The 265053-nt window shown below is 38.7% G+C and overlaps 2 protein-coding genes across 4 annotated transcripts; one reads left to right on the top strand and one right to left on the bottom strand.

Moving 5' to 3' along the window:
• Positions 1-3312: 3312 nt before the first annotated feature.
• On the bottom strand, positions 3313-5740 carry HSPB3 (heat shock protein family B (small) member 3). Its single transcript, XM_065657756.1, has one exon. It carries the CDS (start codon positions 5599-5601, stop codon positions 5158-5160), a length of 444 nt encoding a protein of 147 aa, XP_065513828.1. The 5' UTR covers positions 5602-5740; the 3' UTR covers positions 3313-5157.
• A 24612-nt stretch (positions 5741-30352) lies between these two features.
• Positions 30353-260894, top strand: ARL15 (ADP ribosylation factor like GTPase 15). Of its 3 annotated transcripts, XM_065657675.1 has the most exons (7): positions 30353-30671; positions 44596-44686; positions 45304-45360; positions 109528-109672; positions 111797-111856; positions 125009-125217; positions 257304-260894. In XM_065657675.1, exons 3-7 carry the CDS (start codon positions 45307-45309, stop codon positions 257454-257456), a joined length of 621 nt encoding a protein of 206 aa, XP_065513747.1. In that variant the 5' UTR covers positions 30353-30671; positions 44596-44686; positions 45304-45306; the 3' UTR covers positions 257457-260894. The 3 variants fall into 3 exon arrangements, with proteins under 3 accessions (XP_065513747.1, XP_065513746.1, XP_065513748.1); XM_065657674.1 differs by lacking the exon at positions 44596-44686; XM_065657676.1 differs by lacking the exons at positions 44596-44686; positions 45304-45360.
• The last annotated feature ends 4159 nt before the right edge of the window (positions 260895-265053 follow it).

The raw sequence follows: 265053 nt of genomic DNA, 5'->3' as shown, positions 1-265053 counted from the left end.
ACTAACAGGAGACAGAGGTAGCCTGGAAAATGGGGAGTGGAAATAATAATAAAGGAATTATTGCCACTGGAACACAAAACATCTTCTGATCCCTTCTTACCTCTTGTGTAGAGTCACACATGCGGGGAACCACTCGCATCGTCCCGTTTGGAGATCTGAATCAGGTGGAGGAGCAGCCAGCTGAGCTCTGCGCTGCATCGGTGCCCTAGCTGGAGAGAGAGAGATGCTCGCCGGCTCTGGGGGCTGCGCGATGGCACCTGAACAAAGAAGCCTTGCTGGGTCATACTGGGTCCATGCAGAGCCAACAAAAGGGGTGACCGCACGTGTTGGCTGGTTTGTAGTGAATCAGTAAACCAGCTTGAGTCAATGAGGACTTGACTGTAGAAATTTCGGGGTGGCTAGTTCAGATAAGGTGCTCTTGCTTTAACCCCCGTACCATCCCAGTCTGTTAAGACCAAATGAAACTTTTGGAGATTCTGCTGTGGTATCTCTGCTTGCATGATGGGAATGTACAATTAATGGACAGGAAAACTGAAGGGATGTGCAATTGGAAAGAAATGTAGTGGAAGGTAACAGGTGACTTATTCTTTCTTCCTAGCACTCCAAGGGTTTAGTCCATATATGGTATTCCTTTTCTGTTAACAACCTACATTTTTAAAAGTAATTTTAAAATGTCTTTCTCAGCCCTCAAAACCACTCGTTTTATTAAAAAGTCAAAGTCAAGTTTAAATATTATGCCTTTAAATCTTTATATATATATAATCCTGCATATATATATATATAGTCCCCTTCCCTTCCTGAGACACTCTGGTGAGCTTCCTTGCTGGCCACATGCTGGGGCCCACCCTGGTCCTACAGTTTTCTGTCTCCTCTCGTGCACAGACCTGCCTGCTGCTGCTTCTATATTAGCTCACAGGGCTTGGGAACATCATGCTTTGTCAGCAGAAGAGGGGCACTGGCTGGGGTAAACACACCGAGGAGCATGAGAGGAACTGTAAATGATTCTCTGCTTGCATCAGTTGTACTTTTGCAAGCAGCTGCTAGACAAACTTCCCCCTGAAAACACTGGCGTCAGCAGTATTACCGTGTGGCTAAAGAGTGTGTCTTTTTAAGGAGCTTGTTGGTATTTGTGGTCAGGCTACAGCCCACCGTGCCACGGAGCGCCATGACCCTCATGCCAGCACTAACCTGGAGTCCTGATCTGTAGTGCCATGTTTCTCCTTTCTCTCTGTCTGTGAAAGTATGTTTAATAAGGGATGATTTTTTAGCCTAAGTACAGCAATGGATAGTCCAGGCATTCTGGACCTGAGCTGGCACGCAGGAACAGTACTTCTGGCTCCAGAGTTAGAACGAGTGGGGTCAGCGCAGGTTTCTCCAATGTAACGCACACGTCTAAGTCCTTAGACTTAACCCCTGTGTTCACAGTGCAGGGCCACTGAGATGCTGTCCTCTGGATGACAGGGACCAGCCTTTGTCTCTGGTAGTTGGCAAGACCGAGGTCAGTGTCTCTTTCAAACATGAGAAGGTGCACCCAATACTTTCAGAAATATTCCTACTCCCATTAAAAGCTAAATCTTGTAGCAGCACTCAGATGACAAGCACATTTTGATTCCTGGCTATGAACAGAGTAAGGAATGAAAGACCTACCCCTCTTAGAAGGAATTTTGCCACTGTGATGCCCCAGGCATTTTCTTTCCTCTTCTCCAGTGCCCAGGGCTGTAGCTGAGTGGTTACTGAGTGACGGGCGGGTGTCATGTCTGCCTCAGTTCACTGCACCACAGGTATCAGATTGTGTAAAGAGATCTCACATGCCCTGAATGCAGCAGAAACCATAAAAGGGCAACAAGTCCAAGTCATTTATGGGCTTTTTGCCCACAGCAATCACATAGAAATGTATGTTTGTGAAATAGATTTTGGAGACTAGTGCTGATATTGAGATCTTTTCTTCTTCTATAAAAGCATTTTTTACAACACTTAAATTCGTACATGAAATAATTTTTATCTGTTTGTAGGAGCAGTCAGATCAATTATGAGAGTGGTCCTTCACTGATTGGAACTGAGAGGGCTCATAACACTTGTTCTTCAGGGCTTGCAGCAGCAATTATCGCATATTCTGAGCTGGGGTTTTGTGGGCAGCCAATATCAGGGTTCTTAATTTAAACACATAAGCATGTCTTAAACCTGTCTTAAGTTGTAGCTGCTCTGAAATCTTTTGCTGTTGATAAATTTCTCATTCTGCTCTTCATGAGCAATATTAGCAGCTTTCTCCATGACATCAACATCCAGTTCTCATCAGATTATAAAACCGAAATGTCACATACAATATGTGAAAACAGCTCTTCCCAGACAATTCAGAAACTCTCTGCCAAGTACTTTGAGGCTGTTCTGGTAAGCACATAAAAACCACTCATCCCAGAACTTTCGATAAGCTGCCACTAAAAAAACAGGAGAGAAGCACCTTCCTCTGCATTGTTCTTGGTGCTAAAACGCAGGAGGCCAGCGGCAGGTGCATACTGCAGCACAGTCCCTGTTACACCAGCACTCAGGTGCTTGGCCAGGGGAAATCCCATTCACCAAGGAGCATGGAAACAGGCTTTTGTAAAGCTTTGGGTACAAGAGGAGGTAAAATCCTCCTGGGTACATCCCTGCCATGTTTGAGTCAGTACGGCCCAGTGATTTCTGGTGGATGATGTTCTGAGTAAGCACAGACCTGGGCACAGAATGATGTGAAGAGACCTACAACACAGAACAGCCAAGTGCCAGATGCTCCATTCAGTTTTGTGAGGCAGGCCTGTGTACATAAGCAGGCCTGTGTGTAACCATGGCATTAACATATATAGAACAGACGATACGATTTTGGCTCTCTGGTCTGATTCCTTGCCAAGTTTCCAGTAGTTTAATCATGATCTAATTTGAAATGATTAAATCAGTTGTGGGTTTTTTTGTTTTGTTTAGTTTTTTTTTTTAGAACTGCTTTTTGATTTCTAGGGCTATGAATATCATCACTGCAATCATACCCAGGATTATTTTTGTAGTAACCTATAGTTTTAAGTGATCAAATTTACAAAATCCTCTGTAAACAAAAATCGCAAAAGCAGGTTAGTAACTGGTGATCCTGAACTCTATTCCAACAGTTGTGCTATAAGGTGATGTAGAAATCATGAGTCTAAACTTGTGAGCTTTTATAAAGTTGGCATGTAAACTTTCAATCCAGATGTGTATCTAGAATTAATTTTTTAAAATCCATGTTACATCTTCCATCAGATTCCTGGCTGAGGAAGCTTCTTGGCCTAAAAGTGTTGAAAATCTAGATCTGATTTTCTAGCACGATCATTTATTATCTTAAAACAATACACAAATTAAACACAGGCAATATGAGGGGAAAATGTAGGTTGAGTAGAAATTTAGGGACATATGCTTTATATTTGGTTTGGTTTGTTAGAAAATATTAGGTTCTTGACTTCTGCTCTATTCAAAAAATAAAGTAATTGCACACATGACAGAAATTTACAATCCAGACCTTGTTCTGCATTCCTTGTACAAATTCCGTGTGAGTTTTAGCACAAATAATAGATACAAGAACTGGACTACTGACATTTCTAAAGTCAATTGCTTCAAATATCTTCAAGTCTAAACAACCATGACATAAATCTTTCGAATCAATGGACATGTGCGGATGTACAAGATCAGAGGCTTTCACTTTAAACTAAAGGAACTCTCTGGCTTCAGCTAGCGAGAGCCTGGGTTTTGTTCATAAGTTTCTTCTCATATTCTTAAAATTGTATTTGTATTCAGTTTCATTTGAATATGTTTTTAATTCGTCCAAATGGCAGATGGCTATCATAAAGAGTCTGTATTTAACTTGGCACTTTCCATTCCACATTCCTTTACTATTCATAGCACAGCAGTCATACTCCTCTCCAGTACACATAAAAGGAGACAGTTTGACTTGCAGCTGCAGAGCTCCTCAAATGTTTGAGTATTTACAAACTCACAGCATTATTTTTTTTAACGTTGAGAAGAACAGATACTAGATATAGTGGGTGGATATTTTTTCATCTCTGCCACTCTCATGAAATGTGAGATGTGACAGGAATTAAACCTGTGTCTGTAGTAAGGAACCCCTGCACTTAAAATTAGATTAATGTAGAGACTACATTCATATGGGGAGAGTGGGAATATATATAGACAGAAAAATTTGCTCTTTAAGACACAGTTGCCAGATCTCAGCCTAAACTGTCAAGCAACACAAAGAAAAAAAAAATCTGATTGAACAACAAGATTAGCTAAACCACATAAGAATAAAGGCATCTGTGCCAGAGTAATGCCTCTTTATTACCAGGGCTTCACAAGGAAGAATTTGATTCTTGTGAGTACTTGTAAGCAATATATTTTTTCTTCAGTTGCTAATAGATAGCAGAACACGTTAAACAAAACCAATGTTTTAAATGTCTTTGATTGTTTTATTCCAAACTAATTTGTCTTTGACAGAAAACATAATTTCTATTTACTCTGTTTTCAAGCAAATATAGTCAGTGATTATTATTTTTTCCTATAGTTTCAAAGATGCAGCGCACTTCTAAAAAGTAGTCTCTCAAGAGATTTTTGTATACAAGCTCAAGCTGTGGAAATTTTTTTTTTTGTTTTTTGGTTTTTTTTCTTGATAGTGTACTTCAGTTTGGAGGCTTTACCAGGGCCTAGGGAAGACAACTAAATCTCAAAAATTTGAAAACAGATTTTTGGTACATAATCTAAATTTCCATAAGACTCACAACCTGTTTATTACTTCTTTAGTCATTAAGACTATGTATGTCAAATGCTTATTCCTTAGAACACAACTCCTCCTACTGAACTCATAAATATGCTTTATTTTCAATATGTTATCAAACAGATTATTTTTTCTGTTGCTGTGACTAGCCTAAATTTTCTACTGTTCAAAAAGCATGGCTTTCCAACACATATGTAGCCAGAGGCAAGCAGTCTAACATTCCACATTAAACAATAAACTCAGCATACTGAAAAATATATACAAAGATTTTCAGTTACAGCAATGTATAAATATAGCCACATGCTTACTACACTACAGCATCGCTTGAATGATATTATTTTGTCATATTAAGAATTATTTCATCTCACCAATAAACTATGGACAAGGTTCTAATTCTTTCCCACCGAGTTCTTCATTTCAACAACCAAAATGCCATCATGGCAGAAGAGCGCAGACAAGTCTTTGTTCTCCACTCCATTAGGTAATTTGTATTGTCTGGTGAAGCTTCTGGATACGAAACCATGTTCGTCCATCCTGGGTCCGTGCTGAGCTTTGATCAGGAGCCAGCCTTCGAAAGTCTGAATAATGATATCTTCAGGGCGGAACTGCACAATGTCCACCAAGACCTGAAAGTGTGTGTTTTCATCCTCCTCATCGCTCTTCCCAGCCCCAGCTGTGCTTTCCACAATTCTGCTGCTCAGTGCAGAGGTAGAAGGGCCTGGCAAAGCATATAAAGAGTGGTCCAGTTTGCATGCTTCCAGCTCCTGGACAGCAAAGTGCTCTTGATAGCGTACAGGAGTTTCCACCCAGTGTCTTATAACAGCTTCTGCCATTGCTGAGGCAGAAAGATGAGTGCTGCTCCTGTGTCGCCTTGGGGAAGCTGCAAAGTGAAAGCAAACTCTTCCCAGGCGTATGCCTTACCCGCAGACTGGTTTAGTGGTTGATGTCGCTTTTCACTTTTAGCACAGCCAGAGCTTAACATTTAATAGGGCGCACTGTGCTCCGCTGCCAGGAGACTTGTTTCATCTTTTATCCGCTGACAATAGAGCACTATTTATAGTGCTTGGGTCTTGAGTGGCTTCAACACATGCACAGCTTTCACACATAAGTAGTAAAAACAAAATTATAACACATGCCGATTATCACAATATTGTGGTATTTGTCATTATGAATAGCGGGCAGACAAATAACGTGAAAGAGTCTTGATTTAAATGGAAGTTTAATGATTCTGTTTTTCCAAGAGATACAGGGCAATAGATACAAACTCTCTATTTCTTCTAACTGAAATGCAAAGTTACTGAGGGAAAGGATTTAGTTGGACTGAAGTAGGAATGGAGCGGATTTATGGTTAGGTAAACTATAAAAATATCCAGTGCATTGAATGTTGTTGCAGAAGTTGTGCGTAGGTAAAATATGGACAAGGTTAACCATGTTATTGGCAGGAGGAGGGAATGGAACAGTAACCATCCCTGTCCAAAGAGGGGATGCTTGAAGGGCTCACTCTGCGATCTTGGTGACCTACAAACACAGCGGAGCCTTCTCCAGCATGTCAGGGAGTCAGGCTCAAGAGCGCAGGGAAAATTACAGTGAAAGCTAATATTTCATAGCTTCCAGGAGAGGGCAGAATTATTTTTCTCCAGCAGAATAATAAAGATAACTCCAAACCCTTAATGCTACCACATTGTCTCAGTAGCCTTCATCTTCTGTGGCTTAACAGCTTTAATCTATGATCTCATTTACCGCATGTATCTGGGAAGCAGGACTGATAACCTCAAAGGCTCTCGGTGCTGTAATTGTCTTGCTACTCTGTGATCGCAGGACAAATAATGCCTACGAGTTCTAATAGTTTGGTTAATGAGACCTAACAGGAATCGCAGTGGAAAGGTAAAGCATTTCTACATTTTAATGTGTTTGCTAGAAAATCCCTCTAGCTGGGCTTGGTAATGTAAAGCAGAATGCACTATGGCAACTGATGGTGAAAACTGCTTATTTTCCTCAGTTGCACTAATGCTAGAAATAATCAAATGAGATACTTTTATTCCTTCTTGTTTGGCTGTGTTGTCCAGAGATCTTTCTCTCTCTTGTTCTTATATCCTTCCTTGCCATGAAAATGGCAAGTCAGTTTATACGAGATCTTTGGTTGCTAATGGACTCACAAAAAATGAGGCAGTCGAATTTTGATAGCTATCAGAAATGAACTTCTGTATTGAGTCGATAGTAGAGCAGGATTACCAGACACATCTATAATTAAAGTTCTAAGGTTGCTATTTTATGTTAGACTCATGAAGGCTGCATTGCAAGGTAAGGAAATTTTTGAAGGTAGATCAAAGGTTCAGGATAACTTACACTAATGGCCAACCATTTAATTGACTACTGTGGGAAAGGACAGTTATGGTACTTTGTTTAACTATTGGCTCTTGCCCTGTCAAACTGTCCTCCAGAAATAATTTAAAGATGCAATTCTGAATGTATGGCTTACTAAAATAGCGATAAAAATAACCTGGAGCATTGCCCATTATCTGTTCAGCAGCTGTTTTCTGTTTTGCTAGCAAATGATTCACTTGATGAAGACACTTTAACCCTGAAGTGAAGCTGTATGCCTGGTTGGTTGTGATTTGCTTTTAGAGACTGCTGAAAGTTATTGCTGTCCCTACTGAATTCTGTGATGATAACCTGACTTATTTTACTCCAATTTTGCACTTCATTAATAAAGGTACTGTGCAGGAATACCGCATTCTTTTATTTTTTATTTTATTTTAATGATTCCCATCTTCTCTGGAAAAAGGTAAACTTGCCTATACTTACACTCCAAATGAAAACAGAAACCACCACCTCTGTGCGGCTCACGGTGGGACAGCTATATCCATTCCCAGAAACGCTTGTGTTAGTATTTCAAATATCTATGTTAAGTATACTTGGAACTGTACGCCTGGCCTAATTAGCATGAAAGATGCTTTGAATACCCTTTAAATTCATGTCATATGCAAAGCTCTACAGGAGTTTATAGGATCCCTCTCTACTCTGTACGACAAGGAATTGGAAAGATTTTGGTAATGAAGCCTCTTTCTGCTCTCCCATCCTGTTCTCTCCTCAGTCCTAGTCCCTTTTTTTCTCTGTTTGCCACCTAAGGAATCAGAAATTATCACCATCTTTCTTATGTCTTTGTTGATAACATGGAGAATATGTAAACTGGAAAAACAAAACACCCTTGAAACGCAATCATCCTGGCAATTTAGAATATATTTTCAGGCCTTCAAATTTAAATATGAATGTGGTGCTGAAATACAAAGGAACTTTCGATGCTGCTGTGGCTATACTCTTCAAATATCTACAGCATGCTTCAGGTGAGCAATGCATTTTAAAAGCAATTGATTAAGAGGTAATTTTAAACCTTCAGCTCAGACCCAGCAGGAGCAGGATAGATGTCCTTGATTGTCAGCTCGGCGTCTCAGGTTTTTGTTCCCTGTTTTTCTGTGTACACGAAGGCGTCGTCCCATGCTGGGAACCAGGTGGGAAACCACCCACCGGCATGGGAAGCATTGCAGGGATGTTCTTCGCGCAACTGAGGTGGGACCATTAGTTATCGTGGCCTCACACTTGTCAGTCCTTGATCTCTTTCGCCCATTGCACATATTTATGGTATCAATATTTTTTGTGGGTTTTTAAAGGAAAGAAATGGGCTCCGTTGGCAACTTGCAGCAGTTGGCTGGGAGAAACACGGTGCCAGTGCAAACGTGTCCAGGATGAACGTGTCACACCGACATCTTGTGGTCAGATGGGAAAACATCCCCGAAAAATCACAAGCTGCCTGCTGCGTGCTGAAGCCAGATATCATTATCAGTCTGCGAGATACTTGCATGGAAAGACAAATCAGAGGAAGAAAACCGCACGATTTTAACGTCCAACAGGCTATTTTCAAGATAATATAACCTTCTTTCTCAGTATTTTGGTGAGAGGAGGAAATAAATACTTCAATCACATTGAACTCATGAAAAATGTAGAAAGTAGCCATACTGGTAAAGCTGTATTGTAAATTGAAAAAAAAGTAAGATGCACAAACTCATGAAAATAACACTTTTTCATGCATATCTTAAAGAAACACAGGTGTGTCATGCTTGACACAACTTCAAATTAATAGCTTGCCTTGTTGCAATTGTCTGCATGCTTGATTCACGGAAGAGAAGTATGTACTCCAGTTGCCACTGAAATTCAGTAACTGCTGAAAGGGATAAAGAAAGCAAAAAGGCTGGCAGGGTGAAGCGAACAAGAACTCTCCTAGCAAAAGCTAACAGGCTAAATTCAAAAGAGAGCCATAAAATTATCCAGATGAATTTAGGCAGAGCACTGCCATTACTTTTACCAAGGCACCCAAGGATGCCACTCATGATCTACGTCTCATTCCAAAGAGATGCTGTTATTTCAGACTTTACCATACATAAGAAACATAAGGAAGAGTAGGACACGGTTGGTTTTAATGGTGCTGGCTCTGTTATACCCAAAATGGGAGTTTAAGCTTTGTGGTGCTACCGAAGAGCTAGACAGTAAAATAAAACCTATGTTAGAATGGAATGTGGTATGACACTTACAGGAACTGGATGGTAAAGAGCTATTTTCCACATGGTATTTAACGTATTTTGTTAGACTGAGAAAATTATTGTGTCCCACTCATACAATTTTGAGTCCATTACTTCTTAGAGCTGAGTTGTTCTTTTAACTGGATTGTTAGATCTGGATACACGTGAGCTCTGAAGGAATCAAAAATGTAGTCATATCTACTGCAAGTGTCTAATCAGCAGATATCAGGTATTCTGTCTTCAAGAAATATTTAGTGATTCTTTTTTATTAATGTTTCATTCCGATCACATGGTATTCATATTAGTCAGTGAATCACAACCTAACTCTTCCTGCAGAAAAAACACATGCTGTGTAATAAAAATTCTTGCAACTTGTAAAGGCTGTGTTGTTACACAGCCATCTTAACTGAAGGAAGGCTTCAGCCTGTGGGTCATGTCCTTCAAAACCTGGAAAAGGCTGGATCTGCCCAACCTCCTGGAAAATCTCTCCAGGGCACTGATACTCACTTGTAACCGTAAACTCAATTTCCTAATTTTAGGGGCCTCTTAATAAGTGGAAAACTAATCTCAGTTTTTGCACTAAGAATCAAGTGTTTGCTCATTTGTTAGGAAGCTATGCAATTAACATATGTGAGCATGAAAAGGCCTATCATTTTGACACATCCACTATTATAAGACATTTTTTGACATGTTGAGATGATAGAGGGGCAGATGAAGGATGGGGGATGAAAGGACCAGAGCAGCTGGTGTTGGAGCAGTATCTTTAAAGAGCAGTGAAGGAATAAAAATACAAATTTTATAATAATGATTTTAAAACTTCAAGTTACTATAAAAATTACTTTAAAGTGATGTCATGGTACTCTGAATAAGTATTCGCTTTGTTATTCATATGGCTTGTTTTCCGAACATTTTAATGTATGTTATAGGCAAATGCATCTATGCCTCACATTTTCTTGAGAAACTCCTATATAAAGTAAACTATAGTATTTTATCTAGAGTGATAATAATCTGTTAAATTCTTGCAGGTAGAACAGTAGAGAGGAAATGAACCATTAGAAGAGAATAATGCGCCTAAGGGCTTGGAAGCTCTGTTTTGCCACTGAAAGGCAGGATCTAATGCACTCTTGCTGTAGACACATTCTTCTTTTTCACCAGTTAAAAATTAACAAGTGTCCCAAGAAGAATTCCAGTTTTCAGGTTTCCTCCTCCTCTGCTTCACTGAAGACTTGACTTGATACTTGGTAGGAATAACTCAAGGCAGGTGAATACAAGAAGACTGGTCTATTTATTTTGGATCTGTTTAAACTTCATAGCAAATACTCACTTGCTTATTTAGGATGTGAAACATCTGTTCCATGGATCAGATCTTCAGGTTTGCATGTTCTGATGTTCACTACTTCAGTAAAAATAATAGAAGTACTGGAAATCTCACATATGAAGTTCTGGGAGTAGGAATATTTCTACTGCTTAAAATCAGTTACTCCCTAAGGCTTCTAGGGGTTAAGGGCTGGAAAATCTAGGATGTAAATTACACATAAAACATACTAATTTGTAATTAGCACAAACTACTCCCATGGTCTAATTTTGTTTAGTTTTTCCCAAGAACAAGGTTAAGACCGAAGTTAAATAGCTAGCATGAATTGAAGACCTATGGTGTACTGATGCTCTGGATATGTTTGTCAAAATAATTACTTGCCAGAAAATAACTGAATGCACTAAATGAATTAAAATTTTTACTATGTTGAAGTGTTGGAAGGGATTAAAGGTATAATTAAACATACTGTTCAGCTAACACGAAAATATTGTATTGTTACATGAGTGCTAACATCAAAACTACATTATAGAATACATATTTCTGTGGACTTAGGAAATTTTAGAGCTGTGGGCAATACTTTCTGAGTATTTGCTAGCAATAAGATATCAGCTGAATGGCCCTTGATATGAAGGTGGCTTGCAGCTTTAGCAAAACTCCGTAACTTCAGCACTGGATGGTAAATGAAACCACTGATTTAAGGCAGCCTTCATTGCTGCAGACTGCATCCTTTGTGCCTATGTCTTGTAGTCACACCTGGAATCAGTGAGATTATTCTTTAACATCAGGAATCCATAAAAATGTCTCTGAATAACATAAAAGTCACCCACCACCACGTGTCACCAAGGTGGGTTAGTTCCACAGGGCCAAGCAGAGAATCCCTGATCACTCAGCCCTAAACTCACTGACGCTGAAAGTCAACATGTTCGTCTGGAAGGTGGCCAGCTACTGATTCCAGGGTAGAAGAATCTCATCCAGAAAGTCCTTAAAGAGCAACCGCTGTGCTTTGCAAAGGATTTACAGGAAGAGTTTGCTATGGTTAGTGAACAATTCCTTTCTGGATGACATAAATGTGCTGTTCAATGTCAATGTGCCTTGGGAATTAACTTCTATGATGAGCATCTTTAACTGACAAGGAGCAGCTGGAGACTGAGTGGGTCAGTAATGAGAATGGAAGGCTTGTCGCAAAATCTCAAGTTTAGGGTGACTGATAGGAGATTGATACAGTCACTGTGTGCTGACTCAGTGGATAATGTGAAATTCGTTGGTAGCCGTGTCTCCATTCTGTGCGCCACCTATTTTTGTCACAAAGCCAGCTTCTCCCTCAGGTTTCCAGTCTAAGAAGCAAAGCAAGTAACTCGTTGGCAAAAATGCTGCCTCCCCTTGCCTGCCCACATGAAGAAAGTCAAGCAAAATCTGGCTCCAATGTCAGAATTGTTTGTTTCCTTCAGTGTTGGATTTAGAACAATATTCTCATATTGTCCTAATTTCCTGACTTTCGGGATGCTGGAAAGGCTGCAGACATAAAACCTGATGTTAGAAATCCTTTTATGTAGATAGAGTTTCCAGTTAAATCTGAGGACCAAATTCTGATATATAAACCACATAATCCTTTTATCTTCATTTGAGTTACACATAGTGTATATCAGTGCAGAATTTACATGCTTAATCTTAACATTATCATCCACACTTGTTCTGAAATTACATGGTCTTTCATAGTACGGGTTCAGCTCAGAATACAGCATTTAGCCTGGCTTTTCTTTAAGATCACAGATAAAGTTTACTGTGAATCTTAATTTACAAGACTTGGACAGTTATGATATTCCACAGACGTGAGTAGTGGGTGCTTTAATGAAATGTTATGCCTGAAACTTAAAACTGATTTCTAATCTCTCTTATTTAAGCTTCTGTTCATACATGTTAATATTTGCAAAATCTGAAAACATGTTTTCTGGCTTGCTTCATACCCTTGCCTGTATTCAAAGATTCCATGCCACGAAGGATGGGAAAGAACAATGGGAGACTTGCTTTTCTTCTTAGAAAGCCATTGTATAATATAACATACTGGTGGAATCTCCTTCAGTCTTTACACTCTATGCAACAATCTCTGTACATGTAAATGTTTATAACATATGATGACATACCTGGTTAGTTGGTAAGGTAGCACTTTCCATTACTGCAATGCTTTGCTCCCAATAAATGTTTATCAATACAGCTATTTTTATAATAATATAGAGTGGAATTGCTGTCTAAAATCTCTTGCTCGTATGTTGTTCTACTGAAGGTCAGACAATCCTTAACTAAACTTTACTGTGCTAACGTTTATGTTTAGACAGCATGTTGTGCAAGAAATAAAATATTTGTAGAGAGATCATGAGAGAGCAATAATGTTTATAAGGGTAGATTTAACTCCCATGTTATAGAAACTGTTTTAGTGTCACAGTCGAATCTCTCCCATATTAATTTTTGCTTTACTGAGTAGGTAAATTAGATCTGTGCAGGCTAATAGTATAGGTCTGTAGTGATATTTGAATTTGATAACACTGGACTTTTAAGTGATTACCTGGTATTGGAAAGAAGTTTTGAAAAATAATTCAGGTCTCTACTGGGCATTTTTAAGCATGTTAGCCATTCCATATAGATTGTAGCGTTCTCTGGGGCCAGTCAAAGCTACTTACAGATGGCTGAAGAGTATGGACTCTGTTATTTACAAAGTGAGGTGGGGCTTCTTTGTGCTAGGGATGAACAAAACCACAGGAAGATCTTTCAGAAGACTTAACCATAAGCAGAACCACAAACCACAGAGGAGGCTTTGACATACAGTCAAAGGAGTTAGTGCTGTTGGCATTTTATATCAATTCAAAATATATTTGGTTACACAGAGAATGATTAATGGATGGATAAAGAAGTTAGAAGAAAAGAATGAAAGACAAAATGGATAGAAAGAATGTTCTAAACCAGAGGGAATTTGATTACTAGTGTACAAGCAAGCTCCCTCTCAGAAAAATATACCGAGTGACAGCAGCTGAAGGTAACTGGATGTTGAATAACAAGTGATCGTCTGTCCAATTAGCCAGCTCCCTACTCGCATTGCTATTCCCATAGCATTCAGTGGGGATATTGGAGACAGAAAGGTTGCAGGATTAAACCTTATTATAGCAATGATCTAGGAGAGAAAGAACCACCGGACAGCTTCAGATGGACTCCATTCTGCCTCACTGTTATTCATTTTCTATCACTGCTGGAATTCTGCTGTGGAAACAAATAGCAAATAAAACAATAACAGGATTAAGAACAATGACAGACTATTAAGTCACATACCAGTGGTTTACAGTCTGTGGCATTTTTTTCCAGTGGTGCAATGTCAGATGTCTTTTTTTCTTTTTTTCCTCCCGCCCATCCCAACGGCTTTGTTTTTTATGTCCAATATTTTAGCATTAAGCATATGACCCAGCTTGAGGAGGGGATGCTTTCTAGCTCCTGCCTGGGAGGTAAGGGTCCACTTTGATACAGTTTGTATGTTGATTTAGTTCTCCCACCTGAATCTGTCTAATTTGGAGAGAGGCCCCTTTTCTGCTCGGAAACAAGAATTAGGACCTCAGTTGCCAAGCCATGCTTCATTCTTCCTGAGCATAGGAAGCCATAGAGACCCATTAGCAATCAGTGAGCAAACAATAGCAATGAACTCTTCTGTGAGCTGTAATTCTGGGAGGACAAGTGTGCACAGACTGCATAGCAATAGAGATTTGGGACCAACATACAAACAGTTGGTAATTCTGTAATCCTGGGTCTAGTCTAGCACCATAGAAAAGCAGCATCCTCTAAGGTTAGTTACTTAAATAGTGCAAGAGGAATCTGCTATTTTGAGAGATCAAATTCAGTTTCCTGTTGTTCTTATTTTACTTGTTCCCAGAGTCAACAATGCATTCTGACTGTATTCTAAAAAGACACTGGACCATTCTGCAAGCTGGAAAAGTGTTTTTTAATTATTCTACTGCTACAGTTCTGCATTCTTGTTTATGTAAAAACTCAAAGCTGGTGTTTCTTCTTGGTAGATGTTCGATTTCTTTAGTCTTTGAAATCACTTTGCATACTCTGATAATAATTTTGAACATTTGCTGTACTACAGCCACAATTGTTAGGTTTCTATTCCTCTCCTTGTTTTCCAGCATGATACATAATTCTCTGTGAGGATCTGGGATATGTAGAAAGATAGGATCATATTTGGGAAATAATTCAGATAGTAAAAAAGTTTTCTAAAATGAAGTTAGGTCTGACCATACTGTGACTTCCATCTACTCCTCCTCCATGAGAATTACGAGTGAGGTATGTTCTTCTCACTGTCCCAGCAGAGATAAACCAGAACTTGCCCATCTGCAGCAGGAATTATATCAGGAAAGGCAGGCAGGACCTGGTAGGGTCTAGGTTAAAATGCCTCTGTTGGAAGGGTCTATTTGTGTCCAAGTGAAATTATTGGGGATTTTACCAGTATCTGTTTGTACAAAGTAATATCTCTCAGACCTCTGCAAGCTAGATATCAAACAGTGAAAATGTAAAAAGCATTACCTTTGCTCAAGGCTCCTTCAGTTCGGAGACAGTGTATTAAATATGCATGCCAAACTGCTGAACAGGATGAAAATTAAGAATTAGAAATGAATACTAATGAGGAAAACTTGCCGTGAAGACAAATGTCCTGTGCTTTTTTTTCTCCTCACAATATATACAAGTTTACTTGAAAGATCCTCCCAGTTTCTTGTTATTTTAGTACCACTACATAAGATTTTTCATGTGTTCAGAGTAATATTAATATTTAGCTATAATTACCTCAGTATTAACAGAGTTACATGTTAATGAATTAACAGACTCACCTTCCTTTTCTTCTTAAATCCTCCATGTAGAAGCGAGTCATCAAATTTAATGCTAGTTAAACATAAAGCTTATTATTTAGCCAGGATTACAAAAATGAGATATGATCCAAATCTATCTATCCATTCTTCCTGCTGAAATAAAACAGAAATAAAATAGAAGAGGTATTCATCCTCACATATTCTTCAGACGGGTTAAGAAGCCTAAACTTTGGCTGCTGGCCTGTCTTTCAAGGGAAAAAAGAAAAACAATTTAGTGAGAGTCAAAGGACCCTGTAAAGCATGCTTTGGACTTGCTCCTGCAGCTGAAATCTATACAGTTGCCACACAGAACACCTAACTCGTAATGAGCTTCTAAAAAACCTGACAATTGTGACCTGTTTTCCTCATCTCAGATTTAGTTTGACTGAGAGCTCTGTCAATGTCTTTGAAATTGTAATTCCCCTTTCCCTTCATGGGCTAGCTACTTGCTGGTTTTTCTTATCTTCAGGACTATGTGAAGGATGCTCAAAGGACAAATGCAGTCTATTCCTAACCAAGAATTCTTCAAGATGGACTCAGAATATTCACACCCTTGCTTTCCCCCACCTTTAGAGCTGTAATTGCGTGTAGGATAGATGAAAGATACACTGAAGTGACTGAATTCACATGCTGTTTTCAGACCAGAATCCTGAAAACGTGTAGGAACAGTGGGAAATCGGGGACAGTGCAAATGTAAAGTTCCCACCCATACAGTAAACTGCCTGAGTGGAAATGCATTTCTAAGTGTGCAAGCCCTCGGTTTTATTTAGTCCTACACCATTGATTGCAATGCAGCTGAGCTTCTCAGCTGCGTAAGTCTGCTCCCTAGCACATCTGCAGTGTTACTGGGTTTGTGCTGTTCAGATGATCATCAGTAACTGGTTTTATTACTCACAAGATAGGTTTATAGTCCAGTTGCCAAGACATCAGCAAGAAAGGTTGGCTGGACTTGTGGTTAGGGCACCGACTCGGGAGGTGAGAAATCCAGTCTTGGTTCTTGGCTCTCCCGCAGGCGTTTCTCTATGACTTCTGGCAAACCATAATCTTCCTGTTCCACTTTCAAAGAATGGGAGAAGAGGGATCAGGATCTTAGCCCTATTTAGATTATTGAGCTTTTCAGGAGAGACGGTATCTTCTGATGCATGTGTACAAATACACAGAGACAAGGTAACATATGAAGCCTTCAAAGGAAAAAGACAAAGCAAACAAGGATCATAAGAATTGTAAGTATGAAGGTGTATGAAGGTGTATCACTAGTGACAAAGATGAAATTGAGTTAATGTGAATACCCCTTTAATATTCCTGATGTAACCAAAGAACAGCTTGCTGACTGAGTTGGATGTACGGCAAGGGATAAGCCTTCCCACCTCCTCTATTATGGCATTGAGTATGTCACTTGCTTCATAGGACATGACAGCATAGCAGTGGATGACTGCATCTAGAGCTACAGGCTGGGGCATCGTAATAATGCAACTGAAAATACAGGGTACAGCAACTGAAGGGTGAGTATACAGAAAATCAGAAAGCAGGTAGCAATCAAAGTTTGTCTAATGGGTGCATATTCAATAGAAAGCAAGATATTTTCAGTAGATGTACCTTTTGCTGCTCTTGGTAAAGTAATTGTGTTGCTGTCCTGTTTGTATTGCTGATACTTTTTTTTTTTTTTTAATTCACCAGTAGAATATTAGTCTGCAAAGAAAACACGAAAGATTGCCTATTCTAGGCTTATTGCATTATAGTACTATTAATGGATTTTGTCTACAAAGAGCTTTTACTGGTTGAAATTGCTTGAGTTCCATTTAAAATTAACAAATGCAGGCTGACCTTTCAGACCTTTCTCGGGCAAAGTTCATATTGAAATAGAATTTTCCATGTGTAAGAATAGAAAAGGAGCAAAGGGACAAAATTATTAAATGTTTATTTTTATAGTACCTGTACTGTAGAAAAAGTAAAAAAAAATAAGCCTCAGAGACTTGTTGGACATTAATATGAAAAAATGTTGCAATGATAATAAGTGAGCTAAGTGGCTGTATGTGCTAATGTGCTAAACTGCATAAGTGAAAAAGGCAGTGAATATTTGTGGATAATTGCAAGTGCAAAATCACAGCAGTAAATTTAATTATGGAGTTATATTTTCTTTAAACCATGTTACAATGTCAAATGTTGGGCATAGTCCGCTGCTACCTTGTGTGGCTGAGGTACAATAAATACTGGTAGAAGCAATAAAATATCTTACAGTTCATATTGTACAGGTGCTGCTCACTCTATAGATACTATAACTCAAACGTCCATGATAGATGATAGTAACATAGACAAGATTTTGAAAGTAAATCCCAGACATGAGAGTTTCTGAGTACAGATTGAAAGAAAATTCAAAGCTATTTGTATGAAGCATGCCCAGATATTACTATGAATGTGAGGATTACCACTTGAGTAATAAAAAAGGAGCTTCAGGTGTAGTTTCTGACAAAAACTCATGTAAGCTGGACTTCAAATAAGCAATCCTGACCAAACAAACCTTGGTATTAGCGAGTAGTTCACTGACCAGATCTTACATCACTTTTTCCTTACATCTCAATTTTTGTCTTTTTCTTGAGTCTACGCCTTTTTTTTGGCTGGTTTTCTGTCACAGGAGATACGAAGCTTTTCCTGCTCTACTGTAGTTGTTTCCATTGCACTGAAAGCGAGAGATCTTTAAAAGCCTTGTTTATCTACCAAAATATTCTTGATGACTGTAAGAATTCACTTGCTGGTAGGGTGTTCTTGGTCTGTTTGTTTGGGGTTTTGTTTGTTCATTTAAAATAGAATCCAGAACTAAAAATATCTTTAAAATATCATTAATTTACGAGTTCTTGAAAACTGGGATTCGAAGCATAGATTCTCTGTTAGTTCATGCAGGCTCCTATTCATAAAGCAGACTACAGGTACTAGAAAATCCCTAACTCTACCTCATTAGCCACTAAGAGGTTACAGGAGTTAGGACTTAATTCAAAGTTAAAGTCATACGAGTCTGTTTATGCCTTTGGATCAAAGAGTCAAAAATTTACTACCTTTTCATATTGCATCTCTCCAAAGAGTATGCGTAAAAACCAGGTTCCTTCATTCCTTCTTGTAAATTTTCAGGTTGTCCAGGTGTTTTTCTGGATCACATGCAAGAGAATCAGAAGAGGCAATTGGGAATACACGATTTTCACACAAATTAAAGTCAAAACTCCTGTAGTGTACTTTGGCAGGCAATGGGTGTGCTTCTTATAGTATCAGCTCCTAGACAGAGATTTTCACACTCCTCACTATCACCTAAAGAAATTTACATTACATGATACCAGACCTGGCAAAGACAACAAAAGTTTGTTAAAAATCTAGATCTATGATTTTAATTATCTTTATGAAAATTATATGCTTGCAATTTCCTGTAAATGATAACATGGAGTAGTGGCTAGTCATTTATGGCTTGTATAAAATAAGGAGACTATGAAAGAAATAAGCATTATGCCTATTCTTTGTCTGTAATTACATTATGCTATAAAGTATATGGAACTGGTCTGACTCTTGAGCGTTTGCAAGTCTTAAGGCATATTTAACGGTGCAGACCTCCTGCAGAAAGTTGGTCAGGAGGGACCCTTATCCTGACAGAAGTCTAGTCACACGTTTCCCCATCCTGGCTCCCAAAGCAGGTTAACAGAGCCTGAAAAGTGAGAGGCAGTGGTAAGGAATGCTGCAAGATGCCTTGATTCAAGGCAACTTGCTTGCATCCACTAACAGAACAGCTTTTTTAGGGTTCCTTGCTCATATTTAAAATCAGCTATTTGGTACCTCCATTGTCCCTTTGAATACCTTTGGTTAGAAAATGCTAAATGAATTTTTTTAACATAGCAATGCACTGTATTTTTAAATACAGTGACTAATTGTGATTATCTCAGACAAAAGCAGTTAACACAGATGTGCCCTTGGCCCTAGTCAGGCCAAGTTTGCATTTAATATAATTGTCAATTAACATTTCTATTCATTTGGTACATTTTCCCAGTAAAAACAAGTCAATGACAGCAGATCACACTGTTTTTTTCTAGACTAAATCCTTCCCTGCCAGTGACCATCTTCTGTTCTCCAGGGTAAAGAAGCAATTGTTTCTTTCTTAAATGGCAGCAAGCCTTAGTCCATGCTTTTGTATGAACAAATCATTATATATGTTTCATACCCTTAAAAAGTCTGAATGTCATAGCTAATATACTATGGAGTTACAACAGGCTTTGCCTCTAGCTGTTTTCTACACCTAATTTTACACAGCGCACATAAGCAGAATTAAGTTGTTTAAATAGCGTAATGCTGTACAGCTGGTTCAGTCAATAATGTCCTTAACTCTTGCTATGCCGTATTTTTCCCCAAAAGGCTATATGTGGTTTACCCTATTATTTTAACTTGTTTGGGAGGGGAAGCAAAATTTCTCAAAAATTTTATTCTGCAGGGAGCAATAAAGAAGAACATAAAAAACCGTATATACTGTTATATGTTCCAGCAGGTGATGGAGGCATCTTAAAACTGCTATACAAATACCACCACCATCCAAATAGCTCTGCGAAAAGTAGCAATGGCAATAAAGGCTTCCTTGACCTTCCTCCGAACACCTGGGTAAAAAAGGCAGCTTGGTAACAAATCATTCAGTTCTCACTTGTGGAAATCAGCTGAAATCTGTGGAAGCTTTTCTCACCAATACCAGTGGCAATAGGCAAGTTTAATTTCCAAGCACAGCCAAAGTAAACAACAGTATGTGACCTTGCTACCTGTTTTGCAAGGTCTTGCTGGGAGGGAGCTGTAGAGCGAGACCTGGCAACAACCTCTGCACTTATTGTTGGCTACCCCTTCTCTGCCCTGTCTGTGCGGTCAGGTGAATGCTTCCTCTGGGGATGGTGGGACCTGAGAGCCCTTCAATGGGAGGAAGAGGAAGGAAGAAGACGTCTCTGGGTTTTAAGATGGTAGTGGACCATGGAGGGAGGAGCGGCTACTGGGAAGTGGGGGAGGCAGAAGGATGTGTCCTGTATCCTGTCATCTGAATGATGGTCTAGTGAGGTCTAGTGAGTGTGGACAGACTCCCCAGAACTTCCCTCATCTTTGTCCTTCCGTTTTCTATAATCCCTGTCCTTTCCATAGACTTGACTTTTCCCAGTCATCCTTCCCATTAGAACCCCCTAAACTCACTCCCAGTTCCTCTTTCTTGCAATCCATTCTAAGGAACAAAACCCTCAAATACACTTGCTGAGGGCTGACACTTCTTCACCACAGCAGAACCTGGTACTGATTCTTTCCATTTATTGCTGATCAATCTTGAGCTTCTGAGATTTCATAAAATCCTTTATTTGGCTCCCTGCAAGAGGCTACTCTGGCCTGAGAACTAAAATATTAGCTGTATTCCTCCTAAGGAATTCTGTAAGTCAATTGATTTAAACAAGCAGAATCTCAGTATGTTATACCACATTTTATCCCAATACCTATCTGCTGCCATTCTCCTCTGTTTAAAGGATGAAGCTCTTATAATCTGTTCTCACTCTTGGACAGTGGCTTCTAGTTATTCTCGAGCAGTATTGCTGGAAAGATCTTCTGGGCAGGGAACAAGATACAGTAAAGAGAACTGTCAGTGTGACAGCATTTCAGGGGCAGCTGCCTGTCTCCCAGCAGCAGATGTTTTGTTTTCTCTCATTAAAAAAATTTTCCATGCAGAGCACAACAGTGTCACAGATCTTATCATGCTAATTTAGCCTAAGTTCTAAGATAAAATACACAGGTTACACGGTCAGCTTCAACGTGCAATCTTTTGATTGATGTGCTGGTTATGTGACATTGTCCTGGGTCATTGAGGGGGGGCAACGAGAGGAGGTGGTCTGAGTCAGGTGACCACAAATTGACCAACGGGAGTATTCCATCCCATTCACGACTTCCTGGATGTATCACCTAATTTCCTTTTGCAGTTTAGTTTTGATTGGATCAAAGCATCTAACCTAGTTCACTTGTTGGCTGTACATTTCCTGCTTGGCCATGGATGGGCTATACACCACCCGAGAGCATACACATGACATCGTATGGCTCAGAGCACTCAGGGTATGCACATTTTGGACAGCCAGGAGTTCAAGAACCATATTTTTCCTTCAAGTCTGCCTAGTTGTAAAAACGAGGGCATAAGGCCAATCGAAAATCCAGTTTAACTACTGGGAAAACCTCTGAACAAAACTCTTTATGTGAAAGTCAGGTAGGCAGCGTCTTGCTCCTATGGAAAGCAGCGTTTTTATTGAGAACAAGAATAGGGTCTTCAAATCAAGCACGTGGATCTTTGTAAAGAATGGGATAGGATTTTCTGCTTTTCCTGAGACAGAAAGTCCACTTTCAAAAGAGATGTTCTCATTATTGCTATAATACATTATGATTATGCTGAAGATGCAAATACTGTTTATTTTTTAAGTAGCTTTCTGCATGTGATTTCAGAATGGGCAACCATGCTCACTATGAAGATAGTCCATTTTGCAGGAGGATCTTTTCTCATTTCCACTCACAAGATCAGAACAGTTTCTTAAAAATCTGTGATATTAAATAAATAGCAAGAATCTGACCTGTGGATTTCCAAGAGTAAATTGAATTAAGAAAAAACTTAAAATTAAGAAGAATCTACTTACTACTCTGCTTCTATAAACATTTGAACTAAGGTCTTTTGAACTTCTAAGTGAAGCATATACTCAAGCATCTGTTGAATAAACTTTTATAAAGTGGTATGTCTAGCAGCCTGCTGTGTTTAACCTTAGTTATTCATCATAACATTAAAAAAAACAAGTAAACTTGTTTTGAGATAAACTATTCCACCTTTCCCACTTAAGTGGGTTCAGTACTGAAATCACTTTGTTTGAATTACAACATTTGTAGAGTGGCCAGCAGTCCACCAAATCACTGTATGGAGAAAGCAATACAACTGGTCCTGAATACCTCCAGTGTTACATTTCATGTGTTAACCTCCCAAGAGCAGTTTATGCAAAGGTGGCAGTGGTTATACAGATATTTAAGTGGAAGCTCCAAAACCTAGAAGGCATGGTGCTTCAAAAACATTTAGATTACCTTCAGCTCATGTTATTCCTAACATAGAGATCTCATTATGATTTGTGCATGTGAATTGCTTTTGGAAACCAAGGAGGCAGTTCAGTGATTCAAAAACACAAGTTATTTACTTAGTAGCCACAGTACAGAGAGATCAGTGGAGCTCAAAAAGAAACAACAGTGTTACACATATTTGCTTTCCTTCTTCCAGAGGCATATCCCAGCGTAGCACTATTAAGTTTCCAGCTTAAAAATACATCTGCTGCCCTAGTGGGGGAGCATGAGGTTGATTTATGTGGATTCTTTTGGTTTATCATTACTTCAAACTACAGAACTGTACCCACAGAAATTTCACAAAATGCCTCAGGAACAGTTAAAATTGAAACAAACCCTTTGGAGGGATGTGATTTGTTTCCAAGACTTCTAATTACCTTGTTGGTTTCACTTCATAGTATCTCCTTCCTTACTACATCAATTTTTCTTCTTTCTTACTACATTGATTTTTTTCCCCCTCAAGAATTAGAGCATTGGCCCATATTTCCTGCTTTTCAGCTGAGTGGGAACCCTTTAAAATGATCTGCAGTTGATATAACCTTTTCCCTATTCCTTGTCTTCAAAAAGCGGCTGAACCACAAGCCTTTTGCTAAACACGTCTGACTGACATAGGATTCTCTGTCTGGGCTGGCATTGTTCAATGTTTGTTATGATTTCTTGAGGCACTGATATCTATACTTCAGATTTTGCTTCCGGAGTCTTATGCTCTGATACTGCTTTTTAATTCTGTTTGAGCGGTGTGTTGATATACATGCCTTATCGTTATTTACACACTTTAATTCATCAGGAATATGCAGCAAAGTATTCAAGCACAGCTTAGTGAGCTGGACTTTAGGATGTGCTTTAAAGAAAAAAAGAGCTCTTAAGGATAAGCTACATAGCAAAATGCAGGTTTAATTATTACTTGTGTTCACATGCCTGCATAGCTTAAATTAGCTAACATGAATAAAAGTAAAATAATTACTTCTGTGTGAACTTGTAACTGGAGTTCAAACTCTAAGGCACGTGCTACTACTTTGTCCTTTCTCTTAATGTACTACCTAGATGAGGCTAAAACTTGGCTTCATTTCTGCCATAAAGGTATATCCATACCAACAAATTATTTATTACTAATTTTGAGCATTTATTTAATCCTTTTTGCTAAAAGCCCTTTTGATTTTAACTTAAGGTTCAGAAACAAATTAAGTTAAAATGTAGAAAAACTTCAACTACCGAGACTTTGTATCTGGTGTTCATTATTTCCAGCGAGAGCTGAAATGGTCATTTCCACTGATAGCGGCAATGCTTTGCTCAATACATTTGCAATATATGTTATGTTTGGACTATAGGCAAAGTTTAGTTGTACAGGCTTGTAGTCACCCTGACTTCTCAGAAGATGTGACTGTTAAGGAAGATACAAAGCTGAAGTATATAAGATGGATTAACATGTAGAACACAAACACAAAATACAAGGCCATAAGCAAAATGCAATTTGTTTCAGAATTATCTGTACTTTTGTTTGTTTTGAGACTTCATATTTCTTCTCATCAATTCATACATGCCATTATTGAATCTTCCACTTGAAGAGAAGGACTGATGCTGGCAATAGTCAGACCCGTGTTCCAGGTCTCAACACAGCTGCACTTGAGGCACCACCTTTCTCTCCTTTGGACAGGCAGACCTATGGGATGGGCATTGTTAATCTTCAAACACAACAGAGGTATTATGTATGTCATAAGATATACTGTCCTTTACTAATGCAACAACATTTTTTTCACATCTTCATAAGACTATGATTTGAGAAGTTTTGAAAACATGAAGAATTTTCTAAGACCAAATGGGAAGGTAGAAGGCTTTAAGAACTGGATCCAAATCCAGCTCATTTTATGTAGAATATTATGTAATGTTTTTAGGGGAAATTTTGAACCCAAGTATAATTCTGGCCTAACAGAGTTCCAATTATGTGGTCAAGAACAAAGGAAAAGGCTACAGATGAAAACATGTATTTGCATGTTAACACCAGAACAAAGACCACAGTATAACGGTATTGCTTCTATTTATTTATTCAGTAAAAAGGCAAAACAGTCTGAACATGAGACAAATATTTGAATACTTTGTTAACAATATTCATACTAGAAACGAATGTATTACAAACTTGAATGGGAACTGTAGTCTTCATAAAATGTACCACACTCAAGTCACAAAAATCCAAAGGTTCAGCTCATCCCAGGAAGGCAGATATTAAGTGGAATGGGACTAGATTTTTAGATTTCTTAGTGTTTGCCTCCCCCTTGATTCTCAGCAGGGACATGAAGGTACAACTTCTAATCCATCTCTTGAAGGTATTTCCACAGTGCCCCAAGCAGTAGAGGGCAGATTTGCCCCCACATCTTTACAATACCTTGCCATAGGAAAACACTATTTTCTACATTTCACAAAAAAGAAACCAAGCAAAGAAAGGTCAAATGCTTTGTTAAGTGTATCTGAGAAGAAACCCTAAAGCCCTGAATTTAAGGCTTCCAAATTCCACAGTTCCCCTGCTACCAAGGGACATTCCCTATCTGTTAGGACTAGGACTCTCAACTACTGTTTTTATTGCTCTAAGACTGTTTCATAACCTTCCATTGAAGAGTCATGAAATGAAAAATGAGTCCACAGCACCACCAACTTTCATTAGTATGACACAGAAATGAAAAAATTTGTAATTTCCAGTCTAGTCAGCAATATAATCTATCGACTAATTAAATTCCTTCATGCAAATCTTCTCGCATTACTTTACCAACAGTAAATTTTTGATGTACAAAATATAAAACCAACTTTAATATTGCAATTACTTTATTCACATTCCATAGATTTAAATTAATCATTCATTAAATTATACTAGATTTGTACCAGTGTAACTACAGTCAGAAACTGGTTTCTATAATACTTTTGACCCTTACCATTAATCTTTGTTTTTAGACTGCATGTTGTTATTTTGTCAGTAAGGTTACCTAAAGGGCAGACAAACATTTCAGGAAACAATAAAAATGGAGAACAGGTGAAGAATCCTTTCTAAAAATCCGATTGCTTGCTTTCATATCCACGTATTCTTTTTGTAGGAAAAATACCTAACCACAGCACACATAGCGATGGCAATGCCAAAAGGCAGCAAAGCATTAGCGCACAAGGAGAGAAGAAGGGAATATTTTTGACTGAGAGGTCTTGCTTCTCCCATAGTGCTCATTCACCTTTGTCTGTAGTATTTCTGCATGTTGACATTTGTCAGTATATCAGATAAAGAGTTGCAAATTGCTTCAAGTTTTATTTACTCAGGGCAGCTTCTCCCTTTTGCCAGTAACAGTTACATGAGTTTAACAGCAGGCTCCAAGTCACTTACTGAAATTAGAGCTGCAACTACAACCGCTGACTGCTCTTGGCCTTTACTTAATACTCAAACTCTCCTTATGAAAACCCCATTCTTTGATTTCTGTGTCCAGTTCTTTTTCCATTTTTATGCCCTTCTGGATCTTTCCATGAAATACTTCTGGCCACAATTGGCCACACACATTTACTGTTAAAATTTATACTTAGAAATCTGTTACTGTTAGACCATTCAAATATTTGTTTTGCTACCACTTTTCTAGGTGCTGAATCTCAGAACTCCTCTACCCAGTCTTACTTCTTATTTCCAGCTTCTTGTTTGTTCTGCCAGTGAAGTCAGAGACTATTTTATCACATTATTTGTCTTTTTGAACCAATGACAACTTATATCTTTTAAGACATCGAATTTTAAATTTCTAGCCATGCCAAATACAGTGATTTTGTACCATTTTGCAGCATTTGCATTACTACATGAGTACCCTGAATCAAAGTGGTCCATATTTTTATGTGAGGCTTTTATCTACACATTTTATTATTCCAGAATAAGTATATGGTATTAACATGTTCTAATGGTTTGCTTTCCAGCTGCTGAGACAGGATTTTGTGTATGCTCTCTGTAACAACCTTGTACCATGGAAAACTGAATGTTGAAACATAACAGAGTAGGAGTAAGATAGTCTCTTAAAGTACTTTTAGAGATATTGAATGCTTTATTCTTAAACAGAGCTATCTGGGAACATTTATCAGTAAAAACTAAAGATTAGTACAACTACCTTCTCACTAATAAACAAAAGTCAGTTGCCTTTCATCTAAGGTTAAAGTCAGGCAACTGGGTGGGATTGGGGGAGGAAGGGGAGAACAAACACACCATGCACTTCGTTCTCTTAATGAATGAAATTATTCTGATGTGGTAAAGTGGTTTAGATTGTCTCGATCACTAACCTACTGGTAGGTCTCTTTGCTTCAGGGTACCTTTTATAAAACATCCAGTGATCAGGTCAGCCAAACCACGGTGTGGGAACACTGGCCATACTGTTCCTATGTACTGCTGCCAAATTAATAGCACTTCTTTCTGCAGAACTTCTATAAAAGAGTTATCTTTGCCAGACTCTATTTAACTAAGGAAACCGGAAGTTAAATTGGTATAAAGGTAAAAGGTATAAAAAAGTATGCTTGTCCCTCAAGTTGTTTTCTAAGATAATGCTTGCTGGACAACTTGTTTCTATACAGCTGACCACACAATAGTGAAAAAACCCTACTAATTCCATTCCAACATGTTTGGAAATAGGCATATTTACTGGTATTTGCATTTTTAATTCCCATTTTGCTAATTTTATGTCAATTCCACCTTCACAGTTTGTTGACTGATAGTGCCATAAAACCTTGACTGTGGCAGGTGGAAATCACAGGTTAAAATGTTCAAACCTGTTAAACTGCACAGACATAAACAACAGATGTGCTTGGCACTTCTCAGGGTCAAAGGCTGAGTCCAAGCTTGATTATTTTTCATACAAGCTTTACAGAAATCATTTTTGCAGCAGGATTTAACTGAAGATACACTCAGTCTTTTGTGAAGAAGCTCACTTCACTTTTTGGAACCAGAGTTATTACTGAATAGCCATCGCATGTTTTGCCCCATTAAAATACTTTGATCTTTTCCCTTCTATCTGGACGTGTTGGTTCCTGCTGACAAGCTTCTTTATGAAAACAGCTAACACTGCATTAGTTATATATTCCAATATAAAATTGAACTTCTTTTTAGATGAAAGAAATCCTACAGTACTTTCTAGAAAAATCTCAGCAACATGATGACTGCTACGTAGGCTAGAAGGCATGTATTGTATGACTTGTATTCTGCTTACAGTCTTCTATTGTTCAATGTTAATCTTCACTTTATGTCATAAAATTAATGTACCATAAGGCTACATAATCACCAAATGACTCGTGTGTTTATAGTGAACAGAATGACTAATATAGAAGCTTAGGCTTGGTTCTCTCTTGATCAAGTCTGTGGGAATTCCAGAGTATACATGAGAATTTTTCTGATTTTGTAAACTGATGTTCTGTTCAGTTCATTAGGACCTTTTTTATAAGATAGAAAGAAAATTGCATGTATAAAATAAACCAGAAGGGTCTTCTAGTTCATTTTCTCCAGATCTAAATAAGTGCTAACTAAATCACACCTGAGAAATGCTTATGTAACTCATGACCACTCTCAGAAATTCTACTACTTTTGGTCGTGATGTCTGTCCTTGCTTCCCATTAAAAGTGTTTTCCAATGTTTGACCTAGATGCCTCTTGCTGCAATGCAAGCCAGTCACTTTTCCCATCATGACATCCTCTCTATGGCAACTCTCTACATACGGACTATATTTTTCCCTTTCCCATTAATCTCATAGGAAACACTTCTGAAATCTCTGCTTGTTCTTGACGCTCTCCTTTAGATTCTCTTCCAGTCACCCTTCATTTAGAGAAGTGTCTAAAGGCAACAAGTTTCAAGAGTGATGCATTATTGCAGCTAAAAAGAAGAAATACAGGGTTCTAAAGCCCAAGAAGAAAGCACTGCAAAATGTTAAAAATCACACACAGTGACAGAAGGATGAAATCTGAGTTTCCAGCATTTCCTTTGTTACATTACTGAGAGGTGTACTTTAGCCACCTCTGTTCGCACTGTACTTCTCCCTGTCAAAAGGTCACCTCGTGACCATCATAAAGTTGCCAGCAATGGCCGTGACTATATGGGAAACAGTCAGAATACACAACAGCAGGAAGGGCCAAGCCTGTATCTCTCCTTGCACCCTCTAGCTATTAAAATACTAAAATTAGCAAATTTCCTAAGGATTCAAAGTAAACAAATTCATTTGTACTCATCTAAATCAAATCTAATCTGCTATGCAGCTGTATTTGACATTGATTCACAAAGTAAAGTAAGGAGGCTCAAAGGAAGCAAGTCTGGGCTAGACACATGAGAAAAATGAATTACTCATTGATAAGAGGTACCTGCTTTTTGGACAGAGAGGAGTAACACCTTACCAACACTCTGACACTGACTGGATGCTGTAACTGAGCCTGTTCCCAACAGGCTTTAATCCATTATAAAATTGAGAGCAGCAATTGCTGTTCCCCCGCCACAGTTCACCAGATCCAGACCAACTTCTTACTAATATCCTTACAAAAATGCATTTCCATTTGCTCTTCAATCTCATTTACTCCCTCACTCCTGTTTGCTCCTTACTTTTTGTAATTCTTTTTATTACTTTTTTAAAAAATTATGTCACTTGATACTCTTTCTAGATTTCCCATCCCACAGTCATGTAAGTTTCCTTCTATTTCTCCGGCAAAACAGCTGGTATTGCTAACATTACAAATCTGTGGAAAATCTGCAGGTCAGATGTCAGCTTGCAGTACAAGACGCGAGCATTGCTTTCACAGGTGGTGTGGGGAATTATGCTGTATGATAAAGAGAATATACTCCTTACCCGCCTACACGACATTTCTCAGAAGTAAGTTTACTCAGGGGGGCGGGCTCAGCCGACTGTGATTGAGCTTCTTCGGTCCCTCCCGACAACAGGTTGTTTCTAGCGGGGCTGGTAACAAACCTCCCGCCCTGCGCCCCAGGAACACGCCGGTATTGCCGAGCAGCGCCGCTCTCCCCCCGGGAGGCGGCAGCCCCTGCTCCCGGGCTGCTCCCTCAGCCGCCGGCCGGGCCGCCCGCACCGAGTTCAAACCGCCCAGCGCCGCAGGCACGTAGGGAGCGGAGACCCGCGACACGCCAGCCCTGCTCCGCCCGGCCCGGGGGCTCCTCCCGTGTGCGCCTGCCGCTCGGCCGGAGCCTGCGGGTCACCCGGCTCCTCCTCCCGCAGCGGGGCCGGCTCCAGCCCTCACCTCATCTCGGCCCCGCGGGAGAGCCCGACTGACCAGGCCACGGGCCGGCCTGAGGTGGAAGGCCCGGTCGCCTTCGCACGGCGGCGGCAGAAACCGAACGGCTCTGGCGGCGGCAGAAACCGAACGGCTCTGGCGGCGGCGGCGGCAGAAAGCGAACGGCTCTGGCGGCGGCGGCGACACCCACGGGGCTCCCGAGCGGCCCGCCGGGCGCGTAGCCCTTTAAGAGCGACCTCCTCGCGCCTCACGTCTGCGACCAGCTGACAGCGACGTCGCGCGGGGCGGAGCCAGGCGGGGCGGGCGCTCTCGCTGCTGGCGAGCGCCCGCGCGCCGCGGACGCCGGGCTGGGGTTGGCTGCGCCGCGGCCCCGCCCCTCCGCCCCGCCGCGCGCCCCGCCGCGCGCCCCGCCCCTCACCTCGTCTCCCGCCCCTCCGCCGCCCCGCCCCCGCCCCGCGCGCGCAGGGCCGCTGCGGAGCGGTGCGGAGCGGTGCGGAGCGGTGCGGGCAGCTCTGACAGCGCCGCCGGGGCAGCGCCGGCGCCCGCGCACCCTCCGCTGGCCCTCGGCGCGGCGGCGGCCGAGCCTCCCCCAGCCCTACACCTTGCGGCGGCGGCCGAGCCCCCCGTGCTGCCGAGGCCGGCGGGGCGGCGGCAGGAAGCGCCGCTCCCCCTGACGGCGAGGCTCCCGGTGGCCCAGCGCCGCTGTCAGCCGGGCGGGCGCCCGCGGCCCCGGAGACGTCCTCAGCAGCGCGGCGCCCGGCGCCACCCGGTACATGGATTACCTGGTAGGTCCCCCGGAAGGAGCGGGGCGCCCCCCGCCGCGCCGCCCCCCGCCGCCGGCCCGTCGGACATGTTACCGAGCGCGCCGAGGCGGGGTCCGCGGCGGGGGCGGTGTGGAGGGGGCAGGCGGGGCCGGGGGGCGCTGGGCAGCCGGGAGCCTTCCCCCGGCCCGCCGGGCTATTAAAGGGCGATAAACTGGCAGGGTTCCGCTGAAGCGTGCGGCGGCCCCGCTCATTTGGCCGCTATTAGATTGCTAAAGCCGTGACCCGGGTCGCGGTTTTTTTCCTAAATGCATGAGCTTAGGTTACGCTTGAATGAACTAAATTGTCACCCTGGGCAGGATCAGCCCCGCACCCAGGCAGCTGGTGTTCAGGGGTAACGTTTATTGCTCTTTAATGAATATTGGCTTTATTTGCCTACGAGAGATCGTATCGCAGGCGTGCACTTCAGCTGGGGTCGTGGTTGGCCGTGCAGGCTCACTCGGGGTTTACACTTGGCGAGTAAACCCCGTGGCACGGCTGGCAGATGAGCTGGTGACTTTATTTTAGCATGGTACCTGCTTACCTGGTCTTTTCAGCATAGCAGCGGGAGAGCGTGGTGGGCCTGCCCTGGCCCGTAGGTTTTGTTTCTGGAGCACCAGGCCGTAGTCTGTGCCCCCTCCTTCCTTGTGAAGTGCTGCAAAGAGTCAGCTGGGGCAATACGGAGTAGGTCTCTTCTGGCCACCCCTGTTCACTGTTGGTGTCTGGTGCAACCAGTCAGGAAGTATTTGGAGTCAGAAACTTGACTCAGCCTTCCTGATGTCCTTCCGTGCGATGTGCATGGGTGTAGACTTTCAAGAGAGGTTCATCAATCAGTCAACAACATCTCGGGAGATGCTCTTTTTAGTGGATTGAAGATTTGCCATATTGAGATGAGGGCTGCATGCATGACTGACACTTCCTTCTCTGATGATGAAATTAACTAAACCAGAAAGAGATTAAATACTTAAATATTATTCTTGCGTCTATATAGGTTAGACTTAATTTGGGTTATTCAGCTTCATACCAAAAAAAGAAAATGTTTCAGGCCTTCCTTCCTGAATTCTAATAATGGAGGGAGAATAGAGAGTCCCGCGTGGCAGAAATGGTAGGTAGACTTCTCTTTAAGAACCTAGTTAATGAAATACTGATAATAAACTTGCTGTGTGCCAAGTGCAGCCTTGTAGCTCCTTGAAAGCCTGGAGCTGTTTCTTAGATTTTTTTTTTCCTTTATAAACTTATATCCAGATGAAACTGGCCATCCCGTACTTTTTGAAATGCTTCCATTAACCTTGGTGACTGCTACAGGCTGTTGTGTAGAAGGCCAGCCGCTTCGAGAACAATACATTTAATAAGCCTTGGGAACTGAACGCATGTTTTTTGTTAACTAAAGGGGGGAGGGGATTAAATAGCTCTACATTTTTTTTTTCTTTACGCTTTTTCTCCAATTGATCCTTTTCCTCGTTTCTGTTGTGTGACCTTCGTTGGTGCCATCTCTAAAAAAAAGTGAATCTTCAGGATAATGATAATCGGGAGTGTTCAGGCATTTTTTGCTCAATGTCTGAAGACAGACTTTCTCAAGGTATCATCAGTCTCACGGTGCATGTTATAGTGCCATGTGAAACATAAAGGACTCTCTTGACATAGAAGTTATTACAGATCAGCCAAGTTATTTTTTATAGATGGTGAAAGCCAGGGGTTAGTGATAATAGTTTAAACAGGGCACTGGCCTGCTGACAGTCTGAGACAATCCAAGATGCCTTTATCACTGGCCAGCGCTTGTTGCTGGGCTTTCCATACTTCTTATACAGAAGGAGTCCCTTGATCTTAGGAGTACTTGTTGCAACTGGCATCAACTGTTTTAAATCAGGGGATAAAAAACCAGGAAACTTTTAAATTTTTTGCATGTGTGTATAACTTGGAAAGAAAACAAAATTCTGTTTGGCAGTTCAAATATTTTGTCATGCATTTGTGCAGAGGACTTTCCCTTCCAGTCCTCTTCTTCCGCAAATGCATGAGATGAGTCCTTCTTTGCCTTCCTCTGTTAATGGTGGTAATGAGCGGTGAGCTCAAACACCTTAGAAATTCTGCTGTGTCAAAAAGGAGGGATTATGGTGACTTAGGCAACGAGTTGTCCAAAACCCATTTTCAGCCTGGAGGACCAAGCTGTTGCGGCAGTCAGCCCTTGCATAAAGATGGGCAAAGGATGCAGTTGTTTCTGGCTGCAGTCATCCTTTGGCACAGCATTAAACAAAGTGTTGGTTAGCAGTGGGGCTGAATGGGGATGTCTAATGGAAAGAGCCTAGGATATAACTGACGTGAGGTGTGCTGCATTGTGGAGTTAGGAGTCATTCCCTCTTGGGAAGGGGTCTGCCTTCAGCTAGCTCTTTCCAGACTGGCATAGGAACTTTCTTTTCCTGATTTTTTCCTGGATAGGGCCTACATTGTTGGAGACTTTTCTTCTTCTTTAGGGAGCTGATCCCAAGAAATACCGAACAACTGCAGCACTGCAAATATCAGCGGGTTATTGAAAATGTTTAAAACCTGCTCAAAGCTAAGTCTGTTGGAGTCATCTTGGACTGTGATCTGTGATTTTTGACTAGTGGCATTTGATAAAGCACTGGTATTTGGAAAGTATCTTCTGTGGTGCTCCGATATGGTTTTGCATCATAACAAAGAGTAGCATTAGCCTCTGTATCTTTAATAGCTAGAAGAGGCTCTTGAGCTCTGTGTCTGTTTTATTTTTTTATTGATGTAATTACAGTGTTGGGAGTGTATTTCGTTTTGTTTTTTAATCAACATAGCTAACCCAGGTTCAATGTCTAGGAAAAAAAAAATACATCTTCACTCACTTAGAAGCACCTTTTATTCATACAGTTTATTGTCCTTGTTTTGAAGTTAACTCCTTTAAAACATACTATGCAAACACAGCTGTATCAATGTAGATTTATAGGGTTTTGTGACTAGACTACATAGTCCTGTGGTATATCTGCAACCTTCTGCTTCATTTTTGCTGCATTGTGTCTGGAAGGATTTTGGTGTATACACAGACCTGTGTTGGCTGGCCCATGTTCTGTAAACTATACTTAAGAAATTACATGTGAAAAGCATGGTGTGTGATCAGTCTTACAATTTTTGCTTGCAGGACTTGTTGGGAAGCAGTAGCAATGCTTCGTTTTTTCATATGTGGTACTTGCAATGCAAATTTTAAGCTGTTGAGTATACTTTCACAATATACTTCTTCAGTGGCACCCTCTGTACTAGATAAGGATCTTAAATTGAACAGCTGCATGTATCAGCCTGATCTGTGTAGGGCTTTTAAAAGCTACTTTAGAGCATGATGTAGAAATGTGAATTAATGTGATTTTACAAAAAAAGAAGAGGCCTTATATTGCCCTGAGAGTGTGTAAAATAAATTTGATAATCTCTCTAATTTTGTATATTTAGCATTTTTGATAAGATAGCTTATCCTTAAATAGTATTCTCTAGTATGTAGTATCTTAGTTGTATGTAAGAATGTTTCTTGGGCAGGTAATGAAAACTCTATTCCAACCTGAAGTGGAAGGCAACACTTCTTGCATGAAAAACCACGTCAACTTTAGTGATTTTTTTTTTTTTCTTTCCTTCTTAAAAGTTAAACATGACCATGACTGTTGCAGAGACAAGAGAGTGCACACTCTTAGTGTGGTAACATCCTTGTTGCTTTGTTGGGGACTTTTTTTAACTATAACTTTTTTTTTCAGTTAGTTGTACATTCATTAGCTGTTATGAACTATTTTACTTCTCTATGTGTGCATAGAGGAGCTAAACTTTGGGTAGTTTTTGAGTAAACTGAACTAATTTTTCAGATGAATAGGCCTTGAAGTGACTTCAAAGTTTCTTGGTTTCTGAATGGTCTTGACCTCAATTTCTGGATACCATTCAGGCAAAGTCTTTCTTGGCTGGGGAAAGCTGCATATACCAAGCTGAGGTGTTCTTAAAAACATTAAGCGATATTAAAATAAAATAAAAATATTTCTGAGCAACTTTTGGACAGCTTATCTGTAAGACCTTCAGTTTTATTTTGTTGGACCCTTTAATTTAATTGTACAGATTTGATTAGAAAGAGGTAATACAGGATAGATCGTGACTACTTAATGGTTCTAATTTGCTTCAGATCCTGTCTTTCCATTGCTGTTGCCTGTTCCATTGTTTGGTGTCTGCAGGCCATAGAAAACACTCTTTCTTGTACTACAACAGGAGTAGTTACATTTATACAGTCCTAAAATTACATTTGGCCCTTTGAAGGTAACTGCGAGGCTAATGTGGCCCCGGTGAAAATAAGATTGACACCCCTGTACTACAAATGGCATTGCGAGGGCATCTATTCGAAGGTCAGAGTCTTCACTGAAACTCTGTAAGCTAGTAGATGCTGTTCTTTGAGTAAGGACCGGTAGGGCAAGGTCCATACTAGGAACCTTAGATTTTTTTCCTCTGAGGCATGTATAGGTTTTTGATGCATCACCTGCAACATAAGTAACAAAGGTCTGTGTAGCCTTGCCCTCTTATTGTTTGCTAAACATCCCCCATCATATGAATTTTGTCTTTTGTCATGTGATCATAAGGATTGTTGGGGCTGTCTGTTGACTCATCTATCATCCTTGAAATGTTATCCCCTCTGTACAGCACAAGGGCTTGTATCTTAAGATGCTATCCCTCCTTCAGTTTGGGAAGCTGATGTGCCATGAGGATGAAGGATCTGACAGTGGTTTCAAAATAAGGATATAGCTGAATGCAGGAAAGAAGGCAACTAACTTATGTTAGATCAACTAGTGTACGGGACACATGCAACTGTATTAGTGTTTGGATCAGATGTAAATTTTTGAAGTGAATCTTAAGCCACCTCTACGTACTGTACGTGGGTTTGCATTGCACATTGATCACAGATCATGTGAATTTGGTATTTTTCAGATGAAACCAGATTGGAGGATGCAGTCAACTAATGGATTTTCAGTCCACAGGACCAGATCAGAACTAGTCTGAAGTAAAATGCGTAAAGTATGTATTACAAGTACTTGGCCTTCAGCACCAGCTTTTGCTGTGCTGCACTGCTTGCTATTGTATCCATTGACAGGGTCACTTTATCTGGCAGTGAGAGTGCTGCTGCTTCTGGTTACTTTCTGCATCAGCATAGCAGTGTAGGAAGAATCCCAAAACAAATTTTTGAGACCTTCACGCAGAGAAGTTCTTGTGGCTAGGTTCCTGTTGGTATTTCAGCTCTATGAAGCATGACATTCAAACCTAAATCAACTGGGCACGGCAAATGGAATCCATTCTGGGAGATGACCTCACTTGAATGAGCATGTTTCTGACTTAACTGAGTTTGGGAGTTCAAGAACCTGATCTGGCTGAAGACATGGAAGAGACATGCTCTGGAAAACAAATCCTCCTTGGTAGAATCTACCTAGCCAGTATTGCAGACAGTTTTTGCTAAATGAAAGATGTAATCAGCTATACAGAAAGGGCAATAAAAACACTGGTGACTTAACTCAGTGGAAATTACTTGGCTGAACATAGATCAGCGAGCAGAAGTGTAGAGTTCCTTTGCAGAAGATAAAAGTCAAATGCTGCATTTGCCGATCCTGCAATGGGAAGCATTATGGAATTCCCCAGGTAAACTTTTGATTCAAAGGTGGAAGTTACAAACAGTGAAACTTGATGCAGATTCCTTGGGAACACAAAAGAGTGCCTTAATGTGATTATAATTTCCAGCACAAGATTCTGTAAAATCACAGAAATATTGCAGGACCAGAAAATTAATTCTCTACAGATAAACAGACTGAAGAAATGAGTGAATTAGCATGTTTTAAATCAAATTCCTTTACCATTTTTCCTTTTCTGTGATAAGGATTGCAGTAGAGTGGTAGCTGGTATCGCATCAAAAAGTGAGTCCCAGTTTCTGAAAATGTGCTAGTCTGTGTTTGTTGTGAATAGCCCTGCAGTGTCCCTGTGAATTAGTCCCAGGCTCGTTATGTGTAGGTCCTCAAGTTGCTCTGCAGTACGCTGCTCCTGTATTTTTCAGTCAGACCTCCAAGCTTGAGGCAACATAGCGATGGATTTCACAAAAGGTTACAATTGCAAGCTTTTCTTAAGTGAGAAAATCTGAATTTAGTAAGGACAGAGTATTCTTCCTAATATCCCATGCTGATTACCATTTTTGGCTTGTCGTGAGCAACATCAGCATATGTTTTTACTACTGCCAGCTTGTGATGTTTATTCTTTTAAAGTGAGTTCTGAAGTTTTGTTATCATGTGAGGATATCAGCTTTCCATTAATAAAAGAAGCATTTTTAGTTTCAAATTTAAAAGCACAAATGTGGCCCTAAACAGCTGTAAAACCATAAGGAAAAAAACACATGCATTACTTAAAATCTTGTGATTGTTTGGGTTTTGGGTCATAATACTCTGGAGTGTGTTGGTTTTGCTTTTTTTCCACTGTGTGTGCAACGGAACTTTCAGAAGTGCAAACTGCCTGACTGTATAAAGTACTTGGGGATGCAGGTAGGGTATCTGCAATTAAATAAGAGGTTGGCTTATCTCATACTGGAGCTCTTTAGAGTGCAGAACTTTTCTTTTGTCTGACTGGCAGCCTGGTAAAGTGACAATGTTAATTGCCAAGACGAGAGTGTAAGTAGCTTCCTGCTATCCGAGGAAGAGACAGAAAGCAGGAAGTCTAGCTGACAAGTCCTCTTGTGTTTAGATGCAGTCCTGCCCTACAGTGTTGTTGCTTACAAGGACAAACAACAGGAAGAACATGGGTCTTTGTACAATGCTTTGCTTTCATGGGGTATGTTTTAGTGGAGGAGTAGAAAAAAAAAATCTGTTCACGGACCACATTAACTTTTGGCATTGGAGGGTGTGGGGAAGCAAGATGGTATCCAAGATCTAGCAGGAACTGTTGACATGGGGAAAGTGAACTTGAAGAGGTTTTTTTTTCTTGTTGTGACTTGGAACTTTTGGATGGAAGAAGCATCTGTTTCCTATGTTTTATTAGCTTTTACAGTAACTACTGCCTAGTCGTCCTTTATATGATTTTGCCTCGGAGATGAAAAACTGAAGCAATTAAAAATGAAGTAATCGTTCTGCAAACTGTCAATAGTAAGTTTCATAAATGAACATTGATAGTGCTGCTCTGGCAGTGAATAAGATGGAGAAGAGAATGCAGAGATTACAAGGGAATTTCATGTTTGTGTTTAGTTATATAATATGCTCTGGATGGGCTGAGGCAGAAACAAATATTAAGGGTGCATATTGAACCTGGGAAAAAAAAATCATAGTATCCCTTTTGATATTGGTAATAAAATGGCACACAAAATTCAGTGTTGATAAATGCAGGGTTGCATATATTTATAGTTGAAGTCACTTGACAGTACAGATGTATGGATAGGCCCTAAAATACCATCAGTGCTCAGGAAAGGGAAAGAAGGTCCTTCTTTAAAATGTAATTTCAACCCAGACAGCTGTCAACAAGTTTAGAGTATTAAGAAGGAAAAAAAATCTCATTTTTTACACTGCTTAAATGCAAGGTTTGCTGTTGTCGAAAATGCTGTGTTTCTGGTTGCGTCATCTCAGAAGGAGTATTGTGAAACCAAAGAAGATATAGAGAAGGATAATATGGTAATTGAAAGAAAACAATTGCTTCCGTACAAGGAGGGATTAAATAGTTACAGCCCTTCAATCTGAAGAAGAGACAGCTGAATGGTGTGGGAAGGCAATACTATAGACACCTTTGAAATCACAAAGAGAGGGTGAATAGGCAATAAGTCATTTCTTCCAGTGGAAGAACTTGATGACAGTTATAATCCAGGAACTGCTTTTTCCCAGAGGTATCGTTGAATTCTCTGTCTCACTTGTGCAGTGCAGGGAGTTATTAAACATGATGTTCAGATGCCATGATAGGTTTGTGAAGATCCTGAAGCTGTGATTGCTGGAATCTGAGGATGTGTCCCTGAGATATAATTCCCTGTATGCCCTGGTGCTTAAGCTGTGTGCTAAACACCTCCACCCCTCCTTATTGAGGGGACAGTGAGGTCTAGTTCTAGAACAGGAAATTGCAGTCAGAAAATTGAGATATTCTGAATCGTGTCCAGGAGTGCTTCCCAGTGCAAGCAGAACTGCATTGACTGCACAAGAGGCGAGACTTTTTAATTCAGATGGATTTATGAAGATGCTTAATCTGCTCCAGGGACGTGTAGCTAAAGGGTTCCTTCCGCCTTGGCATATGAGCAGAGGCCATTAACTTTCCAACATTTGTGTCCCAACCAATTCATGACTTTATATGTAAGACTCACAACACTGAGTGAACCTGAAACTGGATTGACAGCCTGTGTAGACTGCAGAGTGATGATGCACACTACAGTGAATGATCTGTTCTCTCAGTGCTTTATTCTTGCCTATAAATTTGCATAATTTCAGGTTTTAGCAAGACTGGAGAAAAAGTCCAATATTCTTGAGAAATGTCTATGCTGTTCTTGCAGCTATTCATATTGTGTTGGCAGATCTGCGTCTTTCATTGCCTGGACCATTGCAGTCCTGGAAACAGTCATGGAAAACTGTTCTAGTGACAATATTGCCTGAAAGAGGGAGAAGCATTTTTCCTCTGGTGCATTCACTTGGTTACTTTTTATGATGACAGGAGAGATATTGAATCCAATACTATTTCCTGTTCACATATTGCTTTTCCATCAGCATCAGGTTTCTTCTTGGGTCTAAACTCAGATTTATTTTTCTAATGGTTATGAAAAAGAAGGTCAGGATTTAAGAAATCTAATTATTCAGCATTTAAGGAGAATATGAAAATATTTTGTGTGTCTTTTATTTCTGGACACTGTATTAAAAGAGAATTTGGGGAGTTCAGATTAGAAATGTTATTAATGGAATGTGCTAGAGGCCTGTGACATCTTCTGTAGAAAGAGGAATCTTCAAGTTGCTACCTGGAGTTCAGTGCACAAGCTTAGCAAACAGCAGTTCTGGTCAAAGTTCCTGCCAGCTGTACTGTCGTGTATTTGTGTGTGGTTTTGGGTACATACACATTCTTTAAAACACGTGAGTGCTGAGAATTTCTTTCAGGGTCAATATATATAGGTACCTTAAATTCTGCATATTGTTTACGGTTGTATTGCTAATTTTCACATTTTGTATGCACCAAAAAAGATGCAGAGAAGGATGGGGCTGAAAAGCTACTGCCTGAAAGGTCCAGTGATTCCATGTGATTACTGGGGGTGGATCGCTTCTTCATGAATGAGCAGGAGGGCACCTTAATCTTTATTTTACTGAAACGACGTGTCACCAGAAAGAAATCAACAACTTCCTTTTATCATAATATTTTCTGGTTTTGTGGTCTTGGAACTATACTTTGTGCCATAATTTATTTAGAATTATGGCAAAGCAAAGATAAGGTCACACAGAATCACAGAATGTCAGGGATTGGAAGGGACCTCAAAAGATCATCTAGTCCAATCCCCCTGCCGGAGCAGGAACACCCAGTTGAGGCTACAGAGGAATGTGTCCAGGCAGGTTTTGAATGTTTCCAGAGAAGGAGACTCTACAGCCTCCCTGGGCAGCCTGTTCCAGTGTTCTGTTACCCTCACTGAGAAGAAGTTTCTTCTCATATTTAAGTGGAACCTCTTGTGTTCCAGTTTGTACCCATTGCCCCTTGTCCTATCATTGGTTGTCACCGAGAAGGGCCTGGCTCCATCCTCGTGACGCTCACCCTTTACATATTTATAAACATTAATGAGGTCACCTCTCAGTCTCCTCTTCTCCAAGCTAAAGAGACCCAGCTCCCTCAGCCTTTCCTCATAAGGGAGATGCTCCACTCCCTTAATCATCTTTGTTGCCCTGCGCTGGACTCTCTCCAGCAGTTCCCTGTCCTTCTTGAACTGAGGGGCCCAGAACTGGACACAATATTCCAGATGCGGTCTCACCAGGGCAGAGTAGAGAGGGAGGAGAACCTCTCTTGACCTACTAACCACAACCTTTCTAATACACCCCAGGATGCCATTGGCCTTCTTCGCTGCAAAGGCACCATGCTGGCTCATGGTCATCCTGCTGTCCCCCAGGACCCCCAGGTCCCTTTCCCCTACACTGCTGGGTCATTCCCCAGCTTATACTGGAACCTGGGGTTGTTCTTGCCCGTATGCAAGACTCTACACAAGCCCTTGTATTTCATTAAATTTCTCCGCACCCAGCTCTCCAGCCTGTCCAGCTCTTGCTGGATGGCAGCACAGCCTTCTGGCATGTCATCCACTCCTCCCAGCTTGGTGTCATCAGCAAACTTGCTGACAGTGCACTCTATTCCTTCATCCAAGTTATTGATGAATATATTGAATAGTACTGGTGCCGGTACCGACCCTTGAGGCACTCCACTAGATACAGGCCTCCAACTAGACTCTGCCCCATTGACCATGACTCTCTGGCTTCTTTCCTTCAGCCAGTTCACAGTCCACCTCACTACCCAGTCGTCCAGACCACACTTCCTCAGTTTCGCTGTGAGGATGCTGTGTCAAATGCTTTACTGAAATCAAGACAGACCACATCCACCGCTCTGCCATCATCTATCCACCTTGTTTTGTCCTCATAAAAGGCTATGAGGTTGGTCAAGCATGACTTCCCCTTGGTGAAGCCATGTTAACTGCCCCTAATGACCCTCTTACCCTTGATATGCCCTAAGACAGCACCAAGGATAAGTTGCTCCATCACTTTCCCAGGGATGGAGGTGAGGCTGACTGGGCTATAGTTACCCGGGTCCTCCTTCTTGCCCTTTTTGAAGGCCGGAGTGAAATTTGCTTTCCTCCCATCCTCAGGCACCTCTCCCATTCCCCACAACTTAGCAAAGATGACAGAGAGTGGCCTAGCAATGACTTCAGCCAGCTCCCTCAGCACCCGTGGGTGCATCCCATCTGGACTCATGGATTTGTGGATGTCCAGATTGCTTAAATGCTCCCTAACCCAGTCCTCATCAACCAAGGCAAACTCCTCCATTGTCCTGACTTTTTCTGGGGCCTCAGGGGTACGGGGCTCCTCAGGACAGCCTCCGGCAGAGTAGACAGAGACAAAGAAGGCATTCAGTAACTCTGCCTTCCCTGTATCTTCTGTCACCAGGGCACCCACCCCATTTATCAATGGGCCTGCATTGCCTCTGGTGTTAGTTTTATCTGCCATGTATTTGAAGAAGCTCTTTCTGTCAAAAAAGGTCAAGGTGAGCGTTTCTGTTGGTGGGCAGAATTGAGGGTACCAGCTCCTGCAGTTCTGCCAGGTGTTGAGCCTTTTCCGTCTTTTCCGAGAGCTGATTAGGATCCCTTCCCTCCTTTTGCTCACCCAAGTTCTTGAGACTCGTACTTTCAGCTTGGTGATTGCAGCTTTATGGGATCAGTTGCAGAACATGCTCTAATTAATATATTCAAAATTTGCTCTCATAAATATGATCCATAGAAATTTCAGTTTGTATTTAGTGAAGGTGTAGATTTTAAAACAATGAGTTTGTGCAGTTGCAGACTAATGTGTGCCTGTGTCAGAGCTGTATGAGGGGGTTTTTTGTTTTAAATGCCAAATACTGAAATTATTTTGTACTGATATTTGTACTGATGGCTCAATGCTTGAAAAATCAGACAGAACAAATGCTTGTGGTGAATGAAAGGTTGCACAGCTGCAAGGCAGACAAGTCATTATGAACAATCACATTTTTACAACATATGATTAAAATAACAAAGTTTTGGGCAAATATGTATGTTAGCCCTGAGGTTTTTTTCCAGCTGAAGAAATTATTTAATGTTTGTGAGATGAGCCTTTGCCTAAGCAGAAGTGTGCATATTGGCAGAGATGCATGCTTGTGTTGTTTGATATATTTGTCCTAATGACTCCGTTTCTCACTTTAGATGTGTAAAAGCAAGTCTTTGTAGCATTGTATCAAACAAGGTATCTTTTTTTTGTAATATTTTGTAGGTATATTTTTACATTGTTTTTCTTTTACTTTCATGCTTACCATGTAAAATCCTTTCAGAAAGCAACAATAAACTGTAAGTAAATTAAATGCAAATTCTCCAACAATTGTTTTGTTGCCCAGTTGTGTGGTCCAAAATGAGTTGCAAACTGAAGTAATGAAAGATTAGAAGTATCAGTTTTAAGTTCCCCATTGCAGCAGCAGATTATTGCATATATTGTAATTCAGTAATCAGAGCAATAGTCTGTAGGGTAGTATCATGAAACATAAAATTATTTATATGAATTCCTGAGACTTTTTCAGTGATCAACCTGAAATAATAGTGGGGGAAATGTGCATTTTTGGGGAGGAGGAGGGGTGAATATAAGGAAGATAATAACAGCATTAGAATTAATTAGCTTTTTCAGTACTATAGACTGCATATCATAAGCATTATCTTGGAGGCTTGGGGAAGGGACTAGCGTAATATTTCATTGGGAAATGAATAGAGGAAACATTCACTGGTACTATATATGACACTGGGAAGAGGAGACAATTTTAGAATTCAGGTCTTGTAATTGCTTGTTGAATTCAAAGCATTAACAGTAGCAAACGCAGCAACAGATGAGTAAGGTAAGACAGACATAGCTTGCTTTATTCCTCTGAATAAGGGTCCACAGGATTTTGTTGGGGAATTGGAACTGCAGCTCATTTCTCCCATGAGTGTGCAGTGTGGAAGTACTGAACAAAAATGAAACAAGGAAGACGATTTATAATGCTGCGCTTGTCTAGAATACATGCAAACTGTGCATCGAGAAACCATAATGGTTTGCTGCTGCATGTTTGGTTCCCTTGCAACCTGGAATAAACTTAGGTTAACACTATGTATATAAAGTTGGGTCTGCCATCAACATAGGATCTGTCATGATACTGAAAATACAAATCACTGTATGTGTCACCCTGTGTTTAAGTAGGTGCTTGAATTGCAGCAGACTTGGGTTAAACATTAGGAAACCATCTGGTGGGGAGGGTAATGAAGCACTAGACAAGATTGCTTGGGGAAGTAATCTGTGGAACCTTTAGAACAAGGTCTGCAAATATTGTCAAGAGTATTTATTATACACCACTTTGTATAGCACAGGATTTCTCAAAGTCAGTTCTATTCCTGTTTTTCTATGACTTTTTTTTTCTGTGGGAAACTCAGAGCACAAGTTATAGAATTTAATGTTTGTTCTGAAAGCTGGGAGAAAAAAAAAAGAAAGAAAAAAAAGCCTGTCAATTTAAATGGTGCTTTAAAGCAGCATTTCCTTGTCAGTAATAATATTCTTGATTACTTCCAGTAAGAAAAGAAAATTACCTGTGCTGCTGAGGTTTGCTTTCAGTTTTTTGTGCTTCACTTTTTGACTTTCAGACAGTTCAATGAAATATTGTTTGTTTGGAATTTAAACCTAACAGTTACATTGTAAGAAAAATGTTGCTACATTTGGGTTTTTTTATAACTCATAATTTATAAGATCTGCTATCTTATTTTTTTAAATCACAATTCTAATTAAATGGGCAATACAATTGCAGATCTTTTTTGGGGGAGGGAGTTTAGAAAGCAGAGACCGGAAAAAAAAAATCATTGATACTTTTTGAAGTCTGTAATATCCAGCACTTCACCTTCAACATCTTAAAATATATGCACATGATGTGTGAACTTGTTAAACACATAGTAAAAATGTTCCACTTGATCTCTCTAATTTTTGCCTACAGTGACTTCTCAAATACCTTATTTAAATTAGTTCCTCAATTACTTTTCCGAATAAATCATTGTAAGCCTGGTTTATGGTACCTGACTGTATATAAAAAATGGCAAACCTACAATAGGTTTTATTTTGGTGGTGGGGAGTTGCATTTGTTTTCTGGCTTCTTTATGCTATTTAAAGAAGGTGTTTTTCATCTGTTTCATCAGAAATTCATAATCCGTCCTCAGCCTCTCTGGGTGACTGCAGAAGACATAGAATTGTGGCATCACAGCAGATTGGAAGTTGAGCGAGTTCAGGGTAAAAACTTTTAATATGATTATTCACAGCTATAAGAACAGATTAAGTAAAATATTCAAGACAGTAAAGAGTTCTCTTTTGAACATGAAAATCTCAGAAAACTAAAGGAGTATGACTTTAGAAATGTTAAACTATATGCATTATTTTGGTATATAGAGGGAGAGAATTTGAATGATGATACAGAGAGAGAAGAACTGTAGTATTTGAACATGGAAGCTCTTTACAGTCCACTAAGAAGCCAAAAAACACATTACTCTATTAAAATATCTCTTGAAGGTTGTTTTTAAACCAGAGTAGATAAAAATAAATGGGACTGAAAGCTTGCATGCAAAATGTTAATGTTGTGTACAGGCATTTTGGGTAACATTAGGTAATTTGAGGCCTATAATGAAATGCTTAGTAAGTGTTGGCAGCTATTTCTGTATGAAAGGTAATAAATATCTGCATAATCTGAATTTATATTGCATTTTTCTCAGCTTGTTTAATACAGCCTTACAGGAGAAACATAAAGTAATATACCATCAGGTGTTTCTTTCAGGGGAGAGGGGAGAAATGGGAAGAAAACTGATTCTTAATAAATAGCATTCTTGGTAATGTCTTTATTTTAATTTCTTTAGACTATGTCTGAATGTATCCAGCTCTCATTTGCTGTTTGTAGAATTGGCATTTACACGGTAAGGCCATGTTATAACTAACTAAATAATTTTTGTTAGTGTTAATGCCATTTGAGTGAAAAGAAGTTGCTTAGTTTATTGAATCAGGAATAAAGGTAGAGAAAAATTCAGCCAGCCTTTTAAGGTGTAAGAAAGTTTGGAATTCATGTTTATCAGCTTCTGAGTATTCCGGCTTAATGTAATTGTTGAAGGATTTGTATGCATTTGTTTTTAAATATCCATGATGATTGATTAACATCATGTATTACAACATGTCAGCTAAATCCACATATTGTTGTAAACTTTGTCTGGAATGCCTTCATATTTTCCAAATACTGTTAAGTTAAACTTCCCAAACCTTAATTAAGTTATATAAAAGAAATATCTGGTTTACCGCAAATGTATGTCTCAGATATGCTATTTTTTTTGTTTGTCTTTTTACTGCTCCCAGTTGTTCCAATCTGTGATGAGAACAGTCAGATCAGGGGTGTCAAACTCATTTTTATGAGTTTGACACCCCTGAGTTAGACGAATGGGGTGTTTCATAGAAATTCATTGTGTAACCTCTGCTTACGCAATGTGTAAGACACTTTTTCAAATCATCCTTCAAATCCTGGAGCTTTTGCAGTGGAAATGCTGCTCTTACTGTTAAGACTTTTCAGGAGGAAGCCTGGCATGTACTGCTTCCCATTCTGTTAGGCTGTACAGTCAAAAGGATAGGTGGCTTTCGAACAACCATGATGAGGACTATGTACCACCATTAAGTCTTACTTGAGGACAGAATCACAAAGCTTAAGATTTACTTTTATTCTTAGAATTTGGCTCCAGGTAGGATTTAGTATATGCTTGAGGTTTTTTTCCCCATTACATTTGCCTGTGTTGTGTTTTCAACATCTAAACTGCTGTTTTCTAAATGGTAGAGAATAACAGATTTGGGCAGTATGGATAAAATCCTCATCAAGGAAACTGCTACTTGAAAAGTCGAAGGCATATTTTCATGTGGTATTTAAGCTCCTTAGGAAGACCTTCTCTCTGCAAATTCCTATGTGTTATGAGTATGCTTATCTTGAAGGATAGAGGGTTCAAGTGTGAGGTTTTAATGGCTGCAAGGTATGCAAACCATCTGTCAGCTCCTTAGAAGGCTATAGTAAACTGTCCGAATTAATTTGAGAGGATGTCCAAGTGAATACACATTGAATGTGTATTGCAGAATTGGGTATAAGCAGCTATAATGTATAGCAAAATAGACCCTCTGACAATAATTGGTTCTGTTTTAGTTTCAAAGAGGTAAGTGTGGTGTGTATACTGCAGCACACTTCTAAGCTGTGGTAGCTGCAGCTTTAGTGATAGCTGGATAACTCATATCTCATTGTGGCCTTTTGGGCAGTGTAATATTTAATTTCATCAAATGTTTTAAATTACAAAATATAAGGATATAGCTTCATTTATGAAAATGTGAAGAGGAACTGATTTGTTGACTGCTGGTAACTTAAGGGAGGAAAGTGAGTAGGATGATGATTAGGCACAGTGTATTGGGACGACATGTGTCTCATGTGAAGGCTAAAATAGTTCTTTTAGGAAAATGCTAGGTGTCGAGAGTACTTCCTTATACAGAAGTGCCTGTCACAGAATCACAGAATCACAGAATGTTAGGGATTGGAAGAGACCTCATAAGATCATTTAGTCCAATCCCCCTGCCGGAGCAGGAACACCCAGATGAGGTTACACAGTCACTGGAAAGATGAGTTTCAGGTGATCTGGCTGGAGAGTGGGTTTGGACAGCTTTGGTACCGGAGCAAAGGGAGAGGCTGCTGACATGGGAGCGATGCAGAAATGACAGAAGTGACAGTTGCTCTGTCCGCACCATGCCCTGTTCATGCTCTGTCATGTCACCTGGTCACTGGGTTTGCTCCTCGGGTGTGTGAGCAGTCTGGCAGCCAGCGAGAATGATGCTCCCTACTGATGTCAAGAGGCAAACCATGAAACTCCAGGTTGTATTTGTCATTTAATGAGTTCCTTATATCTTGTATTGTGTGCTTTCTACTGCAGGCTGTTTGGCAGATTTAATAGAGAGGGGTTTTTTGTTAATAGATTGATTTTTATACAGAAGCTAAGCAGTCTCTCAAATGCCAGTCCTTACCAGCACCATGTGTTCAGTTTGTACCGCGTTACTTGGGCACTGACAGTTCCGCGGTTCCTGGCTGTAGGGTGCTGCGAGTGCCTTGCAAAGGCTCTTGGTCCTTTGGACTACAGACATCTCAATTGTTATTTTGTTATCAAGCTGCTTATCAGTAACACTGTTTAGCACATTACTTCAGCTGTACTACTCCATTAAACAGGGTTCCTGTTTTTCTGTCCTGCACAGGTTATTAGATGGAGGAAGGTTTTATATAGTTATCCATAGCAAAAGAGTCTGTGCCACCTTCAGCCACCATGACTAGGAGGAGAAAGCTTTGTTCGTTTGAGCTAGGAAAAACGTAGATCTTCGCAAGAGTTCAGAAACAAATGTGATGACCATTTTGCGGGATTAAACCAGACAAGATTACTTAGAAGCGTATAGACTCAAAGGAGGTAGCAGAAAAGCAGCAGTGGTTAATATAAAGACTGTATAGATACTTGTAAGGATCTGAAGCTGAAAGATGTGTATCCTAAAATGAAAACATTATCATAAACTTCAGTTAAAACTTTTCAGATTAAAAAGCCAATCAACCAAGCAAAATAAATCTCCATTTCCTCTGTGTGTTCTACACAGCTAGTACCTTCTGGCAGAAGTACCAGTGTTTTCAGACATATGTTTCTGCGTCTTCCACCATACCAGTGTCTGAGTCAGATGTGTCAGTTGGAAGTGTGGGAACAGGCAGATAAATTACTTCTTGAATCTGCATGACTCTGGAAAATGTAAGCATATGACAGCTTGTAGCAGAGCTTGTCATTATATTAACATTAACTTTCTTTTTGTTTCTGATTTAATTTTCTTAACCAGGTAAAAATCCTAATAAAATAATGATGGTGAGTTCAACCTCCATGAACTTAAGAGGAAAAATAATCCAGATTTTTTTTGTCTTGTAAGACAGTTTTTGTAATGGGACATTTGCCACCTTCATAGATATTTAGGACTCCACCTCAGAAAAGGTGTGTATGATTGTATGCATACACATCTTCTCTGGAAAGTTCTCTGGTACTCTGTACTAAGCTTTTCGACCTTTTTCCTTCTCAAGTGTTTGCATATAATAAAAAGATTTTTTGAACAGGATATTCTCTCCTGTCCCTACCCCCTAAATGTGGCTCCAGAAATATGCAAAAATTAATTTTCCTATTCCTTGATAATGTAGAAGCCTCTGCAGTGGTGAGAACCATACAGAACAACTAAGGAGACTTGGTGGAAGCGTGGTCCTTTGCTGGTATGCATTAGAAATAAAAATGCTGGAAAAGAACATTTTCCCTTCCCAGAAGATTAGAAAGTAACAGTTTTCCTTGATTGCAGAATATAGCATCAATAGATAAAAAATTAAAAAAACACTCATTTAAAAAAAACACCATAAGGATAACAAAAAGCCCCCTGTAGAGCTTTCTGCTTCTCAGATGCTGGGTATGGCAAAAGTGCTGCACTCTAGCAGCCTTGTCTCAATGTTGGCATCTTCTTCCTGAAAATAATGAGTAACTGATATTTGGCTACTGGTAGCCTCTCGGCTTGAATTTGCGTGGTGTTGAAATAAATGATGCATTTATACAGCTGTGCTTGCTATAGTTTATATATGGTAAGTATAGTATATGATGTAAATGTGCTTTTAGTTGTCTGGTTCACTTTGGATTCACTTACATTTGTCTTTGTTTATAATGATAAATTCATGTCTTGAAATGGTTTGAACAGCTGGTGTGAAAAGGAATTTTTCTGACATTAGCACAAAACAGAAATAACATTTATTCATGAAGTGGTGAAGGGGGGAAGCTCTGAAGAGAAGAGAAACCAACTGAGGTGCTTAACTCAAGGCACTCATGGAATAAGAGGTAATCATGGGTGCACATTTGGAAAGGTTCAGGAACCAGCCTGGGACTTACAGTATGGAGAGCTTCCTGTGAGTCTCGTCCCCTCCCTGATGTGATTTCCCATTGGCAAATGTAAAGTTAAGGTAACAACAGAGCTCATATAGCATATCCTGTCTACTCCTCCCTTTCCCATGTCGTGTCCTTGACATGAGCAGCAAAACAAAGGCAAAAAATTGCAGCAGGAAAAAGTGCTTTTATGTACTACCCTTTGGGAAATGTGAACAATTCCATTCACAGTCACTATTGGTATTCTGTGGGTAGACTGCTGGAAAGGAAAGGTGTAAATGTTTTCGGCTTCCAGCCTTAAATAAAAGGTACTTGCTGTCATCGGAGTCTTGGCAATGACTTGTGTTTAATGGAAGTATGTCCATTTTGTTATTGCAAATCTGTAGACAAGCTGCTTGAACCATGGTAGACTTTAATTATAAAAATAGAAAATAATTATTTTAAATTAATAATAGATCTAGGATGTAAATTGCAAGCACATTGCCAAGTACAGGTATTCAAAATCCCAACAATCTCTTATCAAAAATGTCACATGCTTGAGGTTAGAGCTGCCCTGTGGCTGTGGACTCAGCAAGGCAGTGGCGGGGTGTCTTGGTTTACTTACATGGCCAGTGCACAAATCCAGTATTTAGCTGTATTGTTTGACTTATTGACAGAGCAAAAAGGCTGGAAATGGGTCTTCAGTGAAAGTGAATTTTTTTCCACAGTCTATAGCCCAGGGGTTAGGACTGTGCATAGTCATCAGGTTTGCAAAAAAATGAGTTAATTTGGAAGGATTCCTGGAGTCTGACTGGGCGATTCTAAATTGTGGTGAAAGACTGCCCTATGATGATGCTACAAGTTGCATGCACTGCTCTTTTTGTGTGTTTTCAAGCACATCCTCTACTTTGTACAGTTGCAGAAATAAGAATCTAACAGGTGATTTGCAAGTGGAAATAGTGTCAGTAATATATACCATTTGTAGTATTTGCATACAGCTGCTTTAGTTGTATTTATTGCTCTGTTGTTACCTTCTTCTCAAAAGCAGTGTTGCTTTTGAGTAGTGAATTGTAGATTGTTTCTGATTGGTTTGTATTTGCTTTTAACAACAGCTGGGCAACCACAATGTATTAGAAATTATATTTCTTGCAGGATAATTACCTTTTTTTCACAAGACAACACATTACGGCACAAGTGGGATCAGTCTGTTCAGCAGGTCTTAGACTTGTTTTGATACTGTGAGCTTAAAAGCTTGTCTGTTTTTCTTAGACTGATAAAAGATTGCTTTTCCCTGTGAACATGCTTGCAGTGTGTCTTGCAGGCATCAGTGATATGTGTTGCTATTATAATTTCTACTGTAAAAAGTTCAACTCTGTTTTCTGAAGATATCCTATGTTTGTTCAAGAATGGATATCTTGTAAGGGAAGAGGTCATACAAGTAGATAGCAGATAAAAAAATAAAGGAAGTACATCAAATGCCACAAAACCTTGTTACGAGTTAGCTTTTTTTGGGGAAAAGACCCTTCTAATTCTCTCCATTAGTACGTGTTTGTCCTTGGTGTTTTTAATGCTTCTCACCATAAAGTTGAAAATGTTTACTCAAGTGTTGAAATTATTTTCAGTGGTCTGCTGAATTTCTTGCTGGTACAGCTTCTTTATGATTATAGTCTGCTGTCTTCAAAACACTTTGAGATTGTGTCCATGTGTAACTACAGCCATAAATGCTTTTGGGAGGGCTGTTCTACAGCATCATTACAATCTCTTTAAAGTAAATAGCCCTTTTCAGATGAGCCTTCTATTGCAATATTTGTATTTTGATCAGCTTGATTATATTTCACACAAATCTTAAACCTATTTGTATTCTGTAATATGAAGGCCTTTGACAAGTGCAACTTCATTTTTATTGGCAACAATTTACATAGTACAAAATTGCATTGAATTTTTGATGGGTTTATATTGCTGGGTATTATGTTGTTGAAGAGTAGAAAACTACAGCATTTAATAGATACTGTAACTTCACACAGTGGTTCCACTTGTATGATTGTGTGTAGACATAAATATTTATGTTTCAAAAGGTGGTTTTCAAGTAATTAAATGTATTAGTATCTCAAATGCCATTCTGGGCAATAAACTTTTAGGTATTGGTAAGACGTGAGAAGTGATGTCAAGGATGTCTTATGTCCTGGAAAGCAGAGGTTACTTAGAGCTATCACATGGCGTGTTTTAATCAAGACTTCACAGTTTTGTTTCAGGTGTTGTCACAATTGCCTGTGTGAACATAGACAAATCACTTGTACCTCCCTTTGCAGCCATATTTGTTCCAAGGCTTCTAAAACTTGCAACTTCAATTTCTTAGCTGTATTTAATACTGTCAGTTAAAGTGCTGGACTCACCTTGTTTCACTCAAATCTTTTGACATCCTCTTTAAGAGTACATTAACATAAATAATTTGTTTTGTGGTTATTTTATTTAAAGTTGCATCTCAGGCCAAAATGTGACCTACCCTTTTTGCTTGTCTTCTTGCTCTTTGAGGAGCAGGACTCCTGGGTGCTTTCAGTATGTTTGCTTCTTGTTGAAGAGAAGCATGAAGTGCAGTGCATGGGCCTTCCTCAGTCCAGGTGGCATGAGACACATCTGTATGTCCTGTTTGAGACAAACAGACATGGCGGAAGAGCTGCAAGGCTGCACAGAGGCGATTTCATTTGCAGCATTTCTAGCTAGCACAAGTTTGGAGCAAAATACTCTAAATCTCTGAGCATTCTGTGGCAGTGTGTCAGTTACCTGATTTGGGAAACATGGATAACTCGCTCCTTGCCTCCTCAAAATTCCTGAGCATCAGCCAGGTGGTGTGGTTCTGCATGCTTAAGTTTTTTTGGTTCAGCTGCTAATGGAATTACCTCAGTGTAATCTGCTAATGTTTTTTACTGCCTTTTCTCTTTCATCCCACAGTTTGGTTATTCATGATTTTATTTCTTTTCTATACTCGCATCTGTTCCATGGTCCCTTAAGCATTTTATTAGTTTTCCCCACCTCTCTGATATCATTCTACTTCATCCTGGCCTCCTCTGTTAGATCAGACTTCTTGCCACTGACAAAAACAATGCTTTTTATTCTATACAGCTCACATTCCTTGTACTTCAGACTTGTTTCTGAGTGTTGCTTTACTAATTTCCTCCAGTTTTAGCACACAGTGTTTTAACTTCACCACTCACCCCAACAAACAACTGGAGGTGGTGGAAAGGTGTGTGTGCTGCTAAAATATTCTGACATAAATTGTATGCTAGAATCTCCCTCAAATTCCATTAATAACAGCTTTTTAAACCACTGTTCACACTATAGTGTAGTCAGACAACATACTTATGGAAGATGGTTATTTGTTCCTTGATTCTAAAACTGCATGCTTTTCCAAAACATGGGAGGTTTTGTATCTTAGCCAGGCCTGTGTTGTGTTAGCGTTCTCTTGAAGATCTGCTTACTTCATTTTGTTTTCATCTTGAATTACATGGTAGACATTCCAGAGCATTTCTGTGCATTGTATACTCTTAAGTCATAGCGCCTCTGAACAGGGTCATACCTAGAGGCATGACAGAGATTGATGCTCTTTTCAGTTCCCAGTGTAGTCTTTGCTGTGACAAACAGACTACAGGCAGATAGGGAATGTACCAAACACAGCAGTGTGTGTGGAAACTGTTCAAGTTCTGTGTTGAGTGAACTGCTTGTCTACGTGTGGTAAACAAGGTGGGATTCGTTGCGAAGTTGAATCTGTATAGAGAAAACATCACAGGATTATGAAGGGAAAGTGAAATGAGCCTATAGAGTAAAACTTGAAGAAGACTTTTGACTACTGACAACAAGGTTTGTGTTTCAGATGCTTTTGCCTTGCTCTTTATAAGAACTGTGTGTTGTTTTTTCTCTGCTTGAATTTATTTGCTCTGCAAGAGAATGAATGTGCTAAGAAGCTCGCAAGAGCAGGCTGAGTCTTGTGGGATGTTAGAGGGAAGTGTGAACTAACTCGTGGTTTCGAGGTTTCTAAAATGCTTTTCATTGTAACATCTGACTTGACTTGGAACAAGAAGGTAACTTGAAAAGTATCAGATGTGAAAATGCACACTTCGACATATCAGATTAAAAAGCAGAGGCTACAGCAGCATGAGAATCCCGAATACCAGACCTCAGCCTTGCAGGCACGAATAACATGGGGTTCATAAAAGGAAGTTCTAAATCCAAATATTCCATGAATAAGAAGGTAAAAAAAAAAAAAATATATATATATATAAAGTTGATGTGGAATGAGCTATACTGAGCCAGTGGAAATGTGAGGCTCTAGAACTATTGGATAATGAGCAAGAAAACCACAATAAAAGAAACTGAGGTTTTAGGTGTGTGTTCTGCTGAGCCTGTAATATAATGTGAATTAATCTTATATAAGCTGTCACACTCTAATAATACTCTACTGGATGGTAAATCATCTTTAGTAAGTACAAAATCTGAATTTATTTGGAAATGCATGTGGACTCTTATTTTTGATGGTTTTGTTATTCTCTCTGCTTGTATTCCTGGATCCTGCAGCTAGTGGCTCAATTTTCAAACTTCCTGGTGAGACATAAGCTAGGTGTGTTGCTTTTTTTTTTCCTCCCCCTTTTCAGTAGGGTAAGCCAAGGTGTAAAATGCAAACAACTTCCTGATATTCCACATCAAGTTCTATACAAGATCTTGTGATTCCAAATCATGGCGCTTTGTGCAATTGACATTTGGGAATTCGAATTCTGATATTGACCTTCTGCTCATTTTACTGTTGAAATTAGAACATAGTTATAAAAAATACATTGTGATTGCAGATTTGTTTGTGAATTTTAGCAGGGATTGAGAAAAAGACAGGCTTCTTTTGTGGCTTATTTTGTGTGTTAGGGATTTTCCCTTTAAAAATTTTGTAGTGTAAGAAGCTCTTTCCTGAGGAAGGAAGAAGATAGTAATTTGCTCTGTTTCTTGAATAACGTTGCTAAGAATAGCATTTGGTTTCAAGTTGTCACTACTCTGTCTGCTTTCTGACCTCTTTCAAACTTTATTTTCAAGGTTTCTTTAGGTGAGATAGGTGTGCCAGGTAAGTCGATGTATTTTCTCTCTTAGCATCTGGTTCTAATTAAGTAACCATTTTTTTTCCATAGATGCTAACTGTGATATGTGACCAAGGTCCAGGATTTTCTCGTTTTGATTCCCTGTTCCCTTAAATGCTAGAATATTTTTGTTAAAATCTTACATTATGTTTCAGCATGTGCACTGCCTGCTTACCATAACAGCTGCTGCAAGGAAGGTCTTCTGCTCTTAATAAGGAAGTCAGTGGAGAACTTAAAGAGAGTGTGTACCGTATGTGGTGCCAAAACTTTTATTTATTTATAAAAGTAGCGTATACACTTTTACAATAATATGCTCAGTATGTTGAACTGTTGCAGGTCTGTGTTGCTGTTTAGGCACGGAGCACTGCTGCTTTCCTTCAATCTTAAAATGACTTCAGTTACTTTCTGGTGGTTATGTCTATGTTTTGTACTGAAAACAGATTCCTTATTTAAAGAGCAAGCTTCGAGTCTTGGTGGAGCTTTGCAAGAGTTATTTGGGATACCAGAGAGGGTCTTTCTGTGAAAGTCTTTTCAATGACTGTTTTGGGTTCGTCAGTGTTGAGATGTTTCCTTTTTAAAGAAAAAGTGCCTTATAGATAGATGAATTAATGGATTAATGTGTTGCTGATTCAACATTTCATGGCATGGATTGGTAAAGTATAAGAAGCCTCAGAAACAGAGTCTGCCTTGATGCAGAAATGATTCTGTTTTTCATGTTCACATAATAAAATCATAACAAATATATCTGAAAGGAGTGCAAGTCATCTAATTCATCCCTGGCTCAGAAGCAGGATGAGCTCTGGCCAAACCAGCTCTGACCAGACCGGTTCTCTAAAACAGCCCAGCAGATTCCACAATCTCCTCTGGCAATCTCTTCCTGAGCTCAACTAGCCTACTCTTCTACGCACTGTTTTTCTAAGATCTAACCTAAATATCTGGTTAATCTCTCTTGTGACAGTTTAAGCCCTTCTTTGTCTTACACATAGCCAACAAGGAAAAAAGTCTGTTCCTTTGTTGTTTGAAAATCGGTTGTCACATAATCAGTTTTCCGTAAATTAACAGATGAGTCATTCTTTACAGAATCCCGAAATTACAAGCAGAGTGAGGAGTTACTTGTGTGACAGGTTAAAATTCAGAGGTGTTGCTGTGCAGCTCCCCTTTGTTCTTTTGCCTTATTTACTTCAATAAAACAGAAGTCAGCAGCAGCTTATTATTTTCATGCTGAACATATTAAATTGCTTGATGAAGATCACTTACTGGGTAGGCACTCTTCATCAGAGATACCCAGAAAGACACTTAGAAGATAAGCTTTATCAGTGTTAGCACTTGATTTTACTGGATGATGGAAACAACATAAATATACCTGGGTGTTCCTAGAGCAGTGGCTGAAACCGGGAAAAAGATTCAACATTTTTTTCTTTCATAAGGAACTTACCAGTTGTGACTCAGCACCTCTTCTAAGACACAATTTTTATAGTGACAAGATTACCTCCCCTGAAGAACAGTATACTTTGAATGAAAAAGCATTGCTAGTGCTTCCATCATTGAATAGTATTTAGTTAACCGGGAATTTGAATCACTATGAAATGACAGTTTAGGCCTTCACTTCTTATATTTCTTACAGGCGAGTTAACTTCAGTGCAGCTGTTTGCTATGATCTTTTACAAGAGAGAACTCATCCCATTTCTGATTTAAAAACAAGGAAGTTGCTTTTTATAGTGTTGAGTCAATATATGTGATTTTTATGGGGTATAAGGCTGTTTCTTTCTACAGCTAAGAACTTGTAAATTTGAAGACATTTTAAGTTTGATTCACTTTCTGCTTGCATGCCACCAAAGGCCAACGACTGGCTGCTAGCACTAGGGCTCTTGTCAATTGATTCAGGACAATCTACCTGGTTGGATTTACGGTTTAGTAGAACTATGTCCTACTTGCTTAAGTTTTTACGATGAGGCAAGACCTGTAGGGCTTTCAGTGAGAGTGTGTTTTGTTGCTTAAATTAGAGAGGGTGAGGTTAAATCACATTTTATGCATAAGCATTAAGATGGTTGTGGTAATTAAATTACAAATCTAAGTGATTGGTGTTTGCTCAGATGTTTGTTACTTCATATATAAAATGAATTAAATGGTTTATTACCTTGCTGCATTTGAGGACGTAAATGAAGTACAGATTTCAAATCAGATAGGGTGTCCACTTCTATATTTACTGTTATTTGCAAGCTTCTCTTTAGACTAATTTGCAATCTAGAAAGTTTCTCTTCTGTCATTTTTGTTTGCTTTGGGGTTTACCCAAAATGCACTTGCTTCAGTAGTTTCCTACAGCTTCTAGAAATCCACATTCCAGTTGAAAAAAAAAGTTTGTATTAATTTAGGTACATAATTTGTAATGAAGTCTATATCTTGTCTATCTGTTGTATGTTCATGTCATAAATGAATTATAATGTCTATTTTAAATTTTCAGATGCCTTCAGTAACCACAGAATATACACCAAGAAACATCACCATCAGAATACCAAAAAATATTGTGAAAACATGAATCTTTCCAAGAGACAGATTTTTTTCTTGGGAAGAATAAGTAGCTGCATATTTTGAAGGATAAGTTGAATTAGGTTGTCCTCAAAATTCCAAATTATGCTTGGCTTTGGTTTTCAGTAACGCTGTATTGTTCTCTAATAAAGACGGGGGGTGGCAGTCAAAAAGGCTGTTAGATAAACCAGTGAGTTAGATAAACCAGTGAATAAGATGGGTATTTTAACATGTGTGAAATCAAAAGCTCTGGGATAAATACAAGTTAAGCATCTTTTTGTTGATCTTGTTGGAAACTATGAAGTTTATATCATATGCAGGTTCTGACTATGATAGCAAAAATTTCAGCTGCTCTTCAAGAGTATATGCAAATGTAAGTGGTTTTCTAATGATTAATCTTGCACTAGTTTTAGAGGTCATGCTCCAGATGTTACTTGATCTTCAGACAGTTCTTGCCATCTTTCAAAACTTATGTTAATGTATGTTAATGTAATGTTAATATAAGTTTAAAAAATTGTTATAAGTTTTCTAGGTTTTCTCTTAATTTGTAGTTTAATGATGTCCTACTTGTCAACTGCATTTGAATTAAAAGTTTAAAAAAATCTATTGGAAATTTACCAGTTTTCCTTGGAGGACAGTTTCTTGATTTCCCTCATCAATTTTGGGTTGCCACTGTGAGGTGAAGGGACAAATAGCAATACTCATCAAGAATGTGATTTTTGCTGCTGTCACTATCAAAATGGCAAAGCCGAGATATGCCAAATCCAGCTTATTCAGTATGTTTAAGAGAAAAGAGAATGTGCAGCTGGTTTTAGAACCTCTTGGATTTGAAATGCCAGTATACAGTTTCTAAACAGCACTTCCAAACTGGTTTATGTGGTGGAATTAATGTTTGAGTGCTACATTTTGCAGAAACGTTAATGTTAATTCCCTTGTTTAAAACAGATCCCAAAACCCAACCAGAAGTGGAATGAAGTTCAAGAGCAAAGGGAAGAAGCAGCAAGTTGTTTACAGAGAAGAAAAAATACTACTTTTTTCCCCCTCAACATGATAGTAGTGTAGAGTGAATGCTCAAAATATATGGCAAAACCAAACACAGAAAAATGAAAACCATATGAATGAAAACTAATTTCCAAACAATAAATTTCTATTGGCATTTTTTTGAACAATGTTTTAAAATAATTTGGTTTTGGTCTGGTTCCTGTACAATATAATTAAAACAGAGGTAGACTGTATTATTACATATTTTTAATTGTATATATTATTATAGTATTTAATTTTGAATAGCATCTTCATTTAAAATAAAGCCCAAGTATGCAAGAGTCAGCTGCTGTTGTGTGGAGTGACATAAGACAATTATCTAATAATTTGAGCAGATGGCTATATGCAATTTTTGTCTTAGAAACACCTCTGTAAATGTGGAAGAAAACTTTATATTTTTAGAACTCAGTGTCATACACGTTTTTTCGAGAAGTCTGAAAGCAGAATGTGTACTTCAGAATGGTAGTTTAATAAAATGAAATACGTTTTACAGTGATCATGATATTGAGATAATTTAAAGAAACATTATCTGTGTGGTAAGGGCTTAACAGTTGTGATTTAGTATTTTTGAGGGTTGATTTGGCTTGGTGTGTTTTTTGGAAATGAGAGGTTGTTTTTTTTTTCTCCCCTCTGCCGTGGCAGATGAGGCTTGTTTTGGTCTTCATGTATGAGTTATACTTAAAACTGTATTTTTATGGTGAAATACAGGGTTATTATGGTGTATGACCTTATACTGGGGCACGCAACAATACTAATAAATGAAATTAAAAGCAATTGTAAATGGGGCCAGAAAGGTCCTATGTTAATTTGTATCTAATGAATATCTGTATCTGGAGCACCTTCTGTGCTTTAAAGATGCCTCAGACTCATTTTGGCTCCTTATCCAGGGCTGTCAGAATGTGGTATGAAATAAAAGTGGTCAGCTTTTATAGTTTATGTCCTCAAGTTTCAGGAAATATGAGTAAACCTGCATCACTACTGGTTAATTTCTGTGCTGGTTAATTTATTTCAAAGCCAGCTGTTGTCTTCTGTGCTCACTCTGTGTGAATGAGGGTATTCCACTTGTGCTTTTCATCTCTGGCTCTGCTTTGGCTCTATTTTGTCTCTGACAGGAACCTGTTGCTTTCAGAAATGTGCATGTGAAGGGTAAGCATGTATTTTCACTGAAGAATAACTTAATTACTCAAGTTTGCTTCAAGCTCTGAAAGACCTAATACCTAGACATGAGAGACCATGCATGTGTATGCTGGAACACATTTGTAGGAGAGCGTGAGAGGATGTGCTGTCCTTGCATAACAGCTGGAAGATGAGAAGCACCTGAACGTAAGCCATAACGTCTTGAGCTAGCCTGCCACCTCAAGTAGGTGTCCAAAGTGCAAGCAAACCTCTAATTATATTTGAGTGCAGTGCTGCTGTAATTAAGCTAGAAAAGGGCCCTTAGGTGGTCTTTGTGCCAAGTCCTATCTCTTTCAAAGGTTATGAGTCTTGGGAACATTCGGAATGCTGCAAAAAAACACTTGTGCAGAGCTATTGCTTGGCAAACATAGCCTTCTCTGGCAAAGCTTGTTTTTGGCTCAGTCAAAATATTTTGATGAAGTTACAGAGACCTATATACAATAGCATGAGTGTTTCTTTATTCTATAGTTAACATCCCCTTTATATTTCTTTGTTTAAAGCTTAAAACCAACTGTTTCATGAGGAAACGATAAGGATGGCTTTATTTTTCTTGGGGAAATCCAGGTTGAAGGTTCTGAGTTGCCACACAGTGTGAATTGGAGGATATAAGTACTGGGGCCCTCCCTCTTTTGGCAGAAGTCTTTTTAAAGCTTTACACAAAGGGGTCTACAAAACATGAACTAAACTTTTTTTCCTAAATGGCTAAACAGGATGTAGATATAAATAATAATTCAATACAAACTTATTTTGGTGGAACTTTCTCACACACAGCTTCTTGTATGTTGAGAAATGTAGTTTCCTTTTAGAAAGAGTTCTTTCATTAGTCTCTGGACAGTTCGTAAGATGAATTCGTAACATTAAAAAAAAATAAATTAAAAACTCTTGTTCCAAGGTGTTGCAATTTTTCCATGTTAACAGTAATGTGGGTTATAGTGTGTTTAATTTTTCGAAGGTTCTGAAATGCATTGTTCTTAATCAAAAAATGTTAAGATTTTTCTTAGCTCTTCACAAAGATATTCAGAATGATTGAGCAAGAAGGTCAGCAAGTAATGGAGTAAAGACTTCTTGTACAAACCATGTTAATAGAACGAACTGTATAGATTATGTCTTTTTAGAGCATTTTATTTTGCAGTTGAACAGAGGTCCTCACAAAATTGCATGCCCATCTATTGTAACGAATACCGCTTTATTACTTTAGAATCATAGAATCATTTTGGTTGCAAAAGACCCTCAAGATCATAGACTCCAACTGTTAACCCAACACTGTAGAACTATTTGTTTTTGTTTTCTTTACATGTACCTGCTCAGTAGCTTCTCTGTGGCCTGTGCCATGTAGCCAATCTCTCTTGCTGACATGCACATTCAATATAGCAACAGGGAAATATTTTTTGATGCTACAATGGACAGAGATTTAAAGGCATTGGCAGAATGTGAAACCACTTCTAATTCTGGCTATATACATGACTCTATTTAGTCTTTATTTTGGAGACACTGTCCTGCCTTGGGGGCAAATAGTGGTTGATGCAACCTGAAGGAAATAGTAAAACCTGAAATTGGCTGTCGTAGGGGAGTTGTGAAATATCTTTGTATGAAGTCAGGAAAGAAATAGTTGTCAATTGTGTTGATAGTGTGTACTTACCTCTTGTTCAGACAGGCTCATTTTGAATCAGTGGGGTGTCTTCAGACTTCAGACACACTGGACCTGAACTTGGGCTTGGTTGTTTTTTTGTTTGTTTGTCTCGGCTTTTTTTTTGTGAGCGGAGTAGTTGTATGAAGTTATTTCTCACTTTGAGTGGTGTTACCACACAACAGGCTTTGTATATGTTTGTACTTCCCCCCCCCATAAGTTTATATTCTCTTATTCTGTAACTTTAACTAGTTTTTCTCTGAAACATTTCTTTTTCCATGCATTTGGATTTCCTGGTTATATTTGAGAACATTCTCACAGCAACACTGTGCATGCCTAACCATAAAAGTTTGCTAATTTCCTGTCTTAATTCCATCTCCCATGGTCCATCTTCTCTCAGGAGAAGTGGTTTCTCTATCTAGTCAGGCCTAGTTTATAGTGCCTGCCTCTTTCACGTGAATATCTGAGTTGCTGAGGGAAGCCAGGATCACCTTTTCTGTCAGTGCTGGTGAGGGCTTTGTGCTTTGCCCTCTACATTTGCTTTGCTTGGCATTAGAGATTTTTGTATTTATTTTTGCATGTCCATGGCTCAGCTTTCACTTCACTCAGTCTCTTCCTTTGATGACATAAGATAGTTCAGCCTTCTACTTGGATTTTGTCTAAATGGAAGGTCTCTTGTGATACTCAAGCTAAGCTGTTTTTTTGTCTGTGGAACAAAATTATTCTGCATTAGTGCACCACTGTCTAAAATCTGGGGATTTTGGGGAGGGTTCTGAGATCCAAGAGGTGTATGCATGCAGTGTGCACTCCTCCTTCCTTTGCCTTTTGTAGAATGGTTTCTTTTTCTTTTAATTGTTACAAATTTAATGCTTACTGTTGAAGTGCAGGGTCTGCATGATGGTTAGCAGCAATTTCTGTGAAGTTTCCTTCTGTGTGCCACTCCCTTTTTTTTTTCTCTTCTTTTTTTAAGGGTCCTCCTTTTAAGGCATTTTTTTTGCCTCAAGCCCTCAGTTGTGAGGCTCTGTCTTCTGTAAGTTGCTGACTGCTAAAAGTTCTCTGTGTCTCTTTAGTTATTGTTTTTTTTTTTTTTTCTATCACACTTCTTGACTGAGAAGGAAGTTTTTCCTCAGACTTGTTCTGGTGTTGGCAAGCTCAAAACATTCATGATTTTTCCTTTTTATTTTCTGGAGAGATGCTGGTTTTCTGGCTTGGGATTTTTTTATCCTGGCAATCTTTAATCTGCTGTGGGGAGCTGGGAAATGAGTTGCAGCTCACAGTGTGTGCAGAGGATGGGAGAACAGGACAAAGTGCATGTTCGAGATAGTCCATCTCAGATCTTTATGTGGATATTTGCTGCTGTGGAAGGTGGAAATTAGTGACTCCACAGTGATCCTATCTAGTCTTGTGTTCCCACTGAAAGTGGGAAGATTCAGCACAATGCTTAATCTTGTGTTTACCAGTGTTGTTTTCTACCTAATACTTAAATTGTACTGAATACCTCTCATGCCTCTCACTGAAGTTTCTGTGAGCCGTTATTCACAGCTTTTCAAATGTGCACTGTTGTTAGGTTTTTTTCAATCTATAATGAGTAAAAACTTTCCCTGAATGAAGTGGCTATGGCTCTCAGAAGCCAGTAACATGTATCCTCTGATAAAATGTCAATGAAATCTGATAGTGATTGTAGCTTTACATTTAAGAAAAAAAAAAGAGGGAGAGAGGGGGAGAAAATTTGCATTTCAGCAGTTTATCCAGTCATCTGTGGGATTTGAGGAAGATGCTTATTCTTGTGCTGAGCAATTGATTAGTTTTATGGTAGCCTTTTCTGAAGCACTGGAAGGAACGTGGAGAATGGTGGACAGTGGTCTCAGTGTTCTTTGATGGTTGCCTGGTCTCTGGTTCATGACCGGAGTCAGCTTGACTGGTACATCTGAGGTCAATAAGATGTTTTTTCTGAGGTCAGACTGCTCAGGTTGTGTTGGGAGGTGGTTTACCCACCAGGCATCATATTTTTCTTGCTCTATGCCCTAAATGTGGAGCTCAGGTGTTGGTAATACCCTCATACTGCCAGTTCTCAGTTTGTGGCATTTGATTGACTCTCCTGATGGCTGAAGTAATTTAGTGTAATTGCAGTCTTGGGATTTGTTATTATAATAAGTAATATTTGGGTAAAATTAATGGCATACAGGTTAATGCATTGAATACTCTGGTCATCTTTTCCATCTTTTAGCAACAGCATAATTGCACTTTGTTTGGAAAATGAGTACCAGAAGCAGTGACAATACTTGTAAGCAAATTACTCAGCTGAGCATAATCCGTTTTTCTGCCTGAGCTCCAGTCATTATTTTGGCTAATGCTTGTGCATTGCAAATTTGACTGTTTCATACCATGTATTGTTAAACTGCTATCTGCTTCAGTTGTCTTGCTGCTCACTGTGTGCTGCATGACTGGCCACAAAAAGCATAACCTACGGAGCTGTTCCATGAAGATTGCATGCTTCTGTACCATGTGGATGTTGACTGATGGCTTGACACGCTGCGGTTGCAAAGCAGTCTTTGCTTATTAAAACTCAGAAGAGATTGCCACTTGCCATGTACTTGGTTTCATGTAAAATTACTGAGAAAAATATTGCTAAGTTTGAGAGAGCTATTATAAACCACTGATTTCATATGTGAGAAATGCTCGAGATCGCCCTCTGCCTTCCAGGCCTGTGCATTCAGATACTAGGAGACTATGTGGTCCTTCCCTGCCCTTAGTTTTCAAGTGAACAATTCAGCTATTAAATGTGTCATTGTTTTCGTTTTCCTAATGTCTCTAAGCCTTTCCCAAAATTCAGGGAGAATTTAAAAGAAGCAAAGATTACCTGTTCTCCTTCAACATATACTGGTGCTTCCCCAAAAAATTTGCAGACTTGATCTCTTGCATGTGTCTGTCTTCAAATAATCCTCTCTCTTCCCCTGCTCTGCCTGGTGAGAGCTTACATTACCAATGGTTAGTTAGCTTTTCTTTAACTGCTAGTAGCAGCTTGTTTGTTCTAGGTCAGGAGAGTGAGAAACAGCTGCAATATCTGGATGTAGGTGTAAAAGTTCACTCACTTGTCCTGAAGTGACTGAGCTGTTGCCAGGAAAAGGTAGATAATTGTTCCTTGGATAATGTAAGTACTTCAGTAGCTGTTGCGAATTACGTATGTTTTAAATCTTGCTTGATACTGTTGAATCTGTTGACTGATGGACTCTGGGCACAAAAATTAGTATTAAAATGCTATTTTGTCTTTCATCAGATACTAATTGAAAACATGCACAGAAGTTAAGCAGATTGTGGTGTAAGTTACGATATTAATATACTATTTGAAAGCTGTAATTCAGTACAGGAATTGGGCTCTTGTAGATGACACTGAATTGAGTGTTATAAAAACATGGTCTGACATAGTCTTGGTATGTAAACCAATTTAGTTGTAAATCAATTTTGTTGTCTAAACTATACACAAAGAGATTTCCTGCATACCAGTTCAATGCAGAAAGCTCATGAAACCCAGAAACTGGATATGTTGCAGTTAAGAGAACTGGTTAGCTGAGTTCTAAAGGAGAAATCTACCTAATTCAGAAATTAAATGCTTCGTCTTTAGTGAATTTGGTGCAGCAAAAATGCACACAGAATGAAATGACTACGTGTCAAGGCCAGAACCATGGGGTGTTGCATGTGAATTTCTGTTTGTGTAACTCAGTAAAATCTTTCAAGGATGTTAGCATGACATGGGAACTTAGAAGTGACAACGCTATGACAATTCAGGAAAGAGAACTGCTGTCACTGGGTAAAGCTTACTAGCCATTTCTTTAGCAAAAAGCAAACATGGATACCAAAAATGTGATAGTGATGTGGTTAGATAAGTAACTTGTTTGTTTACATAAAGTATGACAGAGGTATTTTCCCATCTCTCCTCTAAAAATGTTATGAAAATCAAATACCTCCAGCTCTGTTTAAAAACTAAAACGTGTCAATTTTTACCTCTCCCTAAATATGTGATTTCAGAGGCCACTGCAGAATTTGGGATTCTTGTCTTAGAACAATGATATTAAAGAGTAAAATGAATAATTTTTGTAGAGGCTCCTGGATTATCTTTTTCAAAAATCAGGGAGATGTTATGTTTCAGATTTTTTTTTCCTTTCACATTTTTTATAGTATGTATTTGAACATTATGCTACCAGGGTAGTTCTAGGGTTGAGAATTAAATAGCATTTGAAGGATTAAACATTTATGTAGGTATTTAATGCATATTTGCACTGAACAGCAAATATTTTTAGAGAAGACATTCAACCACAGGTTTTCACAATATAACCTGCAAACAGTATTTCGTAGTGCTATACATGTGTACTTCAACTCTTTGTACATTTTGTTTTAGTAGACACTGTCAGGCATAGAAACTTACATGGAAATTACTGTTTTGCTCTTCCTACTAAAACAGAATCCCTAAATATCTGTCCATAAAAACAGTCAGCTTTTATGAAGTGCAGCCTATGGAACCAGTTTAGCATTTTCTACTCTTTTCTGAAGGCTCTGTTCTTGAAAAGAACCTAGGATTAAAAACAAAAAAAAGAAAATCGTGCCTCCCTTCCAACTAATGCATATATTGGTAAACTCAGCTCAGTTCTAACGCATAATCTGCCATCACTTTCTGGTTATGATCCAATACAGAAGATAAAGAGTAACTTTTACAGCAGTATCTTTGTAACTGGCAGAGATGTGGGTGATGTTCTGGTACCGATGACAAAACACTTCTGTGTCAATGGGCTGACATCTGATTTCTTCTTGTTCAAGAACATCTATACCTATGGTCATATGCACCTTTGAACTGCCTTGAATGGATGGAGAGGTATGACTGCCCATCTTAGGTGCTAGAACGTAATTTGAGTGGTCCTGTATCTGCTTGAGTTCAAGGTCAGCTGGTTTAGCTTAAAGCACCCTCTTTGATAACTTGGGCAGCTCTGTCTTTCCAGGGAAGCAGGTGAGATTCTTCATGTTTTCCATTCCATTGATTCTGACATGTGAGTGGCATTCTCCATCAGAGAACCCGTGTATCAAATTCTTCCAGACCACTGGAAACTTATCTATGCTGTTTTAGAAACAGGAGTTGTACGCAGGATACGTTAGAACTGTCTGGTGACAAAGCCAACCTATCACAAATTGGGAAATGTACAAGCAAGTTAATCCTGCCTAATTTGTCTTCTGTGTTTCATGTGTGTTTTGGTGTAGTCTTTAATTACTTACATTGCTTTGTTTTTCGCTCTTCCTTTCCGCATAGGACCTATGAGTCATTTATTGCACAGGATGGGTGGTAGCAATTTAATTAGCTCCTCTTAACAATTGTGGAGAAAAACAGAGTTAGGTGCTGTTACCTCATGTTCTTTTGTGCTATTTGAACACTTTTATGAAGGTAGAATTAGAACACATATTGTGTCAGACCAAATAAGTCTCTTGACCAGCAATGTCTTTTACAGTAGCCATAAACAAGTGCCTGTGGAGGAGTAAGAACAGGAAAAGTGTATGTGCTGTTACCTGATATCTTACAAGTTTCCAACTTGTTTAAGTGCAGGTGATTTTGGAGTTGTTTGTGGTTTATATCCTAATTAACATCAGTAGATTTTCATCTCTGAATATGTCCAGTTTCTTCATCAAGTCAGGCAGAATCCATGGCCTCTTCAGACAATGAGCTGGACGTTCTTGACATGAACTACAAGTCACACAACAAACCTCTCCTTGTCCTTTTGAAGTTGTCTCTGATGAGGTTAATTCAATGGCTCTTAATTGTTGTACTGGAAAAGACAGTGTGGCGCTACTTGGCACAACCACCCTCTAGAACCTACTTGTAGCTTTGTAAATTTCATAGATCTTTCCAAAATTATCTTTTCCAAAATGAAAAACCTCAGGTTACATAGACTGCTTCTTGAAGGAAAGCTATTCCATATTTTGATCATCCTTTCTGTCCTTTTAGGAACCTTTTCCAGTTCTGTTATCCTTTTTGAGAAAAGGGGAATAAAAATGCAGTGTTAAGTATAAACATCATTAGATTGAAGCGTAGATTTATATAATAGATATATGATATGACATATGATATGTATTAGATATATATGATATATGTTTGATGATGTTCCTGTCCTTATTTCTAACACTTGATTTATTTTTTTGAGAATGATTAAGACCAAACTGCTGTTTTCATGGGACTGTCACAATCAAAAATCTTAATTCTTGAGTAATATGATGGTGAGCATAGAACCCATCACCTTATTAGGACTGCAGTTTTTTTCCCTCCATGTAGATCACTTGATTTGTTGAATGTCACCTGCCATTCTGCTGTCCAGTCAGTCTCACAGTGTCCCTCCATGAATCTTCAGTCTGTACTGTTTTGAATAACTGGATGTTGCTCATTGCTCACCTTTGCCACAGCAGATCCATTGCAGATCCTTGAGAAATGTTGCAAGTGGCCTCCCCCCGTTGCAGGAATTGACCATTTACTCTTACCTTCTGTTTCCTGCCACTATAACCAATTAGTTGTCCAGACGAGGTTTTTCTTCTCTGACATGTTCACTTCATTTTTGTAAGTGTTTAAAGTATTTTCTAGAGAGCTTTTTGAAAATCCACCTTGACTATGTTTTTATAGGTCCTTCTGTGGCAGTTATGGCTGCTGTGTGTGGATACTTCAAAAATGCTGAGTTTTACTTAATCATATGTCTCTGAGGTTGTAAAATAAAGACTTAGGAAGAACAAGTCAACATCATTACCAGAGATGTTTCCGTGTCACTCCAAATGTGAAGTTAGCGATTATGACACCAGCTGGTCCTCTGGCACCATCCAGCATAGTCTAGTGTTCAGTGAAGGCCAGAGATGCACACATTGATCCAGATAATTACATATTGCCAAAATGACGGAGTGTGGCAGCAAACCATTTAAAAATATTATTTACTGGCACTGCTCGTTTACTCTGCCCAGGATTTATGTGCAAATGTTGGTGCTGTGTGAATGATTTGTGCTCTTGCATTTTGATTTACACATATCCATCTTCTGAGAGAATTCTATACAAAATAATATGTTGAAATTTGTGGAGAACAGAAAGTAAAATAGAATGTATAACAAGAAAGAGCATGGAAAATTCTCATTTTCTCACTGTTCTATCGTAGCGGAAAAACCGGTCTTGGAAAAAGGTGAGTTATGCACGTGGAATTTTTTAATTCATATCCGGAGTGGATCTGGATTTGATCTCTGTGTCCTGACATTCTGAAATGAGATCTTGTGGTCCCCAACACTTCTTGGTAGTCAATGCATGCTGGGATGTGCCTTAGAGGTAGCCCAGCCAGTCAAAAAGTTTCCGCCTGATGCAATCTTGCAACTGAAGGAGAGCGGTTAAGACTGAACATACAGTATATAATTGTCAGTAGATAATACAATACTGTAGATGGTTGTGTGATCTACTGCTTCTGTGCTGCAAGAGAGAGGAGGCACAGAGTGAGAGAAAGGGAATGGGCAGGAGGAAGGAAGAACGGAAATGGAGGTTTCCTTCAACCAGTAGCCATCCTCTCATGCTTCTGTGCATCTTGGCATTTCCCCAGGGGGAATATAAAAAGATTTTTAGAGTTTCTATTAACACTGTAGAGTATGTTAAGACTTGTACCATTCCAGTATCCATATGTCAAGCTGTTTTACCACATGCACAGATGGAGTTCTTCATTGGTGTATTTAGAGTACCTGAAAACTTATTGCAACTAGCAAATAAAACAGAAAAGGAAGAAACACAGAGTAAGGTAAGGGAAAAATAGATCAGTAGATCTAGAGAGCATATGTGATAGACTGATTTGTAGGAATGATCATGTTCATGCATGTACATATTTGTACAAATCTCTCCCTCCTTTCCCCCCCTACTGCCCCAGTTGTCTGCATATCTGGGAAAACTTTTTGCATTGGTACAAGTGAACTTTCTACAGAGTGTGGCTTTTAGGATCTTTCAGTTTAGGACACATAGCTGACAGTACAACAGGAAAAACAGGGAAGTGTGTAGACTTTGTACAACTATGGAAGAAGATAGCCTTTCTTCTGGGTCTTAACGTGTTGACTGCTTGCAATGTTTTTACATGTAGTTACTGATTTAGTTGAGTAGAATTTTAAATTCATATGTTTAAATTCATAGTTTATGTCTAAGTGAAGAACAGGAAGGTCAAATAGTAAATCTTATTTCTCATTTCCTCACCTGGTAGTTCTCATTTTCCCAGTAGCGTCTGTTTTTGCCTAGGCTTCGATGAATGTAGGTTAGATATTGCACATCAGCGTGGATGGAGCTCAGATGATGACTCACAAGTGAGACTGGGGAGTTACTGTTGCTGTGCTTCTGGACATTGGACACTGCAGAGTCTCAAGGTCAATAATGAGATGAGATTATGATTGTTCCAAACATTGAGAATCTGTGTAACAGTTTCTAGTGTGGGTTGGGAATATAATGCCCAACAACTGGTAAACCTAAAAAAAAGCTTATTTTAGTTATCAGTAATTAAACTGCTTGTGTGGTAATAATTCCTTTTTGTGAGCTTTCCTCAAACTGTTGAGATTTTGTCTATTATGGAAGTGCTAGGTTGGGGTTTTCACAATTAGTCTTAAGGGTTGCTATTTATTCAGTCCATTCCACTTGTTCTTTAGAATGTGAGATTCCTGTAACTTGCAGCCATCTCAGAAACTATCGACTGTTTCTTGTATCCCCTTGGGTGACTGCTGTAGAAAATGCTTGTTAGCCGACTGCACTGTCTCTGAACCTTCCTTCCCTCCTAGGGAGACTGGAGGATTAACAGCTGTTTCGTACACCACTTCACATCCTAAGAACTTTGTACATGCTACTAAGTTTTAATCAGTTTACTTATACAAGAATCTAGTCCTCCATTACTGAAGTTCAGTAATCCCAAGCATGAGGACTACGCACTGCAGAGCTTTTTAAAAGCAAACATCAGGGTCCTGCCAATGAGTTGGGTGGTTTGAGGAAACTCTCACATGTCCTGCGTTGTTATTTAGAGCTGTGATGTACCTCTTGCTGCTGCTTTGGTAATTTCGTTCGCTAACACAGGGGCTCTGTTATCGCTTTGCATGCCAGCAGCACATCTGCTTCCTGTTTTCTCTGATATAGGTGAATGCAGGTCTTCTCATTTGTACTCCACCTGTGATAAATTCAGTGATTTATGGAACTGATTTTTTTTTTTGGCCATATATTTGAAAGAATGAATTTAGGTTTAGATCCAAAAAAACTATGATTTCTGTCCAGTACTGATTTTCTTGAATTTGTGTTCTATACTGACTTCAGGTGGAGCAGCACTGAGCTCTGGCACATGTGACTTTGTTCTGTTGTTACTGTATTACCTGCTTGTAGAGTTGTGCAATTGTCTTTATACTTCTGATGAGCATATATAACAGGCAATGTGATGGTACCTCCTCCCCAGTCTCCAGAAGAGTGGAAGATGATACCATGCAGGCTGGTGGATCCAAATTAGTAGTTTTTTCAAACTTTTCTGTGTTCTTCTTCCATGACAGTGGCTTTGCAAAGATGCTGTCAGCTTACAGATTGGATTTGTTGTAGGATTCTGGTCATCTATTAAACTGACAGGTAAAATTAATGGAAATGAAAGGTTAAAGAGCTCACTAGAATTTCTGTTTTGCAGTGAAGCTTGACAGCACAGACTGCTGTTGCACTTTTCCTGTAGAGAGGGAGGTTTTGCTTTATCTTCAGTCTAAACTTGTTTTGTTTCAGCTTGTGTCTGTTGACTTTCAACCAGCCACCATGACAGAGCCTGCCTGTGTCTTGTTGGTGACCTGCCCATAGGCAGGAGAAGGCTGTTCTGAGGTGCCCCCAAAGCCTTCCGTTCTCTGGTCAGAAGTAGCCCCGTCCTTCAGGGTCCCCTTGCAAGAGAGGTGCTCCAGCCCCTAGGCATGTTAGAGTGCCTTGGCTGAGCTTGCTCCAGTTTAGCAGTCTCCTGGACTGGGGAGCCCAAACCAGAGGACTCAGTTTCTTATCTAGGTGTGGCGTAAGAAGTGCCAAGTCAAGGAGGATCATCACTTCCCTTAATCTCCTGATCTTGTAGTGCTTCATTCTGATGGCCTTTACTGCTGCCAGCCCCAGGGTGGCTCCCGTGCAGCTCGCTGTCCCCTGGGACCCCAAGGACTCTTCTGCAGAGCTGCAGGCAAGCAGTATCTAGCCCGGAGCACTGCCTGGGGCTCTGACTTCCCAGGGGCAGGGCTTGGTATTTCTCTGTGCTGAACTGCACGAGGCCCCCATTCCTCCACCCTGCCCAGGTGCCTCTGGATGGTAGCCTTGCTTTCCAGTGCGTTCGCCGTTCCCCCCAGTTTGGTGTCATTGGCAAGCTTAACAAGAGTGACTCCTCCCAGGTCACTGATAAAGTTATTAAGCAGGACAGACCACAGGTAGGGGCCCCTGGTGGTTCTCCACTTTATTACTGCAGTCCAGATAGAGTACAAATCATTACATGCCACGTCTAAGTCAATCCAATCATTCAACCAATTTTTACCCATTTAACTTGTCTACCTAAGCAGATTGTAGTATTTTTTCTCTTCTAGACGTCTTGCTTTGTTGGTTTCCTGGGAACCAAAATAAGACTGCTCAGCCTGTAGTTCCCTGGACTGTTCTAGTTTTTTTTGAAGATGGCATGACATCTGCGTTTTTGCACTTGTTTGGGACCTCCCACATCTTGGTCACCATCAAGATGAGCCAGCAACATCTTTGGGTGCAGGATTTCTGTGGGACAGTCTCCCATGTAGCCCCTGACTCTGTTCTCGCACACTGTTGAAAATTCTCCTCGTGGACAGTCTGTGGGTGATCTTTTGTTCTTAGTGAGGACAGCAGTTTTTCTGAAGGAGAAAGGGATTAAGTGTCTTTAACTTGAAGCACAGCAAATGAAGCTAAAGCACAGCAAAGCGTCAAACTTCAAGTGAGGTCTTCTCAATCATCCACATTTTTGGTTTATTTTCTGACTACTTCTTATATTCCCTCAACATTGTTACAATCTTTGATTTAAAGAAGAATGTGCCTGAACATGACTAAGGTGCGTAGATGGGTCAGATACTTAAGGGTATTGTTGGGTTTAAATAAGTGAAAGCCAAGGTAGTTATTGAATCATTCAGACTTCATTCCCTTGAGGGGGAATCTTTAATTTGTGTCTTTTGTTCTTTTCTGATACTGACAGGTAAGACCCAAGAGACCAGGTAAGAATTTTTAGAAGATGTTAGTAAAACTTGCCTGCTTTCCTTCCTTGTTAATAAAGTGCAAGCTGCTTCCTTTGGTATATGCGGTATATAGGTTTATGTGGTTGTCTTGAATCCCCTGAACATCCAATGGGGTTAAACTGAATTTCTGTAGTTGGCTTTAGAATTCCCTGTGTTATGGATATGGTTTTGAGCTATGCATCTGTTCTGTTAGGAAGAGCTGGGAGACAACTTCATTAGAAAATGACTTAAGAACTTATTTAGCAAACTTTTATTTTGCAGATTAAAAAGTTGTACATTGACAAAGCCAGTCCAGCAAAGGTATAGAGACAATTCAGCAGGTGCGGCATTTGTCTAAATAGCAGCTCTCAGTCTTCCAGAAAGTCAGTCGCATTTTGGTAGCAAACCTCTGAGATTGCAATTCAAAAGTCTTAAGAATTTAATGTATTTTCAAGGAGGATTTTTCAAAGTCTGGGGGAAAAAAAAAAAAAAAATCCCCAAACCTCCAAAAACACAACCAAAGGATTTTTCTTTTGAATTTAAATTCCTGTGGTATGTGTTGCCCATCACTCCCCCTTGCCCACCTCTATCAAATCCATCCCTTTCCTGTGTCTTAAGAATAACCCAGTTGCTACGTTCTTCTGTAAGCTCAACCCGGGGCTTGTCAGCCCGCTTTGACAAAGCAGAAAGAACTGTGACAGACAAGGTAGGAGGACAGAAGTGCGTTCAGAGCAGAGGCGGGTACCTGTCCGGGGGCCATCGCCTTGTTCACCCCCGCGCCTTTGCGGAGAGGGGAGCAAAGGTGCCCCAAGGAGCTCCGTGGGGTCAGGGCTGTGCGCGGAGCGCGGGCTCCCTGCCGTTCCGCGGCGGCCACGGGAGGGCGCCGCTGCCCCCGCCGGGCGGCGCCGCTGCCCCCGCCGGGCGGCGCCGCTGCCCCCGCCGGGCGGCCCCGCTGCCCCCGCCGGGCGGCCCCGCTGCCCCCGCCGGGCGGCGCCGCTGCCCCCGCCGGGCGGCCCCGCTGCCCCCGCCGGGCGGCCCCGCTGCCGGCGCGCTGCCGCACCCGCCCCAGCAAAAACGGCGCACAGAGGAGATGCCCTCAGCTCTTTAGTCCCTTGCTGCGAGTCACCGTCTCACTCAGTGCTTTCAGACTTGTCACTATTTCTTACTTTACCATAAGGCTACAGGATGGCGTGCCTGTAGCCCAGGTGCAGCTATACTGCTAGAACACAGAGTTGTAGTTAGATGAGGATTCATGTTTGGCATGCCTCGCTGTTACGAAAACATTGCAGACAAACTTAATTTTAATATGTAGTTTAAGACGCGGAGCCCTCATTCCTACTGGGCATGAACAGCTCTTAGGTCCCTACCAGCCATGAGAGTGTGACAAAGGAGTTCTAGTGTGAGGAGGAGGCTGGCAGAAGTTTAGGGAGGTGAATTCTGAAGTGGGGGAGCAGGGTGGGGAAGGTTTGGGAGGAGCTGGGGTGGGGAGAGGGGGAGAAAGCTGGTTTTGTTTGGGGGTTTTTCCCCACTATTTTCCCTAGTGGTACCTTGCCTTCAGTACAATACTGGGCAAACAATTGTTGGGGGACTGTGTGGTCTGAAGTACAGGAAGCTGGAGGGAGTGGGAAATAAAGCTTGGAAGCCAGTGCAGTTTTAAATTGAGGAGAACAGGGATGGCCAGGAAAGTGTGTGTACAGGAGTACAGAGAGCCCGCGAGTAGCTCACCAGTGGCAGAAAGTGAGACCTAGCTTGGAATAGTTCACTCCAGGCATGTGAAATGATTCAGTGCAGCACCTCATGGAAACTAGGCACTTTCTGCACAGTGGAAGTTTTGGGTGTGTGAGTGCCTCAGCCTGAAATCTGAGAGACACGGTGGTAGTGAGAAATTAACAAAGCTTTAGTGTCATGGCAGAGGGAGGTATTATAGAATCTAGGAACAGAAAGACAAGCTTTCCGCCTGCCGCTGACAACATTTCTAGGCTTTTGTCCTGTGGGAAGCCAAGAGAGAGCCACCTTCTGCAGTGCTGCTGCTCTGCAGGGAGGGTGACAACCCACAGCAGTCTTCCCCCTTGCCTAAACTGGGGAGAAAAGGGAGGAAGACAAATGCTAGGAAGGGTCCGCAGTGGTCTGTTTGTTTGTGGTTGCCTTGCAAATATGTACAGCTGTTAGGCTCTGTATAGTTTGCCTTAGTTTTGTTGTGTTTGCATTTTTTGAATTTGATTTTTATAGAAGGAAGCCACCTGTGGCATGTAAGTAATGCATAGTAAGAGTTTTTACTCCCCGTGGCATTTGCATAGGAAAAAAAAAACAACCCATAAAAACTGTCACAATTTGTACCTGTGATGCAGCTGGGAGCATATTGTCCAACAATTAGTAAAAACATAAAAAACACCCATAGTGAGCATATGGAATAATCTGCATGTTTGTGAGGATTTTATTCAGTGCATAATGGTTAAAGGTTGCTTGAAACATTTCTTTTTTTTTTTTTTACGTTCTGTCTCTTTTTTTTTTTTTTTTTTTTTTTTTCCTCCTGTCGTGCAGTGCTGTGAATGTGCTTGCTGCTGTGGAAATAGCTAGAACCTCTTTGATACTTGTCAGTTACTGGATTCTGTAGTATCTTATAACAGAGTGTTTTTGCTGTCTAATTATATTTTGTGTGTGGGAAAAACCCACCTTTTTATTCTTTTTGAAGTAGCTACATTTTTACTTACTGAAGTAATTGATGGTACTTGTTGTTTTCACAACTGCTTCATCTCCAGATCATTGTGCAATTTTCCTTGGAGAAAAAGAACCTTATCTATCTTCTGTTTTCCGATTATGGAGTATTTACAGAAGAGAAGGAGAAAAGTGGTCACTGTGACATTTCAAGGCAGGGTTGTTTTTACATAGCTAATTCTTTGAAATAGGTGCAGGATTTTCGAGGCAAGGAGAAATTGGCTATGATGCTTTTACTCCTCAGTTTGCCTTTCTGCCATTTCCATTATCTTGACTAAGCTACTAGGCACTCCAGAAAAAGACATGCCAGCAAGACAGATTTGTCTGGTTTGAAAAGAGAACCAATGTAAATCCCTTCTGGTTAGACAGTTGTGTTCTTGGGGGCGCAGATTCTGAATTGTTGCACCTTAAGTCTTGTATTGCAAAGCTCATGAAGACATAGTGCTGATGAGTGCCAAGGTCTACAGAGAAGAAAGATTCCAGATATATTTGAGAACAAACAGAGCCAAGAGAAAACCTCAGGATGCAAACAAACAAGTTAGGCCAGCACTGAAATCCAGCAGTGGTTCCAAATGAGAGAGACAAGGAGTTTTATCTGAAAAAAAACCCCAACAAACCAACATTAAAAACAAGAGTACTTAACTCTTTAGTTCTTTAGTTAACTCTCCGTTGTTCAACAGTAAGTTTTCAGACTTGAGGGAACAAGAATTAGAAAAAAAAATCTGTGTAGTTCTGAGCTAGAGCCTGGAGACCTTGTTGATTCACTGAAACACCTATCTATTTCATAATATTATGGATAGCTGCCACATGGTATTTTCAAATTCTTTTCCAGATAAATGTTCAAACCTGTAAAATGAGAGAATGGTTAGAATGAGGCTTCATGGGACAGCTGAGCTGCCAGAACCAGTTGGCTGCTAAAAGAGGAGCCTTGCTCTGAGGTTTATGACCGCCCTTTCCCCTTGCTTTGGCATGGGGAGTAAACTCTGTGTACGTGGTGGTCGTACTCACCAGGACTGGTTTAGTTTTCTGCCAGTTTAGCAAACGGGCTTACTTTTTTCACCCTTATGTTAGTTTTCTGACAGGTCCTATATGAGGGATCAGGTTAGCAGCAAACGCTGGTGGCATGTATGGGACAGGAATATGCAGCTGGGAAGGGACACAGAAAGGGATGAGCTTACCTTTTTGACAGCAGTGAGCTGTTAGTTGTCTCATGAAACCTTTTGCTGCATACCTTTGAGTTAATATAGACTGAAAAGTGTCCATTCCATACCTGACCTTGTTTTGTACCATGTTGCTAATGGACAGTATACTGAAAAAATGTTTAATAATACAAATCCTTGAGTTTCTATGAAAGGAAATAGTTAAGTCTTGAGACTTATTCTGAGAGATTGTAAAACTACCTCCAGTGGAGGCCTTAGAGAATTCATTCAGCTGCTGAGTGAAGACTTGACTGATCGACATCAAGTTGCATTTCCAGAAGCCTTATTCCTTTGTGCCTTCTAGATCTTATGGGTTGTTACAACCTGTTGGTTTCTTCTAACTCCTTTTAGATCCTGATTGTCCCAGAAACAGAGGAAAAGCAAAGTGCCCAAGGTGGAATACTGTAACTCAGTGAAGTTTTGATACTAGAGCCCAGAAAACTGATCATTTTTGTTAATAGATGTCCTTTATCATACTTCCGTGTATTACTGTTTGGGTTTTTCCTGATCATGGATTAGTTATTTGTCTTTTCAGATTAGTAAGTGACAAATGCCATACTCCAGATAGGAACAGTTTGCTACATGTGGGAAATGAAGTATGTTCTGTGGCATTAATGTGTGCTAAATAATCTCTAAATAGCGAAGTAAAACTGTGCAAGGTAGAAGCACGTGTCTTCTGTGTATAAACTGGTATCTCAAACATGACAACTTGATTTCAACTTGATGGTAACTTGCTTCAGGTAACATTTAAGCTTCATTATGGAAAAAGTGTGGTTTCTACTTTTTTTTTTTTTGGTTATGCAAGTTAGTAAATGTAAACTGGATTTGCAGGGGGGAGTTTTCCTAGGATACTGTATTGTCCATTTAGCCTCATCTTCTTAATGTTGCTACGCGGAGAGGACTAACAACATTTGTGTTGTGGCTTGCTGAGAGCTTTATTCCAGATAGCGTATGTCTTTCTTTCGTTTTTAACATGTTGGCTCAATTTAACCTCAGATCTGTGTCGTATTTAAGACTCATGAGAATGTCTCAAAGACTCTTAAAGGCCCCCTGTAGTTCAGAATCCTTTTCTAACGAAACTATTCTGAATGTGACCTGAACATTACAAATGGCTTTGTGCATTTTTCACTTTTTTTTTAAATTCCCACACTGTGCGTGGTACAAACTTGATATTAAATAGCAAAACAAACTAGAAAGCTGTTGACATCATAGATTTTTCATTGCTAGCAAGTATTGTTTGCATAAGATATATCTCCTGAGAAGAGAAGGGATTGCTTTAGAGAAATATGCTTGCCTTCGCTAGCCTAACAATTGGTAATCTGTTCCAATGTGGGTGTGTATACTCACTCTTCTCTGAAATGAAGTTTCTCTTTAATAAGTTCTCAGCTGGAGAAAGGAAGTGTAGTTTCAATAGGAACTAATCATGTCTTACTTCTGAATGACACTTTGGTGACTGTCCTTTCTTTCAAGCTTACTGTACTTAAAGTGAATTTTCTCTACTGCATTCATTTGAATAAAAGCTGTCTAAACTGCTACCTGTTAACGGCCAGCTACAGACACCATTTCAATTCTTGAGGTACTGCAGACTTTGCAGATCTGTTTGCATGCACGTGTAGCTTATTTTTGGATCTAAATGAAAAATTGATGGTTTATTACTTCTTAAAATGGAGTAGATAAAAGCTATTACTGTTTAAGACAAACTGTCTCCTCCCTGTGTGTTAGGAGCTGGTTCTGCTTGCTTCACTGACTAAAATACTGCTGCAGTTCTGTTCCTTTCTGGGCACTCCCAGAACATTTCACGAACTCCAGTCAGAGTTGGGCACATCTATTAAAATCATAGGGGTTGCATACATGTGACCAGCAGCGTAGGCTAGCCTAGACAACCTTTTACTATTTGCTGTAAGAGAGGCAAACAGCACTCATAACTCTTGGGTCTGAAGTTCTCTGGAGTGATGCCTGCAATCAAGGACTAATTTATTCGACAGAAATCTGGATACATTTTCTATGGAATTTGGTGAAATGCACCCAACATAGAACAAGAATTTAATTTTTATAAAAAACTTTCTGAAGTGGACAGCCAGTTGAAGTAACACCGAAGTCAATATGGTCCATCGTTTCCTAGGCAGTCATTTTCTGTCCGCCAGGTTTCCTCCGTTTGGCACATAGGAGTGGATGAGCAAAATGCTTCCTCACCTGTGTTGAGCAGCAGGGATGAAGGAACATCCTGTGGCCTCTAAGTGGTAGCAGGAGAAGCAACCATCTCACTTAAACAGCTGCCGGTCTCCTCTCTTTCCTTAACTGCTGCTGCTGGCATCATGGTTGGAGCAGAGAGGGAAAGGGAGAATGACAAAAGGGTGTTCCTGTTCTCCATCTGCCTCCTTTCTTCTTCCTCTTGCAGAAGTGATTTCTTCTCCTGCATGTTTTGCAGTCCCTGTGACAGGCCACGCGAGCAGAAAGCTTTTTCTGCTGCTCTGTCCTGGAGGAGATCCCATCATCTCCATGGAAAAGTTTGCTTTTCCTCTTGGGCCTGATGTGCACTGGTGTCCTGAAAGAGCTGTTTCTCCCTCAGTGTTGAAAAGATTGAGCTGCTGTGTTATAAAGGCTGTTTACTTTGTGCTGTTTGCTCTGTCTGAACCACCTTAAGTGCAAAAATTCAGCCTATAGCAGTTGTAAATTAGTGAAATCTGTATTGACCCTGTTAGAGCTATTTCTACTCGATGAGTTGATCTCCATGTCTGTGATGCTTCAGCATAATACAGGCATCTGCTAGCACTGCGAGGTGTTGAACAGCACGTGATGGCACTTTTGGAACCAAGCATGGAAATGTTCAAGGACGTCCACTGCCTTCGCTCTGTTTTAGTAAAGCCACAGTTGTTGGCTATCCGGTATAGATGAATAGACTCAGAAGGCATTGTTTTGATTACCTTGTGTTTAGTCATAATCATGTCTATAGGTATCCTCCAAACTAAGCCATCTTTTTGGGCTGAGGGTCAAAGTATCTAATTACAGTTTGAGTATTTCCAGTGGCAGAAAATCTACTACAGTCTGGGCAAGGTGTTCTTGTGTTTAACTGCTTTTACTGAATGCTTATTGCATTTTTGATCCTCTTCTGTATGTTTGGAAAATCAGGAAGATTTACTTGCTTCTTTTTTTTTTTTTTGGTGAGGCAAATATTATGAGTTTCTCAAGCCTTGAATTATCAGGGAGTTTTTTCTAATCTTTCACTCATTCTAATGATTCTTCCCTGACCTTTTTGGTTCTATTTTTCTGCATATTTGAACACACTTCTTTGAGAATATCAGGACAGATGACCTCAGTGCGGTGGGAATTATTCTTGTGTCAACTACAGACATCATAAAATCTTTCTTTTCCAATTTGGTAATTCCCTAATCTCCAAGGCAGACATCAGTCCTTTCAGGCTATGACTGATCCTTACAGATGCCCTGTGAAAATTTAGCTACCGTGCCCAAAAGCATTTTCAGAACTCTTACTTTCTGGGGGAGAAAATACCATCGTCTTTTTTGTTTCTGGATGCAAATGCGTGCACCTTTGGGTTTCTTGTTATACTTACTATTGCCTGTGCTCACAATAGTCAACATGGCCTGTGATTTGCTTTCTGCGACCTTCTCTCCAAGAAACCCAGTGCACATCTAGTTGCTTGAAACAGGATTATCTTCTGTAGGTTTGTTCAAGGAGTGTCTATTCCAAATTATATTGCTGTGCTACTTGACACCTAGTAAGGTTTTTGCAAGCTGTCTTTTTAAAAATTTGTCAGTATTCTTTCTCTGTTGTTGATGATCTTGGGCTTCTTTGGGATGGGTGCTGTTAAATGTCAGACAGCATTGGCCAGTCCCATGGGATCACGTTAGAAATGTATCACTTGATGAAAGCTGCTTGTTTACAGGTAAATCCTGAAGCCCATAAATCAAATAAACTTACACAATTTTAAGAGTGCTCTGTTGATATTGGATTGTTTTAATGGATTAAGCAAAATGTCCTACAGTGCCAAACTGAACGTATTCCAGAAGACTAAGAATATTACGTAAAGACGTACTTTTTTAAACCCAGTTTAAAAACAGTAGGTCTATTGTCTGTAGACCTGTTGTTTGGCATTCAGTGTGTAATTTAATTTAATTGTTCATAATCAAATCTCTCATCAGCTATTTCACTACATAAAAATTATTTTTCTTTACAAAATCTACTTCAGGCTGACAGGCCTATAATTATTTAGGGCATCCAGTTTGTCTTTTGTAAATATTGACTTCTGTTCTTTCTGTTCTTGTGAACTTTTCCAGTTCCAGTTTTTCAAACCTCAATGACACTAAGCATTAGCAGTCTAGCCAGTACCTGTGCCATCTCTTTCAGCACGCTTGTATACAACTTACCAGCTTTGCTCGTGCGGAAGTGTCCAGTTAATATCTTCTGTTTAACATCTTCTTGAGTTACTGTTGGAATGGAAACTATTTAATCGTCATCATCAAAATGTTGTTTGCTTTTTCTCAGACAGATGTGTGTATTAAACTTGTCCTGGTTTTTTTTTTTGTTACCGTCAGCAATCCACCAAATTCCATCTAATAATGGATTTCTTTTTCACCAGAAGAGGACACTTTAAAAACTATTTAACAATTCTAGCTACTCATTTCTCTTTCTGTTCTTTTGTAACTTACATAACTGTCTTCCGGTATTAATTCCCATTTAGAAATTATATTGTGTTGAGGGGACAACTGGTACCCTGTTAATGAAGAGTGAAGCCTTTGGGAGAGGTTTTTAGATCTTATAAAGATATCACTGGAAGAAAAATACGCAAGAGAAGCTAGAGGGTAAAATCTTAAGGTTATCTTTGGCTCTGTGTAACAATGCAAAATTAAATGTTGGTATCTTCGTCATGTTTTGATAACAGATTGTTTTGTTTAAGAAGTTCCAGGACCACCGAACCTATAACAACTTTGCAGATCTGTAGAGGCAGACTGCACCTGTGGTTTCCGAAAGGTCATTCACATTTTGGTAGAATCAAAAAACCAAAACCAATCAAGAACAAAAACCCAAACCACCACAAAACAAGAGCAAACCAAAACCCTCTGAGTGTGTAACTTCACAATATTGTAATTATAGATTTCACAATTATCCTCACCTTTTTAAAGTTATCTTCAACATCTGCCAACTGCTGCCACCAACTCCCAATTACTACATGTAGTAACAGGTACCCTTTTATTGTCATCTAATCTGTGAGACATGAATAACTATGTACTGTAGTTACATGGCACTTGCCTTACAATTGACGTGATTACATGACTATTTGTACTCTGCAAAGCAGTGATAACTTTCTTGTTTTTCCTAATAGGGTGCTTCAGTTTGTCTTCAGTGTATTTACACATTTAGATTCAGTAGTTTCAATATTATCATTGTACTATGTGAGATGTGTTCCATTGACAAAATCCATCTTCTCTTTTCTTTAAATTATGTCTGTCTGTTTACAGGGGACCCAAATTTGTTCTTAATTGGAAGAGCACTTTTTTGAGTGGAATTCTCAAGTGTAACCCTTAGAACTTACCAGGTAGACTTATTTTATTTTAGTGAGAAAGTCAGTGACACAAATAAATCCTTGTGCTTCTTTTTCCTTAATTCTTCATCATATCAACATTGTGATTGAAATGAATAGGGTATGCCAGTAACTTCATGGCAACTCTTTTAAACAGCTGAATTAAATATCTTTTCATTGGCTACTGCATGGTTTATCTTCAAGCTTTATTTTTAAATTGAAGCATGATTTGTGTCTATAGCCTTTGTTAGGAATAAATTTGCTATGCTAAAATTTGAAAAATTAATGATTGCTGTGCTTACAACACTGGGTATATAATTTGTGTAGCCTTGTAGTGTTTGTATATGTGTAAAAAATACTAGCTTCTGAGAATACAAACAAGTTTGTTTATGTCTGTACTGTGTCAGTGTTCACAGGGGTACAGCTGCATTGGTGGGAAAGCAGAAGCGGGTACTGCAGAGCTGCCCGGTGACCCTGAGCACCAACGCGGCTCCAGGGAGCAGCTGCAGCGCTCTCTGCTCTGTGCTGCACTTTTTGCTTCTCAGACTTTTAATTTAAAAAAAAAAAAGAATGACATTGTGTGTTATGCAGAATTCTAGAATTACTAGAGGGGTTTACTGCTGTGTCTTCCCCTGAGACTGGCTTCTCAAGGCTTGGTGTTTGATTCTGCGCTGCCTGGTGCTTAGGACAGGTGGTGGTTTTGAGCCAGAGGAGACTTTTTGGAGGAGGTGTGTGAAAGGGCTTCTGCTGCAGCAGTGAACGGTAGATGGCAATGCTGTCCTGTTGCAGTGCTTGAAGGGGAGTTACCAGAAATCTTAAATCCTGCGTAACATGCCCTCGACTACATGTCTGCTGTTGAAACATTAATAGTTGGGTTAAATATTGTTCTATCTAGAGTTGGATTAATTCTCTAAAGGCAATTATCTGTGTCGAAATTTGGAGGGAACAGGACGCTGTGGGTATTTATTTATAATTAGATAACTAAGTGCTTATGTATTCTTCACTTGACTGTTTTGTACGTGATTCAGACATAAAAGACCCTGGTGCTACTACGATGCCATTTAGTGCCGTTGCAAATGTAACGAGACGTCACTGCGATGTGTACGCTCCTAACTTTTTTCCTCAAGGGGAATTACTTGCTTCCTGCAGAAACAACTGTTGGTTCCTGATGCACACTTCATCCCTGTAAATCTCCCACTTCCCCATACTGAAATGTCTCTACAGTCTGAAAATTTGATGACTCATAGTTTATCAGTCTTCGAGTCTTAAGTTGGGGCTAATCTCTCGTGGCTTTTCTGTGGCCGGAAATCTTTGTGAAGATTTTTTTTTCTGTTTGCCCATGAGCACGCTTTGAACAGAAGGACTACTTGATAATATTTTTGTCCTGAAGAGTCATCTGACTGCAAAAATAAGTTTTCTCAGCCCCCCTCCCCCTTTGTTTGTTTTGTTTGTTTGGGTTTTTTTTTAATGTTAATCTTCAAGGAAAAAAAAAAATCTATGTCACTAATAAATGATTTATTAGAATTGGCCCTTCTAATGGCACGTTAGCAGAAAGTTCCTCAGAATATTTTATCTCTGTAACACTTTGAATATGTTTCTCTTCTGAAGTTTTTTTATTAAAAACCATATACAAAACTTAGATATTTAAGGACAATGTAAATTTCCATAGAAGTACTGAATTAGAAGATCATAAAGACTGTAGAGTGTACTTTTTTTAACAGTTGTATTTCAGTGATGCACTACGGTATAGCTGTTGTAACTTTGTAACTGTATTTTTACAAGTACATATTTTTTTCAAGTTAGACTGAGAGTTTTAGTAAATTATTTGTGTTTGGAAATCTAGTTCCAGTGATTTTTGTGTATTTGTGTGCAGATTTACTTTTTTTTTTTTTGGTGTGGGTTCTGTAAAGGAACTAAGGAGTTTATTTTTCTGCAGTAATTTTATGAAACTTTATATTAGGGATGCAGTATTTTATGACAGGCCATTCTTGTTAAAATGCTAGTTCTTTTTTCAGAATAAGGAAATTACTAACATCAGACTATAAAAGTTTAAAATGCAGTTTTAGTAGTTATTTAACTTGCACTGAGCTGCTCATGATGGCAGAAGTAAATTTTCCCACTTGTCATTTTTTAATTTACAAAGAAAAGTATTTAAGGACCTAGGATTGTGGTCTTACACAAATGTTTTCTGTATGAAATACCTCCATTTGAGTATTTAGATTGCTTTCAAAAGATTAGAGAAAAAAAACTTAAGTGACAGGATGTCAATTTTTAAAGATGGAGCTTGTATCAAAATAGTTGTTGAATCCTGCCTTTGCTTTGTCTCTTGATACATCTTCAGTATCAGCAAACTGGCTTCATACTATGGTTTTCCCAGAAGGACTAAAGTCTGCCTCTTGTAAACTTTTACATCATAAAAAGAAAACAGTTAAATGAGAAATACAGTCTCAATGATTAAAAGGCTGGGAACAATGTAATTGCTGGAAGCTTAGTATTAGCGGATACTTCACAGGAAAAAAAAAAAAAGGTGGATTTTATGACAAAGCTAAATGTCTTGTGCAGGTTATTCAGTTTGTTACATAATGCATTATATTACATAAAAATTACAAGACCTCTCGAAGGGCAGCAGTTTAAAAAGCACCCCAGAAACCCTTGGAAGTGAGCTATGCAGAAAAACAAGCAGACGGTAATCTTTGAGTTTGTTTTTTTTTTTTGAGTGGACGAAACTTTTTCAGTTTGAACTTTGCAGTATGGCTATATAGCATTTTTGTGCCTTTTTAAGCTGTGTAATGGGAAGTTATGTTTTGTTTTTTGGAGGCAGAAAAAAAGAATGCTTTACTTTTACTTTCTGCATTGCCAGACTTGCTCTTATGTTTGTAATATTTAGAGAAGTTCAATAGGGGGCCCTTGGTGCTTTGATCTAGTGCCATGGTGCAGTTTAATGAGAGAGGGGTTTTCAATATTGTCTGCAATATTGCAAATTCTACCAGCTCTGTCTTAAATAAGAAAACGCAAGATTTACACCTCAGAAACCTTCTTGTATTTCTAGGCACTCTTTCTGTTTGAAACAGGTAATTACAAAAACCTCCGGATCAATTTTTGTAAAGGGGCACCCTGATGGGTGCCATGACTGAAGTGTGACATGAGCCTTTTCCAATACAATGGGTGGCCTAACATTCCTCGGGAAGGCCAAGCTCATTAAATATTCTCCTCTTTTTTTCCACCCTCTCCCCCTCTTCATGCACTTAGCTTGAGTTGCGCTAAGTCTGGGGTTTCTTCACTGAGGACTTAGGAAAATTGCATAGAGTTCTCAGATTGAATTTTTTATGTGTATGACTTCATGATGGCATTAGCATGTGCTTTGATCCATGTGTGAATGGCACTGGGTCGGCTCTTATTGCCATATCCAGATGGTGTTACAGGGAACAAACAGTTGTGTTTTAGGATTTCTCAATAGACTGTCTAGACTGGTCTTGCAGCAGACAGATACAGCCACCCATCAAATTAGCGTTTGTCAGATTTATGGTAATGGTTCACCAAAGCCTTCCTGTCATTGACATTAAGATTTACGCCTCCAAAGTTATTTTGTCTTCCGCGGAGTGTAAAAGTCTGATGGTGTGTATGTGTGCGATTATCTACGTGGAGATGTATATTTGCATATATAAATTTTTAACTAAAGGGGAGGAAAGCAATTGAAGAGAAGTAATTGCTATGGTAAGAGGCAGAATTTTTAATGTATTTTTTTAAGAGGCTAATTCCTACAGCTGGATTGATTGAGGAAGTTTTCCTGTGCCTGTCCATCCCCTCCCTTCAAATGATAATACGGATGTTCTGTTCCAGTCGGTGTCTCCCATATGCCCTTTTTGGAAAGAAAAACATGTATGTGGATCACTATGGCTAGATTTTGCACTTTCATGTTACACTGGAGTAATATGAGCTGCTCCCTGTACGCAGTGGGAATAACCTTTTGACAGGCAGTATGTCCATTCTCAGTGGAAATGTTTTTCCAAGTCTGGCCAGGGCTCCTTTGATCGTGCCACCTCAAATGCAGGGGTCATAGCTACTATGCAATGTAAGAACCACTGATGGTTGACCAGGGGAGAGATGTTTTTGAGGAGAGCGCATTTAAAATAAGCTAATGTCGTGGGGTTTGAGGTATCTTTTTGTTTTTATTTTTTTGTAGGACATCAGTAACTTGCATTGCAGTGGAAAAGCTAATCAGGGGTGTTGGGGAAATTCTAAATTAAGCTGGACATGCTGGTACATTTGATGGTATAAACAAGAGGTGGTGTAAATTTCTAATAGCTGAATTGCAGTGGCGAGCTTTGGGCTTGAACATGCCATAGCATGTTTTGAAAATGTTTTCCAGTTATAAGGATATTTCAAGAATAGCAAAGGGAGTAATGGGATAATGAAAGGATCCAGATGTTATAGTAAACTGTATATTTGGGGCATGCTGCCACTTAATGAAGAAACAGTTTTACAAAATACTTTGATTAATTTGCAAGTCTGTCTGTGGTATGTGCTTTAGAAAGTCTCTCCCCTGTTTGCCAGGTGTAATTATTACTGATCATGAATAAGAACAAGAATTGGATTAAACATAAAGCCATTTTATAGACAGTTTTGTCCTCCGATGTTGCTGTTTTTCATGCTTGAAGGAGCTTTCTGACATGGGAAGAGAGTAAATATATCTGGTAAATATGTAAATAAAAAGTAAATCTGTAAATACTAATTGACAAGAATCAGCTCCAGGAAATCAGAGCTGGTTCTCCAGCAGGCAGTTTTCTACTCCTGCAAAATATGTGTGTGCTCCCCGTACGCTATCTGGGGGCTCACAACCTCTGCTACGCGGCAGCAGCGTACCACTAAATCCTGGAAAAAGCAGCTAGTTGATTCTTTGCAAATCCATGGTCAGAGATTGTGATGGTGTAATCTTTGTTTATTGGATAGGTTTCTGTGATTTATGTGTTCTGAACACATTGGACTGTTACACAACTTTCCTCTGTGTGAGTTCTTTAGTGAAAAGTATATAAGATATCAGAGAAACAAACCTTTAACAAGAGAATAAGAATTCATTTCTTCTATGCAGAGAAGGCATAGGGTTGTGGTTGTTGGTTTTGTGTGTGCGTTGTTTGTTGTTGTTGTTCGTTTGTTTTTCTTTCTTTCTTAGGGATATTATCTATGGTTACCGGCACTGAGTGTTTGTCGAACTTTGTCTCCATATTGTATCTTCCCATGTCTCAGTGGCAACATCATTTTCTGTCTTTGAGTAGAAGGGAAACATTCCCAGTTTTGATTTTTTCCTCTGCTCCAATTTTATCAAAATAAGCATAGGTTGCGTGGAAATATTTTAATTAACCAGTTAATTTTCCATATAAACTTAAAATTAGCTATTATTAATACAGCATTTAAACAACTGAGCAAGCATTTTAACTTCACTATAGTTTTATTCTGGTTTTAACTGGATGTTGCAAAACATGCACCTACATACAATAAATACAGGTAGTATTATTTTTTTTTAAGAATCTGAAGTTATACTTGGTTGCTCTTTATTCCTTGCTCATGGCACTTTAGAAAACCTTACTCAGCCTTAGAGGCTTTAGATGGGATATTTTCCTTTGAAGTTTAAGAATTGAGATTTTCTTTAAGCGTACTTCTGGTTTTATTTTGATACAGTTAAAACTTGGGATGAAATTTTACTTACTTCTGTCTTGTCTCAGTCAACTGAAAGACTTTACATGGACAGTTTAAATTTTCAGGAAACATTATTTTTACAGCAAGACTGGAGAATATACAAGCATTGCTGAATTTGAGATGAGCTAAAAGGTGCACATCATTTGGTGTGGCTTTTTTTGTTTGGTTTGGTTTTTGGTTCCTCCCCACCCCTAATGTCTCACTTTTGAGGCCATCTAAACTTAGAAAAAGTAGCAGAGGGAGTAACTACAAAATACTTGTCCTGGCCATGTTTGCAGCAGGATGGCGTGTTGTGCTGTCCGAACTCACACGGGTGCCTGGGGCTGGTGTATTGCAAGCCCTTGTCAGTTCCGAGAGGCAAAGACCCCTGGTGCGGTAGTGACGGACAGACTGTTCCATGGGCATGTGGTGGCGTGGAGAGGGAAAGCTTTGAGCTGCGAGTTGGCAATGCTGGGTGCTGCTGTTGTCACGACCAGAGAGACCCTCTGCCAGGACGTGCTTTCAGAAAGAGGTGGCCCGCCAGTGTTGCCGAACTCTGAAGATGCACGAGCGGCAAGACTTAGGACTTTTTTGGGGGCTTCGCGCTTGTGGGAGTCACTGTCATTTTATTTTGTTGAAGGAAATTTTGTTGACAGGTGATTAACTGGGAAAGAAGGTGCTGCCATCTCCCCTTTTGTCTGAAAGCAAGGAGAGAGAAGTGGGAGCAGGGAGGAGACAGGCTGCAGCAGCTGGTGTGTGAGGCAGGGAGTCAGCAAATTGGAGTCAGGGGTGAGAAGCAGGTGAGCAGCTGAGAGAGGGGCCTGACTTTTAAAAGCTGAGCCCAGGCTGCCGCTCCAGCCCCAGGGCACTGGTGATACCAGCAGCTCGCTGGCCATGGCTGCAGACCTGGCGCTGGCTGGGCCGCCCTCCCCAGCCCTGGCTCCATCTCCCAGCCCCCGCTGCGGTGCGGCCTCGGGCTGCTCCCCTGCCCCTCACCGCCTGCCTCTGCCAGACCTCCAGGAAAACAGGGTGAAGGGGACAGTGGAGCTGCTTGAGCTCGCCTTGTGTCAGAGAAGAAGTCCTTTACAGCAATGGCCTAATTCTCTTGTCAGCGCGCGCCACCGTCACACCCAGATTTACGATGGTGTTAAATCCCAGCTAGCTGGCCCAGCTGGGAATATAAACTAGACCTCGGGAATTGTTTTAACTCAGTCTGGCAACCTGGCCACCCCGCAAATGAGGATATGGAATAGATCTGGCAGTCCTTCAGAGCTGTTCCACAGCTTTCTCAGAAGCGCAAGCTGATGCTTGACCATTCCTTTCCAGTGAATATGAGAGAAGGTTCCCTTCCCTCCCTTACCATAAAAACAAAGCAAAAAACCCCAAGCCCTCCAGAGATGTTTTCGCTGGGATAGAAACGGGAACTTGGGCAGTGGCTACTCACCCTATGACTAAGCTGATTGTGGGTCCTGGGGTTTGAGCACGTGGGCAACACTGACAGTGAATAAACATGCCTACCTTGGAGGGAGCAGTCTATGGAAGTCTGTGCAAATTAATAAGCTGTTCCAGCTTTTTTGAGGGCCCTCCCCAGTCATGGTAGCATTGCAAAGGCACTGTCAAATTACAAACTGTATTGTTGGAAAACGTTGTCACCTCAGACTTGTGTAGATGAAAGATCAGAAAGATCTCTGTGGACTTAGTGTTGTTTTCACAGGATGATTGAGTTTGGAAGGGATCTTGGAAGATCTGTAGATCAAGCTTGTTGTCAAAGCAGGATCAGCAGAGTTCTGGCCTTGAAAACCAAGTGAAGAAAGCGACTGCAGAGCCTCTCTGGGCGCTTACTTGTCTGTTCCCATGGGGAAAACGTATTTTTTATAGTCAGTCTGAACCTCTTGTGCTTCAATTTGTCCATTGTTTCTTGCCCTCATTATATTTACAGCTGCAAGTATCTCTTCAGAAAGTTCCCAGGACATTTATCTGGATATCTCAATTGCTTTAGATTGTCTTGAAGATTATCCCGTGTTTGTACTGCTGTGGTCTTGTTGAGACTTCTTTTAGCAGAGGGTGCAATTCAGACTGCAGTGTGATTTTTGAGAGTTGGCACATTCATTATGCCACATGTAGTTTAAGTACAAAATAAATTTGAACACACAGAAATTTGTACTTTTGGCAATATTGCCATCTGAAACATAAGGAAAAAATGTGATGCCTGATGCATTTGCATTAACAAATGCCTGTTCTGAAAGCGGGAAATCACGGTGGCTTTGTAAGTAACAAAGGGAAATGGATTTATTTTTTAAATATGCTGCTGCATTTAAGGCTCAGAGTTGAGAGACTGACTGATTTTAATTTCTCGTAGGAAACTTAGAGCATCGACAAAGACACTAAAAAGCCAACAGAACCAGAAGACAGCAACTTGTTAATATGCTACTATTTTCACATAGTACGGCAGCCTGAAATTCATGTTAAAATAATCAGCTGTATGAAAATAGATGTCTTAATTCTTTCTCCTCTCCAGGCAGATTTTTTCTTTAATGACTATCAAGTAGGTAAGTGATATTTTCAAGCTCTGTTCGTAGATACTTCTCTTTTGTTTCTTTATGGCTTTTTGATGGTAAGCATGTGCTGAGCTACGGTCTAATCTATGCACAAGTAGCAGCTTAATTAAAATTTATTTAAAACCAGTTTAGGTAAGTAAGCACTAGCTTGTGTGCAAAGATTTGCTGTGTTAAGTTAGGCTAACTTGCATCATGCATATATGTAATATGCAGGAGTAATAAGAATCTACTTCTTAAGTCATGTTTGCTTTCTTTTTGTATATCGTTTGAAAGCGTGTAAGTATTACCTGTTTGTGTGTACCTCCACGTTGTCAGTTGAGCTATCTAGGGCCTACCATGGCTGTGTATGGTACATTGCTTTTTTAATTTTTAAATTGGTAAACCCCACTTTTGAAAAGGGAAAATGTTACGTTCTCTTCCTCTGCCTGGTCCAGATGCACTGAAGCTTTTGCTGTACTGCACGGGATCTACAATGATTGCTTTATAAAGTCTCTGCCTTAGGTAGTTATTTTTCTGCAGTGGTACAATAGCATTCTTGATATGCAGAGCTGCATAAGAATAGCCACTATTAAAAATTTAGCATGAAGGCTGCAAAAGAATTTTAAGACAAGGCTTGACTAACAAAAAGTACTGTTTACTGAAGTGAATAGGTTCTGTAACAGAGCAGAAAACTCAGAGTAGCTGGAACAGGGAAGACGTGTGGAATTTAAATTGTGGAATGGTCTTTGCCTTGATTTACCTACTTATTTATTTTATCTCTGTCGTATTAACTAATTTCCAACTGGCAAACAACAGAACTGAGTAAAAGACATCTGTCATGGCTTTTTTTGGCCCCTCCATGCTCTTACTTCTATGTAGAGCAGCATTTGCCTTTTTCATGAGCTTTCCATGCAACTTCTTAAATACTGTTTTTTGTTCAGACGAAAATGTTGCAGCCATACGTGCTCAAAATACATGGCAATGCGATACGAGTGCCTGCGGAAACTCACTGTAGTGCTCTGAGGTGGTGCTTTCCATTTTTCTCTTTTTAGGCATTGAAACCATTCCTATAATCACAATGCTATCACAAAGGAAATTTTTCTGAACTAATAGTTGTTTTGCGGTTGAGACACCACCACAAGTATTTCACTGCTGAAGTCAGCTGCTGTGGAAATGAGCCTCCCTCCCCTGATTTGGCTCATACTGATGATCTCTCAACTGCCATCATCACAGATATTCATGGGGAAACGGATCCACTCCCACTCATTAGCATGAAATCAAGCCTAGATCTTGGAAGGAATCTGGTAGCAGACCAGCAGGCAGCCTGGTGCGGGTGAGCCATCCCCTCGCGCTGCTTTGCAGGGCAGGCTGCCTGCTGATTCAGTTGGAACACCTCATCCCTGGGGTGCAGCGCTTGGTGGTACTCAGCCTAGAGGGGATGAGTACATGGATATCTATGCTTGAATACGCATTCCTGGAGAAGGGGTGCAGTCTCCTGGACATCCAAAGATAGCAAGAGTCTAGCTACTGTTATTGTGTTAAGCATCCATGAGTACTACAATTGAAAAAAAACCAAACCAAACCCCTCCACTGCCTTTCAGGGTGTGGCAGTGCTTTCAGTAGTCCAATTTAAAAGCTGAAGCCTACCAGTCTCTAAAATCGGCAGCTGCAAAAGAAAAAAGGAAAAAAAAAGAGAGATTCCCCTCCAAACAAGAAACAAACCTCCCTGAAAGAATGAGGCTACACTATAGGTGAGATTCTCTTCTTCTTCATATGTTGGTTTTGATGGGCCCCACATACGTGTGGCATGTGTTGATACTGAAAATGAAAACTTCACCTTTACTATGCACTACAGCTTAACATGGCACGATGTGACTGTAGGATAAGCACAAGAGGGGAATAGCTGCTTTTCAGTATTGAAACACTTATTCATTGGGTGTTTCAATGGAAGCATTGACTGAAGTGACTTAAGCACAATTTCCTGTCATATTAGGCTACATACAAGTACACAAAAAACAACTGGAACTTGCTGCAGTGTTCTAAAATCTCTTTCTACAGACTTATGAATTAGAAATTCTGTAATAAGAAATTATTTGAATATTGGCTCAGCTGGCAAAGAGAAAAGTATAATCTGTAGATGATGTGCAGAAAGCCACTGAAATACTACAGGGGACTTCACTGTCAGGATGTTGAACATCTCTAAAACTTTTAGATGCTCAGGTTTCTGAGTGAAACTTTCCACCCTGGTGCAACTCCCAAGTTCCGTGTGTTGAGAATAGGAAAAATTGCCTGCTCGTTCTCTCACAACGTGGAGAATACCCAAGCCAATGAATAAGAAATGCTAAAGGATATGACCGATGTTTCTGCCATCTGTTAAAAAGTATATAGTGGTTGAAAAGTGCAGGATCATTATGTCAGTATTTTTTGAGGGGAAACATGGTTTGAAAAGTGTAAACTGAGATTTCTCCCTGTGACAGAACAGAAGAGAAAAGATTTTGCTCATTTTTGAAATCTGCTCATCTCTTGTCTGTATTGTAAAGCAAGGATTCTGCAGTGTAGTTAGAGCAGCGTTTTTTCCTGTCCATGAGCAATACAGGAATCAGGAAGGTATAGAATCATAGATTAGTTTGGGTTGGAAGAGGCCTTCAAAGATCATGTAGTCCACCCCCCCTGCAATGAGCAGGGACATCTTCAGCCAGATCAGGTTGCTCAGAGGACCTGTGCTTTCTTTGCCAATATTTGTTTGCAGTGTCAATTTATAATCGCAAAAACGATGATTTCAAATCCTGTAAAAACAATTTCATGCAATCTGTTGGGTTTTTTTTTTGCTGTCCTAAGATACCAGTGATGAAGACTGTTTTTAATAAGTAGCTTATGAGCCACTAAAATAGCTCTAGTTGCTGAGATTTTTTCTGGGAAGATTGATTGAATTCTTTTATATACTACAGTAACAAAGTAGATCTAGATAGAATGCGACCCACAGAGGAAACAATTACAAGACAATCAGGCTTCTACTTATCGTGATTCTTCCACTGAAGCTAATGAATCTTGCAGAAATTGGGAATACAGAATAGGACTGGTATGATTTTTCAAATACAGCTGGAATTTGCGGAATGGTAAGTGTTAGAGATCTTGGTTGTTTTAATCCTGCTGTCACTGGCAAAGTATTTCTTTTAAAGTTTTCTGGAGTTCTATCTCTGCTGACCAAAGATACAAAGTACACAGACCAAGCATATGGAGAAGGTCTTACTGTGCTTTAGAAGGATTCACAGTTTCAAGTTAAGATCAAAAGAATGTTCAATATAGGTAAAACGTCATGCATCTTGATTTATATTAAGCAAAGACCACATATATAACATTGTCCTTCACTTGGCATGCTAGTGATGCAAAGGAGTTAAGAGTTTAGATTTTGTCTGAGCCACAAGGTAGTGTTAATTCATGTTAGAATAAGTCATCCACAATAAGCACTTAAGGGAAATTCAAAGCTATTACAGCAGATGGCCTGCCAAAAATCTTAAGTCATTTATGACAGTCTAATAAGGTTAAATTCTTTGAACATGTGTAAAAATGGGGAAACTTGCAGGTCTAATTCCTGAAAATGTGGGCAGCACAGAATTGTATGAGAACACTGATAAATGAGTTGCACTGAAAATTCACACAATTCTTTGTTATGTGCAGTTTGATTTAATGAAGTGTTTAATTGTTGATAGAAGCTCAGCAGTTCCTCAAGGAAGGAAGATGGTTTTGTTTACTTTGATGAGATTCTGTGTGGCACTTGCAAGGTAACTTGTTTTTGTCACTGTTTTTGTCTAGTCAGGTACCACCAAATTACATTTGATAAGGAAATTATGAAAAGGGCTTTGCTCTTCTAAAATACCGTGAGCTGCTTTTCTTTTCTAAATGAAACATCCATGATCATATAGTAGTGCAATACTGTAATGCTGCTTGTGTAGACCTTTTTGGTTTATTTTTGCTGCAGTCGATCTTTTTACACAGCATGACTTTTCTGATCCTTCTGAATCCACATAGCTTTAAAATTATGGAGTGAAGTCCAAGTCACAGGCTTGATAAAGTTAAATTTTGCTCAAATGCCTGTACTTTTACCCCATTTTCTATGCTGGTAGGTTCACTGAGGAAATTCTTAATTTCTTGCTTTGGTATTATTTCAACTGGAATCTGTGGTGTATCAAGCTGTCCCTGAAGGATTTTCTTCTGTGTTTATCTGACACACAAGAAAAATTCTTCTAGGAAATACCACTGAATAGTATGGTTGATTGGAGTAGAAAATATGTTGCTATTAGGCTGGAATGTAAGGCTTAGCAGAAGAGAAAAGCAGTAGACAGCAGGAAGAAGCATGAATCATGATACATTTGTTATTAAAATACTTCAGTGTGCCTGGAAGTCTAAGTAGGTTTTAATGTTTTCACAATGGGTTTCATACGTACACTTAGTAGAAAAATATTTACCTGGTTTTGTACTATTCAACGCTGTACTTATTGGTGTCTATGTGATTTTTTTCTAATGTGCACATTTCCAAATCAATTTATGGTGTGTTGGAAGTTTATCTTCATCTTATTTGTAGAAGGTTACTTTTCCTAGGATTTTTATTGGTATAGGACTTAACCGTTTTTACCATTTAAGGCTGCATAATGCCCCCAGCTGAAAAATCTTCAAACATTTAGACTACAGCTTAATAGTTCATTTTTATGCCTGTTTCTAGACAAGAGTCAAATATGAGACTTCTAAGCTCAGTTGTGTCCTCTTACAATAAACTACTTCAAATTACTCTGGTTTCTGTGTGCTAGATGGACATCACAATCACGTTCTCATATTTTTTTGTTGCCTTTAAGAAAAAAACTAGCACTGAAATTTGCATCTAGTCATTTTTTTAGACCTTGTTTCTATGCTGAATGACAAATTCCAAGTCTGAACAAAAAACTAAAAAAGCCATATAAGTATTACTTTAGTGTATGGAACTTAGAGTCTTTGCTGCTTTATACACATTGCACTGTGGTTTGGATCACATTGGTCTTCAGTGGTATTTCACTAGAAGTAATGCATTAATAACAACATAGTTTTTCCCCTTCCTGCTAGTATTCTTAGCTGTTTTTTCAGCTCTTTGGCTGAATTTTACTGTTCAGGCTGACATTATCCTCAACTTTGTCAGGTTAGCTACATTCAAAAATGGGTTTAATAAAACTTGCTGGCTTGCTTCTAAGATTAAAGTTAAAAAATAACACTGTGAGTTTGTCAGTTTAAAAATTAAGACAATGGCACATTACTTTTGGAACTCACATTTTTCCTCGTAATAATCGAAGGCCTTTCACTTTTTTTTTAGGAAAATGCATTTAGATTTGTGAGCTTGAGACAGCCTGCGTTCACTGGACTTTCTTATATTTTATTTCATCTTGAACTGTCTGCCTTGTATATTCTGTGCTTTTCCATCAAAATGTCTCTGAGTTTAGAGAATGCACTTAATTGCTTAAAAGATGTCAGGATTTTAGTTTTTTCTGGTAACAAACTTGGAAAATTCAATGGCAAAACAGTGACTGTTAACAAATTTTCAGATTTCAGCAGTGTAGTTAACAGTGGTAGGAAAATTTCTGCTTCAGCATTCTGCCTAACTGGATGAGACTTGAGGAATGGTCAGGCTTATGCTTTTTTATATGTTGCTCCATATTTTTTTAGTTTGATTACCCTGGCATTCATCAGTTGAGGATAGTGACCTGACACAATTTGCAGGTGCTTCAGCTCCTCTATTGCAGGAGACATAAGGGCTCATACCTTACAATGGGCGTCAAAAATTTTGCCACTTCCCAGAGAGCTGCAAACAGCATGGTTTTTTTCTCATTTATATAGGTTCTACAACTTCTTGTACGAAAATGAGTAGAAAACATTTTTTATAGTAACTAATTCAAATTCTAATCTTTCTACTCCTGACCTGCAGAGCTGGAAGTAACTGGAATGTTGGGGAATCTCACCTTTTAAAATTCCTTTGGTTCAGTATCTATCCAGAAAGTCCCCTCTACTTCCTGCTCATCTGTGCAAGTCCAAGGGGGTTGTATGTAGAGCTGATGACCCACTACCAACTCTTATTCTGTTGGGCTGTGGGCTTTGAGGCAGTGTTTGCTTCCTAATCCTCTGCAGAGACAGTGCTTTGATTGATAGTAGCACACCAGCACCTTGGTTTTGTGTCTGCTGTGCAAACCTACCAAGTAAAGATCCATCTATGTGCTTGATGATTCCACCTAGGTATAAGAATCTTATGCAGCCCACTAGGGAACCAAAGTTTAGTGTCTCTTAATTTCATGAATGTTTATGACAAGATAATTTTTCTTGAACACTCTTTTTCTTCAAATATCTCTTCCTCTGTTTTTATAGCTTGTAACTTCTTCCAGATTAAGCATTGATCTCCTTAAGGCGTAATTTGTGATTGTATGTTTTTGTAGCAATGAACTTGATAACATGAGCTTAATAATTTCTTGCAAGGATGAGGAAACGTGGTCATTTACACGTTTCTTCAAATAAAGAGGACTAAATTCTTATTACTTAGGAAATAAAAATACTTCTGGTGCTTTTTAAGTTACCGCGATCTTTCTTTGACACATTTTAGTGCGATTATGTTCTTCTTAAATCCGATACTTTGTAATTTTATTACCCAATAACATAATCAAACGGTCCTACACTCCTTAATCCTTGTATAAAATGGTATGATATATCCTGTGACTTCCTGTTATAAATTGCTTTGGAGAAATATTTGTGAGCTGTGAATGCGTCCTCTTTCTTCAGTGAAAAAATCTCTGTGGCATGAGAAGAGCTGTGTGCATCTCTTCTCATACTCTATACATTCCTTATGCCCTAGAAATACTGATCTAATGATATGTAGATAACTGGCAGTTACTGAAGTCTGATCGTGGAAGTGGTCTCCTTATCATGCCCTTATATTAGAGAGTCCTAATTTCCAGTTCTTTTATTACAATTCGTTAATAATTAGTCAGTCCTTAGGGAATTGAATGTAAAAAATTAAAAATACTTTAAACAAAAGGTTGAGTTAAAGCCAGTGTTCTGTTTTTACAGTTAATCATGTGTCTTAGTCTCTAAAAGACAGCTGTCTTCCATATCTTAAGCCTGTTTTTATTCATTGTCTCACTTGGAATTATACCACTAGTTCCAGATTGCTTGTGTTTCTTTTATAGTCTCTCATCATTATCGCAATTTTCCTTCTTGCTCAGTGAAATTTTCCCTCTAGCCTGCAAAAGGAAGAGTTCCCCAGCTTGGCAAGATTTATGCTGATCCAGAATAAATGGTAAAATTTTTGTTCCAGTAAGCAGCAGTTGAGTCAGTTCTTGCTGAGGTGTCTGCAGCCTCATTAGAACAGGTACTAAATTTCTTACAGCTGTGCATTGAAGCAGGTGAGAACTGAGCACTCCAGAGCTGTGCTTAGTTATCTGGATAGCATGTTGTGATTATTTCTTCCTGGATTTATGATCATATTTCATCAACTTAAGGTGTATTCTTATATAACAACCTCTTGCTTTTCTGACTTAAGGTAATTTTAATGGAACTGTTGTGCGATAATCATCTGAAAAAACAGACACACGGCACTTGCTAGTTTGGCTCTCTGTGCCAGAGAGGGGGCATGCTGACATACTTGTGAGTAGGCATAGCTGTATGGCAGGCTGTTTTGTGAGCAAGGTCACAATAATCTGTGTTTTCACAAAAAATAAAACTGCTTCTTGCCAGCTCCCATTTCCCCCCAAAACCAGCTAAAATTCAGATGTGCCTTTTAAAAGGCAGCTTAACCTCTTAAATGTGTCCAGAATTTACCTACAAAATATTCTTTACCCTTTTGCCTTTTCTCCCACACCTAACTCAAGTAGATGCATAGAGATTGGTCAATATTTATTTAAAAAAATATTGTTTGAATGGATTTGTGTGGTTGTTGTGTGTGGGTTTTTTGTATTTTATTTTGTTTATTTGTCTTTGTTGGCTTACTTCAACAGTGCAAGCATATGAAAACAGGTTATATAACTGTAGCTGACCTGTTGCTCCATATGATCTGTTCCCTTCCCTATCAGCTAAGAATGCCCATCTCAAACTGAGTTGTGTTCCCCCAAACATTCAAGCACTAGAAGGAGAGCACATGTTGGGTTTATCTTTGAAACAATTTAAAGGCTGTGTAGTCCTTGATCTGCGCATGCTCAGTGGTGACAAATTTTACAGTTCTGATTTTACAGTGTTAGATCAACAAATTAGCCAATTATAGAATCACAGAATCGTTTTGGTTGGAAGACACCTTCAAGATTATAGAGTCCAACAACAACCTAACTCTGGCACTAAACCATGTTGATAAGAACCTCATCTATGTATCTTTTAAACACCTTCAGGGATATTGACTCAACCACTTCCATGGGCAGCCTGTTCCAATGCCCGAAAACTCTTTCTGTGAAGATTTTTTTCCTAATATCCAATCTAAACCTTGCCTGGCACAAGCTGAGGCCATTTCCTCTCATCCTGTCACTTGCTACTTGGGAGAAGAGACCAACCCCCTCCATGCCACAACCTCCTTTCAGGCAGTTGCAGACAGCGATCAAGTCTCCCCTCAGCCTCCTTTTCTCCAGGCTAAACAGCCCCAGTTCCCTCAGCCGCTTCTCATCAGACTTGTGCTCCAGACACTCCACCAGCCTTGTTGCCCTCCTCTGAACTCTCTCCAGCACCTCAGTGTCTTTCTTGTAATGAGGGGCTCAAAAATGATCGCAGTATCATGATTCATAGAATCATAGAATGGCCTGAGTTGGAAGAGACCAACAAGAATCAAGTCCAACTCCTGTCCCTGGATACGACAACCCCAAAACTCACATCATGTGTCTGATGGCATTGTCCAGTCACTTCTTGAATACTGTCAGGTTTGGGGCCATCACTGCCTCCCTGGGGAGGTGTTCCAGTGCTCTACCACCCAAGGTGGCCTCACCAGTGCTGAGTACAGTGTCATAATCACTTCTCTAGTCCTGCTGGCCACACTATTCCTGATACAAGCCAGGATGCTGTTGGCCTTTTTGGCCACCTGGGCACACTGCTGGCTCTTATTCAGCCAGCTGTCAATCAACACCCCCAGGTCCTTTTTCACCAGGCAGCTTTCCAGCCACTCTTCCCCGGGCCTGTAGCGCTGCCTGGGGTTGTTGTGGCCCAAGTGCAGGACCCAGCACTTGGACTTGTTGAACCTCATACAATTGGCCTCAGCCAAACGATCCAGCTGGTCCAGATCCCTCTGTATGGCCTTCCTACCCTCCTGCAGATCAACACTCCCACCCAACTTGGTGTTGTCTGCAGATGGACTGAGGGTGCACTAAATCCTCTCATCCAGATCACTGATAAATATATTAAACAGAACCAGACCAAATACTTGGACCTGGGGAACACCACTTATGACCAGCCGCCAACTTGATTTTACTCGGTTCAGCACAACCACCATGGGCCCAGCCATCCAGGCAGTTCTTTATCCACTGAAGAGTACACCCGTCCAAGCCATGAGCTGCCAGTTTCTTTAGGGGAATGCTGTGAGAAACAGTGTTAAAAGCTTTAATAAACTCCTGGTAGACAATATCCACAGCTTTTTCCTCATCTGCTAAGCAGGTCACCTTGTCATAGAAGGAGATGAGGTCGGTCAAGCAGGACCTGCCTTTCATAAACCCATGCTGACTGGGCCTGATCACTTGGTTTGTCTTGTATGTGTCACATGGTTTGCACTCAGAATGATCTGTTCCATAACCTTCCACAGCACTGAGGTCAGACTGACAGGTATGTAATTTTCTGGATCCCCCCTCTGGCCCTACTTGTAGACAGCTGTCACATTTACCAGCTTCCAGTCAACTAGGACATTGCCAGTTAGTCAGGACTGCAGGTAAATGAGGGAAAGTGTCTTGGTGAGCATCTCCACTAGCTCCCTTAGTACCTTTTGGGTGGATCCCATCTTGTCCCATAGACTTGTATGTGTCTAAGTGGTGCAGCAGTTTGCCAACCATTTTTCCTTGGATTACCGGGGCTTCATTTTGCTCTCCATCCCTATCTTGTGGCTCAGGGGGCTGGGTACCTGGAGCACAACTGGTCTCACTGTTAAAGACTGAGGCAAAGAAGGCATTAAGTACCTCAGCCTTTCCCTCATCCTCTGTCACTATGCTTCCCCTCCACATTCACCAGATGGTGGGGATTCTCCTTAGCCCTCCCTTTCTTGCTGATGTATTTATAGAAGCTTTGTTCCCTTTTATAGCAGTAGCCAGGCCCAGCTCTAGTTGGGATTTGGCCCTTCTGATTTTCTCCCTGCATAACCTCACAGAATTCTTGTATTCCTCTTGAGTGGCCTGTCCCTCCTTCCAAAGGTTATAAATTCTCTTTTTATGCCTAAGTTCCAGCTGCAGCTTTCTATTCAGCTGGGCTGGCCTTCTTCCCTGCCGGCTCCCTTTCCGGCACACAGGGACAGCCTGCTCCTGCGCCTCTAAGATTTCCTTCTTGAAGAGAGACCAACCTTCCTGCACTCCTTTGTCCTTCAGGACTGCCTCCCAAGGGACTCTGCCAACCAGCCTTCTGAACAGGTCAAAGTCTGCCCTTCGGAAGTCCAAAGTAGCAGTTCTGCTGACCACCCTTCTAACTTCTCCAATGATACAAAACTCAATCATGATCGTTATGCCCAGGGCAACCTCCAGCTGTCACATTACCCATTACTTCTTCTCTGTTTGAGAACAATAGAGTCTTTATCAGCAAGCAGACTGGTGGCAGCTGAGAAATTCAGTCGTAGATGTAAATATATAGCCAGAAAAAAAAAAAAAAAAAGAGCCAAACTTGCAACTGGAGGTAGGGGAAATACAAAAATCTATGTTGGAGCATAAGATGTTTTCAATGGCTGAAGCTTCTCAAACCTAACTCATTAAGAATTTGGTCGAGGAAAAAACAGTTTTTCATTCAAAGGGGCTCTCATTGATCAAAAATTGAAGAATTTGTAATAGTACTTGAATTTTTTATGGCTTTCTCTAATCGTATATTTTGGATTAATGTTTTTGTGTGGGTCAGTCTTCTGTTTCCTCCCCCAGTAGTAATGTGCTGTGCTAGCCAAATAAAACTCTTATGCTCTGCAAGGGGGGAAGAGAGGTTCCTGCATATGTTACTACATATTTCATATTCCCTAGGTCTTTTGGTCAAAATGGATATCCTCTTAGAGGTTCTTAGTTTTGTAAATATAGCATAGTGGAAGAGTAAAATGAAAAGGGCATGTAAGAGCAAAATTATTCGTAGGGAGTCTAATGAATAAGAGATACCCATAGCCTGCAACTATATAATGCTTCAAATTCAATGCTGGAGATTGATAATGCCATGAACTAGTAATAGAGCACCCCAGTTAGACCTCTCATTTGTGTCTCCACTAATGCTGGTGTAATTCTTACTCAATTTTCTAGTGTTGGAAGGCAGTCTAGTCTTCACTGTTCCAAGCAGAATAAGTCTTTAACCAGAAGACTGTGCTGCCTACAAAATCCAGGTATCCTTGTTTTCTGTCCACGTCCGCCTCCCATTACTTCTTGTTAGACTGCGTGTACACTAGTAATGCTTTTCATCCTTACATTTAAATGTTAACTGCATAGACTGTTTCTATTTCAGTAGCTTTTTTTTTTCATCAGTCTCTACTGGTATCTTCTTTCTCTTGCCTTCTGATAATTTCAGAGCAACCAAACATTCTTTGGTTTGCTGACTTCTTGGTTGAATAATGCCTAAATTTGCTATGTGTGCTTCTTGTACTCTATCAGCAAAGAGAGAATTATTAGCTGGCAACCCTGAGTAGGTAGGTTTAAAAGTGACAGCGGAAACTGTACCTTCTGTTCTAATGTACCATCATACTATAATAATTTTGTTTAACTTTCCTCTGTGGTATTTTGGGAAATAATCCTAAAACTCTTTTAGGTTTTTCATTGTTTTTCCTTTGTCAATGTCAATGGGTCCTTCTTTCCTTTTTTTTTTTCTTTTTTTTTTTTTTTTTTTTTGGTACAGATTTTCTTTCTTTGACTGATTTGCACAATCTCTTTGTACTTGCTATTATACCTCAGCTTGTTTAGTAAGGCTGGACAGTCCTTAGAGCTTTCTCCTCTTTTCTCTCAGATTTGATGGTAAATGTTTGTTTTGAAATCTTTCATAAGAAAGAACAAGACATGTCCTGGGGCTTAATCTCAGAGGAAGTGCTGCCTTAAGTAAACGTTAGATATTTCTTCTTTTTTCCTCAAAACACACTTGGAGTTTCTCAGGTTCCTTTCCTTTTTGATACTCAGAGACACACGTGCAGCCCAGCAGCTGTTTTCTTTTAGTTACAATTATGATGCCCAACAAGTCTGAAGGTGTGGGCTGAAGCTGGGTGGGAAAATTCTCTGGAATTTTTCTGTTTCTCTAATGTTATTGATACAGTGTGTGGAAAAATTCAGATTTTGTTACTTTTCTCAGGAATGTATTAACTGGTATCACCTGAATCCACCTTGAGATCTGGCTATAAGTGCATGAGGGACACTTCTGTTTGTTGTACTTGGCCATTCCCTGTGCTTTTTCCGACCGCGTTTTAAATAATATGTTTGTTTTTATTTTAACTGAAATTATTGAGACTTCTTTGCTACATAAATCCTATTGTAACTTGCAGAAATTACACTTCACACTTGGTGATGGGTTTTACTCTTCTAGTGCACTTTGCATTTGCCTAGCAATTTCAGAGTAGGACAGCAGCAGTAGCTTTTCCTTTCGTTTTCCTTTTTTAATGTACGGAATACAATGCAAGTCTTCGTTTATGTTCCTCTTCATATGATGTACATCTGGATTTCTGTTTGCTCCTGAAGTATTTCTCTAATTTTGTTTCTTTGAGGTTCTTTGACCCATTTGGGCATGGGATTTGAATATATCACTGTACCATGGCCGTAAATCCTCTTTTTTAAATTATTACAGAAGTAATACTGTGTGTGCCATCTATATCAAATATGGATATCCATGGTTCTGTGTACCAAATAGTTTTCAGGGAGAAGAAAGAAATGAAGTGTGCTGTTGCATTTAGGTGACATGTAGTCAGCTTTAATTAGAATTGGTGTTCCATATCATTCTTTCTGATTTTGTGATTCCATGTGAGCTTATAGAACTCAAGTAATTGCTCATGTTATGCTGACCGAAAGAAAAGTGTTCTGTAACCCACCTTGTAACACCCATGAATCATGGAAAAGCTTTTTATGATTTGGGTCAGAAACTGTAAAGGGATGACTTTTAGCAAGCCTGAAAGCTCTAAGCTTATTTTTTTTGTGTGTAGGGAAGGAGGCAGATTAAAAAAGTAAATAAAATCTATAAATGTCTTTTGTCCTTACTAGAAATTAGAAATGACAGGAGGTGACATGTCCTTAACTTTTGCACATTTCAGTGGTGCTGCTATTGCCCTTTTTGCTGCTATTTTCAATGGTTCTTAGGGCGTTTGTAGTATGGTTATGCTTCCTTAGATTGTGAAACAAACTGTTTGCAAAGGCTTTGTTGATCTTTTCTGTTGCCTTTGTCTCATGCTGTTAAATGTGATTGGACTGATGGGTTGAAAGAGAGGAGTTACTCTCGTGCAGGAAAACAAATGGAAAGCAAACAGTCAGGGAGGAAACCACTTGAGCAATAATTCTACACTTGATGAAACCTACAAGTGAACAACAACTTCCTTGAAGCTTGAATTGACGCTGCAGTGGAGTGACTGATTGCCTTCTGTTCAGAGTAGCACCTGTGCATATGTTTAACTGTTTTCCTGACATTGGTTTATAATAGCCATATGCTATTTTATTTTATTTTATGTAGGCTTATAAGTCATGCTGTTGCACTGAATATCTGAATACATCCAGAACTTGATGTGTTTTTTCTTCATACTTTCTCCAAGCACAGTGTGGATAGAGTGGGGAGTCATAATTTGGTTTTGCTCTTCTTTCATTTACAGGGAGTGTGCAAGAGATTAAGGTCAGAGAGACTCATTTTCCATTTTAGACATGAGGTTTTGTGATTTGTTTTGGCTGATAGTAGTGAAAGGATTTCTGTTGCCTTACAGCTTCTTCCAGGGAAGTTACATTTTTGATTGCATTTCTCAAATTTTTGTGGTTCCTAAAGCCCTGAACTTCTGGGTGAAACCTTCACCCCAGAGCAGTCCCTCTGATATCAGACAAACCAAATTACCTCCTATCTTCTGTCCAATTGCTATACAAAGATACTGTCCTTCATCCTTGTGCAATGTGGCAGCTAGCAGCTTGATCATCAAAAGCTGAGTTGAAATGTTTCTTTTATGCTTGATATACTGAGGACTTTATTTTCTTGAGAAATCCAAAAGTTGTTCTGGATTTTGGACAGGATTCAACCCACTTTTATTGTATTATCATCACTCAAAGGAAGAATGCATCATGACCGTGAAGTCTTTTGAAGTGATATGCTCTGAACAGCACTGTCATATCTGGTTTGTCAGAAGTCAGCCAGTTCTTTCTTCTTGACCTTATTTCCTCCAAGCCTTCTCTGCTGGTAGCAGAGTTGTCAAATACGTTGAAGAATGAATAGGGTTGTGTCATTTGTCTGGTTTTGGTACTTGAGAGTGTGTCTTATGTCTTGTTCAGCTGGTAACTACATCGAAATGTTGAAAGTCATTTGAGGTGTGATTGCTCTTTTTGAGACTCCAGAAGCTTGGCTCCTCTGAAATACTGAGAAGTTTTTGACAGGGGTCGATGAGTAATTTCAGCCAATGAATCCAAATGCATTTCTTAGTGGTCTGAAGGGAGAATTTGAGATGCCTGCTTCAAACAGTATGTTTCTATTTTAGTGTCCTGTAACATTTCTATAAGGTAGGACATCACCAGGACTGTTTGCTCTGTGGTACTGCCTCACTTCATTGAGGATTTGTTTTCCTCTGTCCTGTTTTGTATTATCCTGTCTTTAATGCCATATACTTGCCTGTCTTCCTGCAGCACAGGCTGACATAAAATTGTAGGCATGTTGATGCATGTAAGGAAGAGTGCTTTTGGGTTCAACCAATGGACTCACCACATGCTCCTGAAGATTAACCAGGCTAAACTTGAGGATTACTTTGTCCCATGGGGCAATAGGTTAGCAGGCTTTGAGCTGGGGTCCCTTTATTGGAGTTTGGATTGTTAGTTGGTATTGGGACGGAGCAGCTTGAGGATAGTGATCATGGTTTAATGAAATTGTGGGCTGTCAGAGAACGTGACTGGTCATGATTTTCGTATTTTCATCTGTGATGAACATCACTTCTGGATGGCAGTGGCTATGTGAGTATGCATCTCTGTTGGTAGCCACAAAATGAAGGTCAGGTTTTGTCCTCATTACTGTTGTCATACAGGTGAAGATGAACCTTATCCATCTGATATTTTGAAAACGTGGAAGCAGTGTCACTGGTTGTGTGTCTTAAAACTGGTAGTTTTTTGTCTTCCTCCCTTTTTTTGTAGTGGTAAAACCACCTGTGCAGCAGTATGGAAACTGAAATGCCTTCAGTTTTAGCTCACACAGTGAAATGCATAGATGCTCTTGTACTAGTGTAACATTAAGGTATTCACACAGTTAAAATTTAGTTTATTTATATATCCCTTTGTTCCCCTCTCTCCTAGCTGTGTGTAATTTCATTCGGGTGCCTCGAGTATTTTATAGTTTGCATTCAATTGTTCCACTGCTGTCCCCAGTTGTTTCCTATCCTTAGTATTATAACTGTCTACCTTGTTTTTTTTGCCCCAACTGTCACATTATCTCTTCAGGATCTGAGATTTCTTTGTATAATACTTGCATGATCTCATACAACATGAGAGCTATGAAGCCTGCTGTGTGTAGATTTGATTTTTTTTTTTTTAATAATCTACTTAAGATTTCATCAACAGCTTCAGATGATTAACCACTCCTCTAGATCTAAGTGTGTGCTGGCCACTAGAAGTCTGTTGCTTCAAAGAGATCTTAATTGAAAAAATAACATGTAAAGGGAGACCATATCCATAATTATAGTAAGGCAGGAAGGTTGAACTTTCAGCATTAATTCCCACTCAGTGCTTGTTAGGCCACACCTGGAATACTGTGTTCTTTTTTGGTCCCTGCTATACAAAAAAGATGAGGACAGGCTGGAAAGGATCCAGGGAAGGGCCACAAAGGTGATCAGAGGATTGACAAGCTGCCATATGAGAAAAAGCTGAGAGAACTGGGTTTGTTCAGTCTTGAGTAAAGAAGGCTTAGGGGAGACCTCATCACCATGTTCCAGTGTTTAAAGAGTGGCTACAAAGAAGATGGAGACTCTCTTTTTACAAGGAGTCACATGGAAAAGATGATGGGTTATGGATACAAGTTACTCCTGGGAAAATTCCGAGGGAAATTTTTCACAATGAGAACAGTCAGTCATTGGAATAATCTCCCCAGGGAAGTGGTGGATTCCCCAACATTAAGATTCAGCTGGACAGGGTGCTGAACCATCTTGTCTAGGCTGTGCTTTTGCCTAGAAAAGTTGGAGCAGATGATCCTTGAGGTCCCTTTCAACCTGCTATTCTATGATTCTGTGATTCAAATGAGATTTGGGAATCAATGAAAGACCTCCAGGTCTATATCTGACAAGTGTTTGAAGACCAGTCAGGCTGTTAATTCCAGCTTCACTTATGACTTTTGGGTTGTCCAAATGGCACGGAAAGTACACCGGTTTTGGAAAGGACTGAGAGCTAGTTGTGAGTTGAACAACTCTCTCAATGTTTTTGGTATTTTCGTGTTTTTCATTTCAGAAATGGCTTGCTTCTTTGTTTACTAATACACACTTCTTGCAGCTCTGTGCATTTCCGACTGCAGTATAATATGTGATGACATCTTAAATAAAGGTGTAGCTCTAGTCCATGCTTTATAAACTATTTCAGGATGCATTTCCTGTCCATAATCAAAAGCAGAATATAGGATGTAATTTTATTTGCATGGTCAATGACCTCTGAATTCTCTACTTTCCACAGATCTTGTGCAGCTATTGGATGCAGCTGCCAGCATTGTGACAATAGAGGTTTAGTCTCCATAGTGGATGCTTAAATAGCTCTGACTTTGTTAGGGGCCGAGTAACTTTAAGGTGCTGAGAGAACAGGAAGGCAGCGATCGGACTGTTTGTAGAGTGGTATTTCTGATGGAACAGATGCTCATTGAGCTTGAGTGAGGAGGCTTCCAAAACAAGTTTATAAAATTTAAATATGTTATTACAAGTATTACCTAAAATGTGAGTAGAATTTCTCAGGTCAGCCAGTGGTAAGTGCTATTACACAGCAGCTTAAATTTCAGCAGCTTTTTGAAGCTCGAATTTTTAAAGCATGTTTTCATTCTAACCAAGAAAAAAAAGATCTACTGAAGGAAATTAGCCTTGCAGAAGCACAAAGGCATGAACATAACGAGGATAGGGGAATCATATCAAATAAAATGGAGTGTGGTCTGGAGGAAGCCATTTTCCATGTCTTCTGGGATTCTGTGTCTGCTCTTTGTCAGGAACTTTGATACCTAACTGTGCTTACTGGTGAAGGGTGAGTGAGTGGGTGGCAGGTCTACATATGCTGCTTTGGACATGCAATTTGACCTGGAGTTTTGATCATTCATTTAATCAACAGCACATGAAGATTTTCCTGACTAAGTTAGACTTAAGGAGTCTGCACTGTAGAGATACTGAACTTCACAAAACCAACCTGCGGAGCCCCACTGTCACCCACAGAGCCTCCGTATGTGTTCTACAAAGGGCAATAATTATCTTTGACAGGTTATTAAATGTCATCAGGGCTGTTAAGAGTTGTGTCTAGTTGGATAAGAACTGGCACAGTGTCTGAACAGAGGGAAGAACAGACTTTTATCAGCTCATCTATTCCTTTATGTTTTTCCATATGATACCAAGAAGTTGTCACAAAGATGCCATGCTGACGGGGACAGATTGAATCCATTTAAAAGATCGTCTGCAAAGGGCCTGACACGCAGCCTCAGGAGCTCTGGCAAGCTTTGAAGAATTTTATGTGGCCTTCAGCCTGATATCCATTAAGTGGAAACTCTGTTTGAAGGAGCTTATGTTGTGCAATGAACTCAATTGGCCTTTCTCACTTAAGTACCAGAGTAGAATATTTACTGTGGCTTTTTAGAATCTGTAAGATAAGTATAAACTGACGTTAGTGAATAAAACTAGAAGGCATGTTTACTCCGTTTAGCTACGGACACACATGTAAGGTCAAACCTTATTGAAAAAAATAGTTTTTGAGTAAAATTTTAGTAGATAGAAAGCTTTTATTTTTAAGATCTGTTACCTTTGGTCAGCTTAACTACTACTGTAAATGTTACTGCCCGTAAAATATTTCCTTCCACATTTTTAAAAGGTGTTGAAGGAATTTCATAACTTTCCCTGAATTTATCTTCTGCTTCTTTAAACCAATGAAGATGGTTTCAGCAGCATATATAACTTACCATCTATATGGAAAAAATCCGAAAAAAGTTCCTCTTTCAGTGAGCTGTCTTTTTATAATTATGTTTCTCTGGATGACTTGATCACAGAGCCAGACACCATTATTTGCAACAGTGCTTTACTGACATGTGTTCAGTTTCTGTGCTTCTCCAGTAGTCCTCAATGAGAGATCCGGGGTAGTCGTGTAGACGAACCTAGGGTAGGGTTGTAAAGACTGGATTTCTTTACCGAATTCAGTGATTGGCTTGTGCTTAAGAAGAAAAAAAAAAAAAGAACTGGGACTCCATAAAAACAGAATGTGTGAGGGAGCAATGATTGCACGTTTTCCCTTTGTTGTTACAGCAGATGTATTCCTCTGATATGAAGGCAACAGATATTGGGGGAAAAGGTATTTATATATATTGGAGTGCTGGAGGTCTGTCTTGGACATTAGTGGGTAATTAGACCCCATACCTTAAAGATAAATTTCCTATTTTTCCCAGAGTGGTACGCTTTTAGATTTTTACATTAAAAATTTCCATATTTCATATAAAGCAAGCCCTAGTGAACCTTACTAAGTGTTTAAAGGACCTTTTGCATGAGCCTGCCAACTTTGGAAATACTGTTTGTGAGATGTGAGCAGAATTCTAAAGTAGGGTTTGTGTAGGAAATTTTTTTTTAATATTTTGCTTAATTTACAGTTCTCCAGGGAAAGTGAGAGGTCTGCGTATTTATGACTAGAGCCATGTCCACGAAAATTTATTTTTTAAAAGCTGCACTCTTTAACAGCTGATATTGTAAGGTAAAATACATGACAAAGCAAGCCCAGGAAGGACATCAGTGGAGCAAAGTTCTGTGATTTTTTCCTATGACAACAGGTAGAGCCTGGCCAGCAGCCGCTCAAAAGATGTTTTGATATTCACACCAGGTATTTCATGAAATCAGCACAGGAAGCAAACTCATGCTTACCCAACTGCAGAGTTGAGAAAGGCACGTGCCTGTCTTGCTGAATGTGCACTGTTACGCTGTTCAGGAAGTGGAAGTCAATTTCATCAATCCACCTCTGTGAGGCTTAGGTCAAAAGTTACCAGGTGTAGTTATGTTTTCTTATAAAGCTGTTCTAGATATAACTTGAGGTGGTCTCTGTTTAATAATTGTTGATTTTGCCAAAATATTAAGTGGAATAGTAATTTTCTTCCCTCCAATGCCTTTAAATTTATAAACTTGATTTTTAGAACCTTATTGAATAAACATTTGTAAAAGAAAAAAAAAGTAACTTCTTGGTTTTGTTTTGCTTGTTTTTCCCTATCTTGGCAGTGTTTTAGAGCACTTTGCTGCAAGGGACCGCCTCCACCACGACCTGAATATGACTTGGTTTGCATAGGCCTCACTGGTTCTGGCAAGACTAGTCTTCTGTCACAGCTTTGCAGTGAAAGCCCGGAGAATATAGTGTCTACCACAGGTAGGATGCTGCCTTTATTCCATGATGTGTTGTAACATTGCCCTAAGTTGACATCTGAAACACATAGCAAAGGTGGTAGAGAGGTTCAGCTTAGTTATCTTGCTTTTTAAAGCACCTGATGAATTGCTTTGAAGCTGCCACTGCTTACTCTTTCAGTGGTTGGTCATACATTGGGGAATATCTGTGAAAATGTACAATTTGGAATGTGCTGAAAGTCAAAATACACATTGTGGTGTAATGAAATAGAACAACTGGAAACGTGCAGTAGCAGTGAAGTGTGGACACATATTACAAGGTTTATTTCTTCTCTTTTTACTTTTGGTTTTTAAGCAGTCTGTTATATGGACAGAAAGGAGAATGTGCTATAAAACAGAGTGGGACAGTGATGCTCTGAAGTTGGGATTTACTTCTTCTCATACTTGGTCAGTACTACCCTGTGATATATGCTAGCAACCAAAAGAATAAATGTAGGGGAAATGTTTATTTCTGGTGATAATCCTTTCTTTCTGGATCAGCAAAGAGACTGTTTAGGTAGTAAGGGCAGAATGAGATCAGAGAATCTGTTTACAAGAAGTTACAGTGGCGTTGAGAAGATACACAGAAAGAGGTACAACAGCCATAGCTAAAAAGTATCTTTAGTCTAAAAATTTGAATATGCACACTGATATAGATGAAGCAGAATGCCTAATACTGAAAAGGGTATTTTGATTTAAAAAAACCAACAAACCACAAAAAAACCCAACAAAAAAACCCCAAACGAAACAAATAAAACAGCAAACCAAAACCAAACAAACTCCCCCAAAACAAAAAAACCCCCACAAACCCAACAAATACAATTAAAAAAAAAAGTACCAGAAAAGAGAGAAACAAACATGTGGAGTGAGAAAAAGTAATACCTGGCTGCAAAGCTCAGAAAGAGGACAGATTAGGTTATAGAGATGGAAGAAATCTGTTTTCTGTGGCCACAGTGATTTAATAAGGTTGATTTACTGAGGGAACAGGTAATGAGTGGGGGGTGAGTAACTTGTGTATATAACTTGTGCATGTAGTTGCATATGGCTTTTTCTTGTAGCTGTTGTTCATGGGCCTGAATGTTATGATTGTCCCTTAGCAACCCTTACTGGTTTTCAGTTTATCTTTATTTGAATTAGAAGACCATAACGTTATTAATACAACTGTAAGTAAAAGTAGTATAAGAAAATACTGTTTGCCTGCCTGCCTTCCTTCCTGCCTGCCTTCCTTCCTGCCTGCCTTCCTTCCTGCCTGCCTTCTTTCCTGCCTGCCTCCCTTCCTGCCTGCCTCCCTTCCTGCCTGCCTCCCTCCCTTCCTCCCTCCCTCCCTCAGAAAGTTAGAAGGAAATTGAAATTTAGCTTTTTACATTTTTTCCTTTTTTGCCCTTCTCCTGAGACATTTTGTGCTGAAAAAAAAAGTAGACGCATTTTTTCCTGTATAGTATTATATACACTTATAGGTATGTATGCACTAAACATGCTAAATTTAGTATTATCGTATACTGATGGATTGCTTGGAGCCTTCATATTCCCTTTCTCTTGGCTATCTGAATTTTCAATTAGAGGAAAACATCACACTTCAAAAGTTTTTTAGTTTTAAGCATATAACAGGCTAATAGAGGATTCATAGATGTTTCTAGTGTGCTTGTAACCATTTTAATACATACCACTTAGGTCTGTAAAATGAACATTTGTAGAGAGGACTAATACTCTAGGTGTAACCAAAACTTACAAAGTTTAAATATAAGAAAACAGTTATTTGCATTACACATTGTCTTCCATGTCTCCTAAAAATTGCGGAAGGATTGCTTTATATTAATGATACTCTGAAATCTAAACTTAAGTTCCAGATGCATTAAAAATGGTTTTATGAAGGTATTTTCCATACTAACTCCTTACTGAAGCGTGGGTGGCCTGTGTGGAAGTTTTATGCTGAATTTTATGTGTGCCAGCTATTTAATAGTATCATTGCAAATTTCATTGCTTATAGTGATTTATTGCTGTCCATGCCGCCCCAAACTGATAGTTTTAAACATCATATTGAAACAGAATTTCATGGCAAAATGTCTTCTTTTACAAATAACTTACTGATACTCTTTTTTTCTGTTCTTAGGTTTTAGTATAAAAGCAGTGCCATTCCAGAATGCCATCTTGAACGTAAAAGAACTTGGAGGTATATAACATTTATTTATTTGAGTATAAAAACATGCAGTGTCTAAATCTCGTCATACCAAACTATTAGTTGTATTAAGTTTAAAAATGATAAATCAGTGTGGCTGGAATGTAAAACCTGTGTTTCACCACAGCAGATAAATTTGAGAAAAATTGTACAAATGCTGACTGTAAGGAACCAACAGTTAAAACGAGGAGGAGCAGAAGGCTGACAAGTGTGGTATATCTCCTTCATCTAATTTCTTGCATTGCAGGGGTTTAAGTTGTACAGAAATAGAAACCAGACCATAATTGTAGAATGGCTTGTATGGCACCTCAAGGAAACGTGTTGCCTGTGTTTATTGTACGTATAGGCTTTTGCTTAGGAGCACTGACTCAGGTAACTATGTGAATGTTGGGCAAAACCAATATATTTGCTACACCACTGAAGTGTTGCAAAGGCAGCCAACTTCCAATGAGTTATATTCTGTGAGATCTGTTCTTTGGTTGGATTTGTTGGGTTTTGGAGGGATGGTTGTTTTGTGGTTGTGTTTTCTTAATTGTCTGTATACATATAAGCTATTTGACTGCCCAATTCTGACCCTTAGCCTTAAGTGGCCAAGATGTAGCTCTGTTAAAAGGAAAACACTGCCCTAGTGAGAGTTCTTGTGAAGTCTAATTTCATCTAATGTTCTTCTAATTAAAAAGCCACATAGATCTTTGTATTCTCAAATTTCTGTAGATCTTTATTATGTATGTAAATGAGTAGAATGGATCTTGAGGATGTTAATCAGATGTTCAGCAAGGTTGAAACCTCTTTTAAATGCTCTGGGGTAGAAGTTAACTTGATTCTTGAAGGAAGTTTCATGAGATCAAATCAAGTTTCATGATGGTTATGTTACCTGAAACTGTTTCAAGAAAGCTTCGAGATAAGCATATATTGAAAGGATAGCATTTCCTCTTCCTGCCATTGGTCCATGGATTTAAACATGCATGTTCTTGTTTTGAGCATGTATCCTGTAAAAAGAAGAACAAGTTTTCTTTGATAAAGGAACCACTGCACAGGTTTAGTCTTGGTTCTGCTTTAGTGTGTTATCTGTGTAATGTGCACTCAGGTTGCTGAGGTCACTTTCTGTTTGTGTGGTTTGGTTTTTTTTTTAAATAAGGTGAATCATTTGCAGCCCAGTCGATACTATAATCTGTATGAAATATATATAATGAATGTAGATAAGTGCAGTTTTGGCATCAAGAATCAAATCTGAGTATTCTATAGCAGATCCTTGTTAAAGTATCTTCCTGAACCTTTTCTGGTCATACAACTTTTATTTTATGTAGGTATGTGTGTTATGAGAAACTTATCTCAGTGGAGTGCTTTGATGTCTCATGACAGGATGTCCTGAAGTAATCCAAAGAATTTGATTTGGGTTTTTTTTTCACGCATTTATCTCTTCCCAAAGGCAGAAGGATTGTCAGAATTTTTTTACTCCACCTTTTTATTTCTTTTCCCTTTAACAATGCGTGTTTACATATCTATACTTAGAAATGGTATCATCTGTTTTTTCTATGAGATATTGGCGAAAAATGCTAATTCTGATAGCTTTTCATTACCTAGGTAAGGGAGATAGGGCAAGCTTCCAAAAGTTTGTTTTCCTTCCAAAAGTTGGGGGCCAATGTTTAATCTTCTAGTTGAGAGATCTGTTCCTGTTTGATGAAGGTAAAGTCTGAGCTTTCTGGAGTGGACATGGTTTCTCTCTTGCTGCTGTATGAAAATAAAGAAAAATATCTTACCTATGTAGTCACTGCTAAATTTTATTTTGGAATTTCTGCTTCTGGTGTTGAAGAGAAGCCTATGTTTTTGTTCTCATTCCTGGTTTTTGCCATCAGTTGTTACAGTATTGTTATGTAAATTCTCTTTACTGTAGTATGAAGGTCTTGTCCAGACATTTGATCTTGGAAACCTGGAGGAGGGTAGAAAGGCATCTGTTTTTAACAGTCACTGTCTGTTGTTGCATGTTATTAGAATGGTGAAGTTCTATATAGTTTCAATTTTTGATACTCTATTTTAAAATTGTCTTTTAGGTTTAGGTAACCGAAAGCTTCATATGTCTTTGTACAGTGATGTATTAACAGCTGATGTTTAAGAAACTTAGGGCAGAAGTCATACTGTTTAAGATTCTTGCATGCAGCAGCCAAGCAGTTATGTGAAACAGATGCTGACTGCGTAGTATCCTTTTTGTTTGTCTGAAGCAGTATCCTTCCTCAAGGTCGAAGATGGTGCTGGCTTTTACTGTGCTGTTTGCCTTCGGGAGCTGCTAATGAAGCCAGGTTTTGTTTCTCCATTTCTGTAGGGACTAAATTTTGAGGCAAAGTGTACAGAAAACAGTTTATCTTCTTTTGGCTCTTCCTCCTCTGATTCTCTTCAGCAGCCTTTAGGATTAGGGACATGAAGCAAAGTTTGCTGTGCTCTTTTTACAGAAATTTTTCTTTGAAGTACGTGATACTAGAATATTAAAACAAAATCCTACTTCTAATTATTTTTTAATTGTATATATTTCCTAAGTCAGGCTGCCTTCCTACCAGAAAACAGGGGGTTTATCCAATTTCATAAATGTGAAATGTTTTTTTTAAAAAAACATTGAATTTGATCCCAGATAATTAGGAATATATATAGCTTTCAAATCAAGCATAGGCCTGCCTGAATTAGCTGAAAAAGAGGTCTTGCTTTATCTACTGACCAAGCTGAAGTGCCCATTCTTCAAGTTTCTGTTTTGATATACCAGTAATCCCTTCCTGCTCCCTGAGAAATTTAAAATTACCATATTTTTCAAAAAATTTAGTCCATAAAACAATGTGTGTGATTTAGATTACTGTGAAGATGTACCATACCCCAGTCCACATTCTTTCAGTATATATTTTTAACAGGGTAACTGGAAATACCTTTCTATATTAGGCAACTCAGCTGAGTAACGGTATAGAAAGAAATTCAGATTTGATCAGTTCCTGGTATGGTGCAGCAATCTCTGGTGGGAACTAAGGATGGAATTGTGTGCAATGAACATGTGGGAGAATGGGGAAAGACTGGAAAAATAAGGCAGATAATAACATCCTTCTGTTGTTCAGAAGGTTCCAACAGTGTTTCACAGAAACAAGTTTGGGATGCTGAATGCTGAGGTTTATTGTCAAGACAGAAAATGAAGGTGCAAAGGCAACAGGAAGCTTTTTCTTTAGTTGTAACAAATTCTAGTCTGGAGACACAGTGCCTGAAACCACCATTTATTCAGTGTGTTTATTCAGTCATTTACTGTTGTAATGCTGTTGAAACAGAATACAAAGTTGTGGTGTCTCTTGTGACGTAGTGCTTATTCGAGCCTAAATCAAGATTATAGGTCTTTTCTAGAGACCGACTAATAATTTACAGGGTGTTGGTTAGGGTTTTTTTTTGTTCTTGTTCTTGTTTGGTTTTTGTTTGTTTGTTTTAAAGTCTTATTTTATAATTTAGTTTGCTATCTTTTAAATTCAGGCTTAGAAGCTACTGGTGAGACGCCAAATATCGAGCCTGGTCAAATTTAAAAGACTGATTCTGGATGTGAACAGCTCTTTTTCTTCTTAGCAAGTTCAAAAATACTAACAACATGTTATAGGCTTTAGTAACATTCTCTTTTTTATGTGCTAAAATATATTATCATATGTTTGTATTATGTTTTTGTAATCCACCCAAAGGCTTTTTCCACAAGCGTAGAGAATCACCATGTTTTGTAGTCATCCTTGAAAGTTCATTTAAATCAAACTTTAAGTGTTTAGCAAAAGCAGAGTGGTTAATGTCAGGCATGCTTGAGTCTCCAGTTGGTTGAGCATGTCCAGAAAAAGAGATAACTGTCCTCCCCACTGCTGTTCCTTCATAAGCTTCATGACCCAAGTTATAAATTCACACTCTTAGGTCAACTAAATTAATTGCCTAGGTGAGAGCAAATAACTTCAAATAGGATTGGTTAAACAAAGCATGCGTATTTTGCCTTAATTTGGAAGTAAAGAGCAGAAGGGAGAGTAGGAAGGGGAGTCACACTGTTATGCTATTCCAGTTGAATGGAAAATATGCACGCCTGGAGAAGATGGCAGCAGTCGTCAGGTAGTATCTGCCTTATGAAAAAATGAAGTAGTAGGGGGAAACCGTGTTGAGCTATTAATTAAAATTTACAATTTGAGTAGTTATGGGAAACCACCCTCCTCCTTTGCTCTGTGGAGGTAGAGGAGGGTACTGAACATCCTTCTAGCAACACAGCCTGGAAGAGCAGCTAAAATTTCATCTAGTTAGTCATCAGAAAACTGATCCCACAAGTAAATGCCAGCCTAAGTCATCTTTGCAGGGATGAACTAACACAAAGCAATAAAATCTCTGTACTGTATTTGACTAAACAGCAGTTGACACCTCTACAAAATCTGGTCGTGGAGTGCATGCAATGCCATCTGTGACATAGCTGTGTCTAACAGTTTACAGAATGTCTTAGCAGATGAAATTTTTAGATGACCCTGATGAGCTGTCCAAGCTGTGAGTCGCACAGAGACATTCAGCTTCTGTAAGCATTAAAGTTAGATCTGTTTGCTGTCAGTCATACTGAGCCTGCTGTTCAAATGGTGCCTAAGCCCAGGCTCCGTCACATGGTTTTCCTCATTTGGTAGATAAAAGAGATCATTTACACCTGCTTACAAATCTCGCTAATGTGAATCCTGAAGAAGCTTCAATAAGGATTCAGCATTAGATATTTCTACTGTTCTTTGGAAATATTGTTCTTTTTCTACATTAAGCTTTTTTACACTGTGAATAGACAACCTGCTGCCTAGCTTACTCAAAACAAGTAGGAGCCATGCAAGCAATGCCTATCAAAGCTATGTACAAGATGATAGTTACTGAATGCCTTCTTTGTCTCTGTCTACTCTGCCGGAGGCTGTCCTGAGGAGCCCCGTACCCCTGAGGCCCCAGAAAAAGTCAGGACAATGGAGGAGTTTGCCTCGGTTGATGAGGACTGGGTTAGGGACCAATTAAGCAATCTGGACATCCACAAATCCATGGGTCCAGATGGGATGCACCCGCAGGTGCTGAGGGAGCTCGCTGAGGTCATTGCTAGACCACTCTCCATCATCTTTGCTAAGTCGGGGGAAACGGGAGAGGTGCCTGAGGATGGGAGGAAAGCAAATGTCACTCCAGTCTTCAAAAAGGGCAAGAAGGAGGACCCGGGTAACTATAGACTAGTCAGCCTCACCTCCATCCCTGGGAAAGTGACAGAACAACTTATCCTTGGTGCTGTCTTAGGGCATATGAAGGATAAGAGGGTCATTAGGGGCAGTCAACATGGCTTCACCAAGGGGAAGTCATGCTTGACCAACCTCATAGCCTTTTATGAGGACAAAACCAGGTGGATAGATGATGGCAAAGCAGTGGATGTGGTCTATCTTGATTTCAGTAAAGCATTTGACACAGTCTCCCACAGCATCCTCACAGCGAAACTGAGGAAGTGTGGACTGGACGATCGGGTAGTGAGGTGGACTGTGAACTGGCTGAAGGAAAGAAGCCAGAGAGTTGTGATCAACAGAGCAGAGTCTAGTTGGAGGCCTGTATCTAGTGGAGTGCCTCAGGGGTTGGTACCGGCACCAGTACTATTCAATATATTCATCAATAACTTGGATGAAGGAATAGAGTGCACTGTCAGCAAGTTTGCTGATGACACCAAGCTGGGAGGGGTGGCTGACACGCCAGAGGGCTGTGCTGCCATCCAGCGAGACCTGGACAGGCTGGAGAGTTGGGTGCGGAGAAATTTAATGAAATATAACAAGGGCAAGTGTAGAGTCTTGCATCTGGGTAGGAACAACCCCAGGTTCCAGTATAAGTTGGGGAACGACCTATTAGAGAGCAGTGTAGGGGAAAGGGACCTGGGGGTCCTGGTGGACAGCAGGATGACCATGAGCCAGCACTGTGCCCTTGTGGCCACGAAGGCCAATGGCATCCTGGGGTGTATTAGAAGGGCTGTGGTTAGTAGGTCGAGAGAGGTTCTCCTTCCCCTCTACTCTGCCCTGGTGAGACCACATCTGGAATATTGTGTCCAGTTCTGGGCCCCTCAGTTCAAGAAGGACAGGGAACTGCTGGAGAGGGTCCAGCGCAGGGCAACAAAGATGATGAAAGAAGTGGAGCATCTCCCTTATGAGGAAAGGCTGAGGGAGCTGGGTCTCTTTAGCTTGGAGAAGAGGAGACTGAGAGGTGACCTCATTAATGTTTATAAATATGTAAAGGGTGAGCGTCACGAGGATGGAGCCAGGCTCTTCTCGGTGACAACCAACAGTAAGACAAGGGGTAATGGGTTCAAGCTGGAACACAAGAGGTTCCACTTAAATATGAGAGGAAACTTCTCAGTGAGGGTAACAGAACACTGGAACAGGCTGCCCAGGGAGGTTGTGGATTCTCCTTCTCTGGAGACATTCAAAACCCGCCTGGACGCCTTCCTGTGTAACCTCACCTAGGTGTTCCTGCTCTGGCAGGGGGATTGGACTAGATGATCTTTTGAGGTCCCTTCCAATCCCTGACATTCTGTGATTCTGTGAAAATTTCCTAGTTGCATTTTCATGGAGCAGGGGGCTGGTTTTTTAATTTTTGTTGATGTGATGTTTTATGGAAGAAAAGTAGAACCCTGGTTTGCTAAAAAGCCTCTGTCTCCTGTTGGACTTGCAATTCCATTTTCTTCAGGCTCTCTCTGTCAAAGAGTATGGAAGCCTAGTTTGGCATCAGAAATAATAGCTACATTTTATGAACTTCCCCCAAACAAACACAAAGTTTTAATTTTTTATTCTAGACAGAAAAGGTGATTATCCTTTCAAAGACTAAAGCAGATTAAAACTTTCGTGAGCCAGTCAGCAGAAGTGCTGCCTATACAGACAGAGTACACAGCTCTGGCAGACATGCTGCTTGCCTTCTGTTCCTGCTAGTCTTAAGTGCCATAGAGAAAGTTGTGTTTTGAGCTTCATTTGAGATTACCTGTACTGTTACCAAAGGTGTGACTGCGGCTCAGAAGAGGGTACATCTCACCCTTGCTGTGTGCTGGCAGGAGCCCTCAGCCTGGGGAGCTGTGCCGCTGGTCCCGAGGTCGCGGCTGCTGCCAAGTCCTCCAGCAGAGTTGGAGGGAGCGCAGAGGTGGGCTAATGGGTAGAGAGGAAAATGGCAGATGATTTTCTTCTTGCCAGCCGTTCTTTGCTAGACCTAGGGGACTTACTGTGTGTTTTTGCCTTTGAAAAAGTACTTTAAAAAAACTTAACAACAACAACAACAACCAAACACAAACCCCAAAAAGACCCACAAAAACAACATCAATGACAAAAATTTGGGGACGATTTTGAGAATAGCTGTTATACATGAAGTCCAGTTTAGTGCGGTGTGCCACCTGCTGCAAATTATTAAAGCTTCAGACTTCAGGCTTAAATACATATTAGAGCATATTGCAGGGCACATATTTTCTTGTCTTCCTTTTGAAATAATCTGTAAGATTTTTTAATGAACTCTTAAAATGAACTTTATGTACCTTGCTAGAAAAGGCAATTTTTGTTTCAAATTGTGTGTCTTATTTTAAGATGGTAGAAAAATACACATGCCGAAGTAGAGCAAACTGACTTTTGGAAGGCGAGTTTAAATATGATGGTTTTAAAACTTTCAAGTGTTTGCAATCTAAATCTTGTTGTAACAGTTTTAAATATCAGAGTAGGTGGAGATTCAAAGTCAGAGACAGCACCTCAGCTAGTAGGAGGAGTACTGAAGGCTTGACTTCCAGCCTAATCTCATTGGGGAAGCCTAGAAGACAGAAAATGTGTGAAAGAGATGGTTTCCATAAACTTCAGTTTGATAAGAAAAATAAAAATAAGCACAATAAACGATGTATATTTCATATTTAGAGTATAAAGGCAGAAAATTTGTTCCTAATTTTTTTTTTCTTTTATGCTGTTTGTTCAGGTTGTTGTTGAGTTGCTGCAGTGAATATAGCTGATGTAGCCATCTCAAAATTTTCTTCTTTCAGGAAAAATCCTGCCAATTTCCTGCTGCCGTGCTTTGTGTGTGATTGGAAGAGCACACTGCCTGAAAGGCTAGAGTAATCAGGTTGTGATCACTTGGTCTTAAGCCCTAGGAAGCAAAAGTCTTGAACCTTGAGGAACATTTTGGTTTAGCATCTGTATTGCTGCTTAGCGATAAACAGTAGCAATATAAAATAGCCATCAAATTGTGACTGACATTACACGCACAGGAAACTTCTGTATCTGTCTGTGGATGTGTCTGTTAGTGTCGACAAATTGCAAGTAAATACAAAGCGGGTATCTTAGGAAGGATTTATAACTTTATTTGTAATTAAAATGAACTAACAGCTTGAAAAATAACATGTTAAAAAAATCTGCATGCTCTGTTTCTTCAAGGGGAGTACTGGGAGGTCTAAACAGAGAGTATGCCCGAGATAGATAAGGAAACACAAAATCTATTAAAAATGTGTTAAGATTTCTAAGATTTCAGGTGTATTCCTGATTACCTAAGAAAACATGTCAGTTTTCCTTGTGAGGAAATTATGGGAAGTAAAGTTATAAACCTTATGTAGATTCAGAAACAGTTATTTCAAAATTATTTCTCCGAAGGTTTTCTTGAGAGAGTATGGTGCATTTAAAGATTTTGCAAGCATGGACAAGGGATTTCTTTTTCCTTTCCCTTTGTTCTTACTCCTCCACCCATGGGCCAGTCTATCAAGCAAAAACATTTTGTGGCACAATTGACATATTGCTTGGCAACTTTTCACCTTTTTGCTAATTTGAAACTGTCTGTTTAGTATCAATAGAGGAATTATCTATATGACTTTCTAATCAAGTATAAAACCTTTAAAATAGGTAGATGTCTCTCTGGATGTTATACTTGAAGTGGTAGAAAAACCGGTTGCAGCCTGCATTCTTTCATGGCCCCAGGTTAACTGTTTTTGATGGGAAGGAAAAAGCTTCTCCTGAGCTGTGATGTATTCCTTCTTCTATTTTGAGGTGAATGACAGCTTTCACGCATAGGCTATACTATCTCAAAGCAAGGGCCATGTGACACTAATTTTGTTCTTGATGCATATTTGCTGCAAGTTTGACAAGTAACAAGTTTGACACCTTTAAATTGCTTTCAGTGAATTTTTCCTGTAATGCTATGTCCTGTTCTCCTCAAAATACTGAAAAGGAGGGAAATGAAGGTAACTTCAGACTGCTGTGAAAGAAGATATAAACAGAAGTATTCAGAGTTGAAAGGAAGATTTGCAGCTCTACATTTGGCATAGTATTTACAGAAGTGCATAACTGTGCAACCTGTTTTGCATGTGTGTTAATCTGCACATAACTCTCAAACTCTTACCCCAGCCTCCAAAGGGTGTTTGAGAGATTACTATTGGCACTGATACAAATAATAAATTGTGTTAATATGGATACACTATACCCTTGGCTGATAACCAAAAATAATTTATTTATTTGATATCTTTAAAATTACAAATGAAAACTTTCTGAAATTCTGAACAGTTAGTTGAGTAACCCTCTCCTGTAGTAATGCCGAATGACTGGGGTTTTTAATTATAGCAACCTGTAATTTCTCTGTAAGAAGAGTTTTTTTCTTTTATAGTAATTCAAGCCTATATTTGACTAAATACTGTATTTTCCTTCCTAATAAGTACTGTGATTGTGTTGCATTGCATCTCACCCTTCTCCTCTCCCCCTCGATTTATTTGTAAGTGGGATGTTTAAGTCACATCAGAGGACTCAACTCACTCCTGTGGGTTCATTGTTGAGGGAAATGAATCATACACCTAGGCGTGAGGCATGGGTCTTGCCTGTGTCCGAGGAAAATACTACACAGATTGTCACATTTTAGTGAACCTTTGGCATAGCACATTCCCTAGCTCTAATCTTAATTGTTCTTACATTTTTCTGATGTTTTGGAGATTTTTACCTGGGTTACTTATTTTTCGTCCCCTTTTCCTCCCCCTTTCCTCCCCTTTTTTTTCCTCATTTTTCCCCTTGCTTTTCTCTCTCTTTCTCTCTTTCTCTCTTTCTCTCTATTTAGACATGAAGTAGTTGAAGAAACAGCCATGTGCCTGCAAAACCATTAGATAAACACATAATATTAGGCTGACAAACCTGAATGCTTATCTTGTGTGTTACTGTTGTTTGATAGGACATTTTGGGTACCAATTAAGTTCTGGTTTCATCTTGGCAGTCTCTGAGAGCTTGAGGATGTTTATTGGATTCACATTACATTCGGGATTATTGAAGAACTCAGACTTTGAATTTTCCTGTCTTATACACCTTTAAAATAGTTCAAAAGATTAATTAATATGATAGTCTGTGCTATACTGCACCTTTAGAAAGAACCGCTTGCTCTGGAAGACTGGATTTGTCATACCATGAAGTGTGACAGCTGGGATCAGTATTCAGAGGCCAGCGCTTCCTGCCCAGAGCAGCACCACAACATGCTACCTAATGCTCTGGAGAAAGGAGCTGAGAGCAGGTTATGCTCCCTGGATATGAAGAGCTGATGAAAAAGAATATAAGCTTACTTGTCTTGTAGAAATTATGATTTCCAGTTGCTAATAACTTACTGATGCTGAGAATTATTTTTGAAGTGCAGAAAAATGAGTTAAAATGATATCCCAGGGTACAGACTTTCTCATTTTTATTTCTTGTCTGATTAGTGCAAATTTTTTTGATTCTTAAACTTGGACTGTCACTTCCTCAGAATTGAAGTGTAAGCAAGTTCAGAGCAGGTCATTATTCTAATGGAAGATCCTGCAGGAAATACCAAATTTTTCTGGACATTATTAGTTGGTTCTTATAACTACGCCATGATGACTGGCCAGGTATGGAGAGAAAAGGACAACTACACTTTGGTCTTGTTTCGTTTGGGATAGTTGATATGTAGAAACAAAGCTGAGCAGCTACAGAACCTGAGCCAGAAATACAAGGCTGCAAAGTCAACAAAGCAACATACTGCTTTTCTGGCTCCAGTAGCCCATGTAGGGATCCATGAGCTGCTTTCTTCCACGTGCCTGGACAAAAGAGGCCAAATGTTCTGCAGTTCACCACACAATTCTTCTCTTAAGATATGGTACAGTTACAAAGATAAGACTCAGGGTCTGGCAGTGACATGTGATTGAAAAGTCACTGGCTGAAGCTTAGAGTAAATAAGAGAGAAGCTATGTTGCTAGGAAAAAAAAAGACCTTCAAAGAACTGGTCATGGTGTTGGCCTTTCAGTTCACTGAAAATGATTCTCTACCAGTTTTTAAAGTAATGTGATGCTTCAGATGCCTGCAACACTGCCGTGTGTGGCTATGTGAATAGCGTCCCTCTGGCAACTTGCTCTACTTGGTTCTGACGTAGGCAGCTGTTTGGAAAGACTGGGACATCTATCAGATGCTATGGAATTATTTACGGATACATTTGATAGCTATTTGGGTGGTACAGAAACATGTATTGCATTGAAAGCTAATTCTCTCTTCCATATAAGTAATATTGATCTTCAGAAGCTGATGATAAAATAAATGAAGCACTTGTCCTGTTTGTGCATTCTTACTTTGAGTCTGGTTAAATCAATAGAGAAATTAAGCAAGGTCTTGACTAAATCCCATGACCATCTACCTTTAATTAATCAACTTTTTAGTTCCCCTGCAGAAAAGAAAGCAATTGTTCAGGTATGACCTCACTATTCTCTGTAGGAAAAAGTGTGTTCAGAACGTTTGTTAGCCACCTAAATTGTGCTAAATGCAGAATACAGACAGGGAATGCTTAAGGTTCCAGTGTGGTTGGAACAGAGAAGACTATCTCCGTAGGGCAAAATTTGAATACTCTGAGTTGGATGCATAAACTGTAAGGTGTAAATTCATTTTTAGATATTTATTTCTTTACCTTTGTTTAGTGGCTGTCTTTTCTGTTGCACAATGTATAAAATAAGTTAAAATTTTTAGTAAAATATCAATGTTATAGTAATTATGTTGCATTAAATTATCATTTTTTGCCCACGTGTCGCTCAGAAGTGTTGTGTAGTTTTGCTTCACTAAAAATGGATTTTTATTGTTATCAACACTTAGTATATGTGTTTACATTAAAGCTCACTTCTCTCTATCTCAAAGTAAGAAAAGTGTCTATAAAGGATACCTTTAGCACATTTCTGCAAATCACTGTCTTGGAGACATATCAAGTTTTCTACTAGAGTATTGCTGCTGCTGTTTAAATTTTAGTATTAATCCCCATGAGTGTAGTGCTAGATTCAGACATACAAAGAATAGTCCATATCCAAATCATAGTTTAGATAGTTTGACAGCTGTCAAATACATATTTTTTTTTCCTACCTCAATGTTACAACATATGCTGCTCTCCTGGGGAGACAAAAGCCTTCTGTAGATAACCTTGTTGCTTGGCTTCTGTTGAGATGGCTGAGTGCTGCTCAACTGTGTCCTAAAAATTACTGTGGCACATAAGCCTGTACAGTCACTCGTGTTTACTGTTGGGCTCTTCAGGAATCCCTAGTGTGGCTGACAGAACAAAGTAGTTGAAATTGATGCCTTTGCATGTTGTCACCATAGCTCCTCATTCACTGTTCAACTCACTATTGTATCACCATTCTTCTTCTTAAGTGTGTAATTACTTTAATTGGCTTTCCTGACACCTTTTTTCCCTGGTTATGAATTTGCTTGATGGTTTAGAGGTGAACTGGAAGACCTTATCATACTTGGAAATGAGCAACTGCCATGACAGAAACTGCAGGGCTGAGTAAAAAAAGAATGGGCAAAGGTTTACGTGTTAGTACCAAGATATTTCAGTGAGAAGGTAAAGGACTAGACTGGGTGGCACTGGAAGCATGGTAGTTCTGCCCGTACTCAATGGAGCAGAAACTTTCAGGGATGAAAACTGCATCAAGTCAGATTTCCTTCCTTATTTAAACAATGTTAATTTGACGTTTGTGTGTGTGTGTTGGATTTATGGTTGCTTTTTTCCATTTTATTCTTTCAATGGTGATTATTTAGGAGAGAAGATTCAGTGTGTTGCTTCGATTGTTCTAAGTAGAAAGGTTATTTTCAGATACAGGTGCTAAATCTGTTTAATTATTTTTGTTCTAATTAGTTTTTATTATTGTCTTGAAAGGGGCTGACAATATCCGGAAATACTGGAGTCGTTACTACCAAGGATCCCAAGGGGTAATATTTGTATTAGACAGTGCCTCCTCTGAAGATGACCTAGAAACTGCTAGGAATGAACTGCATTCTGCTCTCCAGCACCCACAGTTATGTACTTTGCCGTTTTTAATACTGGCCAATCATCAAGACAAGCCAGCAGCTCGCTCCGTACAAGAGGTATGTTAATGTGGCAGCATCTTGCCTGTTTGTGTTTACTGTCTGCACACCACTCACGCGGTATTACTTATTACCCTGACATCCTAGTTGAGAACTGGCCTCAGTTACTCTTTGCTGTAAGTACACAGACCAAGAACAGTCCCAGCCCCTGAGAACTTGGTCCAATGCACTCTAAACAGACAAGTAATACTTGGATACAAACAGTTCTTCTGTGTTCACCATATTTTGCTTAAGGGAGAAAAGATGTGTTTAAACTACTCTTATCAAAAGCTTCTGGGACAGTGATTTTCTTGTTTTGCTTGGTTTTTTTATTTGCTATTAGTTTTAACCTTGCGCTACCCCATTACTCCATTCTTTGCAACTGCTTAAAGCAGTTCTGAAGTCTTTAATCTAATCCTGTTTTCCTTCTTTTAAGGAGTAATGTTTTTGTCTAATATGTAGTTATCAAGTAGTAAATTATATAATTGTTCCATTCAGTGCACCTTTTGCTCTTAAGTTCCTGAAAAATTCTTCTTACCTACATTCCTATCATGTCACATACCTTTGAGGAAATGCTGAAAGTTACTGATTCTTCATGAGAAGCTCTCCTTATTCTTCTGAAGTTGTAGGAAGAAATTAAAATTTGATTTTGTCATTCTGTTCATAAATGTCATTTAAAGGACTCTTCCTATTAAAGATTGTATGTGAAATCTCCTGTTTGTTCTGTGAGTGTTGTTTTTATTACAGCAGAGAAAAAACTGTTTCTGCGCCTCACTCTGTAGCTTCTTTGTATTTAAACTTGTTGCTTTGTCAGATGCAATTTGTCTAAAATACGATCTTTCTGAAGAGGTTACAATTCAATGCAAAACTTACTGATCTGTAAGGTAACTCCTATTTGTATAGTACAGTTGTATGTACTTTCTGTACTATTTTATTGCTGTCTGTGATTCCTTACTTAGCCAAAAGAAACAGAGGGTAAAAAGTTAAGCTTATTACCTGCTAAGAAGGAAAAGTGTAAATGTGACTGGAGTGTAGTGATGTTTTCAATATGAGAGGAAAAGAATAAGTAAGAACTGTGTAATCTACACTGTAAAATGTTTTATTACATTGTCGGTCCTTTCCTCCAAGAATCTATGCTTATGGAAAAAAAAGAAGAAAAACAGAAATGTCAAGTTACATAAAAAGGTAAACTGAAATGACGCAGGGAAAGAATCTAGAAGTCCTAGGTCTTGTTCATCTAAAAACAGATTTACAAAGATGTAATGAATATTTAAAGGTAGTGTAATATGGATTTTTTATATATCAGTTTACTAATTTATTCTAGTTTATTATGAAATGTGTAAGCAAAGTGTGTATTCCTAAGCCTTCCACTTAAAAAAGACAATATCCTGAGACACAACTGATTTCATTTTACTCATCTGAATATACCCAAAGTGTTTTGATTTTTATTTTCTTTCATAGAGCAATACAAATTACAATTTCCATCAATGGAAATGCTTTTTTCACATGATTTAAGTATTTTTAATTTTACTATTTTTTCCTTTTCCAAATAACTGAATTGAATTGAAAGTTAATTGGGGATTGTGATTGTGATTTAAGAAATGTTCCTTCTCTGTTTTCATGTAAATAGTGAATACGGGAGAGAAACAATGCCTTTATGCAGCATGATATATGGCAGTTAGTTAGCTCTACAGCAAATTATAGATGTAAGTCTCCAACTTGCAGTTGACCCTATCTGGATAGACTTCTGGGGCTATACTGAATATTTTGTGTATTCAGACTTAGCATTTCTTCTCTTTTATTGACAATACCATCGTTTTATCCTCATCCATTATTACAAATTGCTTGATATCTTAATAGAGGAATAAATCCTTATGTGCTTACAGTAGCGTTTAGATGTGTTTCTACTGCATGCTCTAGTAAGAAAATATCTTTTGGTGTATTGTCATAGCAAACAAGTCTTGATGGCTACTTTGAATGTGTATGAAATGCTGAATACAAGAATTTTGTTAAAAGTGCACAGCTTGTGCATATTTTCAGAAAAAAATGCACTCTGTATCAAGAGCTCAGTGTATGTCTCTGAAATGCTTTACTTAAGAGTAGTAGGAAACAAAATGACAAAAAAAAAAGAAAAAAAGGAGAATGTCATAAAGCTGTTACTTTGTCCCTGGAAAAATGATGTCCTGTGCTTGCTGTGTATGCGAAGTGGGAGCCTTACTGGTCTATTTTACAGATGTTTAAATGGAAATTTCTTGCTTTCTTAAAGGCTTTCAGTGCTGTTGTTCTCATTATGGACATGTGACATGAAAGTAAAATGCTGAATCATGGAACCATTCTTTATTTCACAAAGAGTATATTTAAGGATTTAACAAAAATAATCTGTTGTGCATCGAGAGTTGTATTAGACATTTTTACAGAACGAAGTCCATTAATTGTAGATATCTCCTCACTTTTTTTAATAAGACAGATGAATCATAGTTGAAATTTAGAAGTATGCATGCATTATTTTAGGCAACAAGTTGCCTTTTTTTAATGGATATGACAGGACCCGTTGGAGTATAACTAAAGAAACTGTGTGAGTTGAGTGGTGCATTATAGGAATTGTAGAAAAATATTTATCTACACCAAAAATCCTTCAAAAACTGTACAAGTGCCAAGCAGTTTCTGCAACAGATGTTAGTTATATTTTCTGTTGGGAAGTGCGGTTCCTTCAGTTTTTCAAAATTTTATGTTTTATTTTAATGTGTTTTCTCCATGCATTGCTTAAATAGAAACAGTATTGTAGAAGCTACATGCAGTATTAAACAATGTCATGAGTAGTTGAATTTGAAACTATTATGGCTAGTTGTAAGGACATCCAAATAATTTGTTTAATTTATGAAATGTAGTTTAACCCAATTTGTTTGCAGGCATGATTGGAGGGTATACTTAATATTATTGAAATGATCAGGAAAAATTACAGGAGAAGTTACACTGAAATAGTAATCAGTAAACGTAATCCTTTTTTCCTGTATTCAGTTGCTGGTCAGCTGTTTCCTATTTTTTTAAATTTTAAAATGAAATCAGGAAAGTAAATTTGACATTACATTCTAGAAACTATAAAATGGAGATATAATTTTAGATATTGTGCCTCTTATTTCTGTTATGTCAAGTTGTATTGTTATTTATTCCACCTTCCCATGTCAAAGATATTTGTAAGTTGTTTTGTTGTTCCTGTGACAGTAGGACCTACTTAAGTGTTTTCAAATAACTACTAAGTGATTTTGACTGAGACATGCTGAAATGAAGACTGTGTATATTAACCAGACTGTAAAACTCAGACAGTCCTATTTGAGTCAATAGGTATGCTGCAAAATAACCTTATTTTAGATTAAAATCACAATAATGAAGAATGAATCATATGTAAGCCAGTTTTGACTGCCGTTTTGGAAACCTCTTGAATTAGGAAATAAAAATAGTTACTAGCGAATAAAATAAATTTAGTTACTCAGCAGATGGGAAGATGGTGGCATATCAGTTTGGCCACTGTTTCCAAAATACAGGGTACAATTCTAAAACAGTACACCTAATTATATATGCTTTTAAAATAAGTGTGTTGCTGACAGAGTGAGCTTTTGTTTTGCTATCACAAAGGCACTTTTGGTTATAACAAGTGTTTTTGATTAGTCAGATTTCTGTTACAGGCTTTAAATATTACAGGAGATTTATGATGGTAAAAGCACTTTAAATTACTTTGCAAGGGAACAGCAGCGTGACTATGATTACCAACTTGTTGATTTTTATTTTGGAACGTGTGCTACTTCATTTAATAATATTGGAAGCTGGATATTGCAGGGGGTCCCTGTGATTTGAACCAGTGTGCAGACTGGGAGTTGCTTTCCTCCCAGGTATGGGCAATACTTAAGAATCACAGATAGGACGCATCTGAAGCTGTCCATATGTCCTATGGAGCAAACACTTGTCCGAAGCTGTTGAGGACTTCTGGAAGCCACGTAGGACTGGCCAAATGAGAAACCCATTCAAACTGTGAAGCTTTGCTAGTTCAGTGGTGAAGCAGCTGCATGTTAAGGCTGCTCTTGATATTGCAGGTTACTAGATGATCATGTCCCTTCCAACAGAACTATTCTAGGATCATATATACGAAGGCATTCATAGAGTTTAACAGTAGTACCAGGGGAGATCATTGAAGATATATTCTAAATTCCTGCTTTTAAAAATGCTCAAACTTTTAAATATAGACTTACCAGTAGACAGTGAACCAAAAGTCATCTTAGTCTGTTTTAAGATTTATATTATCTTTTAAAATACTGTTGTCAGGGGAAAAAAGTGAAAAGGTTATGCAGTGAGCCAATTACAAGAGCTTTTTTTCTCTGGCATACAAGATCCTACTTCAAACTAGCCGAACTAATGGGTGTGTGAAAATCCAGAGGAAAGTCTTTCTGATTTTCCTTTTTTCTTCAATACAGCAAGATTAAAAATATCTTCAAATTACAAATAGTATTTTCAAATGCAAGTTAGAAAGGTTGATCCTGTGTTTACCTAGGTTGCAATATATTTATCTGTTTGAGAATATTTTAAGGCATTTGGGTTTTCAATTGTGGACAGTTTAATTTGGTTTTCTGCTAGCAGAAAAGTGAAGGGTGACTCTCCTTGTGAAAAGAGCTACCTTAGGGATGTGAGGGCTAGTGTTTGTTATGCTGCCAGTTTCTTCTCTGTTGTTTATGTCTGGAAATAATTTTGTAGATAAAAAAAGTCTCCTTGATGCCTTAGGTGTCTTAAAGCTAAGTAACCATTGCTGGAGAGTGTCCAGGTGTTTCAGCATCTGTGGAGGCTCTTACTGGTGGCAGCTGGACCACTTGTAGGAACCGCAGTTTCTGAGCCTGCTGATGCTTATGATTCGAGTTGGCTTGCATATGACAGGTTTAATTCCAGGATGTAATTACTGCTTTTTATTTTGGTGTCTTTGTACTGTTTTGCCAAAGTTCATGCCTTTTGTAGTTTCTGCTAGTTGGGGGAATATGGTTTCTTTATGGAAACCCTTTCAATGTAGCAGTGCGTGAATAGTATTATAGATACCATTACTAACAATTTGAAAAGCTGTGTTGAACAGTGACATGTGAGGTGGTTTCGCTTCAGAAAGTATGCGGTATCTCAGCTAACAGTTTTGAGCAGATAATGCCTCCAGCAGCAGGTACCACAGAAACTTAGCCTGAAGCTGAGAGTGAAAATGGAAGTGTTCTCTGCAGTCTGTCCCATCTTCACCCTGGTCAAACCTCTCAAATTGGTTCACCTATCTGAATTCTTAAAGACCAGCTGTTGCTAATCCATGTACTTTATGACAGGGACATCCATAGCAAAGTTAAATCAAGGGCAGATTTTTGGTTCCTCAACAAACTGTTTCTGAAATGATTTATCTTCAAATTACTGCAGCACGTAGCCAAATGTGGATTCCTACCCTGTTTTGAGATCATAGTGACCTTAATGACCTTAATATTTGCAATCCCCTCACTGCAAATACTTCTTCTCATCCAAGGTGTATCCCCTGATATTTGAAGATTGTTTTGGAGCTGGACTCTGCTATTTTGAGTATTGGCTGCTTCCTTCACAACTGTGGCCTTTGCAGGAACAGAGGAGTTATTTGTCAGACTTCAGTTACAAACACATTTGCAGAAGAGGAGGACATTATTAAACTGATGTTTAGGAAATATTAGTTTTGCCATGTTTAGAACTATACAGAAATAACTCCTATTTAAATGTCTCATAGGGACTCTCGTTGTGATTAAAGAATTTCTTCAGACCTGTGAGGAACATGATTTAGATATAAAAAGATCGTAAAATAAAAGAATGTAAATAAAATCCAGTGTAAAAGATAAGCAACATCTTAAATAAAAGTAGTCTGTGAGTAGTTCCATATCTTAGGTAGAAGTGAACTGCAAAAATTTTGTACTGTTGCAAGCCTGTGTTCAATGTAAGTATTTAGCAGGTAGTGTTTGCTTTAATAATTTCACAGTTCAAATGATCATACTAATAGAAAGTTGGGTAGTAAATATTTATTACTGCAAAATGGAAGTGAGCATATAAAGAAATCAAAACAAAAAACTGCAAATCTTGGAAGAAGCTGGATTTTTCTGTTGTCTTTGAGTCACTGGCATGGGAGGAAATAACGATGAGCAAAGAAGAAATTAAGATGATCTGAAAATTAATTGTAAAGTCTTTTTAAGGATTTTAAATAAATCTATCTAAAGTGGTTCTACTTTTTGTGAAAATCTTTGTATAAAAAGTTGACATGAAGAATCCAAACCATAAGCATACTCTCTTCTTGACATGGATTTCTGTTTCAATTATGTTTTATAATAAAAAAGAAATGACAGATGAAACTCCAATACATTTTCAATATACCCAAAGATGAATTGGAATTGTCTATAATTTTTAGGTGAAGAGTACAGCTTACAAATAACTGCTGTACCGATACACATGGTCCAATTAACAAATAAAAGTGTATCTCTGAATATTAAATTCCTAGTCCTATTGTTGATGAAGAAATAAGTCTGCAAGGAGCTGAGTTGAAAGAGTACCCATAGAAACTTTGAATTGGAATAACCCTTCTGAAGATAGAGACAAAATGCTTGAGCACACCTGAAAATACACACATACTGCAGAATGTACAGGGAGCTGAAGAACAGAGTGGACTAGCTAAGACAGGGGAGTGGAAGTACTGTCCTCCTACACCAGTTTTCATGACATCAGACTGTCCTTAGAGAAGTAAATCTCTTGAATGGTGTTTGCAGCTCATGATGCAAAGTACAAGTCTGCAAAAAAGCTGCATGTTTTAGAGTAGATTTTAAAGACTATAGCTGTATACCGTTTCAAAAACAGTAGCTTGATTTTTAAAGCACCGTTTGTGTCTGCAAATGGCTGTTTTATATGCATATAGGTGGGCGTACTTGGAGTGTTTATTTTACCAGCAGTATTGACTTGCATGCTGTACTCTTTGCCTATGCTATCCTTCAGGTGTGATAGTCTGACGCTGTGGCCATGTGATGAACTGGTTTGGCCATAAAAATTACTTACTACTCCCCTCCTTCCTCCTGGTCTTATTTTCAAACAGTCCGAGCTCATGAGACAATTGGCTAAGTTAATGTACAGGCACAAACAAGAGGTGGAAGGAAGGTGAGAGTGGAAGTGGTACTGGTGCAGAAAAATAGTGGTATGGAACTCTAAATCCCAATGAAACTTAGACCTTTCTCCCTGCCACCTTTCTAATTCACCTTTTTTCCCTGATCCCACTACAGTGAACCTCAGTAGAAGAAGGTTATACAGGAAATTCTGGGAAATAGTTTTCCCCTGTTACTTAACAAGGAAGGTTCTGGAGTAGGTCTGCAAGGGCCTTTACTGAAGTTGAGAGAAAGGTATGAAAGAAGCATTTATTTTCACTATGTGCTTTGAAAAGTAAACGTCCTTGTTGTCTTCCTAACCAGGGAATTAAAAAAAAAATGTCATTCAAAGAGGAGGAGTTGGTTATGCATGCAGAACTAAACATAGCAACTGTGAAGTTAGAGCATAATCTGTATAAATAAAAAGCAAAGTGATTAGAGAAATTTTCATATGCTTTCAGATACAAAAATCTGTATTCATCTTTCAGTAAGTGTTTTTCATAAATATTTGTATGCTTACAAATGCTTATATAGTATTCATTAAAGACTGCTGGAGCTCAGAAGAGTGCAGCTTTTTAGAGTTCTTTCTGAAACCTTTTTTGTTTGGCCAAAAGTTGCTGGGCTTCAGTAGAGGATTACATGAAATACTGAGGCCCGTTGGATACAAACCTGACTACACAATCATAAAGATCCTTTTGGGCCTCTAAGTCTGTGATACTGCTGTTCAGAGGAATTCCTAAGTGCTCAAAAATTTAATTACTGATTGAGACATTTTACATGAGCAGATCTGTTTCTTTCAGAATAAATAACTATTTCAAATGGAACAAAAGAGTGGCTATATAACTGCTTTCCAAATACAACTCTACAATTTTTTAAAAAGAGGTTTCAGGATCAGATGAAAAAGAATGGAAAATTATTTAGCAATGCACTGGATCAAGTTTGTGAAAACTCTGCTATTGTGCAAGTGATTTAGGATGTGGGTTTTTTTCGGACATCCTTCTTATATTTACTACAATTAATTAATAAGTACCAGAATACAAGTTGCTGCTTTTTAAAAGATGAGGACATATCCTCCCCCCACCTTTTTTTATTATTAAGAGAAAGTATTATAATGTCTTTATTGCTAAAATAAGCTTACTGATTGAAGGGAAGTTAACTATATTGTAAACTTTCTATTTACCAAGCAGGAAGCTCTTTGATCATTTTGCATAGCTGAACTTTTTTCTGTATTATTTATATTTGTTACTCAATATGACAGAAATAAATAATTAAAAAAAAGTTGATTATGATCGCATAATCTTCATTACACTAGAGCAGGCATGCAGTGTATTAAATGAATTTCTCGTCTCAGTCTGTTCTGCAGGAATTAGGTACTCATACTGCATGGGAGATCATGATAAGCATCTTTATTGGTCATGTCAGGGAGGTTCAAGAATAACCGAACAGGAAAAAATCCATCCATTTAATATTTGTGTAGGCGTTTAAAGTTTTAAGTATGTGCCTGAAAACTAGAAATTGTTCACATCAGCACTACCTGCACTGTGAAATAACATTGATTAATATTGTCTGTAATTCCCAACATCTCAAAGAGCTTGCTGGAAATGTGTCTATGCAGAGTTTCTTTAAACCTGCATCAAACAGAACATGTTCAGAGTTCAGCTTGGGTATTGGGTACTTTTGGGACCTTTTCAAACTCAGCATTTCTGAAGGTGCTTGAGAGGAATTTCTCTTGGGCATTAGTTGTAGCATGGGTGAAAGGAGAATTAGACCATCAGAGGCTGAAACTACTTTAGATGGGTGAGCATAAAATTCCTTTGAAAGGGAATGAACAATGCAGCTCTCGACATGGTGATGATGGCATATGTATGAGACTTTATGAAACAATGACATATTTCCAAGTGACATGATAGGGAAAGGATCGTCTTTGCATCAGCATTCTGGATACATGTTACTGGGACAACTGCTGCAGTTGTCAAGGACCAAGAAGGAAAGATGTAGGATTGTAAGGTGAGATCAAATCCTTTCCTATCCATTCTCAGTGCTGAACTAGTTCCTTCACCCAGGATTCCTGCAAGCCATTATGTGTCTGGAAGAATCTTAGATGCTATGTGGGTGTAAGGGAAGCCAAAAATGGTTCCCAAGTTAAGAGCTTGACTGTTGGACACGACATTGTAGTTTTTGAAAAGGGGATAATCCAGAGATAAGGAGCAAGACGAGGAAAAGAAGGGGACAGGTGACAGATGTCATGCACCTCTTTCCCTGCCTCTTCCCAAGATTTTACTGGCGGTAAAGCAGAAGAGACAAGTAGAGAGCAATCTCAGGTTGAAACAGAAATGAAGAATGGAGGGGAGTTCTGCAAATTCAAAAGTGGGGAAGAGTCCACAGTTCAGGGAGGATGAGGTTGCAGTACTCCTGAGTTTTTGCTTAAAGCAGTCAATTTGGAGCTTTCTTCTGTAGGGATGTATGGAGAGAAGAGTGTCCATTATGTTTTCAGAAATCTCATCTGTCTACTTCATAATGACATCTGGTTCAAAAAGAGGAAACCGTTCTCCCATCCCCTTCTTGCAGTGATTCAGCAGCAGATGCAGACATAACCCTGAAGAAACATGAATTATCTACTCTAGCATCTGGTAACAATCTTCCTTCATAAGACTAGAAGCGGAGTTTTGAGTATAATGACATTATTCTAATGATGATTTGTTGATACTGCAGCGTATCATTAGTCATTCTGGAATCTTTATAAGCATAAATGTTTTCTCAAAATAGTTTAAATGTTTAGAAAATCTATTACTGCAGTCTGACATGACACAGTAACTTGTTCTGCTGGAATCTGAACAGCCCAAAATTTTGAGTTAGTCTAGAAAAGAATTATTAGTGAAGGATCATACAAATAGGAAGTGTATCAAAGAAAAAAAATAAAACAATTTTAGGATTTTTTTCTTGAAAAAATGTTAATGTATTGTTAGGATTTACCCAGGTTACTCTTAATATTTTTTCTACTGTTTACAAGAATATAGTATTAGCTGCATTGAATCATCCATGACAATGCATGCATAACATTTCTCAATAGCTTTACATTTCTGATGTTCTCTGTTATCTTTGGTTGTTCACATTTTGCTCAGATGTGGAGTTGCAAGGGTCAGAAATACTGTCTTAAAACTAAAGACTTGATATTTGTGTGTAGACCTTTTTAAAGTTAATGCATGCTGAAGTTCCTTGTTCAAGTATTAATAGGCACTGCAAGGCATCTAGCAAACTGTTAAAAAGCAAAACAAAACCCAAACCCCCCAATCTGCATTAGTGAATGAACTTTTCTTAAAAGGCTGTTTGTTTCATCCACGCAGATGTATAGAGGAGAATAATTGGGATTACTGCATATATTGTTACATATTTGCTGCAATTGCATTAGTTATTTAAAATTAAGTTCTCCCATCTGTCTCTCTGTCAATACAAGTTTGTTCTGCAATCTTTTTCCAATAGTTCTTCATAATGCATTATCATACCATTTGTATTTTCATTTTGTTTTTATGTTACTGTGGTAATAAATACTAAGAAATTATTTCACTGAAATGGTATGAAACATTTGAGTATTTTAAGGATATCTTTCTTCTTGATTTCCTATAGTTTTGTTCTGTTGCAGTAATACATTTGGAAGAGACCATATACTAACTACAAATCTACTACCAAATATTCAGTTCCAAATTAGATACCTTTGTTTATCTCTCCTGATTATGCCTGTACTCATAGTTGAGGGTAAAAGAAGTGACTGAAATTTGAGTTCCTCTCTAGGAAAAATAGAAAACTCTTCAGAGTTGTAAATGAAAAGATGCTCTGTTGCCAATGTTACAGGAAACACTGGGTTCCCTTTAGCTGCGGCAGTGTCTTCATTGGTGGCAGAATGTGAGTTTGTTGTTGTAAAAATATATAACTCATTTTGAATGAGCAGAGTTATCTATGTGATTTTTAAAATGCATTATATAGATTAATCTTTTCATATTTCGTTCATTTCGGGTAAGTAGAGACTATCCAATGTTGCTTTCAAAAGCACATGTATGCACAGAACTTTGTTATACAGCCAATACTCTTCATTGAGTAATTTGCGTATCAAAATTCATTATTTACAGATAAAGTAGTTCTTTTATTTTAAAATACTTTTGTTTGTTTGTTTTGGCCTTATCTGTGTTTTTCTTAGTTATCTTTAATAAACTGCTATGTGTTCTTAAATGATGAACACAGACTACAGAAATAGTTCTGCACATTCTTCAAGTATTGCACATGCCTGCACATCTGTCATGTACCAGAAGAGTCCAGTTTTGGTTGGCTACTTTTTCTGTGGGTATACTACCTGTGTCATTTCTCATGACGTTCAGAATATATCATTTGTTTAAATTAAAATAGTAATTGAATGAAAATGGATTTTAATTACATTTTTGAATAATTAAATATTTATATGACAGAGAGAAAGTCCTCAATAATTTCCATTATTTTTTCTCTTTCTAGTTTTCTTAAGGTAATTTTGAAGTTTTGTGAAATCTCACTCTTAGCTCTTAAAACATAGTCTTACTTTTAGAAAATCTTCTGAATTCCATTTTAAAGCGAAATGGAGTGTTGTTAAGGGGGAGAGAAAAAGCTTAGAATCTTTGTATTCTGATTTATTATACAGAAGGCTGTTTTTTTAACAAAAAAGGGCTTTTTTTTTTTTCTTTTTTTCCTCTCCACTATTCTCAGTCTCTTTTGATCATTGATCTGGGTGACCCCACGCTCAGGGGTTTTTTCTTCATTTGACATGGACAGATTTTTGAAGTATAGCTCTCCTTTGGGAACCTCGAGCAGTTCCACTTGACTAACCTGTGATCTAATGAGCAGTAATGCAGGGTTACAGTGACCATTTTGTTTGCTTTGAGGGAGGATGGCTAGACAGAGAGTGGGAGAGAGGCGGTGTCTGTGGAGAAAAAAGATGCAGGGTGATCGAACAGTGTGAAAAAGACTTGTTAGCCCACATTAGTGTGCCTGATTTACTTCACAACAGGTCAAGAAAGGCCAAAGGCAGGATTGTCATTAAATTGCAAAGTTGAAAATCCCAGTATTCAAAAGCATCCAGATTTCTGAAAGTTGTAAATTAGAAAGTTTGTGGTGGCTGAATGTTCCAGGAAGATATACAGAAGTACCAGCTTCTCTAAAACATGAAAGGTACCTTATAAAATCATGCTGTAAATATGAAAAGAAAACTAGCTTTTTAAAGTACTTTCATGGTTGACTGTTTTACAATGAGACTGGGTGCAAAAGAAAGGCCAAACACTAACAAGGTCGTTGCACTTTCTTTATGAGCCCTGGGGACCCCTTAATTATGTGCCCGTGCTGCTTATTTTGTGATCTGTAGAGTGTATGTGTGCGCGTGTTCGTATAATATATATTTTTAATTTGTATTTATTAAATACACACACATATATACACGCATGTACGCATATATGTTAAAATGATCACAGCGGTTCCCAGTAATGTAACTTTCTAGTCTTCTGCAGCGTATTATATTTTTATCTCATATCCTTTATTTTTTCTCTTGGAGTGAATGTTAAATATTAATCTTCATGTCATTGGCCATGAAATGAATACAGACTTATCTTAAATTTACATTTCCAAATGCAGAAACCAAAACGCCATTGTTTGTATGTTCTGAAGAATTATTTTTCCTAATAGTAAATGTTGCTTCCTAACACTTGATTTCGACTTGACAGCCTGTCTTTAAGACAGACTAATGTACATTCTCTTCTTTCATTAATATTGGCAATTTTTTAATTGCTGCTTTGCTTTGCAATTAAAAAAAAAAAGAAAAGTTGAAGCTACCTGTTTCTGAATTTATATTTCCTTTTCTGTTTCATTCACTTACTTAGCAGTGGCCTGAGTATCCAGGATTTAAAGAGTACAACTACTGTGCAAAATATCCTTTTAAGCTGTTGCATTGAGAGCCTTTAACTCATAGCAAACTCTTGTCATTGCTATTTTTGATCCGGCTGGCTTTAGTAAAAATCAAAGTGCAGCCTTTTAGCTATGTTATCATTGTTCATTGAAGCAGCAGGTAATAAAACAAATGGGTGGTCTTAGGGGTAAGGTACTTTTTCTGTCTGTGACCAGAAGTTTCACTAATTGATTCTTACTCCTATTGGCTGTCAAAAATCAGTTTTCCACAACTGGCATACAACTATGTTAATTTTAGATGGTCCTATGGGGACAGTTTGTTGTCTTGATCTTTGTCTGTCTCATTACAACTAGTAAATATGTAAAGTTAAACATCTGAGAAGAGCTGACAATAATTAGGAGAATTTTCTTATCTGACTTCAGGAACTGTGCTCCCCTTGATCATTCCAATGATTTCATTGGCAATAAGGGAATGTCTCTTCTTTGTTAAAAGGAAAAGAAGACAATAGGATGTCAGGCTAATCATGTTGAACATTAGCTTTTGGGTTTTACTTGCATTGGATTATGTATTAATATGTGGTGCCAGATTATTTTTTGTTTATCTTGATCCTCTTTTGTTTGCAGTGAACATATGGTATAGTTTAACCTCCTGATAAATTGAAGTTTACATGACAGCCGAACATGGGAAACAAAGTACATTTTCTATATACAATGCTGCATTGCTTGATTACTTTCCCAGTGTGTCACTCATGGTTTTACCATATCATAAAAATATCTTACTGTTAGAATTTTAATATAGAATTAATTTATTTTGAAACAATGTAGTGTCCAAAGTTACTTAGTGGTTACTAGAATCAGAGACTAGTCTCAAAGAATTTTAGCAGGGTATATATTCATTTTCTCAATTATTTTAACTAATGTTTATTTGCAGCAGCTTGGTGGAGATACATTCTAGGAAACTCTGCACTTAACTAGCTTCCTCTGTAGCTTTAGGTCATTTTAGTCAATAGAAACTTATTAGGGCATAAAACGATGGGAAAATGTTCAACAAATCAGAATACTGAATCAAAACACACTTAAGCTTTACTACTATTCTCTTTCCATTGACGTTCTCCATTCCCTAAATAACATTGTCTGTGCAGTGTCTATGCACTCTTCATTAGCTCTTCTATTTGATTTAATTATTCAGTTACTCAGTGTGCCTGAATTAAGTCATCTCTGCCAATCTGCTTCTTACAAAGTGTTTGGTCAGTGAGAAGAGACTGATGTCATCTCTCTGGACTAATTTTTGGGGGTGTTTAGGAATCAAGACACTGGGACAGTATTTTAAAATTGGCTTATAAACAGGAGTCAATCCAAGAGTAGATTAATGTACTGATGCTGCCAGTTGCAGGCAGTTGAAGAGTAAGAATTACTTACCCATCTGAAGAACATGGTAAACTTTCATATATTCTTGTTGGCTTTCTTAAAGACATGAATAGTTCTTGCAGCTTAATGACTGGAAATTATCCTAAAAAACACAAGAAGTTTGCCGCCATGTAAATTGTTTTCAAATAAACTTGCCAGATATTATATGAAAAGCTGAAGATCTTTTTGGACAGTAATATTTTGCTCAGTTCAGGAAGACTGCTCACAAAAGAGAAGGAGACATGGCCAAATGCAGGCTTTTGGAAAATTTTCCTTCCAGTTCGTAATTGCCTTTTAAGAGAGCATTTCTTGTAAGACAGATAGGATAGCTTTTGATATAGGTACTAAAATTCAACATAGACGTGTTTTCTGTTTAGCTGTATGTCGCGATGTGTAACCTGCAGCAAAACATTGTACCTTCCTGCAGGTTATCCACTGTAAAAACCTCATTGCTGTGAAGTGGTTGTGATCTAGTCCACCTCATGGACAAAATACAACCACTAAGGTTTAGAAAAATAGGATAAACAAAATATAAAAGCAGTTGCAGATGCTCTTTTACAAAAAAAAAAAAAAAAAAGTGTGTTTCTTTTGTTTCTCTTAAGTGATTATTTGTGTCTCCAAGCTATATTTGAGAAATATACCTCTAAAAATGTTCTAAACTGGGAATGCAGTAGCTAATATGTTGCATAACAGTGAAGTGCTATGCTATGCCAATGGACTCTGACAATTCAGATTTTAGTAATTGTAAAATGGGCTTGAAATGCTCCCCAGATGTGTTTGGCTAGCTCTCCTTTTGGAAGTCATTCCTTCTGTGCAATAGGAAAAAATCTTGCGTAACTAAGAAAATAAGTTCAATAATGCCACCCTTCCCCTGCATAAATAAGAAGGTGGGAGTGGTAATACTATGGCTGGGAAAGGAAGCAAAAATGCATGCTTGGATATCCCATTGCCGGCTGTTGCAGGGAATGTGCTTGCCAGCAGTTTCTGGCAAGCTGCTGCTTTTCCAAACTCTCCAGGCATTTAAAAAGTCTTTTGCCTGTTAGTCACCTTTCACTTACTCCTAGTGTAGAAGGAATGTTTACTGACTGAAGAACTGCCTGTTTTGAAATCAGGACCATTGAATTAAGTTTCTGTTTTGATACATGTTAGTTTGTTGATATTTACTTGACAGCACGGTCGAGTTAAGAAGATGGCTGCTAGTGTTCGAACAGGATAAAAGCTTAATAGACCCAGAATCTGGCTGATGTTTTCTGTTCATGTAGAAGGCAGCAGATCATGAAGTCCTTGACCCCTGTGCAGGGGGATGGACGCTTCAGAAGTGAGCTGTGTTCAAAGGGTAGGTCGGCCAAGCAGCATTTCCATTTTTGGTGGAGCCTGGCTGCGAGAAAATTTAAAAAATCTACCATGTCTGGCAGTGGGGCACGTGGAGCCTCTTTGTGTTAGTTTGATTCAGTCGTGGTCTGGTATTTGAATCCTCTTCTGTGAACTATCGATCAGCATGTGCATGGGTCTGAATCTCTGTAAGGCATTTGAAGATGAAATGAGTAGTGTATGTTAAGTGTCATTTGAATGAGTCTGCAGCTGTAATGACCACCCTGCTGGGGAGGAGACCTGATAGCTAAGGACTGTATCCTAAAACACTTGTAGAAGACAGTTCAGGCAGAGAGTATTTGGAGGGAGAAAACAGATAAAATGAAAGAGGAAGAGCTTGACTAATGCCCTGGATAGAACCACAGCTGAGGGGAGACTAGAGATCTAGGTGCTTGGATGCCAAATGTTTTGCAAAACTGTTCTCAGGGAAGTTCAGATTCATAAGGGTGTAAAGCTATTGGAGAGTGTCCAGGAGAGGGCCATGAAGTTGGTGAAGGGTTTGAAGGGGAAGCCATATAAGGAACGGCTAAAGTCACTTGGTTTGTTCAGCCTGGAGGAGGCTGAAGGGACACCTCGTGGTGGCTACAGCCTCCTCACAAGGGGAGGAGGAGGGACAGGTGCTGGTCTCTTCTCTTTAGTGACCAATGACAGAACCCGAGGGAATGTCAGGAAGATGTGCCAGGGGAGGTTTAGGTTGGACATTAGGAAAAGGTTCTTCACCCAAAGGGTGGTGGAGCACTGTGCGGTAAGGAACCAGCCTGCAGTTAATTTTGCAGGAATTTAAGCATTGGTATACCATCAGCTGCAACCACAAACCTAATGGCCATCTTATAATTGATGATTCCAGTGAGAGTTTGAATTTGAAGCAGGAATTAATAGCTTTGATGCAAAAGTTTGGACAAACAGAACAATAAGACTGTGGTCTCCCAACTGGTATTACTGCCCTAATATTTCCTAATATTTCCATTTTCCCCTTTTCCAAGATGGCTCTGATTCAGTCAACATCAGAGTGCTTTTATATGTATACACCCTGATATACACAAACTAAAGACCTGTGGTATTAGTCATAAGAACTGCTATCATAAGGAGTCCTATACCATATGTATGTTACTGTTACTGTCAAAGTATTGTCTTTGACTGGAGTAGTTATGCAAATCATTTAAGCAGCAAATTAATATGACAGTTTTCTAGTCACGGGGCTCTACAATTATTTTGACTTCTGTGTTCTGAAAAGTACAAGTTTAAGTATTCTGATAACCTACAATGAGTAACTGAAAGTGCTTGAAAATACTGGATTTATTGACTGGTTATTGTGATCAGGCAATGAAAGAAGAGTTGACTTGACCTGCTCAGGATTATCAGTCAGGGACTCGCTGCATTAGAGTAATTTGACTAAAATATGTCAAATGCTAGAAGAATGTGCGAAAGCTCATTAGGTTATTTTAGTGCTACTGACTTTTTTTTTTGAAATTAAAACTGGATTAGAACTTTGAATTTATACTCAAAATGCAATTTTTAGTGTACTTATATGATCTGTCAGTTTGTAACGTGTTTGACAGCAATAACCGCAAATTATTTGAAAAAGATAGTGGTGTTACTCTGACACTTTACCACCGTGTCATTCAAAACCTTTTTTGACCCTTTGAAAAAGATATTGATTTATTTGATATAAATTTGGATTCTCTTTCATTGTGAAAATTGAAAGTAAATATAGCACTGTCAAGTTCTGAAATGGCATTCCTGAGTTACCCAAGACCCATACACACCATCTCCTGATTAGTTTTCTGTTATAAAGTAATTATTCGACATACTTTATTCATTTCAGTATGTACAGTCAGTTTGACTATATTCTTACTAAGGATGTGTCATCCAGAAACAGTTGAGTCGTTCTCTGAGTTAACATTTTTTAAGATCTGTAGTAGCTTAGTATTCTCTATTTGTGTCATCATTTTCTTCCTTGTTCATTCATCTATGGTGTTAAAGAATGCAGAAGTAGTATTCCTGTAAAATAGTTTGTAGATATGTGGATTGTCCGTGCCAAAATAGTCATTTTACTAATATAACCATTGAAGACCATCATTTTATCTGTCCTGTAGGTTTAAAATTCTCTGTTACTGTTTAGATTATTTCAGTTTTTTCCATTTCTTTTGCTTCACGGTGTGTTCTTGATGGAGTTTTAATTCATCTTGTCTGAAAAAAACCAAACCTGTTCCTATTTAGAAGTATTTCAGAATTAGTAAGTCAGAATGCAGGTGCTGATATTAAGAATAGAAGTGTTAATAGACAGAATGTAAGTGCTAACAGATAATGACCCTTTAATTCTGCATTAATAGGCAAAAAGTCTCCGCTAGTTTGTATATTGGAGTTGTTTGCAAGCCTTGATAGAATGCGGCGTTTTTCCAGAGATGAAAAAGAAAGCTTTAAATCTGATTCCCAGTTCTCTTTTTTGGACCTTAAGTGTTGCTTCATTAGTTACTTTGTTCTTAATTTAGACTGATGAGGCTCTCCAGGAGTCAAGTTTATGGGAGTTTTGTGAAGATTGGTATAAAGTATTATTGCTGAAAAGTGTGGCAATCCTATACCTATTAAAGGAATTTGCAGCTTGAGCTCCACAAAAGACTCAGCAAGAAACCGATGTAGTTCTATAGAAATGCAGGAAAACTCTGCCAGAAATCCTGCAAAACACCACAGGATTCCACAAATTTAGCATTTTTCAGCTGACTGCACTCTGGACAACTGCCCACCCTCTACAACAGCAATAGATCTGAGCAGGACTATCAGTTTCACAACCTCTATCACATTTTTCTCTGTTGTGTCTTCAGACTTTGCTTTGCTTTGATGGCTGCTTTGCACAGTGCTTGGAAACAGAGGAATGTTTTCTTATCTGCAACTTTTTGTGCTGGGACAGATGTGAACAACTATTCATCGCCATAATATTTATAATTATCTTATTTGAAAGCACTCTGAAAGTCTTCATTTCTGGTGACAAGAGGGAATTTGAAGTCTGTTCTTGTTGATCAATTTTCTACTTCAATGGCTATTGAAATAGTTGTTCTTCAAAAAGAGTTTGTCACCTTAATATTTAAAACCTTTCTGATTTTTAATTTTGTTTCTATATATTTGCCCTTTTAGTAGAATCCTTGTTGTTCCTACAGAGAAAAAGTTATAGATACCATCATCATAACCTTTCTGTTCATGAGCTTATAGGCCCTGACAGTAATTTCCAAAATAATTATTTTCTATGCCAGGCATAGATCAATACCAAAAACCTTTCAACAACCCCATACTACTTCTCCTTTAAATTGCGTACTGGGTACTGGATCCTGCAAGGTGTTACTGTGCTATGGTACTGTATTTTAGGTCCTTATCAAATTTTTGTATTTCATAGCACTAGGGAAACATTATTATTTACACACAGTATGTGCAGTTTTGTCTTGAAAGGTCCAAGCCACGTCTCTTCTAGTCTGTCTCTGAGGCTGGAAGGCTATTGTTAGAAAAGACAAGGTTTGTTTTTGTCATGCAGTAATAATCTCCTGCTTGTCTTTGCAGACTTGAGTATTTCATCTTAAATTTAACACACAGACAACAAAAGACAAAAGATGAAGAGGAAAAAAGCAAACTAGAGTCTTAGAAAATTCCTTTTCTTTCTTTTTTTCCGCTATGAAACTAGTTCTGTAGGGAAAAAATATTTACAGACACAATGTGCCAGCTAACGTCACCAAGTGTTGAGTGGGAAGAAGAATGCTAAAAAAGCAGAAAATTAGATATGTGCTTGCCTGTTTGCTTCCCAAAAAGAATTTAAATTGTTGGCATTCGGGAATCCTTGTCTGAAGCTCAGAGCCTCACCTGTCTGTAGTGCTCTGTAAATCTGTTCTGGTGACCATCAACCCTCAAAAATGTGTGTCTGAGAGCAATTAAATTTTTACCAAAGAATACTGAAAAAAATTAGGTATGTGTGTGTCATGTAATTACTGAATTCTTTAAAGATAAAAACAAAGGCCACCGCAGGAGCAAATTAAAACCCCTGGGAGCTGACATGGTTATTGAAAGCTTTAACAGAGCTGCCTTGCCATAGAAACCTGCTTTCCTATTGTCATTCATTTTGGTCTCTGAAAAGGAATTTATGATCAAAGTTTTGTTTGAGCACAACGTAATGGCACAGTTAAGCACTCAGATTAGATTTTGGTAAAGTTAGCCAGGGATTTGGGTCTCTTTTTGCATGGTGCTCATCCCGCAGTGATAAAAGTGTTTTACCCCTTAAAATATTTACCCCTTAAAACAGAACGTTACCTAGGGTGGGTTTTTAAGGCTACTTTTAATCACAGCCCCATTAAAAAAAAGTGGAAGAATCTGTTAATGGTATTTTTCTTGAATTACATTAGATCTGTGTTTCATATTTTATATCTGTTCCTGTTATTTAATAATAAACTCCAGTCTAGAGCACCTTTATGAGTGACATCTTGCAACATAAATAAAATTAAAATGGTGTATATTTAAAAGACTTTAATTCATCAGATACTTCTATGTATAAAGTTGCCAACTTGATGTAAAATTATTGGATGCCCACTGTCCAATTTTTCAGTTGCTATTGACAGAAATAAGTTTTATTTTTGACAAATGTATCTTCTGTTTCATCATACAAGATAATTACCATTTGATAACACATAAAGTTTTCTTTTATCCAAAGGGGGCTTTTGTGGCAGAGAAATTAAGATGACAAACAACTGTTACTTATAGTGGGAGAATTGTTACAATTATTGAGATGTTAGGAAATAGAGATTCATTTCTTGTCTTTGCTGTACATGTCTACAGTTGACTTGGTGGAAGTAGGTTATTTCTGCACTCTAGCTTATGTCCATATAGAAAAGTCTTACAAATGTTCTAGGATGATAATGGCAACCTGTACTTTTGAATAACATGAACACCCAAGTACCAGTGGAAGAATTGTTGATTTCTGTGACAGAAAACCACAACTCTAAATATTGTGATGGTGAAATGAGTTACGTAAACTGATAAGAAGTCATTTAAAACAAAGATCAAGAAAAATCTGTGGGTATACAGTTCCCTTAACATAGAGTGATGCTGGTATACATTCAAATTATAGAATTAGCTTTGGAAATGCATGATGTGATCGAAACAACAAGAGCGATCAGCCAATTTAAGTTTTGTCACGAATGCCCATGGGAAATAGGAGTATTTGCCTAGTCCTATATATGAGGTTTGTAAAAAGAGTGCATTAGAAGCTAAATAATGGATTTATGAGACTTTCTTTAGAATGTGCTGAAAGAAAGAAATCACAATAGAGGTCCCCCTCTGCTGGTAGAGAGCTTAATGTTCAAGACAATGCAGTGTACCTAGACATTAACTTAAAATCAATTGAGTCTGAACACGTTTACACAATTAAAAAGCCACTGTTACACCGTATAAACTATTGTAGATCTACTGAAAGTTTTAGAGTGAAACACGGTACAACTGAAGTTATCAGGTTCCTGGTCTATTCATTTTAGCTGATGCATAAGTAATTCATGTGAAGTGCCCAACAGAGAGTGTACACTGTATTCTCAATTTGTGTTATACCTCACCTGTGGCGCTATGCAGCTCTTTGTTTACCCATTTCAGTGCCGTTTAAGAATTACATCCTGGGTAGCAGCCCTTCTGTATTTATCCTTTTCTAAGACATTTTCAATTGAATTTAATTAATAATTCACTTATAATATTTTCATATGCATGCCTGTCAGGAGAATTTCTCAAGTCCTTCTTCAGTGATTGGATATGCTTGTACCAAATTTTGCCTGTTTACTTAAATTACTTACGAAGAGTGAAAATGTTAAGGGTACTGGACACAAGAGAAGTAGGTTATTCATGGTGAGAAATGGATACAGTGATACACTTAAAAGTGAACCAGAAGAAGAATACGAATGAACAAATAAAGAAAAAGCCATCATAAGTGAGTCTCTCAAAGACCTGTGTGAATTCCTGCTGCCTACGTGTTTGTCCTGAGAATGGTGTTGAAATCTGTTGTCCTGACAGCCCCAGGAGTGTGATCCTTTTTCCTCTATCAGAGAAGAGATTGCCCATCAGGAAAGGAAATAATTCTACTTTTCTCTTTACTGGTTTCTTCCAGCATTTCTTTTTCATTTTTGGCTAGGTTAAAACTCACTCTCAGCTTCAGATTTAGTGTTCAATAAGATGGTGAATAAATTCCTTATTTTAAAATGTAATGTATGTTGTGGCAGGTTGTTTACCTCTGTGTGTGTGTGTGTCAATGTGTGTGTGTGTGTGAAATAAAATGTAAATGGTGGCTGCTTATATAGAAGGCATGCCAAGGTTTTATGTTCTGAAATGTATTCCAAACTGGTTTTATTTTGGTATGGCAAATAATAAAGTCATTTTGATTAAGTCCTTGGAATAGATATTATTATGTATCTCAAGGAATTTCCATTTCTTTTTAATATAATTGAGGCTCTACTACAACTGTAAATCAAAACCTTTTTATAGTTCATGTATTCATATACTAATAATGGTATGACAATGAGTTACTCTGCTACCTACAAAACACACAGAAATCAACTTTTTTCAATGAAGTTGACCATTTGAATGTAAGAGTTAAATTTATTTATGCAGGCTTAATGTTTTCTCTCTCTGTACATATTGCCAGTGTAAATGAGACAGCATGAGGTTTTGTTCCCATCAGAAATATAAATCATAAAAGGACTGCGTATGAGTCTAATATGATCATTCAGCTAAAGCTGAATGGAATTTCATATAGCAAAGAGACAGCACCATCAGCCAAAGGGATTTTCACCTTCTCTTTAGCCATGGGCATTCTTGGAATTCTTACAACATGTTTTTGTAGCTTTTTTAAAATGAAAATGATAGGCAATGTTAATATTGTCCCTCTATTTTCCCTTCCCCCTGTGTTTAGTATTGAGTTGAATGGTTTTAATGCCTAAGAAAGCAAGTAGACCTTTTGCCACAAAAACAGATTTTGATTTTTCTGTGTTTTTAATACTCCTCCATTTATAAAGGCCTCGCTGGTCATACTCACTGCACTTTTGAGAAAAATAGCTCTGGCTTTTAAATCACCTGGTTTGTGTTTATGTAAGTGTCTGTGGCAAGTATTAATCCATATCTATTGGAGTTATTCTATTTAGTTTAATTGTATTAGATTTAAATTAAGAACAAGCATGACTTCTCAACCTTCAGTTGTATGCTTGCCTTTCAAGGTGGTGTAAGCTGTATCTACCACTAATCTGTTATTTTCTTTTGGCCAAGAAAGTTAGATATAGGATGGCATATTTTCTCATTAAACTATCACTAAAAATAAACAATTACTGTTACAAATTAGGTTGTAATTGCAATTTTTCTGATAATTTCATTTTGTTTAATTTTCTTTGAACTTAACATTGTTTTACCATTTTCAGCAAGTTTTGAGACTGCCTATTCAGAACTTGATTATTTGCCTACTCTATATACTAGCTGTTAGTATAAACTAATGAAGAATAGAGTTGACTTGAAAATTTGGCTACTCCTATATGCATGGCGAGTTCAAAATTATCCCTGTTTATACAGCCTTTGGCAATTTAAGCGATGTGTTTTGTCACCTGCTTTGTGTTCTCATGAAGCGCTGGAACATTTATGAAGAAATAGAAAATATGACTTTGAATCCTTGATGTCTTTAAAATAAATGCACATATTGATAGTGACAGATTGCTAAACTTGGCTTTAGACACTTAGTTGTGTTTCTTGCCAAAAGTAATCCAGATGTGCATAATTTATCCGCCTGCCATATGTGCGCTGACATGTCTTTATATAATCAACTGTCTGCTGAGTATTGTTAAACAGTTAAGTGTTCTTTATCAACTATCTTTTTGAATAATGCTAATAAGTCCTTTAAGGAGTTAAGCAAGACCATAAAAACAGCTTTCTTAAACTGAAGAAAGGAACTTCAGATTTTTGATTGTCCAAAAGGCATGCATGTTCAGAAAAAATTCATTGGTAAAAGAAGCTTATGTAAAGACCATTCAGGTGGTGTTATACAACTAAGGAGCATGCATATTTTACTCGTTATGATGGGACAGATCTTTGTTGTGACAATGTAAAGGAAGTTGCTATGGAATAATGACATTAATTAATAAGGATTTTTTTTGTATGAGGTACTTGTTGAAAGGAGCAAATGAACTTGACAAGCAGTAACCAAACATGTCCTGGCATTAGGTTCAGAAAGAGTTGTAGGAGGACATTTGTGTCATTTGGAGTATTTCATCATATCATCAGAAGAAACAACTCCCATTTTATGGCATGTTTTGCACTGGGTGTTCTTCAACTGTCCTCAGAAATTTATTTATTGATTAGTAGTATTACATGATCCAAATGGAAAATTCCTATGCAAAGAGAGTTTTCTGTCCAACGAGTTCACTATCCCAAAATTTTGTCTGCAAAGGAAGCAGTCATCCATAGAAATATTCTCCCTTTGTTTTTTATATGCCTGTCCTTTCACCCCATTGACATAATCTTATCAGAATATTAATATGGATAGTCTGGCTTTCATCAATCTCTGAGTCAGATCCCAGTGTTCACCTCAGAGGTATATAGGAAGGTGTGTGGTGGTCATGTACAGCAAAATGCACGTAGTGTCTCATGGTTCTGAGTTTCCCCTGAGGAGAAGGGTGTCTGGCTCTGTCTGGTGTTCCTGTGCATACAGGTAAGTATTTATCCCTACAGTTATGTAGATATCTATCTGTTATACATAGGCTGTCTTTGTAGCAATCTGCTTTGGTTTTTGAACTCCCCCCACCAGCAGCTGCATAACTTGTGGCGTGATTAGCAGCTGCTCTTCATCGTCCTGGGAGGTCTCAGTCATGACCTTTCCAACTGCTGATCTACATCATTAAGATGAGAATAGGTGTGCATAAGCTGTTAAGAGCACCAACTGTATGACGCTTATTTCCATAAGGTCATCTAGATTTGAGCAGCTCATCTTTATTTGTACAAAGGAAGAAGTAGAATGCCTACATAATGTCCTGAAATTGGATTACCATGCTAGACACAGTAATACGGCAAACTGTTCTTGCTACCATCCTATTACAAACCATCTTTGCTGAAATGGTAGAAAGGTGCTTCTAGTTTGTTAGGAGTATGCACCTAGCTTGTAGACACTTCTGTTTAAATTATAAGATTTCAATTTATCTCTCAGACCAGTGCACATGGTCTAAATGGAGATATTAATTCAGTGTTTTGAGCTGTTATACTGCTGTAATTAGCAAAGATACGGGCCATGTGGATGTGGTGTGGCAGTCCTGCTTACTGCTAGTGTTTGCATGAGGGTAAAGTTGAGAGGTTTCTTCAAGAAAGTTTGTTGGTGAACAGTTCAAAATCTTCTGCAGTTGCTGAGGGCTTAGTTAAAAATGCTTGTTAATCATGGTTTAACGTTGATCCAGACTGCTTGAACTTCTATGCTCATTAAACCATGCTACAGCTACTCTACTAGGGACTCTGCTTATTCAAAACAACCAATCAAACCCCCAAATCAAAGATCTTTGGTGTGTTCTTATGTGCGTCTAGGAACTGATCATCATATTGATCTGTTTCCTAAAGTATACAATTTTCGTCTGATTTTTTTGAAGTTACTTAATATTTGCTTGTCTAATTCAAAAACAGTATCATGAAATAAGGGGAAGCATATTTTCTGATGTTAATATCTTTGTTCTTGATGAGCTGCAGCTTCTTGGACTTGAGAAGCACTGTGGAATCTCAGTATTCTGTAGCAACCAGAGGTTTACATCAGGGAAAACTTCATTCCCCAAAGGAAACCCAAACTTATTTCAGCAATTATTACATGTAAGTTTTCTTCAATAGTGTAAATTGACATTTTTGGAAATCTAGGTACATTGGGGTTAGGAAATGATCTTAGAATTTTGAGTGCATTTTTTTCTCATTGATTCTTGTTCATTTGCCCTTTGTTCTAATCCTTAGGAAAATGCTGAGTGTGATTTCTCTTGTGTCCCACCTGCCCTTATTTAAAAACAAGAAAACAACCATACATCCACCAAAACCCATTTTCATTTGTGGTATTCCTTCAGGTACTGTACTTCAGGGATCAATTCACTCACTTTTAATCTGTATTCAGCATAGTACCTTACCTCAACTTTATAATAATTTACTACAATGTAGTCTTATTGTTTGATTGCTTCAGTTTCTAAAAGAACATGATATTTGTGAAGAACTCCGGGTGAGAAAGTATGTGTTTTATTTTTAGAAAATGCTAATTTAAATCTTAAAATATATATTTATGATTGCACTTTGTGAAATACTGTGATATTTTCCATTGCTCATATCCTAGCTAGTTTTATAAACCTCTGAGAAGACTTCTGTCTCACAAGCCATTTACATATGTGGCTTTTATGAAAAAAACCTTTTTTGCTCTGATTACTTATGTCCTGAACTTGCTAGAGTGTCATTGTTTGCCACAGAATTATGCTCCAGAATCTTAGTTTTTAATTTTCTTTCTTAAACTGTTTCTGTCATGATTCTGAGAGACAGAAACTATTTTAAAAATATTTTTTAAAAAGTACAGAGCTCAATAAATGTTAATACATTATCATATTACATGACCATCTGAAAATGAAGGATTGTAGCATTTTGAAACTCCACTGCTGATCATTTCATCAATATCCGTGACATCTTGGCCACTTCTAATGTGATAGTTTTGTAATTCCAGATGTTTTCTGGTAGGCAGATGAAACGGGAGAGTGGGGAGGAGACGAAAGATCCTTCAAAATTAACCTTGATGTGTGCATATGTGTTTACATGCATCCTTCAGACAGTGCTGCAGTGAATGTCAACTGAAATGTGTATATCTGTGCACTCTACTTTTACAGCCCAGCAGCATTTAGTCATTTTCGTTTGTCTTCAGTTAAATTTACCAGAAGACTAATTAATGTACTAGAAAAGTGGTTTTGGCCAAAGAAGAGCTAGCCTGACAAATGAACTCGCCCGTTATGTTTCTATCTATCTATCTTACTAAAGTAGACAAGACCCTGGACTGACTATAGTTTGAAAGGTTAGTTGAAAAGATTAGAGGTGACTTGTAAATGGAAAATGACAACTTGGCTGTTTTGGATTCTAAACACATCTGGTCTAGTGTTCCTCTTGTTGAGTAGTAAGTTTGCCAGGACTTGTTGCAGATTTTGTAGAAAAGTAATAGTAAACCTGTTCAGAGAGTTTAAAAGAACTTGGCGTGCCATATGACCGGTTCTTGAGTAGTTCTGTCAGGAGCCAAGTGTACTGTAATAGACCCCTTTTAAATTGTTGGCTTACATGAAAACTGGAGATGTCTGTGTTTTCTCCTTCTCTCTCCCCACTCCCCTGAAGTACAAAAGGCAGATGAATTTATTAAAATGCTTCTTTAGTGTATGTTATTGAGCTGTGAAAGAGACCAATAGATAAACATTATTGTAAGTTTGCAGATGCACTCTCATTTATGCCTGTAGGCAAGATAAATTTATCTACTTATGTTAGAGGAGCCTTTAATCAGATAATCTGTTATTGCAAGTAGTTTAGATCATGAGGTGAGTAGTTTTTAAACAGGTCTTTACAATGTGTGTAGACTTTGCTGGTCCTGTTCTTCATCATATGAAACATAAAACACAGTCAGGTATAAAGAACATAAGCAGTATCCTTTTCTCTCTTACCTTCAATACAGTGTATGTAACTGCAGACATATACAATATTTCTACATGAATATACAGCCCGTAAAATATTGCTCATTGGATTATAGAGAAAAGAACAGATCCAGATGTTTGGATAGTAACATCCTTCTAGAGAAGTAAAAAAGTGGCAGAAGGATGAAATATCTACAAATAACATTGCATGAAAAATCTGGCCTCATACACCTAGAGGTAAAGGAGATCCATGTGATAATAGAGGCCTAAGCTTCTTAGGTCCAGTGTGAATTTTCATGTGCTGAAAAGATCTGTGCTTTTATAAAGAATTAGTTGTCTCACTGCAGTGTACGTGTTCGTGCTGGTCTTCAGGTCTGGTCTTTATACTGGTGTTACAGAATTCTCAGTTTACACAAGGAAATCTGTGGTTTAATATAAGGAGAGCTTGACCACCTTTGATTCTGACATCCTCCATTACTATACTGGAAAGGGTATGCTTTTCTGAAAGCATCTTCATCTTTTTCAAGATGTGGAAGGAAGTAAATGACATGCAGAGATGCTTTAAGTGGTTGAGCACAAATTTACTCTGAGAAGAAAGCCTATGTTCATGCTTCTTTCTTACACACAGGCCAAGCATTTAATGGGTTGCAGTGCAGGGTTGTATAGTTGAGCCAAAAGCTATTGGGGCAGAATCACTTCAGTCTAGCTGTGTGATTCATCTTGTTTTTAATCTTCTCTCCTTTCCTCTCTGAGTGGGAGAGAGGTCAGTAAGAAGGGGACAGCTCAGAAGTCATTGGAGAAATCCCAGACCTTATTTATCTCTGAGAATCAGTTTGTTGTTTTGTTTCATTTTTCAATGATTATTGCTTACAGTAGACTCAACAGTCTTAATTTTCCCAGTATTTTCAAATCCTATTGCTTTCAACCAAACAGTATCCCCTAGTGCTGCCAAGAAAGTTTTTTGTGGTGATGGTGTTGTTTTGGCTGTTGTTGAGAGATTGGTTGTGTGGGGCTTTTGTTCGTTTTTAATTTTTTAAAGCCACTGGAAACTCAGGTAGTAACAGGAAGAATCACATTGTCATGCCAGTAATGACCATTTAACATAAAATCATAGAATAGTTTGCGTTGGAAAGGACCTTCAAAGGTCATCTAGTCCAACCCCCAACATTATGGTGTCCTGAAGGAAACTGCTTTCCAGCTTAACTTAGAGGGAGGACAAGACAGCTAGGAAATGAGAGAGGAACTTGAAAAGCACGGGAGATTTTAGAGGATTAAGAGAATGCTTGAGGATGGATCACCTAATCTCTTTAACCCAGATAATATAAAAGAGAAAACAGGAGGAGGAGAAGGAGGAGACCGAGCAGAAGTACTAGCCTATAGCAATTGCAATTAAGGAAAGAACTATTCATGTGTCTTCCCTCAGAGATTTCTAATCATTTGCCAATCTATGGTGATTTTTTTTTAATACAGTAAAAAATAATATTCCACTTCCATTTCCCTTTCATCGCCTAGAAGAAATTAAAGTTGTTAAAAAGCTGGGAAAAGCCCATTTGAGAGGCCTCCTGTTCTTCCATCTCTTTAATCCTCAAAACTCAGAGCCTCTTGGTAAAATGTCGAGTACTACAGAGTTTGCTTGGGCAAATTGAGAAAGACTTTGCACTAAGGCAGAAATGACAGACATGAATGGTGGGAGCTGAATCATGAGTTCCAGACTTGTACATGTAATCCGGTCCACTCAAGAAGTTTTTGGAGCAAAATTAAATAAATCTTTCAATATGACGTTCTCCTCAATTTAAACAGTATTAACTTCTTCTATCATTACTTGTAATGGAAATCTGTTCTAAGAAAGGTTCTCAGGACCATTTTTAAGGATTCTGAAAGTGAAGTATATGCATAAGTCGTTAGCTCAGGTTTTAGAAAATGATGGGGAAAATATTTTCTGAAGGGATTGGTCAATCACATTTGTTGCAGTTGTGGTGCTGCTTGACTGCAAAGAGAAGAGGAGCAGCGCTTGAGTGGGTGTGAGGAAAGCATCTCTGCATAGGTTCCCTTGAAAGAATAAGGTCTAGATACGGAACTGGACCAACAGGTTTGGGTCTGGTAATCGAAGCCCAGACTACATGTTTCAGGAAATGATAGCTAGCTTAATTGCTGTATTATCTTCGACTTCTTTCACAGTGCAGCTGGACTGGGGTGAAAACAAACAAACAAGCAATCACTAAACCCCAACTTTTAAATTATTTGTCTTTGTTTTCCTAACTTTTATTTGGTTTTCTATGTATGATGGTAAACAGACAGGAGGCAGGATTTTTCTGGTGGTATTTCTGACCCTGTGGTTCTTTCCCTGGAGTCCTATGTCCTTTCTTCTCTCCCTCATCCTTTTTATCATATTCTAATTGGCTTTTACTGGATATTCATTATTTGCAGAGGAATATTCTGTGCTCAGTGAAGGTCAGTACCAACATGAAAGTAGTACCACTTTCCCAAGGAAAAGCTTCACTTAGTTGCGTGGCTGTTCTCTCCTGGCTGTCTCATTGTATGAAAGCCTCTTACAGGGATGCTGATTTTGTGGAGATGCAGTGTGTCAAGGCAGGGAGTGGGAAGATGTTTCTGAGGTAAAGAGAGGAGCCTTGTTGGCTCTAAACACAAAATCTTTAGAGAATGTTTTAAAAATTCTTCAGATTCCTAAAGAACTTTGCAAACCTAATGCTTTATCTTCTGTATTGTAAAAAGCAAGTGTTGGTAATGTGCATTTTCTTGATTCAGCTCTCTCACTGTGAAAAGTAAGGTGTAAAAGTGGTCTCTGGAGAAAATACTACTGGAAGTTACTAAACTCTCCTGAGTATTATGAAGTAGTCTCATTTATAGCCAATACCTGGTGTCCCAGTTACTTCCATCAAGTAAGATAAAATATACTTAAGCACCCTCACATGTAGCTTAATTTAAATAGAAAGTGCAAGGCAAAGCATTGCAGCTGTTTGCTATCTGGTAGGGTTGTAAAGCCTTTGAAACAGAAGTGTTTTGGCTATCCTCTCTGCCATGCAGTGGTGGTCCCCACAATGCCTGGGCTTGTTTAGGGGGTGATTTCTTGAGTTCTTGGCTCTTCTGTAGACATGAAAAGGGATGTGGTGTGCAAGTGCACTCATGGCCAAGCCAAATAGGTAACCCAAATACAAATATTTAAGAAACAACCCCTAGCCCAGAATCTTCTGTGCAAGGTAGGTTTTGAGATTTTGTTTTTCTGAAGAAAAGGACTTGATCAGGTTTAGAGGCAATCAATAAGATATTTCAAGTTTTTGAAATCCTCAATAAGCTGAGCGGTGGAAGAGCTTTATTTTTATTGATTTGGATTTAAAAAAATAATAAAGTAGTCCCCCTTTTAAATACAGTCTTGATCCTGACGGCCTCAATGTCTTTTCTTTCAAAAATACATTTACCTCTAATTTGTTCATCCCTCTCAATTAGACTGTCTTTAATTTTGCTTCCTAGGACAGAAATCTTCATCGAGCTATGTGCTTGTTTTGAGCTTAATTCTAAAAAATGGAGGGGCAGAGGTGTAGGTGTGATCTGCACTACTGTCAGTTCTGTATTAGTGAGAAGAACTGCGTGATCAAGCCTTGGAAGAATACTTCGTTAGTTAGTCAATTAATGGAAATGTTTGTATGGGAATGCAATGTTTCCCAAGTTTTTTTGACTAATAAACCTACAATCGTAATCAGATCAAGAGAGCAAACTACTTTTAAAGAGGTAGTTTCATCAGTCGTCCAAGCTGGAGCAGGGATTGCCGTTGCCTGCAGGAGAGGAGAAAAGCACCTGGCCAGATGGGCAGGCTCCGCTTAGTTACCTGCACCCACCCTGGTTGTGAAGCTGGTGGTCAGTTTGGAGCTTGGTAAGGTGTATGTGTAAATTAGTCTTTACTCCTTTCGGAAGCCATTCACGTGCAATTATTGTGAGTGAAGGTATCTCATGTTGCCCTTCATTTGCTTTGGCTAGATCTCTCATCTGCTACTCAATCTGCATCATCATCAATATTGCTTCATTTATAACTTTTTAATACGTAAGTGTACATATGTTAATGTGGTATTCATATATAATGTAATTATTCAGATATAATGTAATTATTCAGATACGTACTTTGATATAAGATAAAAGAAAAATAATTTTAAATTTTATTTAATCTATTGATTAAAAAGTACACAAGTCATTTTCAGACCCATGACATTAAATAGTAGTTCTGTAAAGTCAGTCTCATTGGTTAAAGGAGTGATTTTGTGATATCTCAGTGTTTTCCTGGTGCTTGAACATTTCAGTGTGCACCACTTAAAAGACAACTTGACATGGCATTTAAAATGCAGAATGTGATTTAGCTTCATTTCCATATGATGTAAAATGAAGAAAATAAAAAGCACTAAAAATTCTCATGCAGTAACTCGTTTTCAGTTTCTCAACAGAGAAAAGTTAAGACATCAATAGCTTGGTATGTTAAATAAGAAACAATGTGTAAAATAAAAAGTATGTCTACGCAGTGTTTTCCAGGCAGCTGCTGGTGGACTGTGACTGGACCAGGGCTTGTTTAGGGGGTGGTTCCTTGGGTTCTTGGCTTTTCTGTAGGCATGAAAATGGAGGTGGTGTGCAAGTGCACTCATGGCCAAGCCAAACAGGTAACCCAAATACAGATATTTAAGAAATAAATGGGGATGTGCTAGTGTGGTGCTGAGCTCGGGTGCCGTGGCACTTGGCACACCGCTACTGGAACTCTGTCTTGGTCTGGAGCCATGACTCAGCTCTACCAGATTGAAACCCAGGCAAAAGAAGCTCAGGTCTGCCTTCAAGACATATTTTGGAGATACCTATATATGATGCTCATTGTGATGTACTTGCACAAAATACATGTTGTAATTTGGGGTTATATTTCTGTGCATATTCTGATGGAGCAGAATTAAGATCACATTAATTTTGGCATGTCCTGGCTCAACTGAAAGATGGAGCCACTGTATTAATTAATGTCCTTAGCTTTCTACATACTATGTGGACACTTTTTCTACTACTGGTTGCTGAGCCTGTAATTAACAGAAAACAGAAGATGACACTGTATTCAAAGAAAGAAATGTTCTGCGAAGTACAGAACTGGCAGATGAATGGCAATGCTGCCTCAGCACTCATAGTGCAGTCACTTGCAAAGTGAAACTCTTCTGTGGTCTGAATGCAGGGCTTGGTACTGTGTCTGCTACTGCTGTCCAGCCCAGCTTTGAGATAAAGATGCATTTTGCAGAGAGATTGCAGGGTGACTGCATTGTGAAAACGTTAATTATTTTATTATTTACTTCTTCTAAATGCCTCTGGAGTTAAAAGAATAGCTGGGAAGGAAGCTTGATCCTTCATTTTGGAATGTTAAAAGAACACTTGATAAGTTTGTTCTATTACTGTTTTTCTTGGTGTTTTTTGGAAGTTGTTACAGTTAGGAAAAAACCCAGTAATTCGTATTTGTAAAGAGTTTTAAAGTTGCTGGGTTTAGCAGCCTTGACAATATTAACAGAGGTGACCAAAATCTGGAGTTGCACATTTAGGAAGAAAACAACTGTTGTGTTATATTAATTGATGTAGTTTGCTGTCATGCAGCATCACTGCAGATATAGGTGCCTTGTGATGTGATGGGCAGCCTGCAAATAGCTAATTAACTCTGATCTTTGTTAATTAGTGCAAGTAAATCTTACAAGGAAGCTTTGAAGAGATCATCTGAAGTAGATGAAAGCTGAGGCTTTACTCAGTGTCAGGGCCTTGATGTTAATTATTGAGTCCTGTGACCCAGCAAAAGGAAGACTCACTGATAAGGTGGTCTTATTATACGAACTTCTATTGTGCTGTTTGGCAATCTGCGTGAATTGTATCACCACCTCAGTTTCACTATTGCTGTACTTCAGCACATAATGTAAAATAATTAGACCAAAACCTGAGAAATGGCACCCCCATTTTATGCTTAAGACACAGTTTAAATACAGTAATGAGGTTTTCTAAAGAAAAATTGAAATCATAGGGTAGTCTATTTATATTAAAATAGCATTTTTGAACACAGAAATCAATCTTTCATTACTGAAAAACCCTTGACTTTTTTTTTCCCCTGAAATTTGAGATGAATCTCTCACAATGTCAGACAGTAGACTTGATCGTATTTCCATTTTATCAGCCTAACTTTCTAGCTGTGGGGAGTAATACTTTGTAAGCTGAGGTCTGAGTTGTCATTTTTTTAACACCGTGTAATTTTCTTATTCTATAAAAGTACACATTCCAATTTTATAAATGAGCAACATGATGTTAGAAAAGTTACAACAGACTGTTTTTCAAGTGTCAGATTTCATTGATCAGAAAGACTAAAATGAAAGCTGAAACACTGTCAATCTGACATAGTCATTGTGATGGAAAACATTGATAGGCTTTGATGAATTTAAAGGTTTTAGATATTTCCCAGAACTATAAACTAATAAGGATGAGGAAGACTTGAGTGCTATAGTATGAACAGGAACGACTGTAGGTCATCCGTACTGGAAACTCCTGATGATCATGGTCTTTGCTCTCTGTGACCTAGTAAATTGAAACGGAATTTTTTTGTGAATCTAGTTGTGTCTTCTTTATAGAGGCTTAATTGATGCATTCTAGACAGCAAAAGATTAGGCTTGCAGCTCTGAAGTTAAACAGTTTTTGATAGTGCCTGTCTGATCAGGCTTGTTGCATTCTTTCACTAAAACAGACTGACTTTGTTAAATTAGAGATGGCCACATGAGATAGTTTTGGAGTTTCAGGGTTTTTTCAGGATTTTTACATTCACTGCAGCTGTCAGAAGAGAAAGTTGTTCCAGAAGAGTTAGAGAATAAGAACAATTTTAATGAACTCTGATTTTTGAAAGCATTTATTTTTAAATCTATTTCAAGTAATGTCATGGTGTAATTTATGAAATTGCATTGCTGTGTAGAAATGACATCTGAACCTAAGTTCTCAACACTTAGAAGGTGGGTTAAAGGACCCAATTGCTAGCTGTGGAATTGGTCCTAATTTTCAGATATAATAAAAAACGAATTGTCTATTTTGTTAGTCTGGGGATTGGAAATATGCCATACAATCAGTGCTTGCTTCAAAATAACTTTAATCCACAGAGGTTGTGTATTCATCTTTCACCTATAAAGGGCGAGGATTTTATTTTCAAAATAACTATATAAAACCAATCTTTATTGTAATATGTAAACAATATATATTTTTTACGTTGATTAATATGAGGAGGCAATGCTCATTAAGGTGGCTAGCAATAACACTTGCATAGAATAATTGTAGGTAATGTTGGTAATTAGAATTTTTTTTGCACACTATTTATAATTTCTATCAGTTATTACAGATATTACAGGAAATTTTTAGATGTTAAAAAACGCTAGAGAAATTTGCCTTCCAAGCATGCAAAATTTGCTAAAGAAAACTAGCCTTAAGTTGCGCCAGGGGAAGTTTAGTTTGGATATTAGAAAAAAATTCTTCATGGAAAGGGTTGTCAGGCATTGGAACAGGCTGCCCAGGGAAGTGGTGGAGTCACCATCCCTGGAGGTGTTTAAAAGGCATTTAGACGAGGTTCTTAGGGACATGGTTAACTGCTAGAGTTACGTTATGGTTGGACTCGATGATCCTGAGGGTCTCTTCCAACCAAAATGATTCTGTGATTCTATATAAGTTAATTAAGCTAGTTTGTGCGTGATAGATTATAACCAATGACAAAACAGAGATCTTCCAAAATAGGGCAGTGGACTTTCCTACTGTGGTGGACAATCTTGTACAGTGTAGAGATGCAGAAACTCCTGCTTTATTCTGCTTCATCATAAACTAGATTATATATTAAAATAGTGCAGCTTAAGGAATGTCATAGAATGTGGCCCAAGTTATGTATCTTAACTGTATGTAGAAGGACAGAGAAATGCACCCAGCAAAAATATGGTTTCGTGAGTGTGTGCTTTATGTGAGTCAGCCATGGCTGTTTCCTTTTTTCCCATGCAGAAGAAGCCGAGATGCGAGATGCACCATTCTCTGAGGCTGTTAAGTTATCAGATCTAGGAGCTTGCAGAGTGAAGGTCATGGTTATTTCCTGATTACCCCTGGCATTGTTTGTCCCCAGCTTGTTCCTGCGACTTGTTTGCCAGGCTGAGGAAACAGGGTAGGATGGGACAACTCCTCTGGAGTAGGATAACTGTGTCATGTGATGTGGGAGAGTAGAGTAACCATGATAAGTAGGATGACCATGTAGGTTATGAACACAGGGATAGGGTCATTTACCTGGCTCTCTGCACTGGATAGAAAAGGAAGTTTTTAACCAAACGTTCTCCTTGGAGATACAGTCAGTTTTTAATATGCCATCCGTTACCTGCCTTCTCACTGCAGTAACAAAGTAGTATCTATTTCTTCAGCTTTTTGCTCCAGTTTTGCCTGGTTTTATTTAATATGATGCTGAACTGTTTCCCCTGTACCAGTTGAAGGCAATTTGGTGGGCTGCAGTTTCTCTCCGTGTAGATGCAGGCTAGACCTGGGAACATTTTACATTTCCTTAGCTATGTCCAAACTAAAAGTTTTACAGCAAAATGTCCTCATTAACTTGATGCCAAAACCAGTGAGCTAATTCCTGGACACTGTTTGGTAGTCGGTGTTCCAGTGATCGTTCCCAAAAGGCTGTTTCTGTGAGGCCACTCTGTTTTGCAGACTAGGGGAGTCTACCACCCTAGACACATGTCATTTTGCTGACCTCAGTTCCCTGGAATATACTCATGAATGTGTTCAATTTACTGTTACAGATGTATCTGAAAAGTTTGTTGTAAAGGAACCATTTTGGCAAAAGAATTATTATGTGAAATTCTTCCACACTTGATGACAGTGAACAGGTAATCACTAGCAACTTCATCTGGTTATGCGGCAGACAGCTCAGTGGGCATGGGTGAAACTGCTCCTGTGTGCTGAATTATATATGCAGCAGTGCATACAGGGTGCTGCTCTTCTAACCTATGTGATTCTTTATGAATGCCGTTGTCCTCTCAGCTCTCTGACTCTGTCTGCTAATACCTTGAAATTCTGCAAATGCTCATAAAATATATGCAGCTAATCATTTTATTTTCTTCCTCTTTTGGAAGTCACAGTATCTATTGCTGCGTTTTCATTTGCTCATTTTAGTTCAAGTTTTCCCTCCCTGGTTTTCATATGGTTATCAGAATTCATGCATCTCAATTCACATGAGCATAGAAATACTGATTTCTGAGATATATACAGATATTTTCTTTTTAATTAACCTGTGAAAGATATGTTTCAAATACATTAGATTTTAGGTACAAATAATATTTTGAAAACTCTTTAAGATAATTTCTTTTAAAATATGAAACTTGTGGCCATTCTAAACAGCTTCTAAACCCAAAAGAATGAATGCACATAGATGTTTGCTTTATTGTTTCTTATTTATAGGAATACAAGTAGCAGTAGGGCTTGAGCTCCTCTGTACTTTTGCATAAGCGCTAGGGTTCTGTCCAACTACTGTCACTGCCTTGGCTGTAAAAGGAACTGCTGGCTTGGACTCTAAAAAGGACCATTGTGAGTAAACTGGTCTTTGTGCAAGTTTTATATAAGCAAGAGTTAAGTCTTTGGTGTAATATATCACCAGTTAGAAGTAAACAGTCTATGATTTCAGTGCTAGACACTGCCTTAAGGCAGAAGAAATTACACTGTCATGCAGAGGATATGTAGCTGCTGCTATTTTGGTGTTTGATTTCTTCATTGTCACATAGTTGAAAGCTATCCAGGAGAGGAAGAAGTATAAACTGACAAGGGAGAAAAATGACCAGCTTATGGAGGATATAGAAGTAAGGAATAGCATATATAGTTAAGAGTAATTTGTGCTACTTGCGGCTTGCATTTATGTATTGGCTCATTCTTAGTGAAAGTATTGGCTCTCAAGAATAAAATGCTTCCAAAATTGGCAATTATCAAAGACTTAAACGATTAAATGCTGATGAAATGTTTCAGTAAACAATCATGGAGTTGGTTATCATCTGACTGACAGAACTGCACTTCACTCTGTTAAAAACATGTATTTTAGTAATAGCTATGGCTTTTAATGTACAACAATAATCTTGAGTTTTCAAGAAAATTCTTGGAAGTATCCAACATTAGAAGAAGGCTTGTTTGTAATAGCTTATGAAAATATGTGGACATCACCTGTGTCATGGTGTGTTGCTGCAAGAGTCAAGTCTTTTTAGTCTCGAATGTGTAAGTTGGAGATATGCGATTTATTAACAGGTTCTTTAAAATATAGTGCTGCTACTGCTAATGAATGAGCGAATGGCTAACAAACTTCTGGGAACATATCTATAACACTTCTAAAAAGCCTAGGAGTTATTAGCACAAAAAATACGTAATTGAAGCCTTCAGAAAGTATTGAAAAAATCCTGGTAATATCTTCCAATAAATCTGACTTGGGAAGTGAAACATCTCTGACCTACCCAAGAATGAAGTATGGTTGTATGCAACAGTATTCAAGATCACCTTGTGTATCTTCCTCAGATGCTTTCAAACATCTCAGTGCCAGGACAAGAAGCGCCTGCATTCTTGCATACAAATTGACCCCACGTTAGAGAGTTTGCTAGGAGCAATTTGTGAGGAATGAGTAAGAGGGCTTAATATATACACCTTAGGTACATAGAAATACGTAGAATGTCCTGAGTTGGAAGGGACCCAGAAAGATCATCGAGTCCAACTCCTGTTTTTTGGTATAAAGCTCAAGAATTCCAACCTTTAAAATTAGAGCAGGACAAGTACTAGCATCTTACTGTAAGAAGTTGTCTTGGATTGGGAAGGTGACACAAAAAATGTGTTCTTCAAGCTACTTTGCTATAGCTGTGTGGAAACATTTTTATTTCCTTTTTTTTCAGTGTTTCCAAAATACAGATAGAAATAAATCCCAGTAGTTCTGCAAAGGAACTGAAAACTCTTCCCTTCTAACTGGGGTGGAAGGCTAAGAAGCTGGCTGGGGTAAGGGGAAGAGATGTAATGACAAACTTGTGGGCTTTCCTAAAGAAAAGTCATTCAGGATCTATGGCAACTGCTGGCTGAAGCTGGCATTCTGCTCAGTGCCACAGCCCCCTGGTCCCAGGTAGCTGTGTTAAAATCACGTTAGAAAAACCTGCTGCTTTCATGAAGAGCGAGATAGGGAGGTAAATAGGTAGATTACCAGAGTTTATTCCACCTTAAAGAGCGTGCCTTTTATGTTACCAGAAAACTTAATTAGCACCAGTGAAAGTATTTTCTTAAAAAGTAGACTTTTGGCTGTGAAATCTTTAGGCAGATAGATATTTTATTTTTATTTTTTAATAGAATATTTTGTTGAATTTAAGGCAACTGGACTGACCAAATTCATTCTGTTTGGGCAACTGGTCTTAAACCTAGAGCAAAAGGAAAATCATCAGAAAATTTGCTTCAACATAAATAGCTAAGTAGATAAATACACCTATCAGCATCCCTGCCAAACACTTTTCAGTGTTAATTCTAAGCAACTATAGACCGGTCAGCCTCACCTCCATCCCTGGGAAAGTGATGGAACACCTTATCCTTGGTGCCATCTTAAGACATATCAAGGATAAGAGGGTCATCAGGGGCAGTCAACATGGCTTCACCAAGGGGAAGTCGTGTTTGACCAACCTCATAGCCTTTTATGAAGACGTAACAAGGTGGATTGACGATGGCAGAGCAGTGGATGTGGTCTACCTTGACTTCAGTAAAGCATTTGACACCGTCTCCCACAGCATCCTCACGGCTAAACTGAGGAAGTGTGGACTGGATGATCGGGTAGTGAGGTGGACTGCAAACTGGCTGAAGGAAAGAAGCCAGAGAGTCGTGGTCAATGGGGCGGAGTCTAGTTGGAGGCCTGTATCTAGTGGAGTGCCTCAAGGGTCAGTTCTGGGACCAGTATTATTCAATATATTCATCAATGACATGGATGAGGGAATTGGGTGTACTATCAGCAAGTTTGCTGATGACACCAAGCTGGGAGGGGTGGCTGACACGCCAGAAGGCTGTGCTGCCATCCAGCAAGACCTGGACAGGCTGGAGAGTTGGGCAGGGAAAAATTTAATGAAATATAACAAGGGAAAATGTAGAGTCTTACATCTGGGCAGAAACAACCCCACGTTCCAGTATAAGTTGGGGAATGACCTATTAGAGAGCAGTGTAGGGGAAAGGAACCTGGGGGTCCTGGTGGACAGCAGGATGACCATGAGCCAGCACTGTGCCCTTGCGGCCAGGAAGGCCAATGGCATCCTGGGGTGGATTAGAAGGGGGGTGGTTAGTAGGTCAAGAGAGGTTCTCCTTCCCCTCTACTCTGCCCTGGTGAGATCTCATCTGGAATATTGTGTCCAGTTCTGAGCCCCTCAGTTCAAGAAGGACAGGGAACTGCTGGACAGAGTCCAGCGCAGGGCAACGAAGATGATGAAGGGAGTGGAGCATCTCCCTTATGAGGAAAGGCTGAAGGAGCCGGGTCTCTTTAGCTTGGAGAAGAGGAGACTGAGAGGTGACCTCATTAATGTTTATAAATATGTAAAGGGTGGGTGTCACGAGGATGGAGCCAGGCTCTTCTCGGTGACAACCAACAGTAAGACAAGGGGTAATGGTTTCAAGCTGGAACACAAGAGGTTCCACTTAAATTTGAGAAGAAACTTCTTCTCAGTCAGGGTGACGGAACACTGGAACAGGCTGCCCAGGGAGGTCGTGGAGTCTCCTTCCCTGAAGACATTCAAAACCCGCCTGGACGCCTTCCTGTGTAACCTCACCTAGGTGTTCCTGCTCCGGCAGGGGGATTGGACTAGATGATCTTTTGAGGTCCCTTCCAATCCCTAACTTTCTGTGATTCTGTGATAGTATAAATCTACATCTTTTATAATGAGGGAAATCGTAGGGTGTGCATTTTGAAGTCTTTGAAAATGACGACAGGGAGAAGAAGGTTACTTTATGACAAGGGATGTACTGCATACCACAGAATATTTCTCTAAATGTTTTTTTCTCTGAATTAACAAGTCAAGCCCTGTACTTTAGTTTTGGAATATATTTGGTGGTAATCTTAGTATATACTCAAATTACCATCAATCAAAGTGGTTAAAAAAAAAGCAATTGGCACTATCTTTTGTGTGGAAGGTTACATTTTCTTGTTAGTCACTGGGAACAATTAGTTGCAGGGAATATTAAGAGATATCCCTGTACTCCAGTTGTCCCTCATCAATTTTTACCAGTAATTACTATTTAATGGTGTAACTTAGTCATAAACTTTTTGTTGTGATTTCTCCCTTAAGTACAATAGCCAGTTATCAAAAAGGTTTAATCAATGTGAATGAATCCCATTCTGATTTTTTCCCAAGGCTCATAATTCTTAAGTGTATCTAAGTCAGAGTTCTGTATTTTTCCTTTAAATCACATACTAATTTGAAATGTGCTAAAGAATTCACTGCCTGCTATTCTATGTTTTGTTAATGGCAGACACGTGCTGTATCATTCTGATAGTTTTACAACGATTGCTAAATTCTTTCTCTGCAGCTCAGAAGATATTTTGCAGCAAACAGATGTAACTCCAATCTGCTATCATATGGTTATTGTTTTTAAGCCATAAAAAGAATGGGTTATATCTTCCAGTCATGCTAGTGTTTTATGTGACACCTTGGCTCTCTGGAAAGAGGAAAAACAGAGGATAACTTCCTTAGCCTGTCAGATTTGGACCATGGGTTTTGTTTTGATTTTGCATCTCATGCTCTCTGATGAACTGGGAGAATATTTTTATCTACAGTTTGACCACAACTTAGTAAAGTGGTACACGTACTGGATTTATTCTCCAGTGTCTGAGAATGCTACTTTCCTAGTATCTATTTAGAAATTACTAATTTCTACGTAGTTATTTTTTCTATTTAACTAAAATGGAGAGTGTCCACAGGAGGCCCACAAATTTGGTGAAGGCTCTGGAGAGGAAGCCGTATGAGGAGCGGCTAAAGTCACTTGGTTTGTTCAGCCTGGAGAAGAGGAGACTAAGAGGAGACCTCATGGTGGCTACAGCTTCCTCACAAGGGGAGGAGGAGGGACGGGTGGTGGTCTCTTCTCTGTGGTGACCAGTGACAGAACCCGAGGCAATGGCAGGAAGATGTTCCAGGGGAGGTTCAGGTTGGACATTAGGAAAAGGTTCTTCACCCAGAGGGTGGTGGAGCACTGGAACAGGCTCCCCAGGGAGGTGTCACGGCCCCAAGCCTGACAGTGTTCAAGAAGAGACTGGACAAGGCCCTCAGACACATGGTGTGAACTGTGGGGTTGTCATGTGCAGGGACAGGAGTTGGACTCGATGATCTTTGTGGGTCCCTTCCAACTCGGGACATTCTGTGATTCTATTATCCTATGAAAATTTCTAATGAGGTTGTGTATTTCTGTCATAGAATATGAACTCTCAAATATTTATTGATCTAGCTGGAAAAAAACCCCAGTGTATAATACATACATATAGTAATGTGTATATGAAAGCTTTAAAAAAAATCATAGCTCTAAGGCCATCAGTATGAACATGCCGTGAAACAAGCCACATCAGTCTAGCTATAAGCCTTGTCAAGCACTGTCCTTCATAATCATTTAGCATGTTATAATTTTCAAGATGCTGGTGGTGTATCCTGGGTAATGCTTTTTCTTTACTTTTCCGTCATTATTCTGTCATTTAAATTAAGTCAGCATTTTGTATGGAACTTTGTGCTAAAAAATCCAGACTTCTAGCTTTAGCCTGAAGCAAAGATTTATAAATACTTCTGTATCAAATTACAAATTTTTACTAAAGGTTATCAATGTGTCACCGAGCTGCATTCAGTTCTGCTTAAAAAGGAAAACAAAGAAAAGATGGTAGACAGGTTTTGTAATGGCTAAATAAATATGTGTTATGGTATATTTAGGTTACAGCAAGCTTTATCAAGTAGGTTGGATAATCCAGTACAAGAAAAGTACATCTACAAGTTGTATGGATACCTGTTTTGATACCTTTGTTTCCTCATAAATTGTGATACCCTCTTTCAGGTGTACCTTATTTTGCTCCAGTAACTGTCCTGTTTTAGGCTGAGAAACCAGAGCATCAACAAAGTGGCTAAGAGAACATCTCAGTTGTGGACCTTTTTCTGACATACTTATTGTTTCAGGCTACCATTTAAACAGGAAAACACTTCTAGTGTTATTACAAAAAATAAATTCATACTATGTAATAGTATGAAATAACACTTGGGAAATTCCTCATCTTATACCAAACCTACTACAAAAATCTCAAGCGTGTCCACCCCATTTTACAGGCAACTTGAAAGTATTTTTCACTTGGCATAATTATGAGGGTGGAGTTCTTTTAAAATCACGATGAATGCATTCAACTGTTGTTTTGGAAATTTATTGGTCACTCTGTTTCAGCAGCCAGAAACAGAACAACCTATACAGTGACTGAAACTATTTCTTTTGCAGCATTAAGGTGAAGTATCAGTTCTCAGTTTCAGTTATTAAGATGTATTTCTATACATTATAAAAACTGCAAAGTGCATTTTAAAGTCCATTTTAAAAACGCTAAGTGTAAAATGGAAAGTCCTGTACATTTTAGCAAAATTCTCAGTAGAAAAAAGGAAACAAAACAAAAAAATGCTGATTTAAATAAATTCCAGGACAAATTGAGCTAGAACAGTCCATGTTCAGGTCTCAATCTTTCTGAGAATCGAGTGTTTCAGTTTAAAAGTCCATACATCTAATCTCCCAGCTCTTATGTGGAGCTCTGGAGTTTACAGATTTCAAGGTCCAAATTCAGGGAATAGATTTACTCCTGAATCTGTGTTCTGTAGTGATCACACTTACAGAGTATAATTGACCACATGACAAATTCACAGTATCTTGAAAAACTTTATAAAGTGTCTGCAAAACACATTCAAAGTACTGTATTTCTGGCCTGCACTGCTTGGAAAGAGAACTTTCAATGTGTCTAAAGATGTGTGTTCGCAGCATATGAGTTGGTTTTGGGTCTTGTTAAAATAAAAGTTCCTAAATAGTACTGAAAGATCTGTCATAGTTGATTATTTCACTATTTTTCATTACTAGTTTAGAGGATTTCAAGTTTTTCCTGTTGTGTTGTTCTAGTGTGGTTTCTTTCTTCTTATGTATGCAGAACCAAACGTGTGGCAGCCTGGCTGGGGCACTACACATAGCACAATGGGAGCAAGGCCTTTCTGAGCATGCAGATAAACAGTAGCTTTTGAAGAAGTATAATGTGATGACATTTAGGTTTTTAGCTCTTCCACAGAAATAGCCAGCAGCAGTATTGTGGGATCATGTCTGGTGTTTTCAGAGGGAACTTCCTCTTTTCTCCATCATTTTCAGTCATCCTCACAGTAAAAACTACTGATAGAATGTTCAGCCCCCCACCTGCTTTTTTTCTGTTTTCTATTTATACTAGATGACAACTAGCATCTTTACTGCCAAGAGTTGTGTCTATTGTAAGATAACTGCAAATTGGTAAGAAGGGGCAGAATTGTAGAAAACTAAAGATAACAGATCTTAGATTTTATGCCTTTGTTTGGTCTGGGAATAGGATACTGGCTGCAGGATATTTGCCTGAGAAGACTGTGTAGTGTCAGGATGGGTAGATAAAGACAATATAATGCTGTAGTTACCCAGGTAAGAGAAAATGGATTGACAAGAGGTTTGTGCAGTCTATGCACAGGTTACTGTTAGAGTCATGGATTCATTTTGGTTGGAAGAGACACTTAAGATCATTGAGTCCAACTATAACCTAAATCTAGCATTAAACCATGTCACTAAGAACCTCATCTGTAAGTCTTTTAAACACCTCCAGGGCTGGTAACTTAACTACTTCCCTGGGCAGCCTGTTCCGGTGCTTGACAACCCCTTCCATGAAGAAATTTTTTCTAATGTCCTGTCTGAACCTTCCCTGGCACAATTTGAGACCATTTTGCCTCATCCTATCACTTGTTACCTGGGAGAAGAGACCAACCCCCTCCATGCTACAACCTCCTTTCAGGCAGTTGCAGACAGCGATCAAGTCTCCCCTCAGCCTCCTTTTCTCCAGGCTAAACAGCCCCAGTTCCCTCAGCCGCTCCTCATCAGACTTGTGCTCCAGGCCCCTCACCAGCTTTGTCACCCTCCTCTGCACTCTCTCCAGCACCTCAGTGTCCTTCTTGTAGTGAGGGCCCCAAAACTGAACACAGGATTCAAGGTGCAGCCTCACCAGTGCCCAGTACAGGGGTTCAGTCACTTCTCTAGTCCTGCTGGCCACACTATTCCTGACACAAGCCAGGATGCTGTGGGCCTTTTTGGCCACGTGGGCACACTGCTGGCTCATGTTCAGCCACTGTCAGCCAACACACTCAAATCCCTCTCTGCCAGGCAGCTTTCCAGCCACTCTTCCCCGAGCCTGTAGTGCTGCCTGGGGTTGTTGTGACCCAAGTGCAGGACCCAGCACTTGGCCTTCTTGGACCTCATATAATTGGCCTCAGCCCAACAATCCAGCTGGTCCAGATGCTTCTGTATGACCTTCCTACCCTCCAGCAGATCAACACTCCCACCCAACTTGGTGTCATCTGCAAACTTACTGAGGGTGCACTCAATCCCCTCATCCAGGTCATTGATAAAGAGATTAAACAGAACTGGCCCCAATACTGAGTCCTGAGGAATGCCATCCAAGACCGGCCGCCAACTGGATTTGGCTCTGTTCACCACAGCTCTTTCGGCCTGGCCATCCAGCCAGTTCTTTATCCTTTGCAGAGTACACCCATCCAGGCCACGAGCTGCCAGCTTCTCTGGGAGAATGCTGTGGGATACGGTGTCAAAGGCTTTACTGAAGTCTAGGCAGACAACATCCACAGCCTTTCTCTCATCCACTAAGCAGATCACCTTGTCATAGATGAGATGAGGTGGTCAAGCAGGACCTGCCTTTCATAAACCCACGTTGACTGGATTGCTTGGTTGTCTTGTATGTACTACGTGATTTGCACTCAGGATGATCTGTTGCCACAGGGCACAATCATTTGTGAATATCCATCCCTCTTACCTGTGCTTAGTTTGGGCTTTTATTTGAAACTAGACTTTTCAAATTTTTTGGCTGGCTAACACTGAAGATCCTAATGGCAATATCTCAGAGACCATTAAGCTCCTGCACATGTTGTGGAAACAGGCAGCTGGGTGGAGAAAAGTCAGTCCCACAGGAGACCTTTGCAAGGAGAGGGCTGCAGCATGAGACACCAGTGGTCAGAGCTATAGGGAGATCCTCAATCTGTGCACATGTGATATGCTGCAGGAGAGTTGCCTTATAACTCTAAGGAGAACAGCTCGGGTTGTTTGCTTTTGTTTCGTTGGGTTTTTTCTCATAAATAACTTGCATGAAAATATCCTGTTGACATGTTTGTTTAATAATGGTTTGAGACTTTTCCTCCCCCAACCATCCCCTAAAAAGTAGTCCATTCCAGCTGTTTTCATGCCTTTATTCTCCCATCAAACGTATTTGGCCTGGGCTGTTATAATAGTTAAAAACATAAAAAACAGAGTAGTCTCTTTCAAAGCCTGGAGTGTTGCTCTTGTTGACCTTGGCAAAAAAGGATATGCTTTGAAACTTAGTAAGAGGAGGATTTTTTTACATCAACCTTTTTATTACTCACTACAGGTGTTTCTAGATACAGTCCTTGAGGTCCCAGGTCCTAGGGTGGTAGGAAAGAGGAGAAGGTAGACAGTCTCCATAACAGGAGGAGGACACTGTGTTCCCCAGATGCCACATTTGGGTGAGGGGAGGGCAGGACCGCTGCCTGGCTGCATCTCTCCCTCTCATTTTTGTGTTTGCCTGGCTTTTTCAAAAGTCTCTTGCTCCTGTTGATTTTTTCACAGTTTTAATAAACTGTGGCATGCTACAGGAATTCATCCCAAATACTCCTTGTTTATTGCTGTAAAAGCCTGGATAAAAAACACCTTGTGAAAATGCAAGCTTAATCCTGGCAAAAGTGGGGAGGTTTCTTCAGCAAAAACAAAAATGAAAACTTAAATACTGTAATTAAAATGAACTGGATACAGGATGCAAAGAGTCTATAAAAACTTCCCAGTCTTGCAGTATAACTAGTAATAAAGTACAATACTTCTTCAAATAAATAAGGAGTAGCAATAGTAAGGGAGTAATGTTTTTATTCTTTTACTCTGTATAAGACTTTGTGTACAATCTTTCTTCCTTTGCAGGTGGATTTTAGAAGCTTGAAGGTCATCCAGTAAAAACTGGTTGATTTTGGATTTAACATATTGTATTATTGTATAATTACTTTTACTGGCTGTACTGCTTGGACTGGGTTGGTTAGTTGGTGTCTACTGCTTCCAATTTGGAAATACCTCCAGATCTTTCTGATGCAGTGTGAGGGGTTTTTTTACAGTGAGCTGGGACATACCTTAGCTGTCAGAATGAGAATAAATGCAAAATTAAAGTGTATTTGATAGAAGAACTGGGTGACAGAAGCTTCCTCTTGGTACTTAACAATGAAAAGCGGTGTGTTCTTGTAGTTGTTTGACAATTTGATGTATTACCCATTTATAAGTTCTAAAAGGATTTGGCAATTAGAATAATGTCTGTATATTTTATGTGTTATGTTAGGCTGAAGAACTGGACATTCCAACATGTGCATGAATTAGGTTAACTGTTTCTGGACCTTCGGTTGGAGGAGCGCAGGGATGGGGTTATTTTCTTCACCTGGTCACCTCATCAGTCATTACAGGTGCCTCCTTCTGTAGTTCCCATGCTGAAGCAGAACAGTCTTACCGTTTTGCTCAGACTGGCAGTTCCTTTTCCAGTGTGGGTAAACAGAGAGCAGGGTCTTGCTTTTTGATCTATATTAAGCCTCTCTTCCTAGAACTTGACAGTTAGTCTATAAATTAACACAGGAGTTGGGAAAAATACTTCTGTTAACAGAATGCAGTTTGTTTATTCATACATGTGAGAGGCAAGACAGCTCCGTAGGTAATAGCCAATACTCTATTTTTCTTGTTTTCTTTGTGACTTATCTATTTCATTTTGTCTGCGTTTGTATCACAGGGTGCCTAGGAATACATTATCCTGCTAGTTAAGTAAAAGAGCCTGATTTCTATTATTACTTTTTTTAAAAAAAAAAAAAAATCAAATTCAATTCTGGATTCAGTGTTAGGGTCTCAGGCAGCATAGTGGTGGTTATTGGCCTTGAACACTTGCGTTAGCTTTTATAGTGCCTGTGTAAGAAAACAGCAAGTTGATTTAGCCACCTTGGAAATGCTCTGGGTTGCTGATATTTCAAGATGATGTACCTTTTTCTTGGCACTAAGTTTCCATGCAAAAATACATGCATTAACGGATTCTATGTATGTCTCATTTGCACTTTTGGTCAGTGGCTTGATAGCTAGAATGTTATGCCTCCAAAGTGCAATGTTGCAACATTTTCAGGATTTTTGAAGTCTGAAATACCAGTCAGTTTTGACGATATTTGTCTGAAATGTGCAGCGATTTCTTCCTCATCTTCCTGAAACAAAAGAATGGAAGGGCTGCTGTTTAGGATGATGTCCATTCACAGTTTACATTTAGAGCTATTACCCTGTTTTTCTTCAGTCAGTATTTTTACTTTTCTTATACATATGCTCTGTCTGGCAACAAATAGCAGTCTCAGACCCTGTTGACTAGTGGAATGCTCTGATTACTGAGGACGTTATGGTCCCAGGTGGGAGAGGATGGATTGACAGGCTGGAAGTATTGAAAAAAATAATTTAAAAAAAAAAATCTGAACACTCAAACTGCTGGGAAATATGTTTTGCTCAATAGAGATGTGGGGCATGGCTGTATCTTTGCTTTGCACTTAATCTAGACTGCATGAAAACTATCAAAAGAAATATAAAAGCTTTCGAAAATATTATGAGTGGATAAAGCTTTCACTTCAGGAAAAGCACGAGGGAGAGAGCAAGTTAGGAGACAGACATTCATTGGGCCCCATTGTGTGCTGGTGGAAAACCTCTGTGGATCACACCACAGACTGTTGTGGTGGTCTGGGAGCAGAATTGAATATTTTGCTCCCCATAAGTATTTTCTGTAAATGCATTTTGCTATTTAAGTTTAGAATCTGTTTCTATATATGTGAGTTGATCATAGAGGTCTATGCTTGGCATTTACTATAGGTAAATTTATAAAACTTATGTTACAATAATATTGGAAGACGGCAAGAGCAAGAGTTCATATAATTATTGACCTTAATAAAATTGAAACTAATGAAAACAAAGTATATCTAATCTTAAAGAGTATTTGCTAGTTTATTTTATAAACTGTTTATGTTTTAATTTAATTTTGAGTGAATTTTGAAATGTATTTTAAATAGTGGCTCCAGACTTGTTGGTATTCACAGTAGACACATCTAAACATAATTAATCCCCTTTTGGCAAATACCATATTCTGTAGTTGAGCTAAAGATACCCTTTGCTATAGAGCCTTAGGGATTACACCTGAATTTCATTAAGGAAGTCTAAGTAATATCCACAGGAATTTTCTCATGTAGAATTGCTTCGGACTGGTTAGGACAAGATGGGATGCAGCTCCCCCCGAATCAGTTGTATTGTTTGCTTTTGGTAAGAATAAAATTGTATTGAGATGAACAGGATATTGTCTGTGAATAATTCAGAGAGTGAAGACAGTTCTATTGTGCCGGAGTTGCATTGTCAAGGCACGATATGTTTTATAAGCTTTTTTTTAAAATAAAATTGTCAGATTTTAAATTAATACAAAGAGTTGATTTACAATATAGGATGTTGGGAAATAGATTCATTAATTCATTATAAGAACACCAGTTAAAGCTTAGTCTGCTTAGGTGACTGAAAATTCATAGGGTTTATTCAGTGGTCATGTTATGCTCCATTTATCTCCCAGAGAAACACTTTGATACAATAGGCTCTTCTCCACAGATTATTTGATTACTATCTGTTTATCCCCAGGATAGGTCTTTGCTTCTTTCATCATCTGTTTCTGTATAGAAAAAGATGATGTGAAAGATGTGAAAATGCTTAAGGCTTCTGTTCTGTTGCATTTTGTTGTGGTGTGGTATTTTTTTGGTTGGTTGGTTTTTGGTTTTGTTAATTTTTATTTAGGGAGAGAAAGTCATGGTGGTCTTAGGAAAAAAAGGAAAAAGGAAAAACTAATTTACCTGCTGCTGTGCATAACAGAGCCCACTTTAAGACCTGAGTTACGTATGACAGGTGTTAGGAGTATTACCTGTGCTTAATGTCATGCCAAATGAGAAACATGAGAGGAAATTTTTGTCTTATCTGAGACTAAATGCTTGACACAGATTTCGAAGTATTTGTTATTTATCTTAAGTGATGCATTTTTGCTTTGTGCCATATAAAATCTCTGTCCTGGGATTTTACATTTTAAATTTGAAGAGCTGTCGAAGACCAATAGATCAGTCTGGACCTTGCTGGAGATCAGTCCAAAGCTTCAGTTCTCATGATGCTTTCTCATAACCCAGTTCTACACACTGTAGGAAAATTTCTGTCTTTGTCTCAGTTTCCTCTTGAGAATTGAGTTCCAAAACGGCTAAAGCTCACTCACTAGGCATTAAATTACCTCGATTTGAAACTTCTAAACAAGGTTCTTTCTGGGAACACTTACTCCCAATGTTTGTCAATTTGTTATAGCTTGGACTAGACACAACTCTAGGATGATGTTATCAGTTGTGCAAATGTGTTCCTGCAGGCAAGACCTTTAAAAGTTTACAGAAGGATTCCAGGTCTGTTTAAGGTTCTACCTAGGTCAAATCAAGGCTTATACAGAGAAAGATTTTTTTTTTTTTTTTAAATCTTAGATTTCTGCTAGCTTGGCCAACAGTTCCAGACTGTCATGCAGTAATGAATTTCCTGCCGTCAAGCTGATTGCTTCTGTAACTAAATGTTTTGGGTTTTTTGTCTCCCTCTGAATTAAAATGCCTTGCAAAAGTGCATGTGGCAAGTAATAAAAGTTTATGCAATTAAGAGCTCTATTGTATAAAGTGAGATGGTGATAGTCTTCTGAAGTCGTAGATGAGCCCTGTTTATGCCTAGTACTGTACATGATGTTTCAGAGTTATGAGGAGCTCTATACAGTTAGCTGTTCTAAGTTGTTATCTTGATAGATAGATTTATTACCAGTAAAACAAGTTCACATTAGAAGTCCTTCCCATTTAAACAGCTTCTGGCATTTTTACAAATGCCTTATCAGAACTGTAGAACAGGGATTTTACAAGATGAAACTCATAAGGGTTTTGCAGCTGATAACTGACTATTGTAAGGGAGTTTTGCTGTTGTTTTACCACGGAGATGATGTCTGAATTTTTCAGGGGAAGTGCAGATTTGCTGTACTTTTGGTAGGTCTTTCAATATTAATTATTTCTGGTTTGAAATGCTCTTATTTACTTACAGCTACTTCTATTTACTTCACTTACTGCAAAAGAAAGGTAGAAAGAAGAAGTCTTTTGCTAGACCCTTGAAAGGTTTTGGAGACTCAAGCAAGTTATAAGCCGTTGAAAATTGTTGTAGCCTGCCTAGCTTTTGCTTTGTACAATGTGTTCCTGGCTTACTGCCAAACTTGCTAAGCATTATTAGCACAACACTTGAACCATCTTAGCATCTTGCGTCAGTATGACACACACAATTTAAACTCCAGACAGGACGCAGATAAAATAGCGGTGGCTATGGCTGCAGCTGCTTTCCTCCTTCTAAATACCCTTTGGCCCAGACAAAGGTGTCCTGGGGCAGGTAATCAGAAAAGCATGAGATCAGGTGTCATGTCTGCTGATTGATGTTAATAATCTGTGCTTTCATAAGCACTCGTTACTGAGGAAGGAATTCTGACCTACCCAAGGCTACGCTGCTGTGAATCCTCTCCAGCGTCCTTCTTTCTCTGAAGATGCCTAAACAAATTTCGAAGCCTGGCCCTTAAACTAGGAATAAAACCCAAAACAGTGGTTGCTCACCCTGTTTTGCACCATGCATTGCTCCCACTGAAATCAGCTGCCTTTTGGTAATTGTGGAATTCGGTGTAACAAAATAAAGTAAAACTGAGATGTTCTGGCATTCTAACTGTATGATAGAAAAGTAGATTCTCTGCGGGTTAGCCACAGTGTGTCAGGCAAATTGCATGATTATGCTTCCTGTATTGGTCTAACCTGCACAGGGGTGAGAGAGATGGAGAACTCATTCTGTAGATGCTGCCCAGTTGCATGGAATCAAGGAGGCATCTTTGAAGAAAATAAGATCTGATGTGTGTGATTATTTTACTATCTTAATGGCAATTAAGAAGGCAAAATGCAGACTGTGTAAGCAGCCTTATCTCACATTTTCCTCACTTCTGAGTGCTTGCTTCTACAACCTTACTGAAATTTCAGGAGCTGAGGATGATAACTGGTGTGGAGTTGTCAGGTTAACATATGGAGGGACTTTACTGCTAATGATTGCAGACTTGATTTTAGAGGAGGAGCTTCGAATTTCTTTCAAATGGTGAGACATACACAAGTTTCTGGCAGCTGATTTGATCCACAATCAATATATTTTATTAAAATATGGACAGCAAAGGAGGAATGTTCAAGCTAGCTTGGACCCAGAAGCAGCAATGGGCTCTTGGAAAGGATTGTTATGTTAAAGGAAGAGTAAGCCTGGCAATGCCACTGCAGACTCTGATATGAATCATAGAATCATAGAATGTCCTCAGTTGGAAAGGACCCACAAGGATCACCAAGTCCAACTCCTGTCCCTGCACACGACAACTCCACAGTTCACACCGTGTGTCTGAGGGCCTTGTCCAGTCTCTTCTTGAACACTGTCAGGCTTGGGGCCGTGACACCTTCCTGGGGAGCCTGTTCCGGTGCTCCACCACCCTCTGGGTGAAGAACCTTTTCCTGATGTCCAACCTGAACCTCCCCTGGCACATCTTCCTGCCATTGCCTCGGGTTCTGTCACTGGTCACCAGAGAGAAGAGACCACCACCCGTCCCTCCTCCTCCCCTTGTGAGGAAGCTGCAGCCGCCATGAGGTGTCCCCTCAGTCTCCTCCAGGCTGAACAAACCGAGTGACTTTAGCTGCTCCTCATATGACTTTCCCTCTAAACCATGCATGTGTTCATTGATGGAGGACATGCTAGTTTCGGTTTGGGTAGCAGACTCCTTTTTTTTTTTCCCCCCCACCCCCCCAAGACTCCCTACGTCATGCCTTTGAGCATCTCCTCTAACCAGGTCATGAAGAGCCTTGTGATGATGTCCAGAACACTTACTTTATTTTATGCAGTGCCCCATTTGTTGTCATGTTGGGAACATTGTTCTAATAAATGGTTTTATGGGGTTTTTTTTGCCTTACCACCCTCTGACGCTGAATAATTCATTTCTGGCAGACCTGCTTTTTGTGTGCTCAGACTTGGGTTAGCATGTGCCAAAATAACAATGATGTGCCAGTGCCTCATGAATTTGTTTATGGAGGAAGGGAAAAACTGATTGTGTTGCTTTTTTAAATGTATGTGGCAATATATTCAATGATATATCTGTAACACTAGTAACCATTGCCATTCCATGTTAACAGTTTTGAACTTGTTAGTAAGTGAAATAAAGTAATTTTTATGTAATGTTGATAACGTTAACAGGTAAGGATTAGACAGAGTATTACCTGACAAATGAGGGTTATTTAGTGATATGTTCTGTTACTTTGGCTAGAGTTGGCTGCCTGGCAGAATTTCTTATATTTTTGAAAAGGGACAGACATCTTGTTTGCCTATTCACTAGATCTTCATTTGATAAAGTGTGAAATTACATTTTGTTTTGCTTTATTTTCCCATGGGAGTCTGGAGTTTGCTGTTTTCTGCCTTAAAATTATTGGACACCTCTTTCCTATGGATGTAGCTGCACAGTTGCACATGTTTTCTGTCATCATAGAACAGATTTAATGCACAGTGTTAAGTTTTGGGTTAGCAATGTAACCAAAATAGCAGAATCAGTAATGTATTCTTATGAAGGTGAAGAAAAAGAATGATTTTGAGTCAACACCTAGAATTTATGTGTTTCTGGAGTTCTAAACACCTCATTTTCTAGACTGATAGAGCAAATTTCTGAATGTTTGTTGTTTGAAAAAATACACAAAAAGCTGGGGAACTTTATTTTTAAGGTGGATGAAAAATTTGCTTGTATGCAGGAAAGATAATAGGGAAAATCTTTAGAAAAGGCCAGAGGAATGCTCAGACTTTCACATTTTCTGTACAAAAATGCTTGATGAAAACTTATCGGTATACACCGGGCCTTATGAAGTTGAGCAGTATAGAAGAGTTTAGAGGACTTGGAATGCACAATACCTGGATATACCCACAATGTTTTTTCCAAAAGACTGAAGCATTGTGCTGGATGATGTAATGTTAGGAAGTACGCCAAGAGAGGTATCACTTAGGGCTTGTCTGCATGGAGAAATAACCCAAAATAGCTCTCAAGAAATAGCTTTTCTACAGTAGTTCTCTGAGAGGATGTTAAGAGTGCCTTTTTTGGTTCACTTTGAAAGTGGGTTAGGTTAAACCACAGAAAAGCTTTTAGTAAGAGTGTCAGTAGGGGAGTTTGGATGGAGAAGCTGTAGTATTTCCATGTTTTCACAATCCCTTCCCCACATAGACAAGCCTCTAGAACAGTTTTCACCATTTCTAGGAGAATTTTCCGTATGAGTTTGTGACAGCACATGGCTTCCAAAAACCTTTAAACTCTTTTTATAAAGTAATAAAGAGACAAATGAAGGCTCTCAAAAATAATATGAATGTAACTTAATGCTGGGCATGACGCATTAAATATGCTATATGAACACTGATTCTAAATTTCTACCTCATCTTTGACAGCAGAATACAGGGAAACCAGTTGAACCTGTACAACATTTGAGACCATAGAACTCCCCTATTTTTGGCACTGAGGAGGCCAAAACTTTTACAAGCCAGGTTGAAAATCAGGTTCTGGTGTCCTTCAGCCTTTAAGGCTGAATCTGAATAACAAAGGAAAACATATAGTGAACAGAGTCATAAAAAGTAGTCTAGTATATTTCAGCACATAAGAAAAGTGTTGTTGCATGTTTAATGCTCAAAAAGAAGGGGGTGCTCAGCAGTGTCTCACCAGAAGAACTGAAACTGTGAACAGTATGCAATTCAATTTCTCATACTTGTTGCAACAGGTCCTTCTGATATAAAAAAATGTAATTTTGTAAATGCTTCAAAAATAATGTTTACCACTCCCATCAAAGAGGCCTCGTTAGGTAGATATATTTTTTTAATGTATCATTTTAAATGTTCACATAAGGTTAAATTGCTTTATAGGAAACTCCCATGTTTAAAAGCTTTCAAGTGTACTTACTATACTAGGGTTTAAAATATGATTCATGAACAGAAGATAGCATAATTTATCAAATCATTTTTTAAAAAGTAGGTTAAATGGATTGTTCGTGCATGAAGGACCTTCCTTGTTAATCCAGGAGCAAATTCCCATTCTGTTCTCATGTTTTTCCCTACTTCAAATGGGATATTTCTACATCTTCAGCAGTAGAGAACTCATGTGCAATAGTCAGTACAAATAGAAAGTAGTGTTGAGTTTCCCAATGGGACAATGTGCCGTTTTAATGTTATTTAGGCTCTCAGCGCCCTGGGAAAGGTACAGAGCCTAGCCCATAGGTTGTGTGCTGCGTGAAAAATATTGGTGTGTCAGAAATGGGGAAAACTTGCAGGTTTTGGTGTTTGCAGCATGTGACCTGCCCAGGCTGGAGCACCCAGGAGCTCCCGAGAGGGCCCTGCAGCTGTCAAATGCGACCCAGGCAGCGGGGTCTGTCAGGCTTCCCCCGTGGAAACTCCTCTGCTGCACAGAGCTGGCAGTTGTTCTTGCCTGCTTTTTACGTGGTAAAATATTTGTCCTCTGGTTTTGTTTGCAAAATATTTCTGCGAAATGTACGGCTTGTATATAAGAGCCAGTCTTAGCGATAGGACAGGAAAGGCTATTAATGACTGGGGAATTGTCAAAGAGCAAAGCTTAGTAGAGCCAAAATAGTAAAGAAATTGATCCTGCTCCTCCACCAGTTTAGTCTGCATGTATTATCTGAGTGCGATGGCGTTCATAGTCAAAACAACATGGGCAGCTATAATAGATTAAAAATTCTTTTTGTCTTTTTCTTCTTTAAAGACCAAACTTTTCTCTGTGTTTGTGACTTTGCTTCAAGAACATAGGGCTAGACTTTACGGTTTGTTTAGCTATGAAGGGCTGACAGACTAGGGGGGTGGTAAGGGGAGCTTAGTTTTGGAATGTAAATACATGTAGAGCTCTTCTCCTTTTGTTTAGCATCTCTTTAAACTAAGACAAAAAAAATCAGTGAATGAATGAATAGCAGCATGGTGAAATACCTAAATGTTTGAGTTAAAATTTTTGGATGTTTGAAATCCTATTTGGATCTTTTTCCCAGATCGCAGTGCATTCATATGCACTCAGCAGGAAACTTCATGGAGATGCACATTTGGGCAGAAGGTCTTTGGCGGTGCCTTTTTCTTAACTTGTGTCTTTTCTTCTTTTGAAGAAAGTAATGGCTTAAGTCTGACTGAAGAACAATCTTTTTTGTATGTTCCTTATAAGAATTTACTTATGGTTCACAGATTTTACCCACCATCTATGTCTGCAATCCTTTGGATTTAAAACAGCATATATCCCACCGCAGACAACAGGAAACGCCAAATTAAAGACTTAATGACATACTGCTGAAAGAAGACAAAAGGTGACAAATTATAAAACAGCCAGCTAAACTTTTAAAGAAAAAGCTGAAAAAAAACCCGCATTCAAACAGCTTGAAAAGGATAAGGATATTGTTACACTTGCAGACATGTTAATAGAAATTAGACTGAATCATGCTGAATATAAACTTAAGCATTTAAAAAGAACTGATGGGTTTCAAAACCCAGTAATTTCCTAGAACAATGAAAACAGGCTTCCGAATTTTAAAAAAAAAACAAACTTGAATGTCTTGATATGGTGTAACCTTGTTTTTATTGGTGACTAAACCACAGACTCCAGTTTCGTAATTGTGAAACTACTGAATGTGTGACTCCTACCCTTTAAAAATTATTAACGTCTGTTGCTGTTGCAAGTGCAGTTGTGTTTGCTTTCCCTGCAGTTGTGCCCTGGCTGTGTTCTATGGCCTGGCAGCCTCTGACTTGATTTACAATGGCTGGAGCAGCCTTTGATCTCCTCTTGAGTTCTGGAGAGATGTTGGAAGAGGAGTGAGATGAGTAGAAAAGAGAAGGGAGGGGGAAGTACACAGACGAAAAAGCAAGGTGGCAGACCCTTCCAAAGCCAGTCGCCCCGATCCCCTACTTTATTAGTCATTTTAGTATTTACATTCTTTCATGGTAAACAGTTTACATTTTAGTATCCTTGATGCCATGAACTCAATTTTGGACTGTAGCACTTTGTCAGTAACTTAATGGGAGATGCTGCTTCTGGTGGGGAAATGTCAAGAATGCGAACAATGGTTCAGCTGGTAGTTTTGAGAACAATCGTGTTGCATTTACATTAGATATTGTTCCCAGTTTACCTTAAGGATTTGTACTTAAAGTGTTACCTACTCAGCAGCTTACTGAAACAAGTCTGAAATCAGATCAGAAGGAATCTGTCAGTAACTTCACCATAAACAATCATCATGATAGGACTGTGGTGAAATCTTTTTATTCATATGCTCCTAAAATTATTTTTTTATATTTCTGTCACTGCCACTGAAATATTTAGAAATACACAGTACCCATTTGATTGTTAAATGCTGTCGATGCATCAGTTTTTTTGATTTTGTTGCACTTTGGAAAAAAGAGGAATGGTTACTTGGGGATTCCTGGTGGAATCAAATTGAATATTAAGAGAGAGAGAGCTCTTTATTCATCACTACATTTCTCATGAAAAGAAATGTTTAATAGGAACATTTGTAGGCCTGTGTGAAGTGTAGTATTCTTCTATCAAAGTTTATGATAATAAATTCCGTTACTCACCTAATATTCAAACAAGAATCTTCCTCCTCTGGATATGCCTCTCTATAGTCAAAAGAAACTTGCCATGTATTTATATGTATATGTTTTAATAGATATATATTTAAAAAAGAGTCATCTGCCAGTGTGCTGAGAATGTTCTGACCACCTTTATCTCCTTTTTTGATATTGTCTACATCCATCTGTTGTTTGTGTTGTTGCATGTGCGTTGTTAAGTTCTGGGGCTGAGCTTCTGTTTTGTATGTGCAGCATCTACTGCAATGGGTACAAGTCCACAGCTGTGCATCAGGCAATGCAGTAAAACAAAATAATGAACGAGTGCATGTGTGTCAGATGACCTGCCATCGTTGTAAATGTGCAGCACTGAGAAACATCATGGGATGAGTGAAATAGAAAAGACCCACCGAGTTATTTTGTTTGGCATTGTTCTTGATAATACGAGAGGCCAATTTTATTTCTTTGGTTTAAAACTGGACTGAAGCATTTACCCCACCTCTTCCCATATGGAAAAAAAAGTTTGCCATTGCAAAAGCACTGCTTTTTAACTGCTTCAGCAGTTAGAAACTTCCTTGACCTTTAGTTAGGCTTGCTTTTATAAGGTGCCAAAATCCATTTGATGTTTGTCTTTTAATGCAGTGCTCCTCAAAAATTTTTTAAGCCAAAGTGTTACCCTAGGCTTTTTAAAAAATATGTGGATAGTCAAACTCAGAAATATAATCATCGCTTGACGGTCTGTGCTCTCAAGTGTGTCATCCAGGATAGTTTTGAAGAACTGAACAGCCACACTGTATTTATGTGCATCATAGGAGAAATACAGATTTGTGAACTCTCTTGGGCTGGATCCGAGTTGTAATAGATGTCTGTACAGCATATCATACAGTGGGGCCCCAGTCTCTAGTGGAGTTTGTAAAATCTACCATGGTAAAAATAATAAGAGGGAGTCTTCTTGAAAAGATAATTTAGCCTCAGGGTGTTGCCTTTTTGTGCAGATTATATATATATATATACACACACACACATACCTATACATACATATATATATATGTACACACACACAGCTATTCAGTTATTAGCAGTTCTGCCAATGTTTTTGCTTTAGGACCTACAAAACAATTAGTTCTTCATTTCAAATAGAGGAACTGTTCAAATTGAGAAAAATACTCCTAATTTAACTTACAAAAAGTAAAAAGCAAAGATGATGTATGGGAATTTGTTTAATAAAAGTTTGTTTCTCTTATTCATATGACAAAAAATATTAATCAGAATATTCCCTGGTGATTTGCAGCATCTGGTAGAAATGAAGCAGCAGCTAAAGCCTGGAATAGGATAATCTTGCAGCAGAAATGAGTAACCGTGAACAGTATTTAGCAAGTGAATTTTAAGTTTTAAAATGTAGGCTCTTTTCTTGTATAGTTCTGCCAGAAGGCAAAAACCAACAAGTGAAAAATAGTTTATCTGAGATCTGAGACTAGTTACAGTGAAGGAAGTTTCCTGATGATGAAGCCTGCGTCTCGCTGTAGCAAGGAAAGGGCCACTAATCCCTGCAGAGGGAGACTGCGAATGTGACTGGGTTTGAGGTGGTTGGCGTGGAATGGAAGAAAGGGAGAAGAGATACAGAGAAGCGGGACTAAGAGGATTAGGGCTGTTCCTTCTCCAGGACTTTCCACCTTTCCATTTGTGGCCAGTGGAAGATGAGAGCTGGCTGTTGGCTCACCTGGGTTTTCAGGAGCCTCTGGCCGCTAAAATTAAACTTCCTGGGTGGGGAGAACATCTTTTTGTTACATTTAGGTACTTGCAAATAGAAATAGTTTGTAGGTTCTGCTGAAAAACAAATAATAGTTACACCCAAAGCTAATTTTGTATCAAAGAAGGTACATACTTTCTGAGCAAGTTCAGGTACAATATTCCAACCATACCAGCATAAAATTAGCTCTCTTTACAGCTATAGTTTCTTTTCATGCAAATATTATTTTAAACTTAGTTTAGAGTCTGTGGAGAGTGCATGGTGGTTAGTCCTAAAAACTGTCCTGTGATTATGCCCAGAAGCTGGCTGCCCAGTGTGCTACAGCTATGACTTCAAAAGCCAGTTTGCAGGAGGGAGAAGTAGTGGTTTTATTCCTGTGCTGCTTCAGGCTTGGGTCTGAACTGTGACAATTGCTAGTAATCATGGTAGTGTGAATAGGAGGTTGTTTCTGTATTACTGAGAATGCTAACTATTCCAGAAATCAGGCAAGACCCTTGATTAAATTTGCACAGGCTATCAAACTATCATCAAATGGCATCAACTTTTAGAAAGATATGGTCAGAATTATCTTCTGCAGTGAAATCCCTACAGGCATTGAAGGAATGGTGCCATGAAGAACAGACCTGCCACTGGCAACTCTCCAGCCCTGCAGATGTGAGGCGGAGGAGGTTCTGCAGGATTAGGGGAGTGGAGAATTCGCTGTGTTCAGCCTGAAAACTCTACCCTGGTTTACAATCCTAGGTTGCTCAACATGGTTAGAAGGTGGCAGAAGCTAAGAATGTTTTAAAAAATCGTTTAGGCAAAAACTGAGAGCAAAATGTGAAAAACAACAACAACAAAAAGTTGAACCGCGTTTGCAGTGATTTAGAAAGCAATCACACGTTCAGCCTATGTACAAAAGGGCCTGTAACTTCTCAAAAGTGCTTAAATAAATAAATAAAAAGCCATGATCTTAAGACTGGCCCCATGAAAACTGTCAAACGTGTTTTGAATGAATGATTTTAATGGTTGGTTTGCCATGTATTTTTATGTCGTTGAAACAGAACTCTCTTGTGGTGCACCGGACGTTTTAGAGTGGTTTATCTGTTCTCTTGGCTAGCACTGCTACTCTGCATTGAGCCAGTGGGACTCTTCACCACTCCACTGAAGTTTTCTAACCACTGAAATGCAACATAACACAAAACCTAACCAAACATCCGTAGCTTACCCTATGCACTTTTTGAAATGGAGAATCCAGTTCCTCTACGCCTTGTCTGATTTCCTAGGGCCATGTTCTTTTTGTTTGGTTGGTTTTGTTCTTTTTCTTTTCCCTTCTCCTTGTGTTGGTTCTATGGTGCTAAAAAGTTCATACCCTGCTCCCTGACTGCTGCTTCATACAACTTGCCAGTTACGCAGCTAGAGACGTGGAGTAGCCATTTGTTACTTGGCTGGTATCTCTTTCGTCTTTTCCTTCCAAATGATATGTTTTCCTCTTGTGTTTTCACTCCTAATATGTTTGTGTAGCACTTATCAAAACAGACCCAAACAATGTAATGGGTGTTATGTGTCAATGATAATCAAAGCTGTGGTGCTTAAACCACTTTGCAAAGATTCGAGTTTCCTCAGTATTCTGAGTTGTATTTGGAAACAGTTAGGTCTGTCTGTAGAAAAGAGATCTGAGTCTGAACAGTTTTTCTTATTCTAGCCTGAAAAAATCCCAAAAAAGCAAGTTTTTTATTGAGTGGTTTAAATAGTTCTGGGAAATGACAATCTAGATTTTTTTTATATATTCCAATTTTGCTGTGAAAACATCTGAAAGATACTGTTACCACAATGCTAATTAAATATGTAATGCAATACTCCTCAGGCAAATGCTGGGTTTTACAGGCAGGTTTGTATTTTTATCATGTCTCTGCCAGGATACAGGTTTCAATCAGGGTTTAAAGTGGGGAGGGGGGAAGTTTTGTCATGTGTAGTATGCATGTTTTGCTGAAATCATTTGCAAATAACCGCATATGTTAGCTATTGGTGTCCTTGCTTAATAGGCAAATTTAAAATAACTGCTTATACTTATGTGCTTCTGATTCTTTCTTTTGCAAAACAGATGAACCTCTGTATTCCAAGAATTGTTCCAAATCATACTTTCTGGCAGTGCTTTTACCTTTAGTCATTGTATGAATTAAAATATGCTTTCCAGCTCTTGCCTAAGTTGTCAGAAAAAAAGTCTCTACGGAATTAACATGCATACAGTTTTTGCAGTTTTTTTTTTTTAAAGCAACGTTAAATTTGCTTGAGCAACATCTCTTGTTTTGACTAGTGGAATATCTAAAAATACACTACTGTATTGACTGAACTAATTACATTTCAGTTCTAGCCACTACCATCTGGATCTCTCTCTTTCTGGTTACATTTCACTGCACAGATTGCACACGAGTGATTAGCACCATGAGCGGGTTGCCCAAATTTTTTTCTGGGTGTTACCAGCAGCTCTTCAGAGCCACACGCAAGTTGTTTTGCCCTTCATCTTCCTCTGTGCATACTGCATTTCAGTCAGGGATCTGCAGGTGAGCAGGGATGTGCAAAAAGTGGAGGGGGTCCAATGGCAAGCTGCCAGCGTGGCCAGGGGCCACCTTCTTACCAAGAGAGGCTCTAAGGTGCTGGGCTTCTCTGATCTGGCAAAGAGAAAGCTAAAACACAATTGGAATAATTGGTTACTTGAGGAGTTAGAAAGATAACTAAATCAAACTCTTTTCAGTAGAGCCAGATGATGTGACTTAAGGAGTAAGAGCCAGAAGTTGTGGCTTGGATGGCTCAGGCTGTACATCAGGAGGGAAGTCTCTGCCAGGAGAGCATGGCTGCACTGGGACAGAAGGGTTGTGGACTCTCTCTTCAGAGGTTTTCAGAAATCGCAGAAGGAAAGCAACAGCTGGCCTGCCTAGTGATGGTGTTTGTCCAGGCTCCTGCAAATTTTGCTAAGTGAGCTCCAGAGGTCCTGTTTCTCCTTGCTGGGGTTCCCTGACACCTTTGAGCAGAACCTGGCTAGCGTCTGTGATTCCTACCAGTCAATTGTAGGCAAAATTTTCTGCTCGAGGCAGGTGCTCTGCCAGGCCACATGTTTCAGCCTTGCTAAAAAGGCATTACATAACTGAAACTTTCTCCGTCAAACTTTTACAACACATGCATCACTTAAATTGAGAATTATCTGCCAGGCTGAAGTATATAGCAGATACCAGAGTGGTATAGCTTAGCTGTGACAAATTGCAGGCCAAGGTGTATGCTGCCTGAGGGAAGCCTAGCTGAAACTATCAAGTTGAGTTCAGGTTGAAGGTCCTCCTGAGCTTACATGAAAAGTGCTCTTCCACAGGTGTACATTAGGCAGGAGTGCTCGCATGAAGTCTTGGGGTAACCTTTCGCAATACTTTATTCTGCTTTCTCTATTATTTCTACTGTTACTAAGGTCATTTTTACCTAGTCTTTTCTGTCTCAGTGTTGTAACATGTGCCTCAGCGGATAGCTTGTGGATGAAACACTGAAACTAGAAAGTGGGATGGCATGACTGTGTCCCCATCTATGAGAAGCAAAGGGCTTTTATTTAGGTGCCTAATAAAGAATTAGCTAGTGTTGCCTCTGAAAAGTCTATAGAAAGCTTTCTAAACATAGGAGGTGTTTAAATTGTACCATCCCGAGTCACAGAATTTGTTGTAGAAAGTTCAGAAAGCAGCAAAAGCAGTATTTTAAGATCCAGGATCTTGGAAACCACCAGTGTTAGCAAAAATGATGACGTACTCCCAAGCAAGTTGTAGAAAAAGGACTGATCCAGTGGCCCTGCTCTCTGTCTTTTTTATGATGCAAACAGCCGTCTTTCCTCCTCTTGTTCTTTTAAGACACCTGATTTTAGAAAGTAACATCTTCAAAATGAATGGTGTTAAATCTAACGCTACATGCCAGCTATGCTTTTACATACATCAATTTGACTCTTTAATACTAGTTGAGTAGAGTTACTGCCTGAAGATGTGTTGCAAGTAGATTTCATGACCAGAATAGGCAGCATTTGAGTTACTAAACTTTATATCGTAACAGTGTAAACTTAGTCCAATTTATTCAATATTCAACCGTATTGACTCTTTTGTTCGTATGTTCATGTGATACAGATAATAAAGGGTCTTTTTTTTTAATGCAAACCACACAATAATTTAAGAATAAGCACATTTTAGGGAAGACTGTCAACAGCAAATGAGATATGAAGCAGTGTGGATCAGCCGGCAGCTATGTACTACAGTGAGGTTTGAAAAATTCTCAAACAATTCTGGTGATGCAGGGGTTGAAAAGGTTGGTGGAGAAAGTTTCAGTTACATACTGGATTTAATGAGCCACCTTGATTTGTTTGTTTGTTTTTTGGTTTTGATTTTCATTTTTCCCCCCAGCCCTGTTCTTGGCCACTATTTCCTCCTTCCCAAGCTGCAAATTTGCATTCCTGGTAGCCATACTAACACTGCTGTTGAAGCTGGAAGGTGGAGATATCTTCGCTGTACACAGAATCACTGAAATTCTGCTTCCTTTGATGTACCCTCCTGTCTTTTCGGAGAGAGATGTTTGTTCTAGGGTGGCTCCATGATCCGTTTTACACTGCAGCCACACGATGTTGTCACGCAGGAGGGGTGGGAGCTTCTTCCAGTCACTGTTGCAGAAACAGGCAAGTGGGTCACCTCCTGAGATGTGAAAATTTGAGCTAGTTCTGCTTCCACATTGCTAGCTGTTTTCTATTATACTACCCAACTGTTTGCCCGTCAGTAGTACATTAACATCTAATAACATTTTCCTCTCAAATTATTTTCCCTGGGTTTAAAAAGCAACACTACAACTTTTTTTTTTTAATTTGTATAGGTCTGTTTTCTGTGGTTAGTCATTGGGCCAAAGCAGCTTCTCTTCAAGAGGGATCAAAACCAGTTTGTCAGTGATAGCATGAGGTTTATGACCTGCTCCAGGGGGCATAATTAAACTTGGAATTCAGTCACTTTTTGCAGAATAACTTTGACACATCTGGTTTAAACAGTTTAGTGCAGCGAGGAGATAAATAGAAGTTTCTTTACACAGTAGATTAGTTTCAGATGAGGTATAGGTTTCCCTGAAATTCAGATTCACATAAAAATGGGAACACCAATGGGACAGCCACCCAAGAAAAGTGCGTAGTCATCCACTGAATAGGTGAAAATAAATGGTAGGCCTGCAGCACAATAAAAAAAAAAAAGAGAGAGAGGAAAAAAAAAAAAAGAAATAAAGACCAGGGCTGAATTCTTTTACAAAATCCCTGTTCTTTCCTTGCTTTCTTTGCCAGAGCACCTCTGATCCAGTTTTATTCCATATTCCCCCTCACTATGTTCATGTTTTTACAGATATAGCACATTTTATGACACCCACTAAAGTTATCTGCTGTGAAATTCAATTGTTTAAATACTTTGTCCTTTTGTTACCCTTTTCTAATGGATTGCCAATACACATTGCTTTCTCATCAGATGCTGTTAGTCCCTTTAGTAGACTTCACTGTTCTGTAAAATGGTGATGAACACACAATATGGCTTATAGGTGCTGAAGTACAGAGTAGTTGTTTCAGCACTTTGTTCTTAAATAGAAAAAATACAGTCCACTTCTGTTTAATATTCACTAGGCTATCCTGGTGTTTAAGGCATGTTGCTGCTAGATACCTCTCTGAACATTCAGGGATATTATCAGTGCATACATTTTCGCAAAATACTTTACTCATTTTAAAAGACATTTAAGATACAGGGGAGAGCTATACTAATATATGTGTAAATTAAGCCAGCACTTGTGAAGGCCTGATAAAGTTTTTAAAAGAGTTGTGTTTATTTGCATTTAAAGGTAGGAAACCTGGTCTGAATGGCTGACTTCTGGGAATTAGCCGACTGGTGTAAATAAAGGATGGTGCATCGTCATGCAGATTATTTTTTATGTAAATTATTTCTGATTTACAATTTACTAGTTAATCAATGTTCTGTTGTATGTTTTCTCAAAGTAGACTAGTTGAGAATCTGAGATATCTGATATTTAGGCAGTCTGTTGTAAAATCTTTGAAAAATCCCAAGAAATGTCTCACTTTTTGCACAGACTACAGAAATACAGTAGTTCTTGACCAGTCTGTGTGGGGAAGTTGAAAATATATGAAATACATTGAATGCATACAAGTATTTTTAAATTTAGCTGTAAGTATGTACACTGGAAGTCACTGTAGGTGGTCTCAGTAAAGCCATTTCAGATGCGGAAAAGGGGTAGTGTTTTCATTCCCTTGTGTTATATGTACATTATCATGGTTCAAGTCAAACTATTTCCAAAATAATTAGAACATGAGGAAGTTGGTTACCAGCACAGTTAGTTGAACCCACCTCCTGCTATAAACCTTTTAGTCTCCAGAGAGGATACATCTTGTTTAAAAAAAAAAAAAAAAAAAAAAAAAACCAGAAAAAAAGAAAAGTAGAAATGTGTTGTTCTGTCATGTAATTAAGTAACTGACATCTTTTTATGATAACACATTTGGGTGGTCTGTTCTTGAAACACTTGATTTGTTAGGAAAGATTACCATTTCCGCAAGTAATCTCTAAATCCTAAATATTTTGAAAAAAATTTGTGGTATTGCATCAGTGCATTACTCACCAGTTAAATTCTCTAAACTGCTGTTGCTTGGCATTGGAGAGGGCTTCCAGGTTTTTTCCTATCAGCAAAAACTTCTGTAAATTATGATATTGCTTGGCAGAGCATAAAGAATAAATGCTAGAAAAACAGATGATTTAAGAGAAAATAAATTGAAAGACTTGAATCACATTTTTCTTTTCCTTAGAAAAAGAAATCTCTCTAGTTTACAAAACCTAGAAAGTTTGAAATTGCCTTAAGCTGCAATGCTTGTTTAGGTGTGATGACCGTTTTGTATCCTTGTTATAGTTTCTTCTCAATCAGCACAATTCTGATTGTCCTCTCTGGACACTCTGCAGATTTAGAGGCTCGCTTGCTGCAATGAACCTCAATGATTTTGAGGTTAAGCATGCTGCCACTGAGTCTAGGATCACTTTAACTGCCAGTGGTAATGAGCTGCTGAGTTTTTCAGATTAAAAGAAAACCAGCTTGAATATATTTATATATTATGCTAATCTACATAAACACTAATATATTGAATGACGTTCCTGTAACCAAAGCAATCTACCCAAAAACAATTTCTGTAGACTCAGATGACTGTCAGGTTACTCATTCTGTGCACAATTGTTTAAAATTTAGGTACCAGCTAGTGCACTCGATACTTCCTATAGTTTGTAATCCATGAAGGGTCAATACTAAAATGTTTCTGTGATGCAGTTGGTGAAAACACTCTGTGATGATATTTCCCAAGCCTGAGTTGCAACACTATTGCTTTACTTTTCTAAATTCATGAACATCTGTTGAATCAATTTTTGCAAAAGAAATACACTCAGGAAAACCCAACTGGCCTTATAAAAAACAAACAAAAACAAACAAACAAACAACACCACAGAAACAAATTATACTTACATGCTTAAAGATTTTAAAGATCAACACTCTTCTCAGTTTATTTTCCAGGTTGTTCCCCTGCTATTAAGTTACAGGTGTTGGTTTTGTTTTGTTTTGTTTTGTTTTTAAAAAGGCATTGGTGTTCAAGTATTCTGATGCTTGAGTTATTAGGAAGTTTAGGACACTGTTAGATTTCGTTCTTTAGGACATTCAGGAATCCTTATGCTATGATCCCTGTATTCCAAACAAGAGCACGGGAGGGATGTGAAGCTGCAGCCCTTTGCTCTCCGTTACTCTGTGCAGGCTGCTGTAGCCACAGCCAAGCGACGTGGCGTGAGTAGTTGAATGCTGTGGCTGCCTCCTCCAGACGGGGATCTGGTCGCTCGCACACGAGGCCTGAGCTTGCACAGTGGGCATGACCTGACAAAAGCGCTTAGAAAGCTGTGGAGTGATTATGTATTTTGTTCGCAGGTGGGAGCTCTGCTCCAGAGAGGAGTCTCTCTAGGGAAAGAGCAAAATCCTCTCTGTCAGGGCTCAGAGGCATGCTGATGCCTTCTGCTCATGCTCAAGTTTCTGCTGGCTGTCTAGACAGTTCCCATTCAGTAACTCTGCTTTTGTTTCTTGTGATGCTCTGTGTCTGCAAAGACCAAGCTTGTCTCTGACAAGAACATTCTCTGTGGCTTGATTAAGTCAAAGTGATCAAAAACTGTAGAGGCAGGTTTTCCCTAATAAGGTTTGTCTCAAGTCTTTAGTTGTATGCTGTCACCAAGTTGTTCATAATTCTTGAAGACAGGAAAAAAGGTTTTGATTTAAATAGGAAGATCAGACTGCACAGCTTCTACTGTTCTGCAATAATTTTCTCTGTTCTGAGGGGGAAAGATGCCAGTGCTGGAAACTCTCTATATTATTTCTCTAGCCAGTAGAACTTCAGTGTGTCAACTGTGTATACGTCTACCATTGTAGAGCCTGATTTATGATGACTATTTAAAACAAAAACAAAACCCACCAAAAACTAACAAAAAAAAAAAAAGCACCTAAACCTCACACCAAAAAACCCCACACAATATAAATGATTCCTGGCAGGTATCTGTGGAAGCTGGCAATAAAGTAGATACAGCAGCTAAAGAGTCTATAATTCTGTATTTGAGATAGGAGAAAATGGAGAAATATTGACGCCTTATAATATGAAGTTTTTGTTTAGCCACTACAGACTCTTAACATCATTTTTCTAAAATCCTGGACTCCTAAGACTTCTGATATGGATGTTGATCATAACTTCCTTTAGGGATGGTACTATTAATTTTCCTTTAAAAGTTAAATTTTTGACAATAGCAGATAGATCTTTATAGCTTTGTTTCCTGGTACCAAGAGAAGAAATTGGGTTTGTTGTATCAAAGATGGGATATCTTTCTTACTGTCTTCAGATTGAAAATATAATTGCAATGACCAAAGTGAAAATGGAGCCAAGTCAGGTTTTGTGCGGAACAGCCCTAACCAGTTTCAGAAATTATGCCACAAAACATTGACCCTTGCCCTGAGCTGCCATGACATAAGCAGCAGTGTCAGTGTTCCCTACTATTTTCTGAGCAAAGTAAAATGCGCTGGTGTAATCTGCTGATGAAAACAGTTTAAACAAACTTTTTCTTTGAGCTGCACTTCTTTATCTTGCTCAAGTGAATGTGGGGGTGGGGAATGACAGTAGAAACATCTGCAGCATGGTAACTTTATGTACTGCTACAGATGTTAAGCAAGAAGATATCTGATTCCCCTTGGATCCATAAATATCTGAGATTTGAAGAAGGAACGCACTTGTACCTACATCAAGTGCTCTGTAAGAGCTGGGATGTGCCACATTCAAGCATTACAACCTTGCATCCTTGAAATACTCTGTTAATCTTGCTGTAATGTGTTGATCTATAGAAAATAAAATCACTTGTACAAATATAAGATCTCTGATCCTGTTTTCGGTCATTAATGGTAATTTTCCTTTTTTTTTTTAATTCTGAAGGGAATGTTATTACTATTTTCAGTATATTTGAATTAATTAATATGTTTTAATCATAATTCATGTAATTACACCTCAAATGCTTGAAATATGGGGTTTGGGGTTTGGGTTTTGGGGGGTTTTTTGGTGGTGGGTTTTTTTTTTCCATACACTAGGGTTTGCTGCGATTATGTAACTAAGCTGATTTTTGAAACTTAAGTCAGTCTCCTCATTGGGTCGCTTACATTAGTACTGCATAGAAATAACATTTGGATCGAATGATTTTCAGGTTGTCATAGAAATGTCTAAATGTGAACAGATGTGGAACAACACCATGCCCTGTATCTTTGAACAGTATGGGCAGTATTTCTTCCTAAGTGGGCAGTGGCAAGGTTTTGTGACACGCTGAGCTGGAGCAGTAGCCACTTTGGTGACCTGAACACACAAAATAATGCATAGCAGAGACTTGCAACTCTGCTCTGTGAAGTTCAGTCTTTTTATTTTCACTGGGCACTTCTTTGACTCTGCCGGAGTTGCTTCCATTGCCTGAGCCAGGACAGGAGCCCCCCAGTTGAGCTCTGCTCAGCTTATGGATGCGCAAGTGCGGTGGGGGCATCTGTTAGATGTGGGGTCTGCAGAGATGCTATTGGGGGAGGGTGTTCACCAGTAACTGGAAATATATTGCAGCTGTAATGTCACGCTCTCCCTCCCAGGACTTTTCAAAATGAAATAGTGAACAGAGAGGAGGAAACAGGGCCTCTCGTGCCCTTAGACCAGAAGGGCTTCAAGCCTGTGAGCTCACTGGCACACTGCTCTGAAATTGGTTTGAGTCCTGCAACATGCAGCACCTGGGTTAATCTGCAAGGAGGCAAATGTATCGAACAGGCGAGTAGTAATGGATTTCCTCATAACTCAAATGAAATGCGTTTTTTTTTACTCAGTTGTGTCTTTAGCTGGTGGCAGTTAAGTGCAGTTCTGTGACCTGCTCCTCTTTGTTTGAAAGACAGAGAGCTCTTAAGGCTTTGTTAGGTAGTCCAGTGGATGTTTTTCTTTGTTCAAAAAATCATGGAAAAATTACTTTTATTTGAGGGAAATATATTCTGATCAATTATAAAACTCCCAACTGTGGACTAGTGCCTGGATACTGTTAAACACCATATATGAAACAGCGCTGTGCTGTCTCTCTTAAGGATCATATGTATACCAAGGCATGCAGCAAAGGATTAAACAGACATGCAAGTAAATCTCTGCCATAAAAAAGATATTGTGTTATATTGTATATGACCTGTAGCCCAAGACACTTTTATGAACTGCTTATCCACTGCCATCCCAACCCTACTCCCCTGTCTGGTACCAGCACTCATTATAAATCATCAGTGTTTTTCTCTTAATATCTTCCTGCTCTAGTTGCATTCTGGTTTTTTATAATCCTAAATATTAAGAAAAAAAATTTTTTTAAATAACTTTTTTTTTCGCTGGGTGTTGCCTTTAGGTTATGCTTCATCCAAGTCATTACCCTGATTTTAAGGCTAGTCAGGGTAAGAGAACTGCTGCAAGAACCATCTGTCTGGACTTACTAAATGACCGAGAGGGTGTCTGTCTGGGTGATCTGCATTTAAATTGTATCATCTTATCCTCATTATCTTTTTGTGCGATTGTCTGGGGATTTTTCTGAAGGATTCCTTTAGCATAAATCACAATGTATGATTTCTGATACCTCATTTTTGTCTGTGTGGCTTAAACCACAAATATATTAAATTTGGTCCTTAGAGTCCTCTTGGGTCATTCTTTTTTGTGCCTTTATGAATTAAATCCCTTTCTCCCTCTCCCCATTTTTTTTTCATCCCCGGATTATTTGTCCACAGGAAAGAGCTGATGTCTGAAACTTACAGGGAGTGTGTGTTGCCCAGGCTTTCAGCATATATTTGTGTTAACATATTAATGTGGTTTTTTTCATATAATCTGACGATAGTGGCATTTTTAATCAGTTTTGAAGGACCATTCTGAAACAGCCTGTGAAATCTGAAAAATACTCCAAAAGAGGCTGTCTGACTAGGTCTGAAATACTCATTAACAAACATCCAGAAATTCATAATTGCAGACTGGCTTCCTTGTTTACCATTTTTGTTTCATAACGACAATGAGACATGACAGCTAGTCCCAGGGGATTACTGCACTTCTCGGCTGGTTGATGTCACTCTGCCTTTAGACCCGTGTCTTGCAGAGCAACCAAAGGACTCACTGACCTCCCACAAACGTGCTACCTGTCACGTGTTGTCTTAAAACAGACCCGTCTGATTACTGATATTGAGAACTATTTGTGCGTAAAGGTTTAAACTCATCTAAAAAGACTGCCTCTGCTTCTGTAATAGAAGAACATAGGAAAAACATCTCAATTTTAAATATTGTGTGTGGATCTGCGTTCCTTTATTTTGATGTTGGGTAAAAAAACAAACAAAAACCACCAAACTGTGCCTTTCAAATGGATAGAGGTCTTCCACTCTACCAGAAGTCTTCTCATGACATGTTTGTTACTTGATTTCTACTCAAAACTAAATTTCTGCTGCTCGATCAGTAATTTTCAAGGTGCAGGCAAAACCCAGTGCCAGATTTTCTCAAATTTAGCTGGTTTGCTGTAGAATTTGGCCAGAATTTCCTATCTTGGTAAATACAATTACTTTTTTGGCCTTTATATTAACATGCTTTTGTACTTTTATTACGTTTATTAAGTAAATGCTAGATTTTGTGTTATAAATTCTTTGGACTGATCTGGACGTCCCCAGATATTTCTCACTTGGCTGCTATGTTCTGGATTCTGGACTGAATTTTAAACTGGTGTTTGGATCCGCTCACTGTGCCGCTTAAACTCTAATTGTCATTTTTGGACTAAAAGAGTAAGCAGAATTTTTCCCCGAAGGTTTGGATGTGTTCATCATTCAGTCTTAAAACTGTTAAGCTTGCAAACAATTTGAACTTGATTACTCTTCTGCAGAACTGTGTCCTCCAAACAAAATTAATGGCAAAAACGCTTTTGAATTTTTCTGGGAACGGAATTGGGCTCTTAGAACCCCGTTCAGTGCGCCTATCCATCCAAAATTTTCTCAGAATTGGTATTGCCAGTATATTCGCAATGGTGCTTCAGCCTTTGGTCCACATGGCTGGTTCCTCCACCAGTATGGCTCTACCAGTGAAGAGCAGGTTCAGCCACCTACCTGTGAGGGTCCCAGCTGTGCCAGGAACCCTGCGTGCAGTGGCATGGACCCTCGAGCAGCCCTGCTTGGGAGGCACAGCTGGAGGCTTCCCATGCTAGAAGGGGATGACAATTTCTGGTGTACAAATATGGCTTCAGCTTGATCAGTGACTTGTTGAACTCTCATTACTTGCCCAGCTCAGAAAGCGCGTGCATCCTGCTCTGGCATACTGAGATTTGACAAGTTTCTTGATCTGAGTATCGTGTAATAGCGCATTCTTGTATATTAATCCCTCCTAATGCATTTGATCTTTGTGCTGCTTGCCGTCTTCACATCATGGTCTCTTTTGCTCTCTGTATATCCCACCAGGCTGGACGTGGTTGCTTGGATGTTGGTTTCATTTCCTTGTCAGCCGTGTTGGCGCAGAAGGCTGTGATACCTGTGCAGCTGGGGGAGGTGCGTAGGATCGCCCAGGGGCCCTGTGTTTGGGGACCCTGCTGGGGCACGATGCCTCGTGCCAAGCCCTGAGTGCCCATCGCATCCCTCCATGCCTCATGATTGGTTGGGTACACCAGGCACATCCCTTCTCGCAGAGGCCTGTCTGTCACAGCCCCTGTCAATCAAAGGATGTTTGCAAATTCTGCGTGATCCTTCCACAAGTACCTGGCATATATTTCCCTCCCCTCCCACCCAAATATTAAATGCTGGATTACTTAAATAGAAGTAAATACCCTCGAACCTCACCACTTGCACAAGAAACAGTAACTTGGGCTAGTTTCCAGTTATTTATTATTGATTTAGTAATTAGTAGTTAGAAAGATTATGCACACTAGTCATCTTGGTTTGACGCCTCACAAATTTCAGCCTCCTTTTTTAAGGGAGGACAGCAACCTTTGTCTGGAAAAGTGACATTGTGAGCTATTCAGGCCCCATCTTTAATTACATGAAGCTGGCTTCTTACACAAGATGTAATTGCAGAAAGACACAAAATATCTCCATAATTGCCAGTTTCATAAAGTACTTGAAAATTATGAGAGGGAGCATATTGCAAATCTCTAAAAATAAGTAGTTTGTAAAGTCATGATCATTATAAAACAGATTTACTTGTGAAGACTGTATTACACATGTTAAGCGTAGTCTGTCACTTACAACGTGTAGTACATATGTGACTTGAAAAATACAAGCCATTAAGAGCTGTATTAATGACAAATTTCATTTCTGTTCTGTCATTTTAATTGATGCAAAATTGTAAAAATTAGGAATGAATGGATAATATTTTAAAAAATTTAATTCTGAAAACATTTTTTTAGAAGAAAACCTAGTTTTTGAAAACATGAGCCTACTTGTATTTTCTGAAAACAAAGCAGAAGAATCCCCTTCATCAATAGGTAATCTCTCATTCTGACCACCCCACCAGTTTTTGTTATACTTTTTCTTTCTTTTTTTCTTTTACTTTAGCTTCTAGTGCTGGCTATATTGGAAAACTACTAAAATACTATCATTTTGCAGATAATGTTCTTAACTTCTTGGCATATGTTAGTTCTTTCAAACCCCTCAGGATAATACACAGTTCCACAAAAACATGAGTCAAATACATTACAAATTTCCCTCAGAGAATCAACATCTTTTCCAGCTGTTTGGATAGTCTGTCTAAAACCTGACCAGACCTCTCATCTCCCAGTATTGTTTTGGGCTTTTATTTTTTGACTTTGATATGTTCAATGTTATAATTTCTAAACTGAGCCAATAATTGCAGTCTCTTTGGTTTTCTTTACAATTCTTACACTGGACAATAAAATGATCTATTATCCAGAGAAGATTGCATTGTTTTCAACTATTTCTATTCACTAGTGCAATTTCTCACCCATGTCAACAAACGCCATTTTTAAAATCATCCCTAGGCGGTTTCATATATTATTTATGGATTAAAATCTCTCCCAACCATATTCCTAAATAGGCTTCTACTTGTTTTGATTGGTTTCAGATAGCTGCACAACAATTATGGAGGCTATATAAAACTCTTGGTAGATGTTGTATTTTAAATACAGTTTTGGCAGCTGGGTAAGTTACCTTTTTTTTAAAAAAAAAAAAAAAAGGAATGCTTTTGTGATCATTCCGGTTAATTCCTTGTATACTTTGTCTGGCAAAGTAGTATAAATTTTGTTTTAACAGCTTTAAAGATTAGCAGGTTACCTAGTAAGCAGCCTAAGGTGGGAATTGGGCCTCAAAAGTTTTCTATCTCAATTACCAAAAATAAGCTTATCCCACAGCCTGTCTACCCAGGGCCATTTATTTTATTTTATTCTAACCTTTAATAAACCTTCACAGACTATGGAGAAAGAGAATTATGTTCAGAGAATTGAGAGCTGGACCAGTTAATATCTGTGAACAATACAATCTCCTGCTTTGTTTTTCATTTGTTGCCTGCAAGGGAAAGAAAGCATAAGAGGTTATAACCACAGAATGTCCCGAGTTGGAAGGGACCCACAAGGATCACCGAGTCCAACTCCTGTCCCTGCACATGACAACCCCACAGTTCACACCATGTGTCTGAGGGCCTTGTCCAGTCTCGTCTTGAACACTGTCAGGCTTGGGGCCGTGACACCTCCCTGGGGAGCCTGTTCCAGTGCTCCACCACCCTTTGGGTGAAGAACCTTTTCCTAATGTCCAACCTAAACCTCCTCTGGCACATCTTCCTGACATTCCCTCAGGTTCTGTCACTGGTCACCAGAGAGAAGAGACCAGCACCCGTCCCTCCTCCTCCCCTTGTGAGGAAGCTGCAGCCGCCATGAGGTGTCCCCTCAGTCTCCTCTTCTCCAGGCTGAACAAACCAAGTGACTTTAGCCGCTCCTCATACGGCTTCCCCTCCAAACCCTTCACCAACTTCGTAGCCCTCTTCTGGACACTCCGCAGTAGCTTTATATCCTTTTTATCCTGTGTCACCCAGAACCGCACCCAGTGCTCCAGGTGAGGCCGCACCAGTGCAGAGCAGAGCGGGACAATCACCTCCCTGCCCGGCTGGCCATGCTGCGCTGGATGCACCCAGGACATGGTTTGGCCCTTTTGGCTGCTGGGGACACTGCTGGTTCATGTTCAAGTTGCCATTGACCAGAACCCCCAGATCCCTCTCTGCAGAGCTGCTTTTCAGCATCTCGTCCCCCAGTCTGTATGTACAGCCAGGGTTGCTCTGTCCCAGGTGCAAACCTGGCCCAAACCTGGAAACCCTTAGCAGTCCTACTAGTGGTGGGTGTCTGCAGGTACATGCCAGTGGGCTTCAGCCTTCCTCTTCCCTCCTCCTCTGTGTCTCTGGCCACTGGCCCTCTTGTCCTGCAGCCGGGAAGGGGGAGCCTGCCCTACACCCCCAGCTCCTCTCTGCTCACCCTGTTTGCCTCCTTGCCCCAAACATCCACTGCCCCTGCTGCACATTACCACCCGTGGCATAACCCATATGGTTGCTCACCACCACTATTCTGTCTGTAGCCTTGAAAAAAATTTAAAAAAAGAAAAGAAAAAGCATACTACTGATATCGAAGCTAGCCCAGATCATTCTGACTAAACTAAGTAAGCAAACAATTACTCACGCAGTTATGCCAGCACATTGTGGGGAGAGGAAACCTCTGGCATGCAGGGGGAAGGAGCTGACACGTGGTGATGACAGCTGGGTTTAGGAATCAGTCATCTTCTCACGGAGCTCAGCCACGGGCAGCCGCCGCCCCACGTACAACACCGGCTGCCTCTTGCATCACTGGCCCCACGTGCACTCGCCGGCTGGGGAGGATGCTCCGCCGGTGCTGCCTTCAAACGCAGTTCCCTGCGCTTGGAAGTTCAGCAGCTTCCTGGTTTTGACCATTGTCTTTCAGAGATGTTTAGAGAGTTGGCCATTGTGTGCTCACCTCAAAAAGGAAGAAACAAACAAACCTCTTAAACACAACGAAAGAAACTTCTACAGAAAAAAAGTCTGGCAAACTGTAATGAATCTTTTCCCTCACCACCCTTGCACACACATAGTCACGTGTGCTTGCTTTTTCATTGTCTAAAATGCAAAACTTACGAGTGAGTTCAAGAACCACCCAGATGACCTTCTATAGTGCCCATGTTCTCTGAGATGTCCTATCTATCATATGTTAAACATGCTGCATGTGGAACTTTGTGTGTGTAGTTTGAGTTGGAGACATGAAATAAAAGGTCATTTTTCTAAAGGAAAAGCTGATTTGGGGACAGCTTTTTGCATTGCTAGGTAGTCCAAGATGAGCACAGTCAGCAGGCCTGAACACGGTCAATGTTAATTCTTCTCTTCTGCTAAAATGTTACATGCAGATATCCTCATGACACTATTTGCCTCTATGTAGAATTATGTGTGGATCTGATATAGTGGGTGTGTGTTTCTAAAATGTAATATATAATGGGTTTTGCATGCAGTGAAAATTTGAATCTCTGTATCAATCTAGACACCCTAAATTATGCCAGTGACTACTCTGTGAATTTAGGAGGTCTCATAAAATTTTATTTAGTGTTATTCATGTGGGGATTAAAGCTTAACTATTATTTATGGTATTCTTTAAGAGTAGACTTAGCGTTGTGGTGTTTCAAGCAAGTACAAAAATCCTTAGTGCCCAACATCCTCCAGTGGAGGCACTATTTGGTTAAGCTGAAGAGGTCGTAGTATTGACCTTTTTGTAAGAAAGCAAGCACTTGCTGTTTGATCAGACTTTGGACTTGAAAAAAATACTGTGTTGAATGTTTTATAGAATAGGTATTCTCTGGCTCTTACATCTGTGAATGACTATTTGATAAAGGCCTTAGTATTTGCAACTCTGGTTGTGGAAACTCTCTTGTTTTGTGAATCTAGCTGATTTACTGCAACATAAGTTAATATTAATCTTGCTCATTATAAAGACTGCATTTAGCTTCTGGCAGTGTGCAGAAGTCATTGTCACGTGTTTCCAATTTGCGAAAATCAAAGCTTTTAAGATAAACATAGAAAGAAAAAACTCTGGACACATCATTAACAGGAAAGTAGTTAAGTTCTGCCATAAACACTTATGAAAAAATATATAATACTGTTTGGCCCCATATAATTTCCTGGAGAATTCAGATTCTTGAATAAGTAATAGTAGTTTTATCATATTCTGTGACAGAGCGTGCTTGTTATGTAAACATAGTTACTAAAGATACTAGGACAGATGTGTTTAATACTATAAATTGATTTTACTTGAGAAAATAAGTGACTGAAGTCCTTTTGAATACTTTCTAATACACCTAATCCATGTGCCAAAAGTACAGAACTTATCTGGATCTTTGGACTTTATTAAGCCTTTTGTCTTTATACATTTCTGAGCTGTCTCAAGGTGCAAGCTACTTGCTTTAGAAAATCAGATAAACTTTTCTTAACATATGATGGAGTCTTATTTCCAGTGCAGAAGAACAATAATGCTAAGTGAGCATTGATCAAGTTACTAAACACATGAGGTGGTACATTTCTTGCGACATTTTGTAAGAAACCTAAATTCTCACATTTTCAGTGTGTGGACCCTAGGTTCTATAGAGTGTATGTGTGAAGCACAGTCAGAAGGAAATTGCTGATATAATGGCACTTGCCATGAGGATCAGGAAACATTGAAGCTACCACCACATGGTGAGATGTCCACCAAAATTGTTGGTGTTACTCTAGCTCTTATTAGTGAGTGATTGCCTCCCCTCCTGTTAGGAGGATAATGGTGCCATCTACGAATCAATATAGGTCTTTGTTCTCCTCTCCCCCCACTACTTCTTCAGGTTGTAACTACTGGATAGTTCCTTATCTTTGTTTCTGTATTTTGGAGTTTCTTATTGCTACAGTAGTGTCTTGAGCTTGCCTATGTTTATGTTGGCACATCCTCTTTCCTAATGGCTATTATCTTTGCCAAAAGCATCTGACTGATTTTTAAGATTAAAAAGCAATAAATCTGTGTTTCTAGTACAAACTTCTTTTGATTCTTGTGAACCAGAGGAAAATGGATTTAACCTTAAACAATATTAAATATCTCTTAGACTATTAATAATTAAAATCAATGCCAATCTATATTTTACCAGTCTTAACATAGTACTTTCTTCTGTCAACTATTTATTGATGAGACTTTTTAACATATTAATTGGGCAGCTAGTGAGATTTGCCTAAACATGTCACTATATGCTTTAAGAATAGTGTGTCTGCAGCTTCTGGATTAATTGTAGCTGTGAACATGCTACTGGAGATCTTTTTGGTTGGTACATTGCAACTGCTATGTACTACTTGCTTTTCCATCTTGACTGCCATGCTGGGGTATAGTGGCTAAGAAACTTGTGTTGCTTTGGTCTTGGATAAAGTTGAAAAAGTCCCCCAAGTTATGATGTTGAAACAGTTCTTTGTTTAAAAAAAAAGAAAAAGAAAAAAAGAACAAACCCAACTTTTGTTGAAACAGAAATATGTTGTGGGAACATGTCAGTTTTAATGGTACAACTATTGAAAAGCTCAGTATTTTATTTCGTTTCTTTCATTTTATATTGTTCTAGTGTTCTCTGCTGCAAGATCATATTGAAGATGAAACAAAGGTATTCAAATAATAGTTGAAATGTTACAGTTTGAAATCTAAAAAACTAAAACTGACAACTTTTTCAAGCCACTTGGGAACAGTAATTTTGTAGCCGAGACTCTCACAGTCTCAGTTTTTGAATTAACTGTTATAAAATTTTCAAATGTTGGGACTAACTAAAAAAAAAAAATAATAAATTCTACCTTCTGACAATACTGTTTGATGTTCCTACAGTTCTACACTAGATAAGGCATGATCATTATGAAGTAAAATATATTCAGTGATAGGTATAATTTTGCTTTCCTTTCTGAACCTATACAATACTTTTAAACTTAGTACAGGGAGGAGATTATCAGTTTCAGATAAGTTAATTTAAGAGAGTTGGGCTCTGGGTTACAAAGGCCGTTATGCTTCCCCTATTCCTGGTATTTCATTCTTCACGCCTTAGAAAATCACAGCAGGGTTTTTTAACTTCAGATTTCCTAATCCCTGAAACAGGCTTTTGGATATTTGTCCCAGGAATGTAGTGAGAACTCTCATTATCAAATAAGTACTTATATGATATTTCTTTCTTTATTATTGTTGTTAATGCCACAAGCAAGATTTTTCTTTAAAATAAATATCCTTTGTGGAATTGTTTTTTAGTATGGTTTCCTAAGAAAACAAAGCTCATGTGATGGTGTTTTCTGCATGTGTCTGCCAGCCTGTGTGCCCTACTAGCAATAACTTTTGAATCTTGTCCAACTTCAACATCTCTGAGCGCTCTCCTGAAAAACAAGTTCACCCCATGATAGACAACAAAGAATCAGTGCAGGATACTAATCTGTGTTTTACAGAAAACGGAGTTTTACTCATTCAACTACTTAGGAAACCACTTGTTTCTTATGTAACGTGAGTTTAATTTGTTTCTTTTCCAAGTTGAGAGTGTTCTTTCTTTAAACTGATTCTTACATGACTTTGTCTTGATCCAGGCTGGATTGTTTTGATGGAGAGTTGAGGAGAGTTGAGAGATGATGGATTTGGTTCTCATATAGGTGTGCAAGCCAGGGGATCTGGCTTTGGTTTTATATAGAATTTGTATTACTGCTATTCCAAATTTTCCTGTATGATGTGTCTTGAAAGTGTGGACGCTTGTCTGATGTTACTGACCATATCATTCTTTGGCTCTTTTGATTTTTAAAAGTTATTTTAGGTTTTCTGTAATTTATTTCAGGATGCGTTAGTGGATATTGTGACCAATATTGTCTATTGTCTCCAGCATGACTGGCAAGCCACTGACATTTCCATCCTTGCAAGCCCAGTTATTCAGCCATACCTGCCTCCAGGCTTCGACCGAAAGCTGGACGAAGAAGAGGCACATTTCTCCTTTGAACTATGTTTACCTTCCCCTTTTCAGTTCAGCCTATCCCCTGCCTCAGTCCTGAGGAAGCTGGGAGGGCTCTGCCACTCTCTAGTTATCTTACATAATTGTTATTTACCAGTTTTGTCTCTTTTTTGTAAAAGCTTTACCCTAAACATCCTGGTCCTTCCACCTTGACAAGGGTAATATTTCCTGCACGTCCCTGCCTTCCTCGGGGGTGTCTGCAGTGGCAGCCAGGCAGGCCACAACCTGCCCCGCTCCTCCTTCTAACCTACACTTTGTCATCTTCCTTAAAAAGGAAGTGCTCGTATTATTATGTGGACGTTATTTTAATCCACTAGCCAAAATATTTAAAAAATGATCATTCAGAGTTAGGATTTTAGCCTTCCCCAAAATAATTTGTCTGTCTTTGAAAACCAAAGAATATTTATTTAAAATATATAGCTTTAAAATTTGCTGCACTGTCAGTGAGAAATAGGAATAGGTCTTTCAGACTCCATTTAGTGCTGTCCTGAATCTTTTATTCACCGAATTACCAAATATTGATGTGTTCAGTCATTTATTTCGAGTTTTGAAACTGAAGTAGCACAGAGTGGTAAGTAGTGGGATCTATGAGGAGAGTTTAGGGAACTTTTTTTTGTTTTAACTGATGTCTGCAGTACAGCAAAGGTCTCATCAGGTCTGGTGTCCCCAGGCATACTGTCTCTGTTTCTTCTCATTTCATTTGTTAGCACCTGACAGGAATATTTCCACAACTTTTTGAGTTATCAATCACTTTCATAAGGAGATAGGTAAAGGATTTTATTAAAATTCTATTGTTTGACTCTAACTTTGAGGATGTGTTTCCAAGACACTGTTGTTCAGTGGAAAGTAACCTCTTTCGTTTACACATGTGCTGCTTGCAGGCCAGGCGCTGAATCCAGGCTGTGCTTAGCGCTTTGGTCTCAGGCTTGTTCTGTTTGGTTTGGTTTTGTTAATTTTCCACCACAGCTAAAATGCCAATGTTTTGTCTAGTAGGAAAAGTGTTATGAGCTTCTGCATGGAAAAGTATGTCTTATTTTGTTTATACAGATAGGTTTTATGGATTATTTCCTCCTTTATCTACCATCTGTTGTTGACTACTATTCTCTCTGGAGGTTCTTCCCCTCCAACCCTCCCAAATATTTCCTTTTTTAGCAAATACATTGTGCAGCCCTTTTTTGTGTGTGTGACCTTCAAGAATCCAGTCTGTTGTTCAGTGTGTTTGCCACTTGGATAAAAAAATGTTTGAATAACAATGACCAGAGTATTAAAAAATAAATATATTGCTTTAGATACCTGACCAATACATTCTGAGTGCCTAACATCTGCTGCTGAAACTAAAAGTGGTTTTATTTTTAAAGAGTCAAAATAAGATGTCCATGGAAGCAAGTGGGAAGTGTCATGTATTCACTAACGAAAAGCAAGTCACTGATTCCTGAACTCATTTCTGAGTTCCGTAGAATAAAGTGTAAAATAAGATCTTAATACATCTAGCTTTGCTTATTTAACTTAGAACATAAACTACGTATTTTGAGGGCAGAAATACAAATTTGAAAATGAAAATTATCTGCATGGCATGAAATCTTTTGGGTTTTTTATTTCTCTCCTTTTTTCATTCTATCATTTAAATGGGTATATTTTTATGTGACATAGTATTAGGCATAGATGGACATAAGTATTTCATGCTATTGCAAAGAAAAGATGTAAATTTGAAAAGAAATCTGTAGTTACAAAAACTAAACTCATCATTTCAATGTAAATTCATTCATTCCAATTCACTGCATTAGAACGCAAAACCCAAAAGTTAGTTTTTTATTAATATCTTCACATGTTGATAGCTCTGACATAAATTTAACTCTGATTATCAAGAATGGAGTATATATTAAACCTTCCTCCCTGTTACATCAAATGTACTTTTTAATTCTCACGTGTCGGATCTCTTTTTTGTCATAGCTCTATCCTCTGCAGTAGTGTTAGTAAAATAGCCATAATGAAGTCTATTGATTTGGCTGAGGATTAGATACTGATATGGGAAGAAATGCTTTAAAGCTGCACATGACATTGTATTTCAACAGCAGAGAGGCTGAATGTGGCTTCTTTTACTCTTACCACTGGTGAGTGGTCACATTGCTGGTCAAAGAAAACATTATTATCAGAGGAATAAGTCTTAAACTGGGATGGTGAAGTATTTTTTATCGAGTCACAATAAACTAACAAAAAGGAGGCTTGTTTTGTGGAATGGCAGAGTTACCCTCTAATATCTGTGCTGGTGGGCGAGTGCCTGGTAAGTTGGTTGTTTCTGTGGGTGGGTCCAAGATCCACCGAGCCACAGTCATCAAATACTACCAAGATTTGCCAAAAGCACATAAACAGGCATGTGAAAGATCGGCCCTGGCTCGATACAGACAAGCAATGTCAAAGAGTACATGCAATCTGAATGGGTGTATAATATTGTAGGAGTTCCTCGTATTTTTAAGCTATTTTATGGCTTTTTGAGTATTCAGGTGTGTAAAAATAACAGTCTTAGAGAGTGTTACTATAATAGATGAGCAGAGACAACTTTTTACAGCTAATTCTTCATTTATTGGCATATTATCTTCCCAACTTGCTAGGTCAGTGTCTACAGCCAGTAAGGACTGTTTGAGAGAACTTTACATTTTTTACAAAAAGACAGGTATGTAAGCACAGAGGGCCAATGCGGGCCAACTACTAGTTGGTTTACGTCCCCTGAGACCTTCCTATGAACTCCATGTGGCAGGAACTTCTGCTGAAGTACTGCATGAGTAAAATCTCAAGTTACTACTTTTTGGATCCACTGTTGAGTGACTGACAGGAAAAGGCAAACAATGCCAAAAAGAGAACAGGAAAAAAAGTTCCACAGACTACCTTTTTCTTTTGTCCATGTGTCTTCAATCAGGTTTAGACAAGCTTAAACATCATCTATATCCCCTCAAATTCACTCTTCTAGTGAGACAGGCAAAGACAAACAAAATTACTGAGTTGGAGAACTCTTAAAATGTCTTTGATACAAGATGCTTTCTACTTACCGAAAGAGTTAAATTTAAATAAGTTAATTTCTTTCACACAGTGGAAAAATAAAGCCATCATTAAAAAAAAGGAGGACTCTTGTGCTCTCCCTTCCCCCAGAAAATCGTTAAACAGTTCAGGCTGGTGAACTGAGTGGTGATTGTCCAAAAGTCAAGACCAAGCAGGAGCTACACATGGCTTTTTTGTTCACTTTTCCTGTGAAAACTGGGGCAATTCTTTTAAAGCAACAAAAGAATTGGCATTCATTCTTTCAGACAGCTCCTGCAGAAGATACATTGAAGAAAAATGGAGAAATCAGAGGCATTAGGGAAGATCACAAGCATCTGACCATGCTTCAGAGGCAGTGAAAATACTGAGATGACAGACATGTGGCACAAAGAGACCTGGAAGTGAAGAATAAATTTCTTCTGAACCGTTCTCTCTATATGAGGGGAAAAAAATCCCTCAGTGTGTTTCCACTTACTTTTGCAAACCAGCTTGTTACTGTGGTAGCAAACTAGAAGTCACATCGGAGCAAGAGACAGGACTTAGACAAATAGCTGCTCTTTATCAAAATGATGCTGATAATCCAGTTATCCTAAAGTGACTGTTATAGCTGTAAAGCCTTACAAGTTATCCTCAAAACTTACCAGTAACTCTTCTCTCTCAGTGTCTACTGGTAACAACAACAAGAATTTCGTATTTTATCAGCTGTCAAAAAGAAATCCAGTTAAGCACGAAAGACTTTCAGAAGGAACGCCTTAGTATTTGTTTTTTAATGTTTTATGAAACTCCATGGTTGGTCCCTGTGGGAGCTACAAAGTAGTGTATATCATAAGTACGAGAATTTATAGTTGGTGAGAGCATCAGTGTTAGGTGGAGGTGTGTGCTGTTGGGAAACTGTCTCTATCATTAGGTTTATGTGAGGGTCTATTCTCATCCTATAGCTTTTTTTAGTCACAATGTAACATAAAGGTCAGATAACACAACTGAAATTTCCTAAGGGATTTCTAATTGCTGCTAATGGCAACTTAGAGGTCTGGGCCTGAAACAGGCAAGCTTTTGTGCATGAAGGTGACTTCATTAGGAAATGAGAAACCTTGATGCTTCTCCAGATCAGGATGCTGCTTTGGTTCCTTTAATAGTATATCCAAATCTGACATCCTGGTCTTAATCTTTTGCTTGATTACACTCATGTCATTAACATTTTATTGAATAATTTGGCTAGAAATAACTTCGCTTTAGTACACAAATATATGTAATCATGAAATATATTGCACTGAGTAATTTTATTACATATTATGATATTCAAGGATGAAATATTTTGCAAATACTACTCCTTCCATTAAGAATAATGTGGCTTGTGATATTCCATTAGTCTTGCAGTTCAACCATATCAACCACAGCTGTACTAGATGAACGGAGCATTTCCACTTAACAATTTCTACGCAAGTTAGGTGGTTGTTTTTGTAAGGTGTTATGATATGTAAAGAGGTGTCTGCTCCAGTATTTTGCCTTAATGCTTAATTTCTTTGCCTCTATAGACTTAAAACAGACCCTTTATATTGCTTTAATGTACTTTTTGCATGTATTATAAAGACTCCCACACACACATCAGTTCAACATTCCAGCAAGGCAGCTGATTTTAAAAAAATGTTGTGAAACAAGTTGGAACTGGTTGGCACATATCTGAAGAAAGAAATCAAATAAAACTGGCAACTAAAGAGAAAGGGAAGTTGATATTGGCACTTCATCACAGAGGTCTCTAGGTAAAACATATGCAAAAGCCCTTAAAATGTAGTTCTACTTTGAGAAGTGACTATGTAAAAATGTCACCTTACTCAACAGATTTATTCCTCGTATGTACTCAGTGTTGCATCTTCTTGCCCTTGTAATAAAATAAGTTGTTGGGGTTTTTTCTATTGCATTTCCTTTAACTCTACAGTATCAACACAAGCCTAGCTTGTATTTTGACATTTGTATTACCAAAATTCAATCAGTCACTTGACACAGTTTGCAACGGATCTTAGGGAATGTGCAGGTTCTCTGATGGATGGACAGCAACAGAAGATCGTACTTAATCTTTCGAGTTCTAGCCTGAGTTTGAACTACTAATATTTTAGATTTCATGTCTCCTCTTTTATCTTATTGAATTTAAGTTATCCCTGTTCTTTTAATAGTAATGCTCAGATTGAAGGTTTAACTTCAGTGGGCTAGTATTTCATGACAGAGCATAGAAAATGTATTCTTGGAATTTAAGCCCATGATTGCAAATAGAGTAAATCAGATCTAAAGAGCATGGTATAGAAAGGAGGAGCCACTCAGCTATTTCTAGAATTAATTTCTACGTCAGGAAGATACTTTCAGGTACAACTGATACAAGTATTGCTTAGGTTACATAAATACTGGATTTTTTAAAAGATTTAATAATGTAGTACTGGAAGTAAGTTTTTGGTCTTGTCCTTTTGCCTGAAGTGTAATGATGCTCAGAAGAGTTTTTTATTACTGTAATTAACATTTTGCAGGATTCATTTTGTCAAGATGAGGGGGTTTTGTATCCTTTTATCATGATAGACACTTCATTAGGAATGCTGTAAATATAATTATGCTCGATTACCTACTTCTTATGCCCCTGAACTGATCTTGCCCTAGTGCGGATATTTACTTGTCAATCTACTTAACCTGTCCGTGTGCTTACTTAACTTTCTTACCCTTGGTAAATGTAAAGTAGCACTGAAACATGCAAATAAATGAGAGGTATCTAACTATGTGTTAGTCAGCACTCTTAGAATCCAATTATCAGTGTTATTTGTAAATATGATTACCTGTCTTCCAGTCAATTTGTGTTTCTTTTGCTACTTTTATTTGTTTTATTGGTCCTTGTATGGTAGTTGCTTCCCTTTTAAGCTGTGTGAAAAAAGACAAAACCATGTCCAGAACTGTCCTCAGTTGCACAAAAAATAACAGACACGAAGAATTACAAGCTGGACAAGTGGCAAAAGTGCTATTACAGCACTTTGATAAGCTCCAAGTTTAAAACTTGAGGTTAAAATAGTGCATGACTATCAACATTGCTGTTTTCAGCCCTGATTAGGAAACAGGGTGTTCCAAGAATTTTGAGTTGCTTGAAATAAATAAGCAAGGTGAAGATAGGTGAATTAGGGGCTTTTGTTGTGGGAATTTTTTCACAAAGGATTTCTGAATGGTTTTAGATCCTGTAGGCATTGACACATTGACTGCCACAATGCAAACATGCTTGGGTGATACCACAGCCCCTGATGGGTTCAAAATTGCCTAGAGAGTGTTGGAAAGGCTTACAGATTTATTTTGTGATACTCTAAAAAGCTGAAACTTGACCAAAATTTTTTTTTTTTTTCTTAGTGTTTTAAATGTGCAAGTTGGAGTGGTGTGACAAATACTAATCTTCACATCTTTCTGATTTTAGTGTTATCACCCTGGAAGCGTACCTAGAATAAGTATTTGTCTCCTTGGGTGATCGCATGATCAGATGAGCTAAAAAGCCGCACACTTCCACCAAGCTTGAGAAACATGGCAGTGAAGCAGTTGTATGTTCAGTAGAGGACATTGGCCTTCGCACCTTTTCTTTTTGTCTTTTAGTGACGCGCTTATACTCAGCAGTTTGCTGCTGATCAAAGTCACCATTTCAGCTAATGGAAGGAGCCATCTACAAGCAGAACACTTTTCTCAGATATGCCGTTTATCCTAGTCCATTTTTCTTGCAGCTTCAAGAAGGTTTTCTGGTTAATGCGTGTACACTGAAAGTGGCTTCTATGTGCTCATCTGTCCCTTTTCTGTGCTTGTGATACAATAGCAGTTCGTTTGTGAAGTACTTTGGGATAAAGGTACGGGTTATTCATAGCCCACACTTTAAATGTATTTTCTGACCCAGAATCGTAGAATGTCCTGAGTTGGAAGGATCATCGAGTCCAACTCCTGTCCCTGCACATGACAACCCCACAGTTCACACCATGTGTCTGAGGGCCTTGTCCAGTCTCTTCTTGAACACTGTCAGGCTTGGGGCCGTGACACCTCCCTGGGGAGCCTGTTCCAGTGCTCCACCACCCTTTGGGTGAAGAACCTTTTCCTAATGTCCAACCTGAACCTCCCCTGGCACATCTTCCTGCCATTCCCTCGGGTTCTGTCACTGGTCACCAGAGAGAAGAGACCACCACCCGTCCCTCCTCCTCCGCTTGTGAGGAAGCTGTAGCCACCATGAGGTCTCCTCTTAGTCTCCTCTTCTCCAGGCTGAACAAACCAAGTGACTTTAGCCGCTCCTCATACGGCTTCCCCTCCAAATCCTTCACCAACTTCGTAGCCCTCTTCTGGACACTCCGCAGTAGCTTTATATCCTTTTTATCCTGTGTCACCCAGAACCGCACCCAGTGCTCCAGGTGAGGCCGCACCAGTGCAGAGCAGAGCGGGACAATCCCCTCCCTGCCCGGCTGGCCATGCTGCGCTGGATGCACCCAGGACATGGTTTGGCCCTTTTGGCTGCTGGGGACACTGTTGGTTCATGTTCAAGTTGCCATTGACCAGAACCCCCAGATCCCTCTCTGCAGAGCTGCTTTTCAGCATCTCGTCCCCCAGTCTGTATGTACAGCCAGGGTTGCCGTGTCCCAGGTGCAAAATCCGGCACTTGCTCTTGTTAAACTTCATGCGGTTGATGATTGCCCAGTTCTGCAATTTGTCCAGATCCCTCTGCAGGGCCTCTCTGCCCTCAAGAGTGTCAACAGACCTGGCTTTCTGTTTATGTGATGTTGAGAATACATGAGAGAATTCATGACAGTCATGACCTTTCTTTTTTTCCATTGAGATAAAAAACTACATCTGGTGAAAATTTTCTAATCTGATACTTGTTACCATGGCAACCTTAAGTATGGCTTTGTGTGTGTACTCTAAGCTGACTTGAGATGCTAACGTTAACAAAAATATGTTAAATAACTTTGCTTCCATCTTCCCTGCAATTTTTCTTCCAGTCTTCCCATGCCTAACACTTAATTTTGGATAGTACCTGATTGTACCTCAGAGAAACAGGAGTGTTGCAAGCATCTTTCAGCTCCAGTTGTTTGAATCCTCAGTGAATGAGGTCCATGAGTTACCAGTTATGAATCACTGTAGTGATTACATAAAATGCCACCTGAAATGCCTCATCTGTGTTATGCAGATTGTCAAATCAGGTGATCTAATGATCTGTCCGAACCTTAAACCTGTGCACTGCAGTCTTAGTTAGCATGTCAACACTTTGGGGTTTTTACATATTCAATTCAGTAATATCAAATGTCTGACATGTTTTGATACACTGGACTTCCACTGGTCTCAAAGAGAAATTGTCACACACAGGTTTTGGGGGAGTTTTTTCTTCATTGTAATGTGGGATCTGTCATGCCTGTGCCAAAAATCTGTTGATTGAATTTCTTTTGCCAGTGCCTTGAATTGGGAGGGGGGAGGGGGGGGAACTCAAAATAAAAGCATATGTCAGAGAATTTAGGATTTAGATCTAAATGCCAGCTTCTTATGATGGCCATAGGCATTATCTGTCTGTAGAAAAATCTACACCCACCACCTTCAGTTATTGTGACATGCATATTTTTCAAACAAGATATGATATTAGCAGATAGAGGGTTATTCTCTACTTTTTGTGTCCACTTTAGAGCCATAGAAAGAGACTTGGCAAAACAGTCCCCTGTAAAGACTGGAGAGTGATGATTATGTTCTTTCTGTTCATAATAAATGCATCATACTGTTTTTCTAGCTACTTTCAGCTCTTCAAAAACAACTAAAACTGATAGCAATTAATTATCTTGAGCTGTGCTAAAGTAATGCTACTTGTAATTACTGCAGATTATTTTCTTCCAATTTGATATCTGGAAACTGTTTTCTGGTTTATATTGTTGATTCGAATAGATATTGGCTTCAGCAGAAAGAAAGAGAGAAAGAGGAAGGAAGGAAAGGAAGGAAGGAAGGTAAAGAGAAAGAAAAGAAAGAAAAAAAGAAAAGAAAGAAAAAAGAAAAGAAAGAAAGAAAGAAGAGAAAGAAAGAAAGAAAAGAAGAGAAAGAAAGAAAGGAGGAAAAAAGAAAGGAAAGGAAGGGAGGAAGGAAAGGAAGGAAGGAAGGAAGGAAGCAAGGAAGCAAGGAAAAAAAGAAAGAAAGAAGAATACTCTGTTGGGTCCAAGTGGGTAGTAGCTTAAGTTAAGCCTACAAAAGTCTAAAGTAATTGCCAGGGAGTTAAACTGGAAAAAAAGCATGAGTATATAGTACTTTGGAGCTCCTGAGAATATGCACAATTTTCAACTATTTATCTTTTCTATTAGCACTAAGCTTGGTGGTATAATTTCTTGCTCTGATTTACTTCTGTCAGCTATCCATTTAGATTTGGTCCATATTTCCTTATGGTAGAGAGGCCAAATGGTATACTTACTAGTATACTTGGCAGTGTTTCCCCAGGGACGAGGATGCCTTGAAAATATATGAAAATTATCTAAACTAAATAAAGTTCTGAATCTTGAAAAGCAGCCACTGAGAGTCAGCCCCTAATTCAGAGGAAATTCAAAGTGTGGTAGTAATATTTGAACTATAAGGACTTGTAGGCGAGCAATGTTTTATGTCTTGAAACTGCTTTTGATTTTTTACTATAGGCAGGCAGGCAGCTCTTCCAGTATGTGAGCACTCTTGCGTATGCTACCTTTAGTTTTTGCAGCTTCCTTCACTCTGTTCCCAGTTGATTCCCTTGAAACCTTAGGAAATTCATATCTCATCGCCAACTATGTTCTTGAAATACAGGTCTCCAGTCTTGCTTACATGCCCTAGTAGGGCTGCAGTCTGGGAATCTTACCTTTTTGTATTTCTTGCTCACTTAGGTAATCGCACCTTCTGTTTGTTTGTTTCCTAGACTCAACAGGTGTTTAGATTTGTTGTGTATTAAATGGCTTAATATTTAGTCAGGAATTATAAGTACTATTTTAGTTTCACTTTGAGACTTCAGATTTAAAAGCTCTACTCTTCCTCTGCAAGATATGTTTCTAGGGAAGGACTGTGCTATTACAGATATATTTAATGTGCACACCAAATACTGTGAATGGAATTGCTATTGAATATAGGCATGTTTTTTTAAATGCAATACAGAGTTTTATCTTGTCTCTTGCAATGTTTAATTTAAATGATATTTCATTATAGTCTGAGATAAATATTGTGTCTGTCTGCTACTTTGACTTCTATTTCGGTATTCCTAATTATTACAGAACCGTTTGTTACTACAAATCATATCGAGCTTTGTGGTCCATATTTTATTTACTATTTTACCAATACTGCCATGGTCAGACTTTGAGCTTTTTAAGGCTTTTTAATCTCATTGGATTCTTTAAAGTTGAAATACCTTTTCATTTTTCTAAAATCTCAAGTATGATGTTTTTATACAAAAGTAGAGGCTCAGATGTTTGCATGCCAGTACTTTGTCCCCTGTCATCTGTGTGTTGATTGGAGGGATTTTGCTTTTTAAATTGCTATTATTTGTATTTACTTATTTTGTTAGCTGATTATATTAATACCTAAAGACTGGCACTCTGAAAGTTAGTCATAAACTTCTGGAAATGTGAGGATGATTTTCCTAGTGGATAACATGAGGCTCAAAAGCCTTTCTTCCTACAGAGGCTCAGATGTTATTAATGACCAAGTACAAATGATCTACGTTTTCTTACGCATTTTAGTTGATCTTGTTCAGAACCGTGCTTAGATTTACACGTCCACCTTCGTTACTGGGGCCAGGATGTTTGCAGTCTCTATTTCTTTTAAAAATAGTCTCTCCACCCTGTTCACCTCACTAGAATAATTTACATCTGGATACAGTATTGGACTAAAGCTGAACTTTTTTTCCTGAACAGACTTGAGACATGTCTTCTTAGTTTTATTTACTGGTAGTGTCTGAATTTTTTAGCTGAAAAAATTAGTCAGGAGAACATGTAAAATGTAAAGAGGAAATAGCTCTATGCAGAGGCCCAAGAAAGAAGAAAGATATGACTAAAACTGAAGGGGGGAGGATTGCACAATTAACATGTGGTAAGCTTGTACTTTTATGTATGTAGAAACAACAATGTCATGAAAGTGAGTAATCCCTTTACAGGCTTTCCAAAAGATGTTGATAATATATGGAGATGATGCAAAAGTGGGAAGGATCAAATAGAAAGAAAAATCTGGAAGAAAATATGATGGGCTTTCTGGGACATGTAAATGTAGATTTTAGATCTGGTAAATGTAATTGGGAAGTATGAAAGTGTAGATAAAACAGAAGTACTAACTTGTGGTGAGATGGGGGGGGGAAGAGATATAAAGGGATCTGGCTGATACCTTCAAAAGGGAAAAACAAGCAGAAGGAAAACATATTAAAAACTTAATTGAGGTATTACTGCTTAATAATGGAAGGAGAGACATACAGAAGGGCAACTCTCTTCATGGATATACAAATCCAAGAAAATAAACTTTCAAATTATTAAACAGTACACATTAGCAGACAAAAAAGTTGGAAACAGGAAGGGAGATGAGCAATCTGCAGATGCTACATTAAAAATGAGAAGATGAGAAAAACCCTGGAAGGAAACATTTCATAAGGTACAGACTTCTAATGGACTTGAGTCTTACAGTTGATCTGAGGATTATCTGGGGATTTTTCATATTTAAAGTGTGTACACTGTTACATCCCTCTGTGGATTCTCCAGTTTCTAATGAGGTTTGGATCTCGGCTGCATTCTTTTAGAGAGTGGGTCCATTAAAGGGATTACAGTCCTTTGCACACTTGTTCATTTTCATGAGACTCAGAGGTTTAATATGTTGAAGGCACATCCTCTGCCAAATTACTACAGAGTCAGGCAAATGAAGTGCATCAAGCCTCTTTTCTGCTGAAAAGAGAGAGGGAGACAACTAGTTTGTTTTAGATCCTTATCACAGAACCTTTTCTAAGTGTTCACGGGCTGGCATTTCAAAGCAACTATTGGTTGATGTAAATTGTGAAGCTGTGAGAATGTTGGTCCGTGCACCCCAAGCCACAGATACACAGCCCAAGTATACCTTCTGTGTTGGACAGTAGAAAATGCATGAAAGCATTTAGGAGCTATGATAAGTTCTGTTTTGGTTGAGAAAAAAGAGCTGTGGCTGTGAGTGTTGTAAAATCAAGTTTCTTAGACATCTAGGTTACATAATTATTTACTTAAATACTACAGAGAACTGACTCCAGAAGATAACATGTTGTAAAATTTCCAGCAGAGATTGTGCATGGGAAAGTTAAGGTGAATCACAGAACCACAGAATGGTTGGGGTTGGAAGGGACCTCTGGAGATCATCTAGTCTAACCCACCTGCTAAAGCAGGTTCATTTTGAGTAGATCGCACAGGAGTGTGTCCAGGCAGGTTTTGAATATCTCCAGAGGAGATTCCACAACCTCTCTGGGCAGCCTGTTCCAGTGCTCTGTCATCCCCAAAGTAAAGAATTTTCTCCTCACATTCAGATGGAACCTCCTATGTTTCAGTCTGTGCCTGTTGCCCCTTATCCTATCGTCAGGCACCACTGAAAGGAGTCTGGTCCCATCCTCTTGACACCCACCCTTGAGACATCTGTAAACATTGATGAGATCCCCTCTCAGCCTTCTCTTCTCCAGGCTGAACAGACCCAGCTCTTTCAGTCTCTCCTCATAAGAAAGGTGCTCTAGGCCTCTAATCATCTTCATTAGCTCTCTCCTGGACTCCCTCCAGTAATTCCTTGTCCTTCTTAAACTGGGGAGCCCAGAACTGGACACAGAACTCCAGATGCGGCCTCACCAGGGCAGAGTAGAGGGGGCAGATAACCTCCCTCAACCTGCTGGTCACACTCTGCCTAATGCACCCCAGGACACCATTGGCCTTCTTGGCCACAAGGGCACATTGCTGACTCACGGTCAACCTGTTGTCGACCAGAACTTCCACGTCCTTCTCTGCAGTGCTGCTTTCCAGCAGGTCTGCCCCTAACCTGTACTGGTGCCTGGGGTTATTCCTCCCCAGGTGCAGGACCCCACACTTGCCTTTGTTGAACTTAACTAGGTTCTTCTCTGCCCAGTCCTCCAGCCTGTCCAGGTCTCGCTGAATGGCAGCACAGCCTTCTGGTATATCAGCCCTTCCTCCCTACTTGGTATCATCAGAAACTTGCTGAGGGTGCACTCAGTCTCTTCATCCAGGTCACTGATGAACAGGTTGAACAGGACTGGACCCAATACTGACCCCTGGGGAACCCCACTAACTACAGGCCTTCGACCAGACTTTGATCACAACCTTTTAAGCTCTGCCATCTAGCCAGTTCATGAAACATGCAAAAATTCTCTACTCTTATACCATGGGGTCATGCACTCATAATAAAGAAAAAATATGCAGGAGAGGAAGAGAGAAAGAAAGATGTATATACTTCATTGTACTGGAGCAAATGTACATACTAATGTAATTAATATGATGGAAGGACATGAAATATACCTTGTAAGTGAAATAAAAGAACAGAATGATCGAAGACTCACACCAAGAAAAACCTTAATTGTTGGCAAAACAGATGTATATTTATGGTAAATACACTGGTAGGCAGGTAATTCTTGGATAGAATAAAAGGTAGGCAATTAAAGCAAGTAGAACAGGAAGTACCTTACAAAGACAAACTAGAAAGCAGTGTGAATAACTGCTCATGTAAATCTCTTGGAGGAAAAATTGGGGCAGTGTACTTTGAGCTAGTGCAGGATTGCATTCTTAGTTCAGTGGTCTAGACAGCTGGAGGCCATTCAAGACTGCAGCCAATTAAACAAATTAAGTATGAGACATAGGATGCAAAGATTAAAGTTAATTATGAAAAGAAATGGATGAAGCAGATTGTATAGACAGAATTTCTTCATTGCGTCTCATCCATCGAGCCTCATAGTGTGGTTACTTCCAGCCAGCCATTCTGTGGTTATTTTGCTTAGATGGCACATCTAGTTTGATGCTGTCTGAAAGATAACAGGCTGCCCGTCTCAAGTGTCTGGAAAGCAGCTACTGCATTGAAGGTGTGAAGCAGATATGTGAATATTAGTTAGCACTGTGCAGAGTAGGATCCAACCTTGCACAGCTAGTATGACTATTATTCTACAAAAACACAGGTTTGTTTTCCTTCAGAGGAACTCTCTTTGAGAAAATCTGCAAGGCATCTTTTCAGCAGTTTTGCTAATTACGTATTTGGGGCATCTATGGCAGAAGCTGAGAGAGCAAATTAACTTCTACCTCTAACCAGAACAAGAATACTGAGATGAGAGTAACTTAACAAGTAGTGGGGGATTACAAAATAATATCCCAAAGCAATCCCTGTAAATATTCTAGAACCTTACATACTAGCTTTCTTGATCGGATATGTCAGTGTCTTAAGTTCTGATCCTATCATACAGTACTTTGTCTATAGAGATTTCTAACGGGTGTCTTCATTTTTCCCATCATTATTTGCCACAGCAATGACTTTCATTGTAAGTCTGAACAGTCTGTTTTAATTGAAAGTTTAATTTAAAATATAATGTGGGATTGTAATTTCAATGAACTATAACAATTGGGAATAAAGCTTAGATGAAAGAGAATTTAAAGGGTTAGAATCTAACTGGATGTAATTTAAACATTTTAAAAAGAAAAAAGTTAATTAGGGACAACCAACGTGCATTTATTAGAAGGCTAGCCTGCTTAGGATGTTAAGATGGCCAACAAAGAGAACTGAATAGATGTTTATTTTGACTTGCAAAAAGAATGTTAGAAATTAATCACATCCAATACCATTGGCTAAGGCAGGAAGTCTTATTGCCAATATAATACGGTTTGTTAAATAGAAAACTGGTTTACCGCATTAAGGAAACCATAGAAATAGAATACAACAATTATTTTAATAGTCAGAAATTACTAGTGCTTACTGTAGGGAACGATTGTAGGTCATCTAACTTATAAACATACAAAAGTTTCCATTATTGAATCACTGTGGTTATGAATTCAGGAAATGAAAATGATATGATTTATAAAGTAAAGTTACTTGGCTGTGCTGTACTTCATGTGTTTGTTACAGCATTCAAACAGACTTTTAGTACTGTTGATTCAGTGGACAAATCTGATTTCAAATGTTCCTTTCCTACAAAAGATTCTCCCAGGGAGTTTGAAGAAGTTCTTTTCTCTTAGGGGAAGTCTCCTGGCGTCAAAATCCAACAGGAATAGAGAGCTACAGGCTTGTTGCTGTCATAATCCTATCAACATGAGCTTTTTTCTTTTATGATGGTCTGAGCAGTCTGTCACTGTATTTTCGAGAACTGGTTGATGCACAAAAGTAAGTTGGCTGGCAGAAGCTCAGTCCAAAGATAAGAAAGAAAATAGTGGTTCTAGTTTAGGGAAAACTACCAGAAAATTTGGTGAAGTATTCATGAGCTACGAATCCTGCTAGATTCCTAACTGTTGGCAATGATCAAGTAGCATCAACGGCCAAAAAACATTTTTCCATCTGTATGTTTGTAGAAGACTGAGAGTAGAGCACTATGTAGTGCAGACTTCTTTTGTCTGCCTGTTATTAGATATTTGCGACACACGTTGTATTGAACTGTATTTTAACCACCCCTTCATAACCCAAAACTGATAAGGAACATGGTAGCCTGCTTGTTTAAGTGGCTCTGTCTCCAACAACCCTTTTCATTTAATACAACAGATGAGTTTTTCTTGTCATTGCATGACTCTGGAAACTGGGTGTGAAGAAAAAAAAAATCAACAAATATCCTAAGACTCATGATAAAATTGTAAGTTAATAATGCTGTTGGTGTTCTTGGAGTGGTATTTAAAATATTGACTTTGGCCTATGGAACACCTGAAGGCTTGGAACTTGTCTAGGCAGTTTATTCTAGCAGTGAGCAACGGGGGAGCTCAAGAAAAAGATCTCCTTTTAAAGGAGAGCAGCTCCTGGCAATGTTCCGTCAATATTGCACTTTAGTTTTCTCATTGCCCCTATTTTTGTCTTACTGAGTTTATTGCTGGAATTAGAAGAGCTTGTAAAGATTTTGTGGATCTTGAGGCTTTTTTCCTACAACCACACGGAGAGTTCTGTGCTGTTAGCAATGCTGAATTTGCCCTCATACCGGATCCGCAGAAAATTTCTACAGATTGAAAACTTTTTATACATATTTGCTCATATTCATGGTTTGTCACATATTTGTTTTGCAACGTTCTTAGCTTTAGTTCAGGTAGCTGTAAAAGCAATTTAACACGTCATGAACTGCAGAGAGAACACACTGTGGTTGAATGGTACTTCAGCTCAGGGGGGTCATGCTTGTTACAGAATGTAAAATTATCATTGAAAGACACACCTAACAAGAACAGTTTTAACTTTGAAATACATGTTACTTGAGTTCAGACCAAAAATAACCTGTATTACCTGATAGAACTTTTGGAAAACATGAAAAAAAAGTTTTAAAGTGTAGTTTTTTGCTGTGTTAAATCTGAGACATAATTATGACTTTGAAAGAAATTGAAAAAATAATTACTTGTAGCTGTAAATAGTCCCAGCTTACGAGGATAGTTGACATTGCACCTCCCTCACAGGAGCTGTGACATTGAAAGAGGTGCATAACAATAGATAAGTCCTTTCAAAATGCAGGATACCTGTCCTCCAAGTGCTGTATCTGCACACATGGGTACGTACTGCAAGTCTTCTGAGATGTGCAAAGCCCTTTCACCCCTGTAGCTCAGACTCAGACTGCAGACCTCAAAAAAAGTGTGTGCTAACCATGTCTGTATGCCTACTTGAATAGCCTCAGTTACAGTGTGTCACAAAGTATTCTCCAAATTTGCTAATAATAAAAAAAGAATTGTAGATTTAGCATAAAAAGAAACAGTTCAACTGTGTTATGTCGAGTGATTGGGATATCCAGACCAATGTAGAGAAGTTGCAGCTTCGTTAGACATTCATTATGTAAAGGCTTGCAGCATAAAGCAGAAGAGCAAGAAGGTGTGGTTAAGTTACAACTTAAAGGGTATAGGCTTGTTTGTGGTGGTATTATTTAATCTACTGACGGCTTGTAGTCAAATAGAATTTTGCTTGTTGCTTTTACTCTTGGCAATAAATTAAATATTGAAATCAACAACTTGTTACTACTTATATCTCTCTTGAGCAGCTATCTAAGTGACAAGCAGACATTGCTTCTGGGTGAGAGTGGGAGGACGGAAAATAGCTCACTGTTGCAGTATGTGGAAATGGAATCCAAAAGAGATTTGCAGATCTACTATATGCCAGCAAAACTTTTTTTTTTCTTTTTTTCTTTTTTTTCTTTTAGCAGAGAGGTTAGTTCGAAAATGAGGAATACCACTTAAGCACATTATTTCACTTGATGTGCAGTCACGGTAAGATGAAACATGGCACAGACAAAGTGAGATGAGGTTTGTAACTTTGGCATTTCTATCTTCTCTCTGATGCCTCCGTGTTGCCTTAAGACAGCAGACTTCCTTGGGCAATGACGACAGCAAGGCTTACTTTGAATACTAAAGTCTGTAACTGCCATTCCCAATTCAGCTAAAGAAGGCATTGTCTTCATAGGTCTGAATACTTTCTAGTAGTTTGTGTCCTCGTTTCTAACAGATCCTGAGCCAACTTTTTACAGTCGTTAGAGTGTCTGATTTGAGATAAAGCAAAATCCCTTGCTCTTAGTTAAGATAAGAAGCTATGTCTCTTACTTAATCAAGTAAAACATTCGGAAATGACTGTACTGTCATCTGTAAGTAAATACATGGAAGATTTTGAATAGAAGGGGATCTTAATTGTGATGCTGAGGGAGTTAAATGCAGAAATAATTTCCCTTACTCCAGTAAGGGCTTCGGAAAAGAACAAACAGTTGCAATGGAATAGGAACTTACTACATGTAAGCTCATTCATGGTGATAGTCCATGCCCACTTAGCCTTCAGCAAACACAAAGCAATTTGAATGAGCTTAGTTCTCAGAGGATGTAAAGTATCTTGAATTTGTCATGGGCCAGGGTAAGTGCACAAATTGTTGGCATGATGTTCTGATATATAGTAACTCTTTGTTCTGCGGTGACTTGTTCCCATGTTGAAACTTCTGCAATTTTTAAAACCAGACCAGATATCTTGCTTAAAGTTTGGTTCTAGTTCAAACAATAATAGCTGAGATTTGTACAGAAACACTGTGAATTGTCTGTAAGACCTGAAATTGTCATAACTGATGTAACTGTCAGTCTGTCAAATCAATGATTGACATAACTGTCCTTTCTAGCTCAGTTACTTTTCCTACAGAGAGGATTTTAAGGCCAAGTTTAGTTAACGTGCTAAGTTGAAGTTTTTAACATGATTTTACTGTCGACTGTGCAAGACTTAGATTTATTCCATATATGTTTACATTATAAAGCCTCTTTCTCTGAGTATTAATTACTGAATATGACCCTTCTCAAACTTAAAGCTAGATAATAGGAAAAGCAACCAGTTCATTTGTAAGAAATTAATTTCTGCGTGATTACATGTCCCAGTGTTTTTAACCCTGAAGCAATACAAATTCTTAAATTGAAAATGAAGCAGTAAATCTTTCCTTAGAAAGATGCACACTGTACTGTGTGCATCATTCCTGAAACTGTTTTACTTTGAAGCACGGAAGGAACACTTAATTTTTATTTACTATTATGAAGGAAACTCTTTGATTACAGGAAAAAAAAGCTGACAAATATGAAAATATGACTGTGATTTGGGCAAAGTTCCAGAGACGAGAAAGAGCGATGCTTTTATCTTCAGAGGGTCTTTGACTGCTGCATTTATTCCATTAATAGCTCCAGTATGGCTAATGTCATAGTTTGTGCATTTGCCTCTGTGTCTGGCCTTTGTATAAACTGCAGGGGAAGGTATTTTGATGTTTAACTCTGCTGGGAAATATGGTAGAATAATATGCTGTCTCTTATTTCCCTGGATTACGTGGAACACCATGTTAAATTTCAGGTTTGGACAAATGTGTTTTTTCAAACTTTTATTCTTCCCAATTTGAATATTAAACTCTTTGCATTAAGAATATAATTGAACAAAAGTCGTCGCAAGTTCTGTATACTTACAAATAGTTTCACATATAGTTTTAGCTGTTCAAAAGACTGCAGTGAAATTATTTGACGAGACAAACTTAAACACTGCTGGCCAGTCTGAAGGAAAGGTCAGATCCTATCCATATATAAAAGGAAGTGAGGAATGAAAGCACATAACTTCAGTAAAGCCTATGTGCTTTGATCAAACCCATGATCTATGCATGCATGCATTCTATTCTCATTCAGTATTTATTATTAGTCATAGTTTTGCCTGTTGAATGCAGAGATTTAATAAGTAAATGCACTATAGTTTCTATTCAGCTGTTTCCTGTTGTAATTTCTGCCAAATAGATGAGTGGAGAATGTCTACAGATATATATATGGGTTTAATGCTGAATAAAATCATAATGACTTGTAAATTAATTTTAAAAAACAGGTGAAGAAAAACTCTGTCAGCTAAAATTATTTTACATTATATACTTTAGTTGAAGTGAAAGGATTCCATCTACGCACACTAATTTATGTGTACTGGAGGAGGATAAATCACAGGACCTGGAACTTACATGTCATTGGCCATGCCAGGATTTTGGAATGTTCTGCAGATGTGTAATGTGAAAATATAGCCTACCTAACCTTGCCTTCCAAAAACAAAGATAAATGAGATCACTGTGTAACTCAATGATGTAACTTCAGTCTGACCTCATTGCATTGTTTCTTAGCCATATGTTTCATGGTGATGCAAAGGCAAAGAACATGGCTAAAACGTGCCACTGTCTCCTTCCAGTAGAAGAAAAGCTATTCTGTTTAGCTGAAGATTATACATGTAGTTTTTTATTATACTGTATCATTTTCAGCAAAGGTGTGTTCCTCACAAGTTCTAATAACAGGTTTGCTTATAAGGATTTGAGTTTTCAAATAATTTGATGAATGTAAGTAATTCCTACTTCTGAAAAGTACGTCAAAATAAGCATTAGCCATGTGTTACAGACAAGGAAATACTATTTCTAGTTGCCTTTGCTAGGAATAGGATAACCAAGCAGAATAAACTCATCTGAAATACTTCACAGTGGCATCTACAGAGCGAATAAGCGGTCTTTTAAAATACAGGGTACTCACTAATACCATATCCTGACAGGTGCTCCTGAAAAATCGAGGTGGTCTATTTCTAATGATTCCTAACGGAGCTTTTTAATTGAAAATTGCGTTTTGTAGTATAATAAGATCTTGTTTTGTGCAGGTATCTCTTCATGGTGTGATTTGGAAAAGTCGTTCCGGAAGGAAAAATGCTTGTAATTCACAAAATCTGTGATGTGAAACTGTGCTGAAAAAGCCATATGGAAATTATGGGAACAGGTTGAAAAACATGGAAACATGCAAGGGAAAAGATATGGATCCTTAACATAATTTTAAGACTATATGATAAGAATGGGAGTTCTGCTCAACCACTTACGTTCACTGGAGCTAATATTTTAGTCAACGTGTATTTTGTTTTGAGCTAAATCACCATGATATAGAAACACTTCTGTGCAATAGAAAGGACATACATTCCTGGTTACTCTTACTTTTGGAATGTTATGGGATTTTTTGTTTTCTTCTGTCAGTGTATAAGATCAATGTACAAAAAATTAAATAATATCAAAGATCCATCAATCCATCAATCCATCCGTACTTGCCCCCATGGCACCCTCACCATTCCTGAACATCTTTATGAACCGCTGATTTTCAGTCTCCTTAAGTTTTTATGCCCGTGCACCAACCTAAACTAGAAAAAAAATAGAACATGGGAGGCACACAGTCAGAGGACATGGTGAACAATCCTGTGATTTGGTCTTGCGATACCTTCTGCGTAGCGAGCCTTTTGGCCCACACTTTACTCCTTACTGAGATCCAAAGTAAAATCACATGTTTTTTTAGTACCTTATTGTTTATAATCTGGTTAGTTCCCAAGCCCGTTGTTGGTGAAAACAAGGTAAGACTTAGTCTGGATTCTTACATTATGCTTTACATAAAGTCAGTTTACTTCTGTTATCCATTATGTGAAACTAATCTTTCCATAATGGACTCAGAGCTGACTGCTAAGAAACCCAGTAGCAGTCTGTAAATTTAAAATATTGCATGGGTTAATATTTTTACTAATGGTTTTTAATCTCTCTTTAATTATTATTTCATTACATCATGTCTTTGGTTTGGTCCCTTGTTTAAAAAGAAGAATACAGATGTTTAATTCTGTTCTATTCTTTCAGGTTTTACCTTATTTTTCCTCTTAAATTTTTGAAAACCAAACTCTAAAATTCTGATTCCTAGTTCTGTTTTGTTATACTGGTATTTGTCCTTATTTACATTAGAGCATGAGAGGACTGTAGACCCACAGGAACATTTGCTATGTGGTGCTGGTTTGGTTACGTTTTTGCTCTTTTAAAAGAATTACGTTTTAATGTTAATCAAAACTGTACTCACCTCCTACCATCTAACACAATCATATTAGTGAGAAATAATTGGATTTTTTTGAATCTGATTTTATAAGGGTTGCTTTTCATTTATATTCTACTACACAGGAAATTTTAGTTATATTTTCTTGTTTATGGGAGCTGATGTCTGATGCAGTTGAATAACAGGAATTGCCTGTATTCCAGGGTTTTTTGCTCTTGGACTGAGAGGTTTTGTGTGATGCCACATCCAAAGACTTCCTATGACTTTCTCAAATACTTTAGCATCACTTCCTCTATTCTGAAAGTTGGGTTGGTTTTTTATTTTTTATTTGTAGCAACATCTCATAATGGACTTGCATTGTAGCAAAGATGAATTCTGATTATTGAAAGGATTTTTAAATTACTTATAAATAATTATTTGGTTTAGAAAATCATTAACACTTAGATTTTATGAATACAGATACAATACAGGTATTTTGATTTGCAAGACAATGTAATGTGTTTTACATTTGATTAGGGGCCTATACTGTAAGTCTTTTTTATTTATTAAAATTTAGAGCAACTTTCTTAGTTTTGTAACATTCTTATTAATTTGAGTTAATCCCCATTTCATTTTCCCCACACCTTGTTTGTATTCCTATATTATGTTAATATAGGTATTGTCCATAGGTGAGCAACACAGGTGTACAGAGCTGCTAGTGGTGAAATATGACTATACAGAGTGACAGTGAGGTTCACGTAATCATCTGTACATTGGCTTCACTGGTCAGTTCATCGCTTTGATTAGCATTACATTTCAGCTAATATGTGAAGAACATATGCCTGATACACAAGTTAAAATGGCATGAAGTAGATTGCGTTTCAGATAAAAGCTTTAATTTGGAACTGCAAGACTGGAAATGTTTCTCACATGAAGACTGTTAAGAGCTGCTGTGCTGAGTCACACCAAAGGCTCGTTTTTCCCAATGCCCCTTTCTGATGATAGCTGGCTCAGGCTCCCATCGTACCAGTGTAAAAACATGTGAGGTGTGCAGTGGTGCTTCACCTGTTATCCTTTCCCATTTTCCTGCACTCTTTAGGGATTTCCTGGACGTGGAGGTTGCATTCACATCTTTCTACCTAAAAGAATGCTTCTTCCATGAATTTGTCAAATTGATTGGTGAATGTATTTACACTTCTAGCATCTATAGTGTTCTGTGGCAGTGAGTTTCACAGTTTGGTTGTACTTTGTATGTAGGAAATATACTCCCTTTAACGTGACCAGTGACAGAACCCGAGGCAATGGCAGGAAGATGTGCCAGGGGAGGTTTAGGTTGGACATTAGGAAAAGGCTCTTCCCCCAGAGGGTGGTGGAGCACTGGAACAGGCTCCCCAGGGAGGTGTTAGAGCCCCAAGCCTGGCAGTGTTCAAGAAGAGACTGGACAACACCCTCAGACACATGATGTGTATTTTGGGGTTGTCCTGTGCAGGGACAGGAGTTGGACTCAATGATCTTTGTGGGTCCTTTCCAACTCGGGACATTCTATGATTCTGTGACCCATATTCATGCATAGATTGATAGTTTCACTGAAGGAAATGTAGACATTGAGAATATTAACTGGGGGGGAAAAGTTTAAAACATGGAGTCTCATTTACCTAGGTCAGTCTGATGTGCTCGTAGTTTGGTTTAGATGTCTAATTTTCCGCCAGTGAGTTTTGTCCATTTGTGGCATATTGTGTACAGCTTGTGTAAGACAAAACAGATGTGGTGCAAAGCAACAAAGAAGTTGCTTCTCTCTGTAAGTTATGTTTCAAAGTCCATTTTCTGCTAATAAAATGTGTAGTAATTCCAGTTACAAATAAGAATCAGGAAATAATGCTAGGCACCAAACACTCATCGTATTACATTTTTTGGCAGATGGAAGTGAAGCAAATGTTCAAGTATGTGGGCTATCCTAAAATTGGCAATTTATTAGGAATATTACAAACATTCCAGGTGTCTTCTGTTACAACAGTGTATGAAGTCATTTATTCCTCTATACATGTGTAAGTTGGTATTATGTGTAACATGACATTTGGGGATGAAAAAGGGAGTTGTAGGAGGGAAAGAATTTTCCTTCTAAGCTCCATGATAAGCTGGTTTTATGTAGATAGATGTGCATTTGTGTATGAAGGGTAAAAATTCTTCCTAAAGTAAAGTAATAGGGTTGGGTTTTTTAATGTATAGGTAAATGTATAGAAGAATATCTGAGAACATGCTACATTAATATTGTTTTTAAGAGGGAAATGTTCTCGTCTCTGTATACCCTTTCATTCTGCTGTAATTTCATCCAGTTACAGGATCATCCTGATACTATGTCAGACGTAGATGATTGTTCATGGTCGGTATTGCCACATGGAGAAAAGCTTTTCTCTTCCATAGAAGTAACTTATCTGGCTTCTGATCATTCAATGAATTACTAGTGTTTTTAGAACCTGTACTAAGGTTCTGTCCTGTGTGTGTGGCTTCCAGGACTACACAAGATAGGATCTTGGTGGTGTGGAGGAGAGAAAGTTACACTTTGGGCATATTTCTCACTGTAGGTTTCTGTTTCTTTGCTAATCTTTTGCATCAACAGCAAATGGCAGTAACCAGTTAGTTACACTCAAGTCCTAGGTGGACCTTTGTCTAAGCAGGTTTTATATAATCATGTGTTTTAGTTGTAATGGTTGGTCTACGTTATCAGTTGGTAGTGTGATGGTGTGGTCTCCCTTTTAAATACGTGATGGTTTGTGTTCAGTGTGAGCTTCATTCTTTTTGCTCTTTGTAATAGGTAACATTTGCACTAGTTGGATACGTAATTCCTGTTTTATTTTTAGTTTTTGTGTGGATGCACTTCAGCTGTAGGGTGATTTGGCCATCTATGGAAATGTTTTCTTTGCCTGAATGATTTGCAATCATATTTCCAGAAAACTTCAATTGAGAGAGGAAAAAATGATTCAAAATTGCATACAACAAAGAATGGCAATACATGTTTTCCCTATTTCCATGATAAAAACGAGCTGTAAAGAATACTTTTGAAAGTAGCCTTCTAGCTACTGAAATTTGTTTTCAGGTAGCTACAATGCTGGGGCTGCATGCTGCTATATATTAATAACAAAAGGTCACCACATGTTTTTTGGTGCTTCCATTGGTCATTTCATTAGAATAAAGTAGTGAGTAATTTTAATTCATTGTATCAAAATTTTAAAGCAATTCAGTCCTGCCTAAAGGTAGGTTACGTAATTTATACTTAGGTACTTCAACAAATGGCTTGATGTTTCAGTGATGCTGAAGTTCTGACACCCTGAGCTTTACAAGTTCTCAACACTCCTGAAAACTGACCAGTGCTCAGGTCAGCATTCAAGTCTGAGTTGGGAATCTGTGAGCACCTCATTTGAAAAACCTGGTCTATATTCCTTCTTACCATGTTGGTGAAATCTTAATATCAGTCATGTGATATTGTGCTTTTGACATTCCTGGGTGTCGCTTTACTTACTTTACAGCTTCCTCTGCAGTGTATTTGTGAAAGAGGTTCTTCACAGAGCTTACTACCAAGTGTGGAGAGCCAAAAATTGGCCTTCACGCCGGCTGAAGTTCATGTAGATGCCTCTGTGGTAAGGGAAAAGAGTAAGATTCAGCAAGGATTCTTTTGGGGATCAACTGTTCATAATACTTCTTAGTGTTTAAGCCTTGATTCAGCAAAGCTGTTAATCAAGGACTTATTTTCATAGCGGATAAGGGTCCCATCTCTGTTGCTTAAAGCTCTTCAGTGTGTTTTTAACTACTAATGGAACAGTTTAAATACTTGAAGTTCAGCATGTTCTTAAAAGCCTTACTGAATATGGGAATTTTGCTTAGTGTTTTACTTAATTCTGGTCTCTGCTCGTGCTCCTTAGACAAAGGATCAATTTGGGAGGATATGCATGGCAATACACAAAGAAGTATATGGCTGAAGTAATTGAACGCTTCCATATCTGAGTGCCTTTGTTATAGAATTTCTGTCTAATGCCCGGTAAATCAGTGAAACCTAGCATTTTTGAGTGGTTCCTTTTTGTGTGTTCTCCCAGTTCTCTTTTCTCAATATCCAACCTGAGAGAACTTTTCTGTGTTAAACACTGTCAATTGAATCTGTTCGCACTTACTTTGAAGACAGAAAGTGCTATAAAATGCTAAGAACTTTGGGATATCGTGTAATGAATGTCCAGAGCTTGGAATAAGTAAAAAATGTTGGCCTTTATTTCTGTAGCTCAGTTTTTTAAGATCATTGATTTGTTCCTTCACAGCTGGTATTCTTTTCATGCAGTTTCTCTGTATGTTTATCTGGGGTTTTTTGGTTTGGTTTGGTTTGGTTTTTCTGTGCAAATAATTTCAATGAGTGTCCTGAACTCCTAGGGGAAAAAAAAAAAAAAAAAAGATGTGGTCTCACGTATGAGCTTTGGGAGAGTTTCCATGGGGATACTCCTCCCATCAGAAAAAGCCCAGTCTTTTCAGGTTGACGTTTCTCTCTTTTCATCTAAAAGCTCTTTATTCCCAGGTGGGAGCTTTTGCACTCAGTCATATTTCTGTTGCATGAGCAGTTTGTAAGCAAGCATAACCTGGCAGAGCTTCCCATGTGAATGGCTGCAATGGAATAGTTGCCCTCAAAGAGAGCACAGGAGGACACAGTCTCCACGAACAATTCTTCCTTCATTGTCACAGTGTTTATGGTAGTTACTGGGACTCAGTAGTCACTCTCAGAGTCTTTGCTTTCAAGCATCAGGGCCTTCAAAGCAGAAAATACGCTCTGCTGAGCTTTGAGGTACCTGCCTGTAGATACAGAAAGCAAATATGCAGAAATACTTGCTTGGGTAGCACAGTAGCTGTCTGGCTTCGGTCTGCTGGCTGTGTTGCACTCTCCTTTTCTGCATCCCTCAGTAGTCCTGGGGCAGACAAGGTCTTATCCTAATTCTGCAGTAGAGGAAGCAGGAAAAGCCACTAGCAAGCAGATTCGTAGCGCTTCCTTCTGGCTTGCAGCCCGTTATCTGAGAGTTTCTTCCATTGGTATTTAGTTGGTTTATAAATACAAACATTAAACTTCTGTTGTCATTAGAGCCAAATTATTTTTACATTTGAAAGAAGTCTGATGTCATTAAAGACCCAGGTACATTGTAGTGTTAAAGGACCACAAATCTCTCAGTTGGAGCAAGAACATTGTTGTCGGAGGTATGACTTTCACTGTGCTTTTCTCCTCACTTGTCTCAGATGAAGAGCTTTTCCCATATTTCCTGACGTTTGTGTTCAGGTCAGCTTCATCTTTTTTTGGTCAACAAAACAACTTTGCTAGATTCCTTGTAGCTATTGAGGAAATACTTGTCAACAGCAAAAGACTTGGCCAGCAAAGTCTTGAGTGTTTTTTATAAGTACTACTGTATTTGGAACCAGTGGGATCCCTTTCAAGACTAAAAGACCACCGCGGGAAGTAATTTGCAATTTGCAACGGAGGTGTACAGAGCATGGTGACTTCGCAGACTGTTATTTATTGCCTATCTTGATGCTACCACTCACCAGATATCACAAATGCTCAAGAAAATAGTTTCCTTGTTTTTAGCCTTGCATCTTTTTCCGATTCTTCAGTTAACATTAATGGTGATATTGTATTGAGATAAGCTTGGTTGTGCTGCCTTGCTGTGATGTTACAGAATTTTATACTGGCTTTTAAAACATTTTTAAAAGTAGTGCATCAAGACATTTCACTGTTCTTGTACTTCAGTTCATGTATCTCCAACTTGTTTTAATATAATACAAAATTTTTCATGGGACTATTGGTCATATTTTTAATATGAAAAAAAGGCAATGTTTATGATACTAATTAGGCAGTCATGGTATTGCTTTATATCAGATGCTCTCAATGCAGTTTTGATATTGCAATCATTAGTGTGTTATCAGAGGGAGACTATGTGAACCTCTTATGTAAAGAACATGAAGAATAACACCAAAGAAAGGCAAGGCTATTTAACTTGCTTATTATAGGTGTCTTTTCGTATGAAGATTTCATATCTCATTTGCTTCCATAAAAAATATTAATAGGAAAGTCCCTCTGTTGATTTCAGGTGGCACCTGGATCTTTTTCAATAAAATGGTTTTGAAAATATTTGAAGAGTTGTTTGGGCTTTTTTGCAATTTGGTTAATTTCTCTTCTCTGTTTGTATGTTGAGGGAGACAATGAGGAGAACATAAGGGAAGCTCAGTATATAAACATCTTTCTTGTTATGATTTAATTGCCAGAATAAGTTCCACTACACAGTAAGCAGGAAACAAAAAGGAAGCATATATTATAATTCCATATGAGTTCTTCCGTTATGGAGGTTGTTCATTTTTGTTATTCAAAGATGTTTCTTTTCTTGCAGCAACCTCTCCCCTTCTCTGCATCATTTTTGTTGTCTGTTTGTGAAGTCAACTCACGTAAATCTGTGCATGTTTTACTGACCTAGAACTGATCAGTCAAATCACTAAAATAACCGTTGCTTTAGCACAGCAAGGTGTTAGGACTCCAGGTTTTGTATATATACTTGTTCTAAGAAGTCCTCAGGAAATGCAGAGAAAATGTGTTTATGTGATATAACTATAGCTGCATCAAAAGGAGCGTGGCCAGCAGGTCGAGGGAGGTGATTCTGCCCCTCTGCTCTGCTCTGATGAGACCCCACCTGGAGTCCTGTGTCCAGCTCTGGAGCCCTCAGCACAGGAAAGACATGGACCTGTTGGAGAGGGGCCAGAGGAGACCACAAAAATGATCAGAGGGCTGGAACAGCTCTGCTGTGAGAACAGGCTGGGAGAGTTGGAGTTGTTCAGCCTGGAGAAGAGAAGGCTCCAGGGAGACCTTATTGTGGCTTTTCGGTACTTAAAAGTGGTCTATAAGAAAGATGTGGACAGACTTTTTAAGAGGGCCTGTTACAATAAGACAAAGGGTAATGGTTTTAAACTTTTTAAAAGAGGGGAGATTCAGGTTAGACATAAGGAAAAAAAAATTTATTATGAGGGTGGTGAAACACTGGCCCAGGTTGCCCAGGGAAGTGGTAGATGCCCCATCCCCAGAGACATTCCAGGCCAGGCTGGACGGGGCTCTGAGCAACGCGATCTAGTTGAAGATGTCCCTGCTCATTGCAGGGGGGTTGGACTGGATAAGCTTTGAAGGTCCCTTCCAACCCAAACTATTCTACGATTCTATGAGCATTTGAAAAAAAACACCTTATCAAAAATAAGTTGTCCTGTGTTAAACTGAATTGCATGTATGTTCTTGTTGAAAGTCCCCAAGTTTCACTTTGGTCTGCTGCAAAAAGGCACTTACTTGTAACAGCTGTCTGGCAGAACACATTTAAATTAGGAGAAAATAGGATCTGCAGAGTGGCCTTAAGAAGGGTGAATTAGTTCTGTGTACAACAGTGGCAGGTTGGCCCAGCGGACTTGCGACCCAGAGGGATCCTGAGTCACCACAATCTGTTCTGTGGGAGATGGAAGGCAGTATGACCTGGCTCTTGGACACGTTTTCAGCAGTCATGAGAAAACAGCTTGTGGGCTAAGTGATGCTATGGTTCTCCATGCTATTCCTGGCCTTGTGGGCTGTGGTGCTGCAGCAGATGGTTCTCGTCCAGTTGGGTGGATTTGAAAGATCAGAGCAAGGTAAGCACAGGAAAAGCACTTGATTGATCAGGAGAGGAGAAGGAATGAAGAGAGATGAACAGGCCATGTTTATTTACTCCTTTTACCTTGTTGTTTTTCCCTTCTATCTTCTAAATTCTGTATAAATACGTATAAATATCCCAACGAGTGAACAGTAAGACCATTTTGGGAGGAGAGGACAACAAAAACCTGCTGTTAATGTTTCCATACTCAGCTAGTGTTCTCACTTCCTGCATTTACTTGGAGAGCCTTCAGTTGTGTTTGCAAACTCTTAATCCATGAACTTCTCAAATGTGTTAGTAGCTAAAATAAATTAATATTAGCTTTCTGGTGTCACAGAACATAAATGGGAAAGCCAGAAAAAGAGCCTGGAACTTCTTAAACATCCTTGGTTTTTTAAATGCAATCTTTGCGGTATTTAAATACAAGACTTTCTACAACCATAAAATCTGGCTTCTCAGGACTTAAGTGTTTCAGGAGGTATAAAATCTAACTTTAAAAATACTTTATACTCATTTTATAATATACTATGAAAAAAGTAGTAATTTTATTCCTGAGACTTGCTATAAAATTCTTGAGTAATGGGCCAGACATACTTAAGAATATTACTTTCTGCAGCCACTGACAGAGACATAGCTCTAGCTTGCAGCATTCATCTTCAAGACTTGGAAAAATTTCTGTTCATAGAACAGCTATTTTTACCTTTTTTAGACAGAGTTTGGCAGGAGGAGAGTTATGTTTTGAGCTTTTTAGATAGTTTGGAATTTTAAATTGCGAATTCTAGTTTCCTAGCAGTGCTTGCTATGTAATTATTGTCACTGATAGCCCCTGGAAGCATTTGGTAATATTTTGATTCCTTTAGAGAATCTCCACATTCCAGAGAATATCAGCTTGAGAAATACAGATAAAATCTGTGCTAAGTCTAGTCAGGTTCCTTTTTTTTTTTTTTTTTTAATTAGCTATAAATACTCTAATGTCTGCAGACTTTTTCACCACTATGCATCTGACACAAGTCAGTTGTATTGCTGTACACGTTTACACGGTCTATTACTAGTCTGCTGACAGGCGCTAATAAAAGTCTATTAACCCTCTGATCAAATTTTATTATTTTTCTCATTTTCTTTCTAGACAGTTTATGGTTCCATGGGATTCTTTAATTCACAGCCATGATGCACTGTTAATAGACTTTAGTATCTTATCTTCTTGGCTTCATGCCAAGCAGAAGTCTCAGCTATCTTTATAGTCTCAGCTATATGTGTGGCAAATACATAGTACTGGGACTCTGTAAATGTGGGGAAATGGGACAAATTTTTTTCAGCATATTGCAGTTCTTTATATGTAAATTTACCCATAAGAGATATATTTGCCAACAAAACATCAATTGTATAAACTTGGCCTTAGTCTGTTTTAAACTCATTGAATTTGTATATTCAAACCTATCTGGAAGGGAAAAAAATATAGCACTTTAGATGGTCATATCATAGTTGCATGAAAAAGTTGAGAGATGTGGATAAGAAAGATTACTGTATTTACAACTAGTATAATTCATTATGCAAATATATACTGGGAAATAGATTAGTGAAAAAAATTCTAAATTTTCCATTACTCCAAATTATTGTAATTTACTGCTTCCCAATGTTTGTTTTAAAGAGAGATGGGTTATCTTTGTTTTCAGAGCAAACCAACCTTCTACACTGTTTTTTATTGTTACCTGCCTAGCTAGTTAGCCTAAGTTTCAGCTAGTCAAACTACTTAGAGCCTGGATGTGTTCTCTCTTTCATAAGGAATTTACTGAATAGTGCAATGATAAGCACTAATAAGTCCCCATATTTTCTGAAAAGTCAAGGACCTAAAGAAAACCCAGAAACATGTCACAGCTCCTCACCAACTCACCTGTCTCATTCCCATTTTTGGTCAGAAGATGTGCCAGATCCAGGTGCTTCCAGAGCCCATTTATTAGTGAATCTATTTTAGGCTATTTTAGGAGACAGTTTCTGTGTAAAAATGACAAGTTTCCTGAACTTCTCCAATTCACAGACTCAGAAAAGAACAAGTCTGAGCTGGTGTCAGTTCCTAAAAAGAAGTGTTGTTTTTCTTTTGGCTAGCCATTACTTGGCTGAGTTTATTCCAGCATACTTGGGATGAGGGCGGGTGGGAAGAATTGGAAAAAATTGCTTACAAGTCAGAAGTGAAGTATTTACTCACCTGAGTGGGACTGCTCAAAACTGGTAATCAAACACTTGATGAAATAACTTGCCAGTTTGAGGATTTTAGTCTCTACTTTCAGCTTTCCATCTGTAAAACTGGAAAAATAGTACTTATTTAGCTCAAAGGGATATATGACATTTCCCTCATTAATATTTCTTATGTCAGATGGGATTCTTGTACAAAAGCCTTCTAGAATCCAACAATTCTTTTTAAGAATAGGTGTCCCTATCATAATCTTTATCAATCTAGAGTTTATTTATGCCTGCATAAGTGATGCCCCAGGTAGATGTGCCCTTAAAATGAAAGCAAGCAGTGTAGCAGTAAATAAATGAAATTTGCTCGACTCATAATCCTCATGGGTTATTTGTTTACAAAAAAAAAGAAAAAAAAAATCCAAGATCTGAGTTTTCATTTTATTGAAGGCATACTTTCAAAGTTTTGCCTTCTCTGTAGTTGTTGGATATGGTTCTAGATATTCTGTTAGCTGAGCAGTAGATCCTGTAACTGGGTATGAGGATGGTAAATGTTACCATATTGTTTTATTAGCCATGCCTTCAGGGAACGTCATGATGATGATTTGTGATTGATATTGGTATTGTTGAAAGAATAATAAAGTGATTTGCACTTGGTAGTGGCTTCTTGAACAAGCATGAATCATATAAACTCTGCTCACACTGAAGCTTTTTCAGACTAAGGTGGGTCTGAAAGACAGGGAGTAGTATAGTATTCTTTTAACACCTTGGTACCATTTGCAAAATATAAATTTTTTTAACCTCTGGATTGTGTCAAAAAATATGGGCTTTAGGGAATGAGAGCTTTCAGCTGACTTCTAAAATGAATCAGAAACACTGGAGATAAAGAGTAGCTGTAATGGAAGGTGTGGTTGTCATAGAAGAATGCCTCGAATCAGCCTCTTGCAATTTCCAATAAACAAAACTAGTCTGAAACTAATAATGATCTGAACTTTCTGCTTTGAATTCTATGTCTTTCCCTCTATCTTGACATGGTCCTAAGGAAGCATGTCTTTATTTTACTGCCTGTTGCCTCTATCCTTCACCATTTCTTCACCTGTCCTTACCACCTGTGGGCTCTCTTTTGAGCTGAATTATGAGAAGAGAGAAAACGTTAAAAAAAGGTAACTGTATAGTACCCTTAGCTCATTTTGCTTCCATTTCTGCTGGCCAGGCTTGACTTAATTTCAATGTATGCACATGACTGGAGCCCCAATAACCGTGCAGGGCTTCAGTGCTTCAGCATTTGCCTTTGTCCTGGAGCCATGTTGGCAATTCTGCTGCTACAGTGAAGTTTGAACAGCCCATGAATCAAACTGAGCTCATGGCCAGTGAACACAAAGAAAATTCATCCCCCTTGTTCCAGCTGGCAGGTCAAAGGAAAGAAGGTGATCCTTTACCCCTGGAGTCTGGAGTAAACTTTTTCCTGTTTGACTGCTGCAGATATGCCAAATTCTCATCCTTCATCCTAGCTGCAGCTGGATTTTTGGTTGTCACTGGGAGCCAAAGGTGGGCTGGCAGCTAACCAAGTGAAAGCTCTACCCTGCACGTGTGTTCTAGACAAGTTCAGTCAAAAGTTTGCTACGACTTTGACTTTGAACTTCAATCAGGAAGGAAGTGACAGTGCTTACTGGGAAAGCCTGATCAAGAAGTTGGGCATAGGTGTACAGCTGCAATATGCCAATACTCTGCATATAATTATCATAATCTGTAGCAACAAGCTTTAAGATAGTGCATTTTTCTGTTTGAAAGCTAACAGCAAAAAATCTGTTTCTTGGTCACCGGAGCAGAAGAAAGCAGACTTTCCAAAGCTGAGAATATAAGGAAATTATTGAAAATTGTCACACAGTGACATGCAGGTTACTTTTGCAGTACAGACAACTTTGAAAAGTGGAACACTCCTAAAAGTGAAGAAGAGCAGTCAGTAGTGCTGCCAAACACCTCAGCTGTGTGTGGCTGTAGGGCGAGTTTCAGAAGCACAGCTGTCACTCAGGTGCCAAGGTCCTGTTACAGGTTGGCAGTAATTAGCAGCTGGCCTAACTGCTTACTGCCACTAAAATCTATGCCTTTTGTTTTTAATTCTAAATAGGGTCAATAAGTTGTTTCAGTCTGTCAGACCAGGTTCTGCTCTTAGCAGTAATATTGATGAACTGCAGCTTTGTAGATGTCATGGGAGAGTTCTGTCATCCAGACTCCTGCCCCACTGCTAACTCACAGGTCAGTCCTGGGGAACAACCCACTGCTAGTTTTCCAAAGAGAGCTATTTCTTGCCTACAGTTCTATAGTTTAAAAAAAAATTGTACTAGTCTAATGGATTTGTTAAATTGTCTCAATTTCATGGATTTGTAATAGCAAAATGTGCTCTAATATGTTTTTAATTAGTTGATGAAAATGAAATTATTAATCTGAGATTATCTTTTACGAAGCATATTAAATTAGGGCAGGAATAATCAAACGTTATCAAAGAAGATTTTGCTGATAAACTGTCTGCTGAACGTGTTATACTGCAGATGTGTGACAGGGAAAATAAAACTTCCCCTTCTGTAACTTCAACTCCAAAACAAGTAAACTGTGTCTAAATCATTTGCTATGTAGTCCTTAAGTGTAAGCTGCAGGTGAGCTTTCCAGAGTAAGTCTCATCTTTTTCCTGTGAACCATGTTTGTTGGGATTGGAGGAAGCCTCCATATCAACATTGAATTAATACACAAATGCAAAACACTGGTTCCATATATTTTTTTTCCTGTGGTACTGCTTTAAGGAGTAGATTCCTTTTAATTGCCTTACCTGTGTACACAAACACATTATTTCAAGATTTATTTCATATACATCTGACATTATGGTGCTATGAAACTGAGTAGTGTATAGGGGTGGTAGGCTCTTTTATGGTACAAGATTGACAGCAAACCCCCTTTTATTGCAAATAGTTACAACAGATTTTAGTTTTGGGGTTACCAACTTATTGATTCCCGTTGCTTTCACCTTGTCTTTCCTATTGTTGGTAGTTGACTGTCGATGCAGGTCTATGTTGTTGGTTTCCAAAAATCATCCAAGGAAAGAGTGCATTTTACTTGATTTGTATGTGAGGAATCATAGTACACATATATTGGCAAGGGATGCAAGAAATTAGAGTGTTAATATCAAACATAAAGATTTTCTCCTGAGCAGAAAATCACCTCCTGTCCAGTAGGATAGCCACATAAAAAGCATTCAAGTATAAGGAATCTGGCTAAACCAGTGACAGAGAATTTAAAGTGTTTTCTAAACTAAAAGCTTGTGCTGGATAGCCAGAGAGCTGAGCCATCCCCAGGTGGACTTGGGAGCATCCAACCCAAATATGCAAAGGAGAGTTAGCTTCCAAAATAAATTATTAGGAGTAGACATTTGTAGTAGACAAAGCCAAATATGTTTTCTCTCTTCTGCTTTTATATCAACAGATGATGAAAGTTACTTAGTTTATACTGAAAATGTTGGAATGTGATAGTCGAGCAGAGTTGTCACACCTGTGTTATGCTTTCCTGGTCGTCTAGACATTCCAGCCTCCATTCATTCCTGTGGATCTGAATCCATCACCTGTTCTTAATACTTCTGTCTGTTGAAAAAAGTAAATACTCCTCCAAATGGTGTGTCATGTACATGCTCTTCTAACTTCAAACGGGCCCTTAATTCTCTTGGGTTATGTGAAGTATATTGGTGTCAAGATAGAAAGATTACTTTCAAGGAACCAGGTGTTCATTCTCTGGGATTTTTTTTATAGACCTACCCATACATCTCCTGCTGTTTTCATCTACATCGGAGTGAGGAAGCTTGTATTTTTGACTGTGGTACTGCGAGCTTTTCAAACATATCTGTGAAGGAGGTTATCCAGTTTGCTGTAATGATTGTCCATTTGTATGTCCTCCTTTGTTGCAATATGGCTTGCAACAGCTAACTCAGTTTCCTCTGCTTGAAAATTAATCTTATCTAATCTTCAAAAAGATAAATTTATTCTTTGTACTTGAGACACTGATACCGCAGTTCACTCATCTTTTCCATACCTCAGTCATCTGTCATCTTTCCAAAGCTTCGAAACTCTCGAGAGACTACAATGCACATTAGATGTGAGAAGAGTGCTGCCTCAGTGAGATTGACCTGATCAGGAAAATTCCCTTCTTTTCTTCAGCTCCCCTTTCACCCGAAATGACTTCTTCAGGAAACATCCAATCCTTCTGTAGCTGAGTGGATCAAAGTGCTGTATTGTTGGATCTTAATCACATATAAATGGTTCCAGAAGGGATCAGAGCTCTCTTTGTTCATTAGAGGCTTCTAGGCCAAAACCAGTGCCAGCAGCCATAAAGGAAATATGCAAACCTCTATTTGGTCATTCAGTGAACCGTGTCGCTCTAGGCTTGACCTCCACTTCTTCGCACAAACTTCCTTCTGCAGGAAGGTGGCCTAGATCATGGTCCTAAAATATATTAATGCTAGCAATTGTATGGAAAGGTTTTTAGTGTTGGGGTTTTTTTTTCCCTTCTGTTTGATATCCCTTTACTAATTTTGCTCCTCACAGTTTCCTTCTTCTGAATATCCTTAGCTTTAAGTACAAACTAGGATTCAAAATCTTCCAGACTTACCTGTATCAGATACACATGGTCTATATCACTGTCATATCACAGTGTCTTACAACATGTAGTGGTTTAAAAAAAAAAAACAACACACACACCAAAAAACAACAACAAAAAACCCTTAAATAACCCCACAAACCACTGTTAAGTGGGAGAGGAGCTGTTGCCCTCTGCTCTCCCCTCTGATTTGGAAGGGTGTCTGTAGTGAGGTTGGTAGCATGCAGCCAAGTCCAGTGCACTATGAAGAGGTCTGAATAGTACCTATTTCTACCAGCATGAAAAAATAGCTTTATAACAGGTTTGAATGGGCAATGAGTAATTCGATTAAATGGTACTACTCCCTCACAAAGAATGCTTATAAGAAAGAGTCTAAAAGCCTTTTGAATTGTGCCCGCTATGTTGTTACTTCCAACAGGCAACTCCTGTTTTACTCTCCCTTCTCACTTTTCCATACAGCCAGTCATTGTATATATCATTTAATTTGCACAGGTGTGTGATTACAAATGAACTTGGGTTTAATTGCAGTGGTAAAAATACACTGTGCACAAGTATGTGCCAATATCAAAGTATAAGACCATAGATTTTTTTTTCTTCCTGTAAAATGGGGTTTTATTGCACTAGATTAGTCCACAGATTAGGAGAGGCAGTAAGTAGATGAACTGTTTGTGAAAAAAAATTACTTGACCAAGTGTTTTTTATTTCTTTAGAGCTCATTCTCTCCCACTTGGGAGTGCTTAATGAGGTGAGACAGTATTGGATATGACATTAATAAGACATACCTCTGTATTTCTCCTCTTGTTCCAGTTGGGCATTTTTGTGCAGCCATTTTAATGATAATGCCACTTTTCCTTTTTATATGATGCAAACCGAGATGTTCTTCTCACACATAGCCTAATGTGTAGTTGATAGCTAAAGTGCAGTCCTGTATCTTATACTGTTGTAGCAAGTGTGAGTAGATTACATAACTCATAATAAAGGTAATCATCTCTGAATGTTAGTAGTAAAGGAAGACAGAGACTGAGAAGTTGCATGTCTTCCAGGCTATTTGTGCACTAACGCAAGTTGTTTATTGAGTTATCTGTCTGTTACTGCCATGCTTTAAAATGTTATCCGGTGAAGAAGGAAACACAAACAACTTAGCTGATCAATCGTATACTATGGATAGTGAAAAGCAAATAATTGAACTGTTCAAGTTTACCCTTTAGGTTAGAAATTTCATTGTGCAAAGTAAATGACTTGAGTGTGTTCACAGCACTAAGGATTAGTTTATCTGTGACTTGCGTGTGTACAGGCTATATTAGTAGAACAATACAACTCTAAATATAATTTCATTGGCTTTTTATCTTCATATACTGCATCTATAAATACAGACAAGGCTAAAAGGGAAGGAACTTGGTTTTTTAACTAACACAGTAAAATTCATCAAATTCACATATGATAACCTTCAATAAAAAATGGAATATACAAATCCTACTAGAAGCATTATGGTGTTCCATGTGTTTTGTGTAAAATAAGCAGAACTGTTTTCTCCCCTCCTCCGAGAATAGCTGAAGATCCACCTTGATTTTTCTGAGCATTGTCCACTTTTCAGTATACTCTGCTTCAAGCACCCTCAAGTCCATTTGCAGATTTGTGCTTTCTAGTTGACAGACATCGAGTTGATACACTGCCAGCTGGGCTGGATTTTTTTTCTTCTAATATGATGTCAATTCTGCTGTGATAGATTAGACATCTTTAGAAGCAGGATGTTTTATTGCTTGTAAGTCATCTAAAGCCATTTTATGTGGTTGATCTCTTCACACCTCTCTCTACTTCCCCTCTCCAGTTCCTGCAGCACTGCCTGTGGTCTGACTGACATGATGATGACACTGTCCTTTCTATTAATCTGTCTACAACTGGGCTTATAAAACAGCAGGGCTGGTGGCACACTTCACTGAATGTTGAGTAAACTGCTGTACAATGTGCAAATACTTTTTTATTCGAAGTCTGAGAATTTGATTCTTCTCCAAAACAGTTTTGCCGTAGGCAGCATAGTATCTTTTCCAGCTTTTCTGGAGCAATATATGAAACACTTTATTTGTTGTATTGATTTTAAAGAAAAACTATTGTTAGTGCTTCATGTTGTAGTGAGCTCATTTCTAAGACTACAATTGGAAATGTTCCATTAGTAAGATCTCAAATTTTAGCTGTTACCGAGTAGACTTTTTTTGGTTTAAGCCACTAAGGCATCTGTGAATTATTAGCAATATACCATTAGGACACTGATTCATTATGAACCAATAGAACAATTTTCCAGTTATGGAAGCAAACATAAAACATTGCTTTTCAAATTCTAATCCGTTCAGTAACCCTGGCATGGTCTATCTGTCTGTATTTATAGGACCATGCTAGACATTCAAATCTAAAATCTTATCGAATAGCATTTTTTTAGCTTTTTTTTTAAATCTATATTCAACTCCATGACCTCTTTGCAATGGTTTCTTCTTTTTCCTTGAAATCTGGACCACTGTAAAGTTGAAAGCTGAGTCTCTGAGCTGGACATGAAGGAATACTCAGTAGCTTGTTGCTAGTTATCCTCTTCTCATGCCACCCACTGCCTAAAAGGCATAACAAAATAGGAATACTAAATCTAACTGGAAGTGTCAGGTGTAAAACCACAATATAATGCTACTTTCAGACTACAGAAAAATAGCAACTCAGATTTATTTTTGGTGCTTCTGGCTGAAAGATGTTCTATTTGTTTTTTTATTGTCTTTGTACTACTGTGGAGCTGCACAGGCTGTGGTGAAATAACACTAGATCCTATAGCATACATCTTGGCATAGAAATGGCAGAAAAGTAAAATCATATTAAACCTTTCAATTACTGCTCTACAAATGACTATTTGTTCTTGATGTGTTTCTCATTCATGTAACCCTCGACCTCATAAAATACTAAACTCGCACTGAAACCTACACTTTATAATGCCAGATTTTTTTCCCATTTTCAGTTTACACAGTTAACTTGTATCAAGTTTAAAAATAATGCTTTAAAAGAATCAATTTCATGGTGAATGCATCTAGTCAAACAAGTCATTTAAACAACATCTTACTCGTGTGTAGCAAACCATTTTACAAGTAACCAAGAGTTTTACAAGCCTGTGTTTCAGATGGGATAATTGGTTGTTTCTTATGTCCGAGTTTGGGACTTAAACTCATTAACTTCAATATACAGAACCTTTCCTAGCCTGGTATGGAATACTTAGTTAAGATCGCTTTAACTTTTAAATATGTAGTTATATTTAATAGTTCATGATCAAGAACATGTAAATGTTGCAAATTTCGAGTACGTTCTCAAAAAGTTAGTGATATGCACTATAACCGCTTTTAGCTTGTCACTAGTGGTCAGCAAACTTAGCATATGGTGATTTCTAACGTAAAGAAAACTCAATTAGTAATTGCAAATGTGCAGAATTAAGACTCATCTTGAGTACCAGAAACCCAAAATTTAAAGAGGTGATTATACTTTCATTAGACCACAATTTTGAATAGGTAGGTTACTCTGTAAGGTGACTGGCGTATGCTTAGAAAAATCTGTTGCATTAAGATATTTTAGCCAACTCATATCAATATTCTCATCTTGTTAAAAAATTAATGTCAGCTACATATTTGCTATATACAATTTCCTTTCCAGTGAGAAGCTTAGCCCAGCTGTAATGCTAGGACCTGCTGGTAAACCTGCGTCTCGGTTTCCGAGTTAGAGGCAAGGAGCTGCCTGTCAGCTTGCAGAAGCCAGGCTTCCCTTTCTGCTGGAATTGCTTGACAAATACCTGCTTTTGTTTTTCATTGAAACAATTATGAGGACCGCGACATCACCATGACATAATATTCCTACCTTCCAGTGCTTTTCTTCAGAAGAAATCTGTCTTTTCCATGACACTGTAAAGGCACTGCACAGTTGTAGGTGTACAAAGGCAAGCCTTAGTTCACTTAATCAAAGTAACAATAGCTTTATTACAGATCCTGTTTTAAGTATCTTCAATATTATTCTCAGAAGGCCTCCTTCAAGGAGGCCGTAAATTTTATAGGTGCTGTCTGTTTGCCCTAGAATTCTTCTAGCATTCTTTGGAGAGGAGTGTGGTTTCTTTGGGTATGGGGGTTTTTTATGTAAAGGTTGATATCCTGCCTGAGATATCAGTGGATCTTTCTTCTTTCATGTATTATATATGCAACACTTGATCTACTGCCTATGATTTCATCTTTTCCCTTGAAGTGTGGGTCAGGATAATGTAGGGCAAGTGGTATCTTGATGCAGTAAGTGAAGAATATTCATTACTGTTTTGCTTGTCCCTTCCCATGGGACCTTTTTACTAAAAGACTTCTCAGACAGGTAGAACTTCCTACTGCAACTTACAGTAATGGAGGTAATAACTCTAGAGCTTGGAAAACTGGAGATTCTAGCCTATTACCTTTAAGTTCAGAAGTCAAAAGAACCACACAGTTCATTGGCATCTCATTGTGTTCACCCATCTTCTCAAAATCCTTCCGGTCACCCCTGGCTTTACCACCATCATTGCTGCAAACCTCTGCATTAGTTCACTAGTATTGCTTCCCAATACTGGGAACAGTTCAGTTACTTGGCTTAAAACATCCTTTCTCAGTGTAAAATTCTCTCTTTTTCCCGTTTCTGTCGTTGTTCATGCATTTTCTGTCATTTTAGAGGCAGTGGCAGATCAGTTTTGCACCTGGGGTGTTCTCTGTTATACCCCTGTGTACCTCTCTGTGTCTGATTTAAGCAGTGTAATTTTCTTCTTTGTATCCTTGTGCTTTATAAAGGAATCTAGAAGCTATGAGGGGCCTTAGTCAAGCAAGATCCTAGTCACAGAGCGTGAAAGGATTCTGTGATACTGCTACATGGAGAGTTATTCAATATCAAGAAATGGAGATGAGTCTGGAGGTACCTAGAATACTAGCTTGAAGTGGTAGATTTTTGTGAGTTTGGAATCACTGGTGCTTCCAGAGGTCCGGACCTAGAAAATCCAAAGCACAGATTTGCACACTCTAACCATAGGGCAAGGAGGAAATCCTCAGAAATAGCCTCCACAGAAGTCACTGGTGTGGGAGGAACTGGGGGCTCACAGAGCCCCCGGCATTCTGGCAGCCAGCCACCGAAGCTGGCTGTGGAAGGGTCTCTGGGAGCACTTTTTGCTTCAGGAATATCATATATTAACTTTTTCCAGAATGAATTTATTTCAGTTTCTGCTTTTGAAACAGAAATTTTTAATTGCATTTAGTTCTAGGCTTCCATTACCTCTGTTTGGACTTTGCATAACTAAGAATTCCATCAGCAAAGGACCTGAAGGGAGGTTGAAACCGTCCTACATTTGTACACTCTGCTCTGTACGTGGTACGGAACAAGTGAAATAAGCACAACCGCTGTCTGATCTTCTGTGCATGAGAGCATGCACCTCCTAGAACCACAGCTACTGCTGAATAAATGGTTTTTCTTTTGTGTTCATACTGGCTGTTGGCTTGGAATGGTTTCAGCAGTGCAAATGCAGGGAACCAACCACAAAGCCTTTAGAAATCCTGTTCTTTGCTTTTGATACAGGAATACATGTCCATACAGTGTTTTGGTGCTTTGCAGACGTGGGCACGGTATACAGATGCTATTTATTCAAGTGCTAGATTTATATACAAGTTCAGGCAAACGCAGATGAATCATCACAGATGCACCTCTCCAGAAAATACTGTTTAACTGTTATCTGAACAGAAAACATACCATTTGCAGCAGGGATGTCATAATAAGGATTGATCTTTGGACTTCTCATTATTCTAAAGGTTATTTTGACATAAAACATCACAAGTAAAGTTTTTTTGGGGGGTGTAAATACTCAGCACTTGTGTATCTGTGTCTCAGGTTTTTTTACTAGTTGAAGCCACAATCCATAGTTAAAGCTAGTGTTGAAATCAGTGTTCTCTGTTGCTAGCATTGTATTCTGAAGTAAACCATGAATCTATTTAATTTGTCAGTCTATTTAAAACAAACAAACAAAAAGCTACAAAAAACTGCAAGTCTCTGAAAGGTATCTGCTTAAAGGTCTGGAGTGTTGAGTTTCTACTAGTTATTTGTATTCCTTAAATTATATAATTGAAGATGTAACAAAAAACCAAACCTAATTCAGAGAAGGTAGGGAAAAGTGTGAGTCAGGGTATAGTAAAAGCTTTTAATAGGTTTCTTGTGAGATTGTCTTTGGATATGCTCCATTTTTGTTTGTAAAAGATTTAGGCAATGATGGGAATTTTAACAAATTATCCTAAGTTTAAAATAACCTTAAATTCAATAGGTTATTTTTAGTATAACTTAAGAATATATCTGGATATGCTAATCATACATGTGTGTAGAAAATTCTCCTTATATGCAGTAAATTGGCATTTTTGTGTCCATCTAGTATATAGGGGGAAAAAATGCTGTTTAGATGTCCTCTAAATAGTTGACTTTAACCAGAGATAGCTTTCAGAATTGTTCTTTAGGATTTTATAATCTCACACTTTAAGGATGTAGCTGTCAGATGGGATCTGTTGCAACCCAAAGTACTTCGGAAAACAGAGTGGGTAAGAGAGGAAGCAATAGTAGCAGTAATTTAAAGGATTGGTTGTAGTCTTGTATTAAATCTGTTATCTGATTTCCATTTCTGATTAATTTGTTGGAATAAATTAAAGAAATAAAGCTGTAAATATTAAAGGAAAATATTTTACTGTGCTTTCATTGCACACATTTATGTACAATGCCTCCTTTTCTGTTCTCATTGTTTCACTTGTCACTCAAAAAGAGATGTGGTTTTGCTCACTCTGGGATTGGATGTGATGAGCCCCATCTTGTTTGTCCAGCCTGGTGCTGGCTGTATGAATCTTCCCGTGGAAGTCTGGTTTTCTCTATAGCAGCTGCTGCTGTTCTCATGTTGCCTCTGTTTCTTCCAGTTGTAGAAGAAGCACATGCTTATATAAACAGAATACGCTTGGTAAATGAGACATGGAAGGCAAAGTATAAGTGAATGTTTTTGGCATCTACCCGATTCTTACTATTTCTTTTGAACAAATTAACAGAATGTAACCAAAGAAATCTGATATGCCACGGTACATTTTTGTGTGATAAAGTCTTGTATGGAAAGAGCTGATAGATGGAGCAGCTCCTCAAAGCCTCTTTGCTTCCATCCACGTACATGCAAATCTCAGTAGTGCTGTTGCACCCTCAGCAGTTTTCTGTCCTTATTCTCATCTGTCTTGTTTGTCCCAGACCCATTAAAACATGATCTTATGTATCTGTATTAAAAAAGTACTTATCCACTTAAAAAATCTTCCACTCTCTCCATCCCGATAGATAATGCAATATTTAATGTTTTGCCATAAGCACCCCTCTGTACTTATCTTCCAGCTCTCTAGTTCACTCCCCTTTTTCTTGTCTCGCACTTGCATTTGCCAGTACTGTGTGCTCTCTGTTGGGAACAGCGTGTCCACGCTGATTTGCCAGACATCCTATTTCTTCATTCAGAACAGTTAGGTATCTTCTTAAAAGACATTTCTTTCAGCAGTCACTTGCAGTCTGAAAAGGGTAGTGCCTTGCGGCCACTGGAGATAACAAGGGTGGAAGAATGCATCTGTTCTATAAAGCAGTGTGTAAATTACTTCGTGGAATATGTGTATAAGTGACTGTATTCCTCTTTGTAAAGACTTGCAAACCAAAAGTATCAGCCAGGTCTATTATAAAACTAAGTACAAAGCTCAGTTGCAAGTGTTTTAGGTAATATTTTTAAAGGGCAATTTAAAAAAAAAAAAAAATTGGAAAGCTGTACAAACTAGAAATATTAATTTGTAAAGCATGCACCACTACCTGTAAGGAGTTGTACAAAAAGGCTTCTGATGATTTTGAAATCTTGTCTAGACAGTTGCTTACCCTGGTATCACACAGAAATGCTGAAGGCAGTTTTGGGTTTTCTTTTCATTTTACTTTAGCAGGTCATACTTAAGGGGAAAAAAAGCGGGGGGGGGGGTGGGCACGCAGGGAGGGGGAACCCACCACAAACAAACAAAGAACTAAACCAACCAAACAAACCCCAGCAGCTCAGTTACATAATTCTGATTATCATAATATGTACTTTATTGATTCATTGCAAATTTTTAACATTGCATGTACATACTTTGAATTCAGTGGCACATACAAGTTGGCTGGCAGTGAAATATTTAGCTTCAGAGAACTAGAGTTTAAGAGCATTTCTACAGGTGATAGTGTTGCTTAACCTCAGCTGTCTTTCCTGGGAGTAGCCCTGTGTGTGGGTTGCCCCGGGCCACAGCAGATCACCATCCCTTCCTGTCAGCTGAGGCACTTCCATTCCCCTCCCTGTTGCGTAAGAGGTATTCCATATGGAGTCAATAAATATGAGGTGCAGGTGCTTTAGGAGGAGTGCTTATGAGACATAGGTGCATTACAAGGATCCCTCTAGACATGGATGAGATCACTGTTATAAAGAAGCACATGAGCAGGCACATGTGAAGTATCTTTTCAGGGGGATATGAAGTGTCTTTGCAGGAAGAATAAACCTTATGAAACTTCTGCTGGCAGTTTTGCATATTGGAGCAGCTGTTCTGGTCAGACAAGAAGTCCTTTTTAGCCAAGTGGGCTGTCAGATAAAGTGGTTTCTAGCAGATTTTTAGAGAATAGCATGAAAGTGTTAACTCTTGTACAAGAGTGGATTGAGCTAGTTGATTTAAGATGAAGTGGCTACTGATACGTTCCACCTACTCTTATAAATCACTGTACTTAGAACAGGGCCAGCAGAAAAGCACGTGTAACAGCTCAAGTGGCTTTGCAGTTTGCAGTCCAGCACACTAACATAAACTAGAGTAGATTTCCATTTACTTTTTAGCATCAGTGGTGATTTAAGCAATGGGTTCCACTCTATGGTTAGTAGGTCAACATTTGTGGTTTCTGTTTTAATTTGCCAGAATTTCCTTTCTTCTATTTTCTGTTTTCCTTTTTTAAATATGACTTCTTTTACCTCTAATACCATCCCTTTCCTTATTTCAACTGTTGAAAGCTTTTTTTATTTCTTTTAAAGTCTTCTGTACCAGTATAAATATACTCTGAGCCTCTAATTATGGTATTTTTTTCTATGCCACCTGCAAGTATTTTACCCTTTTAGCTGCACAGTTAATTCTCTTTAAGTTACTCATTTTATGTAGTTTCCCTTTTTAAAACTTAATGGTATGTGATAGACTTTTGGCCTTTTCTCTTCTCCGAGGATACTGAATTTGCACATGCTTTAGTCAGTGTTATAGGCAGCTCATCTGTTGCTCATGGACTCAGCAATCAAAATTACCTCTTTATACTGGGTCTTCTAAACAATTGCTCCAAAAGCAGATTTTTATGATGTCCAAAAAGGAAGTCAGCATCAAAGCTCAATGAAGCTTTCACAATGTGCATATGAGGAACCCCTGTCTTCCATTATTACTGCATTCCTTGTCCATGCAGATTTGGGCTAGATGAATGAACCGTTTCTTGTGGTTAATACATGGATTCAAAAATTAGGTAATTTCAGTTTAATTCATACTTGCACCAGTCATCCTCTTGCAGTAGTAGTTGCTTAATCCTGTAAAAATCTTTGAAAAATTTAGACTAGTAGTGACACTGACATGTCTGTGCAGCTACATGTGTTGTAACCATTTTTTCCCCAGTAAAATTGTTCAGTAAAACACCAATGGATGAAAAAATATTTTAGCTATTGTGTAAATATAGCCTGGTAATGTAAGTTACTGCCTGCATTTTGTATTTGTTTACAACAGATTAATCAGAGTGGGTTGGAAGTTTTCGTGTTGGTGAAATTAGGTATTAAAATTTTTTATTTGAATGAAAAATAATACTTTCAATCAGCTTTTTTTCATGTTGAGTAATAGAAAGAAATTACTCTATATTCATAGACCGCAGTATCTGTTTTGCTATATGTCATATGTTCATGTGTGTTGTGAACTGGCTAAATGATGTTCAGTATTAGAACATACAAAAGCTTTCAACAGGACCTGGTTACTCAGCTTACGTAGATCAATTTAGTAACATCAGTTCCACGCTGCTACGCTAATTTACACCAGCTGAGGTTTTTGGGCACCAATCCTTTTATTGTGTCTTGACTTTTCTAGCACGTAGGTTAAGCAACATTTGATAACCATATGCTTAGTGTATTGTGCCAGTAGAATAGGACTTAGAAGGTGGAGTGTGGGAAGAGTTGAAATAATTGCATACGTGTATTGTTAGATTTTATTGACTTCAGAATGTGGCATAAATACAATGTCAGCTTCTCTATAAAACAGGGGCCCCATGTAGAATCAAGACATACAGTGAGATCCTGCAAAACGATAATAAAGAATCACAGAATCACAGAATGTTAGGAAGGGACCTCAAAAGATCATCTAGTCCAATCCCCCTGCCGGAGCAGGAACACCCAGATGAGGTTACACAGGAAAGTGTCCAGGCGGGTTTTGAATGTCTCCAGAGAAGGAGACTCCACAGCCTCCCTGGGCAGCCTGTTCCAGTGTCTGTCACCTTCACTGAGAAGAAGTTTCTTCTCAAATTTAAGTGGAACCTCTTGTGTTCCAGCTTGAACCCATTACCCCTTGTCTTACCATTGGTTGTCACTGAGAAGAGCCTGGCTCCATCCTCGTGACACTCACCCTTTTCATATTTATAAACATTAGTGAGGTCACCCCTCAGTCTCCTCCAGACTAAAGAGACCCAGCTCCCTCAGCCTGTCCTCATAAGGGAGATGCTCCACTCCGGAGTCTTCATCATCTTTGTTGCCCTGCGCTGGACCCTCTCAAGCAGTTCCCTGTCCTTCTTGAACTGAGGGGACCAGAACTGGACACGATATTCCAGATGTGGTCTCACCAGGGCAGAGTAGAGGGGCAGGAGAGCCTCTCTCGACCTACTAACCACTCCCCTTCTAATACACCCCAGGATGCCATTGGCCTTCGTGGCCACAAGGGCACAGTGCTGGCTCATGGTCATCCTGCTGTCCACCAGGACCCCCAGTCCCTTTCCCCTACACTGCTCTCTAATAGGTCATTCCCCAACCTGTACTGGAACCTGGGGTTGTTCTTGCCCAGATGCAAGGCTCTGCACTTTCCCTTGTTGTATTTCATTAAATTTCTCCCTGCCCAACTCTCCAGCCTGTCCAGCTCTTGCTGGATGGCAGCACAGCCCTCTGGCGTGTCAGCCACTCCTCCCAGCTTGGTGTCATCAGCAAACTTGCTGACAGTGCACTCTATTCCTACATCCAAGTTATTGACGAATATATTGAACAATACTGGCCCCAGTACCAACCCTTGAGGCACTCCACTAGATACAGGCCTCCAACTAGACTCCGCCCCATTGACCATGACTCTCTGGCTTCTGTCCTTCAGCCAGTTCACAGTCCACCTCACGACTCGATTGTCCAGACCACACTTCCTCAGTTTAGCCATGAGGATGCTATGGGAGACTGTCAAATGCTTTACTGAAGTCAAGGTAGACCACATCCACCGCTCTGCCATCACCTGTCCACCTGGTTTTGTCCTCAAAAAAGGCTATGAGGTTGGTCAAGCACGACTTCCCCTTGGTGCAGCCATGTTGACTGCCCCTAATGACCCTCTTATCCTTCAGATGCCTTCAGATGCCATCAAGGATAAGGTGTTCCATCACTTTCCCAGGGATGGAGGTGAGGCTGACCGGTCTATAGTTACCCGGGTCCTCCTTCTTGCCCTTTTTGAAGGCCGGAGTGAAATTTGCTTTCCTCCCATCCTGAGGCACCTCTCCCATTCCCCACGACTTAGCAAAGATGACAGAGAGTGGTTCAGCAATGACTTCAGCCAGCTCCCTCAGCACCCGTGGGTGCATCCTACCTGGACCCATGGATTTATAGATGTCCAGATTGCTTAACTGGTCCCTAACCCAATTCTCATCAACTAAGGCAAACTCCTCCATTGCCCTGCCTTCCTCTGGGGCCTCAGGGGTACGGGGCTCCTCAGGACAGCCTCCGGCAGAGTAGACAGAGACAAAGAAGGCATTCAGTAACTCTGCCTTCTCTGTATCTTCTGTCACCAGGGCACCCACCCCATCCATCAGTGGGCCTACATTGCCTCTGGTGTTAGTTTTATCTGCCATGTGTTTGAAGAAGCTCTTTCTGTTGTCATTGACCCCTCTCGCCAGGTTTAATTTTAAGGAGGCCAAAATTATGTGGATTTAATTGATTGTATTTTCTCCTAAAGTTATAACTTAAAAATTTAGCAATCCCAAAGTAAACACTTAAAAATGCAAAGCCAGTATGTAAATGCATGTCTAATGTATCTGAATGTATCTGAATGTATCTGAATGTCTAATGTATCTGAAGCATGTTTGAGTCTTTATATTTTGCTTTGGCATCCATGAACAGACAAAAAGCTTTTCACCATTTATGTAAGAGGGGAAAACAAAATAGCTTCTCTTAGCAACTCACCCCTTTTGTGCTAGTGCCATTGAAGGGATCCGTAAAATAGTTACTGGTTACCTGATTATGCAAGGACTGCCTAGGTGAGTGAGTATTCAGAGAATTTCAGCTTCCTTTGGATATTTTTGTGATTAGTGTGCATCCCCTTAGGAAATCTGGTAGGGAATGAGTGTGAATGGTGGTCATTGGGGCAGAAAGCAACTAGAGAAACAAAAGGGGATGGAGAGTGAGAGCATTCCAGTGGAAAACTCAGCTGTATAAAGTCTTGGACATGTGATTGTGTTGGTCTGTTTTCATGTAGTTGTTTAATCTCTTGATGTAAAAAACAGTTCCTGCTTAAGTCTGAAAAACCTTCATTGTTTTTAGAACTAAATGGCATCTTCTGAGTGAAAGAAGGGAGAATTTCTAGTAAATTGGAAAATATTTGTATCTGCAAACTTCTTTCTGGGAGTTATGAAGTTGGAGAGCTCACTTACAAAGCTCTGGGCTTTTGCAAACTCCATTGTGGTGTGAAGTTAGTTTAAATGAGGAAATATAGTAACATACCATAGAGTACCCCTTGGGTTGTAGAAAATTTGGTGCTACTTCTGGTTTAGTTACTATTTGTAAGCCAATTAGTGTTATTTTTCTATATTTGGGTTAGAGACAAGTCAAGGAAATATTTTTTTCTCTGTAGGAATGAACAAAATAGTTCTTACATGAATATAAACCATTGTGCTTCCATACCATTATCAAAACTTCCCATTTCAAAAGCCACTCCTTAATGATCACTTTAATTTCAGGATACATCTAGGACCTATTAATGTAGATACTCTGAACTGTCCCTTAGGTGTGGAAAATGATGAAAGCACATTGCTGATTTTGTTAAATTTTGATTACACACCTAGACATAGGAAAAGAAAATTAATCAATGTTGGGCATCCAAATAAATAATTTATCTGCAAAATTTGTTTTACTAAATCAATTGAAGCTGTTTTACTGCTGAAATAGAAGTTCTGTCTTGGCACCTGCGATCACTGAAATGTAGCTTAAAGTCATTGTGTTTTTCTTTGCGAGAGGCCACCTTGGTAAGCAATGTCCTTTTTGCCCACAATTGCACAAGACTCAGTGCTAGTCTGGTTACTTCCATCATTTCCTTATGTGATTGTTTCTAGATATTTTATGCGTTTAAACCCAAGTACTCTCCTTTCAGTGTAATCACCTTTTCGTAATAATTTCTTCATATGGCATAGCCTTAATTCATGAGGCTATATAAATAAGATTGCAGACAGACTTCAGCCACCTCAAGGGTCTGATGGCAAAAGTCTTCCAGTAGAGGGGGTGTGGTGGACATCCTCTGGCTTGTGTGTCCAAAACCTCTCAAATTACTCAGCCATATTTGTCAGCTTAACACCAGCAGGCTGCTCCATCATCTAGTTGCACTGACACCTTGCTTTGTTATATTTCTGTGCAGCTTTTACTTCCTTCCCTCACTTAACAGTCAAGGAGGCTGTTGCTGAAACAGGCAAGAGAGCTTTCTTACTACCGTGATCGGTGCCATTAATTCAATATATTAATGAGGGTAAAATCAAGTTAGTGCCACTTCAGCAGCTGGACACATTGCAATATGTCCCTTGTAGAGATTAGTGTTTGGGTTCTGATCGCATATAACCACGCTAACATATCAGATACTGATATGGCACCGAGATAACAACGCTAAAAAGTAGATATGAAGATATTAAAATACTGTTTGTTGAAGTCCTGTTTATTTCAACTTGTATGTTTTCTGAAATTCATTTGAGGGGGAGTGAATGCTAAGTACCACACTTCATTTTCAAATGTTTGCAGGTTGTTATTGATACAATTCTGCTTTGTTGGAAATAGATTTTTAAAGGTTTCACCTGTATCTTAGCTGAGGAAGCAGAAGTTCCCATCTCAAAACCACAGTTTTTTTCTGATACTCATTACTAAATCTTTGCTAAATGTTTGCTTGAAATTCCTTTCTAAGAAATAAGAAACCCTTCCTGACACATTGTGATGGTTGAATTCTGATTTATATGAGTTGATTCAACTACAGTCAGTTTCTTCTATTGGAATGCATTACTAGATAAAAAAATCAGTTGTATAGATACTGCAAGAGCTGCACAGAGCTGCTGCAGTTTATATGGGCTTTGGAAGCCTTTTTTCCCCCTTTTTTTTATTGTCCCTGCATGTGTAGCCTTACACAGTGTGGATCTAGTTGCCTGTCCAGGGCCTCGACTGCCTACCACAATGCGAGTAACTGTTCCTGGTTTTGTGCCTGTTTATGCCTCGGTCTGTGACAAAAGAAAATTAAGAATATTTGGCAATAATTACAAGGAAAAAGAATGTGCAAACTAATTCAGAACTAAATATTTCTTTTGGTATGTTGACAACGGCAAGTACTGATGGATATAATTTTGGATGTAAAAACTAAATGCCTATTTTGACAAGTCAAGCATGAGTAGACTTTTGGATCAAATACTGTCAGAGACTAAAATTTTGATGAAAACTGTGATCTGAAATAACCCGCAGACTGCTGTGTTCTCCTAAGAAGCATCAAAAATATGTTTTGATATTGTACTTGCTATTTTGAAAAGTGATTGGAGTATACTACTAATGAAAATCTTCTTTCTCAGTATTTCTGTGGGTCTGTGTTTCTACCCTGACAGTTGGTGTAATTAGCATTAGCGATGACTGGTCTTTCCAAGAAGCTTCACATTCCTCAGTTATTTTGTCAAGGCTTATAACCACTTTAAAACTTGCAATGCTGTATTACATCATATTCTTACACCTCCTTGCTGCACAGTTGCTGCAGAAGTAAAAATGGAATTAGTTTAATTAAAAGGTTTCCTTCTTTATAGGCATTATTCGATATTGTTAGTAAGCTGAAGTCCGCTGGAACATGCTGGATTTTGAACCATCATAGAAACCATTATGTCTCATATATAATACTTATTACCACCCTAATCACATTAATGTGCTAGTCTTCTTCATTTAACTAAAACCAAAACAAAACCACCACATACACACACACAACCTAACTGATTTTGGAAGAATTCTTATTTTTCTAGTGTTTCAAGGTCATTAAGAAACCCTCTGCTCTACCCCACCTTTGACTGGAATGTTTAGAATTTGTAGATTTTTGACAGTTCATTTGTGTAGTTAGAGTAGTCTGGTGACAAATTCTGCATCTTAAGTGTTTACCAATAAGAGTATGATGAAAAATACAGCTTTAACATGGAAATACAAACATAACCTAAAATTTCTTAGTTGCTTTTGCTGTTTTCACTATGTTTCTGAACACTCGTTTAATGTGCTTTGCTCTTTGCCTTAAGTTCATATAATTCTTCCCCAGACCTCCCATGCTGTTAAATGTATGAGTAGAATGGTAGCTTCCAAGCAGGTCACTCACCCCTAAAGAAAACACTTTCAGGTCATGTCATATAACCTGTACTATAAGAACAGCTGCGGTTAAGATTCTAAGAATGAGTATCCTGATCTTTTTACATGGTTTTGTTTTGGTTTTTTGGATGGTTTGGTTTTTGGGGGTATTTTTGTTTGGTTGGTTGGTTGGTTGGTTTTTATATGATAGAGTGTTATCTTTGTAGTATATACATTTCTCTCTTTTTTTTTTCCTTAATAGATAAAAAAATATTTGGAACTTGAGCCACTTGCACGTGGAAAGCGCTGGATTCTTAAACCCTGCTCCTTGGATGATATGGAGGCAGTAAAAGACAGCTTCTCCCTTCTAATAAACTTGCTTGAAGAGAAAGACTTCGAACTTCCAAGAATGTGAAACACAGGAGAGAAGAGTGGTTCTCCAGGCATCACTGTACCTGCACATTCTGCTCACAGCTTGATTATGGTGTGATATCAAGACTGTGCTGTGATATGTTGTTCACACACAGTTACTGCAGAATGTTCTTTTGTTAAAATAAATATTCTGTGAATCAGGTACACGACTATTTCCAGTAAAGTTGTCTACACTACTGAAATAGGAAGTTCCTCTTTGTTTACCACTATTTCTGCACACTGCATGTTGCTTTCTTGCATTGCCATAATCCTTGATAGGAGATTTTACACGCACAAAAATAACATAGTCCGTAAAGAAGGAATTCTCCTGCTACCTTGGTTTTTAAAAAATAACTAATGTCTTAAGGATTTGTGAGACTAATTTGTATTAGCTTGTTTACTGACCCTGCAGTATGGAAAGCACAGCCAATGAAAACCTTAATAAGATATGTTAAATGCAAGCAGTTTCATGTTAATGCAGAGGTTAGTCCTGAAGTTTTACTGAGTGAGAACACAGTTGACAAGTTAGTTGATTCCTCTGCAAAAGTCGCAGCATAACCTTGTGAAAGGCAGAACTGTTATTTTGCTGGAAGTTTCCTGAGAGGTAAATTAGAGGACATGTATGTGGATAACAGTATTTGGGAAAAAGAGGTAACGTAAATAGGTGAACTAAGTAACAATATTTTTAGAAAATATAAAAAAGTTGGACAAAGTAATAATTTTCATTGAAAGTAGTTAGGAGAAGCAAAGCAAATGTCTGTTAATTCAGCTATGGAGGCTTTATTACTAGTTAGAAGCGTGATTGATTTGAAATAAGGTTTGCTTCCTTTATCACTCACTCATAGAGGACTACTGTTATCATAACATTGCCCAGGCATCTATACCATAATTAAGGCCCTTCCAGTGTTTGTACTAGAAGCTTCTCTTTTCAAGGGATTATAACTTCTTTCAAATTTCCTCTGGGCTAAATGTTACTTAGAATACAAATAAGTATTCATTGGAAACAAGATTTGTAATACATTTGGAAAAATCTCATTTGATTCCAGTAACACAGTGCATATTTCCTCTTTCCAAGTTTTCGCCATTGTAGGTATGAAGTATTTTGGCTGCCTTTTGTTGATTTTTTTAAAACCTTGTAAACCGATCTTGTCCATTAAAGACACATGCCAGGTCACTGGTTCACCACAGTCACAACGGTGTGTGCAGACCAGTCGCTGGACTGGTGGACACCTTGAATGTTGTGCCTTGTGCATTCAGCTGCCCACGAGCATGAGTGTCTGCAAATGCAAACTGTAGTGATGTGTCAGTGGTTCCTCATCGATTCTGCTTGTGTTTTGAAACTTGTAACTCCTTTTTGGAGGGCTTTAAGCAACATATATTTCCGCTCTGAGCATTTATTTTGTAAGTTTAAAGTTTATTGTAGTTTCTCACTACGTTATTTTGGGGATAATAAAATGGCAAGGATCAGCTATTAAAGGCTCATAAAAGCCATTTCTCTACTACTTGCAATTATACTCTTTGTTAAACAAAATGTTTTTATAGGTATTTTGTTTACTTTTCCGTTTCCTCGGATTTCTTGCATTGCTCCGTCAGAATTATTTTTGCTGAAATGCATGTCCTGATGATCACTGTTTTAACTTGCTTCGTATTATCAGAAAGAAACTGGGAAAATTGGTGAGCTCCTTGTTTAATTTTGTGATAGAATAGGCAGAAAGCCTGAAAGGCATCTCTTCTTGTTTTGTTTTTCTTCTCTTTCCTGCCAGGTCAATTGCCTCACTCCTCACACTCTTGGAAATGCCCAAGAACTGGAATTGTTCATTTTAAAATAGAGGAGCTGTATGTTGGTTCTGATTCTCTCTGCATAGTTTAGACAAGACCCAGCTGCCCATCAGTTTTTCTGGTGTGGGTTAAGGAGGCTCCCATCCCTGGCTTTAAAGAGGAACTGGATCTGATTTAGAGTTCCAAACTCTCTTTGTTGATGTGAGCTTAGAGGCTGGAGAGTCCTCAGATTTCCACAGGGCCCCCAGATTTCTGTCCTGTTTAGCAACAAGGACAAATAACAAGTGGTGGGGAGGAGTGAGAGAATTAGTTCTCAGAACAGCGAAATTTCCCAGGGCAGACAGTCTGGGGAGGCAAAAAGAGGGTTTCAGAGCTTTTACTGCTTTTTCAGGGAGCATAACTTAGAAGCTGAGAGATCTATGAGTCAACGAGGATATGGCTTTGGCATAAGCCAGTGGCCACTTAGACTAGGACTTTTTGATGCTTAATGCTTTTTCTTTAGGAAAATGCCAACTGTACGGGAGCAATGATTTTTTTTTTTTTAGAATGACTTTGAATATGCATTTTCTTACTAATATAGAAATCATTCCTCACCACAGGTTGAAACAATACCTCATAACTGCTTAAGGCTGAGACCAATGCTTAACTTTACTTTGAATATAGTTCTTCTGTGGTTTTGTGTTGTGGATGAATGTAATGGATGTGTACCTTTTTAATGTCTTTAAACACCTTTACCTTTTTATGGAGGGATTAAAAGTGTTCAGAGCAGCTCATGTCACACTTGCTTGTCTACAGTGTTGTTGAATGCCATGGCTATGGTAGAACATGTAAGCACCATGCAGTTTTTATTCAGATGACAGATGACCAATCTCAATTGTTTCTTCTTTTTTTTTCTTTTTTTTTAGTCTTTTCACATGCATTTATCATTTAGGTGAAATAAACTTGGGCACTAGGCTCTGCTTTCCATGCAAGTTCATTAAGGAGTAAACGTCTCTTAAAAAAATATATCGTGCTTTAATGTTCTTTAGCCATCTGTTAAATGACTTTGTGTGTGGACGTGTATGTGCCCACATTGGGCTTCTTCTCAGACCTGTGGCTGTCTGGAGTGTCTCAGCCGTCAGAATGAAAACATTATCAATCAGTATCCAACAACAGCTGGTTTTGACAAGCTTCTGTCTGCTGCCTAATGCTTTACAACTTGTCAATAAGACCTCTTTGTCTACCCGCTCTGAGCTGATAATCTTACTGCTTCCATGTTGTGTCCTGTACTCGTACTTCTAGCATTTATATGGAAAAAAAAGAAGTTAAATCTTAGTGGGTTTTGATATTCTTTCTTGTTGTATAATGCTCCACGTGTATCTTAGCTTGCCTCTTCAAATGCTCTATACAAAAATCTGTGATGTATTATTTCATTTAACTTCTTGAATTTCATTATATTTATAGAAGTTGCAGATTTTTGTATTAGTTGATACAGTTGCCTTTTTGTAATGGCAATTAATTTATATTACAAAAGTTTGTATCTTTACTGTAGTTGAAAGTATTAGTTAATTGCCATATTATCTTGACTTTATACTAAAAATACAGTGTCTATACACAGAAGTTGACCCATTCAAGTGGACAACTGCTGACATGAGGAACTTGTACTGTTTGTGATTTATACATGATTTCCACTTCAAAAAAAATAAAAAAATAAAAAAATAAACACTGTGTAGAGTTGAGTTGCTAAGTTTGGATTTCTTGAGTAGTAGCCAGTTTGGGAGTATGGCATATTACCTTGATTTGGAATCTTCAAGATGAATTATTTATGCCTAGATGAAAACAGATATTACTTTATAATCACTGCTAAATTATACATAGTTACACATTTACCTACAAATATACATAAAATAGAAACTTCCAAAAATTGGCTGATTTATTTCCACAGCAAGCTGTTGTTACTCTGGAAATATATCTGAAAGATATTGCAGGTTTATTGGTGGAACAGAGATTGGAATGATCTTTATATGTTCATTCCATAATGTTAAACTGAGGGACATTTTTATATGACTAGAAATTATTATTAAAGAAAGTGATATTGCAAAGTACGTATACCAAAATAAAAAGCTACAGAAGTTCAGTGAAGGAAAATACTATGGGAAAAATAAAATCTTGCTAAGGCAGCTCAATGATATCAATTATCAAACACTGTTTGAATAGAAGAGACTCACAACACAAGTTGTTCACAGTTGATGGAAGTACCGCAATGCTGAGCCAAATTGGAGTTGCCATTCAGCTTCTAAGGTATGCTATTTTCATTTTATTATTTTTAAATCTGCATCTTACCGAGATGAGGATGGAAATGAAAGATTTGTAAACTCTGAATATTTTTTAAATTCTTTTGTTTCATACAAATAGGAACTGAAAATCTGCTAATTATGCCCCATTTGATAGGTCTTGAAAGAATTTTCATTAGCTCATTAGCCCTTTGACCTAATAGTTCAAACAAATAAAAACATCTGCTTGTGTCAGCTGTAGGGTTAGTCATCCAGGGCCCAGGTTAACACAAGGATGAGGGGAGTCCCTTATCCTATGTGAGAACAAAACCCATACCTTATTCAGTATCTGCAGATGAAAAGGACCCCTGAAATCAAGTAGGGCTTCTGAATTCTGTTAGGTGGAGACACTGAAAAGGATCATTACCCTTCTCCATCCTCAGCCCTCATGGGTGAATGGACTAACTTCATTGTGTGGGCTGGGCTGAAGATGAGGTCCGATTTAACTATTTCTGAGACATTTGTGCTTAACACAAGCTGCTTATAATGTATTTTAGCTTTTATCACAGCTATATTTAGGGAAGCCAAAATGTGCTGTATATACTGCTTGTTCATTCACCCGATTTCATAGCAAAATGTTTTATGCTGTATTCTGGTGGGATTTGATGTGGTATATTCAGGTGCATTTTGATGGAGTATATTCAGGACAGTCTTGTTTGTGAAGTGTATGTTTGTGCATCAAGCATGTTCAGCACTTCCATTTGTGTTGTCTTAAATGTGCCTTTGGTTTTTAATCACAGAAACTGTCTAGAAAAGGCCGATATTCAAATGTGGATATTGGTGGCAACAGTACTCTGTGCAGCTCCAGTTATCTGTGGCAGTAAGATGGGGAGAACAGAAGAGAGATACTTTAATCATCTGGTTGTCAGGTTTACAGTAAAGCCAAAAAAGCTGTTTAGCAAAAGGTCCTGTGCTGGTTTGGGATGATTATGGAAAATGAAGTGTTGAGGATGTGAAGAGGAGGAATGATATAATCCATGCCCAGCCATACTACTGTTATGGGAATACAGGGACTCATTGCCTGAAAATAGCCTGATTTTGGTAAAAAAAAATATTTGTAATGAAAAGTTGTTGTACGGTTAATTTCTAAGCACAAAAGCATATCCTCACACGTGAAAAATCTGTACATATATTTAATAACTTGTCTACATGCTAATAAGAGGCATGAATTGTACCTATTATGTTGTATGCAATATAAGGAAAGCCATTCACCATTAATTTTCTTAATTCTTGCCGTTAGATTGTGCGCTAAAACTGACGAAAAATACCAGCAATCACAGCATTTCTTTGTTACTTGTCACCTTCAAATAGCGAAATGCTGTTGTTCATTTTAATTACCTTGCTGTGTACCTATAATTTATTGCATTTCAGTGTGCACTGGAAAGTATTTGCATGTTTTAAGTAAACCGAGACAAAAATAAATCCTTTTGTGGTTTGGCAACTTCCATGTATGATGAGCTGCCCTCTTTCTATGGAGACATTTACCATTGGAGTACGGAAGCCTCACATTATAGCTTTGCTATAAATTACTGCTAGCTGAAATGCTAAATCATGGAAATCCCAAACAAAAGATCTGGTATTGTCTAAATGCATAGTTGCAAAGACAGTGTGGAGGAGAGAGCAAAATCATGACTTGCATATATACATAGTGCAAAACCAAGCCGATTTTAATGGTCAATCACACAGCAAAATATTTGGTATTTTAACAATGTAGCACTCTTGGATTTTGAAGGTTGATAGATTTTTCAGGATAAAAAGGGCATTTAGTGAAAAGTTTAATTTTATGGCAGGTTACATTTTGGGCCTGTCAGCTTTGACACAGACCCTTAAAAGCAACAATTCCTGCTGTGTGTTAAGGTTGGCACTCTAAAAATTTCTTATGTAGAAATAAATCCACTCTGCATTCTGTTAGCACGTGCTAAAATAGCATTTGCTGTCCTGTGTCACTCAATCTCATTTACTTGAAAGCACATACCCATTTTCCGCTAATACACATCTTACTGTTTTTTTTAAAAAGCTTCATGTACATCTCATAGTAGGCTTTGTGTGCTACCATATTCAAGAGTATATCCTCAGAGAAGTTTATGCACCCAAATTATGTTATTATTATATACCTTGCAAAGACCTCATTTCTGCCAGTATCAAAATTGAGTATTTTTAATACTTATAACAAATGTCTGTTAGCAAAACTACAATGGAATTACTTAATTATAGCATTCCCGTGTGTGATGTCTTTGCAAGACCTAGAGATTCAAGATGTGACTGGGATTGTACGATTTAAAATTAACATCAACTAAACTGCTGTATCTGGGAAATTACTATTTTTATTTATCAGTAGAATAAACAATGCAATCTTGTCATTGCCTCCATATTTACCTTGCTACAGTGAAAAAATGAGCACTCATTGTCAAGAATGTAAATTATAACAGTCTTAGTTCATCTTTACTAAATTGCTTTGTTTGCCAGTGAGATAGCTGTAATCCTCTCTGGTTTACACAAATGTGTTAGTTAACGTTGAAAGCCTTTCTTCAAGTGACTGAAACCAAGGTTAATTTAAAAAAAAATGCTAATTTCCTTCTCTAAAAATATTTTTGTACATGATCTGCAGGAGTGTGACTGATGCAGAAAAGTTCACTATTTACCTTTAAAATATAGAGCATGACCTTTCGGTTACAGTAAATACAGTACTGCAAGTCTGGTAAAGTCATCACATATACTAAAGGTATTGAGACTATTTACCTCACATTCCTCCCTATTAGCTTCCACAATTAACATGATCCACAGCTGAAAAAATAATTCTAGTTGTCAGTGATAAATGGGGTGAAATTGTCAATCACTGAAGTCAATGGTATTATTTTAAAAAGTTATTGCAAACAAATGTTTACCCAAAGATAGTGGTATGTTGCTGAGACTTTGTTCCTCAGGGTTCTCTAATTCCCTTCACATGGCAAGCTGACTTTAGTGCTCACTTTCAGCCTAAAGAGAGCTTTTTTGCTTTTTCTTTCTTTTCTTTTTTTTTCTTTTTTTTCTTTTTCTTTCTGTAGAATGAAGAGTACCTAACACTCAAGCAGCAGTATCTTTAGCAGAACCAGGAACATTCCTGGCAACTCTGGCTCTGACATCTGAGACAGAACTTTAGCTTTTTGTTTATTTGTTTTATTTTCTTGGTATGATGTGCAAGACCTGAGGTTTCGGTTCAGGCCTGTCTCCACTGAGAGGTGCCAGTAATATAGGAGTCTACTATTATGGACTGTATAAATATTTTGTCTATTTTTAGTGCTTGCTTTTGATCTCTGAAGAATTTTAATATCAAGGTCAAATATTCTGTGGTGGTTTCATATGTGGATATATTGGTGACCTAGACATTAAAGAAAAGGCATACAGTGTTCGTAGAGAAGAAATCTCTCGTTTTTTCCATTCTCAGTGCTGAGGAGAAATCTTATATAAAACTGCTCTGGGATGGTGAATCTTGTTCTGGTTGCTTGTGAGAAATTCAGCAGGCAGTTTTGC

Source organism: Caloenas nicobarica, chromosome Z (assembly GCF_036013445.1).
Source record: "Caloenas nicobarica isolate bCalNic1 chromosome Z, bCalNic1.hap1, whole genome shotgun sequence".
NCBI classification, from domain to species: domain Eukaryota; kingdom Metazoa; phylum Chordata; class Aves; order Columbiformes; family Columbidae; genus Caloenas; species Caloenas nicobarica.
The sequence above is the reverse complement of the archived record's forward strand: the minus strand, read 5'-3'. Positions and strand labels throughout refer to the sequence as shown.

Excerpts from the sequence above, each read along its gene's own strand:
- HSPB3 (XM_065657756.1), bottom strand. The coding sequence starts at position 5,601 with ATGGCAGAAGCTGTTATAAGACACTGGGTGGAAACTCCTGTACGCTAT.
- ARL15 (XM_065657674.1), top strand. Across the intron at positions 45,361-109,527 it reads GTAGAATTGGCATTTACACG|TGTTTTAGAGCACTTTGCTG; the intron begins GTAAGGCCATGT and ends CTATCTTGGCAG. Across the intron at positions 111,857-125,008 it reads GAACGTAAAAGAACTTGGAG|GGGCTGACAATATCCGGAAA; the intron begins GTATATAACATT and ends TTGTCTTGAAAG.